The sequence below is a fragment of the Mycena indigotica genome (assembly GCF_014461135.1).
Source record: "Mycena indigotica strain 171206Taipei chromosome Unknown Mind.scaff0008, whole genome shotgun sequence".
Lineage (NCBI taxonomy): Eukaryota > Fungi > Basidiomycota > Agaricomycetes > Agaricales > Mycenaceae > Mycena > Mycena indigotica.
In genome coordinates this window covers 3943489-4215055 of record NW_023503007.1, presented here as the reverse complement: position 1 = coordinate 4215055, position 271567 = coordinate 3943489, and the positions used below count along the sequence as shown (strand labels likewise).

The 271567-nt window shown below is 50.2% G+C and overlaps 65 protein-coding genes across 65 annotated transcripts in view; 36 read left to right on the top strand and 29 right to left on the bottom strand.

The window, feature by feature from the left end:
• The window catches only part of MIND_00979000 (1,2-dihydroxy-3-keto-5-methylthiopentene dioxygenase), a gene marked incomplete at both ends in the record, with an annotated part of 1594 nt that extends 466 nt beyond the window's left edge, over positions 1-1128 (top strand). Inside the window, 3 exons of the mRNA XM_037366400.1 lie at positions 1-44; positions 93-1008; positions 1054-1128. The exon at positions 1-44 is cut by the window's left edge and continues 281 nt beyond it. Of these exons, the coding sequence (XP_037217812.1) occupies positions 1-44; positions 93-1008; positions 1054-1128 (1035 nt within the window). The remainder of the gene's footprint in view (positions 45-92; positions 1009-1053) is intronic.
• A 14423-nt stretch (positions 1129-15551) lies between these two features.
• On the top strand, positions 15552-16896 carry MIND_00978900 (uncharacterized protein; the record flags this gene model as incomplete). Its single annotated transcript, XM_037366399.1, has 3 exons — positions 15552-15554; positions 15650-16352; positions 16397-16896. 3 exons carry the CDS (start codon positions 15552-15554, stop codon positions 16894-16896), a joined length of 1206 nt encoding a protein of 401 aa, XP_037217811.1.
• Positions 16897-17695: 799 nt separating this feature from the next.
• Positions 17696-18751, bottom strand: MIND_00978800 (Glutamine amidotransferase type-1 domain-containing protein; the record flags this gene model as incomplete). The annotated part of the gene is made up of 2 exons (XM_037366398.1): positions 17696-18374; positions 18426-18751. The coding sequence occupies 2 exons, from the start codon at positions 18749-18751 to the stop codon at positions 17696-17698; spliced, it is 1005 nt and encodes a 334-aa protein (XP_037217810.1).
• Positions 18752-19480: 729 nt separating this feature from the next.
• MIND_00978700 (uncharacterized protein) lies at positions 19481-19871 on the bottom strand (the record flags this gene model as incomplete). Its single annotated transcript, XM_037366397.1, has 2 exons — positions 19481-19601; positions 19657-19871. The coding sequence occupies 2 exons, from the start codon at positions 19869-19871 to the stop codon at positions 19481-19483; spliced, it is 336 nt and encodes a 111-aa protein (XP_037217809.1).
• A 47-nt stretch (positions 19872-19918) lies between these two features.
• Positions 19919-21905, top strand: MIND_00978600 (uncharacterized protein; the record flags this gene model as incomplete). Its single annotated transcript, XM_037366396.1, has 4 exons — positions 19919-19993; positions 20040-21284; positions 21332-21461; positions 21529-21905. Exons 1-4 carry the CDS (start codon positions 19967-19969, stop codon positions 21903-21905), a joined length of 1779 nt encoding a protein of 592 aa, XP_037217808.1. The 5' UTR covers positions 19919-19966.
• A 19731-nt stretch (positions 21906-41636) lies between these two features.
• MIND_00978500 (Phosphoinositide phospholipase C) lies at positions 41637-44481 on the top strand (the record flags this gene model as incomplete). Its single annotated transcript, XM_037366395.1, has 6 exons — positions 41637-41937; positions 41988-42361; positions 42410-42580; positions 42629-42986; positions 43035-43427; positions 43472-44481. 6 exons carry the CDS (start codon positions 41637-41639, stop codon positions 44479-44481), a joined length of 2607 nt encoding a protein of 868 aa, XP_037217807.1.
• Positions 44482-45065: 584 nt separating this feature from the next.
• MIND_00978400 (Metallo-beta-lactamase superfamily protein) lies at positions 45066-46402 on the top strand (the record flags this gene model as incomplete). Its single annotated transcript, XM_037366394.1, has 4 exons — positions 45066-45497; positions 45547-45656; positions 45704-45815; positions 45869-46402. The coding sequence occupies 4 exons, from the start codon at positions 45066-45068 to the stop codon at positions 46400-46402; spliced, it is 1188 nt and encodes a 395-aa protein (XP_037217806.1).
• A 372-nt stretch (positions 46403-46774) lies between these two features.
• MIND_00978300 (NmrA domain-containing protein) lies at positions 46775-48046 on the bottom strand (the record flags this gene model as incomplete). Its single annotated transcript, XM_037366393.1, has 6 exons — positions 46775-47006; positions 47051-47168; positions 47214-47259; positions 47304-47454; positions 47502-47665; positions 47714-48046. The coding sequence occupies 6 exons, from the start codon at positions 48044-48046 to the stop codon at positions 46775-46777; spliced, it is 1044 nt and encodes a 347-aa protein (XP_037217805.1).
• A 475-nt stretch (positions 48047-48521) lies between these two features.
• Positions 48522-49033, top strand: MIND_00978200 (40S ribosomal protein S30; the record flags this gene model as incomplete). Its single annotated transcript, XM_037366392.1, has 2 exons — positions 48522-48957; positions 49008-49033. The coding sequence occupies 2 exons, from the start codon at positions 48522-48524 to the stop codon at positions 49031-49033; spliced, it is 462 nt and encodes a 153-aa protein (XP_037217804.1).
• A 137-nt stretch (positions 49034-49170) lies between these two features.
• MIND_00978100 (F-box domain-containing protein) lies at positions 49171-50787 on the bottom strand (the record flags this gene model as incomplete). Its single annotated transcript, XM_037366391.1, has 1 exon — positions 49171-50787. Exon 1 carries the CDS (start codon positions 50701-50703, stop codon positions 49171-49173), a length of 1533 nt encoding a protein of 510 aa, XP_037217803.1. The 5' UTR covers positions 50704-50787.
• Positions 50788-53713: 2926 nt separating this feature from the next.
• On the bottom strand, positions 53714-54076 carry MIND_00977900 (uncharacterized protein; the record flags this gene model as incomplete). The annotated part of the gene is made up of 1 exon (XM_037366390.1): positions 53714-54076. The coding sequence occupies one exon, from the start codon at positions 54074-54076 to the stop codon at positions 53714-53716; it is 363 nt and encodes a 120-aa protein (XP_037217802.1).
• Positions 54077-56071: 1995 nt separating this feature from the next.
• MIND_00977800 (uncharacterized protein) lies at positions 56072-56657 on the top strand (the record flags this gene model as incomplete). The annotated part of the gene is made up of 2 exons (XM_037366389.1): positions 56072-56602; positions 56649-56657. 2 exons carry the CDS (start codon positions 56072-56074, stop codon positions 56655-56657), a joined length of 540 nt encoding a protein of 179 aa, XP_037217801.1.
• A 324-nt stretch (positions 56658-56981) lies between these two features.
• MIND_00977700 (F-box domain-containing protein) lies at positions 56982-58730 on the top strand (the record flags this gene model as incomplete). Its single annotated transcript, XM_037366388.1, has 1 exon — positions 56982-58730. One exon carries the CDS (start codon positions 56982-56984, stop codon positions 58728-58730), a length of 1749 nt encoding a protein of 582 aa, XP_037217800.1.
• A 702-nt stretch (positions 58731-59432) lies between these two features.
• On the top strand, positions 59433-61835 carry MIND_00977600 (Amino acid transporter; the record flags this gene model as incomplete). The annotated part of the gene is made up of 14 exons (XM_037366387.1): positions 59433-59536; positions 59578-59666; positions 59725-59739; positions 59813-59879; positions 59931-60126; positions 60178-60250; positions 60301-60377; positions 60428-60464; positions 60511-60650; positions 60699-60771; positions 60821-61091; positions 61135-61586; positions 61635-61694; positions 61750-61835. The coding sequence occupies 14 exons, from the start codon at positions 59433-59435 to the stop codon at positions 61833-61835; spliced, it is 1740 nt and encodes a 579-aa protein (XP_037217799.1).
• A 2118-nt stretch (positions 61836-63953) lies between these two features.
• On the top strand, positions 63954-64740 carry MIND_00977500 (uncharacterized protein; the record flags this gene model as incomplete). Its single annotated transcript, XM_037366386.1, has 3 exons — positions 63954-64019; positions 64066-64255; positions 64307-64740. The coding sequence occupies 3 exons, from the start codon at positions 63954-63956 to the stop codon at positions 64738-64740; spliced, it is 690 nt and encodes a 229-aa protein (XP_037217798.1).
• Positions 64741-65456: 716 nt separating this feature from the next.
• Positions 65457-67660, top strand: MIND_00977400 (uncharacterized protein; the record flags this gene model as incomplete). Its single annotated transcript, XM_037366385.1, has 14 exons — positions 65457-65485; positions 65531-65591; positions 65641-65679; positions 65732-65746; positions 65800-66203; positions 66257-66341; positions 66389-66478; positions 66529-66588; positions 66635-66701; positions 66746-66868; positions 66913-66962; positions 67013-67142; positions 67192-67244; positions 67292-67660. The coding sequence occupies 14 exons, from the start codon at positions 65457-65459 to the stop codon at positions 67658-67660; spliced, it is 1575 nt and encodes a 524-aa protein (XP_037217797.1).
• Positions 67661-68866: 1206 nt separating this feature from the next.
• Positions 68867-69630, bottom strand: MIND_00977300 (uncharacterized protein; the record flags this gene model as incomplete). Its single annotated transcript, XM_037366384.1, has 5 exons — positions 68867-69163; positions 69217-69231; positions 69285-69386; positions 69435-69574; positions 69621-69630. The coding sequence occupies 5 exons, from the start codon at positions 69628-69630 to the stop codon at positions 68867-68869; spliced, it is 564 nt and encodes a 187-aa protein (XP_037217796.1).
• Positions 69631-74498: 4868 nt separating this feature from the next.
• MIND_00977200 (uncharacterized protein) lies at positions 74499-75250 on the bottom strand (the record flags this gene model as incomplete). Its single annotated transcript, XM_037366383.1, has 5 exons — positions 74499-74783; positions 74837-74851; positions 74905-75006; positions 75055-75194; positions 75241-75250. 5 exons carry the CDS (start codon positions 75248-75250, stop codon positions 74499-74501), a joined length of 552 nt encoding a protein of 183 aa, XP_037217795.1.
• A 7066-nt stretch (positions 75251-82316) lies between these two features.
• On the bottom strand, positions 82317-83733 carry MIND_00977100 (F-box domain-containing protein; the record flags this gene model as incomplete). The annotated part of the gene is made up of 2 exons (XM_037366382.1): positions 82317-83662; positions 83715-83733. 2 exons carry the CDS (start codon positions 83731-83733, stop codon positions 82317-82319), a joined length of 1365 nt encoding a protein of 454 aa, XP_037217794.1.
• A 681-nt stretch (positions 83734-84414) lies between these two features.
• On the bottom strand, positions 84415-85548 carry MIND_00977000 (uncharacterized protein; the record flags this gene model as incomplete). Its single annotated transcript, XM_037366381.1, has 5 exons — positions 84415-84477; positions 84535-84924; positions 84979-85167; positions 85219-85412; positions 85464-85548. 5 exons carry the CDS (start codon positions 85546-85548, stop codon positions 84415-84417), a joined length of 921 nt encoding a protein of 306 aa, XP_037217793.1.
• A 392-nt stretch (positions 85549-85940) lies between these two features.
• Positions 85941-89335, bottom strand: MIND_00976900 (OrdA protein; the record flags this gene model as incomplete). The annotated part of the gene is made up of 16 exons (XM_037366380.1): positions 85941-86555; positions 86604-86777; positions 87253-87277; positions 87328-87585; positions 87633-87657; positions 87709-87765; positions 87909-87953; positions 87999-88061; positions 88106-88217; positions 88259-88398; positions 88457-88575; positions 88624-88725; positions 88773-88835; positions 88883-89045; positions 89104-89164; positions 89225-89335. 16 exons carry the CDS (start codon positions 89333-89335, stop codon positions 85941-85943), a joined length of 2133 nt encoding a protein of 710 aa, XP_037217792.1.
• Positions 89336-89803: 468 nt separating this feature from the next.
• On the top strand, positions 89804-91233 carry MIND_00976800 (uncharacterized protein; the record flags this gene model as incomplete). Its single annotated transcript, XM_037366379.1, has 10 exons — positions 89804-89847; positions 89897-89979; positions 90025-90059; positions 90108-90162; positions 90661-90777; positions 90828-90843; positions 90894-90933; positions 90981-91081; positions 91126-91150; positions 91204-91233. The coding sequence occupies 10 exons, from the start codon at positions 89804-89806 to the stop codon at positions 91231-91233; spliced, it is 546 nt and encodes a 181-aa protein (XP_037217791.1).
• A 3193-nt stretch (positions 91234-94426) lies between these two features.
• Positions 94427-98171, top strand: MIND_00976700 (Stress response protein NST1; the record flags this gene model as incomplete). The annotated part of the gene is made up of 9 exons (XM_037366378.1): positions 94427-94823; positions 94882-94899; positions 94959-95370; positions 95431-95900; positions 96129-96208; positions 96265-96321; positions 96366-96478; positions 96535-96810; positions 96863-98171. The coding sequence occupies 9 exons, from the start codon at positions 94427-94429 to the stop codon at positions 98169-98171; spliced, it is 3132 nt and encodes a 1043-aa protein (XP_037217790.1).
• Positions 98172-99522: 1351 nt separating this feature from the next.
• MIND_00976600 (Chondroitin AC/alginate lyase) lies at positions 99523-101024 on the top strand (the record flags this gene model as incomplete). The annotated part of the gene is made up of 7 exons (XM_037366377.1): positions 99523-99616; positions 99666-99839; positions 99903-100017; positions 100066-100233; positions 100286-100421; positions 100479-100541; positions 100599-101024. The coding sequence occupies 7 exons, from the start codon at positions 99523-99525 to the stop codon at positions 101022-101024; spliced, it is 1176 nt and encodes a 391-aa protein (XP_037217789.1).
• A 755-nt stretch (positions 101025-101779) lies between these two features.
• On the bottom strand, positions 101780-102853 carry MIND_00976500 (uncharacterized protein; the record flags this gene model as incomplete). Its single annotated transcript, XM_037366376.1, has 5 exons — positions 101780-102181; positions 102234-102434; positions 102489-102598; positions 102652-102736; positions 102794-102853. 5 exons carry the CDS (start codon positions 102851-102853, stop codon positions 101780-101782), a joined length of 858 nt encoding a protein of 285 aa, XP_037217788.1.
• Positions 102854-105104: 2251 nt separating this feature from the next.
• MIND_00976400 (Acyl-coenzyme A oxidase) lies at positions 105105-107607 on the top strand (the record flags this gene model as incomplete). The annotated part of the gene is made up of 11 exons (XM_037366375.1): positions 105105-105204; positions 105250-105328; positions 105382-105521; positions 105568-105582; positions 105631-105954; positions 106000-106199; positions 106248-106267; positions 106311-106506; positions 106550-106761; positions 106811-107501; positions 107548-107607. The coding sequence occupies 11 exons, from the start codon at positions 105105-105107 to the stop codon at positions 107605-107607; spliced, it is 2037 nt and encodes a 678-aa protein (XP_037217787.1).
• Positions 107608-110547: 2940 nt separating this feature from the next.
• MIND_00976300 (Velvet domain-containing protein) lies at positions 110548-112657 on the top strand (the record flags this gene model as incomplete). The annotated part of the gene is made up of 6 exons (XM_037366374.1): positions 110548-110623; positions 110679-111005; positions 111055-111154; positions 111201-111264; positions 111317-111469; positions 111524-112657. The coding sequence occupies 6 exons, from the start codon at positions 110548-110550 to the stop codon at positions 112655-112657; spliced, it is 1854 nt and encodes a 617-aa protein (XP_037217786.1).
• A 1464-nt stretch (positions 112658-114121) lies between these two features.
• On the bottom strand, positions 114122-115066 carry MIND_00976200 (F-box domain-containing protein; the record flags this gene model as incomplete). Its single annotated transcript, XM_037366373.1, has 2 exons — positions 114122-114760; positions 114812-115066. The coding sequence occupies 2 exons, from the start codon at positions 115064-115066 to the stop codon at positions 114122-114124; spliced, it is 894 nt and encodes a 297-aa protein (XP_037217785.1).
• An 848-nt stretch (positions 115067-115914) lies between these two features.
• On the bottom strand, positions 115915-116740 carry MIND_00976100 (uncharacterized protein; the record flags this gene model as incomplete). Its single annotated transcript, XM_037366372.1, has 3 exons — positions 115915-116372; positions 116424-116585; positions 116641-116740. The coding sequence occupies 3 exons, from the start codon at positions 116738-116740 to the stop codon at positions 115915-115917; spliced, it is 720 nt and encodes a 239-aa protein (XP_037217784.1).
• Positions 116741-117657: 917 nt separating this feature from the next.
• Positions 117658-120772, bottom strand: MIND_00976000 (Chondroitin AC/alginate lyase; the record flags this gene model as incomplete). The annotated part of the gene is made up of 16 exons (XM_037366371.1): positions 117658-117762; positions 117816-117881; positions 117935-118304; positions 118352-118396; positions 118450-118495; positions 118536-118590; positions 118624-118767; positions 119079-119375; positions 119421-119483; positions 119532-119667; positions 119719-119886; positions 119938-120052; positions 120110-120283; positions 120336-120391; positions 120442-120508; positions 120553-120772. The coding sequence occupies 16 exons, from the start codon at positions 120770-120772 to the stop codon at positions 117658-117660; spliced, it is 2127 nt and encodes a 708-aa protein (XP_037217783.1).
• Positions 120773-121654: 882 nt separating this feature from the next.
• On the top strand, positions 121655-122392 carry MIND_00975900 (Aminotran-5 domain-containing protein; the record flags this gene model as incomplete). Its single annotated transcript, XM_037366370.1, has 2 exons — positions 121655-122015; positions 122064-122392. The coding sequence occupies 2 exons, from the start codon at positions 121655-121657 to the stop codon at positions 122390-122392; spliced, it is 690 nt and encodes a 229-aa protein (XP_037217782.1).
• A 4598-nt stretch (positions 122393-126990) lies between these two features.
• MIND_00975800 (uncharacterized protein) lies at positions 126991-128427 on the top strand (the record flags this gene model as incomplete). Its single annotated transcript, XM_037366369.1, has 6 exons — positions 126991-127045; positions 127778-127820; positions 127875-127926; positions 127972-128179; positions 128228-128283; positions 128335-128427. 6 exons carry the CDS (start codon positions 126991-126993, stop codon positions 128425-128427), a joined length of 507 nt encoding a protein of 168 aa, XP_037217781.1.
• Positions 128428-129270: 843 nt separating this feature from the next.
• Positions 129271-130007, top strand: MIND_00975700 (Aminotran-5 domain-containing protein; the record flags this gene model as incomplete). Its single annotated transcript, XM_037366368.1, has 3 exons — positions 129271-129454; positions 129490-129630; positions 129679-130007. 3 exons carry the CDS (start codon positions 129271-129273, stop codon positions 130005-130007), a joined length of 654 nt encoding a protein of 217 aa, XP_037217780.1.
• Positions 130008-136754: 6747 nt separating this feature from the next.
• MIND_00975600 (Aminotran-5 domain-containing protein) lies at positions 136755-137565 on the top strand (the record flags this gene model as incomplete). The annotated part of the gene is made up of 3 exons (XM_037366367.1): positions 136755-137074; positions 137142-137251; positions 137300-137565. 3 exons carry the CDS (start codon positions 136755-136757, stop codon positions 137563-137565), a joined length of 696 nt encoding a protein of 231 aa, XP_037217779.1.
• Positions 137566-144512: 6947 nt separating this feature from the next.
• On the top strand, positions 144513-145175 carry MIND_00975500 (Aminotran-5 domain-containing protein; the record flags this gene model as incomplete). The annotated part of the gene is made up of 2 exons (XM_037366366.1): positions 144513-144873; positions 144922-145175. 2 exons carry the CDS (start codon positions 144513-144515, stop codon positions 145173-145175), a joined length of 615 nt encoding a protein of 204 aa, XP_037217778.1.
• A 6823-nt stretch (positions 145176-151998) lies between these two features.
• On the top strand, positions 151999-154182 carry MIND_00975400 (Aminotran-5 domain-containing protein; the record flags this gene model as incomplete). The annotated part of the gene is made up of 5 exons (XM_037366365.1): positions 151999-152494; positions 152543-152862; positions 152909-153026; positions 153716-153972; positions 154021-154182. The coding sequence occupies 5 exons, from the start codon at positions 151999-152001 to the stop codon at positions 154180-154182; spliced, it is 1353 nt and encodes a 450-aa protein (XP_037217777.1).
• Positions 154183-154613: 431 nt separating this feature from the next.
• Positions 154614-155768, top strand: MIND_00975300 (uncharacterized protein; the record flags this gene model as incomplete). Its single annotated transcript, XM_037366364.1, has 5 exons — positions 154614-154686; positions 154738-154907; positions 154956-155212; positions 155267-155645; positions 155697-155768. The coding sequence occupies 5 exons, from the start codon at positions 154614-154616 to the stop codon at positions 155766-155768; spliced, it is 951 nt and encodes a 316-aa protein (XP_037217776.1).
• A 1628-nt stretch (positions 155769-157396) lies between these two features.
• Positions 157397-158553, top strand: MIND_00975200 (uncharacterized protein; the record flags this gene model as incomplete). Its single annotated transcript, XM_037366363.1, has 6 exons — positions 157397-157478; positions 157532-157707; positions 157760-157945; positions 158000-158368; positions 158412-158429; positions 158485-158553. 6 exons carry the CDS (start codon positions 157397-157399, stop codon positions 158551-158553), a joined length of 900 nt encoding a protein of 299 aa, XP_037217775.1.
• A 1407-nt stretch (positions 158554-159960) lies between these two features.
• MIND_00975100 (uncharacterized protein) lies at positions 159961-161118 on the bottom strand (the record flags this gene model as incomplete). Its single annotated transcript, XM_037366362.1, has 5 exons — positions 159961-159970; positions 160024-160070; positions 160121-160429; positions 160484-161015; positions 161066-161118. The coding sequence occupies 5 exons, from the start codon at positions 161116-161118 to the stop codon at positions 159961-159963; spliced, it is 951 nt and encodes a 316-aa protein (XP_037217774.1).
• Positions 161119-162257: 1139 nt separating this feature from the next.
• MIND_00975000 (uncharacterized protein) lies at positions 162258-164231 on the top strand (the record flags this gene model as incomplete). The annotated part of the gene is made up of 1 exon (XM_037366361.1): positions 162258-164231. One exon carries the CDS (start codon positions 162258-162260, stop codon positions 164229-164231), a length of 1974 nt encoding a protein of 657 aa, XP_037217773.1.
• A 4663-nt stretch (positions 164232-168894) lies between these two features.
• MIND_00974900 (ANK-REP-REGION domain-containing protein) lies at positions 168895-170064 on the bottom strand (the record flags this gene model as incomplete). Its single annotated transcript, XM_037366360.1, has 4 exons — positions 168895-169450; positions 169498-169750; positions 169802-169984; positions 170031-170064. The coding sequence occupies 4 exons, from the start codon at positions 170062-170064 to the stop codon at positions 168895-168897; spliced, it is 1026 nt and encodes a 341-aa protein (XP_037217772.1).
• A 224-nt stretch (positions 170065-170288) lies between these two features.
• On the bottom strand, positions 170289-172201 carry MIND_00974800 (CAP10 domain-containing protein; the record flags this gene model as incomplete). The annotated part of the gene is made up of 4 exons (XM_037366359.1): positions 170289-170615; positions 170667-171053; positions 171105-171208; positions 171256-172201. 4 exons carry the CDS (start codon positions 172199-172201, stop codon positions 170289-170291), a joined length of 1764 nt encoding a protein of 587 aa, XP_037217771.1.
• A 1036-nt stretch (positions 172202-173237) lies between these two features.
• MIND_00974700 (uncharacterized protein) lies at positions 173238-174392 on the top strand (the record flags this gene model as incomplete). The annotated part of the gene is made up of 5 exons (XM_037366358.1): positions 173238-173319; positions 173381-173550; positions 173601-173780; positions 173831-174265; positions 174318-174392. The coding sequence occupies 5 exons, from the start codon at positions 173238-173240 to the stop codon at positions 174390-174392; spliced, it is 942 nt and encodes a 313-aa protein (XP_037217770.1).
• A 255-nt stretch (positions 174393-174647) lies between these two features.
• MIND_00974600 (Peptidase-S9 domain-containing protein) lies at positions 174648-178350 on the bottom strand (the record flags this gene model as incomplete). Its single annotated transcript, XM_037366357.1, has 10 exons — positions 174648-175016; positions 175064-175155; positions 175207-175410; positions 175465-175656; positions 175707-176654; positions 176706-176990; positions 177040-177133; positions 177190-177205; positions 177260-177769; positions 177821-178350. The coding sequence occupies 10 exons, from the start codon at positions 178348-178350 to the stop codon at positions 174648-174650; spliced, it is 3240 nt and encodes a 1079-aa protein (XP_037217769.1).
• Positions 178351-179532: 1182 nt separating this feature from the next.
• MIND_00974500 (FAD-binding FR-type domain-containing protein) lies at positions 179533-181758 on the top strand (the record flags this gene model as incomplete). The annotated part of the gene is made up of 11 exons (XM_037366356.1): positions 179533-179830; positions 179881-180056; positions 180119-180136; positions 180184-180492; positions 180542-180762; positions 180810-181061; positions 181106-181172; positions 181225-181377; positions 181427-181555; positions 181604-181697; positions 181748-181758. 11 exons carry the CDS (start codon positions 179533-179535, stop codon positions 181756-181758), a joined length of 1728 nt encoding a protein of 575 aa, XP_037217768.1.
• A 463-nt stretch (positions 181759-182221) lies between these two features.
• MIND_00974400 (Long-chain-fatty-acid-CoA ligase) lies at positions 182222-184742 on the bottom strand (the record flags this gene model as incomplete). Its single annotated transcript, XM_037366355.1, has 6 exons — positions 182222-182242; positions 182289-182669; positions 182717-182968; positions 183021-183121; positions 183167-184074; positions 184309-184742. 6 exons carry the CDS (start codon positions 184740-184742, stop codon positions 182222-182224), a joined length of 2097 nt encoding a protein of 698 aa, XP_037217767.1.
• Positions 184743-188932: 4190 nt separating this feature from the next.
• On the top strand, positions 188933-192042 carry MIND_00974300 (uncharacterized protein; the record flags this gene model as incomplete). The annotated part of the gene is made up of 7 exons (XM_037366354.1): positions 188933-188962; positions 189042-189107; positions 189161-189222; positions 189274-189384; positions 189627-190962; positions 191011-191101; positions 191147-192042. The coding sequence occupies 7 exons, from the start codon at positions 188933-188935 to the stop codon at positions 192040-192042; spliced, it is 2592 nt and encodes an 863-aa protein (XP_037217766.1).
• A 21142-nt stretch (positions 192043-213184) lies between these two features.
• MIND_00974200 (putative transposase) lies at positions 213185-214605 on the top strand (the record flags this gene model as incomplete). The annotated part of the gene is made up of 3 exons (XM_037366353.1): positions 213185-213573; positions 213617-213627; positions 214205-214605. The coding sequence occupies 3 exons, from the start codon at positions 213185-213187 to the stop codon at positions 214603-214605; spliced, it is 801 nt and encodes a 266-aa protein (XP_037217765.1).
• Positions 214606-217034: 2429 nt separating this feature from the next.
• On the top strand, positions 217035-220804 carry MIND_00974100 (General substrate transporter; the record flags this gene model as incomplete). Its single annotated transcript, XM_037366352.1, has 14 exons — positions 217035-217307; positions 217358-217709; positions 217757-218277; positions 218329-218435; positions 218484-218573; positions 218621-218746; positions 218792-218953; positions 219009-219164; positions 219214-219565; positions 219630-219731; positions 219784-220059; positions 220105-220254; positions 220305-220547; positions 220604-220804. 14 exons carry the CDS (start codon positions 217035-217037, stop codon positions 220802-220804), a joined length of 3111 nt encoding a protein of 1036 aa, XP_037217764.1.
• Positions 220805-221376: 572 nt separating this feature from the next.
• MIND_00974000 (uncharacterized protein) lies at positions 221377-223505 on the top strand (the record flags this gene model as incomplete). Its single annotated transcript, XM_037366351.1, has 4 exons — positions 221377-221598; positions 221645-221836; positions 221889-222068; positions 222120-223505. The coding sequence occupies 4 exons, from the start codon at positions 221377-221379 to the stop codon at positions 223503-223505; spliced, it is 1980 nt and encodes a 659-aa protein (XP_037217763.1).
• Positions 223506-223832: 327 nt separating this feature from the next.
• Positions 223833-224516, bottom strand: MIND_00973900 (uncharacterized protein; the record flags this gene model as incomplete). Its single annotated transcript, XM_037366350.1, has 4 exons — positions 223833-223904; positions 223952-224149; positions 224203-224372; positions 224432-224516. The coding sequence occupies 4 exons, from the start codon at positions 224514-224516 to the stop codon at positions 223833-223835; spliced, it is 525 nt and encodes a 174-aa protein (XP_037217762.1).
• A 1368-nt stretch (positions 224517-225884) lies between these two features.
• Positions 225885-227869, bottom strand: MIND_00973800 (uncharacterized protein; the record flags this gene model as incomplete). The annotated part of the gene is made up of 4 exons (XM_037366349.1): positions 225885-226292; positions 226341-227228; positions 227277-227627; positions 227675-227869. 4 exons carry the CDS (start codon positions 227867-227869, stop codon positions 225885-225887), a joined length of 1842 nt encoding a protein of 613 aa, XP_037217761.1.
• Positions 227870-230437: 2568 nt separating this feature from the next.
• On the top strand, positions 230438-232358 carry MIND_00973700 (CAP10 domain-containing protein; the record flags this gene model as incomplete). The annotated part of the gene is made up of 4 exons (XM_037366348.1): positions 230438-231329; positions 231380-231483; positions 231533-231919; positions 231969-232358. 4 exons carry the CDS (start codon positions 230438-230440, stop codon positions 232356-232358), a joined length of 1773 nt encoding a protein of 590 aa, XP_037217760.1.
• Positions 232359-232898: 540 nt separating this feature from the next.
• Positions 232899-233692, top strand: MIND_00973600 (uncharacterized protein; the record flags this gene model as incomplete). Its single annotated transcript, XM_037366347.1, has 2 exons — positions 232899-233155; positions 233203-233692. 2 exons carry the CDS (start codon positions 232899-232901, stop codon positions 233690-233692), a joined length of 747 nt encoding a protein of 248 aa, XP_037217759.1.
• Positions 233693-233745: 53 nt separating this feature from the next.
• MIND_00973500 (Lactoylglutathione lyase) lies at positions 233746-234483 on the bottom strand (the record flags this gene model as incomplete). The annotated part of the gene is made up of 3 exons (XM_037366346.1): positions 233746-233810; positions 233857-234226; positions 234274-234483. 3 exons carry the CDS (start codon positions 234481-234483, stop codon positions 233746-233748), a joined length of 645 nt encoding a protein of 214 aa, XP_037217758.1.
• Positions 234484-235102: 619 nt separating this feature from the next.
• Positions 235103-236845, bottom strand: MIND_00973400 (uncharacterized protein; the record flags this gene model as incomplete). Its single annotated transcript, XM_037366345.1, has 1 exon — positions 235103-236845. One exon carries the CDS (start codon positions 236843-236845, stop codon positions 235103-235105), a length of 1743 nt encoding a protein of 580 aa, XP_037217757.1.
• Positions 236846-237377: 532 nt separating this feature from the next.
• Positions 237378-239529, bottom strand: MIND_00973300 (Pyruvate decarboxylase; the record flags this gene model as incomplete). Its single annotated transcript, XM_037366344.1, has 8 exons — positions 237378-238154; positions 238200-238340; positions 238388-238702; positions 238757-238871; positions 238925-239068; positions 239118-239195; positions 239244-239329; positions 239380-239529. The coding sequence occupies 8 exons, from the start codon at positions 239527-239529 to the stop codon at positions 237378-237380; spliced, it is 1806 nt and encodes a 601-aa protein (XP_037217756.1).
• Positions 239530-240111: 582 nt separating this feature from the next.
• Positions 240112-241149, bottom strand: MIND_00973200 (Uracil phosphoribosyltransferase; the record flags this gene model as incomplete). Its single annotated transcript, XM_037366343.1, has 8 exons — positions 240112-240192; positions 240239-240295; positions 240349-240431; positions 240464-240530; positions 240582-240620; positions 240668-240733; positions 240783-240851; positions 240904-241149. 8 exons carry the CDS (start codon positions 241147-241149, stop codon positions 240112-240114), a joined length of 708 nt encoding a protein of 235 aa, XP_037217755.1.
• A 223-nt stretch (positions 241150-241372) lies between these two features.
• MIND_00973100 (Glyco-hydro-79C domain-containing protein) lies at positions 241373-243879 on the bottom strand (the record flags this gene model as incomplete). The annotated part of the gene is made up of 9 exons (XM_037366342.1): positions 241373-242089; positions 242139-242333; positions 242382-242551; positions 242602-242612; positions 242745-243139; positions 243189-243325; positions 243376-243468; positions 243519-243547; positions 243599-243879. 9 exons carry the CDS (start codon positions 243877-243879, stop codon positions 241373-241375), a joined length of 2028 nt encoding a protein of 675 aa, XP_037217754.1.
• A 120-nt stretch (positions 243880-243999) lies between these two features.
• MIND_00973000 (uncharacterized protein) lies at positions 244000-245074 on the bottom strand (the record flags this gene model as incomplete). The annotated part of the gene is made up of 7 exons (XM_037366341.1): positions 244000-244116; positions 244166-244186; positions 244235-244324; positions 244374-244646; positions 244691-244711; positions 244761-244856; positions 244910-245074. 7 exons carry the CDS (start codon positions 245072-245074, stop codon positions 244000-244002), a joined length of 783 nt encoding a protein of 260 aa, XP_037217753.1.
• Positions 245075-245952: 878 nt separating this feature from the next.
• MIND_00972900 (MYND-type domain-containing protein) lies at positions 245953-247669 on the top strand (the record flags this gene model as incomplete). Its single annotated transcript, XM_037366340.1, has 2 exons — positions 245953-246336; positions 246389-247669. The coding sequence occupies 2 exons, from the start codon at positions 245953-245955 to the stop codon at positions 247667-247669; spliced, it is 1665 nt and encodes a 554-aa protein (XP_037217752.1).
• A 106-nt stretch (positions 247670-247775) lies between these two features.
• On the bottom strand, positions 247776-248848 carry MIND_00972800 (uncharacterized protein; the record flags this gene model as incomplete). Its single annotated transcript, XM_037366339.1, has 3 exons — positions 247776-247893; positions 247944-248749; positions 248798-248848. The coding sequence occupies 3 exons, from the start codon at positions 248846-248848 to the stop codon at positions 247776-247778; spliced, it is 975 nt and encodes a 324-aa protein (XP_037217751.1).
• Positions 248849-249609: 761 nt separating this feature from the next.
• On the top strand, positions 249610-251885 carry MIND_00972700 (Non-canonical poly(A) RNA polymerase PAPD5; the record flags this gene model as incomplete). Its single annotated transcript, XM_037366338.1, has 10 exons — positions 249610-249638; positions 249738-249775; positions 249826-250045; positions 250098-250268; positions 250317-250486; positions 250533-250738; positions 250784-251006; positions 251050-251183; positions 251236-251811; positions 251865-251885. 10 exons carry the CDS (start codon positions 249610-249612, stop codon positions 251883-251885), a joined length of 1788 nt encoding a protein of 595 aa, XP_037217750.1.
• Positions 251886-254617: 2732 nt separating this feature from the next.
• Positions 254618-255747, top strand: MIND_00972600 (uncharacterized protein; the record flags this gene model as incomplete). The annotated part of the gene is made up of 2 exons (XM_037366337.1): positions 254618-255015; positions 255069-255747. The coding sequence occupies 2 exons, from the start codon at positions 254618-254620 to the stop codon at positions 255745-255747; spliced, it is 1077 nt and encodes a 358-aa protein (XP_037217749.1).
• A 169-nt stretch (positions 255748-255916) lies between these two features.
• Positions 255917-257282, bottom strand: MIND_00972500 (SGF29 C-terminal domain-containing protein; the record flags this gene model as incomplete). The annotated part of the gene is made up of 6 exons (XM_037366336.1): positions 255917-256030; positions 256077-256304; positions 256333-256793; positions 256843-256910; positions 256966-257188; positions 257240-257282. 6 exons carry the CDS (start codon positions 257280-257282, stop codon positions 255917-255919), a joined length of 1137 nt encoding a protein of 378 aa, XP_037217748.1.
• Positions 257283-271567: the final 14285 nt, after the last annotated feature.

Below are 271567 nucleotides of genomic sequence, written 5' to 3'. Positions count from 1 at the left end.
GCCGTGGAGCTCTGTCCAAGAACGCTATTGCGTGGAGTCGAAAGGTACGTTTATCTAAGTTACTTCCTTTCATTTATCCATATTGTTTCCAGTAAAATCAAAACCGTGCATAAGACCGAATTTCTTGTCGGATTCGAGACAGAATTCATCCTGCTCGACAAGATCGATCCCGTCAACCCAGTCAATGTGCACGACTGGTCTGCGTCAGTCGGCCTGCTAGCTGGCTCCCGCGAAGCGCTTGTACTCGAAGAAATAGGCGACGCAGTGACCGCTGCTGGTATTTCGCTGCAAATGATCCACGCAGAAGCTGCCCCGGGCCAATACGAGGTCGTCACCGGCCCACTAACTCCCCTCGCTGCCGCCGACGCCCTTGTCTACACCCGCGAAATCATCGTCCAAATCGCCGCTAAACACGGCCTCCACGCGACATTCGTCCCCCGCCCATTCATGTACTCCGCTGGCTCCAGCGCCCATGCACACATCTCCGTCCACACCGCAAACGAGCAGAAATCAGCTGACGGCCTGTCTACCCACGAGTCGCAATTCCTTGCTGGTGTGCTGAGTCATCTGCGCGCCATCGTCGCGCTGACACTTCCCACCAACGCGTCGTATAAACGCATGACGGACGGCGTCTGGAGCGGGGGCACCTATGTCAACTACGGCACCGAAAACCGCGAGGCGCCGATCCGGCTGACTAACGCGACCTCGCCTGCCTCGCGCAACTTCGAAATCCGCTTCGTCGACGGGACGGCCAACCCGCATCTCGCGCTGGCGGCGATCCTGGCCGGTGGCCTGCTCGGATTCGATGCCCAGCAGAAATTGGAGATGCAGGATTGTCCTGGCCCGAAAAGCGCTGCGGAGCTGACAGAGCAGGAGCGCTTGGCGTTGGGAATTACCACGCGGATGCCGCTTTCGGTGGAGGAGGGCCAGAAGAGTCTGGAAGAGGACGGCGCACTGAAGGCCGTGCTGGGGACAGAGTTCGTCGAGAAGTACTTGGCTGTGAATAGAGTGAGTTTCTTTTTTTGCCTGTGGTTCCTGGACTGACGTTTGTAGACCCTCCAGACGTTGTTGGTGAATGAGGCGGACACGGAGGACGAGGCGTTGACGCGAGTAGTGAAATTTTATTGAGGACCTGCCAGTGTTTGAGTCAGCGGAGGAGAGCTAGAACTTGAAGTCTGTGTAGTGAATAGTAGCCGTAGATATTGAATGCATTTTTTCTTGTTCTGCATCTTTACTCTCTCGGGATCACATAGAAGCTACATACTAGGAAACGAGCAAGAAATATTTACAACTCCTACAAAGTTGGTGAAAATTGGTTGAAGTGATAGCACTTGGCACTCAATTCATAGTATAGTACTTATCATGGTTCCAACTTGTTAGCGGTATCGGGAAGGACGGACGCGCGGTGATGCGCGGTCCCACATGTGATTGCGGCCGGCCGGAGCCCGGGTTAGGGCAGTGCCGGAGAAGCGCTATAAGTAGCGGCGTCCGCGTGCCTGTAGGGCACGCTTTTATCTCCCCTTCGTCTCCCTTTGTACCCTCGGGTAGTGGTTAAGCTACTTGTCTGTGGAACTCGATCGGAGGCGTGCGGCCTGGTTAATAAGTGCCGATTTCTGACATAAAAGCGTCCGGGCTGGCATCCCTGTACCTCTGCTTCAACTGCTTAGCTTGGGCGACCTATCTGGACGACGGAATTATCCTGGACTCGGTCTCTTGCGGCAGTGGTGTCGGGCGCGGCTCTTCTTTGGCGCGACACACTCATCCGACGACTTACGGATTGGCTCGGAGGCTCAGCCGGGCGACGTGGGCGCTCAGGCTCACAACTGCGTTACGACTAAGCACGGCAGTACTCGATGGGTGGTGCGTGGCGCCAGATACTCAGACGGCTGCGGGTGTGGGTCGGATACGCGGGGCGCACTCAGCGAGGGGGCGGCTATCGCCAGTCTCGGATATCTGCGGGTTTCAGGCGTACTCGACATGCCGGTGGCGGATGGGACTACTCGTGGAGGGGGTGCGATTGGCGTCGGGTCAGGTTGGATGGCTGGGTTGCTCCGGAAACATCGACTTGGCGGGACGGCGACTTTTCAGTGGCGGCATGCTGCTGGTCTTCAACTCGGTCTTGGTCACGGCGCTGGTCTTGCGCAATACGGCCTGGAGGATTGGGTTTTCACCTGGGTTGGCTAGGCTCTGGGATGGGACGGGCTGGTACACCGATTCAGGGGTGCGTCATGGTGGGCGGAATTGGCTTGCCGGGACGGGTGGCGCTGGTGGCGGCGCAGGTTGATGGATGTGCGGAGAGTCTTAGCTGCGCAGGTGCGCGGTGGTCTGGTCTCGATGTGTGGTGGATGTGGACCGGCTGGATTGGTCGGTGGTCTTGGACTCGCAGGGTGGGGTGGGTTCGCGCCTCACGCGCGAGGGGGTGTGTTAGCGGTATCGGGAAGGACGGACGCGCGGTGATGCGCGGTCCCACATGTGATTGCGGCCGGCCGGAGCCCGGGTTAGGGCAGTGCCGGAGAAGCGCTATAAGTAGCGGCGTCCGCGTGCCTGTAGGGCACGCTTTTATCTCCCCTTCGTCTCCTTTGTACCCTCGGGTAGTGGTTAAGCTACTTGTCTGTGGAACTCGATCGGAGGCGTGCGGCCTGGTTAATAAGTGCCGATTTCTGACACAACTTATAATGTCGGATTCGCATTCTCGAAAACAAGCCGTCCACTCGCCGCGCTGCCCGGCAGTGCAAGCTTCAGCACTTCTTGAAACTCCAAATGCTGGATCCAAGAGGCATCCGGAGGATGCCGGACCCATATACCTTCCGCCACAAAGCCAAGGGAAGCGAACGAGAAGACGGTGATCCAACGTATGGTGCGAAGCATGGGGTGGGACATGCATACTTTGTCGAAGTTTTCCATGAGCGTTGGATTGAGCGCCCAAGATGCTGCCTCGCCATCAATCCTATGCGACAGGGAAATCGTCAGCTCCCAGAGCTCAGGCGACTGGCTGCTTTGAGACAGTATTTCGTCAAGGACATGTGTCAGAATCCCTCCGTCGATTTCGATTTCTTCTTTTTCCTGGAATACCTTGAGCGTGTGCAATACCGGCCACGAGCGGGGTAGCGAGAACCCGTTCATCTCTCCTACAGAAAACATGTTGATGCAGCTTGGAAAAAAAGAAGAGGTCACTCACGCAAATAGTCGATGACCAGGTGTCTTAAAGTCGGCGCTAGCAGAGCACATAGGCCAATCGTGGGCGCGCGTTCTGCTTCGAACTCATATTCAGAGATGGTGAGGGTATGCACACAAGGCAGATACGCCTGGCAGTCGGGATGTGCGAGTAACTTGGCGATATCACTGCTGAATTTTAACGACAGTGCCCCGGCCCCAGGGAAATCATAATGCTCGTATTCCATAATGGGGGCCAGCGACTGACCGCGCTCGACCACCTCAAGATCTTCTTCTTTCAAGGAACACAAGTCCAGTTCGAGGCACCGCGTGGACTCGAGGGCTTGAGTAACCCATTCAGCAGGGAGGTGCCTGACATTCGTCACAGACATGAGATCGAGGGGCCTGTCCTTTCTGTTGCAGAGAAAGGTAGAAATTGGCCCAGGGACTAGGTGGTACCATGATGTGTATACTGGTCCAGGGGAGAAGACAGAGAGGGTGCTGACGTTAACGAGGAGGTCCAAGAACGCCAGAGACTCGTCAGGGATGGCGTGGTCGTAGTTGAAGATAGGTTCCACACCAATCGTAAGATATCGAACGTATTGAGCAAGATGGGGCGCCCGCGCCAAGTGTTCTGCAGCCGCAGTCCAAGGGTCAACGTCATTCACGATGTCTGGGTGGGAGTCGGACTCTGGCCGGGAGACCTTGAGCGATGCGTGTAGCCGTTTCTGGCACGGATGCACGAAAACGGATGCTGCGAGACAGCAGTTGCTCAATGTTGGTCTGTCATCGGGTATCGAGGCAACGACTCGTTCGAGGAGTTCTAGCGGGATTCGAGCCGAAAGCGCTGAGGAATGGGAGGAAGTCGTTGGCATTTTTGCGCGGTAAGTAAGTTGTCTTTTCAAGTTTCGAGGTCGAGACTTATTTGGGCCAAAGCAGTGAAACGTCGTAGCTGCGTTGAGAGGCTGTATTTAAGCCAGCATAGATGTTGTTGTTGTGGATTGGCACATGCACGTTGGGAGGAACATAGAGATTGCCAAATGTGGTCGGATCGTGCCAGTCTGTGACACTATTCATCCAAAACCACGACTGTTGCAAGACCCACGGCTTTCGTTTCGACCGGCCGTGGACCTTTTGGATTTCGGACCGACCGCAAACGCATACCATGGATAAGCCATAACGAAGCTCTGGCTGAGAATAGTGGTTACAAGCAAGGTGGGGTTGCTTGTACTAGCCTGCCGCTACTGACAAGCTTCAAGTTTCATGGCACAAAGGAAGCTGCTTTCTCTCCATCCAGCAGACATCTGGGTCGATATTCTCGTTCTAGGCAACTTGGAGCAGCCCGGGGTCCCTCGCGTTTGAGAAACAATATCCGAAAGGTGTGTCGCCTTTTCACATACTCCCCAATAGCAACCTGCAGCTCACTTCTCACTTCTAATTGTGCTTTGTCTCTAGACTCGTCCCCCCATGCCTGTGTACCCGGCCCCATAGGTTGAGTGAGCTCAAAAAGGGATGCAAGTGGCTGCGCTATCTTGTAATAGCTTGCTTGCTGTGGGTGTGTGTTGTCGTCTGTGCGAAATACCTCTCCCAATTTAACTTATCCTTACTAGGCCGAAGGTTTTCATCAAGATTTCCCCGCAACCATACCCGTTGGCCGTCGTTTCTGGCCATTTCAGTCACCCTCATCCGTTCGCCTACTTGTCATCACGCTGTCCATATTCACCACTATTGAGGCTGTCTTCTCCCCAGCAAGCAAGATGAAATTCCGCAACTATCCAAGCCTTGCACAGCATTCAAATCCCTAGCCATGTGGATCAACGTTGATGTCGCTGTTCGCGCGCTGTAGCTGCTAGGCGGACGCGATGAGATTTTCGGCAGTTGGCAAAGGCGGCCCAGCTCTCAAGCTCGATGTTGCAACAGTGCATTGAAGCATTTGCCGGCGTCTTTATTGGGCTTATAGTGTGCAATACAAATCAAAGGCACAATGCACTACGGTGACTCTCAAAGAAACATCCTTTACTCCAGTCACAGCTTTCGCTTTTACTTGTTGTTTATACCTGTTAGTGTCTGTTTCATTGTTCTTTCAGTCGCGTTTGGCATTGTGAATATCGATCAGTCCCACCAACTCTTGGGTGAATGATGATGGACCTGAACATGCCCATAACCCGGTTACTCTTATATTAAGCAGATGTCGTGTGAATGTATGCACATGTTTGGCATCAGCTTTAGCAATTTATTTACTCCACATTTCCACTTTTGGGACCACTGCTGTTGAAACCCTAATTTGGTAAGAAAAGCTGTAAAGTCTAATTGGGACATAAAGCTGTAAAATCAAGATTTTACATCAAGTACCATAAACAAGTCCAATCTAAGGCTATTTGTGATGTTGTTCTTGGCTGTAATATCAGTATAGAGGGCATGTAGACCTTGATATTTCATTAACTCATGAATAAAACTGGCATATTCAGTCTGCAAAAAATTGTAAAACAATATTTGAAGCTGGGGCGTAGCCCCAGCCTGTCTAGTAATATCTATGTAGCTGCGGCATTGGAATAGTGATAGTATGAAAGGAAAGTAAAGAGGTAAATGGGTATCTAGTCGTCAGAACCAGAAACATGAAAAGGATATGCCGATATCGCACGAGCATGTAAACACATGAGAGGGGAGTTTAGAAGGGTAGTGAACATATAAGTATGGGGGGATAATATCAGAAAATGGACCGTAGGTAGTGAAACAAGCCTAGCAGGATGGAGTAGGTAAAGGAAGTGTCTCCGGAGTGAGGGAATCATCCTTTCGGAAATTTGGGCTTGAAAGTTTGCCGGGTTACAGAGTGTGAATGTCAAGGCTGCATCAGCCGAGGAAAGGAGGCACGAGTGGAAATATGTCGTGGTATATGGTTTGGTGAATTGACCCAAGTTTCGAGTTGGTTTCGAGATCCGTTGGGCCAGACCCGACAGAGGGGTTTGAGCACAAAATAGTGCAATGCAGATTTGACCGTTCGATGGAGAGAGAGTAACGGGTTTATGTCTGTCCGAAGTTGGAGTCAATGTAAGTATTGAAGGGACGAAAAAGACTAGGGGTGGCGGGAGAGGTGGCAGGGTTCGTGAAGAATCCATGTCTATGAGCGGTGTCTGGTGCTGCAACAGCTAGACCGCTTATTGCGGGATGAACAGCAGGCTGGAGCATGTTTGGAGGTTGGCGAATGGCCATTAGCTAGGCGGACGTGGAGCAGGCTAAGGAAAAGAGGGTTAGTGAATATGTGAATAAAGCAGCAAGAGGACGCGCCATGTCTGCCTCCCGACGACAAGTCTCCTCCGGCAGCACGAAGCAGCCTTGGAAACGTTCACCATTCGACGAAAGAAGAGTCCCTTATTGCTCGTCGTTGGAGAAGACGGAAGTTCTAGGCATTGAAGTCAGCATTTTTCTCGAGCGGCAGGAAGACGCACATGAATTGCGTGAAACAAGCCCATGGTTCTTTGGGGAGGAAATTTTCATGTCGAGACAACGCTTATGTTGTGACTGGGACCGAAACATGGGCAGTGCGTGATACATAGGATACAACAGACGAATGAGCCGCAGCAAACGCGGGAGCGGGCTGACAGTGGTGAAGGTCGGGGTGAAAGTCAAGAACAAGCCGGATGCCGCCTAATTTGGCAAACCTGATTGCAACGTCTTTCTTGCTTGCTTCCCGCGCTGGTTGCTAGTTCCCAAGGCTGCTGCAGCCATGGTTCCCCTTCCACCAGAACTCATCGACCACATTGTGAAGAATATATCTAACGACAAGACGGCGCTCAAAAACTGCTGTCTCTCCGCCTCCGCGTTCGTTTACGCGTGCCAAAAACACCTCCACAGCTCGCTCCGCCTCTCAGTCAAGAGAATGAACTCTTGGGAGGCTATCTGGAACCAATTCGAGGACTCTCCGCATCTTGTGAAGCATGTCATCCACTTGAATGTCGATATCCACCACCCACAGCCGCCGTTCTCCAAGCTTGACAGTCTTCCTCTCCGTATCAGCCCGACATCCTTCCTCCTCTTCACCAACCTTAAAACAGTGGCCATCGGGTCCAAGACTGATGTCTCGTGGCACAGTGCTAATAGCTCAGTCGTAGTTGCGCTGGGGACGCTTCTTGTAGAGAGGAGTACGCGGCCGCTTCGTAGAGTGCAACTGCTGAACCTTGACCACATTTCCGCTGACCTTCTCATCCTTGCTTTGCGTGCTACAACGTATCTGAACCTCCACTTCTGCACCGGAAGTCGTATGGAAGACCGTGACCTCGGAAAGTTGACACGCCCCGCCGTTGAACTTGAAGTTGTGCGCTCGGCGCAGACAACCGTCTTCATGTACTACGACGACACTCTTCTGGAGATGCTCGCTGGGCCTCATCTTCGATCTTACCTCTCCCGCATCGCATCGTTCCAAGTTAGCGGTTATCAAGACCCATTGGAGCCTTTCCTTGCGCTGTATGCACGACTCGCACCGACCATTCCAGAGATCTATTTTCCCAACGAGGGTGGGTCGCTTTCTTGAATATTAATATTAGTTTTGCTGAATATATATATAACCCAGAAGAGATTTTGGTCCAGCTTGAGCAGGACGCCGCCCGCGCGCTGCCTTCATCCTGGCCGGTACTCCGGACCGCCCACGCAGATATGAAGAAAGCGGAGTTGGAAGAGGAGCCGCCATGGATATTGACCCAATTGCTCACCAACGTTGTCATCCCGCGCTCCACCCCTAATCTCCTCCGGATACACATCATCTTGGAGGTCGACATCGACGACAGGGCAGATGATGTCCAGGCTCCGCCTGCACATGAGGGCGACTTTATTCCCGCCACACCCCTCACATGGCAGCTCAACCCGACCACGTTGGCCACCCTGGACGCGGCCTGCGCCACGCACCCAACACTTGCAGCCCTGCACTGGACGATTACCCTCCGCTTTGCGATGGGCGGGCGGACCTACCACCACCATCACCGGTATGCCGATCATGCCCTGCTGCAATTCGCGGCGTGTTGTAAAGCGCTCGAGCGGGCATTACCGAAGACCAAGAGTAGTGGACGATTGCAGCTGGAACATGAGGGTCCGAATGCAGCCAGATACTACCACACGAGCTCATCAGCAGAGGTAACCTTGGCATAATGCTGCTTGAGCATATTGGGGGTGGATGTCTCGATTGGATCTGGTAGCAGTTAACGTTGTCTGAGCTCATGATTGAAATGATATACTTATTTGAGAACAGAATACAGAATGACATAGTATATTTGAGAATGAAAAAAACCAACAGTGTCAGAGTCGACTATGACCAGATAAATCCACTCGCGGCATTGTCGGTTTCCGAAGGGAAAAAATTGGCCCATCCAAGTGGTCCAACCGATAGCAAAGGCCACGACATTGGGTTTACCAGCGACGGACTCGGAACACTGGGAACAGGCGATATTGAATGTTTAATGCATGGATACATACTTCCTTGCAACCTCAGGCTTTATTCCTTATACAAGTACATTGAAGGTAGACAATAGCGATGATAAGCGCTAACAATATTGAACAGCATAATGGTACACTGATAATGCATTGTCTACTGGGATACTACATATTCAGCCAACACCTGGTCTACCGCATCTTTCGTCAATCTCGCAGGGTCTCTATTGATAAGTTCCAGGACATCCGCCCAGAACCACGAGTCTGGGAACGGATTGCTGGTGCGTAGGGACATATAAAGGTCGATAAGCTCATCTTCGGGAATGGCCACTTCGTAGTTGTCGCGGTGGAAGAGGTTGACAATGAAACAGTGATAACCGTCCTCCCAAATGGGCCGGACCTGCGTGCCTTGCCAGTCAACGACCGCCAGAATTGTCGGATCTTCGGCGGATCGGACAAGGACATTCAGGGAGTGCCAATCGGCATGCGCAAGACGGAAGAGCTCGGGTGTACACTCCATGGTCGCCGCTTGGGTGCGCAACCGGGAAAGAGAAGTAGAAAAGTCCTCTCTTGTGAGGGAATCTGCTCCACCATTAATATCAGAGTAGAGTTGTCGCCGTTGATGCCAGACATCAGGGTCAGGGATGCGTTCCTGAGCGTTACGCAGACGAGCGACAAGGTAATCGCGGGAGGATGTGAAGCGCGGAGAATTGGGAGAGAGAAACATGTGGTCATGAAGCGGTGGCCCAACGGTACCGGCCTCGTCGAGCAGCGAACCAATCGCTTCGAACGGGTGGTCGATCAACTGGTCTTCAAAGCTTGCCACTTGTGCAGCAATTTGTCGCCAGGATTCGGCGGTGAATAAGTGGGATATTCTAGCAAGGGGCACACCAGAAACACGCTCCATAAAGATGTAGGGTGTGCCGAGCTGTTCAGACGACTCGTTCCAGCCCAATATGCGAGGAACGGGAATAGTCGTATGAGTAGCAATGAATTGCATGGTCGCAATCTCAGATTTAAGCTCGCAGGAGACTTGCTCGGGTGTCAGTTGTGGCATTGGTCTGCGGAGCCGAGCGAGAAAGTCGGTTTTATCTGACAGTGCAACAAGGAAAATCTAAAAAATTACTGAGCAATGTCCTGCTTACCAACAAAAATCTCACAAAATTACTCCTGCCGATAGCGAGGAGGTGTACACCCGTAACTGGGACACCCTTCACTTTGGAAGCGTGGACTTTGAGCTGGTCAAGGTCTAAGTGGCAGAGTTGACCCCGTGCTTTGAGAGCAAATGCGGGGATGTTCATCTGACGAGTTAAAGTCGCGGAGGCATGAGCTAGAATTGGATCCTTCGATTTCTGAGTTGAGTGTATGTCCAGACCGGCAGCATCATTCACCTACCCATGCTACCAAAAACGCACGCGATGCCTCTTCATCATTCTGAATCAGAGGAGGCTGGAGTGGATGCTAGGTATCCAAAGCTCAGCACTACACTTTTGAGTAAGCATTCACACCTTTTCTGTCCCTTGCATAGTTGTGGCTGGTCCGGTTAGAGGACGAGATGAGGGCAGCGTGTGGCTGTGACGTGACTTTGTGTGTGTGTGTGGGAGTTCCTTTGGCAAAAAATCCCCCATGTCGCCATTCACGAGAAGTGTGAGGACATACGAAGGGGAATGCCACACGAGAACTCGCTTGTCTCTTTTAACGGTTTTACGCTCTTGCAGAGAAGAAAAACGGGGAATGCCCCCAGTGAGCATCATGATTCAAGGAAAAGAGGGGACGAGAACAGGAAAGGTGTGTTGTGGAGGGGGGTACGGATGGTGGCTGGCTGGCTGCATGAAAGCAAGAATAGTCAGTGGGGAGGGGCGGGACTTGGAGCACGACAAACCTGGCTAAAAACGACAGCTCAATGATCATGATTTCTTTCTTTGTGGCGAGCCATTGCAAAGGACATGTTACACGCGAGCAAAGGTTTCGGAGGTTCTTGGAGGTGCCGGACAGAGTCCCATGTGCAGTAATAAGTAGTGGGAATATGGATCGTGCGGTGAAGGACGGAAGTATGAACCTCCGGATTTGGAAACGCCGGATGAATGATGGCGCACTGCCCTTCATTTCGACGCCCATCTCACCGCGCAACGTGGGCATGTTGAGTTCGCACCGACGTTCGCGTTGACTCAGATACAGCCTATCAACGTGGATAACAACCATTCACTTGACATTCTTGAAAAATGCAAGTTCTGGCAGATGCGGTCAACAAAAGACATGTCTTCCCCACCCTCGACTCTTGTGGCCTCTATTCCCCTCGAACTCGTCGACTACATCGTCGACGCAGTCGCCGACAGTCAAACCTTGAAAAGCTTCTGTCTCGCAGCGTCACGTTTTGTCCATCCCTGCCAAAAGCGCCTCCATCGCGTTCTCAACATCCACCTCAGGCTACCACCCCCCTAAACCTCTTAGGGTTAAATACCCCCCCCTGACTTCTAACCTAAGAGGTTCCCCTGCATGGGTTTAACCCACAGGCTATGGCTGTTCCCATCACCATGGGTGTTTCCACCTCCTGTCACATCACACTAGCTGTTTAGTGCCCGTGGTTCACCCATCCTGAGCAAATGGTATTCAATTCATTTTGAGCTATATACTCATCGGAAAAATATATGAAAATTATACATATGCTCTGACTAGTCTAAGGTAATATATTATGGTCATTAGGCGACGGGAAAAGACTTTGCTTGGTGTGGGGGGGAGGGGTATGGTATGTAGGGGGGTTTAGGGCTCTGGGCTAGAGGGGGGGGTCCAGATGGCTATAGAGTGACTAGCATAAGTAGATAGAAAGGTATTCTCTGCTCTATTATAGTCTAGGGCAAGGAAAAGAACTACAGGTATGTGGGTTGGCTTGCAGGGCTTCTATACATGATATTATCTTATATATTTATCCAAAAGAATAATAAAAGGAGGATGGAGAACAAGTCTGAGTCTAGAAAGTAACTAGTCTAGAGGTGGAAGGCAACAAGTTATGCTATAAAGGTCCAGACACTACTGACTACACTGGGTGCAGATGCCGAGCATCGACACATATGCTGCATGATGCTGATGGCATGTTCAACCTAGGCAACACCCAAGGCTTGATTGGGTATACCCAAACACCTCCTTTGAACCCGCCATGGTGTACCCAATCATGCCTTACAGGACAGGTGTGGGTGTATCCACCCATTAATGTGGGCACACCCTGGAACGCCCGCCCCGAAGTGGAGGGCATCACCCATATCTGATGGGATCACCCGGACGGTTTCTGGCCAGCGCCCATGGGTGATCCCATTATCAGGCATATGGTTATGCCCACACCTGCCTAAAAAGGCAAGGTAGCACCCACCACAGGTGGCTACACCCAGCATGCTTCCCGACAGGGTATGTGGAACACCCACCCCACTGTGGGTGAAGTCTAAGGCCAAATTTTTGCTAAGTCTAGTATATAGGGGTGAATAAAGGTGAATAATATGACATAGCCTATAGGTTATCTAGGCCAAGTCTCCCGGAGTCATACTATGTGACATGTTACACAGTGTCTCAAAAAGAAACTTTCATCAATAGACACTAGAGCAGGTAGTTTCAGTGACTGTATCATGTGGTTATATACTGTAATATAATATGATACACATGATACGTTTCCAAGACAGGAAATTTCCGTGATTTGAGAATGCAATCATTACAGAATGTCACAACACCAAAGTTGTCTATATAAACAACTTTCATTAAGTAACCTATAGTGGCATTTGATTAGCTGTGTCCACACTAGCCAATCACTAGCTGATCTATCACTGATAAAATGATATCTCAACAACTAGCGTGGCTACAGAGCTGATTAAAGTTCTACTAAGGACACCTGACTGGTAGGGTCAATATCCCTGTCAATATGATCTTATCAGTATATCCATACTATCCAATAATTGTGCATCAGACTTATTAATCTAGCTATATCTCTGCTAGTTCTCCATGGATTCAGATGATTGTTACATTAGTAGGCAGGTAGTCATATTGTCTTAATATGGTCCTATATGACCATAGTCTCATACCTTTGAAATATACTGTTATATCATGTTTCTGTGGGTTTTTCTGTTTTGAATTTTATCCAGCACAATGAGGCCCTGACATCTGGGTGAGGAATGCATGGATAACCATGATTTAAGTTGTGTTACAGTCAGTTGGACATCCATTATGGCTCTGAAAGACACACATATTTTTAGACACCCTACACACCTGTATATATGGCAAATATCCTGTTATTCAATCTCCCAATAACTCACCTCTAAGTCAGTTATTGACTGGCGGTCCAGGGTTTGGCTAAAAGGGGCCAAGAACCGGACCGAACCGGACTTAGCCATCACTACTTAGAGGTACAGGATCACTGATGAGATGAAAGTAGGAAGCATACAGAGGGGTCCACCTAAAAGGTGGTATGCTCCCCATGATCCTTTATTTATGTAATTGCTTGTTCTTCTCCATTATACATATGACTACTGTTACACATGATATTGACAATACAGCCATGATGTGGTAGGTGATTATGGATCAAAATATGTCAAGTTCAGTCAATAAGGTATATGCAGATCCCCCCATCCTTTGATTGATCTCTAAATGCTGATGGAGGATGAATTTGGATGGACATTCAAAGACCAGTTAGGTATGAAACTGGTTTACATGAATAGTGGGGTATATAGACTGAGTACTGGACATTGAGATGCATGTATGGGGGTATCTGGATATCTACTAGGACCCTGTACTGTAATTAGTTGTGGTTCTGGCATGCGTTATAGAAGGTAGCTGAAGAGGGGGTAGGTACCCATAGAGCAGAAAAGAGTGTCTTCGCTATTACAACTGGTTAGAAATTAATTTCAAGTATGATACAAGACTTGGACATAAGATAGTATAGACCTTCAAATAAACCTATCTCGCACTTGAATCAACCTTATAGCTATTCTAGATCTTTCACAGTACTATTATCAGTGTTATTTATTGCAAAGATGATGAGTTCACCATGCCATGGTCTTTTTGAATCTGAGAAATCAAAGTATATAGACCAGTAAGAGTATGGTCCACATCTGAGAAAGTAAGAGTATGGTCCACATCTGAGAAAGTGGTGCCCCTGCCCCTCTGGCATCCTGAGTTATATAACACCAAGAGTCTCTAGGAATTGACTGACTCTAACACTTGCTACATGGTTGCCTATGGGTAGGATTATAGTAGACCATTATGTGGAACTATATCAACTTGGATCATGAGATTCAATGCATGGGGGCCCAAGACATCAGCAAAATGCTCCTCAACTCTAAATTCAGTGATACTTGGCAGTCAATAGATTAATGTGATGGTACATGATGAGTGAGGTAGATTAGGATGATATACCCTTGAAATGAGCTCCCTCCCAGCCTTATCCACCCAGGCTAACTAAATATCCATGGTTATCTTTCAGAGTTGATGGAGATCAAATACTACTGATGAGTGAATGCCTTGCCTTCTCAGTGTTAAATTCACTTGGGACTGTAAGTGGACACACTAAAGTCTTACTTTGGAGTCTCTGGAAATATAGGTCATCTACCTTATAATGTTGGAGTACCAGATATTCCCTTTTATATGACTAAACAGTAATTACAGTGGTCATATCATATGATGGTGATCAGGAGCCATGGACTATTGAAAATACTCTTGAGAATCTTCCTAACAGTACTTAAATCATATATTTCCATTAAGTAGTTATGAATATAGAAGCTCATCAGTTATAGATCTGCTAGTAAAAGGCTAGTACTGGCATTACTATTCAGCTACCACTATAGATCACTGAATGGAAGTTGTCAGTATACAACATTAGTTTTGTGACACATCACGATCTGTGACATTGTGTGATGAGTGTATCCTCATATGGCAATAATTTCCGTTTTGGATATTCTGTCATATGTATACCTCTATGTTACAGTATATAATCACATCACATAGGCACTAAAACTACCAGCTTCAGTATCTATTGGGAGGCACATGGGCATGCCCATCCTGACTAATAAGCACGTGGGTGTACCTGGCGGGTTCCGTGGGAAGGCGGGGAGGACCCACAGTGGGGTGGGTGTTCCACATACCCTGTCGGGAAGCATGCTGGGTGTAGCCACCTGTGGTGGGTGCTACCTTGCCTTTTTAGGCAGGTGTGGGCATGACCACATGCCTGATGATGGGATCACCTATGGGCGCTGGCCAGAAACCGTCTGGGTGATCCCATCAGATATGGGTGATGCCCTTTGCTTTAGGTGGGTGTTCCGGGGTGTGCCCACATTGATGGGTGGATACACCCACACCTGTCCTATCAGGCATGATTGGGTACACCACAGGGGGTTCAAAAGAGGTGTTTGGGTGTACTCAATCAAGCCTTGGGTATTGTCCAGGTTGAATATGCCGTCGGCATGGCGTGGCATATGTGTCGATGCTCGGCATCTGCACCCGGTATAGTCAGTAGTGTCTGGACCTTTATAGGATACCTTGTGGGCTGCATAGCATGATATAAGGGCACTGACTGTGGGCAACAAGGGCCTGCAAACTTTATTATTATTATTATTTGATGTGGTCGACCAGTAGGCGGACTAGCTGCCAGCCTTTCAATGCTTTGTTGACCGAATTGGTTCTATTCTTCTTTTTACTATTCTTTTCCAAAAGAAAATATGTAATAGTATGAACCTACCTTTAGGGCTTCTTCTTGCCCTCCATTACATAGCAGAGAATGACTCCCAATACCCCTGCATACCATACCCCACATGCTATTCAAAGTCCTTTCCCCGTCCCCTAATTACCATAATATATTACTCTAGACTAGTCTGAGCATTCACATAATTTTTTTATAATTCTCCCATGAGTATACAGCTTAAAATGAATTTAATACTATTTGCCCAGGATGGGTGAACCACGGGCACTAAACAGCTAGTATAATGTGACAGGGGGTGGAAACACCCATGGTGATGGGAACAGCCATAGCCTGTGGGTTAAACCCATGCAGGGGAACCTCTTAGGTTAGAAGTCAGGGGGGGGTATTTAACCCTAAGAGGTTTAGGGGGGTGGTAGCCTGAGGTGCAACATCGCGGACCCAGTAACCAAGCCCGACCCTGACAGCAAATCCGACCCATGGACCACTGCGGCAGCACTTTTTGCGCAGTCGCCTCATCTCGCGCAATACGTCCACCACCTCATAATTGAGCTGCAGCCCGTATTCAACTACAGACACGAGATCCCCAAGGCGTCGCTGGCATTTCTCACCCTCCTGGTTAACGTCCGCATATTCGAAATCACGCCACAATCCTACATGTCATGGTACCACGCTCCCAAGGCCGTTCCCGCGCCCATCTTCGCCTTCCTCCGCAGTCGCAAAGACCGCCCACTCGACAAGGTGTCCGTCACGAAGGTCGGGCACCTGCCGATTGAGTGGGTCATCCAGGCGCTCGAGTCCACCAAAAACCTTTACCTATACTTCTGCTGTCTGAAAGAGTACGATATGGACCGTGGACGGCTGCGCACGCCCATGACCAAATTCCTCAAATACAACCATTCTGCTGGTGCATCGCTTCCGCGGACGCTGTCGTTGCATTTCAGTAGCAATGTCGTCCAGCTGCTGTCCCATACCAGCTTCAAGAAATACCTCCCCTCCGTGCATACTTTGACCATGTCAGAGTACGGGCTGGAGTCGGACCTGGTGCCCACAATTGCCTTTTTTGGCTTGCTTGCGCCGACGGTGAAGCATCTGGTCATTGATACAATGCGTGAGTTATGTCCTCGTTTGTTTCTCCACTGAAATGCTCAACAGGGGAGATCAACACCTTCTCGATGCCCTGCTCGTGGCCGGCGCTTAACACCCTCGAAGTGCATCAAACAAAAGACGACCTCGAGAACGAAGGCGAGCATCCATGGATCCTGACGCACGTGCTCAATGAAATCCTGTCTCCAACCCATGCATCGCCGGAACTCACGGAACTGACAATCGTTCTCTCCCATACGATCGACGACATGCCCGAGGGCTCAATCGACCCGACTCGGAGCAAGCCTGTAGCATGGGCGCTCAATTCCACCCTCATGGCGCTGTTCGACCGCATATGCGCATCCCACTCGACGCTCAGGACTATACGCTGGGTTACGGTGTTCTCGTTCACCTCCACAGGCTACGACGACGACGATGTGTATACCCCGTATCCTGTCGAGGCGGCGCTGGCGCAGCATTTGGCATTCTGGGAGGCATTGACGCGGGCGTTGCCGAAAGTAGCGGCAAGTGGTTGTTTAGTCTTCGAGGACAGGAAGCCTACATTGTAAAAATAGTTGGGCAATAGTAAATGCGCCCAACTGATACTATCACTGCTGTTTTGGAGATATTGAACTTGGTAATTTGCATCATGTACAGTACTGTATCCAAGATTCTCCACAACACTGGCAAATGGCTCCAAATCACACTCTGGATGCTCTTCAGGGCAGTTCCATTTTTCTTCAGCACATCGCAGTTTCAAGAGCGTAACATAGCTATTGGGTCCTTCCGGGAAGAGGAGCTTTTGCGAAAACCCGTTAAGCGTGTCAACACACGCGAGGTTACTCATAATGAACCGCGAAACCGACACAGTTGCCTCAAGGCCTTGGACAGCAGGATGCCGGGTCTGGCAGTACTTGCAGAGGCAGACAGGAGATGGAGCGCCAGCGAGCGCGCCGACAGAGTACAGGGAAGGCATCCCGATTCCTCCGTAAGCAACGACTTGTACCTCTTGAAGAGCGGCCTTCGCAAGGAGTAGGCATGTTTTGAAGCGACGAGTGCTCGCATTTCGGACTATCGCAAATCATATACCGCCTGCCCGCAAATGAAATTAAGATGCTGGCACTCAGTTCTAGGCATTGCCTCTTCGCTGAATCGCATTTGAGGACAAAAGAGAGTACATCAACTACGAACACGCGCTGACCAAATGAAAGTCAAGCTGGGCCGATGTGTGGCGAGTGTTTAAGTAGAAACACATGACGGTTTGGTGGGCGGTAGGCAGGCAATCCGAGTACCCGACGTCATCAATCTGGTCGATAACACGTTCCTCCATGAAGTAGAGTCAGCGGCCAGAGATGCGTTGCCTTGTGGCTAAGTTGATTTGACGAGCTCCTCCCATGGCGGCATGTCGAAATAGGACGGGAGGTTGTCCCATATCGTCTGACGGTGATGCATCGAATCTTGATAAGAGGCCGTATAGCACACCTCGCAGATGGCCTTGCGGAACGACGACCACGGGAACTTGATGGAGAATATCCCGGGACACCCGTTGCCTAAGCTGGCTTCGAGACTTTGCAGCCAGCGCAGCTTGGCGCTGTCGCAGCGCGCGGTGTTGGTGCAGTTGGGGATCTTGAGTGTGCCAGTGAGGAAGCCAAATACCTCTGCTCGTAGCGCAAGAAGCAGATTTTGGCGGCCCCGGATGCAAGCGCGTTTGTCCAGCCAGTCAAGCTCGATATGTTTCCCGTCGATGCTCTTGAGGCCGTCAAGGATATCGTTGATGTCGACTGTGTCGGCACATAGATACATGCACGCAGGCAACAACGCTTCGTGACCGGTCTCTTTTGCAAGCTGGAATACGGCGAACGGTCGGGCATTGAAGACCTCGATAGCGTTGTCCCTTCTTTGCTCCCAGTCTTGCAGCGTGGTGGGGTAAAGCGAGGAGATGTGTGCCAAAGCCCGTCGTCGCAGAAAATCGACATTGTACTTAGTGCTGAGTCGCAAGACTGCCGCAATGAGGGTGAACGAGGTCGTTTCTGGCGGATTGTAGTATCTAACCCAAGTTAGGTTAGCGCTAGATGTAAAAAAGAGACTGTACACGCACCCGACATGGTGCAACGCTTTCAAAAAATGCATAAGGTCGACAGCGGCGTCATACACCCTCACAACAGGACACCCGTCCACCGTCTCCTCCTCCGCATAGCTCCCCACAACAAGCATATCGTTGAACACCGTCGAGTTTGCCGCGAGAATACCGCGGAAGACTTTAAACAACGTGCCCTCTGCCTCAAGAATGAGCGTCCCATCTTCAAACCACACATCGAGCGAGCGCTTGGCAAGTGGAGTGGGCAGCGGTGAGAGCGCAGAGATAGGGCCCGGAGAAAGCGGGAGAGAGAGAGGCACTTGGACTTCGGTACGGTCGAACTCCATGGTGGTGGTGGTGGTGGTGGTGGTATAGAGACAAGGAGGGTTTGATGGCGGCCCGATGATCATTGCGGAAGTTGTTTGTGCAATCGAGACTCTATCCAAAAGAAATCTTATAAGTGATACAGCCGTTTGAACTTGAATTACTTTCTCGACTTACAGCCGTTTGCGGAAAGGTTTGCCACGGCCGGTTTTCGGTCACACAACAAAATTTTGAGCCGATTTTGTATCGGCCGTTTCTTCCTCAAAACGGGGTCTCTTTGCCTAGATTTTAGTAGATTTAGAATGTACAAGTCAAGCAGAATACAATGGTGTGGTTTCTGGAGAAATTGCAGCAATAAATGAGAAAAGTCTTATTCTGGTGTAAAACCGGATTCAGCTCAACAACGGAGACAGCTGGCGGCCTGAATGCAATGTATACTCAAAATTTTGTTGTGTGACCGAAAACCGGCCGTGGCAAACCTTTCCGCAAACGGCTGTAACAGTGATATTGTAGCTAAAACCCACCACCTTGCCTTGCGCGAAGCTCTAAAGTGACAAAGTGCCGCTTAATTAACGTGGACTGTCGGCTCTCTCTGTGGATGCCCGCTGGGGATTGGATTGCCCATAGACATCAAGTTAATTTAAGGGCAATTTCCAGACGATGCAGGTGAGCCTAAGAGATGATCACATTGTGCGATAGTGTTAGGTTTCCTCAGATAACCACCATAACGATAAAGAATTCCCGATCGCAGGTTAAGTCAAGTCGTCGTTTGTTGCCAAAAGCGACGGCAGGAAGGCAGAGCTCCGAACGATTTCCATACGTGGCGCCGCCGCGGAAGCAGCAATCGCAGCGCGAATTCGAGATGCATCAGGCCTAACAAAGAGGTCAGCGTGTAAAATATGGGGAGAGAGAAAGAAAACCAACGCACCCAGAAGCCAATCTCAAGACACACCTCCCGTATGTTTCCTTGTCCTCTTCCTGCCCAACCCATAAAACATCCACCTGTGAATCCGACGCCGTCAGCCCAAATGACTGGGTGAGCGATTCTTGGAGAGCCTGGCGAATTTTCAGCACATCGGAAGGCGGAGATGTGCGGAGCAGGAGGTACTCGTGGCGGAGAGGCAGATTAGAGGACGACGACATGGTACTAGTAGGATGGATAGGAACTCACGTGATTATTAGGCAACCACCTCTTCCTGATCACCGCTGCCACACTTGTTTGGCATTGTGGGACTGGGATGAGCGCTTTCCCACCAAACTTTCGGGTGAGATATCTCTATTTTTCAGATCCGTTCTCATTGTCGAACCCAGCGCATCGCCGCCGGCGTAGAGCGTGGCTCTTTCAGCGACATTGCCGCGGCCATCTTGCGCGTCAGAACGAGACTCGTGCCTCTCACTCCTGCAGTCGTCAACTTGTTTCTTGCACCATTCAAGAGCCCCCCTCCCGGGCCCACCCACCTCCTCTCGACACTGACTCTCGTGACCGCATACTTGGATGGTCTCAAAATCTGCCTAGACATCGCACATGACCGCCGAAACACCGCCGCTGACGCAGAGATCGCGGGATATTGGGAAATTCTTTGTCGATGGCTGTCCGCTATAGAGCTTGCTGCGGCCGAAAGACTGGAGGAAACGGACGACGTAGCCGAATGGTTTCGAGTGGCTCAAGCGGTCAAGGGATTCATCCATGCTGCTGCTGCGCACCACCCTGGATTTCAATCGGCCTTGCAAGACCGTGCTACTCTGGAGACGATCATGACTTGTCTGGCCGGCATCTTTGTCGTGGAAGGCGAGCACCAGATCCAGCATAAACCGGGAGAAGGCACGGCTCCAGCAGCGCTATATGCAGTACTTGCGCAGACATTGTTCCACGGAGGGCGCCCTGAACGGGCCGTGCAGCCGAATTCCCTCGCCATCGAGGTATTTTCCAGTAACTTTCCCGACAAGGCGTACCTCGCACAGCTTATGCTTCGTCATCTTGACCTCGCACGCAAGGCCGACAAGGGCGTGTCTCATCCAATGCACATCCTCGGTACTCTCAACTTCGTCATTGCGACTATTGTCGATATTCCCAACGTATCGCGACCACTCGTCCTCCAGTACCCGATGCGCCATATTGTCGCTCTGCTCAAATGGGCCGCCAAGTCACGGCACTCCCGTGCTGAGCTTGCCCATGTTGTTTCGATGAGTTTCGGCTATATATCATCCAGCATGCGCGCCACAAATGGCTATGGCTGGATTCGTCACTGTCTCCGCGCAGGAATCCTGGTGTCCATTCTCGAATGCAGCAAGTTTTACACCGAGCGGTCCGCAGACCACATCGAGCCTGTCAGCATAGTGCTGGAAGCAATCACTGTCTTTCTGACATACCGTTCGGTTGTCCGCCAGGCGAAGAAGTCGATTCAAGAGGTGGCTGCTCGATTCGATGTGCGGAACCCCCCGCTAGATGGCAAGCTCCGTTCTGAATGGGCCGAACTCATACGTATTCTGGACGAGCGGGTAGTGCTAAAGGAAAACCACGATCTGAACAATCGCAATCATTGCCAGGCGATCAGGGTGAGTACTTACAATCGTTAAGCCACAACCAAGTAATACCTACACAGTGTACAACTGTTCGGCCAGATCTTAGAGCCTGCGGCTCATGCCGAGTTGTTAAGTATTGTTCAAAGAGGTGTCAAGAAGAGCATTGGGCCAAGCATAAACACCACTGCGCTGACATGTTTCGCCTGCATGGTGCGATACTTAAGCTTGCTATAATTCATGTTGTGTTCATTGAACTTCATTCCTAACGTGCATTTAGACCTCGGTGCTGAGAGGATGACTCACCAAATTGCCTGTAACGAAGACCGCCGCTTCTTCGAACAGGTTGCCAACCACGACCTTCGTGCGATCAGGCAGAATCTCATCCATCAGCGGGCCCGGCTTCTCGCGCACATTCCCCGTAATCAGCGTCTCCCGTGCTTCGTCAAGCTCGACTATCTCCATCACCCGCTCAAGTACGAAGTCAGGATGATAACCCCGGAGGAGCCCCTGAGGGATCCATCGGTAACCGTCGAGTTGGCGAACAAAGCGCGCAGTTCATCGGTGCCATGGACATACATCGAGATCGCCATGCCTCATGGGAGAGGTGCTCATGACCATTTTGCATGGCTGGATGGGCTAGGGAACTGGGATTAATAGTGAGTGGAGGAAATTGGGGGAAATGATTTGGATATATATGGATTTGATAAAACTTTGGATAACCACGCCGCGGGCTATACCAGGATGAATGGCAGGTTAATTTTAACTTGGACAACAACCCCGATGAACGGCATTCAACTTCTATGTATTTGCTTTCTCTGGAGTCTGGATGAAAGTGAAAGGAAAATTTAAAAGGAGGTGTTGCCTTGCCTACTTATTTCTTGAGAATGGAAGCAACATCACATGAGTGTAAGGGCAACCCCGGAGGCCTGAGATCAAGGTCCTAGCAGGGGAGGATCCAAAGCGTGAACATTGGTAAGCGAATACAAAATGAAGCTGACCTAGCAGGGGAGGATCCAAAGAGAAGAAACTCTAAGGGTCCGCCTGCTAGGTAGCTGACTATATACTGCTTGTCCGTAGCTGCCGCTGTCGGGCACAGAAGGCTTGGGCGGCGTCGCAGGCGAGGTCCCAGGGCGACCGTTGGGAGGGCATTGACGGATTGGTGATTGTGCGGGCGAGATGGAGGGCCGGACCGGAGTCGGAACCGGAATCGGGCGCGTCTCCGGGCCGAAAGGGAGGTTCCCCTGACATCACCCCCCCCTTTGAATGCGGCGTCTCAACGCATAGACCGGAACGGAATCGAGTCGAAGGTCGCGGAGGCGATGTGTCGTGGTTTGCCAGGGTACTTACGATAGAACTCCGCGATTTTCTCCGGGGCGAAGACGCGGTCGAAGCGGACCCACTGGTCGTGCGACGCGTCGTAGCCTTTCCATCTGACAAAGTAGTTCAGCCGTTTATACCTCACCCTTGCGTCCAAGATTTCCTCTACTTCCCACTCCGGGACTCCGTCCTCGAGGTCCGGAGGGGGCTGGTCGTAGCCGGGGCGTCCGTCGAAGGGGTCGTCCTGGGCGAGCTCGAGCTTGACGACGGGGAAGACCAGGTGGAGCTTCGAGTAGCGCGGAGGGAGGTCGAGCTTGTAGGCACCTTTGCTGATCTCCACGACTATCTTGAACGGTCCGAGGCGGCGATGGGAGAACTTTTCCGAGGGGCGAGTCGTCCTGATATCAGAGGCATCCAGCCAAACACGGTCGCCAACCTTAAACTCCGGAGACGGAGTGCGTCTCCGGTCGTAGTAGCACTTGTACTCCTCTTTGGCCTTAGTGAGCGCGGCCTTGGCTTCAGCAACACCAGTGGCGATCCGGTCGCGGAAACTTGTTGACCGACTTCATGGCGGAACGGACTCCGGGTTCGAAGCCCATGCGCGGGAGCCGTCCCGTGTCCGTCATGAAGGGGACCTGCTGCGTGGAGGAGTGGACATGGTTGTTGTAGGCGAACTCCGCGGCCGGAATCAGCTCATCCCAGTCGTCCTGCTGATAGTTGGTGAAGATCCGCAAGTACTGCTCCAGCTCTTGGTTGACGCGCTCTGTCTGACCGTCTGTCTGCGGGTGGTACGCGGTGGACGTGGCGGGCTTGATGCCGATTAGATGCCGAAGTTCTCGGGTGAAGTCCGCGATGAACTGCGAACCGCGGTCGGAGACGTACTTCTCCGGAGTCCCGTGATGCCGCCAGACGTTCCGGTAGTAGAGGCGGGCTGCCCCTACTGCATTGACCGTTGTATGACACTCCGAGAAGTGGGCGCGCTTTCCGAGGGTGTCAACGACGACCATGATCGCGTCGTACCCATGGGCTTCGGGGAGCTCTATGATGAAGTCGACGGAGACGGTATGCCAGCGTTCCGGGGGCGTTTCCGTGGGGTGCAGCTCTCCGTGGGGCAGTCTCCGGAGTGCCTTGGTGCGACAGCACAAGTCACAGGTCGCAACATACCGGCCGATATGGCGAGACATCTGAGGCCACCAGTAGTTCCGGGAGACCAACTCCAGGGTCTTGAAACGACCTGCATGTCCGGCGACTCGGGTGTCATGGCAGAGCTCGATGATGCGTCTCCGGAGGTCCTTGTCCTTTGGTACGACGATCTTTCCTCGGAAATGGAGAAGACCGCCGGAGACGGCCCACTCGTCAGAACGTGAGGAGCGGGGGCCTCGAGCTTGACCTTGAACCTTAAGAAGTTGCCGGGCTGCTAGTGCGACGGGCTCCTCCAGGTCAGGCTCACCGGAGAGGGCATCACGGATGTCGCGGAGGAGTTCAGAGCCGGGACCGGAAACGGAAACGCCCTCGAGTGCGCGGACGTGGAAGAGTTCAGGCCGCAGAAGGACGACGTCGGAGTTGTCGGAATCGACTCCGTGGTCGGGTCTCCGGGAGAGGGCGTCAGGCCGACCCATATCGCGGCCAGGCTTGTGGTGCAGCGTGAAGTCGAACCGGGAGAGGTACAGAGACCACCGGGCCTGTCTCCGGTTGAGGTGTTGCGTCTTCCTGAAGTACTCCAAATTCTTATGGTCAGTCCAAATCTCGACAGGGTGCGCGGCGCCCTTGAGGAAGTGTCTATACTCCTCGAGTGCACGGATGATCGCGAGCATCTCCTTGTCGTGGATTTCGTAGTTGCGCTGGACATCATTTAAGCTTTTGGAATAGAATGCTACAGGGTGCCACTTCCCGTCCGGGGCGGATTGTGAAAGAACCGCCCCCGTCGCATAATCAGAGCTGTCCGCCTCGAGTCGGAAAGGCCGTGCGTCGTCCGGAATCGCCAGGACCAGTTCCGAGGTGACTGCGTCCTTGATCGCTTGGAACGCGGAGGCCTCTGCGTCGCCCCAAGTCCATTGCTGGTCCTTCTTGGTGAGCATGAAAAGAGGGCGCGCAAGGGTCGAGAAGTCCCGAATGAACCTGCGGTAGAAATTAGCGAACCCAAGGAACTGCTGAATGTCCTTCTTGTTTTCCGGAGTCGGCCAAGCGGAGACGCCTGCGACCTTGACGGGGTCCATTTCGACGTGGTTGTGGGAGATGATGACTCCGAGGTACTCGATTGACGATTTTTCAAAGTCGCACTTCTCCACTCGAAGGTACAACTTGTGCTCCCGGAGTCGCCGTAAGACCTCCTGGACAATCTGCTGGTGTTTCCGGAGGTCGGAATGGGCGATCAGGATGTCGTCAAGGTAGATCATGACGTCTCCGGAGAGGATGAGGTCCTGAAAAATGTCATTCATCATCGTTTGGAACGTCGCGGGAGAGTTTGTCAGGCCGAAATACATCACCAAGGGCTCGAACAGGCCTCGGTTAGTCCGGAAAGCCGCTTTCCACTCGTCACCTTCCTTGATCCGGACGTTGTTGAAGCCCCAACGAACATCAAGTTTAGTGAAGTAACAAGCGCCTTTGAGCCGGTTGATGAGGTCGTTGATCAGCGGAAGGGGGTACCGGTTTTTGACAGTCATCACATTGAGAGCACAGTAGTCCTGGACGAAGCAGAGTCCGCCATCCTTCTTCTTGACTAAGAAGACCGGAGACGCCATCGGAGACTTGGAGGGGCGAATCCGGCCCGTCGAAAGCCCTTCCTCGATGAACACGTCGAGCTCGCATTGCTCGAGGGGCGAGATGGGGTACACCTTGCAGTTGGTGGGCTTAGCGTCGGGGACAAGCTCAATGGCGTGGTCCCAGGCTCTCCGCTCCGGTAGCGTGTCGAAGGACTCCTTGTTGAAGACGTCCTGGAACTCCTTAGCCCAATCCGGGATCTTGGAGGGTGGTGGGGCGGAGTTCCTGGCAAAGGCTTCGGCCAGACGCTGTGAGACGGTGCTACCTGCGCGTATCTCCTCTGAGGGACGGAACGAGGTGTAGAAGATGCGGTCACCATCTTCGAGCTGGTCATCTTCGTCATCCGAGTCCGAGTCCAGCGTCAGATCAGGCAGGTCGGAATCGAGACCGGAATCGGAATCGTCTCCGTCCTCAGGGCCAGAGAGGTCCATAGTGCAAACCGAGGGGAACGGGCCGGAGCGGAGACGCTTCTGAAGCGACCGGAGTCACCGCAGCTCGGTTCGTTCGACGCGCTCTTCCTCACGGCAGGTCGAGCAATTGCGGGGGCACTGTGTCATCTTGACCTCCTTGTTTTCCCAATTGATCTCTGGGTTATGTTTCCGTAACCAGGAGTACCCCAGGATCACCTGTGTAGCCCAATACCCACTGTGTACTATCTAGTCCACCCCAGCGGGGGTGTCGCAGATAAGCCATGCTGCTCTCAGCATTGCCATAGAACTGAATAAACCTTGGAAAGGGAACTGAATAAATCTGAGCAGTTCTTAGGTTTTCACCATTTCTCGCACCAAGTCCACATGACTGGCTATTATCACCTCACTCATAGTATGAATAATGTTGAATAGACTGGGTATTTCCTAGTAGCATTGTATATAGTTTAGCTTATTAGTATATGTATAGCTATCATATAAGTGTATTCTGATATGAATAATAATGAATAGTAATGAATAATTCAAACCCTCTAGAGACTTGGGTTGAACTCAGCACCTGGGTTATATGTGTGTCATGATGTGTGACAAATTTCCCCAAAAGGAAATTTTCACTATTTGACTGTATAATCATCAGAGAATGTCACAGATCGTCACAAAATCAAAAGTTGTGTATTTTGGCTATACAAACAACTTTCATTAAGTGACCTATAGTCGCAACTGAATAATTGTATTACTAGAATTGGCCAATTATTAGCTGATCTACACCTGAGTAATATATCAGCAAGTGGATAACTTATATAGGTGATTAAAGCACTACCAAGGGTATGTAAATGATAAGATCAATATCCAGGACAATAAAATGTTATTTGCATAGCTATATTATGCTATGATGATTCATCACCTACATTGACACTGCAATATCTCCACCAATCCTGCATCAAGTGAGTTGATTTTTGTACTGGTAGGTAGGTAATAGCGTAGTGTTGATATGCTCTGATGTGATCATGCTTATATATGTTGAGACTATGATATTATACCACTCTTTGGTAGTTGTTATATTTCAAATTTGATTAAACTCAATGATCACTTGATATCTTACTGGGAACTTCATGGATAAGCATAATCTAAGTTGCAATCTGGTCTAATAGATGTATATCATAGATATGGGAGCCCCCATAATTTTAAGTATTGTGTTTACCTGTATATATGACATATATCCTATCACACCGATCTCCCAATAACTTACTCAGAAGTGCGGGATCCCCAACACAATAAGAGTAGGAAGCATACGGAGGGGTCCCCCTATAAGATTAAATCTCCCACACCACATTATATATATACGAAATCTTGTTATTCCCTATTATAATGATGAATAGTACTGCATATCATATTGGCAATACAGCTATGATCTGCCAGTTGATTATAGATCAAATATGTGAAACTTGGCAAATGAGGTGTATACATCTACCTCCATACTCTGATTGATCTCTATATATTCTTGGAGGATGAATTGGGGTGAATATTCCAAGATGAGTTGAGTGCAGAACTGGTTTATATGAATGGTAGGGTCTATAGACTGAGTACTAGACATTGAGATGCATGTATGAGGATATTTGGATGTCTAGTAGGACCCCATACTATAATCCATCATGGTTCTGGCATGTATTACAGAAGGTAGCTGAAGAGAGGGTAGGTACCCATAGAGCAAAAGAGAGTGTCCTCGCTATTACAACTGGTCAGAAATTAATTTCAAGTATGATGCAAGACTTGGATATAAAATGGTATAGACCTTCAAATGAACCTGTCCAGCACTTGAATCAGCCTCATAGCTATTCTGGATCTCTCACAGTGCCATTATCAGTGTTATCTATCCCAATAATGATGAGTTCATCATAGCATGACCTTTGCAAGTCTGGGAAATCTGAGTCTATTCACTAGTAGGAGTATGGTCCACCCTCTAGAAACTGGTGCCTGTACCCCTCTAGCATATCTCTATCCTGGGTTATATAGCACCTAGTGTCTCTATTAATTGACTGGCCCCAGCATTTGCCCCATGGTGGAAAATGAGTAGGGGTGTGCTAGGCTATCCTATGATATCATATCAACTTAGATCATGAGATTCCATGCATGTAGTCTTAGGATATCACCAAAATACTGCTCAATTTAGTATTCAGGCATGCTTGGCAGTAAATAGATCAGGGCAATGGTGACGAAAAATATAACTGATGTGACTCAAGGATAGTAGGATAGTATACCTTTCAAATGAACTCTATTTCAACTGTATCCACCAAGGCTAGCTGGAGATCTGTGCCCATCTTTCAGAGGTGATGGAGATCAAATTCTACTGATGAGTGAATGTATTGTATGATCAGTGCCATAGTCACTGGGAGTGATGAGGGTATACACCAGGGGGTTTTGTTAGAGTAGCTAAACTTACAAGTCTGTCACCTTACATTGTTAAAGTACTAGATATTCTCTTTTTTATTACCGAATGATCAATATAGTAATCATATCACATGATGATGATCAAAATACTTCATAATCAATACTTGCCTTTGATACCCTTCCTGCTAGCACTTGATTCATGTATTTAGGTCGAGCAACTATTGAGATAGGAGCCCATCGGTTAAATATGAGCTCGTGATGGGTCAGTGCTAACACATTTATTGAGCCACCACTATAGGTTACTTAATAAAAGGTGTTTATATAGTTACAATACACAACTTTGATTTTGTGACAAAGTGTGACACTCTCTTATGATTCCACTGTTAGACTGTGAAAATTTCCTTTTTGGGAACTGTGTCATCCTTGTAACCTAACAGTATATATGGAGCTGATCTGGGCTGCACAGGTGTCTGAATTTCACTTACTATTAGGACCTGGTATACAATTTCCTTTTTGAGTAGTCCATGATTACACAGAACTGACTCCTATACTTGGGTATATAATCACTATTGAACATTATTCATACTATGAGTGAGGTGATAATAGCCAGTCATGTGGACTTGGTGCGAAAAATGGTGAAAACCTAAGAACTGCTCAGATTTATTCAGTTCCCTTTCCAAGGTTTATTCAGTTCTATGGCAATGCTGAGAGCAGCATGGCTTATCTGCGACACCCCGCTGGGGTGGACTAGATAGTACACAGTGGGTATTGGGCTACACAGGTGCCCAGGATGAGGTCTTGCTTGCCAAGATGAGTGACGGCCAGTTGAACTCGTTCGGCATGGCCCTTGTAGCATAGGACCAAGTCCGCGATCTGTTTGATAAAGCCAGCGTCATTGGGGGTGCCATCGACATTGAAAACCGGAATCGGCTGATCGAGGGTGCGGACCGGAATGCCATTCCGAGCAACATAGTTCGTGTCAATGAAGTCAGAAGTGGCACCGCAGTCGACAAGCCCAGAGAGTGAGAGCTTCAGCGCGCTGGTGGTGGACTCTAGCTCCAACGGGAGGTGGAGGGAGTTCGCCCCAGGGGCAGCGGCAACAGTGTACTGCTTGGGCAGTTTCTTTTCCCAGGCAGTGAGGCGGCAAAGGATGATGACCGGAGTCGCGGGCAGAGTCGGAGACGGAGTCGAGGCAGGGGCAGGAGAGGGTGTGTCTTTCGTTTCGGGCTCATTGTAGGGCAAGGAACTGCATTCATCATACAAAGAGGCAAAACGATTTATAGACGCGAACGAGGGCACACCAGTCACTCGTCGCGGGGGACAAAATCCTCTCCGGCCATCGACTCCGCTACCGTCTCCGGCAGGGCAGCTGTGTCCGTGTAGCGGGCGATCACCTCCGCTAACATCTCGTCACCGAGTTGTTGGATCACCTCGTCGAGGATGTCTATCGAGCGGACATCGGCGGGGAGGGGGCAATCCCGGGCGAGATGGTTTGGGTTGTCGCACCTGAAGCAGGCGCGGCGAGGGGCACCCCGAGCCCTGGTGCGATCCAACTCCATAGGGACAAGAGCTGGAGGCGCCGGAGCGGGGCCGCGGGCCGCGGGTGGCACGACCGGAGCCACCGGGCGGAAGGGGGCCGGAGCCGGGATGCGGTTGACCGGAAACGGAGTCCGAATCAAACCGCCAGGTGTCTTGGGGGCGGCTGACTTGATCAGCTTGGCCCGGACCAGGGCCTCGTATTGACGGAAGGCCCAGGTGCGCCAGCTAAGGTAGTCCCGGAGGTCCGGGGGGTCGTTCGAGGACGTGATTCCGTTGTTGATCAAGGGATCAAGTCCATGGCGGAACTTGGTCACCTTGACCAACGCGTCTTCGAATCCGGCGAGGTCCATCAGGTCCTCGAAGTCGTCAGTGTACTGGTAGACATCCTTTGTGCCCATGTGATAGGCGGAAGTCTCCAGTTTGGAGAGAGCGTGATCTTGCTCGTTCTCCTCGACGAACCGGAGTCGAAACTCGGAAACGAACGAGCCCCAGGACGGAAACGGAAACGGGGCTTTGCTTCCGTGGCGCTCCGCCCATTGCTGAGCGGGTCCTTCTGCCATAAACGACATGGCATAACGGACAGCCTTTTCCTCGCTCGCCTCTCCGTTGACCACGAAGGCCTCAGGGGCAAGGCGGGCGTAGGTGCGGACCGCGTAGAGGAACGCGCGGCCGCGTTTCCGGTCGCCGTTGAAGGTGAACGGGGGGTTTGGTCGCAAGACCAATTGTGAGGCGAGGTTGATGTCGCCAAAAAGAGCTTCGGAGTCGCCCTGGACCGGAGTCGGAGTCGGAATCGACGTCTCCGGCGATGGTGTTTGGGGTCCGCCAGCATTATTAGCGGCGGCAGCGGCAGCGGAAGCCTGGTTGGTGAGTAAAGCAAGGGCCTCGGTTAGGCTATCGATTTTCGCCTCGAGTGAGTCCAGCCGGGTGTCTGCGGTGGGAGTGACTCCGGACGGCATGACGGGTGCGGGGACCACAGGAGTAGAGGAGGAGGGGACAAGTGGCAGGGGCGGTGACGAGGGTGGAACGGACTCGTACTCCGAGCCTGAGTCAGCGCCGAACCTGGCAATCTTGTCCGGTTGATCCCGTAGAGAGTTTCTTCTGCTGTAAGGGCAACCCCGGAGGCCTGAGATCAAGGTCCTAGCAGGGGAGGATCCAAAGAGAAGAAACTCTAAGGGTCCGCCTGCTAGGTAGCTGACTATATACTGCCTGTCCGTAGCTGCCGCTGTCGGGCACAGAAGGCTTGGGCGGCGTCGCAGGCGAGGTCCCAGGGCGACCGTCGGGGAGGGCGTTGACGGATTGGTGATTGTGTGGGCGAGATGGAGGGCCGGACCGGAGTCGGAACCGGAATCGGACCGGAATCGGGCACGTCTCCGGGCCGAAAGGGAGGTTCCCCTGACAATGAGTCCTGTGCTTGCAGGTGATATATAACTCAGATGAGCTGTGAAATGTATGTCAAAAGATTGAGCTAGTGTCTAATCAAATGGACAAATTTATAGGACACAAAATATATTGAAAAGGCAGAGGATTTGATAAGCCCTGCCAGTGTTCCCCTTCAAAGTGATGTCTTTCCTCAGAAACACAAGCACTTCTGGCTAAACCAGAGATCAATTCTTTGACATCATCTCCCCACTCCAGAGAATGCTCTTATAAACCATGGTGCCCACTATGATGCCCTTCCTCAATAGCCCCTATTTGGTATAACAAATTAATGTTATATTGTTTCTGTATCATAAATGATATGATACCTAGCATTACGACAGGGTCCCACAGCCATGATATAAATCTATTAAACCAGAATATAACTTGGATAATGCTTATCTGTGGATTCCTCAGCAAGATATCAATGGGATCAAGTGGCGGCATCAGGGTTTCCCCTGACATGGGCCCACAACTTTTAAACTGAACAAGCCTGAGCAGGTTGGCTATAGGTATGGGCCGCCGTGCAATTTCTCACCTGTGACAATCACTAGCGCTCTGTGCCTAAGCGCTGACAAATTGATTTGTCAGAGTGATATGAGAAGCTTACATACAGCATCTGCTTAGAAAGAGTGTACAGACCGTGGTCTTAGAAGATAGAAGATAGATAGCAATCTGTATACACTTATTTGGTCAGGCAATTTTTCATATACAGGACCTTGTAAAGCACAATAATACTAGTCTGAGTGTGTGCAAATTATTCATAATTATCAACTGGCAAAGTTTCCTTTTTAGAATTTGTCACACTTGTCATCCTATGTGACATTATGACCAAGGCAATACAATTTGATCTTTTCATACAGTATACTTTGAAGTTTTTACACTAAAATGGAAAGTGTGACTATTACCACCACATATATCATACTTGCTACTGTATACCAGTGACATCATTGATGTGATACCAGCTGAAAGATTTGGGTAATGGATAGAGCTTTTGCAAGCTAGTGGAGTAGAGAAGAGCTAAATTATGATGCTCAGGAGGGATCTGGTGATAACTATAAGTAAATTTTAGCCCTTAGTTATTCTAAAATAAATTTTCTTCTTTTGTAAATAAGCCTTAATTACCTCTTATTTTGACCCCCCTTATTAAGCCTTATATTCATTATAAGGGCTAGGTTGCTGGCAGGGGGTCTTAATGAGGCCCTTATGTACAACACTGATTCTGCAGGATATACCTATAAGTATACACACCGGGGTTTCTGCCCAAAAATGGGCCCCAAAGTAGGATTCATTTCCAATTGATAATAGACAAAAAAAAGATGTATATTTTAATGACTTGGAAAGATAATAAGCAAAACTCCAGGAAAGTAGACTTAATTTGTATGAAATTGGGGCATATATTAAGTTATCAGATTGGACTCAACTCAAAGCCAATATCAGCTAACAATTTTGTAGCTACAATTTATAGCAAATAAATACACCAAATATGTCACAAGATATAAGAACATATATATTAAAAATCAGAGACAGCACCAAAGTGTCCCTGATATGTTTAAAATAAGTGACAAATTACCATTATATATGATAAATCATGAATTGGGGTAATAATAATATGACACTATTTTTTTAAATATTTGGGCTCGAATGAGGTGTACTTATTGTCTACAAAATATGGTCAGGAAGGGGGTGGTCATATATATGTTATATTGATACCCATTACAGAACTTATTTCTTAGAAATCAGATACAATTTTTGCAACTTTTATTATGTCAGCGTCGGGCTCGGGCCGTATCGGGGCGTCGGGGGGTCCGACTTCGAAGAGGTCTGAGGAGCACGAGAGATGGGTATTCGCCCGGAGAATAGACGATATTAGCCTAGCGACTACATCTTGTAAGTACGACTTTTATACGCTACGGTATTAGGGATGGATCGGATGGGCGCCAGGTCCCAGGGCGGATCGGATGGGCGCTGCGTAGGGCCGTAGGGGTGAACGGAAGGGGTTGGAAGAATGAGGGGGCGTCCAGGAGGACGGCGGTATACGGGCCCGTTCGGGCCCGTTCGGGCCCGTGCGGCCTTATGGCCCGGACGGCCCGACCCGAACCGTGACATCACCCCCTCCGTTGTGGGCGGCATCTCGACACCCTATGGGTCCGCGTCCCCTGGTCTTGCTTTCGGATTTTCCATCGGCCGTTTACGAGTTCTTCGCGGGGCGCGAACGGGTTGAGAGTATAGAAGTCCTCGAGTGCCTCTTCTGCGCCCTCCAGTTTGTCCCGCAATTCCCACGTCCACTCTTCCCGAGGGTAGCCTTTCCACTGAATTAAGTACCTCAGGCGGTGTCGACCTTGCTTGCGTACGAGGGAAATGGCCTCGACTTCGTAGTGAGGCTCGCCGTCCCGCATTTCTGCCGGGGGTGGTGGGGCGGCCCGTTGATGATCGGCTACTGGGGCGTTCCAGGGTCGTAATAGCGCCGTGTGGAATACGGGGCTTACGCGCCAAGTTGGGGGTAGCACCAGTTCGTAGGATGTTTTACCCACTTTGCGCTTGACTTCGAACGGCCCGAACCTCTTGTCGTCCAGTTTTTTTGAGGGTCGATCGCTGGTCAAATTCGTCCCCTGGAGGTAAACTTTGTCCCCTTCGGCGTAATTCGGGTCGGGAGAGTGTTTTCGATCGTAGTATTTCTTCATCGTTTCCTGGGCTTCTTTCATAGCTTCAGCCGCATCAGCCCGGGCTTCCTTCATTCGCTCGGCAAACACTGTAGCGGCCTCGGTCGGGATGTCTTGCGGGGCTTCGGACCCCTTTCTTGGGTGGAATCCCAGCGTGAGGAAGAAGGGCGAGAATCCCGTTGAAGAGTTAACCTTGTCATTAAACGCGAATTCCGCTAGGGAAAGCCAGTCGGACCAGTCACTCTGCTGGAAGTTGCAGAATGTTTGAAGATATTGCTCGACCTCCATATTCGCACGCTCCGTTTGCCCGTCCGTCTGTGGGTGATACGCCGATGAAGATCGGACCTTGATTCCCAGCAATTTGCTCAAGTCGCTCATGAAATGCCCGATGAATTGCTGGCCCCGGTCGCTAGTTACTTCCTCTGGGAATCCGTAATCCTTCCAGACGTGATCGCGATATAGCCGAGCGACTCCTTCCCCGGAGATGTTTCCCGTGCATGGGAGTACGCGTATCCCTTTACCCAGTCGATCGACGATCACGAGAATTGCGTTGTACCCAGAGGATTCGGGTAGTTGAACGATCAGATCGATTGATATGCGCTGCCATACCCGAGTCGGCACGCTATTCGGGACCAAGGTCCCTACGGGGCGTCTCGGGAATATCTTCGTTCGTTGGCACAACGGGCAGGCCCGTACGTATGCCTGGCAATCGGCTTGAATAGACGGCCACCAGTAGTTGCGGGTCGTCAGCTTGAGGGTTCGATGCCACCCCGGGTGTCCCACGATAGGGATGTCATGGTGTTGCCGTAGCACCCGATGCCGTAGCCCCATAGCCGGGGGTACGTATACCAGTCCGTTCCGAGTCTTGAAGCCGTCATGCTGTTCCCAGCCTTCCGGTTCCCCGTCTTCCCAGAGTTTGAGGACCTTTTCCTCAGTGGCCGATTCGGCCCGCCGGATCGAATCCATTAGCCCGTCGCCCTCCGTATGCTCCAGTGTCAGCATAGCGCGGATCGCGTGTTCCTTGAATAGCCCCGCCGGGAGTAGGACGATGTCCTGGTTATCCTCCTTCCCGTTGTCGTACCCGTTTCGTCGGGATAACGCGTCGGCCCGCCCGTTCGTTTTCCCCGGTTTATGTAACAAGGAGAAGTGATACTCGCTCAGTTCGAGAGACCATCGTGCCTGCCGCCGGTTCAGTTTCTTAGCCGTCATGAAGTACTCCAGATTCTTGTGGTTGGTCCAGATTTCGAACGGCTTATCTCCCCCGTTCTGGAGATAATGTCGCCACTCGGTGAGGGCCCGCATGATAGCGAGCATTTCTTTGTCGTGAATGTCGTAGTTGCGCTCGGTGTCGTTCATGGCCCGGGAGAGGAATGCGATCGGCACCCACTTCCCCTCCTGTTCTTGCGAAAAGGACGGCCCCGGTGGCGAAATTGGAAGAGTCCGCTTCGACCCGCCATGCCCCGTGATCCGTAGGGAAGTGTAGTACGGGTTCATCAGTGACCCGGTCTATCAAGGTCTGAAAGGCCTCCTCTTCTTCTGGTCCCCATTTCCATGGGCTGTCCTTTCGGGTCAGCCGGGTCAGTGGCTTGGCGTACGCGCCGAAGTCTTTGATGAATCGTCGGTAGAAGTTGAGGAACCCCAGGAAGCTTTGAACCTCTCGCAGGTTACGAGGTCGGGGCCATTCGCGCACGCCAGCGACCTTGATCGGGTCCATGCGAAGTTGCCCATTCCCGACGATCACACCGAGGTATTCGACCTCGTTCCGCTCGAAGTCGCACTTGTCCGGTTTCAGGTACAGTTGGTTATCCTTCAGAATCTGTAGGACCTCTTTCACCGTTGCGCGATGTTCGGAGAGGTCGCTAGTGTAAGGGCAACCCCGGAGGCCTGAGATCAAGGTCCTAGCAGGGGAGGATCCAAAGAGTGAATAGAAGTAAGCAAATACAAGTGAGGCTGACCTAGCAGGGGAGGATCCAAAGAGAAGAAACTCTAAGGGTCCGCCTGCTAGGTAGCGGAACTATATACTGCGCTCTTGACGCGCCAAGGTTGATCGTTGCTCCGTGCAGTATGCCTGCGCCATGTCGCAGGCCAGGTCCCAGGGGGATCGCCAGGCGGGGGCGGCGATGCGCCTGACGGAGGCGGTGATGCGATCACCGGAGTCGGAGCCGGAGTCGGACCGGAATCGGAGTCGTCTCCGAGGGGCCGAAAGGGAGGGGTTCCCCTGACAGCTAGAGTATATGAGGATGTCGTCCAGGTACACGATCACGCGACCCTGGGAGATCAGGTTGGAAAACAATTCGTTCATCATGGATTGGAACGTGGCCGGGGAGTTGGTGAGGCCGAAAAACATCACGAGTGGTTCGAATAGGCCCCGATTGGTAACGAACGCGGCCTTCTCTTCGTCGCCTTCTTTTATGCGGATGTTGTTGTATCCCCAACGTCACGCCGAGCTTGGTGAACCACCGGGCGTTACGTAACTTATGCATGATGTCCGATATGAGTGGTATCGGGTATCGGTTTTTGATAGTGATCTCGTTTAGCTTCCAGTAGTCCTGTACGGGCCGTAATTTCCCGTCCTTCTTCTTGACGAAGAAGAACGGGGATGCGTATGGGGATTTCGAGGGCCGAATCCGCCCGGTTGCCAAATGTTCCTTGATGAATGCGTCAAGCTCTTTCTGTTCCTCTCCTGATAGGGGAATGCAGCGCCCTTTGACGGGTTCGGCGCCTGGGTGTAGTTCAATGGCATGGTCCCACTTCCTCCGTTCCGGGAGTTTGTCGAAGTCCTGTTTTTCGAAAACCTCTTTGAATTCCTCAAGATAGTGCACGGGTACGCTCTCCTCGGTGGTTCGGGGCTTCGGGCAGCGTGGGGCGGCGGCGGTTGTTTGGTGGCCATGCTCTGCATGGCCCGGATGTGGGCGGGCGCGTTCGAACCTTCGTCGTAGATCCGCGTGACGAAGAGGCGATCCCCTTTGCCCAGGGGTTCGTTGTCCTCTTCGTCCCCATTGTTCCAGCAATCGGGCCCGCTTGCACTCGGGCGGGCATCGGGTGAAGGCGATCGCCCCTTCACGCCAGTCGATCACGGGATTGTGCTTCTTGAGCCAGTGATGCCCGATGATCACGTCGCTATTCCCGGTGTCCGTGATGGCGAATGTCAGCAGTTCGGAGTGATCCTGAATGGTGACTCGTAAGCGGGTAACGTGGGTGATCGCCCCGTCGGCGTTGATCGTCCCGTCAGCGTTGTACACTGGGACTGGGTGCGGTAGGGCTTCGAGTTCCAGTTGCGAGTCCTCCGCGAACCGTTTGTGCATGAACTCGGAGGTGGCGCCACTGTCGAGGAGGGCGTCAACCGAGTACCCGGGAGGTCGTTGACCCCTTGGAGGGTGACGGCTACCCGTAGCCGTGGTGCCCTCACTTTTCCGAAAGGGGGGAGCATTTTGCAGTTGTCGCAAAGCTTCGGCTATGTCGGGGGCGTACCCCGTTCGTATGAACTCTTCTAGTTCGGGCCCGTTCTCGGCTCGTCGGGCCAGATGTATCCACTGTTGTAGTTTCGCACGAGCCTTCTCGGGCTGGTCTCGAATTTGCGCGACAAGCCTCTCGGCGCTGGCCGCGGGCCAACTTTTCCAAGCGGGCCTTGGAGTGTCTCGTATGGTTTTATGCGGGTTTTTTTGCGGGGGAAACGGTGGGTTGCGGGGTTCGTTGTTCGGGGTTGGTTTCTACGTCTGGTCCCACGTATCTCTGGATTGGCAACACGGAATATCGATTATGCGGGTTGTAACTAGAGACACTTGTGGTATACGTCGGCGAGGGCGTAGGCTTCACTCGCGACGATCGCCAAAATCCGCTTTATCCGCGTTATCTTTGACAAACTCGGAGAGATAGCCCGGATCTGGTTTGCCGATGCGGCCCGGTTCGGGCACATCCGACTGATGTGTCCTTCCTGGCCGCAGTTGTAGCAGCGAGTGCTGCGGGCCGTAGCAGGGGCCTGGGCCCGGTCGATCTCCATAGGCGCGGGCCCCGTCGAGGGTCCGGCGACCGTGGTTGCCCCGTTTCCTCGGGTGCGGCCACGGTCGGTCCGGGGTGGCGCTGATCGCTGCGTTTCGGGCCCACCCGTTGAACGGGTTGCGGTTTCTGAGCCCGCTCTTGGCGGGGCGGGCGCCGTCGGGGCGTTTTGGCCCGAGGGTGGTTAACCTTGTGGCTTTCATCGAAAATGCGGTAGCGGCGGAGTGCGCCGTCTTGCTTGATGGCCTCTGCCTTCCAGGCCTCGTAGGTGTCGGGGAGCGTGTCCTTTCGGTAGACCGCGTTCAACGCCCCGGAGCATACAGTTCTTGGCGACGCAATAAGGTTAACGTCGTCGTAGTGCGCGACTTTGTTGAGAGAGTCGAGGACCGTGAAATAACTAGTCGCATCCATGTCTTTGGTCTGGACGAAGGTTTCCATCTTCTGCTGCGCGATTTCGGCGTGAGCTTCCCCGGAAGGCCGCGATGAAGGCTTTCTCGAAGCCTTCGTGACGTAGTATAGGCTGCGGCGGTGCGGAGCTTCATGGCTTGGGAGACGTTTTCCTTCCACGTGACCGCGTTCCCGCCTTTGATATAGGAGAGTGCGTGACGAAATCTTTCGCACCTCGTCGTTGTAAACATTCGGGTTGGCTTCAAGGCCAACCAACAATCGGCCAGGAAGGCGTCTACTTCGCTGGCGTCGCCCGTGAACTCCTTAGGGGGAGAGACGGTTACTTGTGTATTTCCCCCGTGGGGCCGATGAGCCAAGTCCTCTCTGGCTTGGCGGAGCAGATCATAGCTCTGCATGACTCCCTGCTGTACAGCTGCGTATTCCCCGTTTACTCGGGACAGCTTGGCCTCGAGGACCACTTGTCAATTCGTCAGGGCGGTGTTTTCCGCCTTGAGTTGCTCCATCTCCTGACTCGTTCGGAACAGATGGGCGAACAGGAACTCCTGTTGTTCGTTATGGCCCAGGGCCATGAATCGGGCACGTTCGTCCCCCTGGCTTGGGGGTGCCCATCGTACTGTCGTGCTCGGTAGACATTTGTCGCGTTTCTTGCGTTCGTGGGGGAGGCTAATATTCTGTCAGCGTCGGGCTCGGGCCGTATCGGGGCGTTGGGGGGTCCGACTTCAAAGAGGTCTGAGGAGCACGAGAGATGGGTATTCGCCCGGAGAATAGACGATATTAGCCTAGCGACTACATCTTGTAAGTACGACTTTTATACGCTACGGTATTAGGGATGGATCGGATGGGCGCCAGGTCCCAGGGCGGATCGGATGGGCGCTGCGTAGGGCCGTAGGGGTGAACGGAAGGGGTTGGAAGAATGAGGGGGCGTCCAGGAGGACGGCGGTATACGGGCCCGTGCGGCCTTATGGCCCGGACGGCCCGACCCGAACCGTGACATATTACATATTAATCAAAGCAGCAAAAAAAAGGTTATTGTTTTTGTTTTGGATCAGTATTTCTTATATATAAATTCTGCTTAGGGGACTATTTTTTGGCTGAAACCCTGGTGTAATATACCCACAGGCATTGCACATTCACATGGGTCTCTGCTCAGAATGTCAAGTTGTGGGCTACAAGACTTGCCATCATTTTATTACACTTTAATTATTTTCCCACACCCACAGAGGCATGGGCCAGGGGTGGTGGGAATAAGAATGATAAATATATGTGCCTAAGTTTGCAATGAAATTATATGTATCTGCACAATCAGGCATCAACAATTGTTGGCCAATAGGTGTCCTGTGGAAATGCTTTTAAAGACCTGAGGGCACTACTTACCTAGTCACATTGGGGTTTCCCATAAAAACAGAATTTATTTATACGAAAGTTGCTGCCAAAAATGATTACCCTGTAAGGGCAACCCCGGAGGCCTGAGATCAAGGTCCTAGCTAGCAGGAGAGGATCCAAAGTGTGAACATTGGTGAAGCAAATACAAATGGAGCTGACCTAGCAGGGGAGGATCTAAAGAGAAGAAACTCTAATGGCCGCCTGCTAGGGAGCTGACTATATACTGCTTGTCCGTAGCTGCCGCTGTCAGGCAGGGCAAGATGGAGGGCCGGACTGGAGTCGGAACCGGAACCGGAACCGGAATCGGACTGGAGTCGGACGCGTCTCCGAGGGGCCGAAAGGGCCGAAAGGGGGGTTCCCCTGACAGAGATTCACAATCAATTTAAGTGTCAGGGGAACCTCCCTTTCGGCCCCTTGGAGACGATTCCGATTCCGGTTCCGACTCCGGTCTGGCCCTCCATCTTGCCCGCACAATCACCGATCCGTCAACGCCCTCCCGACGGTCGCCCTGGGACCTTGCCTGTGTTGCTGCCTAAGCCTTCTGTGCCCGACAGCGGCAGCTACAGACAAGCAGTATATAGTCAGCTACCTAGCAGGCGGACCCTCAGAGTTTCTTCTCTTTGGATCCTCCCCTGCTAGACCTTGATCTCAGGCCTCTAGGGTTGCCCTTACATTAAGAGATTGTGCTAATGGCGTGCAAAAGTGGTATCTGATAGTCACAGTGTCAATAGTCTTCAGTGTCCCATAGGGCTTGGTTTATATAGGGGTGTTTATAAACCGGTTTACAAACACCCCTGTTTTATATGTTTATAAACAGCCTGGCTGGAAACACCCTGTTTTATGGTTTTATATTAATAAGCACCCAAAAAGGAAAGAAGCTGGTAAACTAGACTTACTTCACACTAATATTGCTTTTATATACTACTAGTAGGCTTGACCATATCTTATAGGTCTATTATAACATCTAGTCTCTTATCAAGTAGAATCTTTACCTACTTTGGCTGACATTAGCTATGATTAGTACTAGTAGCTATGATTAGTACTAGTACTGAGGGCTGGGTTGTGACTATAAGTACTAACTATGCACATTTCTTATTAAGTATTGCTGTCATTATGATTTTTAGGTCATATAGAGGATTCCTGATAAGGGGTTTATCTTAAATCTTCTAATACCTTCAAGTAAATTGCATCTGGTATATATAACTTAAACATATTATACTAACTTACAAGTGAGACTTGATGGGCTCTAGCTCTCTCTCAAACCCCCTACAGCCTATGAAACTTTCAGACATCAAGTCAAAAGGCCAAAATTTATATCAGAAATTTCCAAAAAAAAAAAAAATTGGTCGCTCTGGTCATATCAGCTCAGTTGGTTTATAAAACCTAAAAACCGGTTTATAAACAGGGTTTCAGAGGCCATTTTTATCCAACTGTTTGATAACCTTCAAAATCTTTAAAAACCAAGCCCTAGTGTCCCAGTTATCGTGTCCAAGAGTTCAGCCTGATTAAAGGTAGATTAAGTAGCTGTAATAGCTCTGGGTCAATTGATTGTGCGCCGCCGCGGCAGTCAACCTACTTCCTTACTTATATCCTTAACTTACTTATACTTATCTACGGTGTCACGTCTGTGACGCACGTGGACGCACGTGCCGTGACGCCACCGACTCATTTTTTCCCTCCCACGTACGCGACCAGTAAGATACATCTATCGGTGCAGTCTGACTCCCGCTCAAGATTCAACAATAGCGGGGCCGTAACCTTGTGTTTACGTCTCCATCGCAACACCTGGTTCACAGCTTTTGGCCGGGCTGGAACGTGTCTTCTTCCAGGATTTCTGCTGCACTGGATTTCCAACGGTGCTCCCTTAGCGCTCTAGAACGCATAATGGAAGTGCAACATCGGGATCTTGCAACGATTCATCTTCTGGGCGTAGTTCTGGTGAGTTTGATAGTCCATTCCATAGGAACTGCGGACGATGACTTGGCCTCAGATGAACGCCGAGTCAGACACACATTCACAACTTCTAACAAGCATCTTATACCATCAACTACCCCACAAACCCGCTTTTAAACCTGATAACCCCGCTGTCAATGTCGCTCCCCACCACTCTCCCCATGTTACGGAAAGCAACCAGGTTGCTCACCCCCACTGCAAGCCCGGGTATCCGTGCCACCATTCGAAGACGATTCTCGCGTTCAATGTCGCGTCAACCGAGCGAAGAGACTCCTCGAAGTTCAACATCGAGCGCGGAAGAGACCGTTCCCCAATTTAAAGTGTTGCAAGATGGCATATACCTAACCAAGATATCAACTAAGCGACAGCGTAAACTTCTTTTCCGCCTCGACCGTGAGCGCGGGCAGCTCATTTGGGAGTCGAAAGTTAAGAAATGCAGTGCGTAGCGTTCCCTGTGTTGGTTTCATTTGCTTATGTTTCTCATCCAGTCCCCGTCGATGCCATCCGGGAAATGCGTACTGGACCAGAAGCCCAGAACTACCGCGCCCACCTGCTCCAGCCACCGCTTGAAGACTATGAAGAAAGATGGCTGACCGTTGTCTATGTTGTTCAGGCCACGTACAAAACCCTGCATCTGGTCGCACCATCGAAGGAACTTATGGACTCCTTCGTTCAGGCTTTGTATAAGCTTTACGCCATCCGTTCAGAACTCATTGATAGTCTGAATGACGGAGAACGTCTCGAGGCAGCTTGGGAGCGACATTATTGGAACGGCTGTGGTATGGTTTTTGACGATATCCGGAGGCTTTGTCGTCGGATGAACGTCGGTCAAGACGATGCTACATTACAGTCCCTTTTCAAGGTACAATTCATTCCAAACATTTCTTCCGCCGAATTCACTTGCATCTAGGAAGCTAATCTGCGTAATGATGGCTGCCTCGACCTCGATGAATTCCGGAGTTTCGCGAGAATGCTCAGAGCCCGTCCGGAGGTTGAGCGTATCTACAACCGACTGACAAAGAAGCACAACCACTGCTTCGATTTCGATGCTTTTCGGGCCTTTATGGTCGATGTCCAATGTGTAAGCGTCTATCCTCACATTGTATCATCTTCTCTTATGAATTAGTAGTCGACTCTTGGAACCTCTCAGCTGCAAGCAATCTTCTATTCTTATGTGGACACCGTCTCTACGAGCTCGACTCCAGCCATTATGCCTCTTGAATCATTCACAGCCTTTCTTATCTCGGGAGACAACCCTGCTTTCCAAGAACATTCCTCGACCATTCTTTCCCATAAACGACGTCCCAGTCTAATGTCCCCTTCCGTTCCTTCGTTCAACGAAGCTTCGCAAGATATGACCCGTCCGCTTTCGGAGTATTACATATCCTGCTCACACAACACCTACCTCTCTGGCCATCAACTTGTCGGAGAAAGTACAGTCGAGGGTTACATCAGGGCTTTGCAAGCAGGCTGCCGGTCTGTCGAAAGTACGAGTCTCAACCTCCTCTTCACCCTTGGCTTACATGTCCCTCTAGTCGACATACATCCAGGGACACCCGCTCCGATCGTCACCCACGGAAATACGCTAACCAGCAAGCTATCCCTCCGTGCAGTTTGCGAGGCCATCGACAAATACGCCTTTGTTGCTTCGCCATACCCGCTCATTATATCGGCTGAGATTCATTGCTCCGTCGTCCAGCAGGATATGATTGTGGATACTATGAGTGAGGTCTTCGGGGACAAGCTAATTAGGATGCCGCTTGGGGAACGAATCGCTGTCGGGCAGTTGCCTAGTCCGGAGGACCTGCGTTTCAAAATTCTCGTGAAAGCGAAAAACGTGCACATCGGTCATGAAGAGACTAATTCTGGGGTATCGGAACCCGCTTCTCATACCTCATCGTATTCGACTGGAGACGACTCGGAAGCTGGTTAGTTCTTTACTTTTGTCAGTACCTGCTTAATATACCAGTAGGTCGCGACAGCTCTCTCCTGCGAGTTATCAAACATGTTCGTCGAAGGAGTAGAGGGAGTTCGCAATCGGAGTCTTCGCCTCCGTCTGCTTATCTCCCCCTTCCACCTGTTTCAAGGTCGTCGTCTTCTGCTGGATCGGACAACAGTACCAAACCCAAGATTTCCCCGGCACTCTTATCACTCCTAGTCTATACTGTTGGGGTCAAGTACAGAGGCATCAACAAAAAGGAGGACTACGCGCCAGAGCATATGTTCTCACTCTCTGAGACCATGGCCAACAAAATCCTGCGCTCTCCTGCTGGGATGGCGCTCGATCTTGTCAAGCATACCCGCACGCATTTAGTCCGAGGGTATCCAAAAGGCAGTCGAGTTGCCTCCTCCAACTTTCTGCCTCATAACTCCTGGAGTATGGGCTTGCAATTGCTGGCGATGAACTGGCAGACGACAGATGTGGGCTGGCTGATCAACTATGCCATGTTTCAGCGAAACGGAGGGGTCGGTTATGTCTTGAAGCCCCCGGCGCTTCGTTTACCCAACCATAAGCAACTCTTATCGAAGACATCGCAGCATGTCCTCGAGCTGACCGTCATCTCCGCCCAGCAACTTCCCTCACTTCAGAACCGCAACACCCTCGACCCATACGTCGAGGTATCGCTGTACTTTCCAGAGTCGACTGGTTTCGCTGCACAGTCCCTTCTACTCCAGCCACCAACCAGTGCGGTTATGCCCGTCCGTCGCACTTGCACCGTCAAGAATAACGGCTTCAATCCTGTGTGGGAAGAGAAACTGATGATACCATTCACCTGCGTGGGGGACATGCTGGATTTGGTTTTCGTGCGCATCGCTGTTCGACAGGACGGGTCTTCAGAAGAGGAGGTGCCGCTCGGCGTGTATTGTGTGTCGCTGGCGTGTTTGCCAGCTGGATATCGGCATCTGCCGCTGCATGACGCGCAGCTTTCGCAGTTTCTCTTTTCCTCCCTGTTTGTTAAAGTCGCAATCAATGACTTGTGAGTCCACAAATATAGTCTTAATACTACATTTTGTGGACTCGAAAAGTATCTTGTCTCTGTTGTATACTATGAAAGGGCTCGTTCGGTAACGAGAAACCAGCGCGAGAAACCAGCGCGGTTTCTCGACAGAAACCAGTTTCTCAGTAGTCCTATGTGTTGAGCCGAGTGCGATGGAAATCAGCAACGGCTCCGATAATGGACCATTCATTGGAAAGTAGCTAGTCTCTGTTGTATACTAAATAGTTTCTGCTGAGAAACTGGTTTCTGTCGAGAAACCGCGCTGGTTTCTTGTTACCGAACGACCCCTAAGTAGTCCTATGTGTCGAGCCGAGTGCGATGGAAATCAGCAACTGCTCCGATGAGGAATGGACCATTCATTGGATTTGTAACAAGAGCGTGCTAGACTCATGCGCTTGGTCATCATCAGGTTCGGCGCCCAGAAGGATCTGCCGCCATACCAAGCACTTTGAAAGCGGCAAATACTAGAATACGGATGCTTAGTACTACTTTTGGCGAATCATTATTCAGGCAGTGGTATAAAGAGTACTGTTAGTGTAGAATAGTACTAGCACCCAACAACTAAGGATGCATTCACCGGCACTGTCTTTTTCCTCTCTTGCGCTCTGCCTTTTGCATGCATATGCTACTCCTCATCGACCGACCTTGGACATTCCGCCCTCCAACGCAACCGTGTCGATTTCGCGGTTTATAACCGCCAACCTCACCGCAGTCAAGGAGTTGCACACGCTCGTTCAGCCCATTCTCCCCGGCCGCGATACCCTCACGCTTCCGATATATTCCTTCCTCGTTCAACACGGCTCGCGCAAGCTGCTCTTCGATGCGGGCATCAGGAAAGACCCGCTCAATCTTGCCCCAAGCCTGGCAACGCTATTCACCAATGGCCAGTTTTCGCCAGCGGCAATGGACAAAGACATCTTCGACGTGTTGAAGGAGGCCGGGATTGCGTCGAGTAGCATCGAAACCGTGATCTGGAGCCATCTTCATTTCGACCACATTGTGCGTGTTTTGCGGCCTGTGCGAGAGAGTTGAATAATCTTTGCTATAGGGAGACATGTCCAAGTTCCCAAACTCCACAAGTCTTGTCATCGGCTCCGCAACCGACACGTCGACCTATCCCAGCAATCCCAATGCCTCTCTTTTAGAGTCTGATCTCGCGTATGTCTTGTTGTTCCCAGCTTTACTTGCGGTGATGATAAGAACAGTGGTCGCAACGTCATCCGCATCGATTTCGCCAAATCTACGCTGAAAATTAATGATTTGCAAGCGGTGGATTACTTCGGGGATGGCAGCTTCTACCTCGTGAATACGCCAGGCGTTCGTCAATCCTTGTTTTCCATTATCATTTTGCTGACACTGCTTGCCTTCAGCATGTTCCGGGCCATTTGACAGCATTGGCCCGCGTCACCGCGAACCCACCCTCCTTCATACTTCTTGCAGGCGATACCTTCCACCATCCCGGTCAAGCTCGTCCTCGCCCCAGTCTTCAAGCCAACTTCCCTTGTCCAGCCCACTTGGTGGCCGGCGCCGGCAAGCACGTCTCAACGGACTATTTCTTCTCCTCCGGCTCTCATGACGGGGCATTCGACATCCAGTCACGCGCCGAACCTCTGCTGCGGATCGCTGACGGTGCCGATTCGTTCTGGGCTGACCCGGTGGTCGCCGCCGTTTCGCTTGAGAAGGTCGCCAGATGGGATGCAGCAGACAACGTGCTTGTCCTCATCGCGCACGACTTGACCCTTGTGGCGAATTTGACCGGTCTATCGCAGAATAGCGGCTTGAGCGGTCTGCCGTATCACCCACGCACGCTTAACGGGTGGAAGAAGGAAGGGTGGAAGAGAAATACGGTGTGGAACTTCATCGACTATGAGGGTCCTGCTTGGATCTTCAGTCCGCTTGGGTAAGCTGGCTTCTTGGTCTTGCACCGGGTTTTCTTGAGTTAGGGATTCCACCCAGTAGTCAGAATCATAGCAGGATAGGAAGATTTAATAGTTTTAAGCTTTCAAAGTTCAGTTTAACTTGAAGTTGTGAGCGAGCCAACTACTCACCAATTTCAGCTTATATAGAGATTGAGTGCAGGATCTTCGATGTCATGTATTTGCCGCAAGACACGCGACCTACTAATACCACTAACACAGCTTGCCAGTGAGAAAGCCTGTTCCAAGTCAAGTTGTGTACTCGTAGTATTGAGAGGAAGCAAAGCAGCCTCAGTCGGTTTCAACGTGAATTTTGTGCCATTGTCTCCCGGAGTTGGTAATAGGCAGGTTATACCAACATCACGACCTGCCGGTGAGCAGTTTCAGTATCGAGATCTCGTTCCACCCCTCCTTTGGCTCAACGACCTCCTGCGCCTCCCCCATCAATGTTCCACCCGCTTTCTTCTCTGCGACCCACATCTTGAGCGAGCGCATGCCTGGGTGGGCTTCGCAAGCCATGGCAACTTGGTCAGCGACTTCGGGACACAAGCCTGTTTGTCGTGCCATGTGTAAGCGCTCGAGGTGTTGAATGCTTGGTGGGGTGAGTTAAAACAAAGGATTGGGACAAGAGCTCACAGTTCTTGCGTATCCTTGTTGAGCGCCAGTGTCGCTTTGGCTATCGACCAATGGAGAGCGGGGAGGGTTGTGCCAGCGACAGACTTATGTGCGGCATCTTGCTCGGACATTGTCGAGACTGCAGAAAGTCAATGATAGGCTGTGTGGAGATCGATTTGCTCACCTTCTCCGATGATGGCGAGGATCTGGTTTTGATATTTGACTGGATTCTGTCCCCAGTTACTTCGAGACAGTTTTAGGGATGAGGACATACCCTGAATACTGCAGCGGCAACGGCGCCGATGTCTTCTACGGCCACCAGCGGGACGGTGGTTGTTGGCTGCAGCCCTGCTTTGAAGACTGACACGATGAGTGAGCCAATGAAGCCTTCATAGTTCTCCATGAAGAACCCGGGTCGTAAAAGTCTATGCTGGGTTCGGGAATCAGCGCTGGATGCAGTTGGGACACGCACGTCCAGCGCAGCCCCTTCTTGCCCAATTCCTTCACATGCCGCTCGATATTGACCTTTGCGATCCCGTCAAGCTTCATATTGTCATCGTAGTATTCGCCAGCACGCTCGGCCGATGAATAAATGAACGTCGAGACATTGAATTCGAGGGCTACGTCCGCCAAATTCTAAAATTGAGTTAGTATCATCGCTGGTAGCAAAAAGTGGCCACACACTTTTCCCTGTTTCTCCGCGCCGTCGCCCGACACGCCCAGGCCTGGGTACGCCACCACCGAGAACACACCCCACACGCCTGCCCCGTGTCTCTGCTCATCCACAAACACTCTTCTTAGCGCGTCGATGTCAGACATGTCTGCTTGGACCAGACAGACATCGGATGTCACACTGGAGAAGGCGGTTACGAGGCGGACTGCGGTGGCAGACTGGGCGGTACGGGTAAGGAGTAGGATGCGGAAGTCAGTTGCGTCAGGGGACGACAGCAGTGAGCGGACGACCGCCGAGCCTTGATGGCCTGTGGCTCCAGCAACGAGTATCGTTTTGCGCGGCATTAATGCGGGGGACTGGACAGGTTGCGGTTATATACAGGATAGTGGCGACATCGCGGGTGTGCAGTCGCGACGAGGCTGTTCGTCGTTGCCAAGTAGTAGGAGAAAGCGGTCACGTGACTGTCACGGTCACGGCATAATTCATTTCCATCCCGAAAACCGCTACCACCACTAAGTACCCCACCAATATATGTGTTGGTAGCAAATTTCAATGTCTTTGCCATCGATTTCCACCCTGCTTCCACCCTACCAGCTAGAAACGGAAGAGCCTGAGACTGTCTTTCAAACTAGAGTTTGAACAAGTTGCGGGAATTTCTTGTCGACCACCGCTCCATCACGAACCGGCACTCGGCGCCGTCGACATGGGCCGCCTGTCCGTAATACGTGCTCTCAGCTCCCCTCCGAGCCCGACGCGCTCGCTTGCCATATTCAAATCCCTGTGGCGCTTATAATTCGAATCAACTCCCATTTCCATACCATGGCGAGCCCCATTCCACCGCCCAACCTCGGCATCCATCACCTCAAACTGCCCACCGCCTCCATCCCCGCCAAACTCGACTTCTATACCACGATTCTTGGATTCAAGTACCGCCCAGAGTTGGACCACAAACATCCGGGCGCCGACCAGCCATACGGCGTGTTGGTACAGCACCAAGCGACGTCTCTTCTTGTCGAGCTCCGTCTAAATCCAACCCAAGCGACGGCGCAGCGTGGGTGGGACGCCATAACGTGGCTTGTCGAAACACGTGCCGATCTGGAGGATCAGAAGACGTATTTGGAGGCCAAGAACGTGGACTGCAGTCGTGTGCTGCGCGGTGTAGTTGGCTGGGTTCTGGTTGCTGAAGACCCTGATGGACAAATGGTGCGCTGGTATTGCAAGGAAGAGCACGAGTTTGACCAGAACGTGGATGTCGGTGAGGGTCTCTTTCGCTGTTGCCGAGCTGGACACTAAACCCAAGGGTAGATGAGCGATGGCTTCCAAGCGATTAAATGAATCTATATAAGAAGACAAGAATCGAATTGGACTTTTTATGTTGTACTGAGCGCAAGACATTTAGTTTTCCCGGGCCACCTCCCACCTGTCATCAGCCTGTTATGCTGAAGTCACTCTCCGCCACTCGAATTTCTCAACCCACTCCCCTCAAATCCTCCCACTTCTTCATCTCCTCTGACTCTCGAGCGCCTGGTGCCGCCTCGATCGCCTCTGCCTCCCATCGCACCTGCAAAAGCGGCAATTTGACACCCTGTGCCTTGAAGTAAGCCTTCGCCAATTGTTTGAGCGGATCAGGAATGCGTTCCTTTGAGTAGAACGAATACTCTTCCACTATGACGGTGACAATGCGCAGCGGGGGAGCGACTTGGATGCTCTGGATGAATAACTCGCACGCGTGGCTGTCGTCGACACGGATTGTGATATGTTCCACAGACGAAGCAAGTGGGATGATGCCGTCAGCGAAAAGGGCCTGCCAGGTAGCCTTGCTCAGAAGTTCACCAGCAACATACAGGTGCTTTAGTTTGGACAGATGGGCTGGCGCAATTGCGCGCAAGAAATTCTTCGTCGCAGCCGCGTTCTCGGATGGCTCTGGCTCCTCGCCAAATCGAAGCGAAAAGTGAGCGGGAGTATCAAGTGAGTCTTGGGCGTAGGTGTCAATGGTCAGGTATTGAGGAGAAGATCGAGTGCTGAAATGGCCTTCGATGCGAAGAAGACATGCTTGTGGCATCGGTAGACTCGATATCTGGCTTTGTCGCTGGAGAATAGAGGTGAACCCGTTCCATAAAACTTCTGTATCAAACTGGTCGGCATCAAACGACATTCGAGTGTGCGAAGGGAGCGTCAGATGCTTCAAGACAACGCCCATATTGGACGACCAATGCCGCAACTTGAACCGCTTCAACATCGGTAGCTGGACTTCTTTTAAGGTCCTGTCCGATGCAAGAATTTCTTCGTCCTCTGACTCGTCTGTGTCAACGGGGTGAGGGTCATCGACGCGGCCATCTTCTAAGATCAGCGCTTCAAGTTTCGGCGACTTTTGCAACAACCGAAGTGTTCTTCCGAGCCGATAAAGTGCCCGGGACCAAGAGAGGCGGAGAAGCGTTAAGGATGGGAGCGGTGCCTTGTAGTCTATACGGACACCAATAAGACTGAGGCTCGAAAGTTTGGGCATCCGCGCCAGCGGCAATGGCGGGACTTGATCCGCATATTCGTAAAAGGCCTCGTTGCCAATGTCCAAATCTTCTTCTTTCGCCAAGGCGAGCGAGACAAGTACGGGAAAGGCCGTGACTTTCACAATGAGCGCTACAACTTGATCGATTTCGCTAGCGTCACCGCAGATATTGAGCGACACAAGCCGCGCAGCCTGCCCAAGCATAGTCTTGATTGTCTCCTCCGCATTTGAGCCGAGGCGGTCAATGACTACGTTCAGCGGCTGCTGACCAGCCCGCTCCAACGCACCCAGCAAGCGCTTCGGTCGCCACTTCTTGAGTGTGATACTGGCCCACCGCTGTGGATCCTTGCTCAGCTCGTACCACCGACGACAGACGTACATCCAGCCATCATTGGGTAGGCCAGGAACAAACGAAAACAATTTATCGAGTATTTCGTTGGGCAGCTGGGCGAAATAGTCGTTCTTTGATTCAAGTACAGCGATCTTGGGATCCATTTCAGCCACGATTCTCGCGGATGCGCGCGGCGGTTTTCCCTGGGAGCTGATTACAGGAGGGGGAGAGAATTCTGGAGAAAGCAAGTGGTGCCAAAGAAAAGAAGTCTCGAGGCACGTGACTAGCACTTCCTGAGCAAAACCTTCAACATCGCTGGTCCACTCATATGAGCAAGAACAAAAGAACGGAGTTACATTACTATAGATACATAGCACGAAACAAGAGCCAGCTAAGTCAGTCAAAACTAAAATGCAAGTCATGCCCCAATCCCAAAGAAGACTTGATCAACGACTCTTTCCGCCCTTGCCTGCTCAAGGTCTTGTGCTGGCATCTCCATCGGTGACAAGAGCCCCTTCTGCCGCCATGAAAATGCAGGACTGCAGGGACGCGTGTCGCCAGAGCCCACAAAGGCACCTGCGCGGGCCCGGTAAACCTCTCTCGCCTTGGCTACCATCACGGTCTTCTTCAGCCCGATCTTCTCTGCTTCCCACTCTTCAAGAGCATTAGGCCGTCGACAAATACAAGCATATGCTGGTGCCAGCCAAGTCGGAATGTGATATTTGACCGCCAGCACGATCTTTTCGATCGGGTCGAGCTCGGCGGGGCTATCCTCGATAGCTTGGATAGCATGGGAGCGAAGACGGTCGAAGCGGAGGCGTGTAGAAATGGAGAGAAGAGTCATCCATTGACTGAGTGAGAATTCTGTCTGGCCATACATTCTGCTCGATGGGTTGATTAGAGAAGGTAGGACTAATGTGAAACTTGAAGTGGAGCTTACCCAGTGTAAAAGAAGTCGAGCAAGCATTCGAATTCGGCACTCCCGATACCTTCCAAAGGAATCGCCTCGCTCTCTGTATACCCAAAGTCACCTAAAGGCCCTGCAAACATTTCTTGGAAGTACACTGAATCGCGTACGAGAAAATGGCGATGGACTTTGAACTTTTGGTTCTCCACCTTTCCAGGAGTAAGCGGGTGAGCTGATTCATCAGATAATATAACTGACCTTCAAGTAGGAGATGCGGTCGTCGAAATAGTAGCGCGGGTTAACAGCACACTTTGCGAGAACGTCGGAATAGTTGGTTGTCGTCTCTTCCGAATCCACTGCAGGGGACTCTCGCTCTTGGCGATCAAGGCACCCTTCATCATCAAGTAAATCGGCCGATGAGGTAGATACTGGAGAAGTTTCGGCAAGAATAAGGCTTCCTGGAGCGGGAGACCATGCAGGGCTTGGTATAGCAGAGCCAGGCAAGCTGCCCTTGGACAATCCAGCCTGAAATGCTTCAACAAACCCAGGACGCGGCGACCATTCTCCCAAATTGACTGATACAGAACGAGTGAGGCGTGGTAGCTCCAACGGTGAAGAGGACCGGGTGGAAGATTGGTAGGAGCGCATGGGAGGAAGTGAAGCCTACCTCAGTGCCAACACCCATTATAACAAGAACCACGCACATACCTCGTGCTTGTGACGATAATATCGTGGTTTGTGGCTTGTGCTGCAATGGTAAACGGAGGAAGTAAAGGCTGGTCGGCACTACGAAAGCGACAGTCAGAGCATATGAGAGACGAGAGGGGGGGCTATTAATATAGCGACCGTCATACCTGATGCCATATTGACGCTCCGTAGTTATAAGGCTTGATTTTCCAAACACAGTGGGAACAGATAGATTCGCGCTGTTGCATCTATTTCAATTTAATGGAATGTACTCCGGAGTGACAAGTTAATACGCATTTGAACAACAACGCAAGTCCGAAAAATCAAATAGCGATGTGAGTTTTCCTGAAAAGGATCTCGTTAAATAATAACAGTGATTCAAGAAGGACAACTTGTACCGGACGTGTCGGTCTGTGATCTTGGTTCCGGTTTTATGTTGAACACAGAGGATGACGATAACTGGAATGGGTAGCCGCTATACAGGAAATTGAGACGAAGCGACATAAACCAAAGACATACCGCGGTACCCAGATTTGGGACTGTTATGCCCTTAATAATAATAATAATACCGCGCGAGAACAGGGGGGGAATGATTTGGCTTTCGTCTTGAGTTGCGAAACAAGTGATACTACCAAAAAGGTCAAGCAGCATTCTAATCTCAGCGAAAAAGGATCACACCAACGAGCTGGTTACGAACACCAAGCCAACGGGACGACCTAGCCAGCCGGCGCCCAAAGAGAGTAGCACAGAGGGAAAACCCGTCTGAGGCCCCGAGCAACCCAATGCTCTTAGTACTCAAATACTAGTAGCTCGCTAGTAGACTGAGCATTTCGCTGAAAAGTGGGTCAGATGTGTGCTCAGCACGGAGCCCCAAAGGTCAAACATACCAGGATCTACCAGGAGACCATCCATCGATATTGCTACAAACAGGACGCTCGTGTTGTGTCGACGTGGTTACTCCGGATCCCGATTCCCACTCAAAGGATTTGGTTTGCTAGGGGGGGGGAATGTTCTTAAACGGTGGCGAAGTTCATCACCCAGAGGAGGGATGGTCACAAGAAAAAGGTGAAGACTTAGATGATGGTGGTTCGGGTCAAGAGTCAAGACAGATCATAGGTTGTAGTTGTTTGGTTTCCTTTGGTTTCTCTCTAATATTGTGGACTCCTCAATGTAGACATCCTCAAACGAGTTGAATATAACACTACGGTTCGACTTGGACGAAGGTATTATGTAGCGCGATGTAATTTTAAAGCAGGCTCCAGTGGCAGCCGCTCCGCCTTTTGACAAGGTCCAGGGACAAGTACAAGCAACTTGAAGAACCTTGTACCTTTTCCCCGGTGGATAGTTGCACCCTTTTGACTGACGGACTCCCAATTCCCTTCCGCATTCTAGGCGGTGAAGCTGCACCCTGATTCGACGCTGCCCAAGCTTGGTCTTACACGTCTTCTGATATGCCGCTACAAGGCCTTCCACCGTGCATACCATATCCTGCAATAGTATCCGTCTTCGCTGGGACCTCCATGATCAATTCCTTCAATGCATCGAATTTCTTCCTCTGAGCGAGTGCTTGGGTAACCCGCCTAACCTGCATGTCCGCCTGGACGGTAAGTAGCCCGTTCTAGAGCCTGCGCAGATATAACATCCCATGCAAGCAACAACTTCCATATCTTGGCATTATTATTGACGCTTGCGCCCGCAACATAAAGGTGAGTCACAGTCGGCAGATGTGAAACGGCGAGTGAGCGGACAAAGACTTCAATGATCTGGCTCGAGTGGTTCCACGCCTCCCGCGCGAGCGAGAGAAATGGCGATTCGTCATCGTCTCCATTCAAGTTGCCAGTGAAATTTTCCGCAGGGAACCAGTCCAATTGCCTAGATCGGGGTTTGGACAAACACAAAGAGCTAGTGTGCGGGCCATAGACACATTGCTTGAAGTTTGGCATGGTTCGCAAGGATAGGACTATTTCAGTGCGGCGAGAAGTCGTTTTGGGTGCCACTGGTTTCAAGTTATGGAGTTGGATGTCCGCCCAAAGTTCTTAGTTCCGACATGCCGACGCAAACGTGCATCGCACCTGAACCGTCCCATGGGAGGCCTGGCAGAGAAATGAAGATCGCGCGAGTGTTTTGTTCGGAATTCGATGGATGACTTGCGGATGACAGGGTTCAAGTTGGCCATTTGTGAGTCTGTTATGATGTTGTTCAGGACAATGCTTGTTGTCATCGAGAAGGTGCTGGGAAAAGCTTGTGAGACGAATGTACTATGCTCTGTTCAAATACACACACACACAAGTTTCAGTGACGAAACAGAAGAGGCAGGTCACATAGTACTAGATGATAGAGTCACGTATCACATGAGATAATCATGATCACTGATTAGATATGATTGCCAATGGAAATGGGCGTCTGAGGATACAGCAGAGAGCAGGCTGTGGCTGCGGCCAGCCGCTGACTTCCCCGGTCCATAGCTGTACTTACTTGCAACTTGAACCTTGACAACTCTCAACTATAGACTCGGGATCAGCCTGAGAGTCGAGCGATTCGAGAACTTGAAGGAGATGAGGCCCCGGGAAGCTCCACTCAAGGCTTGTCCGAAATTTGAGGTTTTTGAGGGCGGAAAATGGCGATTTCCTTGTCCGAATTCAAGGTTTTTCAGGCGGAAATTTTGAAATCCTTGTCCGGTTTTGAGGTTTTTCAGGCTTCTTTCTGGTCAGACTGGTCAGTTCATTCCTTGGTTCACTCGGCTCACAGGAAAATATTCTTAGATGAAGGCAGGCACAATGTAAACTGCGCAATCTGTGCCTATCATCGCAAAGTAAAGTCGAAATTCTGACCCAAGTATCGAATTTGGTTGGTGCCATTTTCCCGCAAAATTTCCCCTTTTGGAAAGCACGTGATGACCCTTGTCCAATTTCAGGTTTTTGAGGCCCAAATCGTAAGGTTTTTGAGGCCAAAATTGCTGATTTTCTCGGACAAGGCTTTGGTGGAGCTTCCCGGGGCCTAGGAGATGTCTGGTCTATGTCTACATAGCAGATAACATAGCCCCGGTACATCAGAAGAAGACTGGGACGCCTAAGTAGCTAAAATTATCATGAGGAGACTCAGGAGAGCAGGGGAAACAAGCAAGAAATAAGCAAGTGTGGCGTTCATTGCCGTTCCGAGTCCCAGTACTGTCAAATTGAAAAGCATGAGTCCCTGGGACCACCCCATTCGTCTCCGCGTCGTTCAATGTTGAAATTTTGATGTTATTCTCAAAACGGAGTGACGCCACGGATCCCTTGGATAGGATTGGATTGGATTTTTACACGGCACGGTCCGACTTGCGAAAATCTACATCACCCTCAACGTCAATCTTCTTCCGACACTCGCTTCTTCGCTTGCTGTTACATAGCACCGCAACCGGATTCAGCACGCTGGACGCGCAACACGATTAAAATAGCAAACCCGTGCCCATTCCCGCAGCCTGCTGTGTGGCCTAAATGTGGCACAACCAGGCCAGATTTGGCGAAATGCTATAGAAAGTCCCTGGAAAATTCCTCAAAAATCATTTTCCGGTTGAACACTGGTGGTTCCACGCGTTTTCGGATAATCAAAGTCATGGAACAGTCGTTCGTAACTGCAACACCTTGATGGGGCTATGCGCCACATCTCGTGTCTTCGCTAATCATTGGCGGTGAATCATTTGGCTGTCACCTCTTTGCCTTCCCCGACCATGCCCTTCTGCTTTTGTCTACCGGACCTGGTATATAACGGGCCATCTGTTGCTTACAAGTTTCAGTGTCTCATTCCTCCCATCCTACTCTTCCTCGGGCCCTGAGCTTACGCCTCAGACGGCTCAGGCCAGTTCTGAGCAGTTCTGAGTAGACAGCGAAGCTCCATCGGTGAGCGATGGCTCGGCTACCAGCAGACAATCTTACTGAAGACTTAAGTACAGGCTCACTATGACCGAATACGACTACTCTCCAGAGGGGCAACGACGTTACCAGGCCACGCAGCGACGGATAGCTAACTGGGTCAACCAGACAGCAAGCACTCCATCGCTGAAGTCGCCGTTCACCCCGCGTTCTGTTGTCTCCTCCTCTGGTCGTACGCAATCACATCCACTGGCACCAGCAACAAAGGTCCATTCGTCAAGTGGGACAGCATCTCACCGCAAGGACAATGCCAGTGTTACTACACCACCACCACCACCACCACCACCACCTACGGTCTATCCCTCCGACTCGATTTCGCAAGTCAGCTCTCGTCGCTCGTCTCACAGCTCGCGTTCCTCGCGAAGTCATAAGTCAGCTGGTCGTTCTCGCCACACTAGCAGCAAAACCCACTATTCCAAACCCTACATCGCAACAGAACAGAATGTACGGCCCTCGGCGGATGGCCGGAGTTACATCATTTCGCCTCCCCCTTCCCCGCCGGGTCGCTCGCACGGCATGATTATCTTCCCCCAGGCTGGGCGAGCGCCTCATGTTGTGGTGCACAGTCTGCTTGCCGATGTTGTCCCTAACTGACATGTTTTAGTTTTATTAACTTCCTTTTGGAGTTTTTTTGCGTGTACTGCATGGACTTTAATTTATTAGTCACGATAGGCTGGTTTCTTTGTGATTTTCAACTTGAAGTTCCATATAACTCGAGCTCCAAGTCCCGTTATCGCTTGTTTACCACAGTCAGAGTGTGAATTTGGTCTAAGTAAGAGGGGGTGAGCGTGACGACCACAATAAGCCACAATAACACGTTATTGCGTGATCCGTGACACCCCTGCCAACCTCGTCCATGAGTCTGTAATTTCAAAAAACGGCATTCATCTAATCTAAATCCTTGACGCTAACAGGCCTCTGAAAAGCATTGTACCGAATGACCGAAGAATTGGCAGAGGCGGCGTCGGCAGCAGCCCGAACTGTCGCTATTGACGTAGAACTTCGTCAGCTACACGCCCGCATCGCGGTTCTCACAGCAGAACGGAATTCGATCTCAATTGTCCAACGCATGCCAAACGAAATTTTCGCGCGTATATTCTCGTTTGTGCCGGGTCTACCCTGCGACAATGGGGTGATGTTTGTTTGTCGGCGATGGCACACGCTTTGCATCGGCGCCTCGGAGTTGTGGACGCACATAGATCTCGAAAAATGGCGGCCAAAGCTTCTACTGACCGCGTTGGAGCGGTCCCGGACGAGGAAACTATGCATCGAGCTCAAGGCGGTCACTGGCCAAAATACGGAGCAGCATTTGCGGACGATGTTAGCGCAGTCTGCTCGGATTCTCGACTTGAAGATTTCTGGCCCGAAAACTACGATAGAAACCTTCCTGAAGCTTATCCAGCCAGCCGAGCTCTCCGTCTTGACGCGTTTTTTTGTCGAGCAAAAAGAAGTTAATGGCCCACTGAAGATGTTACACCGGGATTACCACTCGCCCGAACCTGAAGATTCAGAACCAGTTTTCTCACTTGAGAGAATGGCAGCCCTTCGCCATCTCTCCCTCTCCAAGGTCACATTCCACCCTCAGTTGAAGCGCGTCTTCAGCCAGCCAGCGACTACATTATTAACATGTCTTGAGATCAAATCAGCCTGGCTTTCCGTTGAAGCCGTACTGCCCCTCCTCACATCTTCACCTGGTTTGCAGACTTTACGACTGGATGGTGCATTCGGCTTGGATTTTATCCAGCCTGGTAACGCGACGGTGTATCCAAGTGTGGACTTGCCACTACTGGAGTCATTCGAAATCGGAGCCCGCACGTACACCGTGGCGAACCTGCTCGTGGCTCTGCATTTCCCGGGCACTACACGACTCAGTATTTGTTTGAAAGGCGGTGGGACTCCTGGTATCGACCCTACCACCGAGATCATCAACTCCGTTATACCACCTCTCGTCGCCCACGCCACGCTTCAAGCGGCAAGCAGCACGGCTCGCACACTCATCCTCCAGACCTATCGGCACCCCAACGCAACATACTTCTTGGATCAGCTCTCGCTGACAATACTTGCTGAAGACGAAACCCAGCTGATTTCGCTGGTGATGGACGAGCCTGCGTGGAACCACTCCAGTAGAATCATTGAGAGCTTCTTTCGCTCGCTGGCCCCAGTACAACTGTCTACCATCACCCACCTCCACGTCGCGGGGGCAAGCGTCAACGTGAAGACATGGAAGGCGCTATTCAGTGGCCCGGCAAACATTATTCCCGCACAGTCGCTCGAAACAGTTACCATCCGCGCAGACGAACAGGGACGGCGGGTTGTGCAAGCACTCACCCAGCGGAAACGGTTCGATGCTCTGGCCTCTCTGATCGTCGACATTCCTCTAAAGAGGAAAACCTCGTTGAGCAATGTGATGGAGGCGGTTGAGGATTTTGCGCATGCATACCGGAAGATATTCAATGCCAAATTTGAGAGGGTAAAGGTCCGTTTGCATATCGCGGCCCCAGGTGCGGGAGGCGACTCAGACTCGGACTCGGAGTGGGACAACGGGGACTCTGAGAATGGGAAAGATGTCAAGGATTGGCGCGGCGTAAAAGCAGTGGTAAAAGTTTTTGATTGGGAAGAAGTGCGCGTGCAAGGGCCCAATGCTCGGAATTGGGAAGACAGTGATGCAGAAGATTTCGATATATAAGTAATTTGTCCCTGGCTTGCTCAACGTGAATTCAAGTTGATGCATTGAACTTTGATGTCTTATTCCCGTCTTTCCAGTGAGACCCAGAATCCCTGACACTCAGCCTGAGCTACCGTATACAGTGAGGAGGGCTCAGGAGGCTCAACATGGAGCTAGCTATGGAGCTCAGCCGGTTTGTGTGCGACTTGGGAAGCTTGAAATCTCTCATCCGGCCCGGGTACAATCGGCCTACTGCATTATTGTATTGCGCTGTCAACCGTAGGTATATCCAAAGTACAAAACAGGATGTTCAAGAGGAGATTTGTTGAGTGAATGACGGGACGAGAGAGAAACTTGAAGGCAATTGCCATGGTCACACTGGTCACACAGTCAAGTAAAATCTTTGGCTAGAACCGTCGTGCCCATTATTGTTTGGGCTAAGCATCTCTTGCTCGACCAATCTTGCCAGCGCAAACATCTCATCTCAGAAATGTACTCTACGAGGCACGTCCCGTTCCTCATCCTCACATTGCCAGCGATAACTTGAACCGTCCAGTCTGGCTGCTACTCGCTAGCACATGAACATCTCTGTTACCAGTACGATTGGCTCGGAAGTTTGGAGCGCGTGAACGACACTCCCGGTGCGACTTTTCCATAGAACTTGCGAATTCCAAGTTTTGTCATAAACGCCACGACAATTCCCAGGTCCTCATCTCTTGCTTCATGCCCATATTAGCGGCTCCTAACGAACCTTCCCAGGACACCTATGCTGCCGCAGATCTACAGAAGCTTGGCTATAAGCAAGAGATGACACGGGCACGTATATCGTTCTTTTTGTGTCACTAACGTGGCTCACCGAATGCGACAGAGTCGTGGGCTCTTCCACATGTTGTTCAGTGAGCCACTCGTCTCCTATTTCAACCGCACAGGCGAGTTACGATGGCACAGTGACGCTTGGTATGCCTTTCAGTGACGACAGTGCTCAGAGCACAAACTTATTGCCTATTCATGTCAGCAATAATGGCCGTTCGTAAGTTTCCATTTCCCTTGGGCTCTCTCACTACTCCCTGTTCTTGTGCACACTAATGAATGTATCCTTCCAGCCTATGGGTTAGCCGCTCCAATCGCTACCTCTCTTATCGGGGGTGGCCCCGCCACCATTATCTGGGGGTTCGTTTCTCTGCCCAAACTCTCGCTCCTCGGAAACTAATTAAACCCTAGTTGGGTGCTCGTATCCGCACTTACGCTCCCACTTGCTTTCTCTCTTGGCGAAATTTGCGCCAAATATCCAACTTCTGCTGGTGCATACTATTGGTGTTTCCGCCTTGCGCCACCTAATCATCGACTGCTCGTCTCCTGGATCAATGGATGGCTGACCATGGTCGGAGTTTGGACGATCAGCTTATCTGTAACTTTTGTAAGGCTGCCTGACATGTTCTTCATGGTCTTATCATTGAATCATTAACAGGGTACAGCCCAGCTTATCGTCGCTGGCGCAGGTATATACGTCCCAAACTGGGAGGTCAAGCCATGGCAAACATGTTGTTCATCTCTTCAACCGGTCGCTTTTCTCTGCTCATGGTATATACAGACCTCATATTCTTGGCTGTAACCGGTGTCGCTGTCCTTTTTTGTGTTTTCTTCAACTCCATCCTCCCAAAAATTGATGTCCGCCCTCTATTTTCAATGTCGGCGACTACATTTTAACCTTTCCTCAGGTTATCTCTGCGTATTGGACTCTTATCGGGGTTATCGGTCCGTCAAGGCCATGTATCCTCAACCATCCTTTGACAACCTCAAGTTATCCTTGTTGCAACCTCGGTCAAAGCAGAAGCTGGGCGCCATCCTGCAGCATTTGCTCTTGGCCATTTCGACCCATCGCCCTCCGGGATGGACAGCGGGTTGGGGTTTTTTCATTGGACTCCTTCCGGTTTGTTTAAAGTTCTTCATTGATGTGAGTACACAACTGATATTGCTTTAGCCTGGTAGGTCAAATCACCAGTTGACTGCGTTATTGAATGCAAGACGTTGGAAGCTTACACTTTTTCTGCTATCGGAATGAGTTCATGGTCCTCTGGTTACACCAAAACCAACACTGACTGGATTTGTAGTTGCCAGTATGGCCGAAGAAGTCCACGACCCGTCGCGTGATCTCCCAAGGGCCATTACTTGGTCAATCCCGATTGGGTTTCTTACTGGTGTAGTTTTTCTGGTACCGCTTCTGTTCACCCTTCCAGATATATCGATACTACTCTCTGGCAAGTCACCCTCACTTGCTGTTGATTTTCGGCTCAGTCCTGTAGTTGCAAGCGGACAGCCTATAGGCGTCATGTTTGAGCTCATAATGGGCTCAAAAGGGGGCGGGTTCGGCCTTGTGTGTTGGTTCACTACTAAACATTTCACCCGGCACTGACTTCGCCGATAGTGGTTCATCATATTTGGCATTGGCATATTCTGCGCAATATCCATCTCGTGTGCCGCCTCTCGCTCGACGTGGGCGTTTGCGCCGTGATGGAGCAATACCATTCCCATTGATATTTGCACGTGTCAACAGCCGTCTGGGGGGAGGGGGTGGTGTCCCGCTAAATGCTATCCTACTCTCTACGACGATCCAGCTCCTCCTCGGGCTGATCTATTTAGGCTCCAGCGCAGCCTTCAATGCCTTTGTCGGTGTTGCTGTTATGTGTTTAGGTGCCAGCTACGCTATGCCCGTGGCTATCTCTCTGTATTCCGGCAGAAAAGAAGTACAAGACTCGCCCTTCGGGCTAGGGAAAAAAATGGGGACAGTGCTTAACGCGATTGCCGTCCTGTGGGCGGCCTTCGAGATCGTGTTGTTCTCGATGCCGGCGGTGGTGCCGGTTACCCGTGTCACAATGAGTGCGTGTGCTTTGGTTCTGGAGACTAGGATTGACCGGAGACTATTAGATTATGCCTCTGTTGTCTTCGTCGGGTTTGGCTTTATCAGTGCTGTTTGGTATATATTCGGTAAGTGGCCAATATCGCATCCATGTCCTCCCCAATTGACATGCCAATGTTGCAGGTGGTCGGCATCATTATAAGGGACCGCCTTTACCAGCCGAGGAGGCTCAAGCGGATTCGCCAAGCCATTCGACCAAGATGGATTAGGAATACTTTTGGATATGAAATAATAGTGGGGTATGTTTGTGAAACATGCATGTTTGGAATAATCTTAGTAGTGCCAGCCAACTCGACACAAAGCACATCCACGGATTTGTTGGTGAGGACCTAGTCGCAATACTAGTAGGGAAAAAAGACTGCTTCGAACACCCAACCTCATTCTTTGATTGCTGGCCCACCAGAAAAGCTTATGCGTCATCCAGCCTGATTCGCCCGGCGCCGGGGAGAGATGCTTGATTTAGTACAGCAATGTCCGAGAAGTATACGCTACACATTTGTCGCACAAGCAAGAACCAAGGTTCCTTCCTGAATGCTCAAGAGCCAAGAAGCATCAGTTGTGAGAGAAACAAAGAAACTTGAGTAAACTCACGCTATTCGCCGTAGATTGTTTAAAATCCCACTTGATCCCCCCGCTTTCCCTAAAGACTATCTTCCAGCGGTTCCACGGCACAATCCCGTATATCCATGTCTGCCAACCCCGCTGTCTCCTCCATTAACACACAGTTGACTTGCGGACCGACAACCGAGAAATTACCGCAGGGAAGATAGGGATACATCGCCGAGCGACTTTAGTTGAAGGTAGTCGATGGTGTATCCAACAGACCCCACAGTCTTTAAGGCGGCAATGAGGTGAGGACACTCAGGTGGCTTGAGAAGATTTAAAACGTAGGCGGTGGGTTCATGCACGACTCGGATGAGGGTGTTATGGGCTTGTCAGTGACCGGTACCCCCCGTCCAGACAACGGGTATAAGCTGGCGGCAACAAGAGGAAGCCGTCGAAGAGTAACGAAAGCGGTGGCGGTCGAGATGGTAGACGCATAAGAGGAGGTAGCCGCGATGAGGATGAGAGTGGACATGGCTACGAAACGTGGGGTGTTTTCGTCGGTCGTGATAACATGATGGTTGGCGGAGCGTGATCAAAGCGTGATCGTCCTCCTTTGCTGCAAGCCTTCATACTGTTGACTTCTATGTTGACTTCCATCTCTGGGGCTCTGTAGCACCGAAATATACTGCTCACCATTCGTTCATATATACCAACTCAACCTCTATGGCCGGCTATATGTCCAAGCTTCTCAATCTCACCAACCTGGCTCTGGGCCGCTGCGACTCCCTTCTGCTGGCCCAGGGGCCATTCAAAACTACTCTAAGTCAACTTTATGGTTATAGTATAAGGATAGCTGAGATGTCCCCAGTGTTGCTGGATTACAATCCCAACTCCGTTTTCACAGTGTGCCAACCCAAAAATATGACCGTCGGCATTCCAGTATCGTCCTTCGCGAAACGGACCTTGGAGATCGTGACAAGCTCAAAGGTATGCTCTACCTATCTCCAATGACAATACTAGGACCATTCTGACGATATCATGATCTCAAAATGCAAAACCTATGTGTTTGATCCTGCTTTGTTCAACGCCAACGCCACGTTGCCTCTATGAACCGCAAAGAAGGATTCCCGAACAGTGCTTGATGGGCGCGCTACATGCGACGGGAGTTGTAGAGAAGCCCAGACAACTCAAGCAACCATGGCGCTATGCATCATCTTACACCTCGGGAAGGACGAAACTAGCCAGGCGTAGTTCACGTCCCATATCCGCGCCACCTACCGGGATTTGGTGAACTCTTGTGGGCTAACTTTAGACCGACGATAATATAGGATGGCAGTTGGGACGTGTTTCAGCGACGAGCAGCCAGAAAGTCTTGGCTAGAAGTATTTGGAGCATGCTGAGGCATAGTGGTCAGCAACCACAAGTAGCCTCTTGTTCTGGTGGTAGCAAGACCCTCTCGTTGGTGCATGGCTTGAAGAACGGGAAGCTCGAGAGTCGATGGGAATGGATCGTGACCTAGCCGACCACTACTGACACGAGTGATCGACGCGGATTGACGTCGACAACGATCATCGCAACAGCGCCGACTTACCATCATGCAAAGCCTCCACTTTCTGTTTCTTCCCTCCTACTTCCATCTTCGCCCGTCTTTTCGTTCGTCGGACGCACCGGTTGCGAGTTTATTCTTTGGTTTATAATCGTACGTCTGCTGATTGTTGTGTTGCCACATTCTTATCGTCAGCCTACTAGCTTTATCTTCTTCGTTCTTTCACGAGTATACGATGGTCGCGTGGGACAAGGTTCTTGGTTTGGTTTCCGTTGCGGCGGGCACGGCGCTGCTAGGGATGGTCAGCATCTGCCCCACCCTCTTGTACTTCACTCAACACAGCTCAGACGGCATTCGATGTCCCCTACTTCAAAAGCATCTACTTCCTTCGCATCGATCTTGCTAACGCGACTGTAACGAATGGAGTAACCCCAACGACCCCCTTCGTTGACCTCGGAGTTCTTGGTTTCTGCACAGACCTCCAAGACGGTCGCGGCCTTCAATGCTCTGAACCCAAGATTGGCTACAACCTCACTGGTGTGTTGTTACCTTTTCTGCCTTCCACCACGCCTTATTCACGCTTCACAGAGGCTAGCAGCTTCATAAGCGGTCCCCTCCCCCCTGTCCTGGCCTCTTCCGTCAATACCGTCGCTTCTGGTCTCACCAAAGTGCTGGTCCTTCACATCGTCGCATTCGGAATCTCCCTCGTCTCGTTTGCATTCGCCCTCATCGCTTTCCTCGGCGCCCCCATCGCAGACTGCTGCTCGTCTTGCTTCTGTGGTTTTGCCGGGGCCGCCGCATTCGCCGTCTTCATATTCGACATCGCGTTTTTCCAGCTGATCAAAAAACGCGTCCAGATGGTCGGGAATGCAGGCGGGGCAGTCATGGGCAACGCGCTCTATCTGACGCTGATTGCATGGCTGCTGTTGTTTATTACCCCCATCATGTTCATGCTTGGACGGTGCTGTGGGTGCTGCATGCCCGATATGAGCTCCCGTCGCAAGGACAAGGAGAGGTATTAGGATCTGAATTGGTTTATTGAGCCGCCTTTGTATGCTACTACTTGAGTTTTATTTATCCATAAGATCCAGCACCGACTATATCTTCTGTTTGCCGTTGAGTGGGTCAAACTTCCTACCTGGGAAGAAGAAGAACCGGAACCAGACCTTTCTGACGACGAAGACGACGTGGGCGACGACGATCATGGTTAGATTGGAAGGCATCGAAGAGGAGAACCCCGCAGACAAGCGACACACCCGGAAAACACGCCATTATGATCCCCAAAACTCATGCATTCATGCCTATGACTGACAACACCCAACCGTTACAGCCAGCAAACGCTGGCATACGGAACCACCACAACGACACCTACACCATAAACCCCCAAAGTGGAACGGCTCTGCCCTGTTGTCCGACACACCCACGATGGCTGCTTTTACGAGCACCGCGCCTTAGTAGCAGTAGCGTACTTGCCCGCCGAATATAAATGTGATTCAAAAAAAAAAAAAAAAAAAAAAAAGAGTGGGTCACGTGCTAGAATGCCCTTCCTTGAAACTTGAAGCTGGGCATCTTCTTTAGCGCGGGCATGTTCCTCGTTTTCACCCTCACGTACGAGCCAGAACCTTGCAAATGCGGATGGTCCATTGGTTAGACGTAATGATCAAGACACGGCCAGTCAAGACACAAACAAAATGGTCAGCCGACCAACACACGGTTGTCTCCGCACCACACTTCACCAATGCCTGCAGTTGTCATCGTTGGCGCTGGGTCCGTCACTTTCCTTGTTTTCGAGCACGTCTGACGTGTTCACAGAGTCGGCGGTATTTCCTGCGCGATTGCACTGAAGCGAAAGCTGAACTGTGAGGACTTTGTGGTGAGAACGGCAGACAATCTCGGAGAAGATGGGCTAACGAGAGTGCTAGATCTTTGAAAAGGCTTCAGATGTTGGTGGGACGTGGCGCGTGCGTCAATGGTTTTCCTCTCACTTCTAACACAAACCTTTTTTTTTCGTAGGACAACATATACCCGGCAAGATGGCTTCTTCCTCGGCCAGCCTTTTTTTCGTCTTATTGTCGTCGCAGGGCGCTTCGTCAGACATCGCCATACACTTCTACTCGCTCAGTACCGATCTGAACCCGGACTGGTCGTCAACCCATGGAACTCAAGCAGACGCGCTTGACTACTGGCGCAAGTTGACGACGAAATACAGCCTCTACCCGCACCTTACGCTTAACACACGCGTTGTTTCCGCAGTCTGGAACGGGTCAGAATACGATGTAGCTGTCGAGAACCTGCTTACCGGCGAGCATTCAAACATCACAGCCAAAGTGGTCGTGTCAGCCATCGGAATCTTGGAGATGCCCAAACTTCCCGCCATCCCGGGTCTCGCGTCGTTCAAAGGCCACAAGTTTCACTCAGCGAGATGGGATACTGGGGTGGATCTCAGGGGACAACGAGTCGCTGTGATCGGCAATGGGGCATCTGCGTATGTTTTCCGCCTCCTCCCATTATGGTTCTACAACCGACCTTACTATCTAGCACACAATTCGTTCCTCTCATTTCTGAAGACCCTTCTGTCCAAATCACCCAGTTCTGCAGGACGCCAAATTGGCTGCTCCCTCCAGCGAGTATCATTTCACTGGAGCAGGAGGAATTTACCTCGTCTCTCAGGCTCGCAGCAAGTACAGCGACACGGAAAAATGGATTTTCCGACACGTTCCACTAGCACTGAAGGCATATCGCTCCATGCTTTACATTCGTGTTGGTTCTTCTTTGAAGCACTATAGGCCCATACCTGATATATCCTATAGAGCGAGCTTCTGTACGTCGCAGTCTTTGCACGCAAATCCCTTCGCGATATGATGACCAAGGTGCGTCTTCCAAGTTTGCGACAATAGCTGTCATATATTGTTCTAGCGCGTGAAAGGATACATTCTCGCGAGTTCCCCTGAGGAGATGCGTGGCCAACTCATTCCGAATTACGGTGAGATGCTTCATGTCGTTGGTCTTTTCTCATCTCCGACACAGAGATCGGATGCAAACGTGTTCTTTTCGACACAGACTATTTGAAGTGCCTCCATCGGCCTAATATGAATCTGAATTGGAACCGAATTCAAAACATCACTGAGCAGGGACTAGTTACGAAGAATGGTTAGCGTTCATGGTAAATTACATGCGCTGAATCCATTTTACAGGGGAGGTTTTGGAATTTGATGTCATCATATTCGCGACTGGGTTCATTGCGGTATAAAAACCACTCTTCTACCTGTGTAAAATGTGCTCATAGTTTTGCAGGATAAGTACCCTGTCCACGTCGTTGGGGATAAAGGCATTTCTGTCCAGGAGTACTACAATTCGCAAGGTGGCCCGAAGGCGTACTGCGGTACCGCTATCCCGGGCTTTCCGAACTTCTTCTTGCTCGCTGGTATGTAAATCAGGTTGGACAAACAACTGGAGTGACCTAAATTATGTAGGTCCCAATACGACGACGGGTCATACATCCGTTATCCTCACCGAAGAAATCCAGGTAACTAACTCTCGCTAACCGTTGAGTCCTCTGCTGACACTGGTGAGATCAACTACATCCTGAAATTGGTCAAACCGATTCTCGCGGGGCTAGTCAAGACCTTCACTGTGACGTCCCGTGCTACAGACGCGTATAACGAGCTTATTCATGCTCGGCTTGCGCGCTCTGTCTTCGTAGGGTGCGTGTCGTGGTATCGCACAGCAAATGGAGAGGGCAAGGTCTCGAGCATCTTTCCCGGCCCGATGGCACTCTACGCATGGTGGTTGAGACGACCGGTCTGGGAGCACTATGAAGCCGATGGGGCAAGTGATAGGTGGAGGTCATTGATATGGTGGAACACTTTGGCGCAAATGCTGAATCCTCTGCACTATGTTGGGCTGATGTTCGGATGGTTTTTAACGTGGGTTAGCGGGTAGGCTTCTCATGCTTGAATCAGGGTTCGATCGTATGTCACAATGCATGAGTCACAGCGCTAATACACTCTTTCATTGCCGCTATGGGCCCTATTCTGCCCGAAGACATACTACGGGAAATCCTTGAAACGACGGCTATTCTGCACCCAGATTGCATTCCCATGTTGGTGTGTGTGTGTCGGTCGGCTTATATGTGGTAAGTTCTGAACTTGATCTAACCGCAAATCCTAATTAGCTTTCGTTAGGCTCAAGCCTCTGCCATTCCGTACCGCCTGCGTCTCAGAGATGCCTCAGCTCTTTCACCCAATGTGGCGCAAACCTGAAATTCTCCGACTCGGCGTCCGATACCTCTGTTTCGACCCGCGCACGAAGTTGTCTTTCGACAACATCAGCCGCCTGCTGGGACAATGCCCTCTTGTTGTTGATCTTATCCTTCTCCATGGCTTTTCTATCCGCGAAAACCTCCGGCACATTGCCAACATGAAGGGCCTCCGGCGCTTCACGTGCACAGTGAGATCACTCTTCGGCAGCATTGACGCCATAGACTCTTCCGCCTATCGCAGAATATTCGCGTCTGTGACGCACTTGGAGCTGGTTGAGACGGTCAATCATATCGACCCTATCCACGACCGGAATTGGGACCGCATGCTACGGGCGTTCCCGTCATTGACACATCTTTCATGGATGACCCCGTCGGCGACAGAACCTCTCCAGTGGCAACGTGCCACGAAGATTCTACAAGACTACACATGCTTGAGGATCTTCGCTTTTGTGTGGGTGATAGAAAGTCTGCATGGGCAGATGGAAGAAGTCGAGAGGTTTGGCGAAAGCGTCTTGCACGACCCCCGGTTTGTCGCAGGGACATATCCACGAGGCGAGGGCGCTAATTTGTGGCGCGAGTGGGAGCTTACGGCCAAAGGACTTGCGTGCGACTATTGGGATCGTGCAGAAAGTTTTGTTGAAAGGAAACAGAAGGGAGAAGTCAGGGGTACGTTTTCATTTGCTTTCCAATTGTGGGCGACTCTGAGTAACCTTGAGTCCCAGCCACTGAATTCCAGGTGGATCAAGCATGCGTCTGCTCGGGTCCTCAATGCCCATCACGGTCATTCAGAACTATTTATCCATAATGAAATTTTATCTTATTTGTTGGATCAGTAGTGGATGGGGCAGTTTTATTTTACAGTCTGCTTATGTATACCACAGTAGCTCTCACACGTCTAGCGCCTCCTTGGGCAGCACCGACCCGATGTCTTCCTTCCCAATCGGAGTCTCCGGTAACGAGTCGGCCTCCGAGGAGACATCCTGCTCATATTGCCCACGTTCCCGGCTGACCTCCACAAATCGCGAAATCGACACTGTAGTCAGCGGGTACGTGTAGCTGGAGTTGTGCCGTCTGCTGTTAGCCCGGCTCTGGGCGGGATCGGAGTTCACATTCCCGGCATCTGAGTGGCCGCTGGATGGCGAGGCCAGTGCCAGGCGAAGAGTTACAAGGGTGAATGTGACGCCCTATCGAGAGAAAGAGTCAGTGCGTGATCCACCAGGGAAAGGCAGTTGATTACAATGATTGAGGTCGTCTAGAGTTGGCGTTATATTTCCAAGTGGGCACTTGACTGGAACGACAACGCACCAGATCGAGCAGGATATAGTGGGCGTTGTTGCTCAGCTCATAGACAACCACCAAGGCGAGAACAGAAGCAGAGTAGATGACGGCAGACTCCACAAAGATGATCTTAATCGTCGTTAATTTGAGTATACAAGGGGAAAGAAACGAACGAACAAGTGCAGTTCTGATACGACTGGCTTGCAAATTCCTTATTGATCGAGTACTGAGGATTCGATACGCGATGGCAACTTGTCTAATCAGATGGCGCAACACCAAAAGCATGTCAGAAACCGATATCAAGACCGGCCATAGAGCTGGAACAGGTAAGCAATGTCTGCGGGAAAAGTCGCGGCAACTCACTTGGCAACATCAAGTTCGGCCCTTGGGTTCCAACACGCCCTCCTCTCCAACAGCAACTCGGCGTCAACTAGATCGAGCGCGGCATCGATATCGCCAACACCGAGCTCGATAGTCGTGCGCGACGCAATAATGACCCGTATCCAATCTCCGCAACAAAGACTCCCGCAAAGTCAAGAACTCTGTGACGATGTCAGTTTCATCAACTCTGGTCAAATGACACGCACCCGGTGGGGAAAAGGCGCGATGGTCGTTCAAGACAGCGCAGGTGAGTTGTTTGGTGTCGTTCTTGCCGTCCTTGCAGCTGACCTTCGTGAGTAGAAGTCGGGCTGAACGTGCCGCGACTGCAATGCGGTAAGTCATTGCCTGCCGGAAGGAAATGGTGACAAACTCACAAGGTCTAAGATGTCGGGTTCCACTTCCAGGACAACAGTGTTGTCGTCGAAGACACGGCACCGACCACTTGGCACCAACGAGCCGAACTAGGCAACGCGACCGGTAAGCAAGATAACAAGAAATTGAAGACCACTCACCTTTTATAACTATCAGCAATGCCTCGGCGATACACAAGCATCAAATAGAAGACTGTAACGGGTCAGAAGGATTCGAGGACAAAGCAGTGACCAACTCACCTGCCGACAACGACAAGCCTGGCGAGCATGGTTGGTAATAACAGCGAGCTCGGTGGGGGGAAGGGCGACATCAAGTGGGAGAGAGAGGAAAGGGAGAGAAGGGAATGATGATGGAAGTGTCGGATTGGGGGCTGGGTTTTATACCCAGTGCCCGTCGGCGCTCGGCATAGGCGAGCTATGACACACAAGGTGATCACTTGCCGGAAAGGCGCATCACTGACAGGTGTACCTGGGCGATCTTGCCACTGCCGGTAAAGCGTGGAATCCAGTTTTGTGCAATTAAGATAGCTTTGCGGACATATATTAAGCAGCTAGTGTGTATATATACATGATGTATAATACTATGGTCGGTATAGATGAGTTTCGGGACCTGATCATGCGACGCAAGAGACCAAAAATCTGAAAACTGAGTTGGGGAGTGAAAAGCAAAATACGACAGACCGGACAGCGGAGCGCCCAATGTTTTAGGCGAGTGACATCAGGGGTGATGGATTCGTGATGCCCAGCATGTTTCATGCTGGCATCGCTGCAAGTTCGCCGTTGAGAAATGCAGAACTTTGGGGTGTTGTATGAAATTTCGGCGGAGTGAAAGATACTTTGGGGAATCGGAGGCGGCGAACTTGGTGAAGCATATCATCACGTGAAGGCCTCAAGTTCCGAGGGAAATCGGCCGACCCCCTGGCTTAGAATGCCAGGGATCAGCAAAATAACACACCTTCGCAAGATGATATGTTTCTGGAGAGCCGTTGCCACCGATCAAAGCTTGGTCCAACTGAGTGCTTACGTAAGCACATCTTCCCAAAATTTGAGCAAAATCGGAGCAATTCTAGGCATAGAACGGTGGTAGATTTGAGAATTTCCCTTTTTGGCGACAGGCGGTAGCGCGCGATAAGGTCACGTGACCGGCTTCCGGACGTCCGACCAAGCTTTATGAAACATTTTGACAGCTGCCCGACTGTCATGATGTTGTGTGCAGTCAATCGGGAATTGACATTTCCCCAGAAGGTCACGGCACATCTTCCTTTTGATTTTGAATCCTTTTGACATTTCTAGCTTTTGTTGTGAAGTCTGTTACATTCCAACTATTCTGATAACATTGCCTTTTCAAGACAATGTGTAGCAAAAGTTTTCACTCTCTTTTTATCAGGACTACCATACAAGTTTGATCAATTCGGCATGTCACAGTCACACCAGAAACATCAGAAATAATTATTTCTTGATTTTTTGCACAGCTTTTGGTTTCATCGAAAAGTGGTGATTTGGCCGAATTGATCAAAATAGTACAGTATTGTCAAGTCTGGTTTAGTCTGGTTTTCTATAGTGATGGCCACGTTCAGTTCAAATATTTGGTCCGACCATAAACTTAACTGGACCAAACTGAAAGGCCAGTTTGGCGCCGGTTTAAACTGTGGTTTGGCGTTCAGGTTCACCGAATCCAGGTTTTGAACTGAACAGATGGTCCGGTGTTCAAAAATAGGAACCGGACCGAACCGGACTTAGCCATCACTAGTTTTCTATTGAAGAGTTAGCCACTCCTTATCGGGACTATTGTTGGCTTCAAAGAAAGGCTGTTTTGACTAGCATGTAAATGTGGATTTGTCAGCCCTCCGCACTAGTTAAGATTCAAAATCCAACCAAAAGATTTCTATATACAGGCAAGCACCCTGTGACTCAAATCAGCACAGGTGTGACACATGACTGACAAATAGAATAGAATATTACTGATAAGAATCAATATACATATTTACCCACTTTTTATTGGACTTGTTCTGGTTTTGAAGATAGATTCGTCTGTCTCAACTTCTGATACCCAAGATGTCTCCATCTCCAGTCGGACTCTACTTCCACCCTTGCTACTCTATCAGGCATATCACTGCAGTCTTCCGGATGATCCCCTGGGACCTGGCTTATGACATGGTCCAGCAGGATTGATTCTACTTTTGCCCACTTTTTGTTGGGCTTGTTCTGTCAGCCTAAAGCTTTTATTTGATTTTCACCCACTTTTTTATGAGAACTATTCCTACCCAAGTTATATTCAGACCTTTTTGATTTTAATATTGATGAAAATTTTGATTTAATTTTTCTTGGGCTTCTTCTGTGGTAGCTTACTTGATACAGTGTGACTATGTGACATGATCTGTATGGCCTATGTGGTCCAGCCTGATACCCAGATACTTTGATTTGATTTTTACCCACTTTTTTTTTTGTCAAGAAATACTAGTAACATCAAGGAATTACCATTAAGCTCTAAATCAACATTTTTATGCACTTTTAACTAGGACCAAGTACAACATTGACCTATCAATACCAAACATTCAATGTGTGCTAGATTCTTATTAGAAAAAGTTTTTATTTGATTTTTACCCACTTTTTATTGGTACTACTAGTTGGTAAAGCTGTCCAAAGCTGGACTTTTATAGCAAAAATCAAGGTTATCAGTACTAAGAAACCCAAGCACTGATCATGTGATGAGGTAGTTGTCTTATTTGGTAATTTCCCAGTCACGTGAGCACAGCTCGGGGCAACTGATTTGACAGCTTCAAGCACCTAATTTCTAAATTCAGCTTTAGCTCACTGCCTGTAGACTAATGTACAGATTTGTTACCAGAATTTCTTCTAAAATCTGCTAAATTGCTATTCTAGGAAGGAATATCAGGCCCTAAAATTACCAATTCAGGAAGTGGTTCAGTTCAACTAAGAAAAGTTTTTTATTTGATGATTACCCTTGACTTTGCCACTTTTTACTGAATATTAAAGCCTACCGGATTCATATCAAGAAAAGTCTTTATTTGATTTTTTACCCACTTTTTTTTATTGGGACTAGATTTGTTTCCAGTTATATAAATTGCCATTCTGGGAAGTAATTCAAACCAAATTAGGCTGTAATTCAGAAAATGTTAAGTTTCATATCCACATATCATCAAGAGAAGTTTTATTTTATTTTAGTGACCTACTTTATGAACTGAAATTATTCTTACTTGAAACTGACTGTCAACATTGGGAGTTGAACGCAAGACGATGACACAACAGATCATCCCATAACATAACATTTGCAGGTCCGATCAAGTATTCCGTGAGAGGGTGACGCCAAGTGGTCACACATAACCTCTCTCTTTCTCTTTCCCCCCGTCGTCACTATGCTGGGTGGTCGGTGAGTGCTATAGCTCTGGGCTCCAGCTGTTGTCTAATGAGCAGTCAGCTCTTGCTCTGACCTGAAGGGCGGGCGAGCAAAGAGCCCATGTTGTTAGAGCCAGTCTCATGGCAAGCTAGCGACACTGGCTGTTATTGCTCACTGGCACCAACACTGTTACCGGTCCTGCTGCGCCTTCTCCGGTGAGTGCTTAGTCATCCTTCCTTTTTTTTTTGTTGCCTCTGTTGCGCTGCCTTCGGGAGGGGAAACCCTGGCCTGGAGTTGAAGAAAGTGCAGAATGGGGTTGGCTACCCAGAGCACGCGTTTGCTAAGCTTAATTGACGCGTTTTTAGGTGCATCTCAAACTCACTCCAGCCAAAACTATCGTAAAATGGATAAAAACGCGCAAGTCCGAAATTAAACGCGACGCACGTGACCGCGTTGACTTGGCGGCGTGGGCGTGGGACGCGCCGGAGCCGAGGTGGAGCGCCGAGGATGAGGTGGACGAGGACGCGCGGCCGAAGATGCGGCGATGCAGCGGTGCGGCGGACGACGGGTGGTGCGCGGACGCAGACGCAGACGCAGACGCAGACGCAGACGTGCTGCGTGACACATCTTTCATGGATGACCCCAGAACCTCTCCAGTGGCAACGCAGATTCTACAAGACTACACATGCTTGAGGATCTTCGCTTTTGTGTGGGTGATAGAGAGTCTGCATGGGCAGATGGAAGAAGTCGAGAGGTTTGGCGAAAGCGTCTTGCACGACCCCCGGTTTGTCGCAGGGACATATCCACGAGGCGAGGGCGCTCATTTGTGGCGCGAGTGGGAGCTCACGGCCAAAGGACTTGCGTGTGACTATTGGGATCGTGCAGAAAGTTTTGTTAAAAGAAAACAGAAGGGAGAAGTCAGGGGTACATTTTCATTTGCTTTCCAGTTGTGGACGACTAGTAATCTCGAGCACCAGCCACTGAATTCCAGGTGGATCAAGCATGCGTCTGCTCGGGTCCTCGATGCCCATCACGGTCATTCAGAACTATTTATCCATAATGAAATTATTTGGTGGATCAGTAGTGGATGGGGCAGTTTTATTTTACAGTCTGCTTATACCGCAGTAGCTCTCACACGTCTAGCGCCTCCTTGCCGATGTCTTCCTTCCCAATCGGAGTCTCCGGTAACGAGTCGGCCTCCGAGGAGACATCCTGCTCATACTGCCCACGTTCCCGGCTGACCTCCACAAATCGCGAAATCGACACTGTAGTCAGCGGGTACGTGTAGCTGGAGTTGTGCCGTCTGCTGTTAGCCCGGCTCTGGGCGGGATCGGAGTTCACATTCCCGGCATCTGAGTGGCCGCTGGATGGCGAGGCCAGTGCCAGGCGAAGAGTTACAAGGGTGAATGTGACGCCCTATCGAGAGAAAGAGTCAGTGCGTGATCCACCAGGGAAAGGCAGTTGATTACAATGATTGAGGTCGTCTAGAGTTGGCGTTATATTTCCAAGTGGGCACTTGACTGGAACGACAACGCACCAGATCGAGCAGGATATAGTGGGCGTTGTTGCTCAGCTCATAGACAACCACCAAGGCGAGAACAGAAGCAGAGTAGATGACGGCAGACTCCACAAAGATGATCTTAATCGTCGTTAATTTGAGTATACAAGGGGAAAGAAACGAACGAACAAGTGCAGTTCTGATACGACTGGCTTGCAAATTCCTTATTGATCGAGTACTGAGGATTCGATACGCGATGGCAACTTGTCTAATCAGATGGCGCAACACCAAAAGCATGTCAGAAACCGATATCAAGACCGGCCATAGAGCTGGAACAGGTAAGCAATGTCTGCGGGAAAAGTCGCGGCAACTCACTTGGCAACATCAAGTTCGGCCCTTGGGTTCCAACACGCCCTCCTCTCCAACAGCAACTCGGCGTCAACTAGATCGAGCGCGGCATCGATATCGCCAACACCGAGCTCGATAGTCGTGCGCGACGCAATAATGACCCGTATCCAATCTCCGCAACAAAGACTCCCGCAAAGTCAAGAACTCTGTGACGATGTCAGTTTCATCAACTCTGGTCAAATGACACGCACCCGGTGGGGAAAAGGCGCGATGGTCGTTCAAGACAGCGCAGGTGAGTTGTTTGGTGTCGTTCTTGCCGTCCTTGCAGCTGACCTTCGTGAGTAGAAGTCGGGCTGAACGTGCCGCGACTGCAATGCGGTAAGTCATTGCCTGCCGGAAGGAAATGGTGACAAACTCACAAGGTCTAAGATGTCGGGTTCCACTTCCAGGACAACAGTGTTGTCGTCGAAGACACGGCACCGACCACTTGGCACCAACGAGCCGAACTAGGCAACGCGACCGGTAAGCAAGATAACAAGAAATTGAAGACCACTCACCTTTTATAACTATCAGCAATGCCTCGGCGATACACAAGCATCAAATAGAAGACTGTAACGGGTCAGAAGGATTCGAGGACAAAGCAGTGACCAACTCACCTGCCGACAACGACAAGCCTGGCGAGCATGGTTGGTAATAACAGCGAGCTCGGTGGGGGGAAGGGCGACATCAAGTGGGAGAGAGAGGAAAGGGAGAGAAGGGAATGATGATGGAAGTGTCGGATTGGGGGCTGGGTTTTATACCCAGTGCCCGTCGGCGCTCGGCATAGGCGAGCTATGACACACAAGGTGATCACTTGCCGGAAAGGCGCATCACTGACAGGTGTACCTGGGCGATCTTGCCACTGCCGGTAAAGCGTGGAATCCAGTTTTGTGCAATTAAGATAGCTTTGCGGACATATATTAAGCAGCTAGTGTGTATATATACATGATGTATAATACTATGGTCGGTATAGATGAGTTTCGGGACCTGATCATGCGACGCAAGAGACCAAAAATCTGAAAACTGAGTTGGGGAGTGAAAAGCAAAATACGACAGACCGGACAGCGGAGCGCCCAATGTTTTAGGCGAGTGACATCAGGGGTGATGGATTCGTGATGCCCAGCATGTTTCATGCTGGCATCGCTGCAAGTTCGCCGTTGAGAAATGCAGAACTTTGGGGTGTTGTATGAAATTTCGGCGGAGTGAAAGATACTTTGGGGAATCGGAGGCGGCGAACTTGGTGAAGCATATCATCACGTGAAGGCCTCAAGTTCCGAGGGAAATCGGCCGACCCCCTGGCTTAGAATGCCAGGGATCAGCAAAATAACACACCTTCGCAAGATGATATGTTTCTGGAGAGCCGTTGCCACCGATCAAAGCTTGGTCCAACTGAGTGCTTACGTAAGCACATCTTCCCAAAATTTGAGCAAAATCGGAGCAATTCTAGGCATAGAACGGTGGTAGATTTGAGAATTTCCCTTTTTGGCGACAGGCGGTAGCGCGCGATAAGGTCACGTGACCGGCTTCCGGACGTCCGACCAAGCTTTATGAAACATTTTGACAGCTGCCCGACTGTCATGATGTTGTGTGCAGTCAATCGGGAATTGACATTTCCCCAGAAGGTCACGGCACATCTTCCTTTTGATTTTGAATCCTTTTGACATTTCTAGCTTTTGTTGTGAAGTCTGTTACATTCCAACTATTCTGATAACATTGCCTTTTCAAGACAATGTGTAGCAAAAGTTTTCACTCTCTTTTTATCAGGACTACCATACAAGTTTGATCAATTCGGCATGTCACAGTCACACCAGAAACATCAGAAATAATTATTTCTTGATTTTTTGCACAGCTTTTGGTTTCATCGAAAAGTGGTGATTTGGCCGAATTGATCAAAATAGTACAGTATTGTCAAGTCTGGTTTAGTCTGGTTTTCTATAGTGATGGCCACGTTCAGTTCAAATATTTGGTCCGACCATAAACTTAACTGGACCAAACTGAAAGGCCAGTTTGGCGCCGGTTTAAACTGTGGTTTGGCGTTCAGGTTCACCGAATCCAGGTTTTGAACTGAACAGATGGTCCGGTGTTCAAAAATAGGAACCGGACCGAACCGGACTTAGCCATCACTAGTTTTCTATTGAAGAGTTAGCCACTCCTTATCGGGACTATTGTTGGCTTCAAAGAAAGGCTGTTTTGACTAGCATGTAAATGTGGATTTGTCAGCCCTCCGCACTAGTTAAGATTCAAAATCCAACCAAAAGATTTCTATATACAGGCAAGCACCCTGTGACTCAAATCAGCACAGGTGTGACACATGACTGACAAATAGAATAGAATATTACTGATAAGAATCAATATACATATTTACCCACTTTTTATTGGACTTGTTCTGGTTTTGAAGATAGATTCGTCTGTCTCAACTTCTGATACCCAAGATGTCTCCATCTCCAGTCGGACTCTACTTCCACCCTTGCTACTCTATCAGGCATATCACTGCAGTCTTCCGGATGATCCCCTGGGACCTGGCTTATGACATGGTCCAGCAGGATTGATTCTACTTTTGCCCACTTTTTGTTGGGCTTGTTCTGTCAGCCTAAAGCTTTTATTTGATTTTCACCCACTTTTTTATGAGAACTATTCCTACCCAAGTTATATTCAGACCTTTTTGATTTTAATATTGATGAAAATTTTGATTTAATTTTTCTTGGGCTTCTTCTGTGGTAGCTTACTTGATACAGTGTGACTATGTGACATGATCTGTATGGCCTATGTGGTCCAGCCTGATACCCAGATACTTTGATTTGATTTTTACCCACTTTTTATTTTGTCAAGAAATACTAGTAACATCAAGGAATTACCATTAAGCTCTAAATCAACATTTTTATGCACTTTTAACTAGGACCAAGTACAACATTGACCTATCAATACCAAACATTCAATGTGTGCTAGATTCTTATTAGAAAAAGTTTTTATTTGATTTTTACCCACTTTTTATTGGTACTACTAGTTGGTAAAGCTGTCCAAAGCTGGACTTTTATAGCAAAAATCAAGGTTATCAGTACTAAGAAACCCAAGCACTGATCATGTGATGAGGTAGTTGTCTTATTTGGTAATTTCCCAGTCACGTGAGCACAGCTCGGGGCAACTGATTTGACAGCTTCAAGCACCTAATTTCTAAATTCAGCTTTAGCTCACTGCCTGTAGACTAATGTACAGATTTGTTACCAGAATTTCTTCTAAAATCTGCTAAATTGCTATTCTAGGAAGGAATATCAGGCCCTAAAATTACCAATTCAGGAAGTGGTTCAGTTCAACTAAGAAAAGTTTTTTATTTGATGATTACCCTTGACTTTGCCACTTTTTACTGAATATTAAAGCCTACCGGATTCATATCAAGAAAAGTCTTTATTTGATTTTTTACCCACTTTTTTTTATTGGGACTAGATTTGTTTCCAGTTATATAAATTGCCATTCTGGGAAGTAATTCAAACCAAATTAGGCTGTAATTCAGAAAATGTTAAGTTTCATATCCACATATCATCAAGAGAAGTTTTATTTTATTTTAGTGACCTACTTTATGAACTGAAATTATTCTTACTTGAAACTGACTGTCAACATTGGGAGTTGAACGCAAGACGATGACACAACAGATCATCCCATAACATAACATTTGCAGGTCCGATCAAGTATTCCGTGAGAGGGTGACGCCAAGTGGTCACACATAACCTCTCTCTTTCTCTTTCCCCCGTCGTCACTATGCTGGGTGGTCGGTGAGTGCTATAGCTCTGGGCTCCAGCTGTTGTCTAATGAGCAGTCAGCTCTTGCTCTGACCTGAAGGGCGGGCGAGCAAAGAGCCCATGTTGTTAGAGCCAGTCTCATGGCAAGCTAGCGACACTGGCTGTTATTGCTCACTGGCACCAACACTGTTACCGGTCCTGCTGCGCCTTCTCCGGTGAGTGCTTAGTCATCCTTCCTTTTTTTTTTTGTTGCCTCTGTTGCGCTGCCTTCGGGAGGGGAAACCCTGGCCTGGAGTTGAAGAAAGTGCAGAATGGGGTTGGCTACCCAGAGCACGCGTTTGCTAAGCTTAATTGACGCGTTTTTAGGTGCATCTCAAACTCACTCCAGCCAAAACTATCGTAAAATGGATAAAAACGCGCAAGTCCGAAATTAAACGCGACGCACGTGACCGCGTTGACTTGGCGGCGTGGGCGTGGGACGCGCCGGAGCCGAGGTGGAGCGCCGAGGATGAGGTGGACGAGGACGCGCGGCCGAAGATGCGGCGATGCAGCGGTGCGGCGGACGACGGGTGGTGCGCGGACGCAGACGCAGACGCAGACGCAGACGCAGACGTGCTGCGTGACACATCTTTCATGGATGACCCCAGAACCTCTCCAGTGGCAACGCAGATTCTACAAGACTACACATGCTTGAGGATCTTCGCTTTTGTGTGGGTGATAGAGAGTCTGCATGGGCAGATGGAAGAAGTCGAGAGGTTTGGCGAAAGCGTCTTGCACGACCCCCGGTTTGTCGCAGGGACATATCCACGAGGCGAGGGCGCTCATTTGTGGCGCGAGTGGGAGCTCACGGCCAAAGGACTTGCGTGTGACTATTGGGATCGTGCAGAAAGTTTTGTTAAAAGAAAACAGAAGGGAGAAGTCAGGGGTACATTTTCATTTGCTTTCCAGTTGTGGACGACTAGTAATCTCGAGCACCAGCCACTGAATTCCAGGTGGATCAAGCATGCGTCTGCTCGGGTCCTCGATGCCCATCACGGTCATTCAGAACTATTTATCCATAATGAAATTATTTGGTGGATCAGTAGTGGATGGGGCAGTTTTATTTTACAGTCTGCTTATACCGCAGTAGCTCTCACACGTCTAGCGCCTCCTTGCCGATGTCTTCCTTCCCAATCGGAGTCTCCGGTAACGAGTCGGCCTCCGAGGAGACATCCTGCTCATACTGCCCACGTTCCCGGCTGACCTCCACAAATCGCGAAATCGACACTGTAGTCAGCGGGTACGTGTAGCTGGAGTTGTGCCGTCTGCTGTTAGCCCGGCTCTGGGCGGGATCGGAGTTCACATTCCCGGCATCTGAGTGGCCGCTGGATGGCGAGGCCAGTGCCAGGCGAAGAGTTACAAGGGTGAATGTGACGCCCTATCGAGAGAAAGAGTCAGTGCGTGATCCACCAGGGAAAGGCAGTTGATTACAATGATTGAGGTCGTCTAGAGTTGGCGTTATATTTCCAAGTGGGCACTTGACTGGAACGACAACGCACCAGATCGAGCAGGATATAGTGGGCGTTGTTGCTCAGCTCATAGACAACCACCAAGGCGAGAACAGAAGCAGAGTAGATGACGGCAGACTCCACAAAGATGATCTTAATCGTCGTTAATTTGAGTATACAAGGGGAAAGAAACGAACGAACAAGTGCAGTTCTGATACGACTGGCTTGCAAATTCCTTATTGATCGAGTACTGAGGATTCGATACGCGATGGCAACTTGTCTAATCAGATGGCGCAACACCAAAAGCATGTCAGAAACCCACCTGTGCAGAACACATTCAGCGCCAATGACGCAGCGAAGAAGGTCGTGATCCACGGCGCAGGGCCTTGCGCAAATATGCCGTTCTTTCCTGCAAGAATTATGAAGTGCAGGCTGCCGAGGCCGCCCGCTAACCAGACGTTAATATGATATTTGGCTATTCCACCAAAAGGCGAGACCTGCCTCCGAGACCACACCAGAGAAGGACGGGGAGGAGGACGACCGCCCACCTCCGATCCCACACAATATAGCAGCGGAATATCTGAAGCCACACATTAATTGAAGATGTAATGGCGGAAAAAAATCCACACCATGAAGAGGTCGCCGGCCATAGTGAGCAGTACGTATAATGCGTCTTTGGCGGGCTCCAGAGGATTCGCGAGGTTGTTGTAGTATGCAAGTGGGCCATTTGGTGAGTACACGAAAGCCTGTACCGCACGCGTTATGTCGATTGCCCAATGCTGCAATGGGATGAATCAGCAAACAACATCTAATAGCTTGAATGGTGAGCTACCGCAACAGAAAGTGTCCACATGAGTAAGAGAGTGGGCAACAAAAGCTTATTAGCCATCCTAACACGTTGATTGTACATGAGCCAGAGGGTGATGGCCAGTAGGACACAAAAAGTTGCTTTAATCGGTGTGAGTAACGCAGAAATCGGACACGGATAAGAGAGCGACTATTCACCGAAGTTGAATGTCTCCACAACCAATGCAATGAGCTGGGCCTCTACGGGAGACAGAGAGTGGTGAGCAGCTCGCGACTCCATGAGGAGAGCCATTTGGTGAGAGGAAGGCCGGTCGAATGACCTTGAGGCATCGGAGAATGATATAAGATGGAAGGAAAGTTCTTCAGAGCCGTTCACGGAAATCAGCTAGGCTCCATGGGCGATAACAGTTCACTATCGACGGCGGCGTCTGATCTGCTTCCCGGAGAAGAGTAAGCCCAAAGGAAGTTCACTTGTGGTTGGTGTACTCACCGCGACAGGCGTGGGTGTGTGGATGCCAGCGTCCTCTCTGGAAGAGCATGGAAAGTGCGTTCAAGGACAACATGTAGTATGCAGTCCTGTAGACCCTCGGTCAGTGCGTTCCGCTGAATGGTATTTCGCTCAACTTGACTTTGGCTTCCAGCATTTGAATATTCCACGCAAGTCCAGGCTTGAAATTGACTGGCGAAACTGTCCTTGTAAGTCATGCAGTCAGGCTAGCCCTTGTAAAAGCGGCTCGCTGATGAGCATCCGGAGTCATGTATGTGCACTGGCACGCTTGAATCCTGCTTGAACGACTTGAATCTACGAGGGATTGCCACGTCACGGTTTGATATCCGGTCATCCGCATCATCTCCTGGCAGACTCCTGCTTCCTGCTACAGTGACTCGAAAGGATACGAGTGAAATGGCATTGGAGTCCGATAACACATTCCCTCCCGCAAACTATTATAGGTCAACAAAGTGCAACTACTTGTTATCCGGTATTGACGAGCGCAAGACCAACACGGAGGCCGGCCACGACTTGACAATGACGCCATTAAACCCATCTTCGGAAATTCCTCGTTTGAACATTGAGCTGCACCCCCCGCAACTTTGCATTCCGCCATATGTGCAGCATCCACTCATCCGGCGTTGCATCATTATACTCCATTTTCAGTTCTATCCGAGAAAGGAACACAAAGTCTCCATGGTCTGTCAACTCCGGTGTTTGGCATCGCTCTGTGACGACATCGCACAGAGCACAGAGCATCTCGTGTGCCCCTGCGTCGTATTTCCTGTGTGTCGTAACCCGAAGCGATTGTAGTTTTGGTAGAAAACTGTCATGAGCAGTCGAGTCTGACTCATAAATTGAAAGCATCTTGGTGAACAGCGAAGCGACCGTTTGCGCCTCTGTCGCGTCAAAATCTAGCTGCTCTAGACCGGGAAGAGTGGCCAGCAGTTCCAGTACATGCTGAGTCATGGCGCCGCGGATAAAATAGAGCTGGAGCGAGCGGAGATTATGAAACACCGATGAACGTTCAAAGAAGAATGAGATCGCGGTCAAATCTTCAGCGTTCAGACCGCCCCGTTCAGTAAAGCCCAGCGACGCGAGAGCGGGGATTGTCAGCAGCCGAATAATATACGCGGTAAGGTTCGATCCACGTAGGGAGAAATACTCCAATTTCGGGAGGCTGGATGCGGGGATAGCGCCCAGTGCCGGTGCACCGAAGGAGTCGATATTGACGTCCGCGACGCACTTGACCAGACGCGGAGTCATGAGAAGACATCGTAACAGGTCCTCCGGTCGGGTTTTGGTGAATGTGAGGGATGTGAGTTGGTGGTATGGAACATCCAACTGGCTTGGGCGGGGAAGGAGACCGAGGGTAAGATGTTGGAGCATTGGAGCAATTTGGAAAGCCTTGATCTGAGGAGTCTCTGCATCCGCGTCTGTGTCGAAGGCGTCGAGGCTGAGGCGACGTATACTCGGTATGGGGATGGTCGCAGATAGTTCCACAAGATATCGTGAGGAAACCTTCAACGCGATTTCTTTCCATTGTGCTCTATAACTCTCGAAAAGCTCAACAAGCCGCTGGTCGTGGTCTGAGGAAACGAGAGACAGTGAAATGTCCAAAGGTTGTTGCTGGGCACGAGAAAGCCAGCGTTGAATGAACGGAACGGCATCGCTATCGTGGGTTGCTATGGTCAAATGGATTGTAGACCAAATTTCGGGCATAGAGAGCGCGATTTCCCTCCAATGATGACAGACAGCGGTCAGAACTAGTGGAGGTAACCGTGTCAGAGGGCCAGTCTCTAGTTCCGCCGTTGTGGGTGCGCAATACAAAAACATCTCCCTAACGAGTTCGATAGGAAGACTGAGGACAGTGGTACGCTCGGAGGTGGTTTCTGTAGAGCTCGGTTGAACCGAAGGGTCGGTTGGGTGCAATAGATTACACACCTGCAGAAGCTACTGACATGGGTTGTAAAAGCTATGAAGTGTGGGAGCTTGCGGGCAGTGGATCATGCCGAGGTTGGAGAGCGCTCGTCAAAAGAAGATGATCGCATCCACCACACAAATTTGCAGCTGCATTTTGGGAAGGCGGACCTACTATGAGATGCTATGGTCAGGAACAGTTATAGCCGCGCAATGGGTAAGACAAACCTCAAAAGCTTTATGTAACCCTAGTATCCCTCCCAGACTGGCTAATAAGCCGTCTCACAGTCCCCCTCTAGCGAGACATATCTGCCTTGAAGAACCAAGAAAGTCATCCTCGGTACTTGATAAAGATGAGCTTAGTTCAGAGCCGAGAAAAAAGTACTTACACGCATCGGTGTCTTGGAAGCGTGCCAGGTCGCACGAGAAATTCTCAACGGGAAGATGGGTATTGCCGTTGTACGAGCGTAGACCCGGACAGACTGGTGTGTAGTCATCGAGAAAGATACGAATGCATGCACCCTTGACTGGATGTGGTCGCCGTGGAGAAGGAATCACGTCAGTTTCATGGGTCGATGGTGGTATGTAGTCAAGATGCACGAATGACAAGGGTACTGGTTCGCCGTCACTACACAACTCTTTCGACTTACTTCGCCAGAGTATTTCGCTCTCAAAACTAAGTACAGATTCAAGTAATTACTAATAATAACAATCAAGTTCTCTTTCACGCGCCATGAGTGCGCGTCCATTTCTGGTCACTCGCATCGCTGCACTCAGAGAGTCGGAGCTGCGAGGGCGCATGATGAGTAAAAACAAAGCCAATGCACAGACAGAGAGAACGCACAAATCTGTCGCTCATGCTGACACACGAGCCAGTGTGGTCCCACTCAAGCTGGCCACTCGGGAGCGAGCGGAAGCGCTGATTACTGGCACCGGTGCACAACTCGAGGCTAAGTATGGGGCCGGAAACGGTGAGGCATTTGTCGCCAAACGTCGAGATCGGGCCGGTAAAGGGGGCGGAAGGAACATTCCACGTGAGGCTTCCGTCGCGGAACGTTTGCTTCGGGTCGGCACCCACGCATTCAGCGACGCTGGCTGGTATATTTGCGTTGTTGACTGAGGCTAACATGCAATAGACTGAGCCGGAGACGAAGAGATAAACGCCCTCGTCAGCTTGGAAGGAGCTACTGGCCCAAGCTTGAGTCGAGGAGCGCCGACCAGAGCAAGTCGAAATCTACAACGGTGTCCACTTCAATGGGCTGTAGTGTGGAGGGCGCTGGGAACTCACAACAAGGGGCGTGCCTTTAGCGACCTGGCCGTCACGGAGGTCAAGGCATTTATTGCCGCTCTTGGCCCAACGGAAGGTGTAGTCCGGGTACGAAGTCCATTGCTGATTCGGGTTGGATTTGGTATTGTCACAAGTGGCGATTTGCACCGCGCTCCCATCCAAATCGGCACCGTCTTTGACCTCGAGACACTGTCATAATTCTCTTCAACCCTATCAAGCTTAGAATATGCAAATTCGCACCATGTCGCCAGCAACCTTGATATACTGTGGGGCTTGCGGATTGGTAGGAGAATCGAAAAATGACACATCCCAGTCATATTGAATCGAGAAGTCGCCCATGTTTCCATTGTTGCAGTTGTTAATGGTGACCGGTACGCCATTCGAGTCGCTTCCGAGTTTGACTGAAACACATCCTTGCATCTTAGCGTCCGCGACTATCAACAGCCATGAGATCCAGAATAAAGAATTGAACCCCAAATACGCACAGCCAGGATTCGCATTGTGGATTTGAGACGCGGCGGATACGGCGACTGCCAGTGACAAGAGATGGACGAGCGTTGGGTAATGCATCGCGAAAAAAGTGACGGAAATACTGGTGAAATGGCCCCGAAGATATATAGCGATGAAAGGTTCCTGAAACACTGTGAAACTGCTTGTGTAAGCGGGCAGGGAACTGCGCCATGCCTTGGTGGAGCAGCGCCGTTAACATTTAGCAATTAGCATTTAACAAGCTCAGGGTACCAGGTAACCAAACAAAGTTCGTCGCGGTCTCGTTCATCCAATGGCCAACCCCACTTCAAGTTGGAATTTTATTCTTGAATTTCGGCGTCTGCCGCCTGCGGAGGCTGGAAATAACGGGTCGAAACGAGATAAAGTCGCGGGATGGCAGGCTTGCACGGGCTTTCATGTCGGTTGGAGCGCAACCTGGAGGGTTAGTCAAAATATCATCATGGTTTCCGTGTCTACGACACAATGTCGACGCTCTTGATAAACTTGATCCCTTTACCTTCCATCTCTGCACGTGCGTTGTCCCAACCTTCTGCCGGATCGACCGCCTTGGTCGCATCCTCAATCAAATAGACCTCGTAGCCTTCCGTGACCGCATCAAGCGCAGTAGCACGAACGCAATAGTCCATAGCAAGGCCAACAACGTACACTTTATCAATGCTATTCTTCTTGAGTTCCGGTCCCAGCTCGCTGATCGAGATCGTCGGGTTTGTGAACGGGTCATAGAATGCGGAATACATTTCGACGCGCTTATCCATGCCCTTCTCGACAATCTTGTCGACCCTCTCTAGGTTCAATTCGGGAGCGAGCTCGGCACCAGGCGTGCCTTGCACGCAATGAACCGGCCAGAGACGTGTTTCGTACTGCTCATCCGGATTTTCCGGGTTGACAACCGTTGCGAAGCTTTCGAAGGGAATATTGTTGGGCGGTGGATGGTTGACAGCGAAGGAGATGTGGTCTATCGGGTGCCAGTCCTTGGTGGCCACTCGAAAATCGAAGAATGAAGAGGCCAGCAGCGTATTAATCACAGGAACGATGTCGCGACCACCAGCCACAGCCAGGCTTCCGTTCTAAAGAGTTGTTATCTGCAAGAATCGAGGGGCACTTATAGACGGTACCGGTGGACAAAAGTCCTCTTGAAGGTCTACGATGATCAGAGCCGATCTGAGAGCCATTGCAACAGGGATGCGAGTCATCGCCCTGCTTAAGGTGTGCAACGTGACGCCGGTAACGCCACCACATGTTATTTCCGACTCGAATTCGGGACCAGGTTCGTTCTCAAAGGGTGTTGCCTAGTTTAATAACTTCCGGTCATCATGACTTTCCCGTTGCCGCGCCCGCGTGCAGCCGGAGGAATTTCAGGAAAAGACAGAAGCAGGGAAAACCTTGCGACTCTGCGAGGATAGGATCAGATTGTGACGATCACGTGCACTGTGACGACGGTGTCCAATCCGCCCATCGAACGACCATTATCCACTCCACTTCAGTACTATTGCGTCGGCTAATGATGCTAGGAAGACCCATTCCGTATCATCGAAGGGAGACTTCAAGCTGGAGGCTCCATACACCTGGCACAAGGAACCTCGCGACTCACACCTTCTTCCATTCACGGTCCTCAATTTGGACCTGGCGTAAATGTGCTCAAATGACGAATCGACGATTATAGTGTGTCCTAAGTGTACTATGCATTTTTCTAACAACCGCAAAGGTCACCATCTAAACACCTCCGGATATCAAACTGACGGCCCGTTCGTTGCGCGGTCTCACCACACAATCGAAAGGTTTGGGATGGCTGATGGCCATAAGTGCTGGATAATTAAATATATTTCACAGAGAACTCACCTGATTGTCCCCTGGGTGTTTTCGTGCTTCGGTAACGGACCGGACGCCCGCTCTATATCGAATGTGGCCAGGATGGCGGCTATACTGCTGAACAACGAAATTTCTGCTAGCTCCCTTCCCGGACATATCCTGCGGCTAAACCCGAAGCAGGCGTGACGGGGATCCCGCTGGGTCGTGCCAACATTCGTGTCTGGGAGATAGCGGGTAGGATCGAAAACCTCGGGAGCAGGGTACACTTGTGGGTCGTTCAACATGTTCCTGCTCTGCATTAGCTGATGTTGGACACAAGTCTGTGGTCGCCTCACCAAATGTTGGCGATAATTATCGAGCCTGGTGAGAAACCAAATTTGAATCAAGTTCTATTGTAATGATGCTGCGAACCTTTGGGAATCCAATAACCATTCAAGATCGTGTCCTCCATGGCAGCGTGCGGGACGCCTGTTTTGAGTGTAAGTGACTGATCCTCTGAAGTAAATGCGACTGGCCCAACGGTGCGATGCTATGCCAGCGAAGCAGCTCAGTGACGACAGCCGAAACATATGGAAGTTGTTCTGCGTCCTCAAACCTTGGTAACCGAGCACCGTTCAGCAAGTCGTCGATTTCCCGCTGCGCTCGGCGCTGAACCTCTAGACAACAAGTCAGATTTGGCGTCCTACTTGAACGCGACGCACCAGGGTATAAAACCATTGCCAGAAAAAACGCATGCAACAACGCAGCGGTTGTGTCGGCGCCACCTTGAGGCACGTTATCTTGGCTCTCCGCGCGAGTTGGGACTAACCTCCGTAAAAAGAGCCTGCGGTATACTTCACGTCGTGAAGTTCTTGGTCATTGAGCTTCTGCTCGTCTTCCAGAAGGCGGGATACAAAAGAGGTAGGTGCAGTTCCAGCCGCCTATAACGTCAGATGAGGTATTTCACAGAAATTCACCTCACGATCTGACGCCGGGTGTAACTGTATGGCGATTCCACCATCTTCTTGGTTTCGATTGCCCATGCCTTGGCCTTTCGTTTGAAGGGCGCCAGAGTTTCTGGAATAAGCAGCAGGGATGGGAATATGTCCACCAGGAATGCACCTGCGTCCATTTGGCCCATTTAGGCTGTCGTTCTACTTCGGGAACAGGAAGAACGGACCGGGAGTGGTAGCGGCACTGAAATTGCCGTTGGCTTTCTCTATTAGCGTGACAAAAGGGTCGTCTTCATCCTGTACTTCTATCCCATAGGTGAGTCGCAAAATTATCGCTCCTGTCAACCTTCTTCCGATTAGCGAAGAACCCGCAGAAAATGGACGGACAGCTCACTTGCGAAGATGCCCATCAATAAATTCGGCGTTTGGCTTGAGCAGGAGGCGTTTTAAAAAACGGTTCGTCTCCAGCTCCACCAATGGAACAAACTGACGCGCACTAACATTCAATCAGTCTCCGATATTAGAACTCAGTTCACGACCTACGCCGCCGGTGTGCCGATAAGCCTCGCGAAATGTTTTCGGAAGACACGAAACTGTGGTCCATACCTAGAACGGATCGGGTTAGTCCGAATAAGCCAGGTAGTTTCACTTACGGCATCAGCACCAGTGTTTGATTATACCCCACAAGTTCGCCAGCCATTGGTAGCCGTGGTCGAGTATTAAACACCGGACCCTTGCCATCAAGTTCTTCCATTGCACTCGCCGAGTTCAGAATAATCATCGGCTGTCCCAAGAAAGTCACCGAACAGAGTCCGCCTACAACCAGCAATCAGTCGCGCGGTTATGTGTTTGACCAAGAAAAGACGCGCCGCACCATATTTTGCCCACTCTGCGAAGGTGAGCCATTCAGTAACAGACGGCATATCCAAGACATTCTAATATAGGTAGTGAATGAAGATACGTTCTCGAAGAGAAGCTGACATAAAAGCACGCACGCCAAGGATAGGAAGACCAGGAGGACCAGGAGGAAGGGAGACGGCGCGTCGTTTCCGAAATCTAAACAACAGTAGCCAAACGGTGAAAGCACCAGCGAGGATAGCAAGCATAGAGACTGTGGTGGCAGGAGGGCAGAGGCGGGAGGCCACGACTCGATGGACGTCGAAATTATAATGTGGGTCTGTGGGAAACGTACATCCGGAACCTGACCGATACCGTGACCACAGTAGGTATCCGATGTACTCTATCCCACTTGAGATGGATCTAAAGAAGTCCTGAATTTGATGGATGCACTCGCACTAAATCGAGCCTACAGACCTACACAACAACAGGTGAACGATGCCGTGACACTCGGAAGCTTTTTTCTCTAAGCGAGAATCCTGTTTATATGAACAGTTCTGAGATTCCCTGACATTGGTTATTTGCAGGGTGTGTCTAATCCTGTCAGGGAAGGCAGTCACCCTGTTGAACGGAGACAATTGCCCTGCAGCTCGCTCCCCACAACATGACCCTGGGACACTCGTCCGCATATTAATACAGCGAGTTCTGCTAAATATCTTTCTCGCATTTTACCCCCAATGTCGGCTGCCACCTTGCAAGTTGGATTTGCGCTCGATAACACGTACCTTGTCATATCCTAGGGAACTACTGGGACTAATCTGAACACATAGCATGGGCTCTATGCTCCTGGGAGTGATTATCAGTGCAGTTTTATACGGAATCAGTTTGCTGCAGTGCCTGTTTTATTTCACCCGCAAGTATTGCCATCAAATCTTGGACTTTTCTGACCGAGCGACAGGCTATATGCGAGATCCAGCATACCTCAAAACACTTGTTCTATGCCTTCTTTTCACAGATCAACCTTTTCTCAACTATACGCAGGTTGCCTCAACTGTTTTTCTTGATACTATTCATCTTGTTTTTGTTGTTCATACAGGTCAGTGAATTTAGCATACAAGTTCTAAGAAAACAATCTGATCAGACCACAAAGTATATCACTATTTGATTTCCAACTATTAGTTTGTGGTCCAATATATGTGAGATGTGAGTCTAACAAATCACAAGTCATCATGAAGCTTTGCAAAAAATGATCTGGTAGGCAATTTACCTATCTTCCCATTGTTCAGTGCCAAGTAAAATCATGTTCTTCACTGGCAGGAGTGTAGCTGTATGTGCTTCACTGATTATACTTGTTTGTTGAACACAAAGGCTATCAGCTGGAAGCAGTACCAACAGTATGCATCTATGTCAGATTTTATCTTCAAGTTGACAGACAAAAAATTTCAGGGAATTACTGCAACATTAGTGCAATGGTATAGTAAATGTTGTGCTTACTTTATAATGCTAAAAAATCATTATAGTTTCTATGCACATCGAATTTGGAAAAGTATATATATCTGCATTTCATATTATTCTGTGTACTGATCAACTTTAGTGAGCCATCACAATATCATTCTTACTGGCCTCATCATAGTCATTATCTTGGCAACATCTGGTGAGTTCTCTGTCATCATTGCATTTAGCATTCTCAAGAATACAGCATGTGGAACTGGTATTTCAAATATGATTCTTGAATTATAGATGACTTAAAATCAAGCATAGCCTGGGTAGTCTTGGCGTCAGTTGTGCTAAGCATGGATCTTGAGCATTCCTGATTGATTGCTATAGCCTTGAAGCAGGAACATATCAACAACTGTTGAATATATCAGTTTGTGACTTGAAATTATATTAACCTTAGTGCTAATAAAGTGATAGCCACTTACCATCTCAATCAATGCTCTTTCTACTTCTACAGATGTTATTATTACCAGCATCCTTTGCTATATGCTCTATGATACCCAACCAGCATCATTAGAGTAAGTATCTATCTCTACTGTTTTATTGATCTTATATCTTGTAGAACAGAGACTATAGTGAATCGCCTGGTAAGCATGATTATCATTTTATTATATTCATTTCAAAACTAAGTAATATTTAGATTCTATTCACAATCAATACAGGATTGTAAGAGACAGTCAAAATTTATCTATTACATTATTAATCAGGTCATATTAGGTTAACCAGGTTTGAGCCCTTTTTTATCACATAATTGTCTTCATATTGAATGATTGCCAGCTTGTGTGCTATTGCATCATTGATATCAGTAAGCCCTGTTTCCAAAAAGGCATAGCAAAAATATTCACCCTAAATTCAGCTTATCATTTCCCCCAATACCCTCATTTATGCATCCTTCTACTTCTGCATTGGACGATGTATGCTTGTCAATATTGGCTTTGTAACTGGTGCTAATGCTACTCACAGTATACTCAAATGCTCTTCTTGCAAGTTTGAATGCTCGAGATATTATTCGTGGTCGTATCAAGGATGTTAACAGCAATTTTCATATCAAAGCCTCTTTCCAAGTGGCAGGATCTATCTCACAAGTACAGGAGAGAAACATTCATTTGTCACAGGATATCTTTGCTCATCCCAACAATACTGATTCAACGGAATTGTCTATTCGGATTGACCGTCAAACACAACTCTATCGTGATAACCAGCTTGGTAGTGAAGGAGAGGGAAAGGTCAGTAATAGTATTATCATAGCCAAGGTATGGACTTTGAACATCTCTTATTCTTTAATTTGATATTATTACCTGTCAGGAATGAATGATATTTATAACCCACATTACTGCTACTGCTTATATCATCTTATATCAATGTTGATTCCTGTTTCTATCCATATATGCAAATGATTGCAAGTGTAAGGGCAACCCTGGAGGCTCTGATGAGAGTCCTAGCAGGGGAGGATCCAAAGCATGAATAAGAGCTACGGAAATGCATAAAGGGACCAATCTAGCATAGCACAGGAGGACCCAAGGAGAAGAAACTCTAAGGGTATCTCGTACCGCACCGTACACCGTACCGTAAGGCCGGCCAGTGCCTCATCCGTAGCACTGTAAGGTCCGCACTTGGTCTGTATCGCCCGTAAAAGGCCCCATACCATATACGGTATGTACGGTGCCGAGCCCTACTTTAGATGTACTCAGATGGTCCAAAGGAGGGCAAAGTGGGGGTTCCCCTGACAGCAAGCTTTTTTTTGAAATAATAAAAAGAACTTATCTGCTGATTCTCTAGTGGAACAGTGGTAGTGATAAGAAAGAGAGAAGGGGAGGGGAAGAAGAAGATAGAGATGGAGATGTAAAAGGTGAAGGTGAATAGTATATTGAACTGTAACAGGAGGGTAGATGTGGTATCTTCAACATGCCCTTTGAAGGCATAGTTGGAGTTATTGAGCTTGGCAAAGGAAATCTGGGAAGAGTTGTCAGTCATCTGAGATGTGAGATGGAGAGTAAGAATTTGAGGATCAATAGTATATCAGTGATAAAACAGTGCCCCAGACAACTAGCAGGCCCAAGTGGTCATTTGGAAGGGTTATACTGTGTGTTTGTATCGGATTTCAAGCTACCAGTTGAGTAGGGAACCTGTTTCAATTTGAAATGTACAACAGGCAACAAATCACATTTTAGCTTAAATACAATACATGTGGCTGTGTAAGAGAACTGTGGTATTATTGCAGACTACTGCACATACAGCGGCCAGTCATTTAGGCAGATGCAGCTTGATTTAAAACATGTACTCTATTGCTTAGATCATCTATTGTATCACTTTTCTCTGTGCAAGAAGGTACCAACAACTCATTGGGCCCCAATGACCCAATTCAACTTAGTGACAGGACTATAAGGGACCATCTTACCAGGCTCATCTGACTTGATACAGACCCTGCCTGCTTCACTTGCAGGCCTAACAAACCATCTATTCTGTTCCAAGCATGTGTTTCTGCAGGGAGCCTTGCATCGCCCGACCTGAAGCCTGACACCTGTGCCATGTCACATGGCAGGTTCCAGAGAGATCTTCAGGTAGGGATGGCAATGTGCTTGATGGAGGTGGTGATATGCTCACCAGAGTTGGAGAGACTCCGAGATGGAGATGTCTCTGGAGGTTGAACAGAGAGGTTCCCCTGACAGGAATGCCAAGGCTTTTCTTAGAAAATCTATGAATTTTCTAGTTGTACAGCCATAAGTGGCTGGTGCAATGTATTGACTTTCACTGTAAAATATCTGAACCTGTTCTCAAATCCTTCTCATCAGCAGATCAATCCCCCTCACATATTTCACAAAACTGAGTATTGATAGAGATTATCAGCAGCTGAAAAAAAAACAGCCTTCAGAAAATTTAAACTAGCCTCTGAATTTCAGAAATATTTTTTCGAGAATGTCAAGGCTTTTCCTTAAAGAATTGTGAGTTTCTAGTTATATAAGTGTAAGCAGCTGGTAAAATCTATGGATTTTTACTGTAAAATATTTGAACCTGTTCTCAAATTTCTCTCATCAGTAGATCAATCTCTCTCAAATATTTTGCAAACCAAGTGCTGATAATCTCTTAATAGACATTATATTAGCAACCACAAAAAATGTTTCAAAATGTTGAACTAGCCTCTGAATTTTAGAATTAATTTTTGAGGATGCCAAAGCTTTTCTTCGAAAAATTATGAGTTTTCTAGCTGTATAGCTGTAACTGGGTGGCAAAACCCATTCATTTTAACTATAATATATTTGAACCTGTTCTTAAATTTGTCTTATCAACAGATCAATCTCCCTTAAATATTTTTAAAACCAAGTGCTGATAATCTCTACTACCTTCATTAAAGTTTTCAAAAACAACCAGTATTCTTCTGATTACTCGGGGTGAGTGAATCTTGACTATGAGAAATTATCATTGATCTGATTCAGAATCAGCAGGAATGTCTGGATATAAAACATTAGACTTGAACCAGTCGCTATCAAATACCGAGTTTGATATAAAACATTACTCAAGAACTTTAAAGGGCATCAAGGATGTTGAATAGAAATAAGGATTCATAGTTCGTGCAGATCGTGGAACCTCGGCCCAGGACCGTAATCTTATCGGGTTGATCCGCCGAGGCGAGGCGTGACACTTTCGCGTGTCACGCGTCTTGCGCGCTCATCGACACTCTCTTCTTACTATTCCCGCCCGTTTGGTTGACGACATCCCTGTCCAGCATTAGCTGTAGGGCCTCCGATTATCGTCGTGAGACACAAGGAGCTGAAAGGACGCACCGGAGTTGTGGGAGGTGTGTTTGCTATCTTGCACCCGCACACCATGGGAATAACGACGGGCAGACAAGCAAAACGCTCACTATGGGCAAGAAACGCCAGTCCAATCGTCCCGCTATTCTACGCAACCCTACTCTTTCCTCGCCAACTAGTCCGCATTCGCCTAGTGCGATATCGGAGACGACGCCAGACCCCGAAGGGCAGGAAGCCCTAACCGCTGCTGCCCTAGCAGCTACAAACGAGCTAATCGCAACCGCGAAAGAGCTCTACATGTCGCTGGGTGGGGACTCGTCAGATGTTGATGTCGCGGACGACAGTGCTGAGGAGGAAGTGAAAGCGTTGCTTGGAGCGGATGCCCCGTATTGGTCTGCGTTACCGAAGAGTGTAAGACAGTTCGTGGGGAGGGTATACAAGTTGAAGGGTGGAGAGGCAGCTGGATTGGCGAGAAGCGTTCGGGAGGCGGCGGCAGCCTTGGTTCCTTGTGAGTCATGTGTAGTTATTCCTCGCAGTAGAAGATTCAAACAAAACGCCCGCTGCAGCTGCTACGCTTGTCGACGGTGCGTTTATTTAGGATATTTTTTTTTCAGTAAAGTGTTTATTTACGTCTATTTTCCAGAGCCGTTGGCATCAGCTGACCAATTCTTTTCTGCGTCGCCCGCCATGGCCCCGCCACCACCGCCCCCGCCGTCAAGTGTCTCGATCGGAAAGAAACCGATGGCGTACCAGCAGGCTCCCGTTCCCCCTGCCACCGCCCCACGAAGTGCTCGAGCCGCTGCGAAAGCACCTGCCAGCTATCAAGAGGCACCACCCAAAGGGAAGGGTCAGCCAGCCAAGCCGGCTGCGGAAAGCAACAACAAGATATGGAGCACCAGCAGCATCGAGGAGCGCGAGCGTATCCGAGATTTTTGGCTTGGGTTGGCCGAAGAAGAAAGGCGGGATCTTGTGCGCGTCGAGAAAGACACGGTGTTGCGGAAAATGAAGGAGGAGCAGAAGCATTCGTGTTCATGCGCTGTTTGTGGTCGAAAACGGTGCGTTCTGTTCTACCACTCTTAAGTTCAAATGGTTTCTTATCGATATATCTCCATCAGAACAGCCATTGAAGATGAGCTCCAAGTTCTGTATGACGCATATTACGAGGACCTTGAGCAATACGCGCTTTACCAACAACAATACCTCTCTTCAAACCGCACCATTCCACCTCCACCTGGTCCTGGCCCATTCCCTGGCAGTGTCGAAGTCGACCGGTATGGCGCTGTCGTTGCCGGAGCTGTCGGCTACCCTCCAGCTCCCGCGCGACGGAAAAAGAAAGGGCGTAGACGGGCACGGAGGGAGCCAGATGATGAACCCGACGTTTACGAGGAAGAAATTGAAGAGCCGGACGAGAGCGATCAAGAAGAAGAGCCCCCGCCACCACCGCCAGCTGTCCCAGTAGCACCACCTGCTGTAAATGGAAGGGGGAGGCCACAACTTGCCGCACGAGGAGGGAGAACAGCGGTTGGTCGTGGAGCAGTCGACATGAAGGGCAAAATCGCGGCTTCTGTGAGTACAGGTGTTGGAGGTGAGCTGGTCTACCCCCCATCCTTGTGGTCGATGCTCTTTCCTTTCTCGCTTGATACCCTCCCTCCCTCTGTTTTTCTGTGTCTCTTCTTCCAATTCCTCTATGTTTGGGCACATTCTTCTTGTGCTCCACTTGGGACTGATTCGATACCGTGCTACGACCTTTACTTTCCCATTCATCCACTGTTTAACTCTTTGTGATATGAAGGCTTATTTCGTCTTTCACTAGGTCCAACCTCGATACTCACAGTTGCCGACGACCTACTTAAGAACGACGGTCGAAAATTCCTGGAAATGATGGAACAACTGGTATGTCGCTCTTTTCCTTCGTCTTCGACAGCGTTATTGATCGATCTTGGGGGCAGGCCGAGCGTCGACTAGCCCGCGAGGAAGAAGCCGCTGGGGGTGTCAGCGGTGATGAAGTGTGTTTTATTCGATTATCTGGTGTCAATTGACTGGTGGACAGGATGATTCAGCGTCGTCGAATTCAATCGACGGCGATGATGGCGTTTCATCTGACGGGGAGGAAGGAGAGAGTGAGAATGAGGATGATGACGGAGAAAGTGAAGGCGAGAGCGCGTTCGTTTTCTCTTGCACTCTTAGTCGGCTGTCACGTGCTGACGATAAATCGACAGAGACGATGACGGCGATAGTTCACACTCAGCGTCTGGGTCTGAGGAGGAAGACGAGACTGTGCTGACAGAGGAGCAGAAGATGGAGGAGGGCAAGCGCATGTTCAGCATTTTCGCCGCAAGGATGTTTGAGCAACGGGTTCTGCAGGCGTATCGGGAACGAGTTGCGCAAGAGCGGCAGGCGCAGTTGTTACGGGAGCTGGCTGACGAAGATGAACTCAAGCGTGAACGCGAGGTCAAAAAGCAGTCGCAAGCCCAGAAAAAGAAGGACAAGAAGCGGTATACTATTTCTCTCTTTCCGTCGGCTTGGTCGTTCATGCCCATTTTTCAGTCAACAGAAGCTTGCGAAGGAGGAGAAGGAGGCGTCGAAGGCTGCTGAAAGGGCTGTTGAAGAGGCGGAGCACAAAGCGAAACAAGCGGCAATGGAGGAAGAACAGCGTAAAAAGAAAGATGAGGAGAAGGCCAAACGGGAGGCAGCGAGAAAACTGCAAGACGAGGAACGACGCAAGAAACTGGCCGAGGAGGCAGAACGGGAACGAAAAAGGAAAGAAAAGGAGGAGAAAATCAAGGCAGAAAAGCGAGAAAAGGATGAAAAGGAAAAGAAAGCCAGGGAGGAGCGCGAGGCAAAAGAAAGAGAGCGCAAGAAGGCAGAGGAAAAGGCCAAAGCGGCTGAGGCCAGTGCTGCTAAAGCCCGTTCTGCTGCTGCTGCTGCCGCCGCGTCTCTGACAACCACTCCAACTCGATCCCCTCATGTGAACGGACAGTCAAAGAAGATCCTCCACAAACCTGTGACTCAATCGCCGGCCGCACCTCCTCCTTCTGTTACTCCTGTTGTTGTTGCACCCGTCCCACCGCGACAAATTGCTCGCCCCATTCACGCTCATTCAATGTCGATGTCGAGTTCTCTTCCCCCAGTTCCTACACCGGTATACGCTCAGCAACAAGTGGTGCCTCCCCCGATCTCTCCTCGAGGTGGTTATGCCCCGCCTCCATTTGGTGGTTTTGCTGCGGGCCCTTCGACAATCCAACCCCGGGTATTTCCTGACGCAGTCGCCGCTAGTTCATTCCATCGACCTCCTATCTCGACCCCAGCACCTATCGGGCCTCCGCGTCGTCCTTCTTTGATTGGAGGTGAACCCGTTCCGATTTCTCCTGGACCAATTGGCAGACCTGCGCCAATTGCCCGTCCAGCCCCAGTCTCAGCTTCGACACAAGACAGTGGGAGTGGTTCTGGCTCTGCTTCTCCCGCTCGCCGATCACCCAGTCCAAAGGGCATCCTCGGGTCTTCAGCATTGCTTGCTGATGACGATGAGGTTGTCGCTGTACCTGTACGTCGACCAGTTGGTGCAGGAGTTGTTGGTAGTGGTGCTGGGGCTGCTGGCTGGGGCGCTCCGGGTTCAGGCTCGGTCGTTGGCCCACCTGGTCGCGCTCCACCCGGTTCTGGGTTTGGTCTTGCCCCGGCATTTACCGGGCCACCCATCGGAGCCGGAAGAGCGGTCGGGCCGGGTGCCGGTTTATGGGGCAACAATGCAGTCAACAACCCTCCTCCTCCTGAATGGCATCCGACGGGCTTCTACCCACGTGCTGGATATCTAGGCAACTCCGCAACGAGTCCAGGCTCCCCTCAGCAGCAACAGTAGCTCCTCACGCACTCATTAGCACGCCCTCGTTTACTTGCCTGTTTTTTTTCCTCTGCCACTGACTGACCTGCGCGGCTTGACGCATCTTGAGTTGGAACTTGAATCTAATTTACAACCAACATTGCCCTGACTGTGGTCCCTTTGAGAGTACTTACCTGTACTTACCTGACGACACTGACCATCCGATCATGTCACGATGCAATTTTGATCCGCGAAGTTGTCAACAGCTTGCTCAACATCTTGCTGTACTTACTTGCAGGCAGCCAGTGGTATACGCAGTCGTTTGATATAACGATGACCAGATGACAAACATTCTATGTCCCCTGATTACACGCCGATGGCAGGCTTGCAGGTGTGCCCAGTCTTTTGTGCTCTTTTTCCTCTCGTTTCCATGTCGGGCCTTTACTTAGGGATAGAACAGAGCCATACGAGGCTTTGACTGGTCTTTTTCACGTGGTAGCGCAACCTGGGACTGGTCATCTTCAAGTTTGTAGAAACCAATTGCTTGATTTGCTCATTTGCGACACGGTCACACGGAGTTCGACCGACTTGCAGTATTCTTTTTGACTGGCGCCGCTGATTTCGTCGAACTCCGCAGCTCCGCAGCAAGCTTCCGACAATAACAAGCCATGCTAGGCACGGCGTTCAATGTTTCCATCGTCCAAGTGGACAACAAAATCGGCGATTAGCGAGGTGTTTTGGCAGCTCGTGAGCTATGTGGTGCTGTAACTCAGCGTTGCCGCTTTTCGGCTGTTCTATCCTCCAACACAAAAAAGCACACGCCCCGCTATTCTTGACGTATCATCGGCGCCAGCCTCAGGCTCGATCTGCGGATTAGTTTCTCGTGGAAGTCTACCCTTTGCGACGAGCCAATATTACCCTATGCACTGTCTCTTGCGGCAAATCTACCCCGTCGTGAAATCTTAAAATCGAAATACTTATCTGCTTACTCTCGTCAACCTTTATACTTCTCCCTGCCCATTTTCTCTCCTATGCCCTCTTGGACGCTTTCTTTATCGCCGGCGAAATGTCTCTCCTTCATTGTGCTCACAGTATCGGCGACGCTTGCTGTTAACCCCTTCGTGCAGTATGCCGTCGACTTTCCGGACCCAGACATCATCGTAGGCAGCGCTGGGAATCTGTCTTCGCGATACAATGGTGCAGCGGCAACCATCGTAGCCTGGGCTGAGGAGATGTCCTCGCATGGACCATGGAGTCAGTGCACTCCTTTAGTATCTTCAATGCGACTGAATATATTGTCACCACAGGCGTTACCTTCAAGCCCGTCCACGCCCCCAGCAACGATGTTCATGACTACATGAGCTGGGCGCCGTAGCAAGTTTTCTCTTCGATGAAACATATGTCCTACGGAGCTGAACATCGTACCAGTATGTGGCCAAATTGTACCGCAGTCGGCAACAAGACTGCCCTGACGGATGAGCAAGGTAGGGCTCCCAAATTTTCGCATGTAACATCTCAAGCTCGACCGTTTAGTGTGGAAGACATGTCCCTACGTCAACCGAGACGGTCAAGTCAACCCCGACCGCGTACTACCCAACGATTTCCAATCCTTCTTCAACCTCTCGGACGCTGTCTTGTACAACTCGATCGCGGCAACATTCCAGCAGGGCAACGGTGCCGCTAGCTCGATCTATTCGCAAAACGCTGGTTCGTCTCAGCTCACCGACAACGGCTTTGCGATATGAACTGAATACTGACGTTGATTTTCAGCCGAGTTTCTCAAGACGTGGTTTCTCAACGAGACAACCGCGATGAATCCCAACCTCAACTACGCACAAATGAACCGAGGGCCGAGCGGCCAGCAAGGAGCCTACACTGGTGTTCTGTGAGTGACAGTCATGGGCGTTTTTCGTTTTGCTGAGGCATTACCCAGAGACCTGCGCGGTTTTGCTAAGATCGCTTCAGGGATCCTTATCCTACGCAAGAGCAAGAACGTTGACTGGACGGCAGACCTAGATTCGCAGATGATTGGTTGGTGCAATAAGTATATGGACTGGCTCAAGACTTCACCGAGTGGAAAGCAAGCCGCGAAGTCGGAGAAGTATGCTGATGCTTTTCGCAAGACTCTATGTAGTACCTGACTTGATTTCCAGCAACCACGGCACAATTTTCGTCAATCAATTTGCTGCGCTGCAGCTCATCGTGAACGATGTTGCCGGCGCAGCAAGTTCTGCGAAGGGATACTTCGACGGACTCTTCCAGGGGCAACTGAAATCGAATGGGGATCAGGTTTTACTCTTATCATGATCACCCGTCACCGCCAGAACTAACATGGCACCAACACAGCCCAAGGAAGCCACCCGCACTCATCCATGGCACTATCGGAACTTCAACATCGCTGCGATGATTGTGCGTATGAGGTCTCAGCAGCCGACCACTGCCATGTACTCAACCACCATTCTCCAGACAAATGCCCGGATCCTCCGATACGCCGACAAGACCTCGCAATCGGGTTGGAATGCCACGACCCAAGGCGCTGTAACCATCCAAACCACACTTGATTTCCTTCTCACCACCAGCCCCGCGGCAAGCGGCGAAGCCGACACTGCCGCGGAGGTCTACCCCAACATTGCCGCTGTGGTAGCGGCCTACGGCGATCCTGCAGGAAGATATGTTGGGTATTTGAAGGCAACGGGCTTTGCCTATGTCGACGAGCCGACGTTTTTGTGGGCCCACACGTTTGCACTGACTGGCGGCGATTCAAGTATACCAGCACAGCCGGCCATGCGTCACGGTGCGAGCGCCGCTGTGTCATGGAAGGCAAATACCGCTTTATCAGTGTGGGTCCTTGCTTTTCCTGGATTGCTGATTGGACTCGGGCTGGGGATCTGACTATTATTAATTGTTGTTATGCGGGCATCGGGAATTAGGCATTGCTCTAAGATTGTTAAAATATGATGTGCGGAAGCCTGGTCGTTACCAAATACTAGTAGTTCTCTGAAAAAGTGGGATAAATGAAAGTTGGAATTCTTCAATCAATTTCAAGTTTCACAGTTGTTTGCATAATATAGATTAGCCCATACTTATCGCACTGAGTGAACGTGAAATAAAATAAATAAATAACGGGGCACCATTTAACTCAACCTGACCTCTAGCCTCTAAACTAGCTATGTAGCTAAGTTTGTTGCCCCCTCCACAAGGATTCATTGCCATCACTGAGGAAACTGCCACCAGGGGCATTTATTCACCATTGCTAGGTACTTAGCTGTGGACTTGTTTTGCTCAGTTTTATCTAATATTATTGCCCACACCAGCGACTTGGACACAGCTCCACCTCCAATATAAGGCCGGATGCAGGATTCACAGGTGCTGGGGCCACAACATATGAGCTACTAGTACTTAAGTTGGGTCCCTTGCAGTGCTACAAATACAGACAAACCCAGAGCCTTTCGAATGACAACAGCAAGAGAAAACTCTCCGGAAAACAGAAAAGGAGAATTATGTACGGTGGTATGTACCATAAAAAGGGTGGAACGTCGCGGTGCTGGGGATACAGATAGGTGGCGCTGGTAGGTGAGGAGAAGGTAACACCAGAAAGGAATCGATAGCAGTATGAACAGAGGAAGGAGAAAAAGATAAGTCGGGCTCTATGCCATCAGTTTGGGTACAACGCGAAGCATTTGGTCGATATTGATGAACTGAACCCAATTTTCCAAGTCGGCGATAGACTCGTGCCAGACGAAAGTGCTTTCCTTGGTGCCGCGAAAGAATGCGCAGACACATTGGTAATGCTCCTCGCGTAACTGGTCTTTCCTGGCTACACCGAGATTTGCTCGGAAGATTCGGAACTCCCAACCGAGTAAAGGATGCCCATCGCCACTAGCAGCCCTCTGAGCAATGTCGAATTCGAGACGGGCCCAGTCGAAACCATCTGGTTGACCGATAGCCTTGATATATGCTGCCTTGAGAGAAAGGAGAATGCACAGTCGACGTAGTGCAACCTCATCCCCAGATTCTAGAGATAATGATGCCAGTTCCTTGGCAGTTAACTGTTGAATGCTTAGAATCACTCGCCGATTCGACCTCGTATTTAGCACATACCTTGTGAGCCATAGATTCAACATAAGCTGGAACAGACACCCCCCGTGGGTCGACGGCGACGATCTTGATGCCAAGTCCTATGTTCACTACGTGGCGTTGGGTGCCCTGGGTCATGGCCATCCCACACAGAGACGCGTCGTAGGCGAGATGGTAGCCAATCATGGATTGCAGAAATTTTTCAGGCGACATCTCATCGGGACTCTGAATCCAGAAGTTTGAGAAAGATAAGGTGGCAAAGGGAGCGCAGAAGCGCACCTGCTCTATCCAATGTTTACCATTCTGAGTCACGCAGTCTCGCCATTTAGCTCGTGGTATTCGTCGATGGCGCATCATGAGCAGCGGCAGCATATGCGTCATCACCTGGCCTGTCAACGCTGAAACTGAGAGCCTTTCGCACTTGAGAAAGGCGCATACGCACGAAAAGAGTCGGCATTTTGAGGATCGTGGGCTATCTGGACATGTGGGACGCATTCAGCGATGATTTTGTAGCAAGCGTCATACTCCTGTGATATCGCGGCGTTAGCATTGTTATGGAAGAAGAAGAACTAGGGTTTGCGCACCTCCAGCGTGTATTCTCGATTCATAGACAACATCCAGACGAGGAGCGGGCAGTCGGCCATGGCTGGAGAAAGCAAGAAACGTTAAGCACAGAGGACAAGACCGAGAAGTATATTGTCACGACCTTGTTGGAAGAATATAAGACCACTGTGGCGGCCTCTTGTTGTGGACGCAGTATATCAAAAGAGAGAGTGTTTAACGCGGCGTCGTTCATCATACAGTCATGAGAGACAAGAAGAGGAATGGTTGGTTTGTTGACAACCAGAAATTGTGTGACCTGCTCGTAATCATTTTCGCCACCCACCCCCATCCAGCCCAAATCGATCCAGCCGTGCCACTCGCATTAAGCGCCTACTATGGCCTACCATCGCCCATAACGATGAGCTGCAGAATCGGGCAAGTTGTCAGCTGTTGCCGTTTCTTGAGGCAACTAAGGACCACCAGAATGGCTTGGACTGTTACTTTGCACAGCCTGTGAGACTTCTCACTAACGCCAATTGCTCCGAAACCACGCTCTCCAGCCAACGGCACCTTCTACTGACCGATATCTCAACTTGAGCTACAAGTCCGGCCCGTGTTCCGACCCCGGCATGACCTACTCTCCTCACTAGAAAACGTGTATTTCGTGAGGCAACACTTGCTAGCCGGCGACAGAGGCCTTCAAAACTTCAGTTCACCCCACATATTCCCATGCCAAACGTTGGCCAAAGCGCCCATTTGGCGGATAATCAACACGAGGCGAAGTCTTCTGGAAACAGAAATCTTCCTTCTTGCGAGTTCCTTTGAGCCTTCCTGCTGTTCGTTGTCTCGACAATCTTCAATTTCTACCCGAAGTCGGTGTTGACTTTCAAGCACAGTCTTTTGTGTCGACGTTGCTTTCACCAACCTGCTTGGTCTCGGGAATATCTTTGATCTCGGTTCCTTTCTTCCTCAAGACAACAATGACCATTTCATACGACAAGTAGAAATACCAGGTAATGAGCCGCGACAACCACCATGACCCCACCATTGAAATCGTCGATAGCCTCCCCCGCTCATTACGACAGCGACAAAGACACTCCTAGCAAGAAGCACGTACGATTTCTAGTCGCACCGGTTGACTTGGATCAAGGCAGGAACGCTCTCAACCCAGACAGTGGCCAAAGGTGTGTATAGTGTTGTTTTTAAAGCTATCGACGAACCACCAGCAGTAGCCATCCTCCTGTTCGCCGCGCATTAACGCCAGACCAAGGGCATAGGACGGCCACTCCTCCTCTCTCAATAGAGTATCATGCATATGCACCACAAACCATACCGCGTGCCGCTCGAGAGAAAGGACTACTCTCGCTACCCAATCCCCTTCTTGTTGAAGGTCAAGGAACTAGTGAAACCGACGATGACGAAGACGAAATTAATGGGAATTTTCTCTCGCGATTGAGCATTCTCGCCGTCGACGGCTTGTCCGAGAGCTCTGATCAGGAAACCAGCCCTTATCTTAATCTCCAACCCATTCCTGAAGAACTTGAACCTGAACGGCCAGTTTCGCCTCCACACCCAGGCCTTCTTACTACACCGCCTACACACCCACTCCCACCTCGACCGCCGTTCCGCATTCCGCACAACTGTGAATTTCGACAGCGGCTTCTTCAAACCACACGAAGCTGGCATGAGGCTCTCCACACTATTGCCAACGCCAATGCACTCCTCGCCAGGCTCCCGACAGTCCAAGAAGCCTCCAACATGCAGGCCGAGATCGCGCGTCTCCGGGCGGAAAACGGGAGACTAACTACGGAAAACATCCAGCTTCAGACATCTACCGACCCCATCCTGATCTCCTATCTTCATCAGCAAACTGCTCATCTGCAAGCGTCAACAAGCCAGCTTTCTGCCGGTGTTGGTGTGTTCATGAACGAGACAGCATCGCTCCTCCACGATCGCGCGAGGCTTATGGCTATGTTGGACCAAGTTTTTCGCTCAACAGACAGCAAATTGGTTAAGGAGGCTGTATCGAGAATTGTCTCGGCCGCTATTGGCGATATAAAAGACGGCGACTTGAGGATCTTGGTCAATGGGCTGCGGACGAGGAAGCCTGATGGGCAGGCAAAAACTAAGAGGCAGCCCTTCCATGATGTTCAGACTAGAGAACTTGTGCAATAGTAATGCTAGTTTTGATTGTACGTCAATATAGTAGTATTCGTGGATGAGGGGATGGTCTGAACTCCAACCGGAACTTACGGCGTGACTTTCGCGTTATCATCATCGGCGCTGGTTTCCGGTAACGTCCAAAGCCGAAATGCAAGTTCAGGCAATTCAAACCCTCTTCCACTGACATCCATGTCTCCGCACGACCCCAGCAAGCAGAATGCTGTCGACATGAACAGAGCACGCGAGGCGACTTCTATTGACGTAGCTTCCGTTCGCGACTTCATCCACGGTACTTTCATCCAACACCTATGAACTCAGTCTTTATGCTATAAAGGCGGCGCAGCACTATGGCGCAGACACCAAAAGACCGTCCAAACCTTGGAGAATGACCCTCTTTTCGACAAGTCTAGAAGGTGAGCGATTTCACTGTAACGATCTCTTCTACACATTCATGAACTGCCCACAGACCCTTCTTAACACGCAAAGAGCAATATATTCGTGGTCAAGCAATGACGCGGCGTCTTTTGGAGCTTCAAGACATCCATCAATGGTCTGCAGAAGACTTATCCGTCGCTTTCGCATATCTGGATGATGGACTGCCCATTGGTGTGCAATCTTGCCTTCCTTGCTTCAGTGTAACTCATTGTCCAAGGTTTACACAACATTGGTACGCCGTTCCCCCTCGTATTTTGTCTCTATTGAAGCAGCAGGCCAGCCTTCGAACCCATCTTTCGTCTTCAAGCCTCGCCAGAACTTTCCGCCAAATATAGTGTGCTTATAGCTAACAAAGGAATCCATGGGTGTTATCTACAGACCGAGCTTGCGCACGGCAGCAATGTCGGGCGGCTCGAAACTACCGCGACATACCTTCCCGACACACGCGAGTTTGACATCCATTCCCCAACTCTGACCAGCACAAAATGGTGGATTGGAGCTTTGGGAAAGACAGCAACGCATGGAGTAGTTCAAGCGAAACTTATTCTACCAGGAGGCAAAGATATGGGTCCTCACTTGTTCTTCGTTCAACTCCGAGACCTTGGTTTGGTCTTCCTTTCGTGTTGTTTCCACAACTGACGCATTTTAGACACGCACAAGGTTCTTCCTGGTCTCACGATTGGAGATATTGGTCCAAAGGCTTTGGGCGGTTTCGCTGCTACCGACAATGGCTTTGCGCGTTTCGACCACGTCAGGATACCCAAGGGGAATATGCTGTCCAAGTTTGCCGGAGTCACGGATAGCGGCGAGTATGTTACTCCCCCGCATGCGAAATTAAGTTATGGCGGGGTACATTGCCTGATATTCGTCTTGTTTCTTTGCTGATTATTTGACCAGATGTTATATATCCGTTCTGGGTGCGTCTTGACGGTACACATTGGGAGATTCCATTAATGATAGCAGAATGGTTACCACAGCAGGATGGGCTATCGGTCGTGCTGTGACCATTGCGGTTCGTTATGCAACAGTCCGACGTCAAGGTGAAATTGGTAGGGACAAACTCGAACGTCAAGTCATAACATATCCCTCTCTCAACGTCCGTCTTGTACCCATTGTCGCTCGAGCATACGTATTCATCGAGCTGGGCCGATTCCTCGTACGCAATCAATTGCTACTCTTTTCTAACTAAAACACACCAGCAACGCGGATTTGACTCTCTTGCCAAGGGCCTGTCCTCTGGGGACATGTCGCAACTTGCAGAAATGCACATGATGACCTCTGGCTTGAAGATTCTGGTGACGACAAGTTCCATTCAAGATATCGAGACAGCACGTCGTTCAATGGGCGGACATGGTTATAGCGGGTTCTCTGGGGTCGGCAAACTATATGCAGACTATCTGCCAGCAGCGACGTTTGTGGTACAATCTAAATTGGCTACATGAGATCTCACCCTTTCGCAGGTATGAAGGTGAAAACTTCGTCTTGGATGGCCAAGTCATTCGAGCAGCGCTTAAATCGTTCCGCAACATCACCGCATCTTCGACTCCCCCTAAATTCTCCCCGACATCAGCCTATCTTCGCCTTCTCGTCGAAAAGGACGTCTTACCACCAGAGCTGTCGCCTGCCTCTTGGAGGAATGTCACCATTCCGATACTCCTACTCGAATGGCGAGCGGCTCTGCTTGTTCACGAGGCTGCTCAAACCATTGGCCAGCCTGACTCAACGCTAACCCACCGTGTCTCCCGTGCGGTCACCGAAGCCTTTGTCGCCGGACAAGTGGGCCAGATGATCGCCGCCCTTGGCAGCACTGCTCTCAAGCCACACGAAGCAGAAGTCGTAAGCAAGATCTACCTTCTGTACCTCCTCACGACCGTCGAATCCGCCCTTGTTGACCTGCTTTCCTACGGCCTCTTCCGCGCTGTTCCATCAGGCAAGTCGCGAGACCCCACGCGAGAGCTGCGTGTCGCAATTGGGGCATTATGCAGCGAGACACTGCTGCCGGAGGTGATCGGCTTGACGGACTCGTTTGGGTTCTCGGACTGGGAGCTAGATAGTGCGTTGGGTGTGTTTGACGGGCGAGCGTACGAGGCGATGTGGAAACGGGCACAGGATGAACCGTTGAATCAGACTGAGGTCACTGAAGCCTATGCCGTTTGTCATTCTTTGAGGGAAATAAACAAAAACTGACTGAGTTTAGGAGTCGATTAAACCCATTCTGCTTCGTGGACAGAGGTTGGCCTCGAAATCGAAGCTTTGAGTTTGTCTTTCTGTGTGTTTGGATCTACGTCTACTTGTTACTATACCTTGTGTTGAAATGGATGGGCCTTCTTTGAGCACCGCAGGGATGTATCCCCGACTTGACCGCCACTCCACAGCAGCCACCAGCGAGACGAAGATCCTGAGTGGCCCTTGAGTTCAAGTTTGAACATAACAGCCGACCACAACCAACCCCTGCCCAAACAACGTGTAGGCGTGCCATATAATTTATGGTCTCCAAACCTATGACCAGGGAGGGAGACACCTCTGCTCCCTTGCTTTCGCAAGCGCTCGCCGTTACCGCCCCTACGCCTACGAGCACTACATTAATCCTGTCGCTTGCGATCTCTGAGACATGCTATTAGAGAAAGTGGTGTCGGCAAAGTAAGTAAAGTCGCCGCTCTCTCCGTAAGGACGACAGTTCTGACGCACCCTCTGGGTTATTATTAATACCAGGTGAAAACGGGAAAGTGCCAACTGCATACTATATGAGTGTTTTGTTTGGTTGGTGTTGATTGATGCGTTCAATAGCTTCTGCCAGTGGTGCTTGGAGTCAAAGAATGCGGTTGCAAGTAAGTATCTGTAAGATTTGCGTCTTATTCTGAAATAAAATGCTACGATTCCCCTACGAAGTAGACACTACTCGAAGTTGAATCACATTATGCATTTTCATGAATCTACGCTCAGGCTGCCTCGGTTAAATTGACCATCGTTTGCAGGATGCCCACAAGGTTCATCTGATTCGCAAACGGCGACCTCTGCAAAATCCTCGATCTGCTTTTTCACCTCCGATGCCTTGTCTTTATACTCGCACCATGCTTGACCACTGTAACAACACGGCACGCGGCGCACGCCATCATCTCCCTTTTATTGGCATTGAGTGGCAATCCAGACTACCTGCGGGGTACTTACAAGCATGGCCTTACTCTCTCGATATTTTCTGGCGATCGTCAGAGTTGACGTCCAAGAGCGAGATACAATACGATTGGCGGCTAACGGGGCCCCGGGGTGGGGGCAGACAGCCCGGACTGCCTTCGAGCAGGACATGAACGTGAGCCTCGACAGTTGCGTCAGCTTCGTGGACAAAGCAGCATCTGAGCGACCTATAGGGCAATTACGAACGGAAAAACGCCAACGGGGTTCCATTGTATCCTACGCTCTCGCTCCGTGTTCGAGCAACAACTTGACCAAGTTGACCTGTGGCAGAGGCTCGGTGGAGCGCAGTTTCTGCCGTGCCGTCTGAGCCAAAAAGAGCATCTATTGGGGCGACAAGGTCAAGCAGCATCCGTCATCTCGTAGTGTTTCTCTATTTACTGCCAAGCGCAAGACAGCGGTGATGGACGTTGCAACGACGAATGGCCCAGATAACAAGCTCTTGCGCGCGAACGCAGGAGTAATCCGTCTTTCTAGTTCCGAGTTCAAGATGTCGTACAATTGTTTACAGGACTTGACTATGGCGTTCAGAGGGTTTTCAGCAACGGACAACACAAGTTCCGGTGGAATGGTAGAAATAGAGGACATGGCAGTTAGAAGGGAGGCAGCGAGGCTGTTTCATGGAGTTGCTAGCATTGGAGCGTGCGAGTTCTTGCCCGTCTAACGCTGAGACTGCTGTAGTCTTCGAGTTATGAGTCGCCATGACAGGCGTCAACGTTGCCGCGCTTTTTTGACGACCAAAAAAAGTAGAGCAAGACCGAAAGAAGAGTACCGGTAGTGAAATATCTGACACATATATCGGAAGCACCAAGCACCTGTAAACCCAACCGTTATTACCCAAGAGCTGTCGACATCTACAGGCTATAACAAGGAGTCCAGAGTCGATGGGTAATATCATGATGGAGGTGATCTGAGATCTGCCAAACGGAAAGGAGACCCGCCGAAGCCGTCTTGATGATGGGAGGCGGCTTGCTAGTTTGATCTTGTTTATCTGTAGCCTCCAGTGTCACACTGATGCGCTGATGTACTTGGCATCGGCGCGCTTGTGAATTTAAAGACTGCACTGCCCGACCTCTTGTTTTGCGCTGCAGGACTGGTGCACGCAGCCTGGGCCACAAGCAAGCTGCTTGAATGCTATTGTACCACATGTGACGGTAAAGTCTTGAACCTCTCGCCTATTTTAGCGTCGTTGCTGCCAACCATCACAACCTATCACAACTGAAACTGGAGGTCAATACCCCCCATCGGATGGCTTTAGCTATGATGATATGGGTCGCGAGTGGTAGTCGTGCCAGACAAGACGTCAAACACGTTACATGCGACGGCCTTGGCACCGGCGGCTGGTCAGCACTCGCTGGGTTTACGAGAGCATGCACGCAGCTGTCGCGCCTGTGTGACACGGCAGCTTCTCGGCTGGGTTGATACAGTCAACGATGGAGCCGAAACTGCCGCAGGCAACGTTTACGTCAGAAGTCTTGCCGACATCATGATATTACCCATCTACTTGTTACTCTATAACAAGGAGAGAGTCGTTTGTGTGATAGACGGTTGTTCCGCTGCAGAAGATCGCGCTAATAATACGGAGATTTGGAGCCGGTTTCTGTAGGGCACCTGGTCCGAAGAAGATGGTCCAATGTTTAGTCCAACCGGACCCGGTTCAGCCTGAGATGCGGTGACCAGAATTGTCACACGCGCATGACCTTATCACGTGGGAGATCCACTGAATCGGTTTTCGGCACGATCGGCTCCCACCTCCTCCGTCAAGACCACTCAGACGACCAACGCGTAATGGACGGCGAAGGCGAAGCAGTGTACATCTCCCCGCAGTCTATACCGACACACTATACTCGGGATCGCAGCCAACTGTGGGTCCTGTCCTCAGTTGGGGTTTTCGCTTTTTTTTTGGATGATGACCCAGTCCCATGGGCCTGGGTTAATCTCCTAGACTCTCCTTCTCTCCAGTTCTCCCTTCTCGCCTCCGCGCAGAGCTCTGCATCAGACGCTGACAATGGCGCACAGACAATATGAGCTGACAGTCCGACAAGAGCCTAAGCAGGCCAGGATGTGCGGTATTGGGGGCAAAGGTGAGTATCATTCGTCTTGGCTTTTCTCTTTATTTACTTACTCAACCCAATCCAGCGGACCGTCGTCCTATCGACCCACCTGTTATCGTACAGCTACGAGTCATCGACCCGTCAGCACCCCCTACTACGGAAACGGACGACAAGGACTCAAGCGATGACGAGCCTCCATACGGAAATTTGGCTGGTTATGCCCAGAGCTTTCTCCAAAACCCATATTACTTCATGTTCGCCAGTCTCGCTAAGCCGGACGACGATACAGAACTCCATTGGCTCAAAGATGGACGGACACGATGCACAACAGGCAGTGTTGTGAGCTCGTTATATGCCTTGAAAGACCCGACCGCAGCGCCGGCTTCCATATCAAAAGACAGTCCAACTACGGGTAAGCAAATGCGCATCCCTCGAGTGACTGGCTTCTAATAGTCCCAAAGCGCTACCCTCCTCTGACGCTGGCTTCTTTGTGTTCCCTGACCTCTCTGTTCGCACAGAGGGTTCCTATCGTCTCAAATTAAGTCTTTACGAAGTGGTTGGGTAAGTCTTGCTCGACCACGCTCCACATGTTCTAATTGCCCATTAGCAACGACGTCCGCCACTGTAAATCCATCTACAGCGCGCCGTTTTACGTCTACACGGCCAAAAAGGTTTCCAGGGGTGGAAGAATCGTCGCCCTTAACATGTTCTCTCGCCGACCAGGGAATCAAAATTCGCATCCGGAAGGATATTCGCATGCGAAAAGCCAGGGGAACAGCGCCACCCGCGCCGCCAAGTGCTATAGTTCCTGCAGCCTCTACTTCAAGCAGCACTAATATGCCGGCTGTAGGGCTAGACCTAGCTGAAGATGACAAGGTTTGCGACTGGCTTTTCCTTGTCATATCGCTGTTTGACGAGTCGGGATTTTAGCCGCAGCAAAACCGTCCGGCTAAGCGGAGCCGCATAGATGACGGCAGTGGTAGCAACAATACTGGCGGGGCTCCGCCCGTTGGAACCCCTTGGCCATCGACTCCTTTGGTTCCACCACCTCCGGGAGCCGAAATTCAAGGGCAACCCACGGGTCCACCAGCTGTCATTCCTCCTCCGCCACCACCGATGTCGGCGGGCCCGCCACCGGTGCAACAAACAGATTTATATGACAATCGATTTGCTGCTTATGATCAAAGCCCTGTTGCTCACATGACGGCTGGACCTAGTGCACCTCCTCAGCCCCAAGTAATGCATCCGCCACCTCCCCCTCCCCATGCTTATGCTCAATACCCACATCCGTATTATTACCCCCCGCCACCCCACTCCTGGGGCCCAGCTTATCCAGACCCATATCATCAACAATATGGTGCTCCGCCACCCATGCGCTACGATTATAGTCACGGATATGCACCCCACCCTCCCCCAATGCCACCTCATTATCAATATTATGAACCCCAGCCGCAGCCTAGCTATCCAGCTGGTGAGTATGCGGCAGCAGGGACGGGAACGCCTCCAATTCCCGTGCCAAGCAATGCTCCACCGCCTCCAGCAAGTGCAAGTCCTGGTCCTGTTGTCCCAAGTAATGCCCCTCCGCCTCCTGGTCCGGGTATGGTCATGCGACCACATATGGGACAACCTCAGTATTATAGACCAACTGGCTATCCGGTTCAGCCCCCGCCAATGTCGATGCCGCCTTACTATTACCCGCCAGCGCAGGCTCAACCCCAACCTCAACCCCAGCCCCAACCTCAACCTGATCATCACACACCCGGGCCTGCTCACTCATGGGGCACTCCTGCGAATCCGTATTCAGTCAACATACCGCCTGCCCCAGTTTGGAACCAGCCGCAAGGCCAGGAGTGGCACGGGCAGGCGCCAACGCCATCCCACCAGCAACCCGGCACACGCGTCGAATTACCGCCGTTACGCACACAGCCAAGCTCGGGAGAAGGGCCAGGCTCGGCTGCCAAAAGCCCTCCGATGATCCAGATTGGAGCACGCGGGAAGGAGTCGGCCTCTAATGGGAAAAAGGCTGCGCTCAGCATTGGCAGCATCATCTCAGACGAATCCTAGTGGCTGCTCCTCCTTGTCCATGTTCTTCTCTTGCTATCTCCTGCTATCCTTCGTTTGTACATTTTCTTCTCTTAACACTGGCCCAATGTAATACCATCGCTCCCGCATTTTCGTCGCCATTTGTTGTCGGTATATTGTTTGTCTACTTGCATCTCCAATGTACTTGTACCTACGACTTATCTGCACGTACCATAGATGTCCCGGCCTCGGTTCCGCCTGTCCTCTCACGCATGCCCTTCGAAAGTCCATGTCAAGTTGGAATGTCCAGTCCAGCTTCATGGATTTCAGTGATCCGAAATAGCACTCAGAGGAATCTCGCACCAGAACCACGGACAGGGCATCCTTCACATTGACTAGTACTTCCGCTGTTATTGGGACTTGGGCGTTTACCAAGGCGTCTACTACCAATCTACTACTAATATATCGATGTCTTGTCAGCCTGAGTATATTTTATTAGCAGGTTTAGAAAAATACAGCCGGACGGATTCCTCGATCATGAAGCGAAATTTTAGACTGACCTTTTGGGTCAATATGTCCATTTCTCACTCAAATAATGGCATTTTCGCGTAGACTACTACAATGGTGTGGCTCAATGAAAAAAAAAAGCAAACTTTATATGAAGCAAACTAAGTATTCTGCAAACGGCTGTAACAGTGTATATGTAAATCGTTAGTTGGATCAAGAAGGCTGTAAGCATAAGTATCTGCTGTGAGACTATATCGGTATCATTGTCCAGCTTGAGCACCAGCATCTAGAATACATCTTTGCCAGACCTCTTCCCATATTTCTTGCATTCCTCTGGCCTCTGTTGCATCCCAACGAGGTCTGACATCATACCCAAACTCCAAGCTGGCAAGACGGGGGCACAGCGCTAAAATGAAGTCAGCGACTTCGGATGCTGACTCGATGTAGGAATTGCTGAAACTCAGATATCGGAGGTTTTCTCGCGACACTAGGCTGTTTGCATCAAATGGAGGGACACGCGTCGCATCGAGCTCCATCTGGACGGATTCAAGCGCTGGGCAGTGCGTCGTAAACGCGAGGAGGGCATCGAGGGTTGTTGACGGTCGGCTGGGAACATGCAGGGCCGCTTCAGGGTCCAGGCTTGCCGCCAGCAGCGCGATTTTCGTCAGGCGCGGCCATGACTGTGCAAAACGCCAGATGTCCTCATCAATGAGAACAAACCCAAGCGGCATTTCAAGTGTCAGTTCGCGCAGGTGGGTGAAAAATAATAGTGGAGAGAGCGTGGGTCCAGAGATCGTGTATTCGTCAGCGCCGCGCAGGCCCTGGCCCGGCCGAAAAGTCCCTTCAATCTCGTCGGTGCTGCTACATATCGACAGTGTTTGGAGCATGGTATGGGAGACAATGGAAGCGAGCGTTGCACAGATCTGCTGGGCTGTTGTGTTGGTTAACGTTCCCCAGGTCTCCAGTCGGCATTCCTCTATCGGCCGGTTCTGGGATATATTAGCGAGGACGGAGACCATTGCCCCCTCCCCAGTCCGAGATGTGCAAACTGCGAAGAGATCGGAACGACCACTGGTGAGGTATTGGGGCTGGACTAGCCATTATGCGACAGTCGGTCAATGACATGTCTTGGAGACACGGCAGAGCAGCAAGGATGGTTAAATTTGGATCGAAACGATTCAACACAATCTTTCGTAGTCGATTGAGTCGAGGAAAGACCACGGAAGAGATTGTCGAAACTGGGCCAGGGAAATAAGACTGTTGGAAGTGCGAAAGGTCCTCTAGTGATAGCTCTTCCAGCTGGGCAAAAGGGATGTGAAGACTAGGCAAATCGTAGAAGAGCTCAATCTTATCTGACGACAATGCCAAGGTCGAGAGTTGGGGAGCGACAAAAATGCCCAAGGAGAAGAATTCGGGTATACGACGAAATTGAATGGAGCAGTGGAGGGCTCTGAGGTTGGGCATCAATTCCCCAGAAGCAAAGCGTTCCCCGAAGGCGCGAAAGACCGACGAGTCGGGAAATGTAATGCGGCCACGATCTACATGTCCCAGAAAGAGGCATTTCACACGACGAGAATAATGGAGAACTCGGCCCCAGCCTTCTTCTGGGATGGATGTTGTACTCCGTAATTGAAGATACTACAACGTAGTTTAGACTCGGAGATGAGAAGAATAGAGTTCCTGACTGACTGTGCGAGCGTCATAGGGTAACCATTGTCGACGGGGATATTCCACCTGCTCCCAGCATCCATCTGGAAGGCATTGAACAAGATAGTCCAATGTCTTCAGTGTAGACCAGAGTCTATCCAACGCGGGGTCTTCGAAGGCCCTGCAGCACCTGGCCAGTCGCGCAAGGGTTTGGCTGCAAGAGTCTTGGTCAGAATCCAGCTTGATTTGCAGAACAACGTGGTCAACAATCTCTGTGATGCTGAAGAGGGGGTGCATGTGGGGTCAACTGAAAGTTCGGTATAGACGGCAAGGTGGTTTAAGTTGTTTAAGTCGGAAGAAGCGAGTTGCCAACGGCAGAGAATCAGCCCTCGGCGCCGACAGATGGTCGTGATCGCATGGGTTGACGACCGTCACCGGTGTGATAAACGATACCAGTGGAAGATAGCCAAGTGACGAAGATGAGTGTGGCACTGGGACTAGTAATGCTTGGTCCCGGTCTAGAGAGAATAGCACTGAACTGTTGAATAATCCTCAGCGGTTTTGTGCAGGTCTTCAGAGTTGGGCAGCCGATACAAAATCGATAGGCTGATAGATAGGCCATGATCATGAGCGCTTCAGATAAGTAGATATTGGCAAAGCTGAGTTGTGAAGTTGTGTGGCTTTCTCAAGTCATCATGATTCCTCGAACAATGGGCTTTCATCCAATCAGCATACTTATTTAGAGCAGTAGTCAGTGGTGACGTACAGTGAGCGACATATACAGACCGCCGATGCTGGCCATCAACAAGGTCAACGACCAGTCAACTCGTGTATTTTAGCCGAAGTATTAACCAGCGCTTGGCGATGAGACAAATATCTAGCGAGAGCAGTGTCAGTGGGTAGAGTCATTCGAAAAGCGTAAAGGGCCAAACGACTGGGAGAACAACTATGGAAAGAGTCGAAAAACGAATTCCCCTTCCAACGGCACAGAAAAATCCGCCACCGCCTTGAGGAATCAGCGGGAAAGGCCATTTATTTGCAGGCCATGGCTTGTGTCAAGTGTTGGGCAAGCCTTTGCTGACGCTCAAGTTGGTCAACCGTGAAAGTGGAGAATGAGCACGTGATTGTCAGCTAAAGGATAATTGTCATTCATTCATGGATTCAGTAACTCGTGTATCTCCAGCATGATATGAGGGTAGACGTCTAAAGTCTAGGTTCTCCCTCGTCATAAGTCCTACACCATACCCTTCAGAGACAGGTGGAAGGTGCCAAAGCAGTCCAAGAACCGACTTGGATGTGCTCGTCCTTCTTTCCGCTTGGTCCCGCTCCCGCTCTCTTATTTCTGCCTTTTCACGTATTTTCTCCCTCCTTTGAGCCCTTTGCAGCTCACGTTCAATTTGCCGTTCGAGTCGTAGGCGGCTTGCAGAAGGCGGGGGAACTGGTGGTGCGGCGGGTTGTCGTCGTCGTCTGCGATGAGGAGAAGCAATCTCAACAGGAGCTGGTCGTAGTGGGAAGGTTGAAACGGCTGGCTGGATGCGTGAATGACCTAGTTTGGTGTCTACGGGATATGATTTGGCTTCTAAGGGAAATGGTCTGCTAATCACTAGATATTTTGCCGTTAGCATTGAGTTGTGGGGGGAGAAGATGCATATACCATCGGGTGAGATGGAGGTGTGACTTTTGATTTTCCGTTGTTTGTAGTAAACCCAGCAGATTGAACAGATTAGGATAAGCGCGAAAGCACCAAAAACAACGCCTAGAATGAGGGGCAATTTGGGTGTTGCGCTTTCCCGTCGACGAGTTAGTTTCCGGGATACTTGAGGAGACAAAGAAAATTAAGCCGATAATGACTGGTGGAGGTTGTGGCATACCCAGAGACAAGAGTTTCCGTGGACTCGGCTCGAGGAAGCCTGCTCGGAGCCAATCAGATGTAATTCCATCCGGTGAGCCAGATAGTGGGAGGAGAGGCATGTATATGGTCAGGGAGACCGGTCGGCTTCATGCTCTTATAACTTCGATATTGCCGCATCAAGGCTCGGGAAGAGACCAACATGCTGTGACCTTGAGTCGTCACAACAACCCGTTCTTGCTCCGGACCGCATTCAACAACCATTGAACAAATCTGTTGCGTTGTAACAGCCCGGCGGAGGTCTGCAGCTCTTCCATGCGATCTTTCTTGTAGCGCCGCCCCATCTTTCTGACACAGTGTCCCGACTTAAAGCGTCTCATGGGATGGGTCTGATTATGGCCTCTATCATCTCGGGAATAGCTCTCATTCACACTCCACTGCAGTGCCACCCAGAGAGCACACTTTGTAGGCGCTGGCTGTTGTGAGGCGATAACTCAAGAGTGCTAGTCTGATGGTCAAGTTGCCTCATAGGCGGTAAGGTTATGAACCCATAAAGCACCAACTTGACCTCTCAGTGCCCATCCCTAACACTGCTCGGTCTCCCGATCAAGCATGGCGTTCCTCTTCCTCACTCTCCATATCCTCCTCATTTCAACGCTCTGCACCGGCGTATCGTTTACATTTTACTATGGTGCGGATTGTAATGGGCCCGAAGTCGCATCGAGCAGCGGTGGCCAATCGGGGGAATGCCTCTACTTGTCCAGTAGTGGCTCTGCCAAGTCGATTGGCTTCTCAGGTGCCTTAAACGAACTCCAATTTTTTACGTCTGGTGGGCAGAATGACATTTGCACCAATAGTCCATTCACAACGCATGCTGGAGGTGATGGGTGCGTGAACGGTCCAGCTGGGTGCGTTTTTTAGAGCCGCGGAAGATGATCAGCGAGAACTCACTGAACTGCAGATTCAACTTGGAAAGTGTCTTGTTAAAATGATTCACTCTCGTGCAACACTGGTTTATTTGTGATGATACATCTTATTCTCATGCTTGCTTGGGCATTGGTGTTCTCTTCATCGTATACGCATAGCCATCCATGGCATTCTTGAGACATGCCTTCCAGATTCGGGGATTGCTCATTACTGGCGGCTGCGTGGCATTTTGAGAACATTACCGACCTTATGTAAAACAAGATAACTTACCAGCACCGAAACAGAGCGTTTTACTGAAATCCAAAGCCCCATTGGCGATATTCCCGGGCAACTAGTCTATTCAGTCTGTCAGTTTCGATGAGCAATGATGGCAGCGAAGAGCAACACACTTCCTTGACAGCTTGTGCAACTGTTTTACTTTTCTCCTTCTTGCTGAGCTCGACGGCGACGATCAGCGCAGCGCCTAAAGCACCACCTTTTCGTATCATTTCTTCATCATGTGTCTTGAGCACAGCGAGGGGTGACCAGGGGGTTTCAGTCGTGGACCCGTCCTCGTTAGCGGTCATTGTGGCCACATTGTCAAACTTCTCTTCTAGGAGGGACAGCGGGAGCACCGCGGCGTCCACAAATGAGTACCACGCTCTTGGATTTGTAGCCTCGTGATTTCGAGTGAGTGTCATGGCAAAAAAGTGCGTTTTTGCACGGCCAATGTCTCGCACGAGATCCATCGCATGCCAAATCACAACGTTGTAAGTGTCGCTGCCAGAGGAAAGGTTATGCATATAATGCTTGGTATGGTCGCATACTTGTGCTCAGTGGCCGTGGCGGTCAGATCGCGGATGATCTCCGCCCTGCACACTTGTTCAGTCGACTTGCGAATGATATGATACAAACTCGGCTTTACCGATTCCGAAGATGCTCTCGGCCATTCTTCAAGTGACCCTTCTGGCCTAAGACGGTCGATGTGGCATCCGCCGCATTTTGACTGACGAAGACCATGCTTTGTTTCTTTCAGCATTCCGCATCGCTGCAGCTGCAGCTGGCACTATGCAGACTTCAGGTCAAAGAACAAACACACCAAGATTTCTTGTGGTCTTTCCAATCGGCCGTCTGGCTTGAATGATATCATCATCGTGCGACCAGAGAGCAAGGAGGGGAACGAACCAGTCTCGAGAGCAATACGGGACAGTGCGGCAGCGACTGCATCGCTGAAAGGCTTCGCCTGGTTTCTTGCAGCGGAAACACTCGTCTTTGGGCGGCCTGGGCAGCCAATTTGCATCGTCGAGTTCCGCGAGAGACATAGTGACAGTGGTGAGAGTGTTCATTCCAATCACTTGAATCAGACTGATTGATTATTTGCCAAGTGACCACGTGAGCGTGACGCGACGCGTATGCGATAAGATAAGATAAATGATAAATACAAGTAAGCTATGACTCCCTGTTGAACGCTGAACTCGGATGTCGAAAGCAAAATCATAAGACGATTGCTCCTAGAACCAACGCGGACAACATCCAAATGCTGCCACTCCTCACCGACATGGCCGCGCCTCTCTGAGCCCAGAGAACCGCCGGCTCATTAGCATAGGCCCCACCGAACCCCTTCTGGTCCACATAATTAGCGTATTTGCGGTGCCCATCGCCATATACCACAGCTACGGCCGCCAGGTTAGGATACACTTCAGCCAGTATGTCAGTTTCCCCACTCGCGCCGGGATCGGTGGAGATAAGGAAGTCAAGTGTGGTGCGAATGGTTGCGCCGTGGTCTGCCTTTGCATTCCAGCCGAAATGCTTAGACTTGGGATCAGCATATTGGAGGATTCTGGCGTTGGTCTGGGAAACGTCAACAGGCGTCTGCTATCAAGTTAGCACACGTACAACCATGCCTGCAATGTTGAAATTACGATAGTGCCAGGGATGGGTCCGTGATGCTTCTAATGGCTGTGCAATGGTCAGAATGCAATTTGTTCAGGTTAGGCTCAGGCCAACCTGATCTCCATTTGACTCTAACTGGCCTTTGTAGATTCCAGTAAAATACCCTTTCGTCGAGTTGACGGCACCAGCAACATCGTTCACAATCAGTTGAAGCGCAGCGAACTGGTTGACGAATATCGTTCCATGATTGCTGAGAATAAGTTAGAAATAATGTCCACCCTAACCCCGATAAACAACGAACTTGGCTGCACTCGCCGCTCGCTGCCCACTGTCGGAGCTTCGAAGCCAGTCGATGTACTTCTGACACCACGCAATCAGCTTGGAATCGATGTCTCTTGTCCAATCGGGATTCTTGCTCTTTCGCAGGATGAGAATCCCAGAGGCAATTTTGGCGAAGCCCCGCAGATCGCTGGATATGGTGTCGGCACATGTATCATTCGGGTCAACTCGATAGGCTTACAGTACGCCAGTGTAAGTGCCTTGCTGACCCTTTGGTCCGCGCTGCATCTGCGCATAAGTGAGACTGGGGTTCATCGCTGTCGTATCGTTGAGAAACCAGGTGGTGATGAATTTTACTGAGTATTTTATTAGCGTTCGTTGCATGCGAAGGGAAAAAAAAAGGAGTTACGGACCAACATTTCTGGAGTAAACTGAGCTCGCGGCACCATTGCCCTCTTGGAAGACCGCGGCGATAGAGTTGTATAGAACCGCGTCTGAGAGGTTGAAGAATGATTGAAAGTCGTTGGGTAAGACGCGGTCGGGATTAACTTCACCGTCTCTGTTGACATACGGGCATGTTTTCCAGACTGCATCCAACATTGAGCCCATTTGAGTTCAAGTGGAATGGATGTCACTTACCTTCTTCATTTGTGAGCGCAGTTTTGTTCCCGACGGAGCTGCAGTCGGGCCACCTGCTGGCAAAGTCGATCATGAGTTCGCGGTTACGCTAGCGCAAGAAACACACTAAGGTGCCCAGGACATATAATCGTGAGGATCGTTGCTCGGAGCTCGTACAGGTTTACGAGTAACACCTTTGAAGATAAGCACACGAAACTTTGTCAGGAACGATGCGTACTCCAAGGCCCATACGATGCCATCTGCTCCGCCCAAGCAATAATACTCGTTGCTGCTCCATTGTATTGCGAGTAAAGGTTGCCAGCATTGGCGACGATGAAATCTGGGTCTGGGAAGTCTACTGCGTATTGAACGAAGGGATTGATAGCGAAAGTTGACGTTGCGAGAAAGCTCAGAAGGCCACAGAACGGCCAAAAGCCGTGCGCCCAGCAAGAGAGCATAAAGTAGAACAAGGAGGGAAGAGAGAAAGAGAGAAAACTAGGGCAGAGCGCCAATAAAGAATTGCAAACATCATCGAAGCCGCAGTCATGGGCGATGTGACATGTCATCAATCGTCCAATGTTTGAGGTTTGAGCTCAGATCGGCGCGATACGTAGTGTCTTCAAGTTCCTTGGATTCTTCCGCAAATTAGAGTGGGCGGGAAATCCTAGAGGAGGCAGCCTAGGCCGGAAGACGTTGCGGAGGAGTTCGACTGCTAAGTGCTCAGCTTGAGGTTATCGTATGCAGGTATAAGTGTGCATTCAATAACAGTGATTCTGGTTTCCATGCTGCGTATCAATCCAGTCCATGTATCGGCTAATCTCAATAGATATGTGAGCCCACGGAATGACACGGTGAGAACTTGAACGCGGACCGACACTGTAGTGGACTTTACTTACAGTAGCTCTTACAGTTGATTTCATGCTTTGGTTCTTTGCAAAGCTTGGATTGTTGGGTCTTGGCAAAGCCAACGTTAATTCTGGAAGGCGATAACTGAATCGCTTGGCCCGGTATATGACCAAGGGTCTACTTTGGGTCTACTTGTTTTGTTCTGTCAAAAGGTGAATCTGGAGTCGACAACCAAGATAGTAGCGATTGGCCGCAATAGGGTCGAGATGCAACGAGTGGGTTTTCCCCGTGCATTCAAGTGGGGAAGCTTTTGTTCAAGTTGCGGAGTTACTGTGACCAACTCTTTCACTTGCAGCGAGCATGATCAAGCCGTGTTCCCTATTACTTCGCTCGTGCCCCGCAAAAGCCGTCCATAAAAAGCGAATGGTCCCATTGGCCATCCGAGTCCCCGGTTTATCGCAACCCGTGCCGGAATCGATTTTCACATCGCTTCGATGGCGGCCCCCCATATCCTCGACGTCGACTTTGCTCGCTCGCAGTTTCCAGCACTCAAAGCTGGCTTCATCTTCGCCGACAACGCCGGCGGCAGCCAAGTTACCCAGTCCGCCATCGATCTCATCGTCGACTATCTCACCAACACCAATGCCCAACTGGGAGCCGACTACAGCGTCTCGGCTGTGAGCACGAAGCGGGTGGAGAGCGCGGCAGAGGAAGCGAGGACGCTGTTCAATGCCGAGAGCAACAGCGAAATTGCCTTTGGACCCAGCTCGACAAGCAATCTGGAGAATCTGGCCAGAGGACTGGAGCCTGATATCCAGCCTGGAGACGAGTTTATCGTCACTGGGGAGCACGAAGGTTTGTCCTAATTCACATTTTTTGTTTTCTTGCCACTAACCTCGATAGCTAATTGCGGCGCCTGGAAGAAACTTGCAGCACGACGTGGAGCCGTGGTCAAATACTGGCATTCCACGCCAACCCACCCCAATAATCCCTATTCATTCTCCCTCAAAGTGGAAGACTTGTTGCCCTTGATCACCGCCAAAACACGGATCGTGGCATTTACTGCGACCTCGAATTTGCTTGGATCGGTTGTGCCAGTCCAAGAGATTACCAGGGCCCTCAGAGCAGATGCCGCTGCGAAAGGCGCAAAGAAAGTAGAGGTTTCAATTGACTGTGTTGCTTACGCACCACATCGCCGGATGGACGTGAAAGCTTGGGATATTGTGGGTTAACTACTTCAACAATACCACTCGTCTGACTGTCATCCAGGACTTCTGTGTCTTTTCGTTTTACATTTCTGCCCTCTTTGTTTACACGCTGTATATACTTGATATACTTGAATATATATGTGCCCTTTTGTGCGTGCGGCGCGGCGCCTCCACGGCTCTGGCGTCCCGCCACGTCTCTCGCCTCACACGCCAAGTCGACGCGGTCACGTGCGTCGCGTTTAATTTTGGACTTGCGCGATTTTATCAATTTTGCAATAGTTTTGGCTGGAGAAAAAGTGAGATGTACCCAAAAACGCGTTAATTAGGCTTAACGAACGCGCTCCGGGTAGACAACCCCATTCTGCACTTTCTTCAGTGCTGGGCCAAGGTTTCCCCTCCCGAAGGTAAAGGCAGCGCGGACAACAAAAAAAAATAATGACATAAGCACTCACTGGAGGAGGGACATTGCGACACAGCATCTTCAGAGTGAATAAGTAACAGCATTGTTGAGTGAACGAGCTGCAGGCCTCCTTGTCTGAGGTAATACTGCTGTTTGCTGGTCCGAGTCAGCCAGCAGCTTAACACAGAGCAACAGCACTCACCACCACAACGACGAGGGAAAAGGCAGAAAGAGAGACTGGATGTGATGTGACCCCTCCCCGGCGTCACCCCTCTCGGAATATCTGATCGGACCTTACCCTGTTATGTTATATAGTGTTTCATGTGAGTCTTGAGTTCAACTCCCGATGTGGTCATCTGCACGCACTTGGGGAAAATTGTAAGTTCCAATGTTAAGTGGGTAAAAAAAAATCAAATATTAGTGGTCTGTTGCTCTCAGTTCAGATGTAGGGTTTCAGCAATACTCCAGACTAAAAAGTGGGTAAAATCACTGTGTCTAACAGAAAGTATTTCTGATGTTTGTGCTAAACACTTCCCAAAATAGCAATTTCCGGACCTGATGAGGAGGCCTATCCTCTGGAAAATCAGATAGCAATTAAACAAAATGTGGTGTTAACAAGGTAAAAATCAAGTCACATTAGGGATTTGCGCAGCAGGACTGTTTTGTGGGAAAGCTGGTGCTGAATGTGGTTAGCTGATTGGATTTAAATCAAGGCTGCGGATTTCCATACTGCACATAACTTGGAAATTATGTGCATTCCACAAATAAGTCTAGCTTTGAGCTGCTCTTCTTTTTCACCAAAACCCCAATGTGAATATGGGTCTGGACCAAAGTTTGATGTTGGGGGTTCTTGAAGGTTTGACAGATTTTGGAACTTGTCACTTCCCAAAATGGGAATTCCTCTCCCAGAATGGTAATTTTGGGCCTGATTAGAACATTTATACTAAGTAAATAAACAGAAAGTAAAAAGTGGGTAAAAATCAAATCTGTCTCAATTCAGCATATTTTGTGCTAGTCTTAGTTTGGTAGTTAGCGTGGCAAATGTGCCAAAATGATATACAGATTTACTACTTATTGCTTCCGAAAATGGTAATTCCTTGCTATTTGAGCCTAATCAACTTTCAGGAAAATGAAAAGTGGGTAAAATTAAGTTTTGGTGTTTGGGCTGACAAATCTGCCGCCAATAAAAAGTGGGTAAAAATCAAATAAAAAACTTTCTTACCCAAGTTTACACTATCAAACCATGAGTTTTTAGTGAAATTAGAAGGTTGAGCCAAAGCCAGACTTATATATAAGCCCAATAAAAAGTAGGTAAAAATCAAATAAAAACTTTGCTTTGTGATGGGAGATCAGTGGCCTAGTTCAGCATTATGTTGGGTCACAGTAGTCACATTAGATCATTAGATCCATTGCACGGTCAACAATTGGAATGGTCAACTGCTCCAACATATTGCACTTCTTAACCACTGACAGGTGCATGGACTGTGCCATCAGCAGTCTAAAGAGGCGGTGATTGGAGTAGATTGATTTGACACAAAAATCAAATAAAAAACTTTACATTTATGTGTCTAGTGATGGCCAAGTCCAGTTCAGTCCAGGTCTTGGCCTAATTTGGCTGACCACCAGACTGCTAGTTTGGTTCAAAACACAGATTTGGTGAACCTGAATGCTGAACCCCAGTTTGAACTGATCCTGAACCAGCCTTTTTGGGGCAAAATGGCCAAATGTGGTCGAACCTAAGCCCTGGTTCTATTTGGAAATGTCTTTGGCTGAACGTGAACACTGAACCTCAGTTCAGTCCGGTTAAGTTTGGTCCAGTTAAGCTTAGGTTTGAACCAAAAACCCGGACCAAACCTGGCCATCACTATGTGTGCCAGCCAAAACAGTCTTTGGAGTTAGTAATCCCATCAGGGTTTTGCGCCAAAACGGTCACCCAAAGCTGAACTTATATAGCAGAGATCGGGGCCTAAATCAGTGCCCTAAATTTCTGATGAATCAAAGGCCTTGATTGTGGAGCATGTGACGTCAAAATTACCTTATTTGGTAATTCGGACATCGGATCTGCGACGTTGATTTGTCAGAAATTGGGTGCCCATTTTTGGCACCTGATTTCTCACAAAAAAGTCCAGCTCCGGGTCGCTGTTTTTGTGCAAAACCTGATGTGAATGGTCACACTAAACAGTAGATAAGATTTGAATGGAAGCTAGCATTTGGATTATAGGTCCAAACTAAAGATGTCATCTAAAATGGGTCAAGAACTGGGCTAAACTGCCCGTAATGAATCTCAAATATGTATAGAGAACCAGACTTAATGATAGTCCTGATAAAAAGTAAGTGGGAACTTTTGCTACATATTGTCTTGAAAAGGATACTATTAGAAATCTAACATAGTTAGAAGGCATTATTGTAAGAGACTTCATAACAAAAGCTAGTGAGAAAGAAGAAAAATTAAAAGAAAGATGTCCTTAAAATGCTGGGGAAATGGCAATTTCCGATTCACCGTCACAGTCGGGCAGCTGTCAAAATGTTTCATAAGGCTTTGTCGGAGGTCCGGAAGCCGGTCACGTGACCTTATCGCATGCTACCGCCTGCCGCCAAAAAGGGAAATTCTCAAATCAGCCGCTGTTATATAGCTAGAAATGCTCCGATTTGGCTCAAATTTTAGGAGGACGTGATTACGTAATCGCTCCTTCGACCCAAGCTTTTGGCGGTAGGGAAAGAGCACTCGAATATATGATCTTCCTCAGGTGTGTTATTTCGCTGATTCCTGAGATTCTGAGCCAGGGGATGGGCCGATTACCTCCGAAATTTCATCAGTTCACGTGACAATCCCTACCATCCACTTCGCCGCTCCAGATTCCCCAAGGAATCCTTTACTCCGCCGAAATTTCATACAACACCCCAAAGTTCCGCGTTTCTCAGCGGCGAAGTCGCGATTTTAACATGAAACATGCTGGTATCACGGCACCATCACCCCTTGTGTCACTCGCTTGCAATATGGGCGCTCCGCTCGCTGAGTATCCCGTATTTTCCTTCCAACCTCGCAACTTACTTTTTCATGTTTTGGTCTCTTACAGTGTGGTATCTCACACTGAAAGGTTTTCTGACCACACATTAAGATTATATTCAACCCATCTATACACGCTAACTGCCCAATATACACCCAGAATCCACTCTAAACCGGATTCCACGGTTTACCGGCAGTGGCGAGATCGCCCAGGTCCCGCTGTCAGCGACGCGTCTATCCGGCAAGCGTTCCCCCTGACATATCGTAACTCGCGTGCGCCGAGCGCCGACGGGCACTGGGTATAAAACCCAGCCCCCAATCCGACAGTTCCATCATTCCTCCCTTTCCTCTCCCCCCACTTTTCTCCTTGCTCTGATGTCGCCATCGTCGTCCTCTCCCCAGCCGAGCTCGCTGTCCTTGCCCACCACGCTCGCCGGGCTTGTCGTTGTCGGCAGGTGAGTTGTCGCTGCTTCGTCCTCGGCTTCTGACCCGTTACAGTGTTCTGTTTGAGGCTTGTGTATCGCCGAGGCATTGTTAATAGTTGTAAAGGTGAGTGGTCTTCTCTTGATATTGTTGTCTTGCTTACCGTTCAGCCCGTTGATATCAAGTGGTTGTAGGCACCAACGCCGGGGTCTTCAGCGACAACACCGTTGTTCTGGAAGTGGAATGCGACGTCTTAGACCTTGGTGAGTTTGTTACCATTTCCTTTCCTGCAAACAGTGACTTACCGCATTACAGTCGCCTCGATCACGAGCCCTTGCCATTCAAGTTGTTGGGACTTTGGTCCACTCCCTCAACTCCAGGTACGGCAAGAACGACGCGAAACAACTCGCCAGCGCTGTCTCGAATTCCCTTCCGCGGACCACCAGGTCATTGATGTCTTCATCACAGATTTCTTGACTGGGATGTCTCGGTACGGCAGTCCTTGCGCGAACAGTGGGTTGGATGAGGAGCGCGGTGAGAGTTGTTGCCAAAACTGGCTGCGGGTCAGTGCGGAGGGAACAAGTTGGCGTTGTGGAGGTAGCGCGCCTAACTTCAAGTCGTGGCCGTACAGCTTGCAGCCGCAGTCGGAGGACTTGACGAGGTTAAACCTCGAGTTGCCGTTAGAAGAGGGGGCGGGACTTGGCCGGCTCTGGCCGAAGGTTATCGGTGAGTCGTCATCTTGCTGCCGCTGTTCCCCAACACTTATTTTTCCAGCCCAACCTCTCTGCGACCATGGACGGCGTTGATATCGGCGAGGTGGTGTTTGTGGTTGCGATGGACGGCAAAGGTGAGTCGGGTCAGCTCTGGGGTTGTCGCTGTTGCCTAAACGGTGAGCATCGCGGTTGACAGTGTCGGAAGCGTAAGATGGTGTTGCGCAAAGTGAGTCGTGTCGTATTGCTCATGCTACCCTTGTGCTTCTGTGCCGAATTGCCGCTGGGAGAGGAAGAGGATGCTGGGTACGACTTGGGCGGCTCCGCGTTGGCCGCGTTAAAGCCGGAAGTTATTGGTGAGTCGTTGTTGCCCGCTGCTGCTCCCTAGCTCATCTTCGCAGTCTGTGCCGAGTTGCCATCTGGAAGGAAAGAGCTTTCGGTTCCAGGGCTCTCCGCGTTGGCAGCGGGGCGGTTGTGTCGTTTGTCACGATAGACTCTTGAGTCGGTGTGGATGCAACATAGCCATTTGAGTCAGCGCCAAGCCTTCGTTGTCGAGGGCATAGTCTGCAGTACGGCCAGTACCGAGCCCAGCTGAGATAGCCACTGTCGTCATCTTGGTTGTTGACATCGTCTTCAGTTGGTGAGTTACTGTTCGCTGTTGTCTCGATGTTGTGCTGAGCAGTTGTCGCCGCAGTAAATCACGCTGGGTAGGTATCTCGTTGTCCCCCGAACGCGCGCCCCGTCGGGCGTTGGTGGTGGTTGGCTCTGGGCTCGTGATCGATCGGCGATCGATCGGCCGGCCCGTGTCATGCACGTGCGCGCCGAAGAGTAGCCGGTACTTATTTCTTCCTTCCCCAAACCTGTCCCAGCGATATATTCGCCTTGTGCATCGGCTCGTTCGGAGTTGCAAAGGTGAGTCGCCGTGTTGACATGCTGGGTATCTTGCTGAGGCGCCGCGTTGACTAGTTCGGAGGCGGCATTGGAGTGGAACCCGCTGTCGTTGTTCCTGGCCCAGCAAGTGAGTGCTACTCGGCCAGAGTTTGTGATCCTGACATTTTCTCAGTACATTCTTGACCTTACGGACAGCACTGACCTCTGGCGCGAGCAACGTTCTTCAGCGCGTTGCACGCCGAGGCCGGTCAAAGTTGTGGCCGAGATTGGTCAGAGGTCGGCGCGCGCGGACCGTTCAACTGAGCTTGGTGTTGGCCGAGCTGCAGTTGGGAGAGGAGAGGATGTCGGAAGCAAGGGGCCGCACTTCTTGTTCTTCGCGAGTGAGTTGCGGCTCCTTTCCCTTCAGACGTTGCCTTACCTGTTCCCAGCCGAACTTGCTCTGGCATACCGTGTTGCGGAGGAGTTAAGAATAGATTCTCAAGAGGTGGGTGATCGGGCGGTCGAGCCTCCCTGGTCTCACGGCTGACACTGACAGATTCCCCATCCGGCTCCATCACACGTGAACGAGTGTGGGCGACGGAACACCTCGAGAGAGCGTCTCAAGAGGTATATTGAGCTGCTCATCTAAAGAAATGAGTATGGAAACTAATTGGCATATACACAGTGTTTTAGTGTTGCTTAGGTTCATATTTTCCTTATTCCAACTGGAGTTCCCTATGTTGGTAGCAGAGTGTCGTGTTTGAAAGAGCTACAGGCATGGAAAGTGAAGACCTGGAAGGTGGTTAGTGACAAATCTGCCCTACAGTGCAAGTTGCGTGCAAGACAATTGAGTGGCAGACGCTACGTTACTACTTGTGACTACACTACCGGAGTGACTTCCTAATCTGGGGGGGTCGCTGTGATGGCAGATCCAATGTGCCCGATCTCCCGATCACTCACCTCTTGTAGATTCTGGTAATCCAGTCCATGTATCGGTTAATCTCAATAGATATGGAATGACACGGTGAGAACTTGAACGCGGACCGACACTGTATTACAGTAGCTCTTACAGTTGATTTCATGCTTTGGTTCTTTGCAAAGCTTGGATTGTTGGGTCTTGGCAAAGCCAACGTTAATTCTGGAAGGCGATAACTGAATCGCTTGGCCCGGTATATGACCAAGGGTCTACTTGTTTTGTTCTGTCAAAAGGTGAATCTGGAGTCGACAACCAAGATAGTAGCGATTGGCCGCAATAGGGTCGAGATGCAACGAGTGGGTTTTCCCCGTGCATTCAAGTGGGGAAGCTTTTGTTCAAGTTGCGGAGTCACTGTGACCAACTCTTTCACTTGCAGCGAGCATGATCAAGCCGTGTTCCCTATTACTTCGCTCGTGCCCCGCAAAAAGCCGTCCATAAAAAGCGAATGGTCCCATTGGCCATCCGAGTCCCCGGGTTATCGCAACCCGTGCCGGAATCGATTTTCACATCGCTTCGATGGCGGCCCCCCATATCCTCGACGTCGACTTTGCTCGCTCGCAGTTTCCAGCACTCAAAGCTGGCTTCATCTTCGCCGACAACGCCGGGCGGCAGCCAAGTTACCCAGTCCGCCATCGATCTCATCGTCGACTATCTCACCAACACCAATGCCCAACTGGGAGCCGACTACAGCGTCTCGGCTGTGAGCACGGCGGGTGGAGAGCGCGGCAGAGGAAGCGAGGACGCTGTTCAATGCCGAGAGCAACAGCGAAATTGCCTTTGGACCCAGCTCGACAAGCAATCTGGAGAATCTGGCCAGAGGACTGGAGCCTGATATCCAGCCTGGAGACGAGTTTATCGTCACTGGGGAGCACGAAGGTTTGTCCTAATTCACATTTTTTGTTTTCTTGCCACTAACCTCGATAGCTAATTGCGGCGCCTGGAAGAAACTTGCAGCACGACGTGGAGCCGTGGTCAAATACTGGCATTCCACGCCAACCCACCCCAATAATCCCTATTCATTCTCCCTCAAAGTGGAAGACTTGTTGCCCTTGATCACCGCCAAAACACGGATCGTGGCATTTACTGCGACCTCGAATTTGCTTGGATCGGTTGTGCCAGTCCAAGAGATTACCAGGGCCCTCAGAGCAGATGCCGCTGCGAAAGGCGCGAAGAAAGTAGAGGTTTCAATTGACTGTGTTGCTTACGCACCACATCGCCGGATGGACGTGAAAGCTTGGGATATTGTGGGTTAACTACTTCAACAATACCACTCGTCTGACTGTCATCCAGGACTTCTGTGTCTTTTCGTTTTACATTTCTGCCCTCTTTGTTTACACGCTGTATATACTTGATATACTTGAATATATATGTGCCCTTTTGTGCGTGCGGCGCGGCGCCTCCACGAAGCTCTGGCGTCCCGCCACGTCTCTCGCCTCACACGCCAAGTCGACGCGGTCACGTGCGTCGCGTTTAATTTTGGACTTGCGCGATTTTATCAATTTTGCAATAGTTTTGGCTGGAGAAAAAGTGAGATGTACCCAAAAACGCGTTAATTAGGCTTAACGAACGCGTGCTCCGGGTAGACAACCCCATTCTGCACTTTCTTCAGTGCTGGGCCAAGGTTTCCCCTCCCGAAGGTAAAGGCAGCGCGGACAACAAAAAAAAATAATGACATAAGCACTCACTGGAGGAGGGACATTGCGACACAGCATCTTCAGAGTGAATAAGTAACAGCATTGTTGAGTGAACGAGCTGCAGGCCTCCTTGTCTGAGGTAATACTGCTGTTTGCTGGTCCGAGTCAGCCAGCAGCTTAACACAGAGCAACAGCACTCACCACCACAACGACGAGGGAAAAGGCAGAAAGAGAGACTGGATGTGATGTGACCCCTCCCGCGGCGTCACCCCTCTCGGAATATCTGATCGGACCTTACCCTGTTATGTTATATAGTGTTTCATGTGAGTCTTGAGTTCAACTCCCGATGTGGTCATCTGCACGCACTTGGGGAAAATTGTAAGTTCCAATGTTAAGTGGGTAAAAAAAAATCAAATATTAGTGGTCTGTTGCTCTCAGTTCAGATGTAGGGTTTCAGCAATACTCCAGACTAAAAAGTGGGTAAAATCACTGTGTCTAACAGAAAGTATTTCTGATGTTTGTGCTAAACACTTCCCAAAATAGCAATTTCCGGACCTGATGAGGAGGCCTATCCTCTGGAAAATCAGATAGCAATTAAACAAAATGTGGTGTTAACAAGGTAAAAATCAAGTCACATTAGGGATTTGCGCAGCAGGACTGTTTTGTGGGAAAGCTGGTGCTGAATGTGGTTAGCTGATTGGATTTAAATCAAGGCTGCGGATTTCCATACTGCACATAACTTGGAAATTATGTGCATTCCACAAATAAGTCTAGCTTTGAGCTGCTCTTCTTTTTCACCAAAACCCCAATGTGAATATGGGTCTGGACCAAAGTTTGATGTTGGGGGTTCTTGAAGGTTTGACAGATTTTGGAACTTGTCACTTCCCAAAATGGGAATTCCTCTCCCAGAATGGTAATTTTGGGCCTGATTAGAACATTTATACTAAGTAAATAAACAGAAAGTAAAAAGTGGGTAAAAATCAAATCTGTCTCAATTCAGCATATTTTGTGCTAGTCTTAGTTTGGTAGTTAGCGTGGCAAATGTGCCAAAATGATATACAGATTTACTACTTATTGCTTCCGAAAATGGTAATTCCTTGCTATTTGAGCCTAATCAACTTTCAGGAAAATGAAAAGTGGGTAAAATTAAGTTTTGGTGTTTGGGCTGACAAATCTGCCGCCAATAAAAAAGTGGGTAAAAATCAAATAAAAAACTTTCTTACCCAAGTTTACACTATCAAACCATGAGTTTTTAGTGAAATTAGAAGGTTGAGCCAAAGCCAGACTTATATATAAGCCCAATAAAAAGTAGGTAAAAATCAAATAAAAACTTTGCTTTGTGATGGGAGATCAGTGGCCTAGTTCAGCATTATGTTGGGTCACAGTAGTCACATTAGATCATTAGATCCATTGCACGGTCAACAATTGGAATGGTCAACTGCTCCAACATATTGCACTTCTTAACCACTGACAGGTGCATGGACTGTGCCATCAGCAGTCTAAAGAGGCGGTGATTGGAGTAGATTGATTTGACACAAAAATCAAATAAAAAACTTTACATTTATGTGTCTAGTGATGGCCAAGTCCAGTTCAGTCCAGGTCTTGGCCTAATTTGGCTGACCACCAGACTGCTAGTTTGGTTCAAAACACAGATTTGGTGAACCTGAATGCTGAACCCCAGTTTGAACTGATCCTGAACCAGCCTTTTTGGGGCAAAATGGCCAAATGTGGTCGAACCTAAGCCCTGGTTCTATTTGGAAATGTCTTTGGCTGAACGTGAACACTGAACCTCAGTTCAGTCCGGTTAAGTTTGGTCCAGTTAAGCTTAGGTTTGAACCAAAAACCCGGACCAAACCTGGCCATCACTATGTGTGCCAGCCAAAACAGTCTTTGGAGTTAGTAATCCCATCAGGGTTTTGCGCCAAAACGGTCACCCAAAGCTGAACTTATATAGCAGAGATCGGGGCCTAAATCAGTGCCCTAAATTTCTGATGAATCAAAGGCCTTGATTGTGGAGCATGTGACGTCAAAATTACCTTATTTGGTAATTCGGACATCGGATCTGCGACGTTGATTTGTCAGAAATTGGGTGCCCATTTTTGGCACCTGATTTCTCACAAAAAAGTCCAGCTCCGGGTCGCTGTTTTTGTGCAAAACCTGATGTGAATGGTCACACTAAACAGTAGATAAGATTTGAATGGAAGCTAGCATTTGGATTATAGGTCCAAACTAAAGATGTCATCTAAAATGGGTCAAGAACTGGGCTAAACTGCCCGTAATGAATCTCAAATATGTATAGAGAACCAGACTTAATGATAGTCCTGATAAAAAGTAAGTGGGAACTTTTGCTACATATTGTCTTGAAAAGGATACTATTAGAAATCTAACATAGTTAGAAGGCATTATTGTAAGAGACTTCATAACAAAAGCTAGTGAGAAAGAAGAAAAATTAAAAGAAAGATGTCCTTAAAATGCTGGGGAAATGGCAATTTCCGATTCACCGTCACAGTCGGGCAGCTGTCAAAATGTTTCATAAGGCTTTGTCGGAGGTCCGGAAGCCGGTCACGTGACCTTATCGCATGCTACCGCCTGCCGCCAAAAAGGGAAATTCTCAAATCAGCCGCTGTTATATAGCTAGAAATGCTCCGATTTGGCTCAAATTTTAGGAGGACGTGATTACGTAATCGCTCCTTCGACCCAAGCTTTTGGCGGTAGGGAAAGAGCACTCGAATATATGATCTTCCTCAGGTGTGTTATTTCGCTGATTCCTGAGATTCTGAGCCAGGGGATGGGCCGATTACCTCCGAAATTTCATCAGTTCACGTGACAATCCCTACCATCCACTTCGCCGCTCCAGATTCCCCAAGGAATCCTTTACTCCGCCGAAATTTCATACAACACCCCAAAGTTCCGCGTTTCTCAGCGGCGAAGTCGCGATTTTAACATGAAACATGCTGGTATCACGGCACCATCACCCCTTGTGTCACTCGCTTGCAATATGGGCGCTCCGCTCGCTGAGTATCCCGTATTTTCCTTCCAACCTCGCAACTTACTTTTTCATGTTTTGGTCTCTTACAGTGTGGTATCTCACACTGAAAGGTTTTCTGACCACACATTAAGATTATATTCAACCCATCTATACACGCTAACTGCCCAATATACACCCAGAATCCACTCTAAACCGGATTCCACGGTTTACCGGCAGTGGCGAGATCGCCCAGGTCCCGCTGTCAGCGACGCGTCTATCCGGCAAGCGTTCCCCCTGACATATCGTAACTCGCGTGCGCCGAGCGCCGACGGGCACTGGGTATAAAACCCAGCCCCCAATCCGACAGTTCCATCATTCCTCCCTTTCCTCTCCCCCACTTTTCTCCTTGCTCTGATGTCGCCATCGTCGTCCTCTCCCCAGCCGAGCTCGCTGTCCTTGCCCACCACGCTCGCCGGGCTTGTCGTTGTCGGCAGGTGAGTTGTCGCTGCTTCGTCCTCGGCTTCTGACCCGTTACAGTGTTCTGTTTGAGGCTTGTGTATCGCCGAGGCATTGTTAATAGTTGTAAAGGTGAGTGGTCTTCTCTTGATATTGTTGTCTTGCTTACCGTTCAGCCCGTTGATATCAAGTGGTTGTAGGCACCAACGCCGGGGTCTTCAGCGACAACACCGTTGTTCTGGAAGTGGAATGCGACGTCTTAGACCTTGGTGAGTTTGTTACCATTTCCTTTCCTGCAAACAGTGACTTACCGCATTACAGTCGCCTCGATCACGAGCCCTTGCCATTCAAGTTGTTGGGACTTTGGTCCACTCCCTCAACTCCAGGTACGGCAAGAACGACGCGAAACAACTCGCCAGCGCTGTCTCGAATTCCCTTCCGCGGACCACCAGGTCATTGATGTCTTCATCACAGATTTCTTGACTGGGATGTCTCGGTACGGCAGTCCTTGCGCGAACAGTGGGTTGGATGAGGAGCGCGGTGAGAGTTGTTGCCAAAACTGGCTGCGGGTCAGTGCGGAGGGAACAAGTTGGCGTTGTGGAGGTAGCGCGCCTAACTTCAAGTCGTGGCCGTACAGCTTGCAGCCGCAGTCGGAGGACTTGACGAGGTTAAACCTCGAGTTGCCGTTAGAAGAGGGGGCGGGACTTGGCCGGCTCTGGCCGAAGGTTATCGGTGAGTCGTCATCTTGCTGCCGCTGTTCCCCAACACTTATTTTTCCAGCCCAACCTCTCTGCGACCATGGACGGCGTTGATATCGGCGAGGTGGTGTTTGTGGTTGCGATGGACGGCAAAGGTGAGTCGGGTCAGCTCTGGGGTTGTCGCTGTTGCCTAAACGGTGAGCATCGCGGTTGACAGTGTCGGAAGCGTAAGATGGTGTTGCGCAAAGTGAGTCGTGTCGTATTGCTCATGCTACCCTTGTGCTTCTGTGCCGAATTGCCGCTGGGAGAGGAAGAGGATGCTGGGTACGACTTGGGCGGCTCCGCGTTGGCCGCGTTAAAGCCGGAAGTTATTGGTGAGTCGTTGTTGCCCGCTGCTGCTCCTAGCTCATCTTCGCAGTCTGTGCCGAGTTGCCATCTGGAAGGAAAGAGCTTTCGGTTCCAGGGCTCTCCGCGTTGGCAGCGGGGCGGTTGTGTCGTTTGTCACGATAGACTCTTGAGTCGGTGTGGATGCAACATAGCCATTTGAGTCAGCGCCAAGCCTTCGTTGTCGAGGGCATAGTCTGCAGTACGGCCAGTACCGAGCCCAGCTGAGATAGCCACTGTCGTCATCTTGGTTGTTGACATCGTCTTCAGTTGGTGAGTTACTGTTCGCTGTTGTCTCGATGTTGTGCTGAGCAGTTGTCGCCGCAGTAAATCACGCTGGGTAGGTATCTCGTTGTCCCCGAACGCGCGCCCCGTCGGGCGTTGGTGGTGGTTGGCTCTGGGCTCGTGATCGATCGGCGATCGATCGGCCGGCCCGTGTCATGCACGTGCGCGCCGAAGAGTAGCCGGTACTTATTTCTTCCTTCCCCAAACCTGTCCCAGCGATATATTCGCCTTGTGCATCGGCTCGTTCGGAGTTGCAAAGGTGAGTCGCCGTGTTGACATGCTGGGTATCTTGCTGAGGCGCCGCGTTGACTAGTTCGGAGGCGGCATTGGAGTGGAACCCGCTGTCGTTGTTCCTGGCCCAGCAAGTGAGTGCTACTCGGCCAGAGTTTGTGATCCTGACATTTTCTCAGTACATTCTTGACCTTACGGACAGCACTGACCTCTGGCGCGAGCAACGTTCTTCAGCGCGTTGCACGCCGAGGCCGGTCAAAGTTGTGGCCGAGATTGGTCAGAGGTCGGCGCGCGCGACCGTTCAACTGAGCTTGGTGTTGGCCGAGCTGCAGTTGGGAGAGGAGAGGATGTCGGAAGCAAGGGGCCGCACTTCTTGTTCTTCGCGAGTGAGTTGCGGCTCCTTTCCCTTCAGACGTTGCCTTACCTGTTCCCAGCCGAACTTGCTCTGGCATACCGTGTTGCGGAGGAGTTAAGAATAGATTCTCAAGAGGTGGGTGATCGGGCGGTCGAGCCTCCCTGGTCTCACGGCTGACACTGACAGATTCCCCATCCGGCTCCATCACACGTGAACGAGTGTGGGCGACGGAACACCTCGAGAGAGCGTCTCAAGAGGTATATTGAGCTGCTCATCTAAAGAAATGAGTATGGAAACTAATTGGCATATACACAGTGTTTTAGTGTTGCTTAGGTTCATATTTTCCTTATTCCAACTGGAGTTCCCTATGTTGGTAGCAGAGTGTCGTGTTTGAAAGAGCTACAGGCATGGAAAGTGAAGACCTGGAAGGTGGTTAGTGACAAATCTGCCCTACAGTGCAAGTTGCGTGCAAGACAATTGAGTGGCAGACGCTACGTTACTACTTGTGACTACACTACCGGAGTGACTTCCTAATCTGGGGGGGGTCGCTGTGATGGCAGATCCAATGTGCCCGATCTCCCGATCACTCACCTCTTGTAGATTCTGGTAATCCAGTCCATGTATCGGTTAATCTCAATAGATATGGAATGACACGGTGAGAACTTGAACGCGGACCGACACTGTATTACAGTAGCTCTTACAGTTGATTTCATGCTTTGGTTCTTTGCAAAGCTTGGATTGTTGGGTCTTGGCAAAGCCAACGTTAATTCTGGAAGGCGATAACTGAATCGCTTGGCCCGGTATATGACCAAGGGTCTACTTGTTTTGTTCTGTCAAAAGGTGAATCTGGAGTCGACAACCAAGATAGTAGCGATTGGCCAATAATAGGGTCGAGATGCAACGAGTGGGTTTTCCCCGTGCATTCAAGTGGGGAAGCTTTTGTTCAAGTTGCGGAGTCACTGTGACCAACTCTTTCACTTGCAGCGAGCATGATCAAGCCGTGTTCCCTATTACTTCGCTCGTGCCCCGCAAAAGCCGTCCATAAAAAGCGAATGGTCCCATTGGCCATCCGAGTCCCCGGGTTATCGCAACCCGTGCCGGAATCGATTTTCACATCGCTTCGATGGCGGCCCCCCATATCCTCGACGTCGACTTTGCTCGCTCGCAGTTTCCAGCACTCAAAGCTGGCTTCATCTTCGCCGACAACGCCGGGCGGCAGCCAAGTTACCCAGTCCGCCATCGATCTCATCGTCGACTATCTCACACCAACACCAATGCCCAACTGGGAGCCGACTACAGCGTCTCGGCTGTGAGCACGGCGGGGTGGAGAGCGCGGCAGAGGAAGCGAGGACGCTGTTCAATGCCGAGAGCAACAGCGAAATTGCCTTTGGACCCAGCTCGACAAGCAATCTGGAGAATCTGGCCAGAGGACTGGAGCCTGATATCCAGCCTGGAGACGAGTTTATCGTCACTGGGGAGCACGAAGGTTTGTCCTAATTCACATTTTTTGTTTTCTTGCCACTAACCTCGATAGCTAATTGCGGCGCCTGGAAGAAACTTGCAGCACGACGTGGAGCCGTGGTCAAATACTGGCATTCCACGCCAACCCACCCCAATAATCCCTATTCATTCTCCCTCAAAGTGGAAGACTTGTTGCCCTTGATCACCGCCAAAACACGGATCGTGGCATTTACTGCGACCTCGAATTTGCTTGGATCGGTTGTGCCAGTCCAAGAGATTACCAGGGCCCTCAGAGCAGATGCCGCTGCGAAAGGCGAAGAAAGTAGAGGTTTCAATTGACTGTGTTGCTTACGCACCACATCGCCGGATGGACGTGAAAGCTTGGGATATTGTGGGTTAACTACTTCAACAATACCACTCGTCTGACTGTCATCCAGGACTTCTGTGTCTTTTCGTTTTACATTTCTGCCCTCTTTGTTTACACGCTGTATATACTTGATATACTTGAATATATATGTGCCCTTTTGTGCGTGCGGCGGGCGCGCCTCCACGAAGCTCTGGCGTCCCGCCACGTCTCTCGCCTCACACGCCAAGTCGACGCGGTCACGTGCGTCGCGTTTAATTTTGGACTTGCGCGATTTTATCAATTTTGCAATAGTTTTGGCTGGAGAAAAAGTGAGATGTACCCAAAAAGCGTTAATTAGGCTTAACGAACGCGTGCTCCGGGTAGACAACCCCATTCTGCACTTTCTTCAGTGCTGGGCCAAGGTTTCCCCCCCCGAAGGTAAAGGCAGCGGGACAACAAAAAAAAATAATGACATAAGCACTCACTGGAGGAGGGACATTGCGACACAGCATCTTCAGAGTGAATAAGTAACAGCATTGTTGAGTGAACGAGCTGCAGGCCTCCTTGTCTGAGGTAATACTGCTGTTTGCTGGTCCGAGTCAGCCAGCAGCTTAACACAGAGCAACAGCACTCACCACCACAACGACGAGGGAAAAGGCAGAAAGAGAGACTGGATGTGATGTGACCCCTCCCGCGGCGTCACCCCTCTCGGAATATCTGATCGGACCTTACCCTGTTATGTTATATAGTGTTTCATGTGAGTCTTGAGTTCAACTCCCGATGTGGTCATCTGCACGCACTTGGGGAAAATTGTAAGTTCCAATGTTAAGTGGGTAAAAAAAAATCAAATATTAGTGGTCTGTTGCTCTCAGTTCAGATGTAGGGTTTCAGCAATACTCCAGACTAAAAAGTGGGTAAAATCACTGTGTCTAACAGAAAGTATTTCTGATGTTTGTGCTAAACACTTCCCAAAATAGCAATTTCCGGACCTGATGAGGAGGCCTATCCTCTGGAAAATCAGATAGCAATTAAACAAAATGTGGTGTTAACAAGGTAAAAATCAAGTCACATTAGGGATTTGCGCAGCAGGACTGTTTTGTGGGAAAGCTGGTGCTGAATGTGGTTAGCTGATTGGATTTAAATCAAGGCTGCGGATTTCCATACTGCACATAACTTGGAAATTATGTGCATTCCACAAATAAGTCTAGCTTTGAGCTGCTCTTCTTTTTCACCAAAACCCCAATGTGAATATGGGTCTGGACCAAAGTTTGATGTTGGGGGTTCTTGAAGGTTTGACAGATTTTGGAACTTGTCACTTCCCAAAATGGGAATTCCTCTCCCAGAATGGTAATTTTGGGCCTGATTAGAACATTTATACTAAGTAAATAAACAGAAAGTAAAAAGTGGGTAAAAATCAAATCTGTCTCAATTCAGCATATTTTGTGCTAGTCTTAGTTTGGTAGTTAGCGTGGCAAATGTGCCAAAATGATATACAGATTTACTACTTATTGCTTCCGAAAATGGTAATTCCTTGCTATTTGAGCCTAATCAACTTTCAGGAAAATGAAAAGTGGGTAAAATTAAGTTTTGGTGTTTGGGCTGACAAATCTGCCGCCAATAAAAAGTGGGTAAAAATCAAATAAAAAACTTTCTTACCCAAGTTTACACTATCAAACCATGAGTTTTTAGTGAAATTAGAAGGTTGAGCCAAAGCCAGACTTATATATAAGCCCAATAAAAAGTAGGTAAAAATCAAATAAAAACTTTGCTTTGTGATGGGAGATCAGTGGCCTAGTTCAGCATTATGTTGGGTCACAGTAGTCACATTAGATCATTAGATCCATTGCACGGTCAACAATTGGAATGGTCAACTGCTCCAACATATTGCACTTCTTAACCACTGACAGGTGCATGGACTGTGCCATCAGCAGTCTAAAGAGGCGGTGATTGGAGTAGATTGATTTGACACAAAAATCAAATAAAAAACTTTACATTTATGTGTCTAGTGATGGCCAAGTCCAGTTCAGTCCAGGTCTTGGCCTAATTTGGCTGACCACCAGACTGCTAGTTTGGTTCAAAACACAGATTTGGTGAACCTGAATGCTGAACCCCAGTTTGAACTGATCCTGAACCAGCCTTTTTGGGGCAAAATGGCCAAATGTGGTCGAACCTAAGCCCTGGTTCTATTTGGAAATGTCTTTGGCTGAACGTGAACACTGAACCTCAGTTCAGTCCGGTTAAGTTTGGTCCAGTTAAGCTTAGGTTTGAACCAAAAACCCGGACCAAACCTGGCCATCACTATGTGTGCCAGCCAAAACAGTCTTTGGAGTTAGTAATCCCATCAGGGTTTTGCGCCAAAACGGTCACCCAAAGCTGAACTTATATAGCAGAGATCGGGGCCTAAATCAGTGCCCTAAATTTCTGATGAATCAAAGGCCTTGATTGTGGAGCATGTGACGTCAAAATTACCTTATTTGGTAATTCGGACATCGGATCTGCGACGTTGATTTGTCAGAAATTGGGTGCCCATTTTTGGCACCTGATTTCTCACAAAAAAGTCCAGCTCCGGGTCGCTGTTTTTGTGCAAAACCTGATGTGAATGGTCACACTAAACAGTAGATAAGATTTGAATGGAAGCTAGCATTTGGATTATAGGTCCAAACTAAAGATGTCATCTAAAATGGGTCAAGAACTGGGCTAAACTGCCCGTAATGAATCTCAAATATGTATAGAGAACCAGACTTAATGATAGTCCTGATAAAAAGTAAGTGGGAACTTTTGCTACATATTGTCTTGAAAAGGATACTATTAGAAATCTAACATAGTTAGAAGGCATTATTGTAAGAGACTTCATAACAAAAGCTAGTGAGAAAGAAGAAAAATTAAAAGAAAGATGTCCTTAAAATGCTGGGGAAATGGCAATTTCCGATTCACCGTCACAGTCGGGCAGCTGTCAAAATGTTTCATAAGGCTTTGTCGGAGGTCCGGAAGCCGGTCACGTGACCTTATCGCATGCTACCGCCTGCCGCCAAAAAGGGAAATTCTCAAATCAGCCGCTGTTATATAGCTAGAAATGCTCCGATTTGGCTCAAATTTTAGGAGGACGTGATTACGTAATCGCTCCTTCGACCCAAGCTTTTGGCGGTAGGGAAAGAGCACTCGAATATATGATCTTCCTCAGGTGTGTTATTTCGCTGATTCCTGAGATTCTGAGCCAGGGGATGGGCCGATTACCTCCGAAATTTCATCAGTTCACGTGACAATCCCTACCATCCACTTCGCCGCTCCAGATTCCCCAAGGAATCCTTTACTCCGCCGAAATTTCATACAACACCCCAAAGTTCCGCGTTTCTCAGCGGCGAAGTCGCGATTTTAACATGAAACATGCTGGTATCACGGCACCATCACCCCTTGTGTCACTCGCTTGCAATATGGGCGCTCCGCTCGCTGAGTATCCCGTATTTTCCTTCCAACCTCGCAACTTACTTTTTCATGTTTTGGTCTCTTACAGTGTGGTATCTCACACTGAAAGGTTTTCTGACCACACATTAAGATTATATTCAACCCATCTATACACGCTAACTGCCCAATATACACCCAGAATCCACTCTAAACCGGATTCCACGGTTTACCGGCAGTGGCGAGATCGCCCAGGTCCCGCTGTCAGCGACGCGTCTATCCGGCAAGCGTTCCCCCTGACATATCGTAACTCGCGTGCGCCGAGCGCCGACGGGCACTGGGTATAAAACCCAGCCCCCAATCCGACAGTTCCATCATTCCTCCCTTTCCTCTCCCCCACTTTTCTCCTTGCTCTGATGTCGCCATCGTCGTCCTCTCCCCAGCCGAGCTCGCTGTCCTTGCCCACCACGCTCGCCGGGCTTGTCGTTGTCGGCAGGTGAGTTGTCGCTGCTTCGTCCTCGGCTTCTGACCCGTTACAGTGTTCTGTTTGAGGCTTGTGTATCGCCGAGGCATTGTTAATAGTTGTAAAGGTGAGTGGTCTTCTCTTGATATTGTTGTCTTGCTTACCGTTCAGCCCGTTGATATCAAGTGGTTGTAGGCACCAACGCCGGGGTCTTCAGCGACAACACCGTTGTTCTGGAAGTGGAATGCGACGTCTTAGACCTTGGTGAGTTTGTTACCATTTCCTTTCCTGCAAACAGTGACTTACCGCATTACAGTCGCCTCGATCACGAGCCCTTGCCATTCAAGTTGTTGGGACTTTGGTCCACTCCCTCAACTCCAGGTACGGCAAGAACGACGCGAAACAACTCGCCAGCGCTGTCTCGAATTCCCTTCCGCGGACCACCAGGTCATTGATGTCTTCATCACAGATTTCTTGACTGGGATGTCTCGGTACGGCAGTCCTTGCGCGAACAGTGGGTTGGATGAGGAGCGCGGTGAGAGTTGTTGCCAAAACTGGCTGCGGGTCAGTGCGGAGGGAACAAGTTGGCGTTGTGGAGGTAGCGCGCCTAACTTCAAGTCGTGGCCGTACAGCTTGCAGCCGCAGTCGGAGGACTTGACGAGGTTAAACCTCGAGTTGCCGTTAGAAGAGGGGGCGGGACTTGGCCGGCTCTGGCCGAAGGTTATCGGTGAGTCGTCATCTTGCTGCCGCTGTTCCCCAACACTTATTTTTCCAGCCCAACCTCTCTGCGACCATGGACGGCGTTGATATCGGCGAGGTGGTGTTTGTGGTTGCGATGGACGGCAAAGGTGAGTCGGGTCAGCTCTGGGGTTGTCGCTGTTGCCTAAACGGTGAGCATCGCGGTTGACAGTGTCGGAAGCGTAAGATGGTGTTGCGCAAAGTGAGTCGTGTCGTATTGCTCATGCTACCCTTGTGCTTCTGTGCCGAATTGCCGCTGGGAGAGGAAGAGGATGCTGGGTACGACTTGGGCGGCTCCGCGTTGGCCGCGTTAAAGCCGGAAGTTATTGGTGAGTCGTTGTTGCCCGCTGCTGCTCCCTAGCTCATCTTCGCAGTCTGTGCCGAGTTGCCATCTGGAAGGAAAGAGCTTTCGGTTCCAGGGCTCTCCGCGTTGGCAGCGGGGCGGTTGTGTCGTTTGTCACGATAGACTCTTGAGTCGGTGTGGATGCAACATAGCCATTTGAGTCAGCGCCAAGCCTTCGTTGTCGAGGGCATAGTCTGCAGTACGGCCAGTACCGAGCCCAGCTGAGATAGCCACTGTCGTCATCTTGGTTGTTGACATCGTCTTCAGTTGGTGAGTTACTGTTCGCTGTTGTCTCGATGTTGTGCTGAGCAGTTGTCGCCGCAGTAAATCACGCTGGGTAGGTATCTCGTTGTCCCCCGAACGCGCGCCCCGTCGGGCGTTGGTGGTGGTTGGCTCTGGGCTCGTGATCGATCGGCGATCGATCGGCCGGCCCGTGTCATGCACGTGCGCGCCGAAGAGTAGCCGGTACTTATTTCTTCCTTCCCCAAACCTGTCCCAGCGATATATTCGCCTTGTGCATCGGCTCGTTCGGAGTTGCAAAGGTGAGTCGCCGTGTTGACATGCTGGGTATCTTGCTGAGGCGCCGCGTTGACTAGTTCGGAGGCGGCATTGGAGTGGAACCCGCTGTCGTTGTTCCTGGCCCAGCAAGTGAGTGCTACTCGGCCAGAGTTTGTGATCCTGACATTTTCTCAGTACATTCTTGACCTTACGGACAGCACTGACCTCTGGCGCGAGCAACGTTCTTCAGCGCGTTGCACGCCGAGGCCGGTCAAAGTTGTGGCCGAGATTGGTCAGAGGTCGGCGCGCGCGGACCGTTCAACTGAGCTTGGTGTTGGCCGAGCTGCAGTTGGGAGAGGAGAGGATGTCGGAAGCAAGGGGCCGCACTTCTTGTTCTTCGCGAGTGAGTTGCGGCTCCTTTCCCTTCAGACGTTGCCTTACCTGTTCCCAGCCGAACTTGCTCTGGCATACCGTGTTGCGGAGGAGTTAAGAATAGATTCTCAAGAGGTGGGTGATCGGGCGGTCGAGCCTCCCTGGTCTCACGGCTGACACTGACAGATTCCCCATCCGGCTCCATCACACGTGAACGAGTGTGGGCGACGGAACACCTCGAGAGAGCGTCTCAAGAGGTATATTGAGCTGCTCATCTAAAGAAATGAGTATGGAAACTAATTGGCATATACACAGTGTTTTAGTGTTGCTTAGGTTCATATTTTCCTTATTCCAACTGGAGTTCCCTATGTTGGTAGCAGAGTGTCGTGTTTGAAAGAGCTACAGGCATGGAAAGTGAAGACCTGGAAGGTGGTTAGTGACAAATCTGCCCTACAGTGCAAGTTGCGTGCAAGACAATTGAGTGGCAGACGCTACGTTACTACTTGTGACTACACTACCGGAGTGACTTCCTAATCTGGGGGGGGGGGGTCGCTGTGATGGCAGATCCAATGTGCCCGATCTCCCGATCACTCACCTCTTGTAGATTCTGGTAATCCAGTCCATGTATCGGTTAATCTCAATAGATATGGAATGACACGGTGAGAACTTGAACGCGGACCGACACTGTATTACAGTAGCTCTTACAGTTGATTTCATGCTTTGGTTCTTTGCAAAGCTTGGATTGTTGGGTCTTGGCAAAGCCAACGTTAATTCTGGAAGGCGATAACTGAATCGCTTGGCCCGGTATATGACCAAGGGTCTACTTGTTTTGTTCTGTCAAAAGGTGAATCTGGAGTCGACAACCAAGATAGTAGCGATTGGCCGCAATAGGGTCGAGATGCAACGAGTGGGTTTTCCCCGTGCATTCAAGTGGGGAAGCTTTTGTTCAAGTTATGGAGTCACTGTGACCAACTCTTTCACTTGCAGCGAGCATGATCAAGCCGTGTTCCCTATTACTTCGCTCGTGCCCCTGCAAAAGCCGTCCATAAAAAGCGAATGGTCCCATTGGCCATCCGAGTCCCCGGGTTATCGCAACCCGTGCCGGAATCGATTTTCACATCGCTTCGATGGCGGCCCCCCATATCCTCGACGTCGACTTTGCTCGCTCGCAGTTTCCAGCACTCAAAGCTGGCTTCATCTTCGCCGACAACGCCGGCGGCAGCCAAGTTACCCAGTCCGCCATCGATCTCATCGTCGACTATCTCACCAACACCAATGCCCAACTGGGAGCCGACTACAGCGTCTCGGCTGTGAGCACGAAGCGGGTGGAGAGCGCGGCAGAGGAAGCGAGGAAGCTGTTCAATGCCGAGAGCAACAGCGAAATTGCCTTTGGACCCAGCTCGACAAGCAATCTGGAGAATCTGGCCAGAGGACTGGAGCCTGATATCCAGCCTGGAGACGAGTTTATCGTCACTGGGGAGCACGAAGGTTTGTCCTAATTCACATTTTTTGTTTTCTTGCCACTAACCTCGATAGCTAATTGCGGCCCCTGGAAGAAACTTGCAGCACGACGTGGAGCCGTGGTCAAATACTGGCATTCCACGCCAACCCACCCCAATAATCCCTATTCATTCTCCCTCAAAGTGGAAGACTTGTTGCCCTTGATCACCGCCAAAACACGGATCGTGGCATTTACTGCGACCTCGAATTTGCTTGGATCGGTTGTGCCAGTCCAAGAGATTACCAGGGCCCTCAGAGCAGATGCCGCTGCGAAAGGCGCAAGAAAGTAGAGGTTTCAATTGACTGTGTTGCTTACGCACCACATCGCCGGATGGACGTGAAAGCTTGGGATATTGTGGGTTAACTACTTCAACAATACCACTCGTCTGACTGTCATCCAGGACTTCTGTGTCTTTTCGTTTTACATTTCTGCCCTCTTTGTTTACACGCTGTATATACTTGATATACTTGAATATATATGTGCCCTTTTTGTGCGTGCGGCGCGGCGCCCACGGCTCTGGCGTCCCCGCCACGTCTCTCGCCTCACACGCCAAGTCGACGCGGTCACGTGCGTCGCGTTTAATTTTGGACTTGCGCGATTTTATCAATTTTGCAATAGTTTTGGCTGGAGAAAAAGTGAGATGTACCCAAAAACGCGTTAATTAGGCTTAACGAACGCGTGCTCCGGGGTAGACAACCCCATTCTGCACTTTCTTCAGTGCTGGGCCAAGGTTTCCCCTCCCGAAGGTAAAGGCAGCGCGGACAACAAAAAAAAATAATGACATAAGCACTCACTGGAGGAGGGACATTGCGACACAGCATCTTCAGAGTGAATAAGTAACAGCATTGTTGAGTGAACGAGCTGCAGGCCTCCTTGTCTGAGGTAATACTGCTGTTTGCTGGTCCGAGTCAGCCAGCAGCTTAACACAGAGCAACAGCACTCACCACCACAACGACGAGGGAAAAAGGCAGAAAGAGAGACTGGATGTGATGTGACCCCTCCCTGGCGTCACCCCTCTCGGAATATCTGATCGGACCTTACCCTGTTATGTTATATAGTGTTTCATGTGAGTCTTGAGTTCAACTCCCGATGTGGTCATCTGCACGCACTTGGGGAAAATTGTAAGTTCCAATGTTAAGTGGGTAAAAAAAAATCAAATATTAGTGGTCTGTTGCTCTCAGTTCAGATGTAGGGTTTCAGCAATACTCCAGACTAAAAAGTGGGTAAAATCACTGTGTCTAACAGAAAGTATTTCTGATGTTTGTGCTAAACACTTCCCAAAATAGCAATTTCCGGACCTGATGAGGAGGCCTATCCTCTGGAAAATCAGATAGCAATTAAACAAAATGTGGTGTTAACAAGGTAAAAATCAAGTCACATTAGGGATTTGCGCAGCAGGACTGTTTTGTGGGAAAGCTGGTGCTGAATGTGGTTAGCTGATTGGATTTAAATCAAGGCTGCGGATTTCCATACTGCACATAACTTGGAAATTATGTGCATTCCACAAATAAGTCTAGCTTTGAGCTGCTCTTCTTTTTCACCAAAACCCCAATGTGAATATGGGTCTGGACCAAAGTTTGATGTTGGGGGTTCTTGAAGGTTTGACAGATTTTGGAACTTGTCACTTCCCAAAATGGGAATTCCTCTCCCAGAATGGTAATTTTGGGCCTGATTAGAACATTTATACTAAGTAAATAAACAGAAAGTAAAAAGTGGGTAAAAATCAAATCTGTCTCAATTCAGCATATTTTGTGCTAGTCTTAGTTTGGTAGTTAGCGTGGCAAATGTGCCAAAATGATATACAGATTTACTACTTATTGCTTCCGAAAATGGTAATTCCTTGCTATTTGAGCCTAATCAACTTTCAGGAAAATGAAAAGTGGGTAAAATTAAGTTTTGGTGTTTGGGCTGACAAATCTGCCGCCAATAAAAAGTGGGTAAAAATCAAATAAAAAACTTTCTTACCCAAGTTTACACTATCAAACCATGAGTTTTTAGTGAAATTAGAAGGTTGAGCCAAAGCCAGACTTATATATAAGCCCAATAAAAAGTAGGTAAAAATCAAATAAAAACTTTGCTTTGTGATGGGAGATCAGTGGCCTAGTTCAGCATTATGTTGGGTCACAGTAGTCACATTAGATCATTAGATCCATTGCACGGTCAACAATTGGAATGGTCAACTGCTCCAACATATTGCACTTCTTAACCACTGACAGGTGCATGGACTGTGCCATCAGCAGTCTAAAGAGGCGGTGATTGGAGTAGATTGATTTGACACAAAAATCAAATAAAAAACTTTACATTTATGTGTCTAGTGATGGCCAAGTCCAGTTCAGTCCAGGTCTTGGCCTAATTTGGCTGACCACCAGACTGCTAGTTTGGTTCAAAACACAGATTTGGTGAACCTGAATGCTGAACCCCAGTTTGAACTGATCCTGAACCAGCCTTTTTGGGGCAAAATGGCCAAATGTGGTCGAACCTAAGCCCTGGTTCTATTTGGAAATGTCTTTGGCTGAACGTGAACACTGAACCTCAGTTCAGTCCGGTTAAGTTTGGTCCAGTTAAGCTTAGGTTTGAACCAAAAACCCGGACCAAACCTGGCCATCACTATGTGTGCCAGCCAAAACAGTCTTTGGAGTTAGTAATCCCATCAGGGTTTTGCGCCAAAACGGTCACCCAAAGCTGAACTTATATAGCAGAGATCGGGGCCTAAATCAGTGCCCTAAATTTCTGATGAATCAAAGGCCTTGATTGTGGAGCATGTGACGTCAAAATTACCTTATTTGGTAATTCGGACATCGGATCTGCGACGTTGATTTGTCAGAAATTGGGTGCCCATTTTTGGCACCTGATTTCTCACAAAAAAGTCCAGCTCCGGGTCGCTGTTTTTGTGCAAAACCTGATGTGAATGGTCACACTAAACAGTAGATAAGATTTGAATGGAAGCTAGCATTTGGATTATAGGTCCAAACTAAAGATGTCATCTAAAATGGGTCAAGAACTGGGCTAAACTGCCCGTAATGAATCTCAAATATGTATAGAGAACCAGACTTAATGATAGTCCTGATAAAAAGTAAGTGGGAACTTTTGCTACATATTGTCTTGAAAAGGATACTATTAGAAATCTAACATAGTTAGAAGGCATTATTGTAAGAGACTTCATAACAAAAGCTAGTGAGAAAGAAGAAAAATTAAAAGAAAGATGTCCTTAAAATGCTGGGGAAATGGCAATTTCCGATTCACCGTCACAGTCGGGCAGCTGTCAAAATGTTTCATAAGGCTTTGTCGGAGGTCCGGAAGCCGGTCACGTGACCTTATCGCATGCTACCGCCTGCCGCCAAAAAGGGAAATTCTCAAATCAGCCGCTGTTATATAGCTAGAAATGCTCCGATTTGGCTCAAATTTTAGGAGGACGTGATTACGTAATCGCTCCTTCGACCCAAGCTTTTGGCGGTAGGGAAAGAGCACTCGAATATATGATCTTCCTCAGGTGTGTTATTTCGCTGATTCCTGAGATTCTGAGCCAGGGGATGGGCCGATTACCTCCGAAATTTCATCAGTTCACGTGACAATCCCTACCATCCACTTCGCCGCTCCAGATTCCCCAAGGAATCCTTTACTCCGCCGAAATTTCATACAACACCCCAAAGTTCCGCGTTTCTCAGCGGCGAAGTCGCGATTTTAACATGAAACATGCTGGTATCACGGCACCATCACCCCTTGTGTCACTCGCTTGCAATATGGGCGCTCCGCTCGCTGAGTATCCCGTATTTTCCTTCCAACCTCGCAACTTACTTTTTCATGTTTTGGTCTCTTACAGTGTGGTATCTCACACTGAAAGGTTTTCTGACCACACATTAAGATTATATTCAACCCATCTATACACGCTAACTGCCCAATATACACCCAGAATCCACTCTAAACCGGATTCCACGGTTTACCGGCAGTGGCGAGATCGCCCAGGTCCCGCTGTCAGCGACGCGTCTATCCGGCAAGCGTTCCCCCTGACATATCGTAACTCGCGTGCGCCGAGCGCCGACGGGCACTGGGTATAAAACCCAGCCCCCAATCCGACAGTTCCATCATTCCTCCCTTTCCTCTCCCCCCACTTTTCTCCTTGCTCTGATGTCGCCATCGTCGTCCTCTCCCCAGCCGAGCTCGCTGTCCTTGCCCACCACGCTCGCCGGGCTTGTCGTTGTCGGCAGGTGAGTTGTCGCTGCTTCGTCCTCGGCTTCTGACCCGTTACAGTGTTCTGTTTGAGGCTTGTGTATCGCCGAGGCATTGTTAATAGTTGTAAAGGTGAGTGGTCTTCTCTTGATATTGTTGTCTTGCTTACCGTTCAGCCCGTTGATATCAAGTGGTTGTAGGCACCAACGCCGGGGTCTTCAGCGACAACACCGTTGTTCTGGAAGTGGAATGCGACGTCTTAGACCTTGGTGAGTTTGTTACCATTTCCTTTCCTGCAAACAGTGACTTACCGCATTACAGTCGCCTCGATCACGAGCCCTTGCCATTCAAGTTGTTGGGACTTTGGTCCACTCCCTCAACTCCAGGTACGGCAAGAACGACGCGAAACAACTCGCCAGCGCTGTCTCGAATTCCCTTCCGCGGACCACCAGGTCATTGATGTCTTCATCACAGATTTCTTGACTGGGATGTCTCGGTACGGCAGTCCTTGCGCGAACAGTGGGTTGGATGAGGAGCGCGGTGAGAGTTGTTGCCAAAACTGGCTGCGGGTCAGTGCGGAGGGAACAAGTTGGCGTTGTGGAGGTAGCGCGCCTAACTTCAAGTCGTGGCCGTACAGCTTGCAGCCGCAGTCGGAGGACTTGACGAGGTTAAACCTCGAGTTGCCGTTAGAAGAGGGGGCGGGACTTGGCCGGCTCTGGCCGAAGGTTATCGGTGAGTCGTCATCTTGCTGCCGCTGTTCCCCAACACTTATTTTTCCAGCCCAACCTCTCTGCGACCATGGACGGCGTTGATATCGGCGAGGTGGTGTTTGTGGTTGCGATGGACGGCAAAGGTGAGTCGGGTCAGCTCTGGGGTTGTCGCTGTTGCCTAAACGGTGAGCATCGCGGTTGACAGTGTCGGAAGCGTAAGATGGTGTTGCGCAAAGTGAGTCGTGTCGTATTGCTCATGCTACCCTTGTGCTTCTGTGCCGAATTGCCGCTGGGAGAGGAAGAGGATGCTGGGTACGACTTGGGCGGCTCCGCGTTGGCCGCGTTAAAGCCGGAAGTTATTGGTGAGTCGTTGTTGCCCGCTGCTGCTCCCTAGCTCATCTTCGCAGTCTGTGCCGAGTTGCCATCTGGAAGGAAAGAGCTTTCGGTTCCAGGGCTCTCCGCGTTGGCAGCGGGGCGGTTGTGTCGTTTGTCACGATAGACTCTTGAGTCGGTGTGGATGCAACATAGCCATTTGAGTCAGCGCCAAGCCTTCGTTGTCGAGGGCATAGTCTGCAGTACGGCCAGTACCGAGCCCAGCTGAGATAGCCACTGTCGTCATCTTGGTTGTTGACATCGTCTTCAGTTGGTGAGTTACTGTTCGCTGTTGTCTCGATGTTGTGCTGAGCAGTTGTCGCCGCAGTAAATCACGCTGGGTAGGTATCTCGTTGTCCCCCGAACGCGCGCCCCGTCGGGCGTTGGTGGTGGTTGGCTCTGGGCTCGTGATCGATCGGCGATCGATCGGCCGGCCCGTGTCATGCACGTGCGCGCCGAAGAGTAGCCGGTACTTATTTCTTCCTTCCCCAAACCTGTCCCAGCGATATATTCGCCTTGTGCATCGGCTCGTTCGGAGTTGCAAAGGTGAGTCGCCGTGTTGACATGCTGGGTATCTTGCTGAGGCGCCGCGTTGACTAGTTCGGAGGCGGCATTGGAGTGGAACCCGCTGTCGTTGTTCCTGGCCCAGCAAGTGAGTGCTACTCGGCCAGAGTTTGTGATCCTGACATTTTCTCAGTACATTCTTGACCTTACGGACAGCACTGACCTCTGGCGCGAGCAACGTTCTTCAGCGCGTTGCACGCCGAGGCCGGTCAAAGTTGTGGCCGAGATTGGTCAGAGGTCGGCGCGCGCGCGACCGTTCAACTGAGCTTGGTGTTGGCCGAGCTGCAGTTGGGAGAGGAGAGGATGTCGGAAGCAAGGGGCCGCACTTCTTGTTCTTCGCGAGTGAGTTGCGGCTCCTTTCCCTTCAGACGTTGCCTTACCTGTTCCCAGCCGAACTTGCTCTGGCATACCGTGTTGCGGAGGAGTTAAGAATAGATTCTCAAGAGGTGGGTGATCGGGCGGTCGAGCCTCCCTGGTCTCACGGCTGACACTGACAGATTCCCCATCCGGCTCCATCACACGTGAACGAGTGTGGGCGACGGAACACCTCGAGAGAGCGTCTCAAGAGGTATATTGAGCTGCTCATCTAAAGAAATGAGTATGGAAACTAATTGGCATATACACAGTGTTTTAGTGTTGCTTAGGTTCATATTTTCCTTATTCCAACTGGAGTTCCCTATGTTGGTAGCAGAGTGTCGTGTTTGAAAGAGCTACAGGCATGGAAAGTGAAGACCTGGAAGGTGGTTAGTGACAAATCTGCCCTACAGTGCAAGTTGCGTGCAAGACAATTGAGTGGCAGACGCTACGTTACTACTTGTGACTACACTACCGGAGTGACTTCCTAATCTGGGGGGGGTCGCTGTGATGGCAGATCCAATGTGCCCGATCTCCCGATCACTCACCTCTTGTAGATTCTGGTAATCCAGTCCATGTATCGGTTAATCTCAATAGATATGGAATGACACGGTGAGAACTTGAACGCGGACCGACACTGTATTACAGTAGCTCTTACAGTTGATTTCATGCTTTGGTTCTTTGCAAAGCTTGGATTGTTGGGTCTTGGCAAAGCCAACGTTAATTCTGGAAGGCGATAACTGAATCGCTTGGCCCGGTATATGACCAAGGGTCTACTTGTTTTGTTCTGTCAAAAGGTGAATCTGGAGTCGACAACCAAGATAGTAGCGATTGGCCGCAATAGGGTCGAGATGCAACGAGTGGGTTTTCCCCGTGCATTCAAGTGGGGAAGCTTTTGTTCAAGTTGCGGAGTCACTGTGACCAACTCTTTCACTTGCAGCGAGCATGATCAAGCCGTGTTCCCTATTACTTCGCTCGTGCCCCGCAAAAGCCGTCCATAAAAAGCGAATGGTCCCATTGGCCATCCGAGTCCCCGGGTTATCGCAACCCGTGCCGGAATCGATTTTCACATCGCTTCGATGGCGGCCCCCCATATCCTCGACGTCGACTTTGCTCGCTCGCAGTTTCCAGCACTCAAAGCTGGCTTCATCTTCGCCGACAACGCCGGGCGGCAGCCAAGTTACCCAGTCCGCCATCGATCTCATCGTCGACTATCTCACCAACACCAATGCCCAACTGGGAGCCGACTACAGCGTCTCGGCTGTGAGCACGGCGCGGGTGGAGAGCGCGGCAGAGGAAGCGAGGAAGCTGTTCAATGCCGAGAGCAACAGCGAAATTGCCTTTGGACCCAGCTCGACAAGCAATCTGGAGAATCTGGCCAGAGGACTGGAGCCTGATATCCAGCCTGGAGACGAGTTTATCGTCACTGGGGAGCACGAAGGTTTGTCCTAATTCACATTTTTTGTTTTCTTGCCACTAACCTCGATAGCTAATTGCGGCCCCTGGAAGAAACTTGCAGCACGACGTGGAGCCGTGGTCAAATACTGGCATTCCACGCCAACCCACCCCAATAATCCCTATTCATTCTCCCTCAAAGTGGAAGACTTGTTGCCCTTGATCACCGCCAAAACACGGATCGTGGCATTTACTGCGACCTCGAATTTGCTTGGATCGGTTGTGCCAGTCCAAGAGATTACCAGGGCCCTCAGAGCAGATGCCGCTGCGAAAGGCGCGAAGAAAGTAGAGGTTTCAATTGACTGTGTTGCTTACGCACCACATCGCCGGATGGACGTGAAAGCTTGGGATATTGTGGGTTAACTACTTCAACAATACCACTCGTCTGACTGTCATCCAGGACTTCTGTGTCTTTTCGTTTTACAAACTCTACGCGCCGCACATTTCTGCCCTCTACATCCGAAGCTCGGCCCTCGCTTCCTCCGTCACGTCCATTGTTCACCACTTCATTGCCCCTGGTTCATCTCCATTCTACCCCCCCTCCTACAGAGGGATAACGAAATCAGTGGGAGTGGGACTGGTCAAGTCCGCATCACTCCCACTGATCAGGCCCAGTCCCACTGATCAGGCTCGCTTACCATCTGATCAGTGGGATTGATGCCTTTGGCCTTGACACCGCGTGACGCCGGAGATCAAGCAAAGCGCTGCGCAGCAGGCCTCCGCGGCGAGCGGCAGCCCGCGGCAGCGTGGGGTCCGGGGCGAAGCCCTGGTCGGGGTCCGGGGTGGAAAACCCCGGCCGTCGCGGCCGGCGCCGCAACCCAGTGTGGAACCAGATGGTTGAACCCGGGAACGGCGGAAAAGGGGAAGAAGGGGGGGACAATGCTCCGCGCAGCGGGCCCCGCGGCGAGCGAAGCCCCCGGCAGGGTGGGTCCAGGGCAAGGCCCTGGTCGGGGTCCGGGGTGGAAAACCCCGGCCGCCGCGGCCGGCGCCGCAACTGGTAGACCCGCGACAATCCCGTTGATCAGTGGGACTCGTGCATGTGTCACATTTGACTGCACGAATCCCACTGATGGGACATGAATCAGTGGGACTGGGCAGGATCAGTGGGATTGGCCCAGTCCCAGTCCCACTGATTTCGTATACACTCCCTCCTACAAACTCCAACCTGGCGGACCGGGTTATGAGATTGTCTACTCGACAACCGCAGTCGTTCCTTATCTGCTTTCACTCACTCCCGCCAACGATCTCGACGCCACTTTTGCGGCTATTGCGGCACACGAAACTCAACTGGCGACAAAACTTCTTACCTTCCTTACCGCGCCAGAACAGGTGAAACGCGGTGTCTTCGTGGTCGGTATTGAGGAGCCTAGCGTCAACAGACTTCCAACTGTCTCGTTTGTCGTCGCTGGTGATAGACCGCTCAACAGTCGAGATGTTGTTCGAGTTTTCGATGAACACGGCGGGGTTGGTCCTCTTCATAATCGTCGCAATCGCTGATCCTCGTAAACATAGATTGGCATCCGTTATGGTCATTTCTATGCATATGACCTCGCGACACGCCTCCCCCCTCCTGTTGACAAAGAAAATGGTGTTGTGCGGATCTCTTTGGTCCATTATAACACGTTGGAGGAGGTGGACACGATTCTTGGGGTGCTGAAGGGTGTTCTTGCGTGATCATGATGTCGTTGACGTAAATGGGCCGATGAAGCTAGTGGGAAGTAACAATGATTGTGAATCGATCCAGTCACATACTGAATGTCGAACGCTGGTTGCATGAAGGTCGTCAACCCGAAGGAGCGTCACACAAAGCACCAACAAGATCCAACTGACAGTAAATCTGTGCGCGCGGCGGTCATTCATATGTTTTTAAGCAGGCCACATTCAAACGCTCTTCATTTCATTCCAGATTTATTCCGAGGACGGCTTGTTTGAACCGCATTTGCTCCCAGGCTCCCTGCCGATCCTCGTCTCTCTTGAGAAATGGCCGACCAACACTGAATTGCCCCGGCCGCGTCCCCGTGTTCGCCGCGCTACGAAAGCTATTAATACGGAGTTAGGAGGCATCTCCCTTCTCATTCAACTCCCCTTCTTTGCTTCATACCACAATGCTCACACTCGCTCTCTTCTCCTTCGTCATCTCTGCATCTGCTGTCCAAATCCAAAGTGGTAATCCTGCGTGTGAGTTTTCTTTCATTAGCATCCATAATCTAATCATGGCCCCACTGGTAGTTTTTGACGCAGGGCTCCAGGGATGTATGTCTACCAAGTCGAATGCGGACGGGAGTCAAGTTGTTATTCACAACTGTAACAATCAAGACGTCACGTTGCAAGACTGGACTGTCGCGTTTTATAATCGTTACGATGTTGGCCCCCAGCAACTCAAGATCTTCGGCGACAAGGTAAACTTCTCCTCTTCCCTCAGCGGGGCCATTCATGCGATAATTCAGTGTCTCGACGTCAAGGATGGTTTGAACGCGGACGGAACATCTCTCCAAATTTGGACCTGCGACACATCGAATCGCAACCAAAACCAGTTGTTCACTTCCCGAACTGACCAGACCTTCCAGTGGGTGGGAACAGACAAATGTGTGGACCTCAAAGGCGGGGCAATCACGGACAATACACCTTTGCAAATCTGGACGTGTGATCATAATGGCAATCCGAATCAACAGTGGCAAGGCGAGCGCAACCCATACCAGACTGTGTAAGTCTTGTTCCACGGCCTTTCCCTGACATAGCGACTGAGGCCCTTGCGCAGCAGCGCCCATATTTATGGTGGTGATAATTCCCCCAATGACAACACTCCGTTCTGCATTGTCGGCACATCGAATAGCAATGGGGCCAGCGTCGTGCTGACTTCGTGCGGCCTCGACAGTCAGATCCAAGCAGCATTCCCTGGTGCCAACTCGACATGGGGCGCTCCAGTTGCGCCTCTCTCCGGTACCATCTCCACGTTCAACAACAAATGCCTCGACGTTCCGAATGGCTCCAAGGCAAATGGCGTGAAGCTCCAGCTTTGGACATGCGCGGCTAGCAACACCAACCAGATGTTCACCAACCATCGCGGTCAAATAGAGTGGACCGGCACCGGCAAATGTTTGGACCTCACAAACGGCGTCAGCGCCAATGGTACCCAGGCAAGTAATACCACTTCCCCTCCCGATATTTGTCTAATTAAAGCTTCATAGATCCAACTTTGGGACTGCGATGCATCGAAGACTAACTTCAATCAAGATTGGGCTATTTCGGAAATCTTTTAGCTATCGCTACCTGCCGTGAGCACAATACTGCACAATACCGATGCTTGCCTCACAAAGCTTGAACTCGCCGTTGCGAAAGTGGATTATCTTACCACATCTGTACTGCCAGACCGATCGCTAAATTTACATGGACCCAAGGTCATCAACACCAGTCCAAGGATTCGCTCTCTCTGAGTTGTCTCTGAGAGCGGGTCATTTAAGCCGATTTACACTCAGCCGCCACACTTCAAAAAATATGCGCTATAAGTGCCCCCATGCACTTCCGCCAGGCGGGTCCGTGCTGACATCGCGAGGGATTATAAAAGGCGGCACCTCGTGCTCGCGTCGTCAGTCCCCTTTCCAAGTCCTTCCGACTCATGCGGTTTGATTACTCTAGCCGTTTGCCTGCGCTGACTGAGATGCTACAAAGTCTAAGTACAATGCAGGGCAGGGCTGCATGTCTGTCAAGTCGAACACCAGTTGTCATCTACAATTACACCAGTCCTGAGTCAAGACCTCATGTTAAGATTGGTCGGTCCTCAACAACTGAAGAGTTTCGGCGACAAGGTTTTTTTCCTTCTCGCAACTGATTTATATGCATACTTACAATCCTCCATAGTGTCTCCCACAAGTCTCCCAAGTCAAGGATGGTCTGAATGCGAACGGAACGGCTCCAGATCTGGGCTTGTGAGTTGTGACACGTCAAATCGCAACTAAAACCAGTTGTTCACTTCCCGAACTGACAGGACCTTCCAGTGGGCGGGAACAGACAAATGTGTGGACCGTATGGGCGGACGAGAATGGGCGAAGGTTGTGCTGACCTCGTTCGCAACCAACAACCGAATCCAAGCCGCATTGACATTCAAATTCCCACGTGCCAACTCGACATGGGCTTCTTCAGTCTCCCGGGACCATCTCCACGTACGACGATAAATATATACTTATATGCCTCGACGTTCGAATGGCGCCAAGACAAATGGCGTGAAGCTGTAACTCTGGACATGCAACACAAACCAGATGTTCATGGATCGATTGAGTGGACTGGCGCGATGCCATTGCCAGGACCTCACAAACGGCGTGTTCGGCACCCAAGTAAGTGTCATGTCGAACAAAGTGATGCTTACTCAGAATAGATCCAGCCAAGTAAGTTCACACGAGTTGACGCAGCCGCTGACTTTGACCGATTTTGACAGATTGCTTCCATGAGAGATCGACAGCAAATCAATGGTGCCAAGGCTGCCGCTTGATCCGGCGGAAAGGCTCAGCCAAGTCTGCCTGTGCAGGCCAGTAGCAAGTTGTACATGAATGACTCAGAAACTGGAACGTCTACAGTTAGCAAAGAGAAAGGCAAGGTATAGGCAAGTACCTGAGCATCAGACTAGATCAAACCACATGTCACCGCAACTCCTCGTGACTTCTGAATCATGTTCCCATTTTTATTTTTTCCCGTTATGTAACTTTTTCCCAACTTTCCCATTGGAGAGATTGCCGGGATCGACTCCAAACACACCCAAGCCGGGCACACGGCGTTCAACGAAGGCTGACAACCGGAGTTTTCAAGCCGTCCAGGACATGTGTTCGGCGTTATAAACTGGGGGAAGTGGGGGCTGAAATCCATCTCCCTATTCCCCTTTCCTTCTTTGCCTATAATGCTTTCCCAAACGCTCGTCACTCTCTTGTCTCTGGCCATCGCCACCTCTGCCACGCGGATCCAAAGCGCGAACCCCGCTTGTGCGCATTCGGGTTTCGTTGTCCAACTAATCTAATCGCCGTGTCAATTATAGTCACCGCCGCTGGCATCCAAGGATGTGTCTCCGTGAAAGACAATGCTGACGGGGCCGCTGTTACCATACACGACTGCAACCAAAACAGCGGCGACGGCGCCGTCTACGACTGGCAAGTCGCGTTCGCCACCGGGCAAGCCTCCGCCCCGCAACAAATCAAGGTGTTTGGCGACAAGGTGCGATTGACTTGCTCTACACTATCTGATTGGCTACTGAGGGAATCAATAGTGTCTTGATGTCCAGGATGGCGCCAACAAGGACGGAACCTCGGTGCAAATCTGGACTTGCGACAAGAGCAACGCCAACCCCAACCAACAGTGGGTCGCCAACACCGACTCCTCTTTCCGCTGGGGCACCACCAACAAGTGTCTTGACCTTCGTGATGGCAAGATCACTGACGGCACACCTCTCCAAGTAAGGATATCGACGGTTTGCGAAAGTGACGTTTTGCTGATGACCTGTACTTAGATCTGGTCCTGCTCTGGTGGCCCCAACCAGTCGTGGACTGGCCGCGATGGCGACAAATTCGACCACGTACATCTTTCCCCCTCTGGCAATGCTGCTGGCGGACCCTTCTGCGTGACCGCGTCGTCCAACAACTTCGATGCGCCCGTTGCCATTGCCAACTGCGACAACTTCCAGGCAACTTTCCCCAAGGGCAACACTACCTGGAGCGTTCCCTCCGTTCCTACCACCGGCCTCATCTCGACTCTGGACGGCAAGTGCCTGACCGTGCCCGGCAGCAACCGCGCCAACGGCGTCAAGCTCACCACCCAGGCTTGCCTGCCCCGCCCTACCAACCAGCACTTCACCTCGCTCCCCTCTGGCCAACTCGAGGTGGGAGGGAACCGGCTTCTGCGTTGACCTCACTGACGGCAAGAGCGCTAACGGCAACGTTGTGCGTCCCCCCGTTTCCTCTTTCTTTGCCCATCTCACTCAATCTGTATCTACAGCTCCAAATCTGGGAATGCGACAAGTCTGGCTCCAACCCGAACCAGAAGTGGAAGCGTACCCAGGCTTAAACCCCGATTCAAAATTGATAACACATTCCTTGTTACTACGTTACTTACTGGTACTTAAATTGGACTTTCGCACAACATCCTTGGGAATGAGAGCGTTAAGAATATCTTCGACAAACTGTTGGTTATTCGGAGACACCGTAAATTTTACGGTGACCAAGCAAGCAGTGGCGCTGTGCTTGACCGTTTTTTAGCACTTCAAACCAGGGAGCTCCGTTCCAGCGCTTCCCTTGACTGGAGACCAAACCCAGTGCTGTACAAACGGCCGTCCAAATCGGGCGAATGGCCCCAAAACGGCCCCTTTTTTGATTTTGCCTGAAGGGACATTTGATTTGTGACTGAAGGTGCCTATATTCGTACCTGAAGGCACTTAAATTTGCACCTGAGGTCTCAATATTCATGCCTATAGGCATCATTCATTCTTGCCTGAAGGCATCTTGCAATTTATACCTGAAGGGACTTATAATTGTGCCTGAAGGATAAAAAAACTTGACTATAGGCATTTTCATCGTATAAGTACCTCTGGGGATGGTGATGTGTTCCAAAAAAGGCAATTTAAATAACATGTCATTTCAACTCATTTAAGCCACTCTCTGCTCATAACACAATGTATCTCATGAAGGGATAATTCATTCAGTTGTATCAGACTGGTTAAAAATGTCCTCAATTAATTACAGCTTGGATTTCTTAGATCATCATATACATCAGTAAGGCCAAAGTACAAACCATTTATACCTATCCTATAGCATCTTGCTCTTGTTGGTTTTAATGCTGTTTCTCTGTTATTTGGTGACTTGCCTATAGTGCTTTGCTTCAGGATTTTGAACTGTAGCTTTTTTTTATATTACAAGTAACTTGAATTCATCTCAGTTTCTTCAAGTAATGATAGGCCTGAGGGCATTTTTATTTGCTACTGAAGGGAAAGAACAAAACTCACTGCAGGAACAAGAATGAGCTGTCCTACAGTGACCAGAACTTACACTGAAGGGGCAAAACATAATGTACTGTAGGTTCAATGCACTTGCACCTGAGGGAACAGAAATTGTGCCTCCAGGCATGAAATTGAATGCCTGAGGGAGCATAAAATATTGCCCTCGGGCACGATATTTCGTCCCTGAGGGCGCATTGGATTTTGCCCGAAGGCAACTTTTTTGTCACTGGGCCGTTTTGGGGCCGGCCCATCAATGGGCCGTGACTCGTACAGCACAAGTGCCTATCTGCTTGACTGGCTTTTTGTCACGACAAATGTCTCACGCAGCGGTAACGTGATCATGAAGAATGGCGACAAGGTTATTATTCTTGCGCCTTGCTTCTGGGGCTGGGGCGTGTACCAGCTTCAAATATCCGAATGCAACAACATGCGTGCATACTTCCCCTTGTGAACAGGTTATTGTTAACTACAGTATATATCTACGTCAATCTGGAAGACTATCAGTCATTTACTTGTGCGAGAGCCATAACCATTAGACGGACACCGACTGGGGCATCATCATTCCAACCACGAAGTTGGGCATGTCCACCTGCAATATGGGTTCAGCATGAGAGTTTTCAAGAGTGACCTGTGACTCACTACTTCATGCAACCGTAAATCCCCGACAACGCTGCACAGCATGTAGGCTTCGACTCGAGACAGCCTGTGCTCAAAAACAAGAAAATCGACCATGCTCCGCACCGCAGATCGTGTCGCTTCGCGCATGTCTGAGTCCACTCCTGTTGTGGTATAATAAGACTCTTGATTGGGAATACTTGATGCGGTTTTGAAGTGCGGGGTTTTGGTGTATGGCCTATCTTTCCGCACAGTGAGACGAACAGAGACCTTCATTGGCGTCTCGATAGCAGTGCCACAAACCTCTCCATCTCCTTGGGCTGCATGCCCGTCCTAGATACGAATTACAAAGCTTTTTTCGAAAAATGAAGGACGAATTGTACTTACTCCGATAGAAAACAACGCTCCTTCCACCTCAACGGGCAGAAAAAGTGTCGCTCCGGCACTGAGGTGCTTAGTATCGATATTTCCTCCCGTAGCATACGGTGGGATAGTCGAAAACGCGCCAGGTTTCCCAGGAGCGACGCCCATCTCGCCTGCAAATGGCCGCAAGGGGATCTTGATGGTCTTCTGCTCGTCAAACCAAGCAAAAGCGCCACTTGTTTCAAGCTTATCGAGGGCCTCTAGCTTCCATATCTTCAGAGCTGGTTCGGTAAACTCGTCAGCAAGTAGTCCGAAGCCTGGGATGCATGCCGTCCAGCCCCACTCCGCTGGCTTGACGCTGAGGACATCAATTTGGAGCGTGTCACCTGGTTTGGCGTCGTCGATGTAGATGGGTCCATTGACTTGATCGAGCTGAGAGAATACGAGAGAGTTTATGGTCTGCACGGTGCTGGAGGGTGTTATCTGTCCATTTGACGCATCGAGGCAGTCGAAGGTGACGATTTGGCCTGACTGAACTCGGAGAATGGGGGGGATGCTGGAGAGACAATGAGCAGTGAGAGAGGGAAAGAATGTTTGAATGAAGACCTGTTATCCCAAGCAAGGTGGCACTGCTCTTTCCGCACGGCGTGGATAGACATGGTAGTGGTGGGAGCAGAAGGACGAAGATAAGGTCGTCACATGCGATTCAGAGTCGTCAGTAGAAGGCTAGTTTCCCAGACATGTATTGTGTTTTCCTAGGCAGGTCAGAGGTGATGAAATTGCGATAGTCGGTGATTGAGGCTGGAGTGAGGTTCACAAAACTAAAACTTGAAATGATGGAACATCGGATGATAGGTTGATGGCCAATGCATATGTATGAACAGATTTTCATCGGGCTGATGTGTTGTGGAGAGGCGTGAAGCCCTGTGAAGCCGATTTAAAGTAGTGGTCCAACTGGTAGGAATTCAAAGGGCTGAATGCGAATCATGTGATCACACACATTTCCGTTTCCTCCACCACCTCAAGAGTCGTCATGACAGAATGGGCTGCGGGCTCGCTAATGGAGCAAAGGTGAATCTAGGCACGAAGCTCGAGGCTATGCTGTCCGTGGGCCTTCGAATTTTCTTTTTCATTCCCTCGTGTTCATGGTCCCGCCAGGCAGTCATATAAACGAGTACTCAATGTGCGATTCGCTGGCTTAGACCTGTCTGGCAACACTCACATCCAACAGCTTCTGTGAGGCATTGGTGGATTTGAACGAGTCATATTCCTGCACCAACGCCAGAAGTATATCTTGCGAGCAGCACTGCGAACGATTGGGTCTGGGATACCGATGACAAATTTAGGCTGGTGCGCTTATTATAACGGCCAATGACTCCATTCGTATCTCAGTATTTTACTTTAGCGACGAGAACGATTTGCACTTCGAAGTTTACATGTCTTGCTGCTCGACCAACATTATCCACCATCCAGTTTACTTAAAAGAAGAAGCAGGAGAATGCGGGTCGCCTCGTACCATGTCGCGAATCCTTGACTGTCTCGCTGGACCTTCATTGCGATGCTGGACGCCGGCAGGACATTCTACCGTATTAAGGTTTGCCCCCCCTTAAACTGCATCTACGCGGCGTACTCAAGTCTATTAGTCAAATGCCGACTCCAATCCGCCTGGAAAACTGCTTGCACTCATAGCTCAGCATCGCCATGACCACGTGTTCCTACAAAAACCCGCAACATCAATCTTGAACACCCCCTTACGCTCTACCATCCTCTTCGCTCTATTCTTCGTCACGATCACTTTATGGCGGAAGCCGAACTGCGTGATATGTTGCGCGCAGACCCGATGTTTGGTCGAGCCCGTGCTGTCGACACCAGCTCCCGACAACGTTCGCGAGATAGTGCAGCAGCCAGCACTCGCTCATGGGTTATAATGAACGCAAATAGTCCGCCTCCGCCTCCGCCCCCTGGCCCGCTACCTCTTCCAGAACCCGTCCCATCGTTGGCCCCTTCTCGACCACTTCCTATGCCTCCGCGAAGGACAGCAAGCGCATTGACAGAAGCGAATGTGGAGCATATGCAGGTTGAGGTACCTTCGCCAGAGATGGGATACCAGTGGACAACTGGGAAGGTTTACAAAGCGAAAGAAGCCCATGCCAATCGAACGGGGTTTGTTGGCGGATTTGTCAGTGGCTTAAAAAAGCTTCCGAAAGCTCTGGGGAGAAGACGACCTCGGAGAGGGACAGAAGCGACAGAGTTTACCTCCGGAACAGAAGGAACGGGTAACACTTTGCCGCAATATCGTTCTGTACCTCCAACACCGGTTGTTCCGGATCGCGGAGTATCTTTCGCTGCACCGTTGGCTAGAAAATCAGCACCGACAGAGCAGTATCGGCCAAGTTTCATTCTTGTCCCGCCAGAAGACGACGAAGAACATCAACTGGAGGTCGATTCTGGTGTTGTTCTCGCTGCCCATGACGCAGCTATGCCGGGTGGATTCGATTCTGCAGAAGGCCCGTCTACGCGTGTTCGGCCACCAACCCCTGCTCCAGCAATAGCTCGCACTCGCTCCCACACTTCTGCGCCATCTCCTCGCCCCAGTCGTGTGGATGATCGTTTGGCTCCAGCTGAACGAGAGGGTGACGAACCCGTCTCCGTAAATGCGCATCCTCAACCAACAGAAGATTATCGCCGCATGTCAGCCCATGACGTAGCAATCTCAAGGCAGCACAGTCAGCGCAGTCGGACCACGGTTGACGAGTCGTTTTCTCATTCAATGAGCTCGCCCTCGTTTGCTCAAGAATTGCATGGCCCAATATACCGATTTTTCAATGCACTTCATCTACTTCCCTGGGTGGCAACAGACCGTATCACAGCGGACTGGAAACCCCCCAAGCGCAAGCCAAGGCTAGAAAACGAGGGTGTTTCTTGGTATTATCCTATGGGACATGCCCCGCCTTCCACTCGTGACAGCTCGCTATTCGATTCCACCCATACTGCGTTGCACAACTCAGAACGCGGCCGACGATCTGGCGAAACCCGTGAAATAGGTCGAGATGTGCACATTCGACGACATCGAAGTCACCGTCCCCGTTCCACTCCAGTTGATCGGATACAGACTCATTACACCTATGCTTATGCCCCGTATCCTGCTTTCTCCCCGCCTCCACCTGCTCCTCCACTTTCGCGGCATAGCCCACAACGATCTCCGCCACCACAGACCAATGGCCCAGGCACATTAACATCCCAGCCAGCGATTCGGCGAAGACACCGCCGCAGACCCAGTACTAGTGCAACTACTCCGCCATATCACCACCACCGACCTCGTCAGCATAGAGAGGAGCCTGTGGGCTCTACATATGTTGCTCACTGGGGCCACATGCCGGTTCCATTACCGGTCCAGATGCAAATGTCACCCCAAATTCTTCCAAGCGCAGCGCCACTCTATATCATCCAGGCAACGCCTATTGGCTCACCTGCACTGAGCGACGCAAGTGCTGGTGGGATTCCCGGAGTGAGCGATGCAGGTGGAACTGCTGGTTCAGATGGTGCAAATGGCGGTCAACACAATAACTCAGGAGCAAGTCCAACTCCTGCCCCACAGATGGTGCAGATGCTGGCCCCGGTTTATATGCAAATGCCTATGAATACTAGCCCTAATACACGCCCAGCGAGTCCTCGCCAGCAGCATTATACAGCTTATGGGTATGGATATGGATATGGGTCGCCCGTGATGCAAATGCAGATGGCGACGCCGGTTTCAATGCCAGGCACATGACCACTCATATAATTATTCCACAAATATCATTTGTCTTGGTTTTAGGAAGTTATGCCTCCCCGAAAGAGCTACAAGGTGAAGTCAAGAACAAATGCCAAGTTAATCTGTAAATTTTGTAAAAATATTAGTAGATGTAAATTATAATAGCAAAATAGAAATACATGTATAGCTTGAATCCACTGGCCATTCTGGGAGAAACTTATAGTGCAGTGTATGCCAATTTCAAGGATTGGCAAGAATAACTTTGTCAGGCTTTGGGTTGGGCCAAGGCTTCCTGAGGAACATACACCTGGAACAGAACAGACACTTTGTTAGTATAAGGGCAATTTTGAAGGCTTTGATGAGAGTATTGTTAAGTAGAAAATAGTTTTTTTAATGTAAAGCTCTGGGAGCAACCTTGTCCAAAAACCACATATAAGTTTGTAGGATGTGATAGGTATGTTTTCTTAGATTTATTACTAAGTGGGATAAGTGGATTCAGAACTTAGCTTGTTAGATACAGCAGGCCAGGCAATAGGTCAACTTAATGCCAAGATAAACAAAACAATCTTACCAAGAGTTATTGACTTATGCATAATAGCAATTCAATGCCTCAGATAGCACAACATAGCAGTAATGTCAGAGGAACCTTCCTCTCAGACCCTTTGGACTGCTGTACCAGCTGCTCTGCCCCCCTTTCAGCCAACTTCCAGCTGCTACACTGTCAGGCTTTGGGTTGTCTCGTACAGTTCAGATGCTACTCCTAGTCTTTCTAGCACAGTGTAGCACTCCTCCCCATTTCCTTGTTGCCCCGAATTGGGCTTAGCATTGGGCCTGACATGTTGCTATTGGTCATATGCTTCCTATACTGTAGTATTTTACTCAGTTCGTATGTCACACGTCACACTGCCTATAAAATTCGATTTTTTTTTCGCATGTCATACTGTTTTGCTCAAATTCATGTCCCAAAAGGGCAATTTTTGACATTGCCGGGCGCCTCTGGCGCCAAGAACTTCCTAATTAGGAAATAATTCAAATTCAAAATTTTCGTATCAAATGTCACACCATTATTGGCATTCGAATTGAGTAAAATACTATAGTACTATTTTACTCAATATAGTATTTTACTCAATTGTACTGTCACACATCACACTGCTGATTTTATACAAATTTTTTTGCATGTCACATAGATTCAAGTAAAAAGATGTCCCAAAAGGGTAATTTTTGACATATATATATATATAAACTGTCAGGCCTATGAGTTTAGATAAGCTATCATGTCACAAGACTATCATGAGATAATTGATGCCAGTAAACATACTAATGACTTGATATGGCCTGCTATGTGTGTTTGAAGGTTCTAGGTATATATATGCCTATATATATATATAATTTGAAAAAAAAAGAAATTTACAAAGATTGAATTTTTTATACCACAATTTTTTATTACATCAGTGATCACATGATGCTGATTGTGGGAACATATTACCCTATATGGCAGGAGTGGAGAGAGGTCCCTATATCCGTGATTTTTTTGGAACCCTCCTTGCTCTCAGCTATAATTTTGCCCCAAAAAGTTCAACTGATTATTTGATGTTTTCTACTAATTACAGTGCTGTCTCAAAATAGTCACTTATTAGACAAATGTCAGGGGAACCTCCCTTTCGGCCCCTCGGAGACGATTCCGATTCTGGTCCGATTCCGGTTCTGACTCCAGTCCGGCCCTCCGTCTCGCCTGCACAATCACCGATCCGTCAATGCCCTCCCAACAGTCGCCCTGGGACCTTGCCTGCGACACGGCCCAAGCCTTCTGTGTCCGACAGCGGCAGCTACGGACAAGCAGTATATAGTCAGCTACCTAGCAGGCAGACCCTCAGAGTTTCTTCTCTTTAGATCCTCTCCTGCTAGGTCAGCTTCATTTGTATTTGCTTACCAATGTTCACACTTTGGATCCTCCCCTGCTAGACCTTGATCTCAGGCCTCCGGGGTTGCCCTTACAATAATGCCAGCTTACACATAGAGATAGTAAATGTTCTTATATACTAATTTTTAATATAAGCCTTTTTATTAGTCAACCTGAATATCAGTCAACCTAAAGTAGCTATAATTATATATATAATAACAGTTTCTGTCCTAGCAGATCTGACATATCTTACAAAAAGGTGATATCTCTGATTTCTCTGAGTCTGAGTCTTGCCCAGAATTTGTATCAGACTTGGATTGAGATGCATCTGGTGTTGATTGTCCAGAATCTGAATCTGATTCATTATCTGAGTCAGTTTGAGAGTCTGATTCAGCCTCTGATTCAGATTCTCCCTCAGACTCAGAGGCAGAATCAGAATCAGAAGACCCAGAGTCAGAATCATCAGAGTCTGTTGTATGATGAGCCTTTAATCATATAAGTAAATAATAGTAATAACTGACCACTTCCATCTGAAAACACGGAATTAGCACTATTGACAGAAGTTGACAATAGAGTTCTAAGAGCTGTCTGATGTAATTCATTGACAAGCTTGATATCTGCACCCTTTTCAACTAATAGTCGAGCAATACCATGAAACTGTGAAGATAATGCAGCTCCAAGTGCTGTTTCATAATCTCCACCAATAAGATTCACATTTGCATCTTTTTCAAGGAGTAATTGAACAATTGTTGTCTTGCCTGAAAATGATGCTGCTTGTAGTGCAGTCCCATAGTCACCACCAAGAATGTTGACATCTGCTCCCCGTTGTAGCAAAAGATGTACAATAGATTTTCTTCCTGAGAATGATGCAGCTTGAAGAGCTGTCCCATAAGTTCCACCAGTAAGATTGATATGTGCACCCTTATCAAGTAGTAGTTGCACAAGATCTAGATGCTTCTTGTATGCTGCAGCTTGAAGTGCTGTATGAAATTCACCTCCACAAAGATTAACATCTGAACCTGCTTCAAAAAGTAATTGGATAATATCTAGATCTTTTTTATATGCTGCAGCCTGTAAAGCTGTCCCAAATCGACCTCCAATAAGATTTACATCAGCACCCTTGGCAAGCAAAATTTTGACAATCTCAATGCTTCGCTTGTATACTGCAGCTTGTAGTGAGGTTCCAAATATACCACTTATGAAGTTAATATCCGCTTCTTTATCTAAAAGCAGTTGTATCATCTTGAGATTTGTTTGATATACTGCAGCTTGGAGTGCAGTTCCAAACTCTCCTATAACAGCATTGACATTAGCACCTTGCTCAAGCAGCAGTTCAAAAATCTCTTCATTTCCTTGAGCAGCAGCTGCCTGGAGAGGGGCACCATAGTAGCCACCAATAAGATTAATCTTAGCATCTTTGTCAAGAAGTAGCCTAATAATATCTTTATTTTCTTGTGCTGCAGCAGCTTGCAATGGTGTTCCATAGCAGCCTCCAACTAAATTTGGATTTGCATCTAAATTCAGTAGAAGCTCAACAACAGCCTGATGCCCCATCCATGATGCCTCCTGGAGTGCTGTTCCATTCCAGCCACTAAGTATATTGATATCTGCACCTTGGTCTATAAGCAACTGAATGATATTAATATTGCCTTTAGATGCAGCAGCCTGAAGAGCTGTTCCATAGTAACCACCTATTTGGTTGACATTTGCACCTTTAGAAAGAAGCAACTGTACTGTGCTAATATGCTGCTCATATACAGCAGCCTGAAGAGCAGTTCCATAATTCCTGCCACTTCCAAGAACCAAATTAATATCTGCACCATTATCCAGCAGTAATATGACAATCTCATCTTTTCCTTGACTTGAGGCTGCCTGAAGTGGTGTTCCATGCCAGTAATCATTTTCCTCAACATTTCCTCCAAACTTTAATAAAAGCTGTACCATTTCTAAGAACCCATAGTATGATGCAACAATAATTTCCAGACCAACAATATGTTTCTGAGTGGAAAGCATATGTTCTGTTATATGTAACAGGTTTCCTGCCACAGCTATCCATAAAGGACTCAAATCAGGTCTTGCAAGGAAGTTCCAAGGTGCTAAACTTGACCAACTTTTAGGAGTCTCTTTGATCTGTTGTAAACACTCAAGCAGATTATCTTTTAGTGACTCTTCAGGTTCTCCAGTAATATGTGTTATAAAGTATTTGCAGTAATCTAAAAGAGGCAAGCTTATAGTCACATCTTGATTATCCTCCAGGTCTTGAGCATAATAATCTCTGGCTAGCTTGAGATATAGCATTAGACTGGATGATAGCTGCTTCTGAATTTGAGGATATTTCCAAGATTGAATCTCATTGAGAAAGTGCTGTGTAGTATAATGCACTAATCTGACTACTTGACTTTGCTTGTCAAGTATGACTAGTCCACAGCATAACTCTACAATACTATCAATATGAACTAATGCATCAGAGTCTGGGTTTGGGGCCTCCTCCTTCTCAAATGCTAAAGCAGTCTGCAGTTCAGCAACACTGAGGGGTCGCTGGGTATATGCAACCCACCCAAGGATTGTCAGGGCTAACTCTTTGTCTTGATCACTCTGGACTTCAATTTTTTCTAATACAAGATTGTAGCTTGCACTCAATGTGCTAGGCCAATTATCAAGCACTTCTTTAAGCTGTTTGACTGTTGATGCACTGCATAAAAGTTCCATATGCAGCTTGACAATCAAAAACCTATTATAACAGTGTTATACAGACTGAGACTAGGGACAATAATGCAAGTCTTACATTTTATCAGCTGTTTGATTAATTTGTTCAAGGATCTTGACTTGCAGGGCTGTATTATTGTTGAGAAACCTCTTAAGCCTTCTATCCTGTAATTTGGCAATGACATATGTATTGATATCTTCTTGATGAGCTGTGATTTCAAGTTCAAGAATGCTAAGAGTAGCAGGTGGTACAATGTGCACCCTAGTCATGACAATTATATGAATGTTAGCACCCAGATCTTGGATCTGCTGAACCAATGCATCGCAATCCCCAGAGTACTCATCAAGTGCATCAAGCACGATGAAGACTTGTGAGAGCTGGGCAACCAGGGCTACTAATAGACTCCCTATATCATCCAATGTTGCAGTAACACCCTGTTTGAGATGTCGTTCACTATAGAGATGCTGTGCAGGAGTCATATCTTGGTTTATCACTAGCTGCCGCCACAGTGCAGCCAGCAAGTTCTTGTATGTCTGAGTCTCTGCATCCTTGTAGTTCAGATAGATGCAAGCAAGCCCAATTGTGTCTTGCTTGAGTTGCAAGGTCAACAAATGGTCAAAAATCTTGGAACTGCACCATCATTTAAGCATCCAAGAACATGTTAATAGAAAACATACGCAAGAACAGTTTTGCCTGCTCCAGCTGAAGCAGTCCCAATATTAGCACGAATTTTAGCAGACATGGCATTGAACGACTCACGAATCCCAGAACACCACAACACTTTCCCCGGCGTCGATTTCCACTCAAGAAATACTGGATGGAGCAGAATCCATTCCCCCGTGCCGCGTTGTCGCGTCTCGCTTAGCTCCTGGTGCCGCACAAGAAAGTTGATCGGCGACAGCCACTCAAGGATGGTCTTTCGCTCCTTGCCTGTGGGCAGCCATTGTGAGCATCGATATAGGCACTTGGATATCAACCCACGTTGGTCTTCTTGATTGAAATACATGCTGTTTAACAGCGTCATGAGCATGTAGACGAAACAAAACACGAGAATGAGGCCATACGAGATTTTGTTATGCCGCATCTCGAACCGCGGTCCCTCTCCACGTCCTCCGTGCCCCGCATCCCCCGCATAGCTTGGTCCACCATCGCCTCCACGACCGCCTATCACAGGAATGAATGAAGTCGGATTTAGCCAAGAGTGTTTTACCAGAGACATAGACCACTTGGGTGGGGGTGCGCATTATAGTGAGAGTTGAAAGCAAAGGGCTTAGTGGTGGTAGACTAAAGCAAAAGACTGCCTGAAAGCCACACGAGTACCTCATGCAGTCAAACTGCCAGCAAGCTGTCGTCGATAGACGCCGATGGAAGCTTAGGCGCCGAATTCGAAAAGAGATAAAACTCGATCGCTTCAATTGGTTGCAGATAAGAACACAATTATAACTGTCTTCCCGGGCCGTCTTCAAGTTCAAGCCCCCTTCGACGCAGTGACGAATTTGGTTCTGCTCTTGCTGCCAGTGTTCTGCCCCTCAACATTGCTCGTTACCACTGTGTTCGTCACATTCGCTAGCCTCGCCCACTCCAACAACACCCTCGCGAAATAGCAGTCATTTTGCCTGTCCGTCATGACCTGCGTCGCGAACTCCCACCCACGCTGTTGTATTCTACGAGCCTCTTGATCGTTCGTGCGGGCCCAGGCGACCTTGGCTGCGAGATCGGACAAATCGGGTCGGACGGGTATGAAATGCACAAAAGGCCGAAGCCAGTCCGAGAAGTACTCTTCGAAGGCAGTGGACTAAGAACCGAAAATAAATGAATGGAATGATCACCCCCAGAAAAAGCCTACCTTGAAGACCAACGACCCGCTGCGTAATAACCCAAGGTACCGTCCGCTGAACGAGTTCCCGTCGACATCCAGCGCGTATTTATACTGGTAGACGTCCTCTCTTGGCGCATCGCCGGTGATGTTGTACTCCTCAATAATCTGGTCCCGATCGCAGTCCTCTGTCGTGCACTGAGTCTCAGCGAATCTCGTCAGCCGCGCATCAATCAGGTCTGGATACGCGCGCGATAGCTCAACGAGCCGGAAACGTGAAAATCTACGGTAGTTTTCGCCGTAAATGTGGCCACCATTTGACATGCCACGCCAGTAAGCAATGGGTTTCTTGCTCTTCCACTGAACGTTATCGGGGTACGCGAATTTGCCTGACCACCACGAACTATCGTAGTAATACTATATGAATATCAGAATTAATTTTTTTTTATTTAAAAAATCTGCGCTCACAACACTAGGGAAGAGAATGTCAGAAAAGCATGGGGAGATCTTGGCCATACTGAGCATGGGCCAAAGATCGACGGTAAAGTCAGAGCTAGAGCTTGACGCAAAGACTATGAAGCTCAGTTACCTCGTGCAGACACTCAGAAAAAGAACCCACAAGCAACTTGATCGATCGGGTCACCAAGGAATCCTCCAGAGAGCTGGGAGACATAACAGCCGGGCTGCTTCCGAAAAAACTCGGCAGTCGGTACTGGGGCGATGCGAAATGGGTCTGGATCCCTGAACAAGATGGCCTCAGCATGAGCATTAGGCCGCTCGACATTGAAAGCAACCCGAGGCTCATCGCGGCCGTTGAGCATGAACTCCGTATTGGGAAGAATGTGGGAAAACCGTTGAACTATTTGTTGCAGGTCTTTGTCGAAGGAGGTCCCAGTATAGTCAGGCAGCTCGACTTTGCCCTCACGGATGCGTATGGTTGTCATGCCCCGCGGGTCTTTAAGCATTATATTCTGGCCTTTGTCAAGCATCTGGCGAAAGCGACGAGGATGCTCCTTGGCGAGTTGGTAAAAGGGCTCGAAGTCACGGTCAATGCGATCATAGTTGTCGATTAGACACTTGTTCTCTTGCGCGAGCGCGAACCATTTGTTAAAGTTTGGGGGCGGTTCTCTGCCTGTTTTGAGCATGTAACGCGACTGTGCTTGTTCGAGTGTGTGGGACTGCCGGTCAAGAAGATCTGTGATGTAGCGGCCCGCCGATTCCGAGTCGTTAGCTGAAGAAGAAACCGCAGAAACAGTGGGCGGGGAGACTGATAGGAACGACTTGGTTTTGGTTATGTTCGCTGACTCCACGTTGTCCGCAACGTCGTGAAGCTGAGTCCTGTGTGACGGGAGGTAGAGGATACCGTAGCAGCAGATAGCCAGGATGGCCATAACACTGATAAACGGCATCCAGTAATGACACCCAGCGCTGTTAGATTGGCCCAGCGTGGTCCCGACGTCGCCAACATTCGTAGTGCGCTTGCGGCGTTGTGACTGCGATTCGGAAAGTAGATGACTGGAGTCGTCGTCGTGTGGGTCGCTTGGTGGATAGAATGTGCGAGTCATCGGATGTGGGTGGTAGCAGGGAGTGATTCAGGAGAAACGCGTCGAATGAACTTTGTTTCCAATGCGAGACATCCGCGGTAACGAATGAATAGCGCGTCTTGGAAGAGAAGAGCTCCATCGATGCTTGAAGACGCGGACGGAGACATGGACTATCGTTTGGGATAAAAGCAGGGACAACCTGGACGTAGCTGGACGTTGAGTCACAAACGAATGGCAAACGTGACGGACCTTTTGCGGACCTTTAAGTTTGTGGCCGACTCGGATGTTGACATACAACTCACACACTTTACTGGAACTTGAACGTTGAACGACAGGCGGGTACACTTACGGTGACTTACCCTCGTGTCTTCTCTTCTTCCATCGTCACGGTATCTCGGAATGATATCATACTCACAAGTCTTTTCAGATGCCATACTACAAACCACATTATACCCTATTCTACAGCCAGTCGGTAGCACTGTACGACATGGATCCTAGGTGGGCTGGAACGCGTTAGACCTTGACCCGACAATGGAATGTCCGAGTCGGCCCGGGCTGGGGTTGGACAGTGCACATTGACAGTGAAGAGTTTTTGAACTCAGAACTGTTTCGAAACAGGTCTTGAAGACTTGAACGGGTCTAGCACGACAGATTCCGGCCGCGTCGTGTGGTGAATGACAGCACATGTGACTTTCAAAAAAAAAAAACATTGCCTGCAATAATACACACGAAATTCAACTCGCCGGGAGTCTCTCCCTCTTCTCCTAAGCGATGTAACTGGACGCCTATGGTCGAGAGGCTTCCGAGCTCTTGTCTCTATTCGCTCACAAAAACTTATGTAGGGCATATTTTCTATCTCCGAAATCATTCTATGTACATACTTCTCCCGCAGTCCTTCATGACGTTGCCGGACCGCCCAACATCCTCATGATCCACCGGCCGACCATCGCCTAAACCAGGCTCGCCATGAAACACCTTCCATGCTTCAGTGTATAAAACCCAGAGCCGCGGAAGTTATCCCTACTCTTCCCCCTTCCTTCCTTTGGCTTTCCTCAAAATGCTTCCCCAAGCGCTTGTTATCACCTTGTCTCTTGCCATTGCGGTCTCTGCCGCGCAAATTCAAAGCGCAAACCCTTCCTGTGCGCTGTCAGCCACATTTTTCAGCTATAAATTCTAACCATCCGCCCGTTTCTTGTATAGTCACCGCCGCAGGCATTCAAGGATGTGTCTCGGTGCAAGACAATGTCGATGGTGCACCTGTCACCATCCACGACTGCAACCGAGGCGACAGTGCAACTTATGACTGGGAGGTCAACTACCTCACCTCGCAGCCTGCTACCTCGCAGCAGATCAAGATCCATGGTAACAAGGTTCGATTTTCGGACTGGCTTGGCGTCTCAATAAGTAAACAACTAAATAGTGTCTTGATGTCAAAGATGGCGCAAACAAGGACGGAACGGACGTGCAAATCTGGACTTGCAACGAGAACAACGCCAACCAACAATGGGTTTGGAACCTCGACTCCACCTTCCGCTGGGGCAACACCAACAAATGCCTTGACCTCCGTGACGGCAGGATTACCGACGGCACTCCCCTTCAGGTTCGTGGCTTATTAGTCCAAACACGTATCTTTGCTGAAAGATGGCACAGATCTGGACTTGCAACGGTGGCTCTAATCAGGCTTGGGTCAGTGGTCGCGTTGACCTCAAATCCGACCATGTACGCCTCGCAATCTCCGACAGCAAGGTGCTGAGCCCGCTCTTCTGCGTAACCGCTTCGTCCAACAATTTCGATGCCCCTGTTGGCCTCGCGGATTGCGAGAACTTCCAAGCCACATACCCCAAAGGCAATATCACGTGGAATGTTCCCTCCGTCCACACCTCTGGCTTCGTCTCCATCTTCGACGGCAAATGTTTGACTGTCCCCGGAAGCAACAAGTCCAACGGAGTCAAGCTGACCACTCAAGCTTGTCTCCCTCGTGCCGCTAACCAGCGCTTCACCTCTCGTCCTAACGCACAGATCGAGTGGGAGGGCACGGGCTTCTGCCTCGACCTGACCGATGGCAAGAGCACCAATGGCAACCTCGTGCGTCTCTTTCTTTTCTGTTCTTCTTCGCCGACCGAATCGACCCCCACAGATCCAAATCTGGGAATGCGACAATTCGGGCAACAACGTGAACCAGAGATGGGCGCGCGTTAATGTTCCTTATTAACCATACGGAATGACAATTGCAACACGTTCTTTACCGCTTACCATTACCTTAATTTGAATTTAACTCGGACTTTCGTACCACTAGATCATGCCGTGCGAAGCATTGCTGCACTGGTAAACTCAACCACGGACAGTTGGTTGGCTCCATTGAAATTGGGAAGCAGACACCGCCGCCATCAAGCATTATAATCTTGAGCCCAGCTTGAAGCACACAGTAGAATGTAGTTCAAGTTACAAAACAAGTCCATTTTTCACGTTATTCCCGGTATTGATCCAACCACTGCATCGTCGACTCCCAAACCACCTTGCTCGTCCTCACTCCATCCAGCGAATGGCCCTCATCGGGGAATACCATCATCTCCACGTGACGACCCTCCCTAGGTTTGCCGCGAAGAGCATGGTAGTACTCAATGCCCTGAGTTGGCGTCACCCGCACGTCAGAGCCCCCGATGTGGAGCAGAACATGGGCTTTGACATTGTCGACATGTGCGATTGGCGCTGTTTTGAAAAGCCGCACAAGGTCTTCGGGGTTGCGCCGTGGCAGGTCTGCTGGCCTCGCCTCTTTGCCAGGCAATCCCAGCGCGGAAGAGAGCATGGGGTATTCGATGGCCCATTCATTAGAATACTGACAAATACTCAGTTGTGCCGACGGCCGGTTGTTAGAAAACACACCCAGTCCGGAATATCCGATGATAATGCATCCGCAAATATCACTGGATTGCGAAGCGTTGCTGCAGTAAAGAACTCGGGATATTGGCCGATAACTGTCAACGTTGTTGGGAGAAATCCTTGTTTTGTTACTTTTTTGAACTTACGATGCGCTGTAAGGAAGCCGCCATGACTTCCCCCAGAGACAAACTGCTTCCCGGGCCCCTCAGATGACAGCCCCATCTTGACCAGGTGTCGGGCAGTTTCGATGCAGTCTTGAACATCAAGCGACCCGCAATTACCTACCAGCGACCTGACAGACTTCTCGCCATAACCAAGAGAACCACGATAGTTGGGGAGGGATACAGTGTCTTGCTCAATATCAGTCCACTCGCGATCAACTTGAAATCATCAAACTGGCTTACATCCACGCAACACACAGTCCACGATTTCAGGCGAGAATACCGTCGTCCATGCTGCATGTGGGCCACCATGAATAAACTGAACGCATGGATTTGTGGCAGGAGCATCGGGCGAGCGGACGATTATCGTTTGGGTGGCGCCTCTACCTGGGATCGCGATGATGGATGAAGAAATGGTCGACAAAGTGGCTGTTACTAAAGCAGGAAAGTCAGAGCAATAACCTTTGTGGGATGAAGGGCATTACCAGTAGTAGAGGTGTACGGTGAAGCCAGAACCTTCCATGCAGCATAACCCGTTTTGTCGACTTCGCCTAAAACTATTTCATAGGGTACAGTGAGTGCGCTTCTGGAGCACAACAGTCGAGTATGACCATCCGTTGCAAGGACCGACCAGGAATATAGTGTTTGTTTGGTTTGAGTGATGTTTCGGACACTCCCATCGTGCAGCGAAACGAGCAATATCATGCCTTGAGAGTTCCAAGTAGTGCTGACGACGAGGAAAGCTTCGTTGTCCAGAACGAGGAATGGAGAAGAGGGGAGGTTTCCAGAGTCGGGGTATAACCCAGGAAAGCCATCTGTGGCCGGTTCCTGGACGGTGTCAACTACCGTCCGTATATTCCACGTGCCGCCTTCAATGTTAGCCGCTTGTAGCGAGAATGTGCCTGCGTGTGGCCCTCCAGAGGCATGCGACAACCACAAAAGTGTCGCCTCGTTTGTGTGTATCTCATGGTAAATACGCGGGGAGCGGCATGAGAGCTCAGGTCTCGTGAGCTTCTCGCAAACACAGCTGACGACCTCCCCCGAGTCAGATTCCGGAACGGTCAGCCGCCAAATTCCAGACGGACGATTGTAGCACCATTTCAAGCCCAAAAGCCTGCCATCGGAGGTGTACTCGTAGCCTGTTGCATAGATGATGTTGGCTTCTGTGGGCGAGAAAACTGGTTGTCCAAGTAAAATGGCACGATTATCTGGTAGGGAGGGTGCGATCCGACTCAAGGAGGAAGGCAATTCGATGTCGAGGGGATCCCAGCGGAAGATGAAAATAGCGGGTGACGTTTTGCCGTCGTATGTCTCGCCCAGTGTTGGTTTGAAGCGGTATTTCGCAAAAGCGTCCGTTGGATCGTCAACGGTATGTTCAGCGACATACATGAAGGCATGCGACGTTTGCGAGAAGGCGAATGACGAGAAAAATTCTGAATTTTTTCGATGAATATAGATATTTCAGCAGTTGCTAGAACACCCACCTTCGGTGTAAACAGCCCCATGATCCTCTGTGATGTCTCTGGATGCTTCGAGAGTATTTCCAAGCCAGATCTCAAGAAATCGCTTATTGCTTGTAGTTTCCCGTAAGATGGCGCGTCGAGGGTATGAAACAGAGTCTTTGGTAGCGTAAGTGGACGCAACAATGTCCCCCATATCTTCGCCTGAGGCATTAACACGCTCTACAGACTCGCGAAGCGATATTGAGCTCGCAAGTGATTTTCGCGTGTTCTTGGCATTGTCTCGGACAGTGCTGATGACTTGGACAGCTAGTGGCATTATTCAAGGGAGGTAATGCTCTGCATTGTGTCCGCGCACTTTCAGAGAAAGTAAACTGTCCAGCTTTAGGGACTGGAAGTTGGCTAAGGATGTTATAGATGGCGGTCATGTTGGATGGGTTTGTCATCTGATCCTAGCTGATCCTGCCAATGGGTCTTCCAGTTAACAAGCACACACCCGTATTTATACCAGAATCTTTAGCGAACTACGAGTAAAGAGGAACGAGGTAAGTCACTGATGACCGTTTGAAAACTTATACCCGAAGTGTTTGACCAAAAACTCCTTCATAGGACCAGTCTCCATATCCACCCATTGAACATCACGGCCGGCCAAGCTACCCTGAGCCTCTGGTCCGCCGGTGATATAAACCTTGGCCCTTCGGCCTTCACCCTCCTTGTCGGCATACATCATCTGCAACCTCGCACCCTTCCCACCTGGAATAAGCTTGGTAACCAACCAAAATGCGGTGAATGACGCATTAACATGGGTCGCGGAGTAGTGATGGTAGAGCATAAAGTCAGGTTTGGTGACAGAGATGAGGTAAAAGTGGAATTGCGGGGACCAGTAGCCTGGAGATTCGTCTGTTACAGGAAGAGAGATCGAGGTGCCAACTGGAGCGATGCGCTTATAGAGCGTATATCCTGGAATGTTATCAATTGGCCTTGCAACATTAGCATTCAACGGGAGGTCCTCATGAAGGAGACGATAGGCCTCGAATTCATTGAGCCCAAGGACTGTTTCACCGTCGGGGTTGGTAGTGAGCTTGATCCTGCCGGTAAGACATTAACCCTGCACAAGTAGCAGTACAGCCGGAACGCACGGTTTTGCCAAACCCCAAGGTCCCCAGGCAGCATCTACGACATACCGGTCATCACTCCCAGCCCAGCCAGCGATGAGCACCTGATGCGTGAACGTGCCCCATTTCCATCCGTCGGGGTGCGTTAACGGATCGTTGTTCAACGATCTGAATGACCGTGCAACTAATTCCGAGATGGTGAAACCAAAGGCTCGGAGTAGAGCAGCGAAACTTGCGTTGACGGCGAAACAAAATGCGCCTTTGGTCTCTTCGACGATGCGATGAAGAGAAGCGACCCCCAGCGGCATGTTACTGAATGATGTGCCGAGTTGGATCGGTGTTGGAGGCCCTGCCCATTGCTCCTCTGGAACGTGAAGCGGGCCCGTGTCCTTTGGAATCTCCTCCAGCTGGGCCAACAATATCTGCGATAACAATTCGAGAGAGAGCGGCGTGTCGAGAAGGGTAGGAGATAGTTTGATGCGTTGTAGATAGGCTTGTGCTTCAACTCTGGTTAGAGTAGACTGAACAAAGGGATCTTGGATGTATGGGTCCATAGTGGTATCCTGGCGATGACAAAGTTAGTTAGTTATGGGAACTTGAACAGGATGACTCGACTCGCGTAGCGTTAGAATAGAGAAGCAAGGATTGCGCAACAACGGAGTTCCGTTGTCGTAGTCCTGAGCGTGGTTAGAACCCACTTGCCATGCGGGCCTGCAATAATGATTGTGAAGAGAAAGACGACAAAACTTGTTACTGGCTTGTCAATGCATGATGACCGTTTGAAGCAGGGGGGGGAAATGATCCTCCCTCAGAAGCTCAGATAAGTATGTATAATATTGGTTGTAACTTGTTGAGTACTTGATCGCACAGTAAACTATCTCGTAGGGAGTTTACGACCGCCACGATATTGGGAGCGGCAGAGTAAAGCGTCGATCACAAGCTATTATAATTAGGCAACAGCCGTGCTGACTTCTACACAACTTCTGTAGATCAATACCGCGCCGACTGTTACATTATTGCTAGTTTGAAAATATCTTTCGTGCGTATCCTTGCTCCGAGTTTTACGCCTCAATTGCAACATGAGACATCGCGACTGGTCACACGGCGTGTGACACTCTAAATTGTTGACCATGCTATGTCGACGGCGTCAACAAAGTCGAGCCCAATCTCATCCAAGTCATCGGAGTCAAGAATTAAACCACGATTCCCGTACGAATCAAACATGAATGCACTTTTCGGTGGCACTACAAATATGAGTAAAACTGCGCAAATCGGTTGACCCAGAACGATACAACGTCCGTTTTCGCGATAACTTGGGTCTGTGCTCGTTTATTGCTACCCCACCTTCAAGTCCAAGCTTCTTACCGACGTCCTCGTAGACACCGACAATGGCTGCAAGCCTAGACTAATTAGCCATCAGCGCAGTCTGGACTTGGAGGACTGGGCCACTTACTCCATCAAAAACACGGAAACCGATGTCGATACCAAACCCGTTCTGGGCGGGTCTGGTGTTTGTTTTCTGGATGACGGAGCGTCGTCAATGGATTTAGCCGGGTCTCGCTGCGGCGATATCTTCACTTGTGGTGTTTTGTTGTCATCGCCTTTCTCTTTCTTTCTCCTTCCCTTTCTCCTCATACGTCTGACCTGCAGGCCGGTCTCCCTTTCTCCTTCACCAAATTTCTTTCCATTGCTTCCCTTGTCGCATCACAGACCCTACACACTCCCTCGCTCTTGCCATGGATTCGGACGTCCTCGCGAAGAAAAGCTCCGCGGGTCATCTGCAGCGCAATAAGACCGAGCGCCGGCGGCTACAAGGTCTCCAACGGGTCGAAACAACGACTGGGGGCGCGAAACCTAAGGCTCCACAGACATGGGGTCAGTCAATGAGCATTTGGATGATCAACGAGGGCAACACGAAATTGTTCTTCGTTGCTTTCCTCATCCTCCATCTCATTGCCGCCATCTTCGCCGTCTTCCATTACAGTCTCAAAGACAACCTCACTGGCGCTAGAGCCACCTTCGGACCCACCTTCGGTAAGTTATCAGCCCTGTCTCTCTACCTTTAGCTAACAACCTCTTTGTAGTGATTGCCCGTTCTGCCGCGCTGGTCATTCACATTGATGTCATCTACATTCTGTTGCCTGTTTGCCGCAACTTCGTATCTCTTCTCAGGCGAACGCCTCTTGCCTCCGTAATTGCTTTCGACGAAAATATCACGCTTCACAAAGCAACTGGATGGTCAATCCTTATAGGCTCGGTGGTTCATACTTTAGGAACGTTGCTTTTCCTACCCTAATTTCGGTGAAGCTCAACGTTCTTTAGCTCATGTTGTCAACGAATGTTGCTTTTTCTGCCTTGTTCCAGTGGTATCTGAACGTTTTTTCTAGTTGTATCGCCTCACCATGGCCGACACTTCCGCGACCACGACCGGCGAACGCGTCAAGTTCTTCGTTGTTGCGAACTTCATTATTGGCCCGCTCTGGACGGGCTGGTTAATGTTGTTGTTCTTGGGAATTATGGTCTACTACGCTATGGAAAAGCGTCGTCGAATCGCTAATGGTGGATTCGAGAAGTTCTGGTACACCCACCATCTGTTCATTCCCTTCTTCATTCTTTGGCAACTTCACGGCATGTTCTGCATGATCAAGCCCGACCGTCCACCGTTCTGCTCCTACAACACCATCGGCGTCTTTTGGGTGGGTATATTTTGTTTGAACTCGGGCTTCTTTGATTTCTGTTATCTAGCGCTACTGGATCGTTGGAGGCATCATCTGGATTTCCGAGCGTGTTCTGCGCGAGGTTCGTTCCCGACACGTAACATACTTGTCCAAAGTTATCCAACACCCCTCGAACGTCATGGAGCTGCAAATCAAGAAAGAGAAAACGAAGACTCGTGCGGGCGAATATATCTTTATCAACTGTCCCGAGATCTCTTACTTCCAATGGCACCCTTTCACCCTGACTAGGTTGACATGCTGCATTGTTTTGCGTTGTGCTAATCAACAAATGACAGTGCCCCGCAAGAAGACTACATTTCCGTCCACATCCGCGTCGAGGGCGACTTCACTACCGCACTTGCCAAAGCGGTCGGTTGCAACTTCGACAAGAAGGACAAGGATGCTGCTACTGTGGTTACTCCAGCACTCAACCGGCCTCTTCCACGAATCATGGTTGATGGGCCGTTCGGGACGTGCTCTGAGGAGTTTATGAACTATGAGACGGTGTTGCTTGTCGGTGCTGGTATTGGTGTGACACCGTTTGCATCGTGAGTGTCCTTTTTTCTGTCGGTTTGTCTCTGACGCCAGCCAGTATCTTGAAGACGATTTGGTACCGGCTTAACAACTTTGGAGGGGAAAAGGCGACACGGCTGTCCAAGGTCTGCATATGTACTACTATCTTGAGAATCTTCCTTTTGATCTGCGACCAAGGTTTACTTTACATGGGTGATCAGGGACTTTGGTACCGCAGAGTGGTTCCACTCCCTGCTGCACGCGATCGAGACACAAGACACCCAAAATCGGATTGAGATCAATATCTACCTGACACAGCGCATCAAGGAGGACGACATGAACAACATCATTGTCTGTTCCTTCATTGCTCTCTTGTAGTTTTTTTCTCAGTACATTCCAGGTTCACGATGTCGGGGCTGAAAAGGACGCAATCACCTCCCTTCGCGCGCCAACACACTTTGGACGACCTAACTGGGACAGAATATTTGGCTCGATTGCGGAGAAGCATCCAGAATCAGACGTCGGAGTGGTATGCGTGTTTCCTTACCCCTCATCCCCATTGACATTGCCCGTCCAGTTCTTCTGCGGCCCTGCAGCCATCGCGAAGGCTTTACACACGAAATCGAATGAATACAGTGACCCCAAGGCGACGCGCTTTTTCTTTGGCAAGGGTCAGTATCGTCTGGTTGCTTCTAAGCTTCGCTGACTTGGGAATGAGCAGAAAACTTTTGAGTAACGGAGATTGCGGGGGGAGGAACTCTGGGGAGTTGTATCATATATGGTTTTATTCTGCAAGTAGAGTACGCATATTTATCAGACTGGAGAACGAGAGATAATTAGACTTGAAATTGAAACTTGAAACGGGGTATATGCCAGCCACGTCACGTGACAAAGCCGACCAGGCTCCATTGGGCGCTTGCAAACAAAATGTGCGCCACAATGAGGTCCAGCCTACGACAAGTCGAAGTGCCCCCAGAGCCAAAATATGCTGCCAAACCAAGACCAGACAACCACAGTGAAAAATACCCAATGAGTATGAAGGTTAGGCTGAGTGGACAGATAAAAGGGGAATCGTCAAGTCATATCTATTCAGTAGTTAAGGTCATCTATCGATGCCGCAAGTAGGGTACAACAGGAAGAGAAAGACAACCAAACAAAAACCGTCCCTGCCAACGTTATCACGTTGCTTCATTGCCTACTGGTTCTTATAGGCCTCCTGTACTTCGTAGTCAGTCGTAGTATCAGCTTTTAGGAACACAAACCTTGATCTCCGCGTCGAACGCGCGAGAAATTGCCGTCCGCTGAATCTTCTGAGCAGCAGTGACGAGTCCATTTTCTGGAGTCCACTCCTCTGGTGTCAAAATGACCGCAGTCAGTGTCTCCATCGCCTTGAACCCGTTCTTCTTGCCGAGGACGTTGCACTCCTTGAGCACAAGAGCCGATACGTGATGGTTGCTGCACAAGTCGGCCATGCCTTGCTTCTCGTCAACGTCATTATGGTTACGGAGAGCAGCACGGAGGTTGGATTCGTGAGGGAAGATGAGTGCAATAGGTGCTTTAGCGTCTGGTGTAGCATGAACGCAGATGTTCGCTACCAGGTTGCAGGACTTGTATGTTGATTCGAGTTGTTCCAGAGCGATATACTGGAGGGGCGAGTTAGATAAATAACACGGCCAACTTTCATGTGCACCTCTCCACCCGCAAGTTTCACCAAGTTCTTAATACGATCGATGAGACTGAGGGTTCCGTCGGGGTTCCACCGGCCTACGTCGCCGGTTCGTAACCAGCCATCGCCAGGGAAGATGGTTGGGTCGGAGTTGAGGTCGGGTCGTTTGTAGTAACCAGAGATAACGGAAGGTCCACGAAGGCAGACTTCGCCACGTTCCTCTGTGCTTCCGTTCCGCCCACAACTGAAATAACCGGCCTCAGGGACATCAAGGAACTATTGAAAAGATTTCAAGACCACATTGCGACAAGAGGAAAGGAAGCAGCACCTTAATTTCAACACTGGGGACTGGGAGACCGACGCTATCGTAGCGGAAGCATTCCGGGGGCACGATTGCGCATATACCGCAAGACTCAGTCATCCCATAGCCTGAAAAGCATCAGTAAAGACATATGCAGCGGTCGATCAGCAAACCTTGCAGAAGCATCACGAGAGCCACGCTGAGGAATTCTTGGGTTTCTTTGCTGATAGCGGCACCACCACTCATAGCAATACGAAGGCGACCACCTGTAGCAGCCCGAACGCTGCTCAAAATGACATTGTCAGCAAGTTGGGACAACCCGGGCATCGCTCTTTTTTTCGCTTCGACTGCGCCCCGGAACACACTGCTTCGGATTGCCCCTCCAGCCTGGACCTTGCCGACGATTCCCTTGCGAATAGTTTCCCAAACAGCAGGCACACCGACCATAATGCTTGGACGGAAAGCTTTGATGTCACCATCGCAGTTTCGCACGCTCGCGTCCGTAAGCGTCTTGACACGCCCAAACCCAAGAGGCATGCCCGCAACAAGCATGATCATCTCGACAATGTACTCAAGAATGTGGGCGAGAGGAAGATAAGCAAGAAAAGCGTCGTCTTCCGTCAAGTGGTGGCCGAGGAGCTTATGAACTCCAGCAACCGAAGCGATGAGATTGCGGTGGGTAATGACGACACCTTTCGGGGGACCAGTGGAACCAGAGGTGTACATAATGCAACTGACAGTGTCGGATTTTGGTCGGCGACCTTCGACCAGGGACATTGGTAAAGTTTTGCCCCGCGCGCGAATCTCGTCAAGACTAAGAACCTTGACATCCGAGCGGACCTCAGAAATTGCGCTGAGGACTTTAGAAGATGGTTCTCCATCGAAAACGACATATTTGATGGAAGGGGTATCGGGAAGGACCTTGACGAGGGTAGGAAGTAGTTCGGCATTGGTGAAGATGCCAACACAGTGGGGCTCGTTTAAGGAATGGGTTAATCCAGCAGGACCAAGGGTGTCGTATGCCGTCGCAATTGTTGTAGAGATGGAAGAGCAAGCATTTTGCATCAGCTGCCAGTTGAGACTGCAACATGCATAAGTAGCCTGGAAGACAGCCGAAACGGGATGACGTCGCTGAGGACGCAACCCCAAAGAGAAAGTAATGAGCTTTGGGGTTAATAACACGAGGCATAGTCATGGACCAGCGACGAAGGCTCAAAGAACATTTTTGAGCACGGCCCATGCATGAATAAGTCACATCGGCTGCTGAAACACCGGGAAGGAAAACAAGAAGAAGAAAACAAAACAGAAGACACACCTCGTCTGAGCGTAAATGTTGAAGATGTCGTCCGTGGTCACTCCCATGTCGACTAGCCCGCGAGCGACTTCATCGACTGCTTCGAGTAGCCCCACGAAAGTAAGGTACTTGTAGTCGCTAAGTTGGAAGTATTTCCACTTCTTCTTCTCCGTTATCTCTTTGCCGTCGACGACTTTCTTCACATCTTTCTCCTCTTCAATAGTGTTGACAATGTCCCTCCAGCCAACTGCGTTGCGGTTGCCGTGAGTCTTGGCGCAATATTGAACGAGCTCGTATACGGTTTCGATACCGAGAAAGGGGGGCTCGACCAGTGACTCGGCGCTGATTGCTGAGCGACGGATCGGTCCTTCGTTGTCGGCGACTGGGGGAGCAACTTCAACAGAGCCCTTGCCATAATAACCTGGCCGGTTCGTCTTCGTTGTGATGTTCGACATGAAGAGAAGGAAGTGTCACGACCGTCACAGTTCTGGGGAAAGCGGGAACGGGGTCATGGGGCCTTAAGTACGTCAGATCGATTTGAAATCCTGGCACAAACGACAGCCTTGGCTTGCCCAGACAGGCCCGCAAAAGCATTCTGTGAAGCGCAAGCATTGCAGAAAGAGCAATAGGAGTAAATTGATTCGGTCTACAGCAGCCGTCAACTAATGTGGGTCCTGAATCATTCTGCGCAGTCCTATGTATAGGAAGCTGTTGGTATCACCGTCAAAGGAAAGTCTTGGGCTTCCATGGCAGAACGCCGGATCCAGGATCAGACTTTTTGAACTTAGTCAGCAACAAGTTGTTCGCTACACCTAATCCTATCCTACTTATCTCAGAGTCCAGGACCCGAATTATAGCGTCACGAAAGGTCAATCGCTTCTATTACATGTTTTAAATTATCTTGCCTCATTGGAAAAGTGACCCTGCCTCGAACGTCAATTCGGGGCGACGAAGTTTAAGTAGTTCGAAGTATGTGACGTTAGTAGGTGGCCGTGTGACGTTTTGTCACAAATTTGCCTCAAGCTGCCATGTTCTCAGTTTATTCTCTGACGACACGGGTTCACCTTCGAAACTCAGGGAAATTCAGATTCCTCTCATACTTATACCATGGCTGAAGCTTGCACTCTAGCTCGGCACGCTTGCGGCACGCAATCGCCGCGGCTACTTTCGAGTAAGGCCCGTCTCAGCCATGGCTCAAACTTGATACTAGCCTCCTAAGTAGGCCATAGCTTTCGGTTCGGAAATCTCCAGGCTCATCAAGTTAATCAGACCGGCGTAATGTTGGTGACTGCTGCGTGGCTTCTTCAATGCCAGGGCCTCAGGTGAATCCGAGTCAGCAAGTCAACGGCCGCCTGCCACGTCTCAGACCCTCGGTGTGTACCGCACGCTAAACACGCGAATAACGGCCATCTCTTTGCATAAACTGATAGGCGTAACAAGCTGGTGGTGAATTCAGGCTCCATTCGCAAGCACTAGAAGCTGATTTTATTGAAGGGCAACGTCTTATAACAAAACGTGTCAGCGTGCCTTGTGCATTGACTTCTGCTACCACTAGCGAGCGCCCTTCGTGAGCAACACACCGTTTTCTGCTCACACAAATGTCGAGTCGCCGAAGGATCGATGATCGATAACTTGCAAAGTGCTTGTGAACGCGCGCACTTATGAGGAAGTTTTCCTTTCTTGACCTGCCCCGGTGGACTGAATACGTACGATGTGGCTTCCAGAGAGCTTGAAATCGAATATTAATAGCTTGGATGTTGGCCTCAGCACCCGCCATTATACTAATGGCTCAGCATTTCTTCTGGGAGGCGAGGATCACGGTTCAGCTCGAGGGCTGACATTGTTTGAGGCCAGCAACACTGCCGGCCTGGAAATCGCAATCTTTCATGCGCTTGGAGAAGAGATAAACGCGAGAATACGATCACGATCGAGGGCCTGGACGACGTGTTTAATTTTGCAACCTTGATTCCCCACACTCAACCCAGCCACCGGGTTGAATACCCGCTTGACATCCTGAGAAGGCGAGTACTGATTCGATAAGAATGTCGTCAGCTATCAAAGTGGGATAACCCCGTTTTCAGCCAGCAACAGACAGGTCGCGGAATCTCGGAAGCTGGCTGTTCGATCTTAGTTCTGGAACGGAGATTGCATGCGTGGTAACCCGGTGGGTAACACGTTCGTCTTGCTGGCACTAGCCTGAGCAATTTGTGTCCGACAATGCGGCAAGATATGACCAGTTGGGTGGTTTTGACCCAGGAACTCGCCCGGCTTGACGAATAGCAGCTCAGACTTAGCGATAAGCGGTGAATCGCCGCTGGACGCCCATTTGGAGCGAGAAGCCGACTCGCCGCAGTCACCAGTGTAATTCGGAGAATGACGCAGCCCTGAGCCTGCGGACCTGGTCGCAGATGTAAAGAAGCCATAGACATGCACTTGCTGCGTTGCGTTGGGCGAAGGGTTCCTTGACCAAGGACTTGCTAGTGGCGTTCGGTATTCAACTCCGTGAAGTAGTGTGATTCCGGTTCGGAACCAGATGCTCTGGGCGCTCGGGTTTGTCCGCGCCATCATGTCAGTAGTTTGTGGGTCCGTGGTATATCGGTGATCGTGGTGCGGATAACACCTCAAATAAATGTTAGGCAAAAAGTTGAGGGTCGACAACCGATAACTTGAAGTGTTAACCTGTTAACAACGTGAGAGCAAAGGATTAGATAGAGCTTGCTCAAGTAAAATAAAAAAAGGTAAAACTTGGCACTGTGAGAGCGGAAACAGTCAAAAAGATACATTGAGGTACGTGAAGTAAAATGTGGACATTGTCGGGTTTGAACCGACGACCTTACGCATGCGAAGCGTACGCGCTACCAACTGTGCCAAATGCCCATGTGCGGTTGGGCAAAAGGGGGTCTTATATGGGAGCGGACCGCCTGTAAATACCAATTTGTATTCGACTCATCAATCATTACTGTGACAATCTGCTTGAAGTCGCAATTCCTATTTTTTTCTCTTTCTTGACCAAGTTGTAGGTTGCCAATATGTACATACAACATTGCCTAGTGCTAGGTAGCAAATGACTTCAAGTCCACACCTCACATTCAAGTTCCCACAAATGGCATGACTGTAAGTATATGGGTCTACAGTGTCTGATGCCAATGCAAATCCATCAGGTCTATGCACCATGTCATTGAGCTTTCGGTCCTGATGGTCAGGGCCGCAAATTTGTCAAGCTGCGTATCATGGCGGACACGGTCACGTGTGCGCGTGCTAATCGGACGATCGGGCCGAGTTACTTTCGCATCAATCACGGAAAACCCTTGCTTTGTGTTTCGAGCACGCCATCGCCATCGCACAACACAGGAAAGCATGCTTCTGGGCTCCGACCTTTGGGGTATAGCTCCTCTTCTCTTGACACGACTTCAGAGAAGTGGTTGAAGTGAAATGGGAGATTGCTGATGAGGGAGTAAACATGTGACCCGTTCATTGCTTTTCGGCAGTCCTTCGCGAACGTGTCACTCATTATCAACCGCGGGAAGAGGGTGCCCAGCATATGGATAGTGCGGCTTCCCCTGGCTTCCCCAACAAGACGCGAAGACGAGAAGATGTGGCGGTCCGGACGAACCGGCTGCTTATCCCCATTGATGTCAAATTATTTCAGATGTTTTGCTTCGAGATTAGATAAAGAGAAATTACACCGATCTTGCCGAGCTGCATATGCATAAGGCAGATGCAAGCGCTAATAGAGTGTGTTCTACCGCAGGAGGTTACGGCCTACAGCTAATCAATGGACACAACTGAATACCCGAACAGCATGGCGACCTTTGGGTAGTGATCCCTGACACCCACAAGCCTTCGAGTACTGACGGGCTCCTCCTTTCTCCGCTTCTCTTGGTGAACGAGGTTGGCGTGGGATAGTGAGCGATACTGGGAGTCGAGACTTAAGAAGCCCAACTCGAACAACGAGTTGGAGCCAGTGGGTGGTGCCTGCGAATATGACTACGTATGCACTACGGAAAGGCCGTTGAATGGCCGCCGATGACATGGAGTGTCGCATTGGCTTGTCTCTTCCAATTCGACGGATATCAAGGGCCAGTAGCGAGTCGACTGCCGTCTGATTTAGGTATGAGGGAACAACCCAAGGGTCAAAGCCTAGTTGTGACACCGCACTGATTGAATAATCGCGTAGATAAAAAATGCGGAGGCTTGTAGCAAGCTCCGACGATGATTGAGTTTCCCTGTGAAATGTACCTTTGGTGAACCTTGGTGAACGGTCGTTACAGCGGGAATCCGTGCCGATTTGCATCACGAGCGTGTGCCTCGAGGCACTCGCTAAGAAACAATACCCTTAACCCTTGTTGCCGAAGCTCTTTCATTTCTGAGATCTGCTTACGGACCATGAGGCTGATCTCGATTGTGTTTGAGCTCATCGAGGTCTACAGCGACCGCAAGTCATTTAGTAAGGCATTGAGCGACGACCAAGCCGAGCAGCGGTGGCAACGGAAGCGTTCGGAGGAATATATAACTAAATGGAAGCGAAAGAGCGGTAGAACTAGTCATAAGTTGCAACGTGCCATCGCGAATTACCGCCTTATAAGTCATCGTCTGATCTGTTTTCCGTTTTCTTCAGTGTCCACCATCGTCTGCCTCCCAGTGAATGCCCTCTATCCTCAACCTCAAGTTCAAAGTACGTCGGTCTCTCCCCATTGACGCTTCATAGACGCTGACTTTCGCTTCCCTCCCTCCTTTCCTTCCAACCTCACCAGGGTAACAAGTCCTTCGTTGCGTTCAGCAACCTCGGCGACGCCGAGTCGTTGACCAAGACCTGGAAGGTTAGCTCATTCTCTTTTCTTTCGCTCCCTGCTTACTGATTTCGTCCACAAAGGTCTGTACGAAGGTCGCTAGCTACCTCGAGCAGGGCCAAAGGCTCGAGAACTTGTCGTGGCGGTATGTGAAACCTTAGTAGTTTTTTCTCTACGTGACCGACTCTTTTCGTAGGCTATGGCACCTCCAGAATCTCATGGTCGATACGGACAATGCCAAGTCAAAACGCGAGTTCAAAAAACTCTCCAAGTGCATGGGCGACAAACTCGACAAGGAAAAGGGCCGGTGAGTGTGCTATGTACTCCTTTTCGTTCACGTCGGAGTCTCCGCCTTTTCTGAACGCGTCGCGTCTGTTAATGAGTCGTTCTCGCTTATCATTCGTGTCGCTTGTTCCCTTGGGAAAAACGACCGTCAACCGTCAACAGCAGCAACCACCATTCCCTCTTCCCTTCCCCATGCCCCATCCTTTTCCTTTTCCTGGCATGAATAGCCTTTCTTTGAGTCAACAGTTATTGACTGGGTTTCAGGAGCATTGAAGAGCTTTCGGCGCCAGCGTTTCAGCGCAACCCTTCTACCGACCTCATTCGTCAACGTGCGACTGAGAAAGAAAGGGTACGCGAAGCCCATGCCAACACTCCCGACCATATCATCCAGCGCATGCAATTCACCTTTGCTGTCGAGCCTGTTTCTAACTCTGCTTCTACGACTTCTGTCACGAAAAATACGACTAACACCACGACCCATGCCGGTGCGAAACGCAAGCTTGGAGAAGGGACTGCTGTGCGACTCCCGACTCTATTCAGCAACTCGTTTGGCCCCGAGGCGCTACTTGCTACCACCCAGTCATCCCTCGCTCCCCGCATGAACTACGGCGATGCTCATTTGCCTTACGGCAGTAACTCTCCAGGAGATATGCGCATTTCCCGCCCCACCATTGAACTGCCTCTCGACGAACTTCTCAACGCCGACGTTGATGCGTCGGATATCGAACACGAGCAGGACTCATCTACTAATGACGAGGCCACCAACTACAATTCAGATGTTCCTAGCGTCCATCCTGTCCAGTCCTGGTCGTGGGATGAGCTTATGCGTGGCGGCACTTTTGACCCTGCCAACGGGTTTGGCCTCACTTTCCCGATGTTTGGACCTTCTCCCGGCCCCAATGACCCTTCTCCTCTCCCTTTGACTCTCGATCCTCATGCTGCGTTTGGTCCCCAACCCAAACACGAGTCATTGTCTGCCGCTACTCCTACCCACAGCTCCGCCCTTCGCTCCCCACATCTGTCGCCCAACGCCTATTTCATGTCCGAGCTTGAGGACGACGCGATGGATGGCACAAGTAGCATTTCGGCTATTCTCCCCCCGCTTCGCACCGTCTCTGCTCCTGTCGCCGCCACCAGCAGCAAGAAGGCCAGTCACAAAAACACATCGTCAGTTTCAGCAAAGCGCTCATCTGCAGCTGTCGACGAAGACGATTCTTCTGATGATGGTGGGGATGACTCGGCAGACAGTGATTTCTACGACCAATCAGCATCTTCTGCTCGAGCCCGCGCCCGTCCTCGGTCGGGAACTACTGGTTCTCGAGGTCGTAGCACGAATAACAGTGCCCCCCGTCGACCAACTGCCTCGCAAACTCCGACGACTTCGGTTCCTCAGACGAAGCGGCCGGTTTTGAGTGTTCGGGTCCCTGCATCGGCCAGACCGCCCGTTCAGGCACCTATTCCGGGCGTTGGCGCTAACCACACTGCCCCTGGGGGTGTCAAGGCTGAGTGTAGCAACTGTGGTGCTACCCATACCCCCTTGTGGCGTCGTGGATTGAACGATGAGCTCAATTGTAATGCATGTGGTCTCTATTGCAAGCTGGTGAGTTTTCATCCTGCGACCGCTAACATTATTGACGATTAACAACAGCACAAACGACCTCGTCCCAAGACGATGAGGAATAGTGGCGGAGGAGAAGGCCGCGGACAGTCAGTCCGCTCGGAAACCGTTGATATCATGGGTGAGTAAAATATCTGTTTCTTTGATCGAGTACTAAGTTGCTTAGCAGCCCAATGTTACAATTGCCATACTACGGCTACTCCATTGTGGCGAAAAGACGACGAGGGCAAGACTGTTTGCAATGCTTGTGGCCTCTACTACAAGCTTCATGGTTCTGCTCGACCTATTTCCATGAAGAGCGATGTCATCCGCAAACGTTCTCGACATGATGCTCGTCGGGGAGGGGCCGTGGCCTCGGCAGAAACGCCTACGGCCAGTCCTGGTGTCAGTCGCCGTGCTTCACCAGCTCCCGGGGCATCTTCCTCAAGTTCCGGTTCAGCTGGACGCTCTTCGCCAGTCCTTTCAGCCGACACTTCGCCTGAGAGCTCAGAAGCCAAACCCGTCAGGCCTCGTTTCGTCAACCCCTTCTCGTTCCATGAGGCTGCATTCAACGATGCTTTGCCATTTGCCAGCGTTGATGTTGCTGCCGACGCGGACACTAGCATTCGAGCCAACAAGCGTCGTCGCATGAGTGTTGACTCTGCTTCCGAGCCCCCGTCAAGCGCGACAAGCTACTCGTCTTACACGGATGGCTACACGAGCGGTGTCTCGTCTTCCCAATTCTCCTCCGAATTCCCCTTCAGCCGCTTCCCCAACGTAGGGTACAACGGCGATGGCGGCAAACAGACAACGACGACGACCACATCGTCGGGGACGTTCTGGCATCACGAGCAACTCCACCCGCCTATGCTTCCGTCAACGTCCGAGGAGTCGCTGGAGTATCTGCACCCGCCGATGATGGTCCAGGAGAGCTTCTTTACCAACACGGGGTACCTCCAGAACCAGAGTGGGCTCCACCCTCCAATGCTGCCTGCGGACAACGAGGTGTTTGGGATGCTTGGAGCCCATCCTCCCATGATGCCTTACGACGACATTTACGAGGGTGGCGGCATGCACTACTAGATGCTGAGCTGGGCTCGGCCGCTTTCGCCCTCCGAGATGAATGACGACCACTATACGACCACAACATCAACACCAACTGCATCGTCTCCCCCCGCAAAGTCGAACTGAAAACCCAAATTGTATCATCGCTGATATTTATTCGTCCCCTCGCTTTGTGTACTTACCTGCCTCCCTCCGTTCTATATATATGTTCCCTCCACTTCGTAGATGTGCTCAACCCATCGCATCGGCTGCTTCGCTGCATTGGTCAACTTTCATAGACCGCATTTCATCACACTCCCACTCCATTGCCATTGTTGTCGTCTGGTGTCTTCTTCTTGATCTACGGACTATAGCTACAAACCCTCAACGCAATCTCCTCGCCATAGTGTAGTATACTTGTACGCGAAGAGCTCGCGCGTTTTCGAGCTTCACCAAATATCATTATTGCTTTTTGTCGGTCAATATACGAATTGATCGTAGCCCCGCCAGCGATGCCATGAAAAATTTTTGGATTGTGGGTGCTTCGAGTTGCTCTTGGTTAAATATGTTTATGTGAACAATGGTTCACATGAGAGGGGGGAGCTCGCCAAATCCAAGCAAAAGCAAAAATATATATGTTAATACAACTGAATTACTAATCATTAAATACATATTCATCCAAATTCATACCATAATCATTGAGGGTGAATCCAAGGGCTGCTCTTCTTTCTATATCAGCCTTCAACATACGTGAAGTATCTGTATCTTCTGGCCGTTGTAACCTAGACAAAGGGAACCTAGACTTGAAAGCTATTCCATCCAAGGTCTTGACTCGTGATATGGCAACAAATGATAATCCTGGGGAAAAGTCTTTAGGACCAAGTTCAATGACAGCTTTCAAAAGTGTCAGGCCCTGGCTTTTGTGAATTGTGATAGCCCAAGCTAAAGCTAAAGGAAACTGGGTTCTAGAACAGGGAGTACCATTGGTTTCCCAATTTGTTGTTACAGGAGTAATAGGCACCCAAGAAGGATCAATGCCTGTCCAACCTGGAGTTTGAGGGCCTATAATCACATTAAGAAAGAGTTTACAAGAATATTACTGTGCAATATACCTGAGTAATCAGGACAAGAAATAAATACCACTGCTGGAAGGTCCTTTTGAGGATCTGCATTAGAGGCATAACAAATCTTCTGGACAGTGCCTTGTGCACCATTCACTAATCCCTTAGAAGTCCACATATTTCTAGTGATCATAACCTTTGCACCCTCTGAGAGGAGAATCATAGGATGTAACCCTTCTGCATCTTCAGGAGATCCTTTCTTTGACAAAGCCTTGTTTATCCGATGGTGTGTAGCTTTACACCGAACTATAGGTTTATTGAGTTTTGCCAAATTTCGAAGATTGGCATCTTCAACAAGTTTATGAGTTGGCAGCAAGTGAATAACATCACTGAAAGTAGCACGCTCTTCAGCAGACAGTTTATCCCAGAAACGCTCTGAAAGCAGAGTATAGTCTTCTTCAGTCACAGCATACTTGTAAGGGCAACCCTGGAGACTCCGACGAAAGCCTAGCAGGGGAGGATCCAAAGCGTGAATAAGACTACAGGAAATACACGGAGGGACCGACCTAGCAGGGGAGGATCCAAAGAGAAGAAACTCTAAGGGTCCGCCTGCTAGGGCGCCAACCTATATACTGGTCGTCCGTAACTGCCGGCGTAGAGCGCAGAAGGCCTGAGCGGCGTCGCAGGCTCTGTCCCAAGGTGATCGTTGGGAGGGTCTTGACGGATCGGTGATTGTGCGGGCGAAGGAGGCCGTGGACGATGGTCGGGGTGGGTCGGAGCGTCCGAGGGGGCGCCGGTCGGATGCGTTCGGAGGGTCCGAAGGAGGCCGAAGCGGGGGTTCCCCTGACATCACCCCCCCCTTTGAATGCGGCGTCCCGACGCATAGTTCGGAAGGGCAAGGAGTCGAAGGTCGCTGAGGCGATGTGCCGTGGTTTACCTGGGTACCTCCGATAGAAGTCCGCAGTTTTGTCTGGCGCGAAGACACGGTCGAACCGAACCCACGAGTCGCGGCGAAGCATCGTAGCCTTTCCACCTGACGAAGTAGTTAAGACGCTTATACCTTATCCTGGCATCCAAGATTTCCTCGACTTCCCATTCGGGGACTCCGTCCTCTAGTTCGGGGGCGGTTCGTCGTAGCCGGGTCGTCCATTGAAGGGGGTCGTCCTGAGCGAGCTCGAGTTTAATAACGGGGAAGACGGGGTGGAGCTTGGAGTAACGCGGGGGAGGTCGAGCTTGTAGGCACCTTTGCTAACCTCCGCGAGCACCTTGAACGGTCCGAGGCGCTTGTGGGAGAACTTCTCGGAGGGCCGAGTTGTTCTGATGTCAGAGGCATCTAACCAAACCTTATCACCAACTTGAATATTCGGAGCGTCCGATCGTCTCCGATCGTAGTACCGTTTATACTCGTCTTTGGCTTTGATGAGCGCGGCCTTCGCCTCGGAGACGCCGTTCGCTATCCGATCGCGAAACTCGTTCACTGACTCCAACTCTGAGCGGGTGCCCGGCTCGAAACCCATTCGGGGGAGCCGGCCAGTGTCCGTCATAAAGGGTACCTGTTGAGTGGAGGAGTGAACGTGGTTGTTATAGGCGAACTCAGCGGCAGGGATAAGCTCGTCCCAGTCGTCTTGTTGGTAGTTGGTGAAGATTCGGATGTACTGCTCGAGCTCCTGGTTAACGCGTTCGGTTTGTCCGTCGGTCTGCGGGTGGTAAGCCGTAGAGGTAGCCGGCTTGACGCCAATTAAGCGCCAGAGTTCGCGCGTGAAGTCAGCGATGAACTGCGAACCACGGTCCGAAATGTACTTCTCGGGGGTTCCGTGGTGTCTCCAGACGTTCCGATAGTACAAGCGGGCAGCTCCGACCGCGTCTATTGTCGTATGGCATTCGGTGAAGTGAGCGCGTTTCCCGAGGGCGTCAACCACTACCATAACTGCGTCATACCCATGGGCCTCGGGGAGCTCGACGATGAAGTCCACAGTGACGGTGTGCCAGCGCTCGGGGGGGACTTCGGTTGGATGTAGCTCCCCATGTGGAAGCCTTCGGAGGGCCTTCGTACGACAGCATAAGTCGCAGGTCGCGACGTAGGCGTCCGATATGGCGGGACATCTGTGGCCACCAGTAGTTGCGCGAAACCAACTCCAGGGTCTTGAACCGCCCGGCATGTCCGGCGACACGCGTGTCGTGGCAGAGCTCTATAATGCGCCTCCTTAGGTCTTTGTCTTTGGGGACTACGACCTTGCCGCGGAAAGTACAGGAGGTCGCCTGAGACGGCCCACTCGTCCGAACGCGATGGCGGGGCCCCGAGCTTGACCTCGGACCTTCAAGAGTTGCCGAGCCGCAAGTGGCGACGGGTTCCTCTAGGTCAGGCTCACCGGATAGCGCTTCCTTGATGTCGCGGACAAGTTCGGAGCCAGGCCCAGAGACAGTGACGGCCTCAAGCGCGCACGTGGAACAGTTCGGGGCGTAAGAGGGTGACATCCGAGTTGTCGTCGGAGATACCGTGGTCAGGCCGGGCGGGAGAGAGCATCGGGACGGCCCATCTGGCGACCTGGGACGTGGTTCAGCGTAAAGTCAAACCTGGAAAGGTACAACGACCATCGGGCTTGCCGACGATTAAGGTGTTGCGCCTTTCGGAAGTATTCCAAGTTCTTATGGTCAGTCCAGATCTCAACCGGATGCGCGGCGCCCTCGAGGAAATGCCGATACTCCTCGAGTGCGCGGATGATCGCGATGAAGAAGGCGAACGTAGTCCAAGCGAGGACTACTTTAGAGGCCAAGGTCGTATCGAGCTGATGCTGCGGGTGGAGTAAAATGGTGGATGTAGTTTGGTGAAATGTACTCAGCTCTGGGTGAATATATCCTGGCTCGCGCTCGCTATTCTGCGCTTTCGCTCACGCAGGCTCAAAACTCAGAGATGAAGGAGGGAAGCAAGGAAGATAAGATTCTCCTATCCGAATCTGAGACCGTAACTATGTGATCGGAAGGGGTACAAACAAATGAAATAAAAACTAAATTGGCCATGTGTAAGAGATCCTGGCTCTACACTGACCACATGTCCACACAGAACCATTTTTGGACTTTGATGAATGGGAATGCGCGCTGCTGCCCTCAGCGAAGACGTTGGGGGACCAAGCCAAGTCTTATACCCAGTCCGACTAGCTCTGTGCGTCCAGCGGCAGCTTCGAGTTCGGATATTTTGAGATAGTTGTGGAGTAGGGAGGAGATAGGAATTGAAATGTCGAGTAAATCAGAGGTGGCTGTTATCGCCCGATAAGCGCGACCCGTGAATTGCGCGTGACCGTGGTGGCGACGTGGCGGCCACGAGACACTACCACAGAGGGGGATACTTCGGATTTCGCCCCCGAAATCGCGCTAATATTAGTGATTGGGATAATAAGGATGTACCAAAATTTCGCATCAAGCACGATTGTGGTTGTACCATGAATGAGCGTTCGTCAAGCGATAAGCGCGTTGCCAAGCTGCGGGCTCGCGCGACGTCATCGATGTACCAGACGTTCGTCCATGTCCTCGCAATGTTCACGAGGTCGGATGGGTCCGCTTCGAGAAGCTCCGGAAGGCCATGATAGCGCACTTGAGTTCGTACGTCCAACTCAAACTGATTGTGCTTCTGCTGGATGGGAAGACCTCTGTGTCTTTTTGCGCGTGCGTTTGCCATTGAAGATGTGGCCGGTGCTCTTGTCGAAGAGGTAGGTCGATCGAGGGTCGCTATTGAAACGGCGAGAGATAGCTCTAAATGTGTCCTCGTTCATAGGTTCATGAACGCGGCCGATCGAATCGATTCGAGGTGGGTAGCGGTCAGGAATAGTGCCGTGGAGAAGGAATGCTCGCAATTCTTGCCATTTGAGGTCGAAATCCCGCCTCCAAACGTAAATTACAACAGGGTAAGTCGTCAACTCACCGCCCAGGTTGAATTCCATCTCAACCTCGTAGACGTATCGCATGGTTAAGTCCCCCCGCTTGAATGACGAGTACTGGTGATTATCGACGTAGGCTTCGTCTCGAGGGCCGTAGGCGAAGGAGCGCCCGAGATCTGGGCGACCCAAGTCATGTTCTTCAGTCGGGTGGAAGTCTCGATGGGTGTTGTTGCACGGTGCTCGCAAATATGGCTCTGCTGGCTCGAGGTAGGTCATGGTGGAAGTGGAAGGAAGGGAATGAAAGGAAAGGGAGGAAAGGAGAGGGAGAGTCGGGTATAAATGCTCCGATCGACTGAATCGAGGCTGTGAGCGATCGAGAGTCAATTTGAAAACTCAGCTTTAATTTCCGCGATCCGCGACATAGCCACATCGTACCGAAGGTCCGGATTTTCCGCTTGGCGGATCGGCGCAGCCAATTTTGTCTTGAGCGTCTGGTTGTCGGGCCGAAAGTAGAAGAGACGGAGGCGCCCGAATATTGACGTGTCCTCGGAGTATGGCGCCACTAAGCTCGCGCAGAACAAATGAATCATTAGCTCGCTTCTCGTGGATAATATAAGGACCCGCATATGTCCACTTATCTTTGTCTCCCTTTGTCTCGTCCAGCGCGGACTCACGCAGCCACACGTACATCCCAACTTCGTAGTCCCTTGAAGTCAAAGTGATAGTGGTTCCGCTTGTGGAGGTCGTCAATGGCGCGTCGTCTTGACTCACGCAGTTTGGCGTTGGCCTCGGCCATTTTCGGGTCGCGCCGCTCGAGCTGGCGCGCGCGCATCGCAATCAGGTCGTCATGCGTGAAGACCGCGTCCCAATCGAGCGTCTGCCATGTGATTTCAGCCAGATCGTATGAGAAGAGCGGGTGAACACCGTAAAGGAGGAAGTAGGGCGTAAAGCCCGTGGCGCGCGAGACGGTCACTCGGATCGCGAGTAAAACCGGGTAGACATAGCGGGGCCAATTCCCTTTCTTGTCGCCGCAGAGTTTGTAGAGGGCGCTAATGAGCGGCTGATGGGAGCGCTCGACTCGACCGTTGCCTTGAGGATGGTAGGCTGTCGAAAAGATCACTCGGCAGTTATACTGAGTTCGCAAAAGCTCCTGCACTTCACCTTTGAACTCTGGTCCGCCGTCGAATGATATGACAGGTATCCCTCCGAATCGGCATATGAGTGCCTCGTAAATGAACTTTGCGACGTAGTGCGAGGTAAGCGATTTGACGGGACGTGCTTCCGGCCAGCCGATGGTCGATTCGATTGCGTGTATGATGTACTTCAGGCCATTGAGGCCCTCGCGCATATGGATACAGTCCAGCTCGAAGTGACGGAGCAGCGGGGATTGCCACGATTCGTTGAATGGGAGGTGTGGTATCCTCTTGATGGACTTTTGGCACTCGATACACGATCTGACAAAAAATGAAATATCGGAATACATGTTAGGCCAATAGAAACGGTCACGTAGCTGGGCATAGACAGCATCTCGGCCTCGATGGCCGCACTCGTTGTGCGCTTGCGCCATGAGCTCGCCCCGTTTCGCTGGAATATCGATCACGAGCCGGGGTAGTCGGTCCGAGTTTTTCTTCGGCGCCAGCCACAAGCGGTCCTGGTGAAAGAGGAAGCGCCGCGCGCGTTTGAGAAATTGAGCCTTAGCTTTGTCGTTTGAACAACGCGGGGGGTACTCTCCATCCCGTAAAAATCGCCGCAGTTCGATCCAAAACTCCGGTGAGTCCTCGTCACGGACACCATGTTTGTGGCCCGCTTGCGCGTCCGCGACTTCCGCGTTTGAAGGAAACAGCTCGTCTAGGGGGATACTTTGCGAATATCGTGTGCTATCTATATATGTCAGCAGTACTGGCTCTTCCCCGAGTTGATAAGTCGACTCAACTTCTACAGGCTCGCTTCTTCGCAGAAACTCCGGCAGGGGTCGCATGAGATCATCCGGTTCGCGTAATAGCACGGCGATCAAGAATGATCCCCGGCCGGCCGGGTCGAAGGCCGAGCTTGTTTTCTGGAGTTGAGGAAGACGGGGTACCGCGGGTCGACAACGACTGGCGGTAGATAGGAATTTGCTCGTCTGGGGCGCGCCAGTAACTATCTAAAGTGTTGCGCAGATAATTGTGGTAAATTTCAAGAGTGGACTTAGCATTGTCTGCGGCCTCGGCCAGTGTCGCGTTAAGCATGGCGTCCAGGACTGCTTCGGAGTCGTCGACTTGGTCATACTGTTCGTCTTGAGGTGCTGGCGGTCGACGCGAAAGGGCATCTTCGAGTTTGAAGGACTCGGCGCGGACATGTTGCCATTCGAAGTCGAATAAACGGATGTAAGCCACCCAGCGCAACATCGGCGCATTCGGAACGTCATCCGGAGCTGATATCATTTTAGCAAGCGAAGTCGCGTCATATTCTAGTCGGAAATGCACTCCCCAAAGATAATGCCGCATCTCCTTCAAGGCTCGGAAGAGGCCGTAAACTTCCGTTTTGGGTTGGCCGTAATTCGCTTGGGCAGCACCGAATGTGCAAGAGCCGTAGATTGCGGGGTGTTTCTCGCCGTCTCGGATTTGGTACAAGACCCATCCGGCGCCCATCCAGGAGGAATCGCAGCCGAAGACAAGCAGGCCCTCGTCACTGTCGCGGGTTTGGCGTGTGATGGTGCGGGCGGCGTCATAATCGAGTCGGATAAGTACGGGGGTACTTGTAATACACTTCTTTAGAGTGTCAATTGCTTCGCGAGCTTCTTCAGTGAGCTGAAATTCGGTAGTGGGGTTTCGCAGGAGAGAGGTAAGGGGCTTAGCTATTAGTGAGAAGCCACGAATCCACCGGCGACTGCCTCCCGCGAGACCGAGAAAACTTCGCAGTTCCGAGATGGACGTTGGCAGCGGCCAGTCCAGGACGCGTTGTACCAATTTCGGAGCTATCTTCCAACCTTCGAGCGACACTACGGTGCCCACGATGTGCAGGTCAAATGCTGCCAAAACCGTCTTCGCGCCCGAGGCGGTTATGCCAGCTTCGATGAGTGTGCCCAGGAAGTCGTCAAGATTCTGGGCATACTCCCAGACGAATCGTCTGATATTCGGGTTGCCAGAAATGGCCTCGTCGTTGTAACGGGACATCGGGCCCTTGATTCCGGAGTCATCGAAGAAGGCGAGTGCCTTTTGAGGCGCGATCGGTTTGAGAGCATGGTCGAAGCGACGGTTGAACTCGTTGGGGGCGTTGGCATATCCATGAGCCATCGTTACTTGTTGCTTTGGTCCCAGAGGTGAGTGGAAGGACTGCATTGCGCCGGGAGTTCTCGTGAATCCACACAGCGTCGAATCCTGAAAATAAGTCTGCGATACCGTAAATGGCATAACCGACAAACGACTCAGCGAAATCATTTATATTCGGCACCATGGCAGCGTCCAGGATGGTGACGGCGTTAAGCGGCTCGAGGTTGAGTATAACGCGAACTGGTGGGTCGGAACCAGGCTTCTTAGCGACCGGGAACATCGCACAGCGGTAGCTCGAGACGCTGGGCTCGAAGCGCCCGTCTCGCTCGCCATCCGCTATGACTTTCCGGACCGCCGGCTCCAACGCTCGTGGTATGCGGATTGGCGCTGCTTGCCAAGGGGTGTGTTCAATGACGGGAAACTCGTAGTCGGGGTAGAATTCCCTGGAAAAGAAGCCCTTCTCTGCAAAATTCCAAGCAAAGGCGGACTCACGGGTGACGACAATGAACGCGAGGAGGTTTCTCTCCTCCCCGGTCAGTATCCCTTCTTGAATATTAGCTAACATGCCTTCTAGTCGTTCGCGGGTGACGCGTTGGCCGAATTTCAAGTTGGTGTAGTTTGGTGGATTGGTCGGGAGGGTCGTTGGTTTGGCGCGTGGGATCTCGCGGAAGAGATGCTTCCGCGGATCGGGTTGGTAAGTTGGCACAGGGCGAATCTTCCGCGCGACAGGCTTGTACTTTCGTTTGTTGATGATCGGCGCCTTGGCGCCAGCGCTGGTCATGTAGGTGTGGGTATCCGAGAAGAGGCGCCTAGTCCACGGTGTTGATACAACGGAGTCAAGGTTGACTCCGGTTTGGATAGCGTAGCTCATTAAGATGGAATCGTATTCTGTAGATGGTGAAATATGAAATAGAGAATCAAAACTTGCAAACTCAGCTTCTCCTAGTATTGCTTCGATAGATCTCCCCAGAGTATTTGCGCAGGAGGTTGGAGAGGTCTTGGGTATACTCCCCCGCTTCAAAAATCCTCCCCTTCGGGAATGTCCTCGACGTAGGCCGAGAGGTGTGAATGGCCGTTGCCACGCGTCATCATCGCCACAGCGTTCCGCGGGTCAGCGGGATTCGTGATAGCGATCCCAATTGTGGGTTGCCCTCTTCTCTCGCCATCCTTCCACAGGTAGAGGCTGACGGCGCCTCCGCGTTCATAATCGAGCCGTGCGCAGAACCATTGCAAGAATGGTTGGCCCAGAATCAGGTCGTGCGGCCCGAGTTCCTGATGGGAAATGAAGAGGTGGTGGGTGAAGTCGTGTTGGCCTATACGCAACGGTACGTCCGTCGCACACCCTCGCAGCTGCTCGGGGTCGCCATGGATGCCCTTCAAGGCCCATCGTGTACCCTGGTAGTCGACAGCGAGAGAGCAGCGTGTAGGAACTGAAAAACTTGCCAGGTTTAGCTCTGAGCCGGAGTCTATCATCGCCTTGAGCTCGATACCGCCTACCGACACTGTCAACGACCCTGTGGTCATTGCGAAAATAGCGACTAGTCGGCGGGGCTTTCGCCACCGCGTTGCTGTAGCGAACTAGGAAATCTTCCAGCTCGTACGATGGTTCTACGATCATTTCGCGGGGCTCGCTGGTCTGGATCTGTGTCGACAAACGAATCAACTCTTCTGCATCGTCTAGTGAATACTCAGCTGATTTGTTCGTGTACTCTCGTTTGGCCCTGGTTTGGTCGCTCATAAGCTTCTGTAGCGCTGGGCTCGCTCCTATGATTTCGAAGATTGGAAGCGACACGTTAGTCTTCAAAATCGTCTCGAGGACACCTGCAGGGTTAGCACGCTCTTGTATCGCAGAGGTAATATGGTACTTATCATTTGCAGGTTTGCTTGCGTCTCGCATGACGACGTCTTCGCCCTGTCCGCCGGCTCGCGGCGCTCGCGCATTCTTCCACCCGTCCTTGCGGTTAATCGGATTCGTTGGAGTTGGGATCTTGTTCTCTACAACTGGAGGCGCTGGGGGTTGAGCCTTTGGAGCGGTTGGCGCTTGTTGTTGGCTAGGTTGTTGTGCGGGGGCGTGTTGTGCTGGCTTGGGTGCTGCTGGCGCGTTTGGTCGTTGACCAACAGGGTTATAGCGGTTTGTGTCCTTCCCACTTCGAGTTACTGGGTTCGCTAATTGCTCGTTATAGCTGAGCGAGGAAACCGCGAAGAAATCGTTGTCGAGAACTTGAGATGTGCCAAAAACGAGACCAGCCGAATGAGTCGCAGCTGCCTGGACGCCATCTGCTCGCGCGCGCATGTAGGACGAGACACCGCCTCGCCAACCTTGCGGAGTCTTTGGCAAGTCGGAGCCATCCATCTGGACGTAACGTTGGGTATTCGGGTCGATCTTGACCAGAGCTCGCTCGATGAGCTCACGCATTTCAGGGCAGTAACGCGGGTGAAGCTGGTGAGTGCCGATCTTCCCACAAACGAAGCAGCGCTTACCAGTATTAGCGGCTAGCTGTCTCTCTGCTAGGTGGAGCCGCATTTGCTCCAGCTGACGCGTCAAGTCGGCGATCTGGGAGTCTGTCGAGGTTGTCGGCGCCTCGGGCGCTTGGTCTTGAACCGGTCGCTGCTGGATTTGGACCGGTCGCGGTTGTGAGGCTTGCTGCGTTTGGAATTCTGGGGTAAGAGCAGTATCGATTCGGTTCCCGAATTCGTCAAAACTTAGCTTGGTTAGGGTTATAGATCTTCTCGCTCCACGGCTCGAAGATGAGCGAATCGGGATCAAATCTTTTCTTCAAGATTTCGACGGTTGCCGCGAGTGTTGGAGCAGTATCGCGTGTGCGGTTGGAAGTCGGTGTTCGTTGGTAAAACCAATCCTTCATCGTTGTCGGTATTCCGCTAACAAACATGTAGTTCGCGGTCTCCTGGGTGATTCTCTTCTTCTTAACGAGATTCCCTGACATGCGTAAGAACTCTCGATAATAGGTGTCCACGGCTAATTTGTTCGCAAAGGGGGACTTAGCGGAGTTGGACTGGCAGAAGTCCTTCAATTGCTGCTCGGTGTAGTTTTGTGCTGCGTCTTCATCAGGATAGACAGCGAGGAGTGCCTTTGACGCTGCCGTCCAAGTCCTGCCGGATGCTTCGACGTCGATCTCCGGTATGTAACGAATAATATCTTTGACACGGTCGCTGGAATATTTGTAGATGTGATCGACCAGCTGGTCTTTATCGACGATACCAGCCTGGATTCCGCATTCAGCGATCTGGTTTAGAAAGTCTTTGGCGTATTGCCCGTTGAACTTGGGCGCATTTTGGGAACGCGGGATCGGCATGGGGGTATGGAGAGTTGCGGTTGCTATCGGGGTCGCCATATTCGCTAGCGACTAAGGTGAGTGAGGAAGAATAGGGGTCAAAGTGGATAACGCAGCGTTGGTAGAGCTCGATAACGGAAAACCAGCCCCCTCGCGGTGGGCTCCACTGAAGAAGGCGAACGTAGTCCAAGCGAGGACTACTTTAGAGGCCAAGGTCGTATCGAGCTGATGCTGCGGGTGGAGTAAAATGGTGGATGTAGTTTGGTGAAATGTACTCAGCTCTGGGTGAATATATCCTGGCTCGCGGCTCGCTATTCTGCGCTTTCGCTCACGCAGGCTCAAAACTCAGAGATGAAGGAGGGAAGCAAGGAAGATAAGATTCTCCTATCCGAATCTGAGACCGTAACTATGTGATCGGAAGGGGTACAAACAAATGAAATAAAAACTAAATTGGCCATGTGTAAGAGATCCTGGCTCTACACTGACCACATGTCCACACAGAACCATTTTTGGACTTTGATGAATGGGAATGCGCTGCTGCCCCTCAGCGAAGACGTTGGGGGACCAAGCCAAGTCTTATACCCAGTCCGACTAGCTCTGTGCGTCCAGCGGCAGCTTCGAAGTTCGGATATTTTGAGATAGTTGTGGAGTAGGGAGGAGATAGGAATTGAAATGTCGAGTAAATCAGAGGTGGCTGTTATCGCCCGATAAGCGCGACCCGTGAATTGCGCGTGACCGTGGTGGCGACGTGGCGGCCACGAGACACTACCACAGCGAGCATCTCCTTGTCGTGAATCTCGTAGTTGCGCTGGACATCATTTAAGCTTTTGGAATAGAATGCTACAGGGTGCCACTTCCCGTCCGGGGCGGATTGTTGTGAAAGAACCGCCCCCGTCGCATAATCTGAGCTGTCTGCTTCAAGTCGGAAAGGCCGAGAGTCGTCCGGGATCGCTAAGACAGGTTCTGATACGACCGCGTCCTTGATGGCTTGAAAGGCGGCGGCCGGCGTCTCCCCAGGTCCATTTCTGGTCTTTCTTGGTGAGCGCAAAGAGAGGTTGCGCTAGGGCCGAGAAATCCCGAATGAACCTGCGGTAGAAATTAGCAAACCCCAGGAACTGCTGAACGTCCTTCTTGTTTTCGGGCGGAGGCCATGCGGAGACTCCAGGACCTTAACGGGGTCCATTTCGACATGGTTGTGCGAGATAATGACCCCCAAGTACTTGATTGACGATTTCTCGAAGTCGCACTTTTCCTTGCGAAGGTACAACTTGTGCATTCGAGCCGCCGAAGGACCTCCCGGACGATCTCGCGGTGCTTGCGGAGGTCCGAATGTGCGATAAGGATGTCGTCGAGGTAGATCATAACGTCGCCTGAAAGAATGAGATCCTGGAAAATGTCATTCATCATCGTTTGGAACGTCATGGGGGAGTTTGTCAGGCCGAAATACATCACCAAAGGTTCGAACAACCCTCGGTTAGTCCGAAAGGCCGCCTTCCACTCGTCTCCTTCTTTAATCCGGACGTTATTAAAACCCCAGCGAACGTCGAGTTTGGTGAAGTAACGAGCGCCCTTGAGCCTGTTGATAAGGTCGTTAATCAACGGAAGGGGGTACCGGTTCTTAATCGTCATTGCGTTGAGGGCGCGGTAGTCCTGGACAAACCGAAGCCCTCCGTCCTTTTTCTTAACGAAGAAGACGGGGAGGCCATCGGAGATTTCGAAGGGCGAATACGGCCTGTGGCAAGTCCTTCCTCGATGAACTTGTCAAGTTCGCCTGTTCGAGGGGAGATCGGATACACCTTGCAGTTAGCGGGCTTCGCGTCGGGGACGAGTTCGATAGCGTGGTCCCAAGCCCTTTGTTCTGGTAACGTGTCAAAGGACTCCTTGTCGAAGACGTCTTGGAACTCCTTGGCCCAGTCCGGGATCTCCCAAGGCGGAGGGGCCGAGTTACGGGCGAAGGCCTCTGCAAGGCGTTGGGACACTGTACTGCCAGCGCGGATCTCCTCAACTGGGCGAAAGGAGGTGTAGAAGATGCGGTCGCCGTCTTCAAGATGCTCGTCGCCGTCGAGATCTGGTGAGGGCTCCGGAGGGTCCGGAGCAGCTCCGAGCTCGTCGTCAGCATCATCTGGGCCAGCGATATCGATAGCGCAAACAGTGGGGAAGGCGCCCGCAAGTAGTCGTGATTTAAGGAGTCGGAGCCGCCGAACCTCAGCGCGTTCGGTCCGCTCTTCGTCACGGCAGGTAGAGCAGCTGCGGGGGGCAACGACTCATTTTCACCTCCTTTGTTTCCCAGTTGATCTCGGGGTTATGCTTTTTGAGCCAGGAGTATCCGAGTATCAGGTCCTGTTTCCCAAGGTGGGTTACAGCCAGCTGAACGCGCTTCAGAGTGTCCGTTGTACCGTAGAACGAGGTCCGCGATTTGGCGAATAGACCCAGCATCATTGGGGGTGCCGTCGACGTTGTAGACCGGGATGGGTACTGAGAGATTTCGGACTGGCACATTATTCCGGTTGACATATTCTGTGTCGATAAAGTCCGGGTAGCTCCGCAGTCGACCAGACCCGAGAGGGAGAGCTTGAGCGCGTTCGCAGTGGACTCAAGTTCAAGGGGGAGGTGCAGCGAGTTAACGCCAGGAGCGGCAGAGATGGTATAACTGCCAGGTAGCTTTTTCTCCCAGGCAAGTCGGCGAATCCGAACGGGGGCTTCGGAGGGGGCAGAGGGTGCGTCTTTCGTTTCGGGCTCGTTGTAGGGCAAGGGAGTTGATTCATTATACAAATAAGTGAAACGATTTATGGACGCAACGAGGGCACACCAGTCACTCGTCGCGGGGACAAAATCCTCTGCCGGAGCCTCCGAATGCGCCTCCGCTAAGGCCGCAGTATCGGACAACCGCGCAAGCAGCTCTCCCAGCATCTCATCGCCAAGTTGCTGGATTACCTCGTCGAGGATGTCCACATGGCGGACGTCGGCGGGGGAGCGGACAGTCCCGAGCCAAATGGTTGGGGTCGCCGATCTGAAGCAGGCTCGACGAGGGGCACCCCGAGCCCTAGTACGATCCAGCTCCATAGGGACGGGGCCGGAGGTACCGGGACGGGGCGTGGGCCGGGGTGGCACAGGCGGGGCCACCGGGCGGATGGGGAACGGAGTTGCCGAACGAGTGATGGGGAAGGCGCCGCGCGGAGCCCCGGCGGTCCGCGGGGTAGCCGTTCCCTTAATGAGCTTCGCCGCACCAGGGCTTCATATTGTCGGAAAGCCCGAGTGCGCCAGCCCAGATAGTCACGGAGGTCTGGGGGTCGTTCGAAGAGGTGATGCCGTTGTTGATCAAGGGGTCAAGTCCGTGGCGGTACTTGGTTACCTTAACCAACGCGTCTTCGGCCAGCGAGGTCCATCAAGTCCTCGAAGTCGTCGGTGTATCCGTAGACATCCCGCGTTCCCATGTGATAACCCGCGCTTCCAACTTAGCGAGCGCGAGGTCCTGTTCGTTCTCCTCGACGAACCGAAGGCGAAACTCGGAGAGGAACTGGCTCCACCGAGGGAAGGGGAAGGGTTTTTGCTCCCATGATGCTCTGCCCATTGCTGAGCAGGTCCCTCCGCCATATAGGACATGGCGTAGCGGACGGCCTTTTCTTCGCTCGGCTCTCCGTTAACTACGAAGGCCTCCGGGGCAAGCCGAGCGTAGGTTTTGACCGGTATAGGAGGAAGGCGCGGCCGCGTTTGCGATCTCCGTTAAACGCAAACGGGGGGTTTGGTCGTAAGACCAGTTTTGAGGCGACAGTAATGTCACCAAATAACGCATCCGCGTCGGGGGCATTCGGAGATGCCGGGCGGTTCGGGAGCTGCCGGAGGTGGTGCGGCAGCGGAAGCCTGGGAAGCAAGGTGGGTGAGGAGATTGGTGAGGTTGTCTAGTTTCGCCTCAAGTGCGTCCATGCGCGTCAGCGTCCGGAGCAGCTCCGGTAGACATAGCGGGCGTAAAGACGACAAGAGCAGAGGAGGAGGGGTCAAGTGGCAGGGGCGGTGACGAGGGGGTACGGACTCGTACTCCGAGCCTGAGTCAGCACCAAACCTGGCAATCTTGACCGGTTAATCCCGTAGAGAGTTTCTTCTGCTGTAAGGGCAACCCTGGAGACTCCGACGAAAGCCTAGCAGGAGAGGATCCAAAGCGTGAATAAGACTACAGGAAATACACGGAGGGACCGACCTAGCAGGGGAGGATCCAAAGAGAAGAAACTCTAAGGGTCCGCCTGCTAGGGCGCCAACTATATACTGGTCGTCCGTAACTGCCGACGTAGAGCGCAGAAGGCCTGAGCGGCGTCGCAGGCTCTGTCCCAAGGTGATCGTTGGGAGGGTCTTGACGGATCGGTGATTGTGCGGGTGAAGGAGGCCGTGGACGATGGTCGGGGTGGGTCGGAGCGTCCGAGGGGGCGCCGGTCGGATGCGCCTCGGATGCGTTCGGAGGGTCCGAAGGAGGCCGAAGCGGGGGTTCCCCTGACAATACTCTCGTAAATGATACAATGCCTCTCTGAAGGCTGTTTGACGGGGATCATCACCTTCTTGACGGAAAACCCGAGTAAGAGTAAGAGACTGTTTGAAGGTTTCATATACCATTCTTCCTTCAGCAGCAAGTTGGCCTCTTGGCCCATCTGCTTGCTTAGTAGAAAACAAAGCACTATCACCCACAGGTGGGAGCTGGAAAAAATCTCCAAAGATTATAGCTGATTGACCTCCTAAAGTTTCCTCAGCTTTAGCTGGAAAAATCTGTCTGAGCCTACGGTCCACTTTCCCTAAGATTGCCCTTCCAATCATTGACTTTTCATCAATGATAAAAATACGCATACTATGCCAGCGTTGCTGCATTTTCTGAAGAGAGGCAGGAGCTAATTCTGAAAAATTACTATCTTTTGTGACTGGAATAGAAAGTGCAAAATTGATTGTCCATCCTCTGATTCCAAATGCAGCAATTCCGGTAGGAGCCATCCGAATAACAGGATCTTTACCATCTAGCTCATCTGCATATTCCTCTCGCAAAAGCAGTAGTAATAGCACGAATAAGCACTGATTTACCAGTCCCTGCAGTACCATCCACATTGATTCTGAGTGGCTCTGGTGATTTCCCAGCTTTTAATGCTTTGATATATGCCATAACCTGAAGGAAAAGTTGCTGTTGTTCCCCTTTCAACTTTGTATAATCCTCTGGAGGGAGATTCTGGATAGTATCATTAGGGAATTGTTTAAGCTGTTCAGGCAACCATTCAGTTGCAGCTTTGATATCAGCCATGGGAGGTGAGTTTTCCACCCAGTTGTAACTGATATCTAATTCACGAAGGCCTAATGATTTCAGTAATGAGTCTGTTGTTGTTACTTCTCCTGGACGACGCCCAGCCTCACGCATCCAATCTGCTTGAAACTGTGCCATTTGAGGATCATCATCATCAGGTGCTATACTCTCAGAGTCTGATTCAGCATCTGGGTCTTCTTCCTCATCTTCTTCCTCAGCTGTAGGCAAGGTATCATGTCCATGTGGGAGATTGAATGGTACACAATCTGTTTCATATGCAGTAATCCAGTTGTCATGATTTTTTAGCAAGTCTGCTTCCTGTACAAAAGGATGATGTAGAATCATATGAGCATAGCACCAGTTCTCATAGACATTTTTATCAGCTGTGTCATGAATAAATCGAGGCCAGATATTCAATGCATAAGGTAATGCAGAACGGCCACCTCGCCGTGATAGAGTTTTGCCATTGACAGTCCAGTGCCGAAGGAAATGGAGGAAAGTTGTTTTCTCTAACTCCTCTTTCAATTGTGCAGATATATTACCAGTAAGCCTAGTTCTGTATGCCTGCCGTAATCCAGTTTTGCGAACAGTATTGCCTTCAAAGTCAATCTCTACATCTTCTTCTTGCTTTGATACATTGACATTTCTGACTACTCTTGATGATCTAACCATAGGACAGTCTAAGAGAATGTGACAGGTTTCTTGAGCAGACATATCTCTCTCAGCAGCAAAAGCAGACAACATCTTCTGATAGGCAATTTGAGCAGCATCAGAGTCATTAAGAGAGGAAACTGCTTTTTTAAGCATATCAGCCATAGTGCTAGATTGAGACTCTGCTTTACTTGCATATTTTGCTACATAAGCAATCACTGCATTCTTATTTAGCACAGGCCTAAAGTCCATATTAGCCCGCCATCCTAAAATTATAACAATGTGATGAGCATTTAGGAGTTCATCATTTCTCCTTGGATGGAGCTCAGGATGCATTTAACCTGGTTCTGTATGTAAACCTGTTGTATTTCTCAAAGGTTTGGGAAAGTGAAACCGGCAAAAATCCTTATGTGTATTTTTGTCCCTGCGTAAACAATATCCTGGAGCGCATTTGGTATGTCTTTGAAAACGATTCAAGAGCTGTGCTAATTCTCTCTTGGTATCTTGAAGAGTATCAAAAAGTTGTGCAGATGGATGAGTTTCAGCTGGAGGGTGTTTCTGATCAGGATTCATGGTAGATATTAATGGGTCCCAATAATTGATGAATGTTTGAACATCTTCATCTTTTTTGAGATCCAGTTTTTCTACATCTGGAGCATCTGAAAACCAAAGAAAACCATGTATATGACTGCTTCCTCGATGCTGCCATTCATATCTCCACCAAAAGTCTTTGATCTGAAACTTGACTTTCATAAAATACTCAAAGTAAACCTCCCAACGTTTCTGGAAATAATATGCTGCAATAGCTATAGAGAGGATTAGTATGTTTATGTAATCCAGAATAATTAATACACCATACCTGGATTCTCATTTAAGTCCTTCCATCTGGTCCTATACATATCAGGATCATTTATATTGGGATTCCATCCAGGCATATGTTGATGTAAATCTGGCCATTGAATATCTGCAGCTGAGCAGGTGAAAAAAACACTAGGACAGCCAATATCCCGTATTTGAGCAGTTAAATCTTTACGTTTACTTGACCAGAATGGTCGAGACCCTTCAATTGGTGCAGCTGACCTAGAAACACGCTGAGCTAGATGATCTGCATTATTCCCCTCAATCAATTCTCTGATTTCTTCAACAGATAATGAGCCATCTTCTGCATGACTACGAGCATACCACTTTGATGCTCTCTTTGCTCTTTGTCGAAAAATTGTATTTAATGCCCAGTAACGAAACCTGGGATGCCTTGCAAATCTTCCATCTTGATAGCGAAGTAGATGTGCTGCCCATTCTTCCATTGTTACATTCTTATGACGAGTTTCTTTGAAATCTGCTTGTCCAAAGGGGAAAAGAGTAGGAAATGCATCAATAGCTATAGGATGTGCACTGTTCTCATTTATTGGAGTACCACGCACGGGAGGTAAAGTCAAAATAATCTCAGGATTATTCCCAGTAGCAGCTGCAGCAAGTTGCTCAAACTCTGTTAAGCCAGAACGAATATTTGGTGCAAAACCTCCAGAAAACAGTGGTACACTGAAAGCCTGCTGCCAACAGGAAACACTGAGGGAGACACGCAGCAAGTCAACAGGACCGGGCTGTGGATTCCAAGGACGACGAGGTACAGGACAAGAATGACTACTGATGGTCACACAATGAGTGACACTATGAGTGAGTGTCACACAGATAAACCAGCGGGTTTACATACACCTGGATTTTCTGCATTCTGTTGAGGAGGGCCTTGATCCAAATTTGGCTGTAGATTTTCTACTGTCACATTTTGAAGCTGATTCATAACATTTGCATCAGCAGCAAAGGTGTTTAGCCGGTTCCAATCTATTTCAACCTGCCGTGATCGAAAGGTTGGATGATGCTGTTCCAAAAAAGACAACCACTGATGTAAAACTGCCTTTCGGACACGAAAGTCCTCATTGACAGTTTCCTGGTTAGCTGCAGATTGACGACGAAAAATAACAATTTCACATTCCTCTGGTAGAAGAGGAACTTTATTGTGAAATACTGCAGTATCTCGTGGAAAGTTACAGATATGCCCACGATAAGCATATTGGCCTCCATGAATCTGCCATACTTGGGTAAGGGCATGTACAGGTGAAATCAAAATTTCCTCCATCTGGGTTAAAGGAGGTAAAAGAGGAGCAATTCCAGGATCCATCTTGTTACCATCACAGAGTTTGTCAGACTTTTGACATTGTTTGCATTTTCCATCTTTAACCTGTAGATCAAACCACTTCTCATGGCAGGAGTTACAAGACTCCAGTTGAATATCCATTAATTTTTTACGGACATTTTTAAGCAAAGCACAATCTTCAGCAGATATAGCAAGTTGATCTAGAGGATCTATATCTTGATTCTGATTCACAGCAACTGGGTCTGCTATCTGTGGATTTACCTGCTGAGCAAGTTCCTGTTGTGCTGCTTGCATCTGTTGTACTCCTCTTCTCTGTTCTCTATATGCACGCTGACGGGCACGACAATGTGCACAAGTTTGGAAATTCCCAAAATCAGCAGAGGGCTGATAATGCTTTCCTGTGGTACAATAGAGCAAATTTTCATTATCTGGATGTGGATCTCTAGCTCTTCTAGTAGTTTCATCAGGTGCAGCAAGAATTTGAGGTTGTACTTGATTCTGAGCCTGTGGCTGGACCTGTGGTTGGTCTTGTAGCTGAGCCTGTGGTTGGACCTGTGGTTGGTCTTGTAGCTGAGCCTGTGGTTGAACCTGTGGTTGAGCCTGTGGTTGAGCCTGTGGCTGTAGCTGGGCCTGTGGTAGTTGTTGAAGTCCTAAAGTAGGAGATTGTGGTGGACTTTGCATTTCAATATCATCATCATCTGCTTGTGGAACTAAACATATTTAATTTTAATTTTATTCTTTTTATTTTTAAAAACCAAACCTGGCTGTAACTGTTGAGCCAATTGTTGCAGTTGATTGACAGGAAGGCCCATGTATTGATTATCTGCATGACCTTGCTGAAAGACATCAGCAGCAACTTGATTATTTTGAAGACCTAGAGCAGCTAGCTGTCCAGCTACCTCTTGAGAGAGGCTAAGATTTCTGCCATGATAGGGAACCTGTACTAAATTTGGTCTGCTAGGGCCAGCTTGAGGTTGCCTGCGTATATGTGGGCTATCAAGAACACGACCCTGTCTTTCTGCATGTTGAGCAGCTATTCTTTGGCGCTGAGGAGTATTTGGAGGAGTAGTCCTATATAGTTATTATTGTCTGAATAGAAACTTTAAAGTAAAAGATACATCAGGAGCCAAATGAATATCACTAGCAGAATACTATAGACACTTGGAAGTTGCATCAGCCCTGACTATTATTTTAGTCTAAACAAAAATTTATAAGGGATTCTAAGGACAATACCCAGAACAGAGAGGGAGAAGGGAAAGGGAAGAAGCAAGCACAAGAAACAGTCTTAAGTGGCCAGCTGCGAGCATTATCATTCATCTGAGCTAACTATGAGCTCGTTCGGACAACTCTGCCCGTCCGCCGCCGACTGCTGACTGCCACTTCGGAGATGTCCCGGATTGATTGATGCAGCGATCGGCGGGTCTCGTGTCAAGATAATGTCAAGATACACTTGTCAGGAGCGTCAAAACAGAGCACCGATGCTATCGCAAGTGGGTTATCGACTTCCATCGCATTGGCCACACTCTAATTGAATATTCTAGCCTGTTTGCCAAGATCTTCTGCGCTGCCCACCTAGATATTGATCGATGTTCCTAGATATAATGCTGATATTGATACATCTTGCTCTCAATGCCTCCCATTCCCCTTGATGTTGTCGCGCAGCAGTTCCAGCAATGGACTTCAAGTGCCATGATGGTTTCACGTCTTGTTGTCCTTGCAGCAACACTGTACACCAGCCGCTGGTACTATGCACAACCATATCATACCTCAAAGCTTACAGGGATTGACTGGGTGAACGAGCTTATTCTTGGACATCCAGAGCGTATATATAATGAGCTAGGCATGCATCTCCATGTTTTTGTGATGCTAATCATTGAGCTCCGTCAAATGGGTTATGTGGATTCAAGATATGTAACCCTTGAGGAGCAGCTTGCCATCTTTCTCTATTCATGCCGGACTGGAATGGGTTGTCGAAACATCGGGGAGCGCTTCCAGCGCTCAAATGACACAATCACCAAGTGTGTATTTCATTTTCACAATTGTGATTCTAATATTCTACAGATACTTCCGACGTATGACAAATGCATTTTCCAGCGAAGCTTTCTACAAGAAATATGTTCATCTCCCAACCACCCAGGACAATCCTGCACCATATCTTCAAAACAACCCCAAGTTTTGGCCATTCTTTGACAAGTGCTTGGGTGCTATGGATGGCTCACATATTGCCTGCTCAGTTCGGGAGCAAGATCGAGGAAACGCGCGCAATCGGAAGGGCTTTCTGTCCCAGAACATCCTGGCCATCTGTGATTTCGGATTCAAATTCATCTATATACTCTCTGGGTGGGAAGGGTCTGTAAGCGACTCCTTTCTCTACACCGACGCTCGTCTGAACGACCTGCCTATTCCGCATGGCTTCTTCTACCTGGGTGATGCAGGGTTTCCCCTCACTCGCTATCTTCTAACACCATTCCGTGGGGTCCGCTACCATTTGCAGGAATGGGCCAAAGGAAAGACAGCGCAAGTTGGTCTGGATACATATTAATTCCTAATTTCTGATCTATTGACAGTCCTGCAACACCAGAGGAGCTTTTCAATCTTCGCCATGCACAAGCTCGGAATATCATTGAAAGAATTTTTGGTGTCATCAAGGCTCGGTGGCGAGTTCTCGTCCTCCCCCCTCATATGATATCAAGCTGCAGGCTCGAATCCCTCCTGCTCTTGCAGCACTGCATAACTTTATCATTCAGCATGATCCCGAAGATCGTGTTGACCCGACTATTCGCTATGATCCTCATCCTGGTGTTGGGCGGAACGACTTTGACCCCAACCTGCATGGTCGACTTGCCACCGAGAGATATGTGCCAGCAGAGACAGAGGAAGGCAAGACTCTGCAGCGTCGCATTGCTGATGCAATGTGGGCTCAGTATCAGGAAGTCCTGGCTCAGGGTGGGCCAGAAGAAGATATTCCGGACAGTGATGAAGAGGACCCTGTAGACAATGGTAACGACAGTGGGATGAATTCAAGTGATGATGATGATTACGGGAATTAATGGAGAAAATAAAGAGTTTGTATGCTATCTGTAAAAAGAACCTACTTCTCAATCCACTGCCCGGCCCTTTGGAGCTCACGTTTCACCCAAAATTTTCGCTTCACCTCGCCTTGTCGGTCCCAATTTAGGTATGTATCAGCATTGTCCTTGTCCTTGATAATATCCCCAAGTGCCATCTGCTCCTCGATTGAGAGCCAGTCCTCCTGACCAGCAAGATCGGTCGCCTTGGAACGCCGCTCGGGGCTGGACAAAGCATTGCTCTCGCGGATCACCTGCGTGAAATTGTTGGTGCTTCTCTCGAACTGATTCCCGAAGCCAATGAGTGCGTTGCTGAGATTTTGTACTGCCTCAGCTGGCTTCAGCTTCGTAGATGCCTTGCGCGATGATGCGGAGACAGATGCTGCCAATGACTTGGATGGTTTGGCGTTTTTCGAAGGAAGTGGGGTGGTAGGTGGTGCAGTAATGAGTTGGGAAGGGGTCTGGGAAGTAGATTTGTTGCCTGCAGACGATTCGGTGTCACTGTCGATCTCAATCTCATCTCTGCTGGCCCCGAAGCCTGAGTTGCTGCCCGCACCATCAAGAATGCTGTTGTCGAAGAAGCTCTGGCTGCCCTGGGTGCCCTGCGACTCAAAGTCCATGGCCATCTGCTCAAAATCCCACAATGGGCTCCTATCGCCACTATTGAGCCCAGAAAAGTCAGGCATTTGAGGCATACTAGTGGACTCAGATGACAAGCCAAACGAGTCACTGCGGCCATCAGTTTGGGTGTCGAATATATTGTATCGAAGCTTCGACAGGTCCTGTAATGGGTCCTGGCACGCAGTCAAGGTGTCGGGAGTGGGTTGACTGAGAGGTGAGTTGGCGCCAAGTGGGCGATGGAGTCCAGCCCGGAAAACATGGTCACCCTTGGCTTTGGAGGGGTCCAATGATGCGAACCAGTCAAATGGAACCCAACCCTTGTTCTTGAATGGTGCGCACGCAGAGTTGACACGACAAATCTCGCGCCAGTCCTCCTGGTCCTCGGGAAGAATCATATTGGCGCCGAGCTCATCGCTCCAGGCACCCCCAGACCGACGCCCCTTGAGAAACACAACTGCACGGTAGATAGTCATGCACTGTGGATGGGTGAGGGACAAGAATGAACGAGCAACAGGCCACATACCTCGCCAATCTTCGTCTTCACACCCTTTGCCTTCTTCCAGCCGCCATATATGATCCGCTCATTGAGGTAGGCCGTGAGCTCGTTGATTATGGGTGGTTTGTACTTGTTGCCATCGCCAGGGACTGCTTTTTTGGCGAGTAGAAACTGCACGACATTCCAGAGGCATGTCAGCGTCCAAATTGCGTTGGCCGTTGTCGAGACTTGGTCAGCAGTGAGATAGGGTGGGTGAGCATCTGCCGTGATGTTGTTGTAGGGCTTATAGCCAATACCAGGCGCTTTCGGGGCCATAGACACAGAAAATAAGAGGAAAGAACGAAAGTGTGGCTTCAAAATATGATATCACATTGTACGTTACGCAGATCCGACTTGCTATCACATCTCCGAAGTGGCAGTCAGCAGTCGGCGGCGGACGGGCAGAGTTGTCCGAACGAGCTCTATATCAAGCCAATCTGCCTGAAAAGCGTTGCAAACAGCATGTGCTGTCAACGTGTCAAAGGTGACACGGGAGATCAGCCGAAATCACCCGGATGACAGAGGTCACACACAGGTGACAAACGCTCGCGCGTTTGGCTGCGCGCGCGGGCTGCTTACCAAGCGCTGACTAATATATCCAAGGAGGTTATTCGCGCAGGTTACGACATCAACGGGAAACGGTACCCTATATCAGAAATGGGGGGAGCTTGCGACCCCCATAAGTATAACCGCAGGACCCACTCGCAAAATTCGACGAAAAAATTCAACTATAAGCATCCAGAATGCCGGACGTCCGGCAGAGCTGGCTTTCGGCGCTTCCGGATGGAATCGCTGAAGCAATCATTGACAATTTGATCCGCTCATTGGCCATCTGGTGCGTCAATTTCGTGGTTGATTCGGACCATGATCGTAAGTCGAGGGGACCGACATAACGCGCGAATCGGTGCTCCTCTTTTCCGTTCCTGTTTCCGGCTTGTTTTCCGAGTTTAGATCCGTTCTACTTCCCCCATCCAGACGATGATTATTTGCGCAAATCGAAAAGGTGCTTGGCAGCACACCTCTGTTGGTTGCGGTGAAGAAGCCGTCTGAAGCCTTCTTCCTTCTGTTCGCCCGTCCCAGTATCCTTCGATGCCGGCAGTCTCAACGCTTCAATTGCAGACATTTGTTCCCAGCATCAAGACAAGCTGTTTTCTTTTTTTTTTGTTGGAGGGCCCGGGCGGACATATAATATTTCCTCGGAGTTGGCCATGCGTGCGCGCTATAAACACGCGTCTCCTCACTACCACGCCCACCGATGCCCCTCGCTGCCGCCCCCACACTCATCCAAGATGTACTCCGTTGGAATGTGGAAACCCGCCCACAATCTCCCTTCTACGTCTTCGCGGAAGCTGAATCAGCAGCCCCTGAGCGAATAGTGACGATAACGCATCTCGAGTTTACGAGGGCCGCCCACCGTGCAGCGCGTCTCTTGGAGGGGGAAGATGGACAGGTAGTGGCCGTCATCGCGCAATCAGACACTGCTGTTTACCATGCAGTCGTTGCGGGACTCATCACTGCTAACCTTATCGTGAGTGGCAACCTCCTAGCGAACGCGTTTTCTCTGACCAACAGCGATAGCCATTTCCCATTTCTCCACGCAACTCCCCAGCAGCCATAGTCAACCTCCTCCGCAAGACGTCCTGTCGGCGGCTCGTTTCGACATGCGTGACACTCGCGCCACTTTTACGCCAGATCAACGACGAGCTTGAATCAGAATATGGGCTGGTGGTCGAGGAGATGCCGCTGCTGAGTCTGATTTACCCCCATCTCGGCCATGAAACGGAGCAACACGAATTCGAGGAGTATCCACGACCACAGAAAACGCCAAGTTTGGACGATGTGTGCTTGTACTTGCACTCTTCTGGGAGCACTGGCATGCCTAAGGCCATTCCAGAAACGCACCGAGGTCTGATGCAGTGGACTCGTTTGGGTAAAAGAATTACTTTATTCCTCCCATCCATCTGATCGGGACTGTAGGCACCGGCAACGATATCCGGGAACACATTCCACATCCGATAGCTGCGATGCCCATACCTACCTTCCATATGGGCGGCATCTTCGTCCAGTTCCTCAACCCCATCTACAATGGTGTCGCAATTGCGCTGTACCCGCCGACAGCCACGACCCCAGATGCCCTTCCCATTTTCCCGTCGCCTAATTCAGTTCTCGAGCATTCCATCAGGACAAAATGTCGCTCCATGATTACCATACCGGCATTACTCTCCGGCCTCGCTCATTCCCCCGAGGCGGTTGAGTTTCTTAGCACACTTGGGCTAGTCGCGTATTCAGGCGGGTCGCTGCCAGACTCGCTAGGCAAGAATCTCGTCAATGCTGGTGTCAAACTGGTCAACCTCTATGGGGGCACAGAGTTTGGTGCAGTTTCATACGCCATTCCTTTGGAGGGCGACGAGAGGGAGTGGGAATATTGTCGGTTCGTAGAGGGAGTAAATGTGCGATGGGAGCCGCAGGGAGATGGGACATTTGAGTGCCAATTTCTCGTGCGTATATTCTTGGTTATGCTTATATTCTCTTCACTCACCAAAGCGCAGCATTCGGACTCACATACCGTTGCCATCGAGAATTTAGACGATGTCAGGGGCTACGCGACCAACGACCTTTGGATGCCGCATTCAGAAAAGAAGTACCTATGGAGAATGCAGGTTTCATGTCCCAGTTGTTGACTGGACTAATATCTGGCTTCTAGGGTTGGGCGGATAGACGATGTGATTGTTCACTCGTCTGGAGAGAAGACTGTGCCAGCGCCGATAGAAGATGTCGTCTCGGGAAGCCCTCTGTCCGTTGTCGCCTCGCCTGCTACCCCATCTCATCTTTGTTCAACAGCGTTTCCGGGGTCGTGATGTTTGGCTGGAAACGCGACGAGGCCGGGATCCTGATTGAAACGATTCCCAGCGCACAGATTGACGTGCATAGCGAGGAGGCAGTTACGCAACTACGCCACCAGCTCTGGTATAGCTTTCCTCCCTATGAAATCAACGCTCAACGCTCAATCAGGCCGATAATAGAACAGGCGAACCAACATGCGCCTGCTTTCAGCCGAATATTTAAGGAGATGATCCTATTCACTTCTGCTAACAAGCCTTTACCCCGGACGGGCAAGCGAACCGTCATGCGCAAATTAGCTTTGAAGGAATATGCGGAGGAGATCGACGCCTTGTACGTATTTCAAGATGATGTTATAAGAGCTCGATAACTGAAGTTAGTACACCAGATATAGATTGGTCGGGGAGAAGGCGGTCAGCGTCAAGCTGCCAGAATCGTGGGAGGTGGAGAAACTGAAGGTCTGGCTAACTGAGCTGGTCTGTGAACTACTTAAAACCGAGCAAATATCGCCGGAGCTAGACTTATTCCACCAAGGTTTTGATAGGTGTGTGCTGTTAGCATGATATACTCTTTATTGACCATTCTTTTACCAGTTTGAGCGCCACTTTCCTCAGAATCCGTATCGTTGCCGCCATTAGGTCTGCCAAGATCACCAAAAGCACAGTCGACGTCCACCAAAATCTCATCTACACCTACCCAACTATCTCTCTATTGGCCACCTTCCTAAGCAGCCTTGTCTTTGGACGAAGCAAGGGCGACATGACAGAGCCACAAGAGTTCATCGACGCCTTCATCGCAAAATATGCCGGCAACTTCCCTGTCCCTGTAACTACCTCGCCGACACGGCGACAGGACGACACGGATGTCGTTCTTCTGACCGGATCAACGGGGAATTTGGGGTCAGAACTTTTAGCTGCATTGTTGCAGAGCGAACGGATTTCCCGGGTTTACTCGATGAACCGTGCTGGGGCCCCCCGCGTTGGATCGGCATGCTGCTCGGTTTCGCCAGCGTAGTCTGGATGTTGGGCTGTTAGAATCACCAAAGCTCGTATTTGTCGATGGGGCGACAGACAGGGAGCAGCTTGGGCTGAGCGATGAGCGATATGCTGAGGTAAGCATCATGCCCTCGCGTTTTCCTTATTTGACGATTTTTTGGCGAAAAGCTGCAATCTTCGGTTACACTCATCATACATAATGCGTGGAGACTCGACTTCAACCTCTCCATCGTGTCTTTTGAGCCACACATAATTGGCACGAGGCGGCTGGTGGAGTTGGCGCTGTCGAGTGTGCAGCAGCCAAGGATTGTGTTTACGTCGTCGATTGCGTCGGCGATGAGCTGGAATCCGTCACGGGGTCCATGTCCGGAGGAATTTCTAAGCAGTGATGGGGTCGCTGTTGGAACGACTGGGTATGGGCAGAGCAAGCTTGTCACGGAACAGGTAAGGGGTCCAAATTAGTTCGGTATCGTTGACCAATCCGTGCAGATTCTGGCACGAAGTGGTTTGTCAGCTTCCTGTCTTCGAATTGGGCAAGTCTGTGGCTCGCTGCCGACCGGCGCATGGGCTGTCAGTGACTGGGTACCAATCCTCGTTAAGACGAGTGTGACATTAGGGTGTCTGCCGCTGGCGCCAGGAGTGAGTATATTTCTTCCAATGAATTTTGTATTGCTGACTTGAGGCGTCAGTTGGTATCATGGATCGACTTCGACACCATTCGCGATGCGATATTGGACGTCGCCTTCAACCACAATTCTGAGGCCACGGTTTTCAATGCGGTACACCCACGTCCCGTGTCGTGGGACTTCGTTATCACTGCCCTGAGGGATGCCTTGGTAGAGGAGAGAAATACGACCCTAGAGCTGGTTGACTTCGCAGACTGGTTTGCACGCCTGGAGGTTGCGGCGCTTGACGCGAGCGGGGAGTCTCTGGTGAGAAAATGAATCCCTTCCATTGTTTTTGTTCTGTGCTGAGGATAAACACACAGCCTGGCCTTAAACTGCTCGACTTTTTCCACTACCTATCCACTGCGGCGGCGACGACGACGGCTAACCCCGAGTTTGGGTCAATCGCCTTCAAGATGGACAAGCTGCAGGCTATTAGCCAGGCGGTGAGGCTTGTGGAGCCGATATCGGCGGAACAGGTCCGGGCGTGGGTGAGGTATTGGGCCGCCGCCGGGTTGCTGTAGATATTGAGGACTGTATTATCTCTGAGGAGTCTGCGAGAGGACTCACTTGCTTTCACTTTGCTTTGATGTCTGTTATTTTGCTGCGACGTGGACCGTTCAGCTCCAAGTCTGAAAAAAACGCACAATTACTTACTGCGATGTTGCAGCTCTGAGGAGAACACGAGGAGAAGTCCGCAAGTTGAACACTAACTATGGCGATAGCATAAGTGCAGCAAGACGAAAAACTGTTTCTTCCCGCGCGCTCGAACGGCTGAGACTGTCAGGTCAGAAGAAAGGATGCTTTGACCCAAACTCTAATGGTGGCGGTGTCTGCTTACCAACTCCACCCTCCACTTCGACCATCCTCTAGCCGCCAGTGAGGCTCCTTGCGTCGAAACTTGAAATGCAAGCTATCAGGCATCTGGCCACTCCAATGCCTTTCCCAAACAAGAAACCAGATTATGAAGATGACGTTTTGTGGAAAAAACCCATGCACATTCACCATCAAGGCCAAAGCGCACAATTTCCTATAAAGCTGGGACCTTTGAGCGTTGTTAACTTGCATCGCTCTTCCCACAATCCTGCTGACTTCAATGCTTAATCCAGTTCGCCGACTCATGCGGCGCTTCAGACCAACACGCAACGCAATCTTGCATGATAATACTGGTGGCACAGCGTCAGAGCCCGGCGAGGCCAAAGTGCCAAAGAACTCTTCGATACCGCCCACCCCCACAAACACAAGTGCAAAAGCTGCCAAGCGCACCCGTCTCTTTCCACCGCCAGATTCAACAACTGAAGAAGGCCCGCCGTCTATCGTATGGCTTTTTACATTATCTTGCGGTTTTTCATGAAGTTTGTCAGGTCTTCCATAAGCCTATAAGCGCGAGCGACTTGGTGGTCAACTACATGGACGAAGAGGAAGTGCCAGAGATCATTGAACGAAATGAGGGAGTAGAAGCGCGATGGCTGAAGAAACACGCTTTTCGCGGCTTTCAGCGCTGTCTCTGTGCGCACCGTAAGGTCTTGTGCTTCTGCTATCGATTACCTGGAACGGTTTGTGTTTCGACGAACCTAGAATTATCATTCTGATCAACTTTGACAATAGCGGCGTCGAGCCTCTGCCATTAATCGTCTCCCAATAGAGATCCTTGATATGATCCTCGCGGAAGCCCTGCCGCCCAACTGGCTTTTGGATCCGTCGCTAAAATGCGGACCGGACTCAGCTTGGTGCCACGCGATGACGATGAAGCGGAGTCTAAGTCTGGTCTGCAAATATTGGTACTCAGTGAGTGCGTTCATCAGGTATCATGCCTGCCCAGTGACATTCCGACTGCAGGCCATGGTCAAATTCTTCTACCGCGACATAGCTATTCGCCGCGCTCCCCAGCTCTTTTGTCTTGCCCAGACCCTCGCGCGCTGCCCTGACTTCGGCAATGACGTTCACAGTTTCACAATGATGTGCTATGTGCTCAAAGAAGACACCGAGTTGGTGACGAATGCGCTTTCAGATATCTGGAAGAAATGCCCCAAGCTTAAACAAGTTGCACAACTTTCACCATTGGAGCTCCCGTTCCCGTATCCCCTACCCGCACTACCCGTGACCGTGGAGCGACTTGACATCGGCCAATTCGAGTCGCCTGAGCTGATTGCCAACCTCCTCTCGAAGCACTGCAGCCAACTTCGTGAACTTTCTGTTCCTGGTCTTGACAGCGAGTTGCTGGACCTCCCCTTCGCTTTCCCGCACCTCGAAACGCTTCATGTCTTGCGTTGGAACATTGCGGGCTCCCAGCTCTCCAAATTTGGGACCCAGTGGTCGATGCCAAAACTTAGAAACCTTCGTTTTGCTGCCAGGCAATTTCAAATCCCAACTTACGACCTGATCCTCCGCCACCACGGCCGCAACCTCGAATATCTTGAATTCCCCAATATATACACTCACCAGCACATCCGTTCGGGCGGGTATTTGGAAGATTACCAACCTCTCCTCCAACTCTGTGGAAAACTGAAGCATGTTGTGCTCCCGATGCACCATTTTCTCGGGTCAATTCCACCACCTCATGCTCGTCTTAGCCCGCCTGAGGAGTATCTGAGGGGCATAGAGCGAGTTGATATCTGGCACACCGACATCCACAAGGAGCATTGGTTTCCTTGGGAATCGACTTTGGGCCCGTACAACTGGCCATTCATCACGGGCAAGTTTGGTGACTGCAGACAGTTTCGCTTCATCGATGTCGCGCTAGCTGCTATCGTTGAGGGAATCCCGCGACTGATAGACACTGATATTCGCGGGCGATGGTCGTGTTGGGGAATGGAGATCTTGCAACAACACGAAGACAGTGGCCGAGGCCAGCCACGACGTCTTGCGTTAAAACTGGGAGACTTCCCGCTCATCAACGAGTGGGGTAACACATATTTTGGGAAGCTGGAAACACATGCGGTAGTGCGCGACCAAGAGGCCTGGAACAAACTCGGTCGGGTTCGCCGGGCCGAGAAGGAGGTTGACGGGCCGGGTCCGCTTCGGCGTGGAGGAACGGTACAACGATTCAACTCGTTACCGCCGGTGCCTAATGACCCGGAGGACACTATTCCGGGGCCTTATGAATATACTAGCGCTGAGAAGCTGGCGGAAAGGCTGAAGGATGAGACAGATGATGAGGATGAGGGCGAGTTGGTGGAGGAATATGTCGCTGATTTGAATGACGAGTTTTATCAGAGAACTTAACCTTTTACATTACCCCTTGCTTTCTTGTCGCCACATTTGCATTACTTTCGTAAGCGACTGGGAGGTCTGAATTTTGGGTTGAGGATGTAACGAGCAGTCAAGTTCACACATCTTTACGGTCACAAATAAAGATTGAGCAATTATAAACATATCACTAGGACGAGTAGTATGATCATAGTTGAAAGAAATCAAGTGTTCTGCACGGTCACTTGGAATAGATAAAGTGTTCACTTAAGTAAGCAAAGCATCGACCCTTTGGAGCTACTTATGATTAGATGGGATTTAATTGAAGGAACTGGCAACAGGAAAGCAAACTCACATCCGTTATTAAACTTCGTCAGGGTTGGGGTGACGATCGGCCCAATTCTGACTCAAGTGGTAATTGGAGCAAACCGAAATCTGCGAGAATGTCTGGTTTATCCTGGATTGGTTTAGCAGTAACTTACCACGAGGGGTACAAAAGGGTAGACATCGTGGTCCTTGACGTCGAGGCATTTGTCGGTTGTGCCCCAGCGGAAACGAGAAGAGATCTTCTTGTCGTAAACCTTCTCCGCCGTCCATTGTTGGTTGGGGTTGTTCGGACTGCAGACGCCGATTTGGACTCGGGCTCCGTCTGTGTTCTCATTTCTTTCAACTTGGAGACACTAGATTTGGTTGCGTCAACGAAGAAAAAAAAACTTGAGCAAACAGAGCACACCTTGTCACCGTATGCCTTGATCTGCTGCGGGCCAACATTCTGCCCCGTAGAGAAAGCGACGTCCCACTGGCGGCCAAGATTCGGACCGCTATCATGGCACTCGAAGATCAAGGCAGGTGCACCATCGCGGTTCTCCTCCACACCTACACAGGGGTGGCTCCAGCCTGCGTCTAGGAAATATGGCAAAGATTAGATATTTTGATTCAGAGGTAGAAGAGCAAATGCTCACGCGCCGCGTTGTGGAAGTCCCTTGCGGCAGCAGCAGTGAGTGCCATGGACAAGAGACTGACGAGGACGTGGAACTTGGAGAGCATGATGGCAAGAGGCGCAGTGAAGTGAGCCTGATGAGGAACTTCAGAGCATTGAAGTGAAGTACTTGAGGTTTTATAGTGAGCCGGAAAATCGCTCGCGCGCCAAGTGTATCATCGTTTCGTCTTGTTTATTCCGTTGTAACGGCCATAGTCATCTATTTCAATCCTATCCTATCCTATCATCCTGATCAGACCTTGTTTAAGCATTGTTTGAATATCGGTCACTAGCTAGCAAATCGAGGCTCGCTATTTTCGTTGCGGGACAGGCCGAGAATCTTCGCAAAAGGCCTAGGATTCATGTGTCCGAGGGATCACATTGTGGGTTTTGAAGCGCATCAACGGCGTACCACAGAGAACACGACCTCCGGCCAGTCTGCTTGGATGTTGAGCAGCCGGAGAATCGATATTCTTCGATATTCATCCAATACCTAGTCTCGAAACCCGACGTTCCGGTTTTCGCCGATTCTGCACGTGAGTTTTGGAGGTTGATGTGCAGGAATGGCGACCGGAACGTCTGGGGCAGTTCGTATAGAGATTGACAGATCCTCAAGCTGATGGCAACTGTCAGCCAGCCAAAATCTGTCCTTTCACCAAAATTAGGCCTTTTTTGAGTCCTCTTGCCATTCAACGACGCCTCCGTTCGATCCAGAAAAAATTGGAGCGCAAAGCTCGTCTTCGAAACTCCTGGCTCTGCGCTTTTTTGGGCCCAAAAGTTGCATGGGGGCGTGAGAAATCGCTTCGCCAAGGATCTGCTATTTCTGATGCAAACTGCCCCAGACGTTCTAGAGAGAATCCCTGCATCAAAAACTAAAATCAGTCACGTGGACCGGTCGGCAGGACTCCGCTCGCGCAGCGAGCGATTCTCGAAAGAACGTCGGGGTACGAGACTATCCAATACCGAAGTTTGAGTCGAACGGAAGGCGCAGGACATCACGTGCGACAATATGTCGAAGCCGCAAAGCCGGTTTTGATGGATGCTTTCAATGCCAGTCACCAATAGGGTCTATACTAACTCACTGAGTTGCGGTCGCGATCACCGGCACAGATGGTGCGTCAAGACAGTTTGGGAGCTCAAGAGCTGTGTACATAGGTCTCAAACAAGAAACGCTCCGAGTCGTGCTATACGACGATCAGCCTAGTTCAAGTCCTACGTTTCGTTTTTGGCACGGTCCCATCTTAGACTACAGAAAAGCAAATTCGGGATAGAATAAATGAGACTTATGATATTTTACATCAACGTACTGTTGTGGTCGTTTGAGGGTTACACAGCTTGAGCTTTGCTGGGGCGACATTTGTGCAACACAACAACAAGTTGGGCCATTTCAAAAATACCAGAAGCTACATCCACCGTCCAAAATTGGTTCAAAGGCTCTATAGCAAACTCCATCGACACACGACGGCTCGTAACCTCTCCCAAAGTCCTCGACTGGACGCAGAAACTTTCCCGCCGTTGCAATAATTTGCGGGTACAGCCAGCGTCACTGTCTCGGTCTGCCAAGCACCCGGAATTTCTTGGTAACCCGGAGCTCGATCGCGCACGATGCTCACCATCGGCGACGGCTGGACCATGTAGCCCACATCGATGGGCTTCTCTGAGAGGATAACTTTGATTATCTCAGCCGTCCGCTCTGTCCTGGCTTCGTCAAGCACAACACGTAGTGCGGGTTGGGCGTCTCGGACCGAGGAAGACTTCATTGTGGGAGTGCGGCCAAAAACGAGCGAGGAATGTGGTGGGAGTAATTTAGCTTTGCCATCTTCGGAGAACGACGAGTAGAGGACCTAGAAAACTGTTGATGAAAGCGTTCACTTGAACCCGGCGTATCTCACCTTGATCGCGTACGTAGCCGTGTCGAAGTGAACCAAGTAGGGATACATCGCCTGCTCGGTGGGATTCGTGATTCGCAGGCCAAAAACATGGTCGTTGGGGACACCCTCAAGATAAGCGACACCCTCACATAGAATATTTGGGGACACCTCCACAAGAGCTCGTTGGTCGTCACCTTTGTAGTGATATAGCTCGACAAATGAAGTTGGCAGAGGTTTGGCGTTCAACCAGAATAGGCGCGCAAACCATGACACAGTCGTTTTGGCCAACCCCAACTCGAGGTGGTGCTGAAAATGCGCAATGGCGTTGAGGGTGGGTACCGCTTCCGCTAACTTGATGGATGCTTTGGGACTGCCATACTCAGCAACAAGTCCTTGCAAACGCTCCACACAGCCTTGCCCAGTAGTTGATGCATTCAAGGCCACACTCGCGTCACGTCTGTTGGCGACGACATAGAAGTCATTTTCTCCACCCAGATCGACATTGGTCGAGAATACTCGGAGCTTTTGGATAGGAAGAAGCCGCGGGGCAGTGAACAAAATTCGATCCAAGTATTGTCCGTGGCAGGCGGGAATCGACCCACGTCCGTTGGCAAGAGATCGTTGCACCAGAACGGCGACTTCGCGGCAGCTCAAAGGCCATGATGACCGCAAAGTGGACATAAGCGCCTGCGAAAACGTGCCTCCTGCCGCCGACTCAGTGCAATTCAGGTTCTTCTTGCTAGCGGCAATCAACACATACGCTTGGGCGTCTGTGAAGAATCCTCCGTAGTCGGACGAGCTATTTTCGCGACGATAGTCTGCGAGATGTGAGGGCCAAGATGGATCTTGAATCCGACGAACACTCGAAAGCGACATAGTCTCTGAGAAAGAACAATCTAAAATGATTGTCTAGAAGCCATGAGAGGTTGATCATGAGAATGGACTAGGAACACTAACGACATTGGATCCTTTCTTGATGAGTTCTTGCGCGAGGTTATGTAGGGTGACATCGAAGATGGGCGGGACATCGAGAGAATAATCATAAGGAATGAGAGCGTCGACCTTCCTACTTGTTGCATTCAGCCGCTGGCCGTATCCAGCAAAATAGATCAAAACAGCGTCGTCCGTCGAGATTTCTCCGTTCTCTATCAGGTCGGTAGTAACGGTCTCGATAACATTTCTTCTAGTCGCAGCCTTGTTGGTCAAAGTGCGAATCACTGCCTCAGGGTATCGTAGAAGGAGAACCTCCCTCAAACTGTTGACGTCTTTGACACAACCCCGCAAACTTCGGATTTTGGAAGATGCATACTGCGAGTTGCTAAGTAAAATGGAAAAGGAGGAAAGTTTCAACTGACCTCGTCGATACCGATGCATAATGCATACAGTTTTGGAGCCATGGGTAGTCTATTATTACGAAAAGTTGTCGATTGCGATATATAGTGCGCCTCCAAAGCTATGCCGATGAAAGCCCACGAAACTGTCTGAGCAAGACTATCACTTGTTGGAAAAGATCCGTAATGGATGAAGGACGTGGCCAACGAGGCACACATGAGAGTGATTGAAAACCCCGAAAAGACAAGTGGCGTGCCGAGTCTGATATGCTAGCGACGCGTTCGTGGACACTGGAAACAGTTCCATAAAATGCCGCAAGTGCGTGGTCTTGAACGTTAACACGAGAGGCCATGCGAAAGCATGCATGAGATCGTTGACAATTTGATCAGAGGGATCTAGAGTAACATAGGTCTGTTCCAGACGGACGAGCGATTGAACACTATGTCTGTATCAGGATGATGGGAAACCCGAAGACCATGGATAACAGTAGCAAGGCCAAGCCTCAAGAGATTGTTCGCAGCTTGGGTGGAGTCGATCGGGTCGCCGTGGCACAGACGCCTAACAGGAGGAGAGTGTCTCAACTCCTTCGCCATGCCAACTCCATTCACCTTTCCGGATTGTCATTGTCCGCTGATGAAGTTCAAGTTTTTTTCGACGATAGATAACGATGCTCAGTGTGGCCCCAGTATACATAAGCATGTGTTGCCGATTTTGGAGATGGCTTGATCGGCAATCCGGAAATGAACGTGGGCTTTACTCGAGGGTTTGCGCGAAGGCGGGGAAACGATTTCTCTCATGGACAATTCGACTGGAAATATCACCAGATAGCACCATCAGCGCTCTATTGAGGACCTTGGTGCGAGTAAAGGGTAACAATATGATGGACAGGAGCAGAATCTCGTACGCGAACTCGAAGCGCAAGGAGCCCACAAAGATCGGTTTTCGTGCTGATAACGACGCGTATATTTTCTGGCCGCGTGCGGAAAGGCATAGAGCGTACAAGTGCCAAAACACGCTATGGCCGATGCAAAACCATTGGGACTTGTGGTCAAATTAGCGACGTTGATGGATGGCGGACGAAAGGCATGCCCAAATTATGCTGCTCTTCTCCAGCAGCTTGATTTGAAAATGTAGCCGCTGTAATCTCCTGGAGCTCATGGCACGCTCGTCGATCACCTCTTGTTTACAAAAACAAGGTTTCGTCTTCAAGGCGTCGACAACGAGGACGGTGACTTTTGTGTGTATGCAGGCGAGATGCATGGGGTCGTGGAGGGAACGAGAATGGTGGCAGTTAATGGGGCGGCGCTCGAGTATATGGACATGAGCCCACTAGCTTCGACTGCGAAGGGAGTGCGACATCCGAAAGACCATTCTTCCATTTTGTGATAGACACAAAGAAGTGGAATGAAGGTTCATTCCACAGAAGTAACGCTAGACACGCGAGCGAAGTATGCTTTCCAAGTAGCCAATACCATCAGCGCTGCAGACGTTATATTGGGATTAAATCCCCCGCAGCCTGGAGACACAACACTAGTAATCGGGAGCACTGGTTAGGCTCTCTTCAGGCGTCGGGATATCGTCGTCCTGTTCGTGGACGAAGTGTCAATGGGTGGGTTGTGGAAGCTCTGAACAACGGCCCATGTCAAGCACCACCTTTGAGTTGGGCGGGAAAGGGCGGATGTAAGCGACGAGATCGAGTTGCTGTACCGCATGAAGCATATGCGAAAGACACCTGATAATCTGTTCAACGAGCAGAAAGAGGCAAAACTAAGCATACCGAGACAACGGAAATTACAAGTATGGATTCGAACCCATAGCGAGGGCCAACAGCCGACAGTATGGATTTGCTTTCGACTTGACCACCTTTGCGATCACGCTAAGTCGTCTCTTGCTGGTCGAGGTCTTTGCTGAAAAGTTGATCAGCCCTATATCTCCGCAGTTGTGTCTACCTCGGCTTGCCTCGTGCCAAACCCTATCGTGAACGCCTACTATGGTGCCACACCACTCGGGTTGTGTCTGAATGGAAACCAATTTCTATCGCTTATGTTAAATTCTATGTTTGTTCTCACAACATCAATATGTCCCACATACCTTGGAGAGGGGTGTGCATTGGAGCGACATCGCTGGACCGGACCATTCGGAAGGTCCTACCGATGTGGTGATAAATATGGTGGATGATGAGGTGTCCTGGGATGTGTGGACGGCCAGGATACACAGTCTCTGACCCATCAGTTGCGTACGGGTAGATTATTGAGAATTATGGATACTTACTGAATCTTCATTCAGACGAAGGTACGGGTAATCGAAGTCAAGTAGGAAAGACAAAAAGAGAAGGAAGCCCAGGTCGTCACGTGGCGTGACATTTCGACCATGAAGCCACTATGAAGCCTTGAAGGAAACCAGCCACTGGCCGGAAAAGTTCACGCTAAACGCCTCGAATACTTCTGATTTCGCAGGCAACTCACGAGTCTCTGGATAATCCAATTTTTACCACTGAAACTCGTTTGGACGAATGATCCACTACTGTACAGCAGACAAATGTTGGCAGGCTTCGAGTCAGCGCGCCTGTAACACCTCAACTTGTGGAAAGTTCTTTCACACCCCAACCAGGGCCGATTTGGTTGAACAGGTAAGAACTGGCTTTCATGATCTAAGACTTCTCTAGACATGGCAGTATCCTCCATTCCAAATCGTTGTCCGGAAGTTTCATTGCGGAAGCAGCTAATTCTCATAAATGCTGCACCGATTTTTAACAGCCCCACTCTGTTTTTCTCGTCTCACTTACTATGAACCGATACTTACGAATCAATTTCCGCGATGATGAAGACGAGGCTATCACTCATCGACTACTTCCTCACCATAACAATGACACACACGAGGGCTGGCATCTCTCACCGCTCCATCGGAGGCGTACTCCTTGTCGTCATTGGATGCCCTTGGTCGGCGCCCTTACCCTCCTTGGCATCTGCTCTGGTGTCGTCTATCTGCCTCCGGCACGCACCTCTACGTCGGGCTCCTCGGGGGTTTCTTCTACCGCCCTAATTTGGTCTCCCTTCGCCGCCGTCTCAGATGTCCCATCAGCAGACCAGGACATCATCGACCTTTATGCTCGGCAGTCAAAAACCCTCGAGGAAGCTACAGCACGGTATACGCTCAAAACCGGCCGACAGCCTCCGCCAAATTTCGACAAATGGTTCCAGTTTGCGCAAGAGGGTCATTGTCTCATCGACGACTATGACCGCATTGACCAAGACTTTGCGCCATTCTACCAGCTGGCCAACCAGAACCCTCGGCATTTTCGTAATATGGTCGAAATGGGCCACGAGTTCATGCGCGACGATGCTCGTGGACTCTCCGTCATCAGTGTGCGACAGGGCAAAGTTGAACTTCCTGACGACATTTGGGGCACTCCTTGGGACATCGACTTGGAGGAGTTCATCAACGAATTCGGCTACTTCATTCCCGATATGGACCTTCTTCTCAATGGCAACGACGAGCCCCGTGTCGCTTTCAACGCCCGACGACCTAACGCCCTAAAGAACGCAATGCAACTCAAAGAGGCCGATCCTTTCCGCGTCGAACCAGTCCCCACAGCCGACTTCTTTCGAGGCAGAGACGGATGCGACATGGCCCAAACTTCGAGTGGATTTGTCAAAGACCCTGTCAATAGCATTGCTTGTGCGTTCACCGCTTTTTTTGTAGTTATTCTACTGACGTTGATACTCAAGTCTTTGCATCGACTTCCACCTCTGGTTTCAGCACCGACCTTTGGCCCATGCTGAGCATGGCAAAGATATCGCCTTGCTTTTCGGACATTGTCTATCCTAACGCAGTACGTTCACTATCATTTTTGCACCATCAAAACTGAAGAAGGTCAACAGTACTTCTACGATAAGTCCGGCTGGTCTGGCCAATTCTCCTACCCCGATGATCTCGACTGGAGGGACAAACAACCGATTGTCTACTGGCGCGGTGTATCTAATGGCGGCCATATCTACGGTGACAACTACCGGAACTTCCCTCGTTTCCGCCTCATGGACATCGCACGCGACCATCCCGAGCTCTTCGACGTCCGCATCTCGAGTTTTGCCGACAACCATTGTACGGAAGACTGTGACGCGGATCGTATCATCGAGGAGTACAACATCACAGGCGAGGGTTCGGCCAGAGAGGATCTTTATGGGTCCAAATACGCGTTGGATGTCGACGGTAACTCGTTCAGCGGCAGGTTCCTTGGACTGTTGAGAAGCGGGTCACTTGTTTTCAAGGTAAACATCAACCCTCTCTCACATGTTCGCTCTAATAATCTTTTGACAGGCCACGGTCTTCACCGAATACTTCTCCGAGTGGCTGCTTCCCTACGAGCACTTCATCCCCGTGAACCCTGACTTGTCCGACCTTGTGGAAAAGATCCAGTGGGCGCGGGACAACGATGAAGAGGCGCGCAAGATCCAGCAACGAGGGTTACGATTCGCCACCAAAGTTGTGACCGACAAGCAAAACGACTGCTACCTTTCGAGACTGTTGCTAGAATGGTCACGGCTACAGAACGATCCGGCAGCCGCTTCCACGAGCGAAGAGACGGAGGAAGTAGAATACCTCGCCAACGAACAGACGGAGGGACCAGAATACCTCGGCAATGAAGAGACAGAGGAACCGGAATACCTCGCCAACGAAGAGACGGAGGAACCAGCCAACAACGAATAGATGCTTTTAATGTATTAGTAGTGGAGAATCCAGTTCTAGCTGGCTCAAGTTTCTATGCGCGGCTGTCGTTGTGTTCTTCAATCTTCTCTCCCACCCGCCGCAGTGGATTTTTATTCAATCGGCGCATCAATTGACCATCATTGACAAGCTTCCGCGATTAATTTCGGATTCAATAAGTATATGTACGATGTTCTCGAGGTGTTTTACGGCGTGCCAATTTGGAGATCTCTCTGATTTTTTCTGACACAGTAACCCTTCAGTTATTGTGGTAGCTCTACCATGGGGGACATAGTATAGTTACTTCATGAGCTCGGCTATTCAGTAACAGGGAGGGCCAGGGGCGAAGGTGTAGATGCTTAGTGTGCACACCGGGATAACTCCTGGAAACCGGCGTTCGTCAGTCGAACCGTGCCGCGTATCAATCCAATCCAATCCAATACTGACTGCAGGATCTACAAGTAGTAGACTCTCGCAGCCATAAGTATGTCAATGGCCCTCAGTTGGCGGAACACCACCGCCGTCTCCCAACACTAAACCTCCATGAAGAGTCCCTACATCGAATTATTCCTTCTTTACGCCCTCAATTTAGTAGCCGCGGGAGCCCAACTTTTCTTGAAGGCCTTAAATATCCGATTTCGCAGCCACGGAGAAGAACGACGACGGTCAATCGCTTCCATTTTCGCCATTATCGGTGCAAAAACACTCATTTTTGTACTCTCACTGCCGCCCGTTCTTGCCGTCGTTCTCTCCACACCATGGGACGGCTTTCTGGTGACCAGGACGCATCTTTGCGCGAAGTTCGCATCTATTCTCCGCTGAATACGCTGCTCAAGGCTTTGAACAGGGTCATCATGCTTACTTATCTCTTCGATTTGACCTACCGCCGCGCCAACGCCATTCTATGGGTCCACCACACCCTCACATTCGCGGCCATCCTTTTCATCCTGCGCAACACAAGTCCGTCAGCGCCGGGAATCGCCGGCCTATGGATTTCGATCCCCGCCGTTTTCGCAGGGGTCGGCATTGGCGTAACTGATATCGGAGGCGACATCGCGGTTCTGCTCTACTACATCGCGCCGCAAAGCATAGCAACGGCGCAAGCAATTCGTGCGTGTGGAGGCTATCTCATGCTGGGACGGGCGACGGGATGGTCGATTGTACTGGCGTTCGTTTCCCGAGGCCATTGGAAAGCCTTGGAACTGAATTTCCCGATGACAATCGTGATATCCGTGGTCTTGCTCGGTTGGGTGATGGCAGAGGTCGAAGAGATATTTGCTATATTGGGAATGAGCGAAAGAATGCGGTCGAAGGTCACAACCCAGGAGAAATCCTAGAACAGCTTCGGTTATCTTACATAGGGATCCAGTACATGCTCTTGTTTATGACTTCACCAATCCGCACGCTTCTTCAAGGCCTCGTTTTGCAAAATCTCAATCCAGTAACCGTCAGGGTCTGAAAAATAATGAGGACAAAAAATCGCAGCAGTAATGGAACTTACCCAGAATAAATGCAACGTCCTTCATCCTCCCGTCAGTCAGTCGCTTCTTCCAATTCACACCCAGCTCTTCCCAGCGCTTGCAAGCCTCATCAAGATCGTCCACGCTGACACAGATGTGCCCAAAGCCCTGCGGCTGGTCGTTGCCATTGTGGTACTTGAACTCCGGGTCGGATTCTGTGCCCCAGTTCCAGGTAAGCTCTAATAAACCTTCGAGGCCCCCGGTCACGCCCTCTGCAGGTCCATACCCGAGGAAGTACAGCGTAAATTTGCCATTGGGATTCTCAGACACGCGTTTGAGATTCATGCCCATTACGTCAGTGTAGAATGCGAGCGACTTGGCCTGGTCTTTAACGCGAATCATGGTATGGTTCTGCTTATATGTTATGACCAATCAAATCACAGTAGGTTGAAACCGACCATGCGATATGATTCCAGGTTTGTCTCCTTGATTTCTGCGGTCTTCTCGATGTCGTTGAACGAAATGACCTCGACCCAGTACCCATCCGGATCGAGAACGAAGGCGATATTGTGCATCCGTCCGTCAGTGAGTTTCTTCTGGAAAACGATACCCCGCCTCTTCGAGCCTGGCACAAGCGGCTTGGATGTTATCCACACTAACACACACATGTCCAAACCCACGATACGGCTCGGAGTTTCCTGTCACGACCTTGTATTCCGGGTCATTTTCTGTCCCATAATTGTGCGTGAGCTATAGAAATTAGTCACAACAAAGAACGGATTCAAGGTCATGCCTCGATTATTCCCTCGCGATCGGTCCAGTGCTTTCCTGGAGAGACAGCATTGGCCGAGTCGTACGCCAGAAAGTAGAGGTCGAATTTTGCGTCAGGATGCTCAAGTTTGTTGATGAGCGACATGCCCAAGAAAGAGTAGAATTTTAGCGACTCCTTTGGATCTTTCACACGCAGCCTGTAGCTCTGTGAGTTTATGTCTGGTTTGCATTGTTTGGGACGCGCATGGAGTGATTGAACTTGTACTTGCTGATATCGGTGGCCATCGTTGAAAAGGCCAAATGTCGGTGTTGGGTAAGATGTAAGATGGAGGGTGCTCTACGCGTTGCCAAAGGTTTGTAAGAAGTACTAGAAAAGGCACTGAGAACATGCGATATCATGAGCGCAGAGAATCCTTACTATTACCTGGTGAAGGTTAGCGCCAAACGCGAAATGACGTCAGTCATGTGATATCCGAAAGGATTGGATTTGCTTCGAAAGGGAAAACAACAAGTAGATCAATAATAACCATTCGTGAGGTAGCTAAGCGTATGAGTGGACGTGGGGGGCATCCCTGACGCAGTAGAGTACACACTACTAGCCCCAGAATGGGCCCTTGACAAAAATGCCGATCCTGGTCTGGCAAGCAAGTAAGTGCGTGAATTCTCGCTGTCATAAGACATGCCAGAAGCTTGAGCTCTGGCAGGAGGGGGAGCGAGACTACCATCGTCTGGTTTAGGGGCTGTCCCATCCATTTCAACGGATTCTGCAGCAGCAAACTTCGCCCACCCAGACTCCCTTCGCTCCCTATTGACAGATTGTCTGCGCTCTCGACCGACCATGCTTGGGGCGGGTGTGAGATTGTCCCCCTTTTCCTCCTGCTTCCCTGCACCGGTGACACTTTGTAATATATTGAGCCAACTTGCTCTCCAGCTTTGAGCCACACCTTCCTCTGCTTCAGCTGGCACTGACTCTGCTTCCCCGGCCAATTCTTTGAAACCGTCGTTTCGCCATGGCACATCTAAGCCTCGACCACCCAGCGACATAAAGCGAGGGCGAGAATCTGTTTCGCGGAGCGTGCCAACCGATGGACGCTGCTCGTGAGCTGGAAGGACCCCAAGGTAGTCGAATTCGGTATCACTACGGAGTTGCTTGGGAGGAGGAGCAACGTTCGCGACACAGAGTGTGGTAGGACTGGCCAAATTTGACTTGATACTGCCGGTCCGACTGTTAATTCGACTATTGCTGACGCTCGGTGTTGCTCTGAGATGCGCAGGAAGTGGTCGAGCAGTTGGATATGGTCCATTGCTATGTGGAGCAGCTGGCGGTAATTTGTATACCGCGCTGTCCCGGAAATGCACCGGTTGCGATGAGTCTGCAAATGGATTGGCTGGTGTCTCCCATGAATTTGAGCCACGACGGTCAAGTGTGTTGTTGGCACGTCTAGGTTCTCCAACGTCACGATCTCCAGAAAGAGAGGCATCACGTGCGGAAGAGAAAGGCGGTTTGTTCTCGGAAGTCGAGGGGGTCACTGGGTCCCAACGAATCGGATGCAGCTTGCTACGGCGCCGATTGCGGATGCGAATACAGAAAGCGACAACGGTTAGAACGCACGCGCTAATGATGAGTGTGCCCAAAATGATGGCTGTGTAGAAGGGTGCTCTATTGCGTGTCCCGGTGACTGTTTGCGGCAGACTGCTGCTGGATGGTGATGGGGACGAAGGTGAAGACAATAGAAGAATTGGCGAAGGCGAGAGTGAACTGGTGGTGGAAAATGAGCTTGAGCTGCTTAACCAAGCTGATGATGAAGAAATTGAGAGCGAAGTGGAGAGTGAGTCCGAAGTCATGAGCGAACTCAATATCGACGACGAGCCTGAAGTCGCGGATAAGCTAGAAGTCGAGAATGATGGCAAGGACGAAAAGCTATCGGAAGCGGTCGTCGAAATCGAGGTCAAATATGTCGAGGTGTGGTACAGGGCCGTCCTTTGATAAGTTCCTGAACCGGTGGTTGTCTCGCCAAGTGTCGGTGTCGCGCTAGGTGTCGTTGTGGCTATAGCTAGTGAAGCAAAAGTTGGTGAGGGAGCCAAATCGGTTGTCGCCGTTGGGATCGCCATTGTCTGCACCTGCTGAGGGCCGCCATCCAGCGTAACAACCGTATATCCGGCATCCTGAGCAGCAGCAACCTCGCCAAAGCCGGGCCCAATGTTTAGTTGTGGAATGGGGTTGCGAACTCGATGGAGACGGTTGGGAGCCAGATACATAGTGGAGCAGTCGGACGGTTCGCGGGCGAAAACAAAATTTGAAATAGTAGACTTCGACCTGCGAAGGATGTGAACTTGAAGATGAAGGTGAAGAGAGAAGAGCGGAAAATTAACTGGTCTCACTTTGACGCGCCTTTTTGAGCCCCTCTCAAAAGCTTCAATAGAGACGCATACTACGGTGTCGCACCAGCACGGCTCGTCTACCCAGTAGGCCTGAGAGTGGACGCGCTGTTGCTGCCGTCGCGTGAATATCTGAAGGCTGGGGACATGAAGGTGTGCTTCAAGGTACAATTTTGACTGATTTGGGTGAAGTTTGGTATCAATCATATATTCCCGTGTTTTTACGCAGAAATGTTACCCTCGGGCCTCCACACTCCTCGACAACTGTTGGGCGTTTTTTGTCTGTATAGGTGTGTCTCCTAGTACGTGAGCTCATTCTTCTCAGATCCACAGTAAAGCTGATCATAGTAAGTCTATGACACATCACTTAAAACCGTTTCGCAAGTCTGAGTCAACAAACGATCCAACAAATTTAATATCCATACACATTTTCCTCTTGTCCCATCTCTGCTTGGACCCTCAGCGCTCTCGGAGCATCATGCATCCTCATTACAATCTCTACCAATTGGATCTTCCCCGCCGCCGCAAATGCTTCATCATCGAGTAGCACACTCAATTCCTTCTTCGTCCGAACCCTATACGATTTAGAACGACTGCCATCGACGTCCCCGAGTGTCCTCAGCAACGAAGTCCACTCCCAGTTCATAATGTCGTTGTATCCTGCCTCCCAACCACGAATGCAGCGTTCGATTTCATACCCATTGTTATTCAGCACAAAGACGATTGGCGTCAACCCATGTCGAACCATGGAGGATAACTCTTGGACCGTTAGTTGAATGCTTCCGTCGCCTGTAAAGAGGATGGTTCGCCCAAGATCACGTTCGCGAGCAGCAAATGCAGCGCCGAGGGTACATCCTGTTGCCCACCCTATAGATCCCCATAACAGCTGGCTCACAAAAATCGACGAAGAAGGCAGGGGAACATCGATGAGCCCGAAGTTCGAGGTCCCGGTTTCTGCGACGATCACGTCTTTGGGGCGGAAAAATTGACTAACGCGAGGCCAAAGCCAGTCTTGCGTAATCGTCTCGCTATCTTCGTGGGGGAGGAAAACGCGGAATGGTTGTGGCGCCGTTATCTCGCGATTCTTATAACCAAACGGCTCAAGCATGGCTGTAAGACGCGGAATGAGTTGCTTCATGCCCACACCAGGGAAAACTGCATGTCGGACTTTGGTCTGGTCGGAATGAAACTACCTCTATCGTCAGCAAGGAATGCTAAAACGAGCAACGCTTACTTCAACAGTCTTGGAGGCTGGTATTGAGTAAGTGAAATTGCCGGTATTGAAATCACTCTTAACACAACCAACGGACAGGATGAGCTCTGCCGCTTCCACCTTTGCTTTTACGGTCGGATCACTGATGGACCCAATATAAATCTGGCTTCAGGTTAATGGTCTATCTCGTCACAAATAAATTTACGGACGCCACCGTATCGTTCGTAATCTTCTGGGACCACAGTTTTTCCCATTGGTGCTGCATAAACAGGGAAACCAGTATTGCGCGCCAATTCGTTGACCTCCGATCTTGCATCGTGGCGGACTGCGCATACGTCGACAAGAATGACCACACTGTCGTTTGCACTAGCGCGGTCGACAAGCTGGACAATCTCTTCGAGGACAGCTTTTTCGGCTTCAACATCGTTCGGTGGCTGATTATGAGAAAGTGGATTTTCCAGTCGCTCCGACGGAATCTTGGCATAGACTAGATTTGTTGGAATGCTGAGGTAGGCAGGTCGAGCCTATAATCCCAAATTTCAAACTCAAAATGATTCAGGATAGGCCATGAAGCTAACCTTCGTGATGCATTCTATCAAGACGCGGTCTATCGTCGCACCAGCGTTCTCAGCATCCACGATAATTCCTTGTGTGATAGTCACATTTGCTGCAGCCTTCACGTAGGCATCGTATCTGCAATGCCGAATCGTCAGGAAACGGTTTCACATTTCCAACAAGCCACGTACCTGCCATCGCCTAATGTGTGGTGCAGTAAGGCTTTGGACCGCTGCTGGGCCGTGCTGGGAACTCCGACTAGATGCAGAACTGGAACCATCTCAGAAAAGGCGCCTGCGATGCCGTTCATGGCAGAGAGCTCTCCAACTCCAAAGCTACATTGATATGTGATGCCACACCAAACACAGGAAGAGCCGGACAGACGTTGTCAAAACCACTCCAATCCGTGTTTCGTTCACCCGAGCGTAGCCATCAGCAGCATAAGCAGCGTTGAGCTCGTTACTTCGCCGATTGTCAGCGTCGTTAAAAAGACTGGAACAAGATCATCACCAGTTTCCGACCCAGCCAATCGCCGGATCCGCTTCAACGAGATCGAGGAAGCCGAGATTAAAATCACCAGGAACACCAAATATTTGCTGTCGTTGGTAAGTTTTAAATTTTCGATCGGGAATTAACCAACACTAACCTTGACATTCAGTTGCTTCAGTCGAGCAAGAATGTAGTTTCCGATCTCGATTGGCTCTTCTGTCTGGGTCGCTCTCAAGCTTTGGAGCTCTAGACGAAGTCGGTTGACTTCAGCTTGTAAGGAGGCAGCAGGTGGCATTTCGGAAGTCATCGCCAATTGGCGATCTTGTGAAAAGGACATTGTTGCCGTTTAAATACTCAGACAGTGCGAGTTATGCGGAGAGTATCTTCGAACTACTCTCAAGAAGGCCGCAGCATGCCCGTGAATGACTAAGTTTATTAATTGTCAAGTTCAAGAATATCTATTCTCTAAGAATAGAACTCAGAAAAAGATTACGCGAACTCATGGCGGGGCATGCTTACCTATGAATCTGCTGGGACTAGGTATCCCAGCTACCTGACCAGAAGCGCTAATATAACATATAATTCCCAAGTCCATAGCTATTAATAAGTATAGGTGACTTGTGTTTGGTTGGGAATACCTTGGCTGTCTTAGGTATCACCCGCACCATTCTGAAATGTGCGGCGCTACACATTTTATTGGTTCACTTGATCATCGGCAGCGGACGTAGCGTATAACAACACAGAAAGTGGTCAGATTGAGTTGGAAAGTGCATTGGTTTTGATAATAATGGCATGCTGAGTATTAGAGTGAAAGTAGTGCAACGACAGCCCAGTTTACTCGCAGTACCTATCAGGATTGAGCAACATTTAAGCCACAAAACTTGACGTCCTACCTCCTTTCGCCGAAGTCACCCAGTCCGGGGATAATATAGGCCTTCTCGTTTAGACCTTGATCGATCCAGCCCGTAATCTAGCAAGCTTCAAAAAAGCAGTCGGAGAAGGATACCATCACTGACGACTTTGACAAGAGGGTACTTGCCGCAGAAGTTGCGCAACCCTTCCGGTGCAGAAATCTAGGCATGTTTGTATCGGTCAAGAATCACGCAGGACATTATGGCGGACAAACCAGGTTGATGAAGATGATACGTTCTTCGGGAACACCGTTTTCCATGAGGACTTCAATGGCCTTGATCGCTGAGCCACCAGTTGCTATTTTATGTCTCAGAGACATTTGAGAGAACGAACTCGCCCCTTGCCTAACATGGGATCGAGAAGGAGCACATAACGTGAGGCAATGTCTTGAGGGAACTAGACACGACAGGAGTAAGCATTATTTTCGGTATGCGATCGAGAACAAACTTTGGAATAAAAGAGCTTGGGGAGAGCAGTTTCTTCGTCCTGCCGCATCATCTCAGAGACACGTAGAATTGAATATTAGCACTCACCCGTTGGATCAAGATCTTGCCAATGCGGACACTGCGACAGACTTCTCTCAGTCCGGCTTCCATAGCCTGCTCATCCGGTTGATATGGGAGCAAGTTGGGGTCATGGCTATCGCACCTCACCCGCTCGCAGTATCGACACGCCGCAAATCTTTCCCTCGAAGCCTACTCCCTCGTAAGTTGCTCCCTATAGGGGCAGGTAAGCAAGGTGATGCAACCTAACGCGGAGATCGACCTACAGTCGGAGTTTCGACGACCTTCTTGACCACAGGCAGATGGTTCAAACCTTCCTCCACGAGTAGGCGGATGATGCGATCTGAATAAAATAGAAAGTCCCCACGACTGGTTTCCTTTGAGCGAATGATAGTGTAGAGGGCCTCCAGTTGGGCGGTTTGAGGCAGAGTAAAAACAGATGGTGGAAGCGGGTTCATCTGGGACTTGTTCGTTGCTGGCTGTGGTGGTGGGACAGGTGAAGAGGTGGCCATCGATGGTCTAGCCGTGCACACGAGGAAAAACGCGTCGGAGGCAAATCTCGTCAATCACTCTCGCTCGTCACGGCGTGACTCCCACCTATTATCAATACGAAGCAATTTTCTCTCTCTAATACTAGTATATGTACAGTCCAGGGTATCGAGTATTACAGTATTGTGAAAGCATCGGGAAAGCAAGGAGTGTCAGCGAGCAAGCAGTTCATCAGGATATACTTAATCATCTTATAGCAACGAGAGCCGCGCCAACCAAGGATGCACAGCCAACAATAAGACTCATTGCGGGCGTGGTCTTCATTCCAGTATTTACGCTCCCATGGCTCGTGCTCCCGAGTTGATTGTTGCTGAAGCGCAGTGGGTCTCCGACCCCGCCATGTCCGTTAGATGTTGCGAGGACGCTCGGATTGATTGTGGCCGTATTAACCGTCTTCGTTAGCGCCGTTGTTGAGTAAGTTTGACTAGGCGCGCCTTTGTTCTCCGTCAAAGCATCATCTCCGCCCAAAAAGACAAGAGCGAATCCTGGTGCTGGAACTTTAACCGAGCATGTCTTGGCCGTGGCATCGCAGTCCACAGTTTTTATATCTTCGGTTCCCGTCAGACGCCCGTCTGAGGCAAAGTTGCCACCAAACGTCTGCCCAGCCCACGTATACGACCCCTTTTGTGCGACGCTGGTAGCCTGGAGGTATTTGACTCTTACTTGTGTCGGAGTTGCCCCGCCAGCTCCCGTTGCATCAGCTACACTGATCACAGCAGTAACATCGCTCTTCCCCGTAGAGTCCGTGATGTAGTTGAAGAGCGCGACGCGAGCAGGTTTGCCCGATTCGTAGATCGCATACGCGGGAGTGAACTCGTTATTGTTGTTGGCTTGAAGATCGAGAACCTGAGTGTGGTTTGTGGCACCCATGGCTTCCGCCATGACTAAAGCAGAGTAGTAAATCTTAGGATACGTCAGATTTAGCGTATAAAGCAGCTCCTGAAACTCTTACTGGTCCGATGGTCCATTGGTGGAACGAGGACTGATTAGTCGGCGGAGACGTGAACGGATTATAAAAGACGTTCTGGCCACCGACGTGGAACATGGCCCCGCTGAAATTAGAGTGCGCCATCTGAAGGGCGTAGTCAAGACCCCATAACGCGGCACCAAATGCGTCCGAGATACCACCAAAGCCACCACAAGACGCCTAAGAGGACTTCGATAAGAAAGAAAGGACGCGGACGAGGAAAATCACTGAGTTGGTCTCGAACATAAGCATTTTCTTGTTCTTTGACTGAGCAAACGCAGTGCTGTTGAGGTATGGTGCAAGCAGCGACGTATGTGCAGTATGGTTCAAGAAATCTTGGAAGACGCTTTGAGGGTCAATGATGGGTGCACCGGTGTTGAAAGCGGCAGCGCAGTTGTCTATAGCATATGATCAGCGTCGTCCACAGGTATAATGTCAATCCTCGCACCGGTTGGATACCTAGGGGATGGAAGGTCATGGTTAGCAAGAACTTGCGTAAAAAAAATTAAGGACGGATCAAATGGGATGCCAAGCCACGGCCAAGCAAAACCGTACATATAAAAGCAACCAAGCAATTTCAAGCGTACTCACTTTTCCACACTCAGCCAGGCCAAGTTGGCGCTGTAGGCATCGACATAACCCGTATCGAAAACCATCTCCGGTGTCCATGTCGCATCAGCCACCGAAGGGCCAATGAGCAAGCTTGCAGCGCGTCCAGTTGGGTCCAGTCCACTCGCAGCAAGTTGGGTCAGCAAGTCGCTGAATTCCCCAAAGTAGTCGAAAGGGCCATAGCTGGAGGCTCCAGGCAAGGGTCGGTGGCCGTGTGCGATATAGAGGTCAGGCTCATTGGAGGCTTGGTATCCGATAACTTTGTCACCAAGAATCCGCTCAGCGGCACCAACGATGGCAAGGTCGAATGGCTTGGTGACAAACCAGGGGATGCCGAGGAACCACTTAACGTTGACTAGGGAAGAGATGTTGGACATCTGCCACGTATGAGTGCTGTTTTATCTTTTGGAGCAATAGATTGCTTACCATGTACAACAGGTCATCGGAAAACTCGAGAGGCGGGGTCTGGGTGGTGCCGGTTACCCCAGTCAGATTCTTCTGCAAAATGCGGCCATCTGGAATCTTGGACGCATCCACAAGGGTGGCCGATTCTTGTGAGTTTCCTAACCAAACTTTAGCCAGTCACTGATTCAAACAAGGGGCAAAACCCGACCTCCCACTCGCACCCGAACACTCCCCGCACGCTGTACAATGTTCCCGAGCAGATTGAGGAAAGGGACTTGAATGTGTGTCGAGTTCTTGCCCACTTCATTCTCGTCAACTCATCTCCACAGCACCAGACAGCTGTCGACTCACAAACTTGATTCGATACGCTCATTTCAACGCTGTGAAGCTGTCTCAGTCTCACGAATTAGGCTTCCAACGGAGGAGCGTACCTAAAGCCGATGAAATCTCCCGACTGCTCGATGGAGGCTCCAGGTGTGCCGCCAGTGTTGAGTTGGATATTAAATGTGCTCGGCACCGCTGGAGTCGGTACTGGCGGGGGAATGAGTGTTGTGGGGTTGTAAGCAGCGACTCCAGTATATGCAGGTGCACTTGCTGAGCCACTCAGGCTGGTTGTCGCGAAAACGACCTGGTTCGGCACGCTGTAAACTGTAATGCCTGCTTTTGCGCCAGGCAAAAGCGCAGACGCCACGAGAAGGAACGCCAATAGCATGGGTGGGACAAGAAGAGAGTAGATGGAGCACAGGCATTTGACTTGCCGTTTGGTGCGGTGATGAGGCTAATTTTAACCAGCCCAATTATAGCCAGACAGACCACCATTTATTCATTTCACTCAATACTCGTACAGTAGATTAACTACATCTCCCGTAAAACAGTTACTGTCTTCGTGAATCTTGAAGTCGGCGTTGGCCTCGTGAATGATGCGCTGGATGTGGTCATCTGTAAGGAGCTGGGATGGTAAGAAAGTGTCAACAAGTCGCAAGAGAGAGACATTATACCTCATTCATGCTCTCCCAAGTCTGCGGTCTGTGAGTTCATGGAAGGACAAGAAAGCTTGGAACGCTAACATCGCATTCCAGCATCAAAACAACTGTCTTCTCCGGGTCGGGCATACGCCAATGTCTGAATACCTCGTCCAACTCCTGGTTCTGAAGCCACTACGCAAAATATCAGTATACTACGTCAACGTAAGTAGAACATATTTACAATAGTGTGCTTGACGAGGTGCTGTTGCGCAATTGGAAGGGCGATAAACTTGTCTACCATATCTTCGATTTTCTTGTGGTACTCCCCAACGGTGAAATGATATTCGGAGGGAATCTTGAAGACGAAAAGGCCGTGACAGGTCTCGTGCCCTTTGGGGCTCTTGTACTGGTCGATCTTGGTGACGATGTCGGCCGAGAATACACATGCACCATCTTGAAGCCCGAACGAGGCGCCATTCCAGACTAGGTTGCAGAGATCGGAGTCTTCCAGGCACTTTTATCGCGTCAGCAAGCAAACCCAAGTGCCGTTGAACATACCTTCAGCATATCTTGCTTGGTCTGGAAATCTATGTTTTAACGACAACAAATGCTGCAGACACAACCCAACCTTTGCTTCAACAGTCACGACCACAGTAGCAGGAGCTGGTGGGAAGCCCAGTTTGCTCAGTGCCCCAGATTCCTGAAGCTCGTCGTTTTGGTAGACCTGAAACCACCGGTACTGAGCTTTATGGCTGGGAAAGACGAAGGAGTAGTTACCACATTTAGCTTCAGCAGGTTGTTCTTGGAAGCAGGGAGGACATGAGCATCATGCATGAACTTCTTCATCTCGCTTCTGAACTTGTTGTTCGTCTCTGGATCGCTGGCCGGCGCTCGGTAAATGCCAATGGCACAGAGTGGTCCAGTGGGTTCTGCGGTAGACATGGTGTATGGGCATGGTCCGTAGCCTTTCGTGCTTTATACCAAGTCGAAGCGAGCACTGTAAATGGAGCGGAGTAGGAAAAGCCCCAACGTGAGTCTTCTGGTGCGAGTTGGAGTTGGAGACAAAATGACGTTGGCAGTGCATTGATATGAGTTGAGTCTTGAATCGGTACTTGAGGGCTGCATATGTGGATACTGAGAGACTCCTCCGCACTATAATCCTGGCTGCGGTCCCCATAAAGGCCACTTGGTGCGACAAAATGCAGATTGTTCGGCATAACAAGACTTGTACTTTTCATTTTGAGCAAATTCAGAAATGCAGGAGCTTCGGCTGCCCTAGCGATATCTTCAGCCCCAAGGCCAACGAGCAGCGAATGATGACACCCGGATCTGTGTCAATGATAAGACTTGCCACTGTTGCCAGTGCTCGTTCATTGACACTCTGACATTGTCGCTGCGCCGTTGTGTAGAGTCTTCATATATTTAGCCCCTTTCTGTACAATTGAGCCCACTAAACCCGAATGCGATACATACTAGTAAGTAGTGCAATCACTGCCAATCAGTCGCGCAGAAGGAAAAGGCAAGATGTGAGGCCAGTCACGTGCACTATGACATTTCGTTCCCCCACTATTCTGTGAATGCGTGGTGAGAACGATGGACTTGGGCCTAATAACAGTGAGCACGCTCATTTCAAATCACTCCGTCGGAAAGCAGATATAATCTTCCTAGGAATACTTCAAGCGATGAGCCTGAGAGCGCCACTGGCGTCTGTGACCACTATTGGCGTCTTCTCCTTCTAAACCCCGAATCCGCTGTCTCTTCCACCCCCCAGGTTGGCCGAGCATTATAACTACCCTTGGCACACCAACACGAGCCCAATCATGTCCTGGGACTGCGACTACTGTGAACGTCCTATTGATGCCGCCAGCGAAAGGAAGTGCCCAGCTAAAGGTTGCAACATGCGCTACTGTAGCAAGTTCTGCGTCGATGACCACGCGGACTGGCATGCCCGGCACTGCGCGAGCCCGCTTCGCCCACTCACAACAGCTGACAAGCTCACCACTGCTGTTTTCGCGGACGAGTTTCCAGACGATGCGGAGACCCTAATTGACTACTGTTTTGACAAAGCAGGAGGAGCCGATGGCAAGACAAACCTGCTCGGTCTCTACATCGGTATTATCAAGCATATGAGCGTCAATCCGAGTCGACTCAACCAATGGAGAGCCGAAAACACCCTGAAGGAACATATAAAGACGCTATTTGAGGTGGGCCCGCATATTTGAAGGCACCATTGCGCCAGCTTATCTAAATGTTCAGAGTATTCCTTCCAATGCTCGTGGGGGCTACTATCCATGGTTTCTCCGGAACGAGCATATATTCTCCCCGTCCCCATCAGCGGTGGCTCCCATCAACCCAAGTCATCGCTGCGCAGCCTGCGGGAATGTTGCCACGAAGCGTTGCGGCAAATGCCTCAAAGTGTGGTATTGCGGAGGCCCCTGCCAAAAGAAAGACTGGAAAGCCAGACATCGTCTCGTCTGCGACCCCAACAAGGCTCTCTCTTCGGCTGATCGCCTGCAAAGCGCAGTTAAACAGTCCAAAATTCCATCTGACTCCCAAGTAATCGAGTCTTACGGCTTCGATCGTGTTGATGGTCAGGGCCAGTCTATGTTAGTCGACCTCTATTGCGTTGTTTTCGAGGAAGGAACACATCCTATGGTTGTAGAGCGCTGGAAAAACGAAGGAATCCTGTTGGAGGAGATCGAGAAATTGCTGCATAAGGCGCCACATTGGAAAACCAGTCGAATTCTGCCATGGCTCGAAACACACAAATTTGTCCTTGACCTGCAGCTTCCCGCCCCCGCGAAGGACCATATACTCTCCAGTCTAGAAAACACCGTGAAGGAAGCCCATCTGAAACTCTGGAACTCGATTATGCCGAATGATCCATGCAGGTCCATGAAGGAAATTCACCCAGCGATGCGAAGGCTCCGATGGTCCAAAACGGACGTTGGATTCTTTATCTTCGTTGCCCAGCTCGAAATCTGCCATCCTAGCCCCGCAGAAGACAGTTGGGTGTTCCTTGGATTCTGCACGTGTCATGACGCTGCAGAGGAGGATCACCTCGGTCTGACCTACCAATTACTTTGGGAGCGTTGCTCGTCTTATGATGAATTCCTTGACGCGTTTCGTACCTCGAAAATCATGGAGCTTATGGATGCTCACGGTCTTGGTTCTCGTCGCTTACTTCATCCTTACCTTTCCAATGTCCTCCAGTCCAAGTTTTTCCCCGGCTTTCCCTCCGTCTGGTATCTCAAGCAGCACATAGAGCTCGGCTCAGACAGCTCCCGCCAGACCCTGATACCCTCTATCGTCGTCGACTATGGGTTCATGAACTGCAAATCGGACGCCGAGTACGAATTCCTGAAGGGTATTTATACCAAGTTATTCGAGCGCAAGGATGTGAATCCGGTCGAGCTACACAACGTGTGTGTTGGGGGGAAGCTGCACCAGCATATAACTGGGCTCTTTCCAGAGCTCAAGAAGAAGAAACGGCTGGAGGCCCTCTTGCAAAATCCATACCCGTTGCCTGATCTATGAAGTCGATGTTTCTTATATCGCAGGTTCAACATTTCATTCATGGGGCAAGTAATGTAAAATAGGCGGAGGCTTGGTATAGCAAATAAATATATAACATTAAAGGTCGTCATACTCCTGCGTCTGCTTCCCCTTCACCACCCTTCTTGTTTTCCTGCGCCGCAAATATGTCTCGCTTCTTGGGGTCGTTCTTTGACGTGAAATACGTCAAATTCAACAACACACAACTACAGGAACAAGTCAGCTCCAGGCAATGTAATGAAGAAGATAAACCCACGCAAGGAATTCGGTAAGTACTCCTAGGAAGTACTCGATAGCAGTGAAGCGCGGCGTGAACCCATTCGGGCCATAGTTTTCGGGATTGTAGTAAGATAGGCTCCAGACACATGCTTGTAGGATGCCGAATATCCCACGTACAATAAGAGGAAACCACGCGATGAACAACAGAATCAATGTCGGGTGAACGGTTCCCTTGCGCTTGCGTGAATCGCCGTCGCGCCGGTTGTTGCGCATTGTAACTAGGATGATTACAAGCAGGGCAGCGTTTCCTGCGAGAAAGACGGCTTGCCCCGCTGTCCGCGCTATTTTGGACACGCGCAAACGACGCTGAGTGTCGGGGGAGTCGGGTTGAGAGTAGTCTGCCCCCGCTAGGTACGAGCCACCGACGACAATAGCTGTGTTGGCGAGGATCAGGGCAGAATGGAAGCCAACCATGGGGTTGTCGCGGTATACCAAGAATGCGAAAGGGCCCAAGAATATGAACGCAAGAGCCTTGCGTGCTTTATTGGTTCCAGGGGGGTCGCGAGGCTCGAGCCAACTTTCGCCGGACGCGAGATTGTGTTGATGCCATGAAATGACGAAGCGAAAGGCGCATAACACGAGAGAGAAGTACCCTTCCGCCCCAAGTATCAGGAATGCAAGGAAGAGGTCTGTGTTCCGGAATCCCAAAATGCCAAACCCGACGCCGCAGCCTTGCGACGCCAATCGAATAGTGACATGGATAAACAGTGCCAGGTAGCGCGAGCCCCACTTGAATTTATGCGTGAGAAATCCGTAGAGCATCCATATGAAGACGGCGAAGTACTGGGTGGTGTTAATTTGGTAGAGATGAATAAAATGAAGATCACGAACGCCAAGAAGGAAAGCGAGGGCAGCGCCAGCTTCACCAGTGAACTCAGCCATTGACTCGTCGGGAAGCTGGGCCAATGTCAAGTGGTGGCCGTATTTAAGTCGAGAGCGGGTGTGGTAGGCATCAGAATTAAGGAGGAGCTGTTATACGCAGCACTCCTCGTGCAGAGACAACCGATGTGTGACGTAACTTCGTCACTGACCGCCGATCCCAGGATTGACGAAACCATTCAGTTCTCCGAAGTTCTCGCTCGTTTACAGCTGATTGCAGAATTATGGGTGGTTTGTGGAGCGACAAAAACTCCACATTGTTTGTAGTTGTTGTGGTGTATAGCACGGCCTTGAACTCGGAAACCCCACTGTCCGTCAAGGCTATTTACAAGCAGAGCGTTCCAACGGGTGCGCAGTCTACTGCGCTGATTCGACTTCGACAGGAACTTGTCAGTGGCGAGAAGATAATCTTGGCTTGATAACAGCATCCTGCATCGATAAGGCATGATCCTCGAATCCAAGTTTTTATTCATTCGTCAGTACAACCTGTTTGTCCCTTTCAGCATGCCAGCAGCATTGGGTCAATGCGCTTTTAAGAATTTGGCCTCATGGTCGTTAAGTGCGTTGAGATCAGGGAAATGCAGCGATTCTGAGATGAGTCAGAATCGCGAGGTACATATAGCACATCACGGCGCATATAAAAAACACCTCACTGAGCGTCGCTCGTGTCAAATTGATAGCTCGCCCTGCACTTTGGGAATGAAAAGGAGACTGAGTCACGGAATGGGTCGTGTGCAAAATATTCGAAAAGGGGGATAGACAGTATGTCCACCTCGGTACCGTCTATCAAGAGGTAAACTAGGACGAAGGTTGGTTGTTTGTCTGAGTTCATCGTCGTACGCGTGTCAGGAGAAGGTGTGACCGCGTTCACTGGTGGTCACACGCTCTGAAGCACTTATTTCAAACCGTTTTGCGGCGCTCGTGGCAGAGGTGATTTCGCCTAGCATGGCTTGCTCAACCCGTGTTTCATCTGCCGACAGCCATGGAGCTCTCGCCGGGGCCCCAAAGCGTCGAACACGGCCAGTCAGGGCCTCTTCCTTTACCCCCCGACATTGACCCCCGGGCCGTCGAAATGCAAGGCCGTGTGGGCCCGCCTCCTCCCTCCAAGAAACGAAAACGTGAGCAGGAGGTGGTGGAGCCGCTTGTCAGCCCATGGCTCGCGACAATACCCAACACCTCGATCATGAGTTTGGATCAGAGGTGCGATCCAAAATTAAATGTGTTTTCTTCCCACTGAACTTGGTTAAACCAGGATGCATTGTGAAATCGCTACCTTCGTGGACTACGTCCAACAGACCGCACAGGAGAGAATCGCGCGAGATAATCTTCTGGCGGTTTTACAGAGGACCTTGCGGTCTCGTTTGCCTGATGGCGAAATCAAGGTCCATGGCAGCGCGGTGACTGGACTGTCTCTTCCTGGCGCGTCAGTTTCTACGCATGAATCATTTCGCTCAACTAAAACCCCCATTAGAGACCTCGATCTGGTCATGGTGACCAAGGAGGAAATATCCGCTACTGAAAAGAAACGCGCGTTCTACTTGATTACTTCGATGCTGAAGAGCGCACGAATCTCGGACGACGTGTTCTTCCAAGCTAGAGCCAGAGTACCCATCGTCAAGTTCAAGACCCTTCCGGAATACGGTTTGCGTTCTTCATAGTTGTGCCTATGGTTGTTAATTCGTTCAAGGGTCTGTGAATGTTGATTTGGGGATCAATAACACTGACGGAGTCCGTGCGGTCGAGATCGTCAACGGTTACATGTCCACCATGCCAGCTCTTCGGCCGCTCGTTATGGTCGTGAAGGCCTTTCTCGCGCAACGCGGGTTAAACAATCCAGCCACAGGCGGATTGGGCAGCTATGCTGTAATTTGCATGTGCATTAGCTTTCTTCAGGTCTGCCGTCGTTTGTCTTGCCATTTCCGTTCTTACTTTTGGTAGCTGAATCCCAGTCATCGACCACAAGATTATCTTGATAAACCTTTGGTAACCGAATCACTCGGTGCACTGTTGGCCGACTTCCTATTCTATTATGGCCTTCATTTTCCTTATACCACGTCATACATATCAGTAACGCTCGGAAAGGTCATGCTCAAACAGTCGGCTGATTGGACAGCAAGTAAAAATCCCGACGCGCTCGTGATCCAGTGTCTCGTCAATCCAAGTATGTTTTACCCTTGCATATTTCTTTACTGAAGCATTCGAAGCTAACGACGTTGGGAGACCGACACGTCATATTGAGACTGTCAAAAAGGCTTTCAAGGAAGCATACGCCCAAATTCTTCAGCTATCCAAGGAAGATGAGAGTCTGCTCACTCCTTTGTTCGCTCTGAAGAAATCGGCATGTTATTCTCGATCAGCTATCTATCCCGTTTTGGTTTATACTTTCCAAGATGGTGGACCAGCGTGCGCATATTCACTCCCTGGTGGATTCGGGAAAACTCGCCACCGGAATGATGCGCTCTTCCTCCTCGGCGTCTTCGGCAAGTTCTACTACTCATAGAGATCGTTTGGCAACCATGATACGGTCCTCAAATGGTCGCAAAGTCGAAGGAGAACCGGAGGCAAAACGAGCTGCAGGCAATAGAAAGCCGGAAGGCTCTTTACGGAGAGACCAAGCCAACGTTCCATATGGGATGGGCTTTGGCTCTGGATCGCTTTTGAGGCGGGTGGAAGATCACGAGCGGGCAAAAGATCGGATGAGTCGCGAGCGGAGAAGCAGAAGTCCTTCGCCCAGAACAGAATCATCTCGTCACGGAAGAAGAACAGACGGAACCCGCAAAAGCTCTGTTGGAATGCGTGCCTTCATCGGAGCTGTACCGACTCGTCGCATTGCTGACTCCGAGGTATGGTTCGACTCAGAGTGGCCCCCTCGTCGAAACGAAGATCGAAGTCGAAGCCGGAAACCAAGGGAGAGGGATAAGGCGGAGGTTATTGAACGAGAAGACGAGGGTGTGAAACGGCGACGAGTAGGTTGAGGTCGAATGCATCGCAAAATGTCTGTTTATGTATTCGTTTGCAGATCATCGAACCATTCCGATGAAGATTGTCACTGCGCTACGGACTAGAACCAACACTGAAAATGTAGCTTATCGTTTTCAAAATCTAAATTTGTGACCGCGATCAATTCCGTTTTGTCCCAAACCTCCATGTCCACAGTATTACCTCCAGAGCTCATCTATCTCATAATTGACCAAATACCGTACCTCTCGTCTCTCAAAGCTTGCTCTCTAGCTGCCTCTCTGTTTCGCAAACCGTGCCAACAACGTCTGTTGGCCTCACTCAACCTCTGCGCTCGAGCGGTGTACAAACGCCATGCTTACTCGGAAGTCCTCGCCCGGTTTGAGGAGGCGCCTTACTTGGCTGGCTATGTGACCAAGGTCCTGGTCTACCTGCCTGCCGATGTTGCTGATTGGGAACAAGTCAAGGAATCGGCGGAGCTCGTTTTCCAGCAATTGGGAAATGTCCGTGACGCCACCATTCAGGGAAATTATTCGGCAGACCAGAGACTGCTCGACTTTTGTGCAGATACCGTGGATTGGTGTATCCAACTCTTATGTAGACACACCTCCATGACCAAGCTGTCGCTCTGGAGCCTCGACAGACTGCGGCTTTCAGTTGTCACCAACGCGTTTGCTGCCGCTGCCTCCGTTACCTTCAGCGATGTGCGGCTCTCCAATGAAGCTCCTTCATTGCTTCAAGTCGGCGATGTGACTTCGATAGACGAGCTATGCTTCTGGCATAGTCCAACAATCAACCAGCTTTTACTCCGGCCAGAATTCGCTCGATATACCGCATCCCTTCGTCATTTGATACTCTGCGAAAACCATCAACACCGCCAAACTATGTTTCGGCTCTGTTTCACGACTGCCTGCACTCTAGAACGGCTTGACCTCCAATTCACCAGTCAGTACTTACCTCCTACATACCATTCTGTTCGTCTCAAATTGCATCGCCAGCCCTTATGAGGAAAGAAACAGACATTGCATTACCCACGCGTTTGCCCCGATTGCGCATCTTGGTCATCACATTCGCCAACAGCAGCCTTTCGAATTGGGTCCTGCCTGTCTTTTTGGCAAACATTCTTTCCAAAACGGTCACTCCTGCCCTCGAGGAGCTTTCGCTTAGTGTTCCTCTGGGCGGGGCTCGCCAAGACAAATACTCGGCCGTCGCGTTTGGTGAGCTGGACGGGATTATCGCAGAGCATTCCAGTGTCACGACGCTCCGTTGGGTGATGTCGTTTACCACGTTCGTAGGCACACACAACGTTTTGGGATACCGAACTGCGGTCAGAAGTGCAATGCCAAAGGCTGCTGCGAGGGGTTTGCTTGTCTTTGAAGATCGTTGGGAGACATACGGAAGGTGAGGGAGTTGTGCAAGGCAATATATTTATCCAGGATAGCTTGAATAAAACCGGCGTTAAATAAAGAATAAGATTAAGTATGCGTCTAAGTCAGCTTGTTGGGAGGCTCGATCACCGGTATGCAATCTGGTGTAGTAAAACATTGTTCCCTCCCTCGTTCCGTTTACCGAGGAAAATGATACTGTTTGGTGTTCCCGTCTTGGAGCCGTAGAGGTCGTCGAGAGTGATAGTGACCATCATTCCTAACTCGAGGGACGCAGCAAGGGCACCAAGGATTACTCTTGGGTTTGAATCAATGTAGTTATGGTAGTACTTCAGCACGCGTGAGTCGAGGCGGACGTGAGCAAGAGGTAGGGACACTTTGGCAGCGTGAGATGTCATTATTCGAACCAGATGAAAATATGCTTACCAGCATAACGCAATTTGGGGAAGGACGCGGTCCACTGGTAGTACTCTGCGGAGCCAGACCTTCGCGGAGGCTCATAAGATATGCGAGCCTGTATCTGCGAATCATGGGCGCAGGTGGGCTTCCCCAAGCAATGGCAAGGTAGGATGTAATCAAATTGATCAGCCCGGCATTTTCCAGCAAGTGGAAAGCGGCTGAAGTTGGTAGAGTCGGGGCATTTCAACCGTGCATTTAGTCGTTTCCGGGCTTCTTGGATGCTGTCCACAAGGGAGCACACCGGCGAATAGAGCGGTGATGGTAGAGGTGATGAGGCAAACTGTTGATGTGTGTAGAATTGCTGCATTTGGATGAGGCGAGCCGTATGAGTGGATCTCAAGGGGATTGGATTGGTCGTATGGTACATCCATTGTCGAGGGTTTTAACTTGGGCATGTCGCAACGGTCGAATACAACAAGACAAGCATTTTGCGTAGAGGCAACAACCATGGCTAGCCAGCCTTGTTGTGGCGGGACAAAAACGTAGAGCAAAGCAGACAAGAAACACAACAAAACAAGGATTGCCTTAGCAGCAGTTGGTGTGTGGGCGAGGGGAGAAGAATAGAACAAGCGCTTACCATCACGAATCAGCGGAACAACTGTTTGCATCGTTTGCATCACATTTTGACTCTTGAGATCCTGAAAGGCCACAATGACTCCGAGTGAGAGCTCATAGAAAATATAGAGTTTACATAAGGGTCAGTACCGTTGCTGCCGACGTGCATCCAGTCTTATTGAAAGTGAACTATCCGTGCCAAACGCTTGCGTCGCTGAGTCGGCATGACACACACACACACACGTGACTCCCGCCCTCTTTGTCTTCTACTCCCATTCTTGTCTTTCAACCGTTTCCCTGACGAGCATTACTTCGCAATGGCGCGTCAAAGGCTTTATGGGTGGAAAAGTCACATCCTTGAGTGTCACAAGCTGGCGTCTATAAAAGCCACAGTTTGTCCACAGGATCTCTCGTCATGTCGCCCACAACTACTTCCTTTATACCTGTCCTCGCCATCTCTGCTCTCATCCTCATCTCATCGAGATTTTCACCCCGGCCTATTGCCATCTCAGACTTCTCCATCCAGTTCGTCCTAGGCACCGTCTCCAAGTTGACCGTGTGGCTCGTGAAGTTTGCCTGTGGCGTTGCAGACGACATCCGTCACGATTTTGTCACCTTCTCACCACAAGAAGCATCCATAGCGGCTTCATCTCTCCACTCTGAAACTTACTCCGACTCAGAGAACTACAATGGTGGCGCTGATCACGAATCGTACTCCAACTCAGACGAGTCAAATTATCTCCCGCATCCACCCAAGAAGCCAATGCCGCCGATGATGCGCCTTGCAGACCACTTTCGTCTCTATCCCTCTCGGTGAGTTTCCATGGGCTATTGATGCATGTGGTGTTATTCATGAACTTCTATAGTCCTTGTCCTGCCCAACGTCCTCTCCCTCTCCCTTCTTCACATCGACGATTCCGATTTACCTCTCCTTGGCCTGCACCATCTTGTCGCGTGTTGCCAGCTCATGCTCATGGCTGTACCTTCCTGTTCTCCCCTCTAACAAGGTTACTACCGTATCGCAGCGCTTCCGACCCGCCAGCACAAACATCGACCCTCCAACAACTGATGGATTCTGTGCCTCCACCGTCTTACGAAGAACTAGATCTGTCTTCACGCTTATATCGTCTTCGTGCCTCGTTTTCAGTCCCCGCGACTCTATCCCATGTTATCCCCGTCCCTCAAGTGGAACAACAACAACAACAACCCCAGGCCCTTCCTGCTTTTCTCCAACCACAAGCTGCACAGCCACCTGGACCGCCACTAGTGCTAGCTATGCCGATGGACGTTTGTCTTGAGCCCACTATTCCGCCTCCACCACGGACGCCACCATATGACTGGGGGTACCACGGGTTAGCCTTTTGTCACGCTAGTGCGATGAACGATGCGAGTTTGTGGGAAGCGGCGCTCTTTGAGTCAGAGCTCGCAAAGCCGTCGGTGAAGTCATGGCCATGGAATGTTCTAGATAAGGGACAGGGCTTCAGGTTGGACAACACGTCAGGCCGGGTGGTTGCACCTCCGCCGTTGCCGTCACTTGGCATTTAGGCACTCCAATTCTTCTTAATCCAATGTCGTGTTCCTAACGCATGCTTATTACTATAGCATAATACTTACTTATCTGGACTATTTGTAGCCTTAGTCAACTGTGAATCTATTTGTCGTTGTTCTCATTAATAATTAGTACTTCATTAGATTACATAGATCCTTGCGATTCTCAGACGCTCTTCAAATTCGGCCATTCGACCACCCACTCCGCAGGCACGGAGTGCTCTTGATTGTCATCGTCCTCGAATTTCAGCTTGTACACGTGTTTGGCAGTTGGATTCGTCTGAATAAGGAATAAGATTTCGCCCGAGTTTCGAGCACAAGCCTACCCGCGCCAGCTGCTTTGGCGTCGCAACCACCTCTGCGCGATAGAAGCAGCTCGTGTCGGGGTACAGCGCCATGACGGCGGCCCCCTGCACAAATTCTTGATACGCGTTGATGTGCGTGGGGGATTTCTCGTCGGCCATTGGGTCAGGAAGGGGTATTATGCCTTTGAGGGATGTATGATAATAGCTGAGAGAGAGAGAGAGAGAGAGAGAAAATATCAGTCGTATGACCTGAATCTAGGCTTCTAGTGAGACCCACAGTCCGAGCTGGCCGTTTTCTTGAGGCTCCGGGTCCTGGACCTCGTATCTTCACACGCGCTGAGTCAGCGAGTTTGGAGAATAGGGAATGTGCTTGCCGTGTTTTGTCTGCGCTTAGACATCGGACCACGACGGCGAGGATCCAACTATTTTCCCCGGTATCGATGGTTGGCGCGTCGGATGCTGGCGGTTTTACGCTGCTCGGTCCTATTAACTTGCCCAGTGGCGGGTAAAACGCCACCTTGCGACCCGGAAGTAGGGGTAGCTGAGCAAGTATACCCTCTTTTTTTCCCTTTGGAACCCGGGTCGGGGGTGCTGGAGCAGCAGGTGGCCCAACAGAGGCGCGAGCAGGCACAGTTATGGATATTCGCGTGGGGACACTGACGGTGGGTGCCGGGGCTATTGGCGCTACGGCAGGCGGAAGAGATGGAGACGGGATTTTAGGGCGTTTTGTTCTTTTGTCTGCAGGTGGGAGTCAGGGTCGTGTTGATGTGGAGATGAGGCACTTCACCGGCTGGCTCAGGCGCCTTCCGCAGCCCAATAAGCACATCGAGGCGCTCAATCGCCTCTTCAATCGCCCTAGAGCCCCTCAGTATGCAGCTTGGAATTTTTTGAAAGCGTTTGGTCGACCCACTTCACTTCTTGATCTGATGACCGCTGGATTTCCTCCAGACCAGAATTGAGCTTGCGATAAATTCGCTTGACTTCGTCAAACCCTTGGGGTGGCATGGTACCATCGACTGGCCAAACATAGCTCAGACGATTTACCCGTCCGACTGTGTCGTTCTGTGTGTTGTGGGCGTACAACGTTGACAGCGCCGATAATGATTTGGCTGCATGCGACCAGCATTGCACTTCTGTTTGCGCGTAACCTGGTCAATTGTATCGCGGATATACGCGTAGCCCACCTTCGCTTGAAGCCGGGCGGACTGCACCTCGTCGTCGGTCCATGATTGTATGAAAGAAGGTGAGATGCCAACACGGATCAAAATCTGTCACGGGATCTAAATTGGGTTGACTTTCACTATGTAAGTACTCCCATTCGACGTGCCACTATTTCCCAACGAAATCGGACCAAGATACTCCACTCAAAAGCGTCAGCCATTGAGCCTTCAAGCTCAAGAGTCTTCAAGTTGTCTGGCAGGATCCGTCCACTGTCGAGACAAGACTTGAACCGTTCAAGACATCACAACTCACACGGACTTGTTGTGGCTAACACTAGTATTGTTAAAGAACTGAGGATCTGGAGATTTTACTTGCAAATTTGCTGTCTACACCGGTGTGCTCAACAAGCGGTCAAGATACGCCAGCCTGTTTCAGTGATCGACTAAGGGCCCCTTTTTTCAGCTCTGAGATGTGCAAGGGCCTTGCAAGGCCCAGGGGCCCTTTCAAAGGGGCCACAGCAAGGGGCCCTTAGGCTAGGCGAGGAAACAAAATACATAAATATATATATTGTGTTTTGATATATAATTGCCTCTTTTATATACCATGATAAGGTATCCTTGAGACCAGGATTCAATTAAGGTGAAAATAGATGTTCTAAGAGGTCTTTCTACTGGCAATGTCACAAGTGTCACACTATTTGATACCATCACAGGCCCTTGCAAGGTCCTTAGACTGTTAGCAAAAGAGGCAAGGACCTTGTGAAAGGCCCCCAAGGGCCCTTATGAGACAAGGGCCCCTGCCCCCTTGGTCGATCACTGGCCTGTTTCGCTTCTCCAGCCCTGTGTCGCGATATTGTCCATCTGCCCGTTGTTGATACCCGATACTTGGCGTCCGCAGGAAGCACCTCGAGCAGCACCCGCTCCCGCGCATTCTCCCATGTACCAGTGATGTTGCCTATCTCGGGGGCCAGCATTGCACGTGCAGCTAGATGCCATTCGTCATAGAAGATGGCCTAGTTTCAGCCTCAGGTCACGAATGAGAGGAAGCGACAAAAATATACCCATTTCCGAAACGACGCTGGAGACATGCCGGCCGCTGCAGCCTGTTTCAGCGGATAAAGCAACGCCTTGCGTCCTGCGTCGTCGGCCATATCGGCGATATCATGATTCAAGGCAAATGAGAGGACCTCCACGGGGTGTTGGTCGAGCGACTCTCTTTTGGCCGGTGAGAATAATGATCATGTGGTCTTTGGCCAGACCTCATTTTCTGCTCCAATGCAGGCTCTGCTGCATAAACAGAATACTTCTCTGCTGCCTCCGCCAGTGGCCAGCACACAGTGAACGGCACGTCACGCAGGATTGGTTGCGGCTGGCGGTACATGTATTGGAACAAAAGCTCGAGCACGGCTGATGATTCAGGCAGCTCGATCGTCTCCGAGTCGTGATTGCTATTTGCTCGCAACAAGTTTGCGAATGGCTCAGAATGTATTTCGAGGTTGATTCTGTGGACCTTGAAGAGAACACGGTCGGAGGAGAGGAGAAAGACATCTGCGTCAGAGGCACAGACTATGCGATCGCGATAAGATCCGATAAGATCAGGCAGGAGCTTGCCACTCACAATGCTCGGAGACGGTTACGGGTTCCGAGTCGCTCATCGACTAAGCACTTGGTAGACAACGTTGTGGGGAGAGAAGAGCTAGGGCCGACGTTCCATGGTAAGATGTCACTGTCATTGCCGAACCTTCGGTTTGGCTCCTAATAACAAGGTTGCCATCAGCACTACCGCATTCGGAGTGGCAGTGTCAAATTATTCCCTTTTCGGGTGAGCTGGTCACATGGTGTTGCTTCAGTCGTCCCCTTTCTTTCCTTACTGCTTTGTCGTTCACCTACGCTCTATCGACCTAACCTTTACTCCTCTTTGTCTCTCTCATAACCTTTACTCCTCTTTGTCTCTCTCATCAAAAGAAAATATACATGTCGCGGTCTGTAGCTCAGGGATCAGGGTGTTTTCGCTTATTGCCTCCGGGTCTTTCGACAGCACGTCTTCTGCTTGCTAGTATCTCCGTCCTTATCCCTTCCAGATGGCATCCAGCGCGCAAAACACTATCTCAGCTCAAAACCCAGTCGAGATTGGCGGGATAACACAGGGCATCACCCTCTAAGGCTGAATCTATGCATAAGATACTGGTGGGCTCCAGAGAATGTAATGCATAAGATATGGGTGCCCACCCAAGCGCTAATAACTGAGGATTGTGACAGAGATTGTGACATTAGATCAAGATGGTCATTATGCAATAGGATTGATAGATATGACTTATGTAATATCATATAAAATATCTTCAAGTCCCTTTTCTTCAGGCCGATGACCCGGTATGTAATTAGGGGGACTGTGTGATATGGAAAAGAGAATATCATCCTAATTGGGATGAAATTGATGTATCTCTATATAGCCATCAGAATCAGTGATGGCAATCAAAAATTGTTCCACATCAATGCTTATATCTAAATGGCATCAACCTATCAATGATAGGGCATCAGGACACTCCAATAATCCTAAATTACAGTTATTTTATATATCAAGAAGCAGGACCCATATCTTATGCATTACATTCTGTGGAGCCCACCCATATCTTATGCATAGATTCAGGTATATGAGCTGAGGGCATTGACGTCTGGACAGTGCGTGTTTGCTTCTCGTTGCTCACCCAGTGTTTGACAGCTTTACTAGAACATGTCGGAGCTCGATTTTGCGGAGGGGGGGGGGAGTGTTCGTCGAGATACGGTGTCCAATGATTCCATAACCCACAATGCCAATGAAATATCCCCTTCTTCCCTTTACATTGATGCAACTCCGGCCGTTAAGACTGCAATCATTCAGAAGCTATTGGAGTTACCATTTGGGTCCTATGCCAAGAACCTGTCTTCGCTGATTCCCCTGCACCTGGATATGTCTGCTTATGTTACCACCGCCGATAATGGTCGTCATCGCAAACGCCGCAGAACAAGTCCGTTCTGATTTTCACGCCCATCAATGCAGTGCCCCTTGCCTTATCGTTTTGGAACATGCACGTCTGGCTGGTTATACTGGACTTCCTATGAGTGTAACGACTTTTTCAGATGCAGCCCGTCAGCTCCGACTTCGTCTTGGCCCTTCTGCTGCTAAACGCCCTTATGTTGGTTTGGAAAATTCTGCCAAGCGTCGCAAGATTAATACACCTTCTACTTCTCAATATGTCGCGGTCGAACCAGTCTCTCAGGATGAGCAGGCTCATCCTTTCCATGTCCTGCCTTGGTCAGAGAAACAAGCCATTATTCAGGAATTCTGCGACGCAACATCCTCCGAAAGCTTGGCTCGTTCTGAATGTTCGTTCTGCGGCGTGTTGGAGCATAAGTCTTTGATGCAGTCCTTCTCTTGCGCCTCACTCGACATATCCCTCCTCGACGCTGCCGTGGCCCTTTTGCGTGAGCATTGTCAACAACAGCATATCTATCCCTTCAAAGCGTCGTCTATTGTCAACAACTGTTATAACGTGTGCACTTTTTGTCGCAGGGAAATATCTCATTCCCGTTTCAAGGGTATTCCACTTCGGGCCTATGCGAATGGAACTTGGACAGGAGATCTACCCGCAGAGCTCGATGGCTTAACCTTTTTGGAGGAACAATGCATTGCGCGTGCCCGATCTACTCGCTGCATGTTTAAACTCCAGCTCGGTTCTTCCGGACAATACGCCTCACGCGGGAATGTCTGCATTCTGCCCCAGGATCCAGGACCCTTGGTTGCGTCTCTTCCTCCACCTATCCATGTCCTTCATGATGAGATTTGTGTTATCCTAGTCGGGTCGCCCGACACGGTTGTGACCGAAAAGTATGTTGACCAATAGTCCTTTGCTTGTCCGGCGCGGGCGCATAGTCCAAGCTCTCACGTGGTTAAAGAACAACAATCCACTGTATTCTGATATCGACTTGGACACAGTGCGGGTTAACGCTTCCCATTATCCCGAGAGTGGGATCCCCTTCCCGGTCCAGGAGTTCTTCAGAACTAATACAAATGCTGAGGGATCCTCCTATGTTCAGCAAGCTAATGATTCCCAGTTTGCTAATGTTACCAGTCGTGGAATGCCTTCGTCGACGGTTGTTGATGTCGACTCTGTCGATTCAACTTTCGACACTCGCAGAATTGCAGCATTGGAAAAGCTTAAGAACAACGTGGAATCTTACACGAAATACCCTTCAGGATCTGTGCCGCAACCTACGAAGCACAATCCTTCAATATATGCGTACTTATGGCCAACTCTGTTTCCCTATGGGGTTGGTATGATGGAATTCCGCATGCTCACACTCGATCAGGAAACACCATTCAGGCCAATCGACACTAAAAACTCACGTCTCCCACCTGTTAAACCGTGGCTCTGACCGACGCTTCCAAACTCACTTGTCTTTTATGTTTGTTATGGGTAATATCCTACAACGTCGCCAAGCAGGTTTTAATTCTGGTCTGGCCGTTCAGCGTTCATGGTTCCCTCTTGTGTCAAGTTTGTTTGAGCAGATTACTCCCGAAGCAATTGCGTCTTATCAATCTAAACTCAAAATGAATCCCTTTGCAAAAGCTGAGACACCTGGGGAAAAGGCTGCTTCCAAGTTAATGCAGTACGTTTCTTATGTGGGTGATCATATCCCGGGATCGACTGGCGACATACAGAAAATGCGTCAAGAAATGTTTTCAATCATTAATAGCGAAGGTCTGCCGAGTATTTTCCTTACCCTCAACCCTTCTGATACTAACAATCCCATCGCGCAAGTCATCGCTGGTCGTGACATCGATTTGGATACTTTCTTCCATGATTTGTCTCCCGGCTCGGAGAGCAGCAAGCGCGCCGAAGTGTTGGGCCTAAACCCAGTCGCTGGTTCAGAGTTCTTCCATCTCTCAGTCCGCAATCTAGTCGATATATTGCTTGGGACACGTCGAGAAAATCGGCTGGGTGTTTTTGGGGAGCTGTCAACTTATTATGGTGTCGTTGAATCTCAGGGTCGAGGAAGTTTGCACATTCACATGCTCCTATGGCTTAAGAATGGTATCTCCCCGCTTGACTTGCAAGAGCGCTGTAAAGACCCCGAGTTTTCTCGTTTAGTTTTTGCGTGGTATGAGGATGTTTTTTCGCATAGTTTTCCTGAAAATACCCGGTCAACCACTGTCGACGACTTTGCTTATTTGAGGCAGCCGGTTATGAGTCGACCTTTGGATCCGCGGCGTGATGACTTTCACGTGATCCATAACCAACACCTACGGGATCTGTTGGAGTCGTCCGCTCATGTGCACTCTCACCACGACACTTGCTTCAAATACTTGCCCAAGAGCCTTCGGAGGCCCCAAGACATGGACAAGGACTGTAGATTTCAACTCCCCCGTAAGACTGTTGCTCAGACTCACATGGACGAAGACCATAATATCGTTCTCCGGTGCAATGACGGGCGCGTAAATTCACACAATCCCATCATCGTTCTTTGTGAAACGTGCAATACCGACGCAAAGCCTATTGGGTCAGGGACTCAGGCAATGGCCTTTGTTCAGTATTCTGGCAATTATACCATCAAGGGGGCCATGGACACGGCTTTTGTCTTTTCTGCTCTTTGTGCATCCATCAAGGTGCTATCTGAGAAACCTCCACAAACTGAAGATGGCGGTATTGACAAATCCGAGCGGAGTCGGCTTCTGTTAATCAAGACCGTCAACCAGCTAATTGGCAAGCGCGAGCTATCCGCTCAGCAAATGGCGACCAAGCTCATGAATCGCCCCTTCAAATACACCGATCGGGCATTTCCCGTTTTTTACTGGAGTCGCATGCTGCGCCAATTAGCACCAGATGTTTTCGCCTTGTTACCCAATATGTCCCCTAATACTGGGTCGCCGCAACAAGAAGGCGAAGTCGATGAAGTCATCCCTCCTCTCTCTAATTCTGACGATGGGTCAGATGAACTCGTAATGTTGACTCCCCAGCTTCTAGGTCCTGACACAGAGGTTGATAATATGCTGGATGAAGAAAGCCGTCACTGTATGTTATTTAATGATATATATTATCGGCCCCCCTCACTTTCGAGCCTTTGTGCGTGGGATATATTCTGCTTATATGAGAAAAAGAAGATCTCTCAATCCAAGAAACCTCAAAAAGAGCACGTTCGATTTGCCCCTGGCCACCCGCAGTTTACCTCTCATTGTATGGTCAAACTGCATGCCTGCGACCTAGCTCGTGTTCCAGTGTTGTCTGGCATCCCAATCCCTCGCTCGGACCAAGAGGAGCAACGGTCGCGCCACTACGTCGTCGTTCTCGCTTTATTCAAACCTTGGTCAGCTGATAAGCTAAGTCCTCTCAAGGTCGCGTCAGAAACCTGGGAGTCCGCTTTTGAATCCTTGGACGCCGGCCTGGACCCTCGCCTGAAACGGGTTATGCACAACATGCAACTGCTGTACGCCACCCGGGATGCAAAACACGACTTTTCAGCTCAGAGGCGTCAGCGACTGGCCGCACTCACTGGTGGTGCGAATGCTTCAGACTCCATTGACGAGGAGGACGGGACTTATGATCCTGCCTGGGAACTGGCTATGCAGACTGTATCCGAACATAGCCCTGACGAGGAGCTAGAGTATGATCCCTTGAGTGTCGACACTAGTTTGCTCGTGAGCGCAACAACCAGAGCAGGGTTTTATCGCTCACCGTCTGGATTACCAGCTGATTTCGTTTATTCGGCTAACTCGTTGGTGGCCCGGGATGACGACGCCGCAGAAAGCCTCGGATTCCATGAAGAAATTGCATGCACGTCGCGCTGCGTTGCTGAAGGAGCGCCAGGAAAAAGCACGTCAAAGAGTTTCGCAGCTCCCCAGATTTCGCTCGCCGTCTCAGGAGATTCCTCCTCCCATTCTATCCAACCTCAACCTCGAATTACAGTTAGCTGAGCTCAAGTCGAAACAGCTCAACAGGTCTGCAGAAGGGTGGGACGGTATGAGTCCATGGCAGAAGATAGCGGCAGCTTTGGTGCTGAAGCATGGTTTGAACGAGAAGCAGACACTGGCGTTCTTGCTCTTGGTTGATGCCGTCGCCGCTCAGGATGATACAGGGGAACCTGGAGATCCTATTCGCATGCTGGTTACGGGCCCTGGAGGGACAGGTAAATCACGCATCTTTCAAGCTTGGAGTGAATTCCATTCTCTTCTCGATATGGCAGAGCAATTCAGATTAACCGGCCCGACAGGAATTGTTGCGAGCGACATTGGCGGTTCCACCATTCATTCCGAGGCTTCATTATGTGTGCGCCGTGATAACATGAAAGCGACCACCCCCAGGGGGATTGCAATACGAAGTGAATTGGAGTCTCGCTTTGCTTCTACCCGGACGCTGGTCGTTGATGAGATCTATTTTTTGGGTGCATCCGATATGAGTATTCTCAACGAATATTGTTCCATCGCTAAAGGCGTTACCCTTCATCCCTTTGGTCGTCTCAATTTCGTTGCTTCAGGTGACCCGTGCCAGCTGCCTCCGCCTGGCGCAAAGACATTGTTTGACCGCGAGCTCGTTGGTTGTTATAACAGCAATCTACTGAACGCCGTTAATGAAGGTACCCAGTATAACATAAAAGGTATACAGGCATGGCACCAGGTCCAGCAGGTGGTTGTTTTAGAGGAAATTATGCGTCAGAAGGGCGACGACATCCTGATTGATGTTCTGGGCCGACTAAGAAAGGGCGTGTGCACGCAAGCGGATAAAGACTTACTGGATAAGTACGTGCTAGGAGGCTCTTCTTGTTCTCGCGAAACAGAGTCGTTAACAGAGGTGTCTCACTGGATAGAGGGTAATGGCTGCCCTCTGATAACGTACAAGAAACGAGGCCAGGGACGCGCATAATTTCCGGATGGCGCATGCATTTGCCGAGGCAACAGGCCAACAACCTGCAGTATATTTTGCAATCGACTGTCGAGGCCGGGGGAGCAAACGTAAGGAACTCAAGGGTGCTGCTGCCGACGCGGCGTGGGCTGTACCAATAAAGCAGGCCGACGATTTGGGAGGAAAAGTTCCTTATATCCCCGGTATGCCAGTTTTCTGTACAGAAAATATAGCCACAGAGTTGGGGATTTCGAAAGGGAGCATGGGCACCTTGGTGTCAGTCCGGTACGTCGAGCGCGGTGGGCGAAGATACGCTGTGTCGGCCGAGGTCGATTTCACCGGGTATTCGGGCGAGAATCCCGATTTCCCAAATTGGGTCCTTCTCAAACCTTCCTCGTCAACCATCAAGTTTCGACTTCCAGGCTCGGCCACACAATATACCGCTACCAGATCTCAGTTGCCACTCATCCCCGCCTTTGCTTTCACTTCTCATAACTCTCAAGGTCATTCTCTTGATCGCGCCTGTATCGACCTTGCCAGTTGCCGCTCCATACAGAGCGCATATGTCATGCTCTCCCGGCTTCGCTCGCTCAAAGGACTGTGTATTTTGCGGCCGTTTAAACTTGGCGTCATCCAAAATCATATATCGCAAGAGCTACGTCAGGAGTTGGATAGAACGGATCGTTTGAGCGTTGCAACCCTGCGCTACGCGCAAGGACGGCTCCGCTGGTACTATTCGAACCATCCAAGTACAATCTTCGATGATATTACTACTCCCCTTACAGCGTAGATCTGTACTTAATGTAGCTAGGGTGGGGTCAAGTATTTGCGAATTATAGCTCTGGAGTATTTGCATAGCGAGTGTTCGACCATAACAAGGTCTAAGCCGATCTTTCTTTGAATCTCTTCTGGGAGGCGCGCACGCAGCGCGTCATATATGATTTTGACCGCTTGCGCGCATACCCTGGCGGAGGGTGCGTATTCCTTGTCGACGAACCCCATATATTCCAGCCCTCTGACAGCCCCTTTGTCCATCCTGCTTATTGCTTCGCCCATCTCTTCGAGTGTCGGTGGTTCAACGAGCCGGGGGTTTGTATAGGTGTAATCCGCCGCCAACAGATAGCTAGAGAGTGGTCCCATCCCCTGGGAATGCTTTCTTGCCCTTTTTCCTCCCGATTGTTCCCGCTTGAGTCGACTCTACCCATTTGGAGAAGGAGGAAAAACTCAGTGAGACCTCCCCCTTTTCGTTTGCTTGATCAAGTTGGCCACCAATGTTATGAGCACGGACGTTGACGTCGTACACCTTTGCCAAATCAATGCAGCGGTGTCGGTTGGCGGGTCCGTATGCGTTTTGATTGCAGAAAAACGAATCATCTGCTTCATACCCGTAGTTCTCGACGTGTTGCTCGCCGAGTTCTTTCTTTGCATCGCAGAAATCCGCATAGTCCTTGTGAAGGAGTCGTCCGTGCCAGGCGAATCCAGCGTTGAATAGAATACCTCTGAAATTAAGAGCGCTGTAGAACCCCCGCATTGGTTCTAGCGTGCTTGGGGTCGAAGGGTCCATCCCTTTTGTAAGCTCGCGAAAGCGAAGGTCCAAGGTGCCGGAAAGGGAAAAGAGAGTCGGGGTATTTGTCGAAAGCCTTGCTGAGTTTTGTATTCACTCTACTTCCATGAATGCAGAATTGTACTGCCTGCTCGATGAATCCCAGATAGCTGTTCAACCCAGCGGTTTGTCTATCCGTCAATTGAACGGGTACCGATAGTGGGAGTAACGGGTGGGGGTTAGGAAGTGTTGTGGGTTCTGACAGGTTGTCCGGATCAGTTGGCGGCGATGAGATTTGCAACGGAGAGTCTTCTACTTCTGGGGGGGGGTCGTCCTCCAATTTCTCGAATCGAACCATATACGCGATTTTGTTTAACTCTTGTCGTTCGCGCGAGGATAGATCGGATAAGCGATGCGATTTTAGCTGTTCTTCCAGACGTGCAAATTGGAGTCACGCGTGTTCTTGCGACCTCGACGACCCGACTACCAATGATTGGATTTGACGGTAACCATTCCAGACAGAGCGTAACAAAAGCGCTTCTCGGCCCAATATATCGATGATGCTAGAGATGAAGTGCGCTTGGAAACGGGAGGCAGGGTTTGTAGGATAATTGAACCAGTGTGCGATAACGCGCAATGTCCAATACATGACCCCCATGTTAAGCTTGTCGCCTTCTGGATACTTTTGCGAGTTTCGGTTGCTATACGAGAAGGGCCGGTCGTGCCCTGTGAAACCAAAGTCGGTCGCCGATAGTACAGCAGTTGGTGTTGTTCGACTGAGAAGCCGGCGGATGTTGGTGGCGAGACGGATGATCCAATGATCTTTGTGCTGGGAACTACCCTTCAACCAGTCCTCAATTCGTCCGCCACAGTAGTCGTACAGCCAATTCCAAGCGATGAAACTGGACATCATAACACATTCGCGTTCGAGTGTTATGCGTACGGATTCAGCAGCAAGCTGGTTCTCGATGAAGGTGGTGTCATGCCATAAATGTTGGAAGATTGTTGCCATATGAGTGGATTCGGGTTGATCGTTGAAAAAGGTGAACGCAGTAGACAACCGTCCCAGTGGATCTTCGATGTTGCTCTCGACGGCCATTGCTTCGACGGCCTGCTGGATCTCTGTGCAGTTGCTGCTCAACTCTTCGTACGTCAGCGTGCTAACGAAAGGTATCAAATCTGCGTTCGTAAGGTCAAAATCTTGTTATATTTGTCTCGAACGAAGGGATTTCCAACCTGTGTCTGCTAATTGTGCCTTGGCGGGCCTACCCCTTCCCTTCCTGACCCCAGACCCTTCGTCTAACAGCTGGTTGGCCCATTGACCGTGCCGCCGTAGGTAGCGTCGCTGTCTTTCTGTTGGGCTGTCGTTGAGTTTCTCGCTAGTCGAACCGATTTTCACGTAGGCTGAATTGTTCCAAGGCGTGTTTTCTGTTCAGGCAGTTAGTAACTCGAAAGAGGTTTAGCAAGGAAGTCGGGCTTACCTAACCTCCTTCGCTTGTTCATCTCTCCATCCTCCCGCATTGGTGCTCGCTTGTTGTGTTGCTTTGCATTATCTGTGTCTCTGTTCGTTAATCGTTTCTGCGTAGAGAGAGAGATGACATACGGGAATGGTTGGCTATTTCAATAGTCTGGGTCGAGTCATCCGCAATAGCTGTACTAGATTATTCTCTCGTTGTGTTTTCAATCTGGATACACTTATGTTCTTCTCCCGGTTCCGATGGCTGAGGATTGTCATCACCTATTTGAATTCCAAGGCGGTCATTATCTTCTACATCCCCCTCGTCCATATCGTCGTCTCTGGTGCCCGCGCCCCCGTTTGGTTTTCTTCCTCTTCTGTTTCTTGGGGGTATTGGTCGCCTGTTTCTTGCGTGTTCGCCTTGCCTTCTGCTTCTCAAGCTCCTCGGCTGGACGATCAGTCTTTTTCTTGCATCGGCATTTCTTTACTGCCTTAGGCGGCTCAGCGTTGTCGTCTTTATCGGCGTCGTAGCCATCCTCGTTGCCTAAATAGTTTTACTCATGGTTCATATATGCAAAACACTAGTACTTACGTGGTTGCGTTGACCGTTTGGTGCTGCTTGGATACAGTTTTTTAGCCCGTTCCGGCATTGGTCCTCGATGGCCAAGCGACGGCGTCACTTCCCATACTCCCCCACCCCATTGTTCCCAGTCTTCAGCTACCGCAGAGCGTTTCGCGTCAGTATCTTGCATCTTGGAATGTTCCTCTGGGTCAATACGAACGAAACAGTCTTCTCCTTCAAACTGGTCGTCAGGATGACGGTGGCCTGGAGCATACTCCCATCGGTCGACGCAGCGGCGGATGCCGTCGTCGAAGTTGGAACGATATCGAGCGCTCGAACATTTCAGGGTAGAAGACAATTCGAAACTTCTTTGGCAGTTGTTGGAGGAAATAGAACACCAATAGCATCAGCGACCGGACAAAGAAGGTAATCATGGATATTGCCACCATGATGAATACGCCCTCGTCGGCAAATGTGGTGCGATTGGTATTCCCCCCGCCTGTATGTCCTCGGTCTCGATAATACGATATCCTTATTTTCTTCTCGTTAGTGTGGCGCATAGTGTTAAGCAACTCGACGCACCCTGCATAAATGACTTCGGGGGGGATGTTGAACGGGTCTCCGTTTGGCCACGCTGCCAAGCGAAGCCTCCCCATCCCATTCATAACGGCATTTGGCGGGTAGTTGATTACAGTAATGCGGACAGCCCACTGCAGGACGCCCCCGGGCGATACTGGGGGGGTGCCGGCGTGACGGCGGTGCCCAGAAAAACATATGGATACGAGTGGGGAGGTTACAACGTACACACGCCGACTCCTAGGATGAAGAAGACGCCGGGATCGTACTCGTCAGGGATGTCCGAGTATGCAATCATATGCGTTAAGTGGCCGTTGCTGTCTTTGCCGTCGACATGGCCCCCGCCAAAGAACCCGAGATCGTTCGCCAGAGAATCTGTATGATAAGTTTAGACGTTTTGGAGGCAGATGTCGGGATTACTCACGAGTCGTTGCTGTCGCACTTTGGGCGGACGCAACGTTTACTTGGCTGGTACCAAATGCATAGTTACCATCCACGCCGTAGGATGGTACGTTCCGCAGTGACGCCGCTCGTTGAAGTCGAGCATTAAACTCATCAGACCCGAGTTTGGCTATTCGTAGCCCTATTTCGCTTGTGGCCTCGGAGTGGATTAGAAGTTGTTCGGTATAGTTAGGTACGAGCTTCACTTACCTGTACAATGTTTTGTTTGAGCCTGGCTGCAGCTTCAACTTCGACGTTGCCGCTTTTAACTGATGCGACGGGGGCGATGTAATTGGTGGGTGATTCGTAGGAGACGCCCATCGTGTACGACCTAGCGGGTGGTTTTACCGATTTGGCGATTACACTCCGTTCGAATGCAGTTCCTTTCACAAGCTGCTCTTGACCATCGACGACGACTTTAATCGGGCGTCCCAGTCCCCGCTCGTCTCGCGGTCCAAGGAACTCGTCTCGCGCTTTCTTGAACCGCATTATTAGCTGGGCATCGAGAAATTCCCTGGACAAAAGAGTGAGAAACAATAACGATCACGATTGTCTGACTTACGGGCCCGCCACCCAGATTACAGGGATATCATGCTTCGCCTTGCCCGAGCCTTGCTGGTTGCGAACGTATACGGCGTCTCCGCTACGTAACTCGAGGAAACCTGGTGGTAAGTGGGTAAGCTTGACGGACACACGATTGAGATTACCCACCCATATCATGCAGCTTCTTCCGGTCGTTGGTGGGGGGTTCGAGGTCATGTTCGTACTCCCAGCTCTCCTTCAAACCAGCTCGAGTCGAGTCTTGGTAATATACATATGCTTTGCCGCCTAGTTTCCGGCTCTGGGGATGGTTGGGCGCAAGGTACAATTGAGGGAGTCGCGGGTCACGACCTGGCAACGTTACAGGCGTCAACGTTGGTTCGGTTTCCCCGTCCCCAATCTTCGAGAACACAGCGGGCATTGTTCCTGTGTTGGTTGGCGGACGCTGTCCCGATGAGCAGCAGGTTCCGCAAACGACGGAAGTGGGGCGGTCAGAAAGAGACTCGAGTCGAAGAGGGTCGTATAAGGGGGGAATGGGAGGATCCGAGCTGATCGAATGGGCCAAACGCACGATTTCAAATAGGGTTGGATCGGTTTCATATCCTACAGCCCCTGAGTCGGATGGCCCGTGGCGCGTTACGGAGCTAGTTGGTGGGTCTTCGAATAGAGTTTCCGCGCGTATAACGGTAATGCTCGAAAACAAGGATACCGTTCTTGGTCAAAGCCATGGGGTGTAAACGTGTTCGAGTGGTGGCGGAAAAGGGCCACCGGTGTCGTGTCTTCGATCCTTGATTTTCAAATTGCCGCGTTAAACAGGGAGGACATACAAATGCAGGTCGATGACGTATACGGCCAGAGAGTAAATTCGCTCTGCCGCCGTCCATGGTCCGTAGCGCACGATTGCCCCAAACTCATCGCGCTTTTACCCGTCAGGTCGTTAATAGACGGCGGTGCCTGCGTGTTTTGCGATGGGAGAGTCCATGCTTGGCATAAAGTATGCATTGTGCGGTACGTAAGAGCTACAACTTTGCGAGGTAAGGTTTCAGGGGAACGACGGGGCGGTCGTAGGCATCCGTGTGTGCAAGTCCGAATATTCCCAGACCTCCTACAACACGGCCAGAGTCAGATCACCAGTGAAGCAGGGATTGTCCTGAATAATCGACATACCATGGTGCTGCTTTCGAAACCAGAGACCGCGCTCGTGCTTATGAGCCTCGAGCCAAATCGGCCCCGGGTGCGTTGCCTCGATCATCTTGACTAGCGCACTGTTAGACGGTGTTGAGCGGTTTAGTTGTACCTTACTCGGCTCACGGCGGTAGTCTTGGACATCACAATGAGCGCCCCCAAATGGTTCAAGACC